At 46.4% G+C, this 280,000-nt stretch overlaps 2 protein-coding genes across 9 annotated transcripts in view; both read right to left on the bottom strand.

Annotated features, from left to right (window-relative positions):
• Positions 1 to 78,567, bottom strand: part of para (sodium voltage-gated channel paralytic) — a 178,491-nt gene extending 99,924 nt beyond the window's left edge. For all 6 annotated transcript variants that reach the window (XM_077657917.1, XM_077657918.1, XM_077657920.1 and 3 more), the window contains exon 1: positions 77,975 to 78,567. The gene's annotated coding sequence lies outside the window, so the exon portion shown is untranslated. The remainder of the gene's footprint in view (positions 1 to 77,974) is intronic.
• A 47,107-nt stretch (positions 78,568 to 125,674) lies between these two features.
• On the bottom strand, positions 125,675 to 270,584 carry LOC144124950 (ADAMTS-like protein 5). Of its 3 annotated transcripts, none has more exons than XM_077657916.1 (14): positions 270,566 to 270,584; positions 168,561 to 168,632; positions 143,707 to 143,777; positions 142,916 to 143,052; positions 142,140 to 142,218; positions 138,516 to 138,633; positions 135,650 to 135,771; positions 134,482 to 134,593; positions 133,574 to 133,660; positions 133,220 to 133,422; positions 131,061 to 131,337; positions 130,092 to 130,130; positions 129,944 to 130,006; positions 125,675 to 127,272 (listed from the first exon to the last, which is right to left on the bottom strand). In XM_077657916.1, exons 3-14 carry the CDS (start codon positions 143,770 to 143,772, stop codon positions 126,950 to 126,952), a joined length of 1,626 nt encoding a protein of 541 aa, XP_077514042.1. In that variant the 5' UTR covers positions 143,773 to 143,777; positions 168,561 to 168,632; positions 270,566 to 270,584; the 3' UTR covers positions 125,675 to 126,949. The 3 variants fall into 3 exon arrangements, with proteins under 3 accessions (XP_077514042.1, XP_077514040.1, XP_077514041.1); XM_077657914.1 differs by lacking the exon at positions 270,566 to 270,584 and adding an exon at positions 254,577 to 255,181; XM_077657915.1 differs by lacking the exon at positions 270,566 to 270,584 and adding an exon at positions 196,141 to 196,466.
• Between the last annotated feature and the right edge of the window lie 9,416 nt (positions 270,585 to 280,000).

Genomic DNA, 280,000 nt, shown 5'->3' with positions numbered 1-280,000 from the left:
CTTGAGAGACACCGGATGTGTAGCTAAAGCGGCCTTGAAGTGTTTGCAAAGTTAGACATGAGTTAGGTTTTTTTTTTATTTTTGGTTGAATATGATTTTGTCCGGCCCGGCGCCATGCTTTGCTGTCAAAGCTATAGTTGCGATGGGTTTCTCAATTAGGAGTACCTATAGGCCGCGGCACTGCATTGCAGCCAGGCTTTTGAACAGCGAGTTTCTTTGCTTTATTTTGAACATTGTTCACCCAGAGCAGTGTTCCTGAACAAACCTTTCGAAAGAACTCGCGATATTGATGAGTTCACAGGAGGCCGATATTTAGTTTCACTTTATTGGACGCTGCATCGTTATTGCGGTTGTTAAACACTAGATTGCGGTGAGATCGTAGAGGTCAGTGAGACGTTATTTTTTTCCCCTATAAATTGGCATCAGCCCATTCGTGTTACTAGAAGATGAGCGTGGCGTACTACTAAGGTGAGGCTAATTTAAAATTGCAGGAACGGTGTAATAATTACGCGTGATAACTGCGTTGGCAGCTCTCACACTAAGTTCTGGAAGTAACCATTGCATGCGGCTTGTTTTTGAGAGGTTGACGCCTACAGCTTTAATTTTTCGGGACACAGCTCCCAGCAGTCTATTTGATTTCTTGTGCGGGTGCTATCGCATATGAGCTTTATCTTTGCGCAGCTATAACTTGGAGGTTTTTCCACGCATAACATTGCCTCAACATTGCCCAAAGACAGGCAGAAGGCAAATGTTTATGATTAACTGCCATAAAATGCTTGATGAGGTAATAAATCATTATTCGAAGAAAATACCTTTATCGCTTTATGAGCGCTGCCATGAAACCCTGAAAGTAAGCTTGACGTAGAGTGCAGCGCTTAGCAGCATCGTCATTGCCATTACCGGGATGAGGAGCACCAGCTACGAAAAAAAAAGAAAGAAAATAACTTAATCACGTTCAATGCAGATGGAGGCCATCCAAAATTATGCTCTCTTGCAATGCAATGCAGATTTAGAGGCAGATCTGATGTTATAAAGGTGCAAATTGCTCATTGGAATCCACCTAAGTGCAGCGCGTACGGCTACAAAGGAAAGCTAGAGGGATTCGAACCCAGGACCAGGAAGAGTTTTTCTGTAACTACAAAGTTTCGGTGGAAGCTGTTGAGGTTTCATTTGTAGCCGTACAGCTGGGACTTGTGTGGACGCCAATTGGTAATTTGGTCCCTCATTACAAATTTACTACCAAGGGGGAATTCCCCAAAACATTTGACCTGATCAGATGTTTAGGCCATCCGAAATTATTTTCTCTAACTATTCTTTCATCTCGTCCTGGTTCAATGCTTGTAACATTGTGTTCCATTGCATCCATCTATTATTTTTCGTGCTATTTACTTCTGTACAGCACACATTTCTTCAAGCGAACATCGCGTGCACCATACTAATTCTTCCCTCAGCTATCTGTTTCCTTACAGCACGCGTTTATACAAGTGAATACGTTCACACTGCGTTTGACCTGGCGCTTTCAGAAAGTAACACAAAGCGCAAGCATTTCGCGTGACTGCGTAGTCGTTTAGACCCTATGCGAGACAAATGGCTGCATCGGGAAATTTCGGTTGACAACTGTATCGTCACGAAAAACTAACGGCTTCTCTGGTAATTGCTGTAAGAATTTATGCGTTTTTGATCACGTTTCTCTCCCTCTTTAACTCCTTGCAGCGAAGTTACAGAACAGATGTGCAGCTCACATGGTGCGCAGAATACGCGAATACAAGTGCAGGTGTCCCTTCTTTGAAAGAAATATTGAAACAAAACCTCTTCGGCGCTGTATTTTTCAGCGAATCAAAAATCCAGCCACATTCTAACTGTGATCAGTTACAAGCTAGTGATACCGCGTGCGACAAGATACAGTACTTTAATATTGTCGAAGGTAATGACAAGCCACTTGGATTTTTAAGGCGTAAGCCTTATTTTTTCCGTTGAGCTAAAACAGCTTGTGCGTGTGTGATAACACTTCATGGTACTCATAAAAGATGGCGTCATCATGCAACCTGGCAGGTGGCGGTTAATTTAATGATCGGTTGCGCGAGGTTGCTCGCGAAAAGCAACTTGTATCGCACAAATTCAACCGGTGGCCGCACCTGTCATCCCAGGGAAGTGGCTTACCGCTTAATCACTGCACCACTGCGCCAGGAGGGGTATGAGGACTCCCAGGGATCTATGAATGTTTAGTAGAGAAAGACCAAATCCGGATATATGGACATTAACTCTTAAGCTATCATGTCATACCACTTAGGTGTGGCGCAGGTCAAGGTGCGGTGGCGACTTCCTTTACAAAGTTAGCGCGCAGATCAGAAAGGGTGCGGTGGCTACGTACAGCCATGCAGAGGTAAAATTGCCAGCTGCGTGGCATCGGGTTACATCTCGCCGCAGCGTGCGGCGACTGCGTTCACGAAGTGAGCGAGCGGACACACGCCTTCTCACACGTAATCAGTCTTAAGTGTCTCTTTCGGCATTTTTTTTTATTCAAAGTCAAATTTTGTTCAAACGGAAGCAGCGAGTTTAGGGTGGACAGGCACGCTCATCGGAATCAGCCCTCAAAACCACTTCTAAAAATCTCAAGCTCAATTCTTAGAGCAGCACATAGTCGTTGAGCCGAAGAACTCGCGCTGAAACAATACCGGTGCACTGAATAGCTCGGCAAGAATAGGCAGTTCCCAAGAACCAAGCGAGCTGAAGGATCTCTCTGTAGATATAACAGGGCCTTTAATATACACACCGCTGGTTGGTTGCGGTAACAGTTATTTTAGTCTTTCGTAACAAATTTTAATATCATTTAGCTCGGGTTATATTTCTTGCGACGCTTTATGTCATCAGGAAAAGGCAAAACATCAAAGGTTACTCTTTAATATAATCTTTATTTTGGAGTAAAAAAGGGCCTCGTGCTTACTAGAACTCTTAATAAAAAAAGAGACATTTACCTCTCGTTGATGATGTAGGGCAGCCTACGCGCGTGGGTGCCTAGCTGATCCGCTATAATTACTTCGAAGTTGGCTTAAGCAGTCCCTTACTCGCGTAAAATAAATTTTCGAGGCTTGGCGCTGTTTTGTTCAGCAGAATAGCAAGTAATATGAGTTTTTCTGAGTAAGGCAGATCTTGCAAACGCAAGACATTTTTTCCCGTATTTCGTCGCTCGCATCTTTTTTTTTTTTTCGGATGATTTAACGTTGACCTTTTCTTTTTAATTTTACGCACGCATGCGTGGACAGCGTTGATGCTGTGTTGTTGGCGGCAATCAAAATTGCATGCAACGGTTTCTAAATTTTGTGATCGGCGTGCAAATTTCTACCCAAGTAAAATTCCACAGTGTTATTTATAGGTCGCTTTACAATTCAAGAAAAGAGGACGATGAAGCTAAGAAAGAAAGGTTCCATCAAGTGCGCCCTGGTTAAGGGAGTAGTTCCGCCACAACAGCCAACAAGAAAAGCTCACGCATTGTGTATACAGTCGCATGCACCGTACCGCAAGTGAGCAACGATTCCTTAAAGACGTGAACACGTTTATCCTGTCGAGATAAATCATATTTCTACTGTACCAAGACGTCGAATCGAAGCTGATGCTTCTTGCCGTTTTAGACGGCCAGAGTTCAATTTTGAAGTCGATTAAGCAAAGGGCACCTAAAACGGTATCACGTTTTTTGGCTCGGCCTTATTCACAGTACACTAAAAAAAGATTGATTGATTCATTGATTAATTTGTATCTCGCTTCGAAAGCTCACTTGACTCTCTCCTTAGCGCTGCTTTGCAACATAGTGGTGTAATGGCCTGCTCTGATGAGGCCATTCATCATCATCAACATTATCATCAGCCGCAGCCGGACTACTTCCTCTGCACAACAAAGACCTCTCCCACATTTGTCGAATTAACCGTGCCATGTGCTAGCCGCGGCCAGCTTATCCCATCACACCTCTTAATCTCATCCACCCGCCTAACTTTCTGCTGTCCCATGCTACGCTTGCCTTCTCTTGGAATCCAGTCAGATTAACTAGCATCGGTTATCTCATCTTCGTATTACATGCCCTGCCCAAGATCATGTATTCGTCTTGATTTCGACTGGGATGTCATTAACCCGCGTCTTCTCTCTGACCGACTCTGCTCTCTTCCGGTCTCTTAACGTTACACCTATCATTTTCCTTTCCATAGCTCGCTGCGTTGTCCTTAATTTAAATTTAACCTTAAGGTAAGTACCGGTAAGACGCGACTGTTATATACTTTCCTTTTGAGGGATACTGAGGGGTATACTGCCATTTATGATCTGAGAGAACCTGCCATATGCGCTCCACCCCATTCGTATCCTTCTAGTTATTTCCATTACATGATCCGGATCAGCTGTCAATACCTGCCCTAAGTAGATTTCCTTTACCACTTTTTGAGCTTCGCTGCCAATCATAAACTGCTGTCTCCTTCCGAGACTGTTGAACATTGCCTTAATTGTCGGCATTATAATTTTGAGACCAACCATTCTGGTTTTCCTGTCTAAGTGATTGATCATGCTCTGCAGTTCCTCCCCTGAGTGACTTAGCAGGGCAATAAAATCAGCGAATCGCAGATAGCTAAAGTGGTCTCTATTACCTTTCATACCCAGCCTTTCCCAATCGAGGTCTTTCAATATCTTCTGGAAACACACATGAATAGCATTCAAGAGATTGTGTCTCCCTGCATGACACCCTTTCCTTAATTTTATTACTGTCTTTATAGACGACTACGGCGGCTGTGCAGCTGTTAGAAATATCTTCCAGTATATTTACATAAGGGTGTTCTACACCCTGATTCCATAATGCCTGCATGAATGTCATATCTAATTTTTGCCTATCCCTAGTTTCCTTTTGACCACTTTTAGGTCACCTCTGTTCTTTAGAGCATATTCGGTTCTCTCCGTGCTATTCTTCTTTATGTCGATTACCTTTTTATTATTGATTAGCTCAAATAGCTCTGCCTTTTCTCTTTTTTTTCTGTAGGGATTAGAACCTTTCATGCCTTGGCGTTTCTTAATCAGGTCTTTTTGTCTCCTGAGAAAGCTTGTCGGTATCCTGTGTAACCATCCTACCGCCTCCTTCTACTGCGCACTCCGTAAGGATATCTCTGAGATTGTCGTTAATTGCTTGAACATTGAGGTCATGGCTTCACTTATAGCCGAATATTTGTTATGCAGCGAGATTCTGAATACTCTACTTTCTCGCTTATCGATAACTCACTGTTGGACTTCCGGTTCACTAGTTTCTTCCGTTCCCTAGTCAAGTGTAGGCTAACACGCGACCTTACTATCCCGTAGTCGCTACAACGCACCTTTGCAAGGACGTCCACATCCTGCACGATGCAATGGTGAGCGCATAGTGTGGATGCTCATTTCATTTTTAGTCTCACCATTGGGGATCTTCCACGACCATTCCCTGCTCTCAGGTTTGCGAAAGAAGATAATCGTTATTCGTAAGCTCTTTCTTTCTCTCTGCGAACTCTGCTATTATTAAGTGAGAGGAACAAGGTGCGGCGAGCGCTTCGCCGTCGCCGCGGCCGCGCGCCCGCTCCAGCATCTGAGCCGAGCGTCACGTGACTCGGGTGAGCAGTTGCGTGCATGCGCTGATACCATGGCAACCATAAAGACCCCACAGCAACGCCGCGTTCTTCGTCGCCGCCTCGGCGCACGCCGCTCTATCACCCGAACCGCGCTTCGCATGCGCAGCATTGCGTTTAAAAGGCGGAGATATAATGGGCGTCTCAATCGCAACGTTTGACATGCATGCAGAGAAGGAGAGTCCAGCCGCTGCTAAACGGCGGTATAGTGACAAGAGAAGATTAACTCTTCCAATCCTGAGGTTGTCGCCTGGCACTTGGCTTGAACCAAATAAGAACGCTGGAGTCTGTGTGCACGTGAAACAAGGTATCACCGCTGTCAGACATCTCCCTTCGACCGCGATGAACAATGGTGCAGCCTGCTGTGATCGCCTTCTGGAAAGCGGTATTATCATCCAAGGAGTCTACGTGGTACCGGGAACATCTGTCAACCAAACAATTGATGTGGTTTCCACGCGTATGCCAGCCTGCGGCATGGTTTCGCAGTTGTGACTTTGCGTGATTTCAACAGGAAACAGGACTCTCTTAGACAGTGTATGGAAGAAAAGTTTGACTTTAATTTAGCTTCGGAGCCTCACATCCAGAACACACAATGGGGAACTACTATAGAGCTTGTATACTAAAGAGGTTCTACCAAACCGAAATGCTGTATCGACAAAATTGAGACCGCTGCATGCTACTTTACAGATCATCGGGCAGTCTTCGTCTTTGTCAAGCAAAATGAATAAAAGATGTGTATACCGAATGTCTCTCATTGCTAAACATACAATGACCATAAAAAGCTCAGCAGGAGAAACGTACCTCTCGCTACGTATATCCTGGCATAGCCGAGCTAAGCCACTGCCAATTTTTTTTCTTTGCGCTGGCACTTAAACCGCAAATCTCAGATTTTGCCGATGTTTGTCTGTCTCAAGCCTCTCTCCGTGATTTTGAGGTTGTTCGGTAAGAGCGACGGTGGCAGCACCTGCCATCGCAGGGCAGTGGTGCTTCGCTTAACCACTGCACCACTGCACCAGGAGTAGTGTGAGGACTCCCAGGGGTCTATGAATGACCAAGTCCGCATATATGGGCATTAAATCATTAACAATATCGCTTCATATACTTACGGGGGAGCTTAAGTTCGATTTCGCCGATCTTCGTGTGAAGCCTGCTTGACCTTGAAAACCGAACCTCGTTCCGAAACTGAAGTGAAAACCGAAGTGATAGCCTACTTAATTCACATTTGGCCTAATCACGCTAAATCGTCCGCCATTATTTAATCCGGTGGAGAGTATTCGAGCCGCGGTCATTTCGTACGTGAGGCGGATGGCCTACTTCTACGCCATCGCTGGTTTGAGGACATTGCTTACTACTAATAATGTACACTTTCGTAGAGGTGAACTTGAATCAAGTTTTGTAACGATGTGGAATCAGGTGTGGCAGTGAAAATTTTTCGACGACGTTCTAATGGTGTCGAGTAAGCCTTACCATGTTTGTGAGAACCGGTTGCTCGAAGCACTGCTCAGACTGTACAGTTACGTGGTATCTTTATCGATCTGCGGTCAAACTGCGGTCAGACTGCAGTCAAACCTCGAGTGGTTCTCGGAAATTACGCATGGCTTGCGATTTTTGCCACAAAATCCATTTCATTCTGTTAATGATTCAGTAGCTTCATTTCCTGTTTATTAATCTAATTTGAAACTTACCTAATCAATATAAACATTTCTGTGAACTGATACTGCTCCATTCATCTTGGTATGCATAGTATACCTGGCTTGGCAATGCTAAGATTTTAACGTGGCGAAAAGAAATAATTTTGTCCTGCATTTAACTCTAGCAGTTGAAAACAATGATTTAAAAATGAAGCTTATTTGTGAGTTAGTTCTTGCGTAATTGTGCACAGGTACGACTATCAGACCAGAGCACCTAAGGGATTCGCAGCGGAAATATTTTATTCAATCTAGATGTAAGTATTGCTGCTAATAATGACGTCGAAGTAATCATGCATTGTATCGCGACCGTGAGTAAAGCACACGATAAGTATTTTATTTATTTAATAATAGTAGCAATCTCTGGGGGATTATTGCAGGAAGGACACGCAAATGAGTACAAAAATTAAAACAAAGGCTAAAATATCTATACCGATGTTAGAATTTTTTATGGAAAAACCTCAAGAATACTTGGGACACAGTGAAGTGTACGAGTAGATGTCCTTTGAGACATGCAATGAACAGTATGCTGTAGTCATTCTACATACAAATTCATACATATAAGATACAACTCGGGAGGACAAGAAAACGCCATGATCATTGGAGCCCATGTGACGACAAAAAACTTTGGTCATGGCTGGAATGTCTTTGTAGAAAAGAGAACACACCCTGGCGGCGCATTACAGGCGCCTCCGCTCATTGAAAGTTCGGATACAATGCTACGAGGTCAACGCTTCGACGTCAGGTATTCCCTTAGAGGCGATATTTGTTGTTCTTGTTAGCGGATGTTCCTTACATGCTTTTACTTACATCTGTTTCCTGGTATTGCGTTCAAAGCATGTCTGCCCTTGACAACCTCGGCACAGGGGACCTGGCCTGTACCCTTGGCATTCGCGGGCTTACTATTAAAACATCATAATTACTTTTCGCAACCTTCGCCCGTATATTTATGGTTACGAGAAATAATTATGACTTATTAAATTGATTTATACACCAGCGTAGAAAGACGAATATGATTTGCTTTTTATTAAAGGTTAGCATCGAACTAAAACTGAACAAAACAAGCATTTGCTTAAAGGCACAAACATCGCGATTCCTAGGAGCAGGGAGGATGATTCGCTTCTGATTAGCAACGAGACAGCTTCCTGAATTACTTCCGGTAAGCCTTTGATAAGCTGCTCGGTTTAAGGAGAATATTCAGCCATTAATTATGACGAAACATGGGAGAGCTTGCTAGGCTTGAGTAAGCCGTACGCAAGTCGTTGTATTTACCGTTCTAGGATAGATAGTGAAAAAAAAAATAATGGCTTAAAAGCGATCCCGTTCGGAGTAAACACTCAGCGTATGAGAGGAATAAATTATGATTTCATTGCAATCGTTTCACAGAAGCGCTGCTGAAGCTTATCACGTCTTACGGTATGTTGCGTAATAACCGCAGGAACTACAAGAAACCGATACTTACACATTTTTTTTTTTGACCTTGTGTAGAGGTGTCGCCATTATTGCATGTATTTTTTTGTAGAATTGCCAAGTAGCCTCGTTTTTAAAAGGGCTTATGACGGTGAAGTATATTTCAAGAACTTGTAGCCATAAATATCTTTTTACAGAGAAATAAAAAAAAACTAATAGAGCTCCGTGCCCTTATATCAGTGCTCGATTTATTTTTCATTAACAAGGTGAAAGGGGATTGTGGGGATGGCGTGTAAGCCTTGTTTTTCAGCGCAAGTTATTTTTCATGTTCGCTCTCGATCCCGCTTGTCTAGATGAGTTACAGAATAACTGTAAATTGTGAACTGCGGGGTTAAACGACCCGAAGCGACATATAGGCTATGATGGACGACGTAGTGGAGGGCTCCGGATTAATTTTAGCTGACCTGTAATTCTTTAATGTGCACTGACATCAAACACATCAAACAGAATAGTTGCAAAACGCTTTCAACTCAAGCCTGGGTCAACCATTTTAGGCGTCCTTCATGCAAAATCTGCATAAAAAAGTTTCTGATGGAAGAAACGCAAAGGAAATTTGAGCTTTGTTCTTCGAATTATGGCTTTATTTAGCCAATGGCATCGGGTGCCTTTTGCGCAAAGGGGATGTACCGTATTTTTGAATTCACAGTCCGAGGGCTCTATATGATAAAAAGATAAGAATTTTGCGTTTTGCGTACCATCTGTTGGTGCGGACTATACAGTAGTTTTCCTACTATCGTTGCATATGGCATGGAATTCTCACCGCTTATTCTATTACGAAGTTTTGCGATACTTGCGCTTTGCGTGAACGTACAGTTTATATGCTAGTTACACGCATTGGTCCTGCCGGCTGTGTATCGGGTGAGGATAATAAAGAGTTTTTTTTTTTCAGCGAAAGATGAGTTCTGTGCACCATACACTGGGTGCCGACTGTATCGCGGAAATTTCGATGATGCTAGAACGTTAGGGCTCATAAAGAGCTGTATTATTATGTTACAACTCGCAGCTCTCGCTGTCGGACGAATTTTTTTTTGTATTGAAATTGCGGTTTGTTGCTTTGAAACATGAAATTAGGGCTGTTTTTAAATAGTGAATTGAAAACTGAGCCTTCAGTAGTTGCATTGAATTGTCACAAAATTTTTGGATACAGATTTTTATCATCATCATATCATCGTCGTCGTCGTCGTCGTCGCCATCATCATAATCATCATCATCGCCAGCCAGAATACGCCCACTGCAGGGCAAAAGCTTCTCCCATGTCTCCCCCAATTAACCCTGTCCTTTGCCAGCTGCGCCCACCCTGTGCCTGCAAACTTCTTAATCTCATCCGCTAACCTAACTTTCTGCCGCCCCCTGCTACTCTTGCCTTCTCTTGGAATCCACTCCGATACACTTAAGGACCAGCGGTTATCTTGCCTGCGCATTACATGCCCTGCCCATGCCCATTTCTTCCTCTTGATTTCGACTAGGATGTCATTAACCCGTGTTTGTTCCCTCACCCACTCTGCCCGCTTCCGGTCTCTTAACGTTACACCTATCATTTTTCTTTCCATGGCTCGCTGCGTTGTCCTTAACTTAAGCTGAACTCTTCGTTAGCTTCCACGTTTCTGCCCCTTAGGTGAGTACCGGTAAGATACAGCTGTTGTATACTTTTCTCTTTATGGATATTAATAAACTGTCATTCATGATAGAGAACTTGCCATATGCACTCCACCCCATTCTTATTCTTCTAGTTATTTCCCTCTCATGATCCGGATCAGCGGTCACTACCTGCCCTAAGTAGACACCAAGATGTGTTCCTGGGCGAGTTGCTTGAGGTACATTCTGAGAGCGCTGTTTTTCTCAGTAAGTAGACATATTTCTTTACCCCTTCCAGCATCTCGGTATACTAATTGTTAACTGCTGTTCCCTTCCGAGACTGTTGAATATTACTTTGGTTTTCTGCATGTTAATTTTTAGACCCACCGTTCTGCTCTGCCGGTCTTTCTAATTGATCATGATTTGCAGTTCATCTCCTTAGTGACTCAGCAAGGCAATGTCATCAGCGAATCGCAGACTATTTAGGTATTCCCCATTTATTCTTATTCCCAACTGTTCCGAATTCAAGCCACGGAATACCCCCTGTAAACTGGTGGTGAAAAGCATTGGCGAGATCGTATCTCCCTGTTTAACACCCTTCCTTACTGGAATTTTATTGCTGACTTTATGGAGGACTATGGTCGCTGTGCAGTTGATATAGACATCTTCCTGCATTGTAGCGATAGCTACATTACGCTTGCACTTCGACCCTTCAGCGTGGCGCCCCTTGAGCTGCGTGGCGGCGCCGTGGCTGGTCACGTGGTTGGTCGCATGGTGTGGAGCAGCTGCCGGCGACGTGGCGCGCCGGCGAGGGTGTGTGTGTGTGGGTGGGGGGAGTGGAGAGAAGGAAGGGGGAGATAGTGAATCCACGTCCAGAGACGAAGATGAAGAAGGAACGTCCAGCGAAACGGAGCGGCGAAAAACTGACTCTGCAATTCGACTGAGCGAGTTCCACTCGGCCAGATGTAGCTAACGCGTCACTCCAGGTTTGACCAGAGCTAAACCACAGCCATTTTTTTCTTCACATAAGGCTCTTCTACACCCTGATTCTGCAATGCCTGCATAACTGCTGAGGTTTTCACTGAGTCAAACGCTTACTCGTAATCAATAAAGACTATATATGGGGGTTGGTTATATTCTGCGCATTTCTCTTTTCCCTGACTGATATTTCAGAAACTCCAGAAGTTTTTATCCCCGTCGTCATCCTTACGGTAAGCATATTTTGGAAATATAAAAAAGTGACAACTTGATAAATTGCCGAGAGAGAAGCTTTATTGTCAGACTGGCTGCAGTTACCCTGAATTGTGATCAATGCAAGTAGACGTCAGCAAGCCGAATGTTTGCTGTAAGGTTTATTAAAAACGTAATGCGCATGATTTTGTTCCTTTGCATGGTTGCAGCCTTGTGGGCTACGAAATTAATTCGTTATTTATGACATTCATATTGAAAGCATACTTGCACCGATTCTAATTCCTGCATAAGAAACCGTACTTTCGCATGCAGACTCGCACGTTACAGGTTAAAGAGAAAAAATCGCAGTTGTACCCGAGGGAAAATGCCTGCACTTTGTTTTTTACCCATAACACTTAAACACGAACAAATTTCTTCGAATTGTCGCGCATATATGCTCTAGATCCCGACTTCAGTGCAGGTGCCGCACGCCTGCACATGCGTTCAAGGTACTTCAAGTTGGTGTACGTGGTGTTTTGCTGTTGGTAGGCTCCGGCAGTTCTTTCTCGTCGGTTTAGCGTCCCTCTCGGTGTGTTTCGATAAATTAATGGCGTTCATTTGTTCTGCCTATTCACGAAGTGATTTAGTTTTATGCAATAAAGCTGTCATTAGCTGTCATTTCGGCTTTCGCACGTGCTACGTTAGGCTGGAAGTAGAAGATTAAAGAAAAAGACGGGCTACTTGGTGCTTTGATTCACTGCTGTCATAGCCGCCTCTCCATCACAAACAAACAAAAACACCAAGCAAACAAAAGCACAAAATCAAACAAACAAAAGCACCAACCAAAAGCAGTCGTGCTATTCTATTCACCCATTTAAGTGCGCCTTGCGGTAGATGTGGCGGCTGCCACAGACTGCAATATGAGAAAATGCAATTACCGTTTCTATCAAGGGTTTTCGTATTAAGGAATACATGATTACAAATGCGTTAAAGACCCTGGTTAGAGAAAACGTCATGGCTTTGGTCCTCCAAACGCTAGCAGAAGGAAAAACCCGCATTACATTACAGCCGACCTAGTGACTGGACTTTCAACAGATGGCCTGACTCACTGCTCTGTTCCCCCCCCCCCCCCTCCTCTCCAGCTTTGACTTCCATCGACTTGCACATTGCCGTTTCGGCTATAAATGGCGCGTTTTTTTTTTTTGTTTGAGAGGAGCAAAGCGGACGAGCGGTCCGCATCGCGCTTCTGTCAGAGTCGGAAGCGATGCTCGAAAAGGACGGCGACCGCCGCGATTACGCCAGCGGTGGCGAAGACAGCGACACAATGACGCGGCTGACGTGCTCAATACTTTTGGGCGAGCACACACAGACGCACACGTTAGCGGGGACCCTGCGAGACCTGCCGCCCGGGACTAGACTAATGACACCACACCGAGCGCGAAGCGGTGAGGTGCGCAGCGCCTCCCCTACCTCTTCGTATCACGCAGGCGCCCCCCTCGACACTGCGAGGAGGGGTCCCTCTTTTTCGCCACTCGCTGTTCTTAGCTCCGCGTCTTGTGGTCCTTTGCCGTTTCTTCTTTCGCTCTCCGTGAAGGAGCGAAGGGGGGGGGGGGGGGGGGGCACAGGCAGACCCGCGCAGGATTGGCACTGGCGCGCGCCGAAAGCGGCCGCCATTTGTCAAGCCTTATTCCTCGATATTAAAGGCCGCGTGTCCGGTACGTGTCCTCGGACCGAGCGTGTGCGCGCCGCGCCCGTTTCGTCCCGTGAGCGGCCTCCGCGTCGGTCGCACGCACGCGGCCGTCCTGCGTCGTCTGGGCCTGCGGAGCACCGCGAGAACCTCCTGCACCGGCGCTGCGGAGACGCGTTAAATAAATAAATAAATAAAAACATGCAAACAAAAATTAACAAAGCAAAGAAATAAATACAAGTATGCAACGCGTTAACTTTTTTTTAAAGGTATTCTTTCCTGTGATATTTGGATGGACTTGGCTTTTCCATGCAAAGTTTGTGGAGGCCGGGCTGTACTGCGTGCCGCCGCAATACTTCGGTTCACATTACAGGGCAGGAGGGAGCTATTCGAGCTGGCTTACTACTGTTTTTTAACAGCGCTTGCCTGTTCCACTGGCAAAAAAAAATTAAAGATCGACTGGATAACAAATAAGGTATTATTATATAGCCTTAGCTGCTACTAGTGAACAAGAGTTCATTAAAATTATACTTAAATGAAAAGAAAATATGCAAACTCTTTATTTTTATTTTTATTTTGCTATCTGAAGATGATTTGGCGACGATAGGCACGAGCGAAGTGTCCATGGTCCGGTGGACCGAAAGAAGTCTGCGTGACAGTTTCGTACCGAGAGGCGCGAAATACTGAAGCTGATTTATTTTCTCCAAACAAACATAGTAACAAAGGTTGCTTTTATTCGTATGTGCGTTCGTGGAATGCTCGGGAAGTCAGGTGGTGGAAAGAACAGTTTCTTTCACACGATGAAAAAGAATTTCGGCTAGCCATGGCTAAAAATAGCCGCGCTAAACGACATATAGAGAAATGACCGCATAAAAGAGGCTACAGTCAGTCGTATAGGCCCCCATTAAGGAGACGGAGGGGATAGGTTGCGTAGTTAGGGTGATGAAAAACAAAAATCCCGCGCAGGCTGTCAAGAGAGTAGAGGTACGTTTTCGTTTTTCCCTTCGGGGTGTGCGCCGATCATCTGTGACGTCACTGCAGTTGGCATGAAAAGCTCGCTGCCGCAGAGACCACCACCGCTCTCCTACTCCATCGCAAAAAAGAGCGCTCTCCCTTCCCCATTTCGCTCTTTCCTCTTTCTCTTTCCATTTTAGTGTTTTATACGCTTTCTCTCCTATTCTTCGGCGTATTTTTGGCGACCTCCTTTCTCCGTTAGCCGTCTTTCTTCCTTCTATCCCCTCTCTCCTTTTCTTCCCTCCAAGCTGACCTCCTTTCTCCGTTAGCCGCCCTTCTTCGCTCTATCCCCTCTCCCGCTTCTCTCCCTTTCGGCGACGGCCGGCCCCAGGCCAACAATTGATTCGATTGGGCCGGGGCGCGACAGCCAAGGCAGCGGCGGCGGCGTCGCGACCGAAACGCCGGCGTGCGCGTCAGCGGCGACGGAACGCCGCGAAGGGAAGGACGCCGCGGCGCACGCCCTGTTTTTCTTGGTTGGAAGAAGAAGAGGTGCTTACACTTGGCGTTTCCCCGAGTAGCGTCTCCCTTCTTCCCTTTGGGCCACTTCTCCGGGAAAAGATATCCCCATTTAGGGACTCCTCTGCGGCAGCGCCGCTACCGGCGCCGCTGCCAAGGACGCGCGGCCCTCCCCACGTCAGCTGCACCTCGCGCCGCTTTTCCGGTCGTCGTCGTCGGCGGCGTACGTAATTGAACCTATCCTACGCCCGACCATCGGTAGCGTGGCAAGCGCTAAACACACCCGCTCCCTCCCTTTTTTTCCCCCGCCTTCTTTCTCCGATCATTAATCCCTTCGCGACAGAAGCCTTGTACCGGGGTGTGCGGTCACAGGAGAGGAACGCGTCGGCAACGCTTTCACTGGCAGGGGGAAGGAAGGAGAGCGGGTGGCGCCCATTTCGATGCTTTCGGAGAGACACGCTTCTGAGAACCAAGCAGCCTTTGGTTACGAGAAGCGCCGTCAGGGGTCAACGCGTGGCAACGGCCGGCCAGCTGAAGCCGCAGCTTTGGTCAGGGCACGACCGAGAGCCTCTCAGCGTATGGGGTTTTCTTCCGATCACGGGACGTTGACATTAAACTGAAATGCGGGAAAAAAAATTCGTGGACGGTTCGAGAGTAACAAAGCTATGACGTGTTAAAGAACCGCGTTTTACGAGACTGCACATATAAGTTTATGATTTTTTTATATGCCTGAGGTAACGCTACACAGAAGTGGAAGTAGTTGTCAGTAACTTACCAGTTGTGGCGATATAACTGCAGTAACTGAGTCCTACATGCGGCATTGCGCTATAGAGATGTGCAAAAATATTGTCTGGTTCAGGCTCTCGTTACAACTATCGGCAGGGTTCTGTGGTTCGTAAACATGAACTTGTAATGTTCATGTTACACTTGACACACCGTATTAATGTGAATTTCGACAGCCCCTTCGGCTTTATTTTTTTATCAAATAGAAATGGCGTTTAGTATTCAATACGTTTATATTTTCTGTACTTCAGATTTTCTCTAGAACAAGGTTGTCAGAAGGTGGAGAGTGCTTATAATCGCGGAGTGCATAAATTTCCGTTTATACTGCAGGACTAAACGAACATGTTATTGATAACTCGATTTGAGGGCAGGCCGGAAGTCCTTCAGATATGGCGTGTTTATGCCAAAAGTTCGTGCAAGCTCTTGCGAAGACTGTTTACAAAGCTCGTACAAATAAAAAGAGATGTCGCGGAGTACTGGAGCGCCATGAAATACCGAGAAATTGGTCCCACGGTGTGGGGCGATGCCATCGCGCATGCGCGAATCTGTCTCTGAGCATTGTGCCTCTGCGCGGTAGAGCCACCTTCATACAGTGCGCAGTAGTGCTACGAAATTACCGACCATTACCTATCCTCTGTTTCCACCACGCAACGGAATCGAGATAATTTTTATTATCCCGCTTTCTCTGCGATATCGAATATTATTATCTCGATCAGATTTCGAGAGCTTTCCTAACCGGCGAACATACATTAAGATGTTTTCCTGATCCATATTCATTGCTATCGTCATTCTGGATGTGTATCATATTAGAGAGAAGAAAAGATAACGATGCATCAACATTTCTCCCAGAAAGAAAGCGGAACTGAAAACAAATCGCATGATCGCAAAAAAAAAATGTTTTTCGAAGTGAATGTTAGCAGGAGGGTTGAGGTTATTTATGCACGTCTAAAACTGATCGTTATTGCCCAAGACATAGCTGAAGAAATGTGAACTAACGCTGTAAAACGAGGACAAAATACAAGAGACAAGACGACCGGTGTTTCGTCCATCTTTTTTTTTTCTTTTGTGCCAGTTCACATTTCAACTGTCTCGTAACGACTGACTAGCTCAAATTGAAATCAAGTCTTGCTGAACTTATTGCTTAAGATTAAAGTGTTCATTTTTTCTTTCCTGGTTGCCTTCATAGCTTTTTTTATCAAGTTTTTATTTATTATTATTTTTTAGCTTCCATGATTTAGACAGAATCAAGGAAGACAGCGAGGCGTCATAATTTCCTTCGACGTTGCAGCTGCTCTTCGTCGCACTAATTGCTTCCAGCAGTATTGTACCCAGAAAGGGATGGAGCAAGAATCCGTTAAACCGTAAAACGTTCCCAGTCCTACCCCAAAGCAAATAAGGTGCCCCGGTGTTTTAACTGCCAAAGACCACGACTTCCAGATTTCTTCGGTCTTTTCTTCGTGTTTCTGTGTTTATTTTTAGCGAAGAAGATTATAATGACCTGCAGCGTTCGAAAAATTTCCCGAGAAAAACGCGAGATATTGCGAGGACTTTTATTATTCTGGACTCTGCAAGTCATCTCAACTTTTTTTCTCTAAAAGAGTTATAACTGAGCCAAGAAGAAGCAAAATAAAGTTTCTGCTCTCCGCTTATCGTCACTGTGTGCTTTCAGAGAGATGTGCGCTGGTTGCTATGGAGTGGCGCCATTGAGCTCTAGTGTTGCCTAGCGAAAGCTGCATTCTCACAAATGTAGTTTTGCGTTAGAATGCTTGCGATTACAACTCAACAATTTTCCTCACTACACTCTCAGATGCGCCTCTAAGAGACCCAAGTATGGACTTCAGTAGAGATGAAAGGCTCCCTAAAGACCTTCAATGTCCACTCTTCTAATCGAAGACGTATATAGGCGACCACCTACCCGTTTCGTCGAGTCGACGCGGATTCTACGCGACGCGTGAGAGCGACGCTGCCTGGGCCCACACACTAACTCCGCGAGACACGGCGTGACGGATTATACAAGCGTGAGGGCGTACAAAAGAAGATAACAAAAGAAACCACGAGGAAGAACGACGCGTATAACCTGGAGGCCACGCCATGGAAGACTCTTTAAAAGAGCACGGGCGGAGGAAATCCTTCAATTCGTCAGGTTCGCTATCGCATCCTCCACTGAGCCCGTGCCACTTCCAAAATCCAGCAAGCACAGCAGTAAGGGAAAGATACTTCAAGACAGTGCAACGAAAACGGCATAATACAAGACTCTGATTCAGTATCGAAACACAGTAGGAGAAAAAAAACAGCCGACGGGTGAATTACGCTGGTTCTGGTGGGACAGAAAATGGAAAGAAATAAAGAAAGGAAGGAAGAAAGGAAGAAAGGAAGCAAGCAAGAATGAAAGGAAGGAGGAAAGGAATAAAGAGAGAGAAACAAATTAAAAAAGAAAGTAAGAAAGAAAGAAAGGAAGAAAGAAAGGAAGAAGGGAAGAAAGATAGAAGGAAAGAAAGAAGGAAAGAAATGAAGAAAGAAGGAAAGAAAGAAATAAAGAAAGAAAGAAGGAAGGAAAGAAAGGAAGGAAGGAAGAAAGAAAGAAAAGAAAGAAAGAAAGGAAAAAGAAAGATAGAAAGAAAGAGGAAAGAAGCAAAGAAAGAAGGGAAGAAAGGAAGAAAGAAGGAAAGAAAGAAAGAAAGAAAAAAGAAAGAAAGAAGGACAGAAAGAAAGAGAAAAGAAAGAAAGAAGAAAGAAAGAGAAAAGAAAGGAAGGAAAATGAAAGAAAGAAGGAAAGAAAGGAAGGAAGAAAGGAAGGAAGAAAGAAGGGGAGGTCTTCAGTCCAGCGCAAAGCACTGAACGAGGTGCGAGACATCACACAAAGGCAGCGAAGGAGGCTCCGGAGCCGCCAGTGAAAGACAAGCCCCATCCTGCCGCCTGTCCGATAGCTCCACAGGCCACGGCGTTTCTTTTGTCTTTTGCGCTTGCGCACGTGGGGAGGAAGATTAGGAAAGCCTACGCTTCATAAGGTCTTCGACAATGACTCTCTTTTCCGCTCTTGTTTGGGGTTTTTTGCATTCCAGGCGAAGGGGGGTCTTAAGCCTCTTGGAGATTCTCCTGTTTGCTGCCATTTTGTTTCCTCCCGCGTGCTCTCACGCGCGAGTGTATGTATCTTTCGATTTCTTGAAAATTCCGCCCCAGCTTCACTTTTATCGTTGTTGGCATAGACGCAGGAAAAAATAAGAGAAAAGAATAAAGGAGAACAGAGAGCGAGGAAAAAAAAAGATCTTGTTCAGACACGGTTCTTTCTCCGTAGAGCCTCGGCTTTTTTACTCAGAGCCGCCCGTAAAATGCTCCAAACGCAAACACTGCCCTCTGGCGGCTTGCAATTTGTTTTTACCGCCAAGGCTGTTTGCCGTCTTAATTTTATCCTTGTCGCTAGCTCTTTTTTTTTTCACTGCATCGCATCACTTTGCCCTCTATTGTTTCTTCGAGCGAGACAACGTTTAAAGCAAAGACGGCTGTGTTTTATGCATGGCGTGGTGTTTGCCGGCCATTTAGCCTTCCTATGCCGCGCCTCGTATCGCACTTTCGTCGCATGCGTACGCGCTCCCGTTATTCGCGTTTAGGCTGTGCCCGTGCCCAGATCGTGTGTTCTCCCTCTGACACGATTTGTGTGCGTGTTTATGTTATGTATGACTACACGTACATAAATTCATTCTTCGCGCATCTTGACTGGCCGTAGATTTCGAGGGCCTTCAGGAAAGATAATATGTGGTCTAAAAAGGCAGAAAAGTTTGATGTGAGTAAATCAAGTTCTGGCACGTTTCAGTGAGCCCTCTCAACTTTACCACCTCATAAGTCGGGTTATTAGTAACAACGTTTTGCCTCTTTAATATTGTCTGCATTTGCTTGTTAATAGTCCGAGTTGGAAATTATTCGCACCTGCAATCAAGGCTCCAAGAGCATACAAGCGTCTGTTACTTAAGGCGGTTGCAAATGAGAAAGATTATCATTCTAATTCATGTGCGCCCAGATGTTTGGTGGGCACGCGAGGGAAGTTTGGAAAAGACGCTGAAAAGAGTAATCGGTTACTTTACAGAATAAGAAGAAAAGACTGCGCTTTGAAGGAAACAACACGCTCGAGTACTAATGGCCGTAAATTGTTTACATATTTTGTCACATTACTTGAAGCTGCTTCGTCCACAGTATATAAAAGGCATATCACCTAAGCGGTTTCTCTGCACCGTTTACATTCTTCTTCGCAATGAAATTGATCGAATTGAAGTGCCGCGAACGAGGAAGATATAGGTGCTTGTTCACGGCTTTGAGTGATCATTTCGCTGTATTTAGGAGCTTTGTCTGATCCAGGTTAGAGGACTGCAATGAAATACAATAACATCATCAATAATGCATCATAATCACTGCAGGTTATAAAAAAAATTCAAGCTGCTCCTGGTTATTCTACATTCCGAATTTCCTACCGACCGGCTAAACACGTGTAAGAAAGTGGAAAAGATGTGTTAAAGATGTCTAAAAGCATCTGAAAAGTCGAAAGAACGCCTTGTTTTCCTAAATAATGGCGTCGAATTTTGGTGTGCTTTGAAATGAGCCGTCAGCTAAGTAGCTCAGTTTGAATTAAAAATAAAGCATTTGATCCCGTGAGTTCATATTGCCTCACGTACTGCTGACATTCGCAGACGTGGCTGTTGGCTTTGTTGCTGCTGTAATGTGCAGACGGAAACAGCCTTGCAGTGTGATGCCCTGCCTTTTCATTCTCACTGGAGCTTGGTTCAAACAACGTTTTACAAATTTTGTATTGTTGGAATTCGTGCTGGCACGTCGGAAGTGCATTTTTACCGGTGGGTGCCCGAAGTTGCAGCTTTGCCCGTTGGTGCGGGGCGCTAAACAGGGGAAAGGGCTAATAACAGCCAACCCTGCAACCACTAGGACACCCCAGCGGGCGCTTACTGCTTAGGCCATCTGCCTCGTGTGCGAGAGGTACTGGGAGGTACGGGAGGTGCTGGGCTCCTCCATGGGATATGCAGTTTTATAGCTGGTTGTTTCGGCAGTGGGCTATGGGGACGGCGCCGCCGACGCCGCATTTAATGCGTTAGCATTAGAGCCCCTATGTCGGAAAAATCTGTCCGTCCGTCTCAAGCCTCGGTTGGCCGGCGGAAAAATGGAGAGGGAAGTCAGACTCTCGACTTTTATGGGAGAGGAGGGAGTGGAAAGACGAAGAGAGGGTGGGAGGTGACGAGTGGAGGGTGGTGGCGAGTGGAGAGTGGGAACGGCGTGTCACGCGGTGATTGACGAATTGGATTGTGCCGTTCGCTCGCACAGTCTGAAAGAGTCAGCGGCAGTGCGGACTCCAGCCGGAGGGAACACTAATGCTGGCGCATACTCTGCCGTACTAATCGTGTTGATCGTCCGTAATTTTTAGGCAACTAGCTAGGTGCAGCTGACGCTGTGGAATGGCGGTGAATAATTTTATATGCTCAAAATAATCAAAACGTTATCGCTGCCTCCAGATATCCGAATATTGCAGATACTAATGAGACCGTATCAGTAAGCTCGATTTCTTCAAATATTGAAATAGGACAATGCAGCTTGACATATTTTTTGGGAATATTGTCGATCTGCATTCTTACTTAATCACAAAGTTTAAAGAGTCCAGAGACTGAACAAAAGCTGTCATGAGAATAAAATGAAAAGATGTTTCCTCATCGAAGAATATATATATTGAAATTGAGAATGGAATAAAATAAAATGAAATGCCATCTTGCGGTGAAACCTTGCCATTATCGGTGCATCCCAGAGCGTGATATCATCTCGGTAGAATGCTAGTGATTTGTTGTTAAGTGCTTAGTGTTTTAGAGCGTTAGCTCTCCATCCTGTTCCTCAATTTCGCGCTGTTGTCGTCAGCGTCCACAACACCACCTCGGTTGGCAGGTAGCAAGGTGGAGAGAGGAAATACCTTCTCTGCATTTAGGAGAGATGAAAGAAAGAGAAAGTGGGAGAGGGTGATAAGGTGCGCGACAACAGGTGGCCTAGTGGAAGTGGATGGTTTGAAACCCACCGTCGGAGAGCGATGGGTACAAACGTTTCCCAGCCTGACTTTTTTTGCTGTTTCACTGCAGGTGGCTCAAATACTCGCGTTACAGACTCGTGATCGTCCTGTGATATTTTTTCGTTAAGGCGTATTCGTCATACTTTATTATAGTCTACGTTTTCTCCAGTACGCCCTGCGATGAAAAGCAGTGCGCGCTTCGCATCACCAATGAAGTGTTGTTAGCTCTTGTCACTATTTTACGCCATTAGTGTTGGGATTTCTTGATTAAATTGGTAACTACGGTTCACTGAATCCTTTTACGACTACGCGTACATCACTGTAGCGTAAGGGCGTGGGAACTCAGATGAATGCTGCTCTATACTAAAGCTGTCTAATAACTGTCTGGAGAGTGATATTTATATCAGTCTTCGGTACAACTCTCTCGCTGGTATGCAGTCACCAGCGCTCTCACTGATCATGGTTTGCAACAGCGGGGTAGCTACAACTGGTGCATTCACTCATCGAAAAATTCTCGTTAAAGATACTCTACCGCGTTTTGGACGGAAAATTAGCCATCTTACTCCTCTTTTGTCAGCACGAATTTATTCGCTTTTTCGCACGCAGCGACAGCTACGCATCGCAAACGGCGCCAGTGATTCCAGCTTCTCTTAATTCGTCCGGACAACGCAAAGACGGCACATTTTTATTCAGCTATAAAAACATCCCGAGAGCTTTCTGCATGCGACGTGCATGTGAAGGTCGCGAGGCGAAATCAATAGAGCAACCACTGCAGCCACAATGGGACGGTGTTTTGTGACGATACATATCGCGATTAATTCCTTAGTTCATTGTCATAGGCAGTCGCTGTCTTCGATACCAGAGCCGCCGACCACAGTTGCTTGTTTAGGTATCAGTCACGACGTCACAAGTCGCAACTAACAATGCAAGAAGGGCAAAATAATGAACCTGAAAAAATAACCTTAACAAAATGAGTCCCCTGTGCTCGCGATACGTGATGTCCTTCCTTCGGGTTTTCAAGTTCGTCCTGCTGCATCATCGAGCATCGCGGCCGCAATGTGTTGATACTGTCGGGTCACACCATCACGAGCCGCTGTTAAAGTGGCAGACTGGGTCGCTCAATGGCGAAGGGCACCGGAGACCCCAGCCCTGCCGTGTCCAGGGCAGCTTAACGAAACCGCTATCCCTCTCACCCTCCTCCGCCGCCCCTGTACCGTACTCTGGCTCGGCCCTGCGGCGCCACACACAGCGCAAGATCTATGCAGAGGGGACGCCGCCGACAACGACGTGCCGCTGGCCGGCCGACTGGTGGGCTGTGTGTCGGGCGCGCAGTATGTGTGTGCGACGGGCGGTTGTCCTTGGGCGGCCCCGCCGCCGCACCGCCTCTAATGGTGGCGGCCGCTGACGCCGGGGTCCTCGGGCCGGACACACCGCTACGCGCTGCTCGGACCACTCGCCCGAGCGAGCGCTGGTCCGCGCGCGCGAAGGGGGGGGATCGATGCTACGACCTTGGCGAGGGCGAGGGGAAAACAAAGCCAGGGGAAAGAAAACGGGAGGGTGCGGGGCTTATTTTTGGTCCGCCACTACGTTACCCTTTCCCGAACCCCTTCGCTCGTTCGCCCCAACCTCCCGCCCCTCTCGATGACCAGTACAACCCTCAGTCCTTTTACATCCTTTTCCTCCCAACCCCCGGCTTCGTAGGGCTCGGCACCCCGAGGCTTAAGTTATTGCTCTCGCACTTCTATCACTCTCTTCTGCGACTCCTTTCATCATAGGCCAGGCCAAGGCTCACTCTTCCCCACATCCCAACTGCGCCGCTTCCCTTTAAGCCTGTGCGCCCCCTCTTTCCTTTTCGGAAATTTATATTGGTTCTCTTGGGACTCCTCCCATTTGGCTTTTTGTCTCGGGAGTTCTTTCATCAGGCCTCGCTGCCTTCTACTTTTTGGCCGCTTTATTTCATCGCGGCGCTTACGGCCGGGACCGTAAAATGGGCGCCCCCCGAGGAGTCTCGCCCAGCTCATTGAAATTGTTTTTTACAACCGCAGCCCGTTTGCCACCGCAGTTTGTGTCATGCGGAGCTTCTTCGCCCCCCCCCCCCCCTCCTCCACTCGCTCTTAGACTCTTCCCCGCTTTGTCTTCGCGCTTAGCTTTTGCTTCTTTCCTTTCTCAAAAATAAAACAAGTTGTTAGAAAATACGTTTCGGCGCCGCCCTCCAGACTTCCCCAAAGGCTAGGGAAACTGGTCCTTTCACGGGAGGTGTATCTCGCAGGAGATCGGGACGGACGCGGACGAGCATGAAGAGTTCGGGACGCGTGGCTTGAAAACCGGCGTGACAGCAAACCCCGGAGGCGTGATGAAACACATCTAAGGCGTGGCTTTCGAAAATATGTTCAACTGTGCGACTCCTTTACACGTTCACGACAAACGTTGCACCGAAAGATGAGATTGGAAGGCGAAGCGTGCGAGAAACGCTGAAGCATGTCGCCCACACAACTATTACTGGAGCTGCTTTTCGTAAGCGTTAAATGTACACGCTTAAATGTACAACCGCACGCGTTAGCGCACGCATACAAACGTAGCGACAAAAGTCTAATTTGTCCTTGAACCATGATAATAGATACCTTTAGTATAGCGTACGCAGACATACGCAACAGCATAGCGAACGCTATAAAATAGCGCCCTTCATACTGCGCATGCGCTAAACGCTATTCCAAATCGAGGTGTAACGTACTTGCGCGTTACGTACGCTGTTTTTCTAATTTAGCGTGCGTGCTCTCGCTTACGCTAGGAAAAATAGCGTTGTCAAGATGGCGGCGCCCACGTCACCCGCTTCGGAGAGAATTCGTCAATTCTACTGTGTTTTTAGGCATATTCATTGCCTTTAAATTAATAATAATTGGTTTTTTTGGGAAAGGAAATGGCGCAGTATCTGTCTCATATATCGTTGGACACCTGAACCGCGCCGTAAGGGAAGGGATAAGGGAGAGAGTGAAAGAAGAAGGGAAGAAAGAGGTGCCGTAGTGGAGGGCTCCGGAATAATTTCGACCACCTGGGGATCTTTAACGTGCACTGACATCGCACAGCACAAGGGCGCCTCAGCGTTTTTCCTCCATAAAAACGCAGCCGCCGCGGTCGGGTTCGAACCCAGGAACTCCGGATCAGTAGTCGAGCGCCCTAACCACTGAGCCACCGCGGCGGGTTGCCTTTAAATTGCACAAGTGATATTCCATTTGCCTCCCCTCGCGAACAGCATAACGAATGACGGATAAACTTGCCCAACTTTCGATTCTGTGCAACGAATCCGCAGTTCTTAACCTTAACAAGACACCGCCGACTGTGGATTGCCTCGATTTGGATTTTTACGCCAAGGTAGCCTTGTCAAATGTAGTTTCGGCAGTAGGCAGAAGGGCCCGAAAGAGCTCAACATGACGTTATCTAAAACCTTGATCGGTTCAGTTACCTAAAAGAAATTGGGCCCTGGCTCGACTTAACTGGTCATGGAACTGGCTATCTACGCGATATGACTTGGATAACCTTGGCTAAATGTGGAAAATGTGTCACAAAATATTTTGACATTTTAACACCAGATGGCACCACTGCGGACTGCGCTATCGTTACGTTCAGGTTGGCATACCATAAACTAGAAGTGCTTAGGCGATATCCACTGCAACCTCCTACTAAATGCTTGCGTAAAACGTACGTAAGCGCTCATACGCTATTCTTAATGTCTCTAATGCCACAGGCGTCGCGAAACCCAGTCGTTGCAGGTAGTGAAGACCGAAGAATATCGATTGGCTTGCATTGCTCCTAACCTTAGCTTGGAAGTGCTAAACAATATCACGGCGAATAACTTCGCGTGCAAAATGCAAAAAAAAAATATATTGTGGTTCTGCTTGAACTGGCCAGAGCAGTACTGAAAGCTAGATACGCTAACAACATTATACTACACACATGACCAAGAAGCCCATCGGGTATACACGAACTGTTTTTGTAGAAAAAGTCACTACAGTGAGATTTTACAGAACTCCTAGAAATTAAGAGCTTCCGAGGGATGACGACGGCCGTTCTTCCCACCTGCAAAAAATTTGGAATGATGTTGATTCAAAACGAGCCACACTGATGACTGACAAGCTAGTTTTGCGGCTGTGTACTTTCAACAGAGACTGGACCTCCACTTATTTCTCTCTCTCTCTCTCTCTCTCTCTCTCTATGCTCTGTTTCTCCATCTTTATCTATTCCTGCTCATTACTGCTCATTTCCTTTCCCATGAACTAGCTAATAAGAACACCCTTTTGTCGTGACAACGCTGCGCCATACGCGCCTCTGAGTTCCAAGTAGCGAATTCAGTAGTCGTAAATCAGTTTGTTATCCAGAAACCTTCAAGGCTGTAATGCACCGAACGTGAGCGGCGTTTTCTACATCGTAACTCAGCGAATTATGTTATTCAGTGTGTATAGCTGTGCTAGGCTGAATTTTTCAACACGGAAAAAGACGTCGGTACCTACGAATCTCTATAGGTGCTGGTTGAAATAATAATAATAATAATGGTTTTTTGAGGAAAGTAAATGGCGCAGTATCTGTCTCATATAGCGTTGGACACCTGAACCGCGCCATAAGGGAAGGGATAAAGGAGGCAGTGAAAGAAGAAAGGAAGAAGAGGTGCCGTAGTGGAGGGCTCCGGAATAATTTCGACCACCTGGGGATCTTTAACGTGCACTGACATCGCACAGCACACGGACGCCTTAGCGTTTTTCCTCCATAAAAACGCAGCCGCCGCGGTCGGGTTCGAATCGCACGTCTTGTTTTGTCACCAAATATAACTTACAGCTTTGGAAGTTCCAGATTTCTCAGGCATGAAGTAATTACTTAAGTCATTTTACAAGTATAAATCTATGCTAAATCCAGGAGAGCTGAGATGTGGTGCATAGAGTTGTGCCCCGTACGCGCAGACCACAGGTTTAATATAGACACAACCGGAATCAGAGGAAGGAACGGCCACTACCGCCGCACTCGCTCCGAAAGAACCGACACACTTAAAACGAGCTTTTATGTTCGAATGTTCGCTGTAGTTGTAGTAGTAGACGGGTTAGTTGTAGTTGTAGTAGTAGGCGTTCTTAGTATTTAAGATGCTTGGACGTGAATTAAAAATCTAGTTGCGAGTCAGCGCTTGTGGTGTCCTTTCTTCGTTGTGTCCCGTTGTTTTATTGCGCTGTTCAAATATGAATCAATACCAACTCGCCCAGTTCGCAGCTTTAATAATAGTAGACAGCTTATTGGCTACGAGTCCCCTTTGCAGCAGCTTTTTTTAGGAAAGCATTTTTGTGCAGAAGTTCAGGTACGCGGGCACGCAGACTGCAAGAACGAAAACGCCATATCCCAAAGCCACCGTAGCCCGCTCACTTTTCTTCCACAAAAGGAAAGCCTGCTCGCTGCAGACAAGTTGAAATTTAGCCGTTGTGAAAGACTACTGCAAGGTGCAAGTTATTCAGCACCCTGGGTTTTGTGAATGTAGCGTTTTTGTGATCTTTCCTCGCTGTTCTGTTTTGTATCACCACCTGGACCGTCCGACTCCTTCGAAAGTCCTCAAGAAAGCGGTATTCCGTCCTCGAAACAATACCGTCCTCAGTGGAGTCAACCCGCCGCGGTGGCTCAGTGGTTAGGGCGCTCGACTACTGATCCGGAGTTCCCGGGTTCGAACCCGACCGCGGCGGCTGCGTTTTTATGGAGGAAAAACGCTAAGGCGCCCGTGTGCTGTGCGATGTCAGTGCACGTTAAAGATCCCCAGGTGGTCGAAATTATTCCGGAGCCCTCCACTACGGCACCTCCTTCTTCCCTTCTTCTTTCACTCCCTCCCTTGTCCCTTCCCTTACGGCGCGGTTCAGGTGTCCAACGATATATGAGACAAGATACTGCGCCATTTCCTTTCTCCCCAAAAAACCAATTATTATTATTATTCAGTGGAGTCAGAAAAGAACTTGCCAAGATTGAGAACAATTAAAGATCTGCTGCCTCCACTTCCACGTTTCCGGTCACGTTCACGCCAGAGTCATTTCAATGAAATACAGCCATTCAGAAGGATCCATGAGCTCCGTATTTTGTCCCATCTGTTCGGAGCGCAAAACTTGGTTGGGTCGAGCGTGTATAAAGGTCATCACTCGTCGCTATCCTCCGGTAACCGGTGTCATACCGCTGACGCTGCTCTGCCCATGGCCTTATACTTCCTCTCAACAAGGGGTTCGTCACTCGCCGCGCAGCGCGCGCGCCGTGTCGGCGGCCACGCGCCGTCCTTTTGTTTTCCCTCGGCGCCTGATTGTGGTCATCCAATTAATTAACGCCGCTGCTCGTCTCTCGCGGCCATTGTTGGCTCACCCGCGGTCGCCTCCTCCTGCTTGCTCTTCTCATCGCTGTTCGTGGCGAGCGTACAAACACTGTGTCCCTCTGGCCTTTCACCGTCCGCTGCCGCTCGACCTCCTTTATTCGCGGACATTGCTGCGCAGGCACATTGAGCGCGGCAGCTAGATTGCGAGTACCCTCAAACGCGTTCAGTTTTGCTTACGCCATTCTTCTAAGACTGATTCTTTATTTTTTATTACAACGCGGTCGCCGCATTGTTTTTCACTTAAAAAAAAAAGAAACCTGGGTCACTTTCAGCAATCGGGACATTCGGAATCACAGGACACTGTGGAAGATACGCTGTATTATACTGTATTGCGTTGCTGGTACTGTGTTTATTTAGAAGTGCTCTAACATGTTACAGGAAAATTTTCATATAGCGGCACATTATTTCGTCGTAACTACGGCAAGTGGTATCAGGCTGGCCCCGTTACCGAGCTTGGTTCAAGAAGAATATTAACGCCGTTCCGTTCGTGATACCATTCTTGTTACTTAGGCACACAACATCACTCGCTGACAAATATACAGTCTAGCTCGGCGATTGTAACCGTAAATCACACAGTATACCTCGTTTATTTTAGTATTCGTCTGTTTTTTTTTTGTTTCGATTACAGCGACGCATATTTGAAAACTCGGAGCATCAAGTGTGAAATCCAATTTGTTTTCCTTTATACTCTGTGTTTCCGTTTTATCCTAGCCACCTGTTTTTTTTTTCATTTTATTGCTCTCTCTGTCGCATTTTCAAACACTGTTTTTACACAGAAAGCATTGCCGGGACAATACTTTCTTTTTCTTTTTCTATCCACGAAAGTGAAAGCAAGCCAGTAGAAGCGAAAAAGGATAAAAAAACTGGAAGAGAAGTTATTTGTCAAACTCAACCACTTCTCGACGCGCTGTACGCTACGGCTTTCTTGGTCTCAATCTCGGGAGCAACGACAAGTATATTGAGGAAGTCCTCCAAGTTCCCTACATGGTTTTCAAGAAATGAAGCAGTAAGAAGAGTTTGAAAAATATATATATATATATATACATCGCACGAAGCTTTTTCTCTTCCCGACACAGGTCTGTGTACACAAACAGTCGAGAAGAAAGAAGACAGAGCTACAGTTGTCGACTGTTTCTTCGCGGAACTGTTTCCGGCCCAAGGAGTTCTGGTCACTTCAGGTATAGGAGAGACGAGCAATTGAGAAGTTAAAAATAGTAGTGGAAGATGCCACCGCATTTCGAAGCCCTGTCGACGCACACCCATATACTCCTGTACTCCTGGGCGTTTTCATCGTTTGACAAGCTATGCTGGTCAGTGCAGGTGCGTAGTGCCAGAAGCTTCGAAGAGACGTGTTACACTGTCTTCAAGTATACTGACGTATCTCCACGATGCATAACTCTATTTCGGTGCGAAAAATATAAAACCATAGCAGCGTTGCCTCCTTATACCAGCCACAGCTTTATGGACATCAGCATGTAATTGAAGGGTCATACTATTGCACTGAGAACGTTGTTACAAGAAAAAATTTGGAAGAAAGCCTATAAGCAGCATCTGCAGTTGGAAATACTGTGACAATGTAAGTAGCTTTAGTAGAAAAACAAAGCGGGAAAATGAACACGCACTAATGAAAGCCACGTTTGCTTACATAATTCCATGGTTGTAAAGAGGCAGCCTTTGTAGACGCACCAGTTAATGAAGTTAGTTGTATTTACTGAGCCGGTTTCTATTACAGTGGGTGAGCGCTGCTCTCTTTTCCCCGCTGCATCTTTTCCTCTTATTAATCCCCGACGACATGAGTGAATCTGATCGTTGCAGGTCTTCTGCTCTAGAAGAGCTTGTTTCACTGTTCCAATCTTTGCTGGCGCACCGACTTTCCGCACTTTCTTCTTTGCTATTTGCATCAATCTATGGCGTCCAGGATGCACTGAAACGAGGGTTGAGGGAGCAAGAGACACGCGTCCTGATTTATTTTTCCTTCTCCATCCTCTAGGCTTTTCTTTATAGTCACGAAAGTAGCAAACTACCTCACCCACAATAGCACAGTGCTTCCTTGGCCTACCTGCATGCTTGACGCTGCTGTGGGAACGAATACGTATTTTGAAGCATCTGTAGCCAGTCACTTAATTCGTCTCGCCAAAACCACAGTGACATGCTTGCAGTCAGTGTAAGTAGAAGTAGTTTGTACGCCGACCAACATTGCATTGTTGAAAGGGAAGAGAGTTGCGAGCATCGAAACGTAAACATCCGCAAACAGCGCACGCCAGGTACTTTGCGCGCTCTGAAGAGCGCCTTAGTGTAGCCTAAGCGTGTGTGAACGATCTTTTCACAAATGCAATAAGCGACATTAATTTAGCGGGTATTTAGCAGACTTGTATATTATCTTCTCTTCACTCACTTCCAGTTTTCTTGAAACGAGTGTACCAGAAGCTTTTTAGACCAAGTTCTTGAACGCTTTAGGCGCACAACAAGAAGGCTCATACGACAATCAGGCGTGCTAATGCGTTCTAGAACTTCCTCGGAATTTCTCGTAGCGTCTAGGGAGAACGTTTATGACTTCAATCTTGACCCATGATGACCAATCACCTTGAGTGTGGAGCTCTTTGGCCAGAGATTCCCTTGCGCCACACAGAGAGAGAGAGAGAGAGAGAGAGAGAGAGAGAGAGAGAGAGAGAGAGAGAGAGAGAGAGAGAGAGAGAGAGAGAGAGAGAGAGAGAAAGAGAGAGTAACGGAAAGGCAGGGAGGCTAACAGGCGACGCCCATTGCATACACAGTACGCTACCCCACGCGTGGAAAAGGAAACAAAGGCTTAGAAAGGAGTGGAAAAGAGGTATGGGAGATGAGTTACCCTGAGTACAGAGGGTACGCAGGGCGCACATCAGGTTACAAAACGAGCCGTAAAAGCGTATTGTCATCAAGACTTCTAGCTGAGCCTGGGAAACATTAACGTAGCCTCGTGCATTCGCGCCGTTATACCGACTTTCATTGCCACGTTGATTCTCCGGAAGGTATGTGGTCATCACCATTGCCAGTGCTACGAAAATTATGGGCTCACCCGTGTCGGCCGGGGGTTTCGTGCATGGCTGAGTGACTGCAATGTTCGGGGGACTCCGTCGCAACCATGGCTCCCTCCGATATGTTAACGATGTTCGGTCTCATCGTTACAAGCGTCACAGCGTTACACTTAGCACAGGCGATGCTAAGTGGCGTGACACAGAAGACTGCAGGTCTGGTATCCAGCGGGTAGTCTTTTAGCGCTCTGGTTTGCTCTCTTCGAAAGTTCCGTTCGATGTGAGCGCCTCTTAACTCTCCGCGCGACCCGCAGTACCGGACTAGGATGGTCGGAGTGCCGGCGTGGCAGAGTATGGAGTGGGAGGAGGCCGGCGGAACATTCTCCGGCCGAGGCCGAGCGGAAGAAGCAGCAAGCCTGCCGGCTCTAATGCGATTATTGCAGCCCGAAAGCGGCAGGCACGAAGCCTAACGGGAAGTGCCCGAGGAGGGGTCCTCCGTGATGCGAACTCGTTGCTTGTGCACTGGCAGGATAGACTCGAAGAGCGACGGTTAGGCCGGCGTCCCCGGGTGTGCCGTTATAAGGGGAAGAAAAAGACCACTGACGTGCGAGGCAAAACTCTGCTTGTCTGATGCGTAGCCTCGCCCCCGTTCGTTTTTCTCGACTGCCTTTTGGTTTAGCCTACTTTTGTCGCTCTGTGTTGTTGTGTTCTCGAAAAAGGAAACTTAGCTGTTAATGGAAATAGGGTCTGCACTTACTCTACGGCTACGGCGCTCGTCCCGTTTTGCTCGTTTCTTCCGTCCTTTCCTCTTCCGCGCCACGTGAACTTCAAACATGAACCACCTGGCCCTTCAAAAAACACTTCTGCAGCTACTTTATTTTGTGCCGGGTTAATGACTATTAACAATATATATCGAGTGCATTAAGACGTTATTAGATGGAGTCGCTTTGAAGACCGCGTTTAGGACCACCTGTGTACATCACTGTGGAAGGTCGATCGTTGCAACATGGTCTACTGCGACAGAATAAAAACAAAAACAAAAACAAAACTAGATGAGCTTACGTTTGGTGATCACGGCATTTACGGAGTCAATGCTTATAAAGAGCATGGACAACTGAGGAACGTATTGGGAAGTGCCAAATATTGCGCTAACGAACAAGCACTCCGAAGAATGTGATATGTGTCGGCTTATCAGTTTAGTACGTGTATCGCTGAAATGTAGCAGTGCTATAGAATCTACACTAGCATCAGCAGATAAAGAGCCAAGTTCTCAACGCTCTCCGCTTAGAGTAATGGTGACTTTTGCAGTGATTATTGCCCAACGTACAACGACCAGTGTGCTTAAACAACCGACCACTTTAATAAACGAATAGCTTTGAAAGAGGCAGGTCTGTGGCCTCTGTTCCTGGACGAGCGCGGCAACCGTCTGAACGGAAATCCGAAGCGCCTAATGGCGGTCGTGGTGCGAAACAGCTAAGATTAAACTATGGCCGCCAGCAAAATAAGACATAGGAAACAGAAAAGGAAGTTCCCGTGCGCGCAGTTGCAAATACAGAAACCAGGAATGCGCAACAATTTGCAAAGCGATTGTGATGAGGCCACTTGCTTTCCGAAAACACGAAATGGGGCGATTGTTCTGAATCTACGCCGGCGCGGAGCGAGTAGCCTGGTTGGCTGAGACCTTAGACCCCTCGCCATCTCCGCAAGACTGCGGTCGATGCATCTACGCGGCATTTCTTCACCTGAGCCCATCCACGTTCTCGGTAGCAGTAGTGCTGCAACCGGTTGGTGGGTTTTGAATGATTCGAGAGCTATCGAAATCTTCGGAATTTTGGAATGCGACCGGGGTTTGACGCTGGACTAAAGGGGAGCCTGAATGTTCGGCAAGGACAGCATTAAGCGGCCGGCGGCGATTGCGAGAAGGGGCCCGAACGCGTCTCTAAAGTTGAAGAAGACAAGATAGTGAACGCCACCCTAAACTATAAGGCGAGAAGGACTCAAAACGCGAAGCTGCCAGCAAGCCTTGCCGCTCTAGAATGTGGGACAAACCATACCGAAATAGCGGGTTTTCAAAGCAGTTCCCCCAGGTATTGCTCTAACGCACCATGAATCTACAGGTCCCCCCCCCCCCCCCCCATCCCCTTCTTTTTTTTGTGCAGTCGGGCTAATGACTTTCTGGCTTCAGATTGCTGGCTTAACAGCCTCGCTTAATCAGAAGGTATCAAGCCAAGCCCCTGCGAGAAAAAAGCAGTCGGAAGGAGAAGCCAATTCAGCGTTTAGGGTACCTTGAAACTCGTCCTTAAGATTACTTCAGAAGTAATCTTTTGATTGAAAGTAGTCTTTCTTTTATTTGGGAAAGGAGGAAATGTTGACGCATTAAGAAATCGGATTAAGTTGGTTTAAGTTGTAAGGGTGTGAGGTGCAGCCATTCTTAATGCCTGCTCACAACGCAGTGAGTGGAACGGAATGCAAAAAGGGAAAACGCCCATACGAAGAGAGAAACGTTAAAAAGAAATATTTCCTCTTCCAGCACAAGATGCCAAAACCAACCTTGGGGTTCAAGTATGTGAATTTTTACGCCAAAGGTTCAAATGCTTTGCTACCTTTTCAGTTTCTGCAGCTGCAGAGAAACAGTGCTAGAAAGGGTTGGTGCTTCTCTTCACTAAAATAAAGTCCGCAAGCGTAAGTAATGCTCAAACTTCCAGCTACAACAGCCCAATTGCGTATACTCGCGCGAAACCGCTCCCGCTAGGAACAGCTTTGTGGAAATGCACTTAATTGTGCGAATACTTTTTTAATTTAAGCCACCTTTTCATTCTTCCATCTTTATAGACGGCATGCAACCAGGAATAGGTTTCTTTAACCTCTTTTCCATTCGTCAGCTTCATTCTTACTTTCTCTCTCTCTCTCTTTGCTTGGAAAGCCCGTTGAGCGTTTTTAAGTTGGCGCCAAATGAACCGCGTCTTTCAGACGACCGTAAACAAAAGAGTTCCTCCGCCCTTGATCACGTTTTCTCCCCGACGCTCCAACTCACGCTGAATGTTTAAGTGGTTAAAGCGCTGCATCACGGAGCGCGCTCTCAGATCGAGGACGCGGTGAAAAAAAAAAGGAAGAGAAAGGAGAGAAGAGCAAAGGAAAGCAGCCGGAACGGCTGCGAGAGGGAACTGGGCCTGCGCGGTGGAGGGACGAAAAACGGATTCACAGGGAGTTCCTCTTGCGTCATGGCTCGAGTGGCACCCTCTTCTGGAGAAGTAGGGAGATCGGTTCCTCCCAGGCAAAGCCTACGCCGACAAGCGTTTAATCGGTGGTCCGCGGAGGAAGAATTAGCCCGGCAGCCCCGGCCTTCCAGCCCTTTTCACAATACATCCCCGCCGCTGGAGATCGCGGTTCCTAGCGGGGGAGCGGGCGTGCTAAAACCCCCTCTGGCGAGAAAGCCGCTAAGCAGGGGATACGAGCACGTTGTCCGAACTATCGGCAGGGTCCCCGCGAGCAAATCATCCCGTGCAGAGACGGAAACGAGTCATACGATAGTGTTTGCACACGCCTTTCCTCTCCAAACTCGACGGGCCGGCCGGAGGGAAAGAAGGGTGCGAGCGGGAATTGGGGAAAGTGTGGCCGTGAGGGCCCTCGGTGGCGAGACAAGCGACTCGAGCGATGATCCAGGCGTCGCCCTCTCCCTCGCGATCAATGTTGCCATGGGAACAACGCTGGGAACGACGGGTCACCAGCGAGCGTGGACGTCTATGCCATTGGATGGCGACGGCCCGAGTGTAGGCATTCGCGTCGCCACTCCCCTCGCGCCATCAACCCGCGTACACGCCGCAAATCAAAACCAAATCCCCCCCCCCCCCCCCCCCCCCCTCCCTGTATCGCTCTCAATGGAGGGGAAGTGACGAGGTCCTCTTCTGTCGTTCGGTCTGCGAGCGGTCGCTGCTGTGAGAGAAATAATAGCCTTAAGCTTTGCTTGAAACTGTTGAGATTTAATGTATTTTACTTTGGCTTCAGGTCTAATGGTGTCTGGAGACAAGATTTTAGCTCCGAACCAAACTGCACGAGCGTGTAATAGCAGTGACACTTGAAGTGTCATGCGCTTGGATACTTGAAGTGTGGTGAACTCACTGAACTTTTTGCGAGCTGCACAGTGTAATGGTTATCGCAGAGATAGGCCTCGCTCGAACACCTGACGCAACGCGGAATAATTATAGGGGGAAAAATACGAGGCTGAAGTGCCCTTCAGGGATGAAAACTTAGTGCTCTACAAGCTTCTAGATTCGTTTGCGAAGTTTTTGGTATCGTATAAAAGATATCATACAGCCATTAGCATCCAATTGCACGAGGCTGAATCCAAATTCTCTTAAATGCTAGAAATGTTAGTTTTTTTTTATTCATTCCGCCTTTCCGTACTCTTTGACAAGCTTCATTCAGGCGGGTGCATCAAGAGGAAGAACATCACGACAAGACATGTTTCGAATTGGTGTTAATCTAAAAGCGCCTGGCAGCAAAACAAATAAGTCTAGCACAATAGCTGTCTGCAAAATAAAGCTGCACTGATGCGTGTCCCGTCTGCTGTTGCAGCGGTTTTTTGGTTCTTGTGAAATGAATCGCTAAAATGGAAAAGTAAAGAATGGATGATATGACGTCCTATTATAGCCGGTTTGGGTTTCAATCTAATGGAAGAAAACGTGTTATTCAATATGGGCTATGATAAAAGGGGCACTCTTTTGCCGATTTAATTCATTACAACGTATATAGCATCTCCAATGAAATGGATGTCGAGCTGTGCTCGTCCCGCTTTCTGAAGACGTTTTGAATGAGATCAATTGTTATTCTTAAGGACGGATTTCAAGGAACTATGTTTTGTTTCGGTGTTTGCGCACGCTATATTTTTAGCCATCATTAATGGAGGCTGTCTTCGGTTTCTGCACATATGTTCCGAGCATTTTAGGCTACCGGGATTAACTTAACGAATCTCATTTTCTGAACACTAAATGGCAATTACGGATCCAAGAAAATGTATAAAGAAGTCAGTAATTGTGGGACTCACCGTCGCGTGTTTCGAAATGACATATTTCTTTGAGCGGTCTTACTTGGTTTCTATTACAGCGGTGTCCGCTGTAAATACCTATTGATAATGGTGATACTTAATGACCACGAAAATAAAACGAAGGGTGCTTTAGTCGTAACTTTATTTGCTCAGTTATTTGTGCAAGCATAGGATAAACCAAACTATTATGCGCGATCTGAATTTTTTAAGAGGTTAAAAAAAAAACGAAACCTGTTGCGGAATCTGCTATAATGTGTGTGCATTGAGGCACTTGTCACATCTTTTCTACAGTGCCACCTAGCATACATCTTTAAAACACAGGCCTTGAAAACATTGCTACAAAAGCATGCTAGCGTTGTCTGCTTAAAACGCAGGCCACTTAATTTTGTCCGATATTTGTCGAGATTTTTAAAGAGAACGTTCAATACGAAATTAGTTGCTAATGTATGCCCCTTATCTTCGGACTCATAAAGGCTTAGGAAGGTTTATGAACAAGTCCTCTCGCGGACGTCAACACGAAAGTGACGTCTTCTCAGGCATGATTAGACAGCGTTGGATATTTTACAGTTCTCACGCCTCTCAGAATCGCGCGAAAATGCAAGAGAAGAAACGAAAGAATGTATAGCTAATCAAATAAGCAGTTGGTTTATAAACCAAAAACGCTGCGGCGAATAAAGATGCCGAGTTGAGTTTAAATAAAATAAAACACCGGTAGTAATAACTTTTCGCATGCGTAAACTATCCCCAGCAGCTGTAGGATCAAAGGGGATCCTTTAATTCAAATCATGGTGTACGCGATCAGTGCAGTAGCCTGAGTGATCGGGATACACTGTTAGTTTGATTTACTTAATGTCATGGCTTACTTTTCCTGCTTATCGCTTCATAAAAGTAAATTCTTTTTCAAAGCAACATCTTTTGCGCAGTGCAAAATTTTTACTAATGCGTTGTGTTATTGGGCTTTAAGAATATTCCTGCCTTTCTTTTTTCGAATTGCGTGTTGTTGTATATGAGACAAACGATAAGAAGGCAAAATGCCTTTTTCATTTCGCATAAAAAACGCTACGCGTTTTCTCTCATGACTCGTCTGCTGCACCTTAGAGAAGAAGCGAGTGCCCCTGTATCGATCTTCTAAAGTCTGGGGTACCGTACACGAATGAATGCTTTCTTCGGTAAGTTCGTAGATATCCCTATTTACTGCAGTGATGCCGAGGCTAGTCTTCGAACCTTGGTGACGGACTTGTTTGTGATGTAAACAAGGCATGGTATCGATAGATCGATAGCGTTGCTTGGTGGTTGGCGCAGTGAGCTACAGAACTTTCTTGGTGTGTCGTCGGCAAATACGATTCAGTCACGTGTTGCCTAAGTTCTTTTTTTTTTCACGGCACAAAGGTTAACACTCGTTGTAACGTTTTCACATAGCAGTTGGAATAATAAAATTTTCAAGAAATGCGACAATTTTTGCGCTGGGAAAATATTTCGGTACCGAAATAGGTTTGCAGCATTGGTTATGGACGCCATACAGAATGGTTACGAATGCGGCAGTTTCGAAAGAGGAAAGAATGTAACGAAGAGTAAGAAGAATCTGTCTTATTTTTAGAGCACTCTTAACGCTAGAGATATCTGAAGCCTACTCAATGACTAAACTTGGTGGCGTTTCTTAATCGAAGTGTCGAGTCTAATACCAACTTCAGTAATTCATTTTTGACGCTATAGAAGGTCCAATCTGAAGTTATCAATAAGTCATAAACATAGTTCATTGCACTGTTCAACCAGGCACAGATTGTTTGCACAGATATATGTGCCCTTTTGAATTACAATGGACTATTTTGTACAGAACACGAACACAATGAAACAGCTCTCACCAAAGCAAAATAAATGCCACCGAACTCAGCAAGGTGCGCAAATGCAGGTACGATTTCCTTTTAAAAGAGACAGAAAAAAACACCTTTTTTTTTAAAGCACGTATTTAAAAATCAATACTTTACATTTCGTGCGCTCGCGCATCAGCCCACTGAAATATCTACAAATATCGTTTACGTCTCAGTGGGTAATTTATTGGTTCGGAATAAAAGCCACACTAATTGGCTCAAGAAGCTGACTTTGAAGGTGGAGTATAAAACGGCGAAAGGATTCCGGGCTTCTTCAGGTCCGTACTGGAACGCGAAGCTTTCCTCTCTTGCGCTGTGGACGAGAGCCCATTCCATCGGAAAAGGAAATCATTTGAAGGTAAAAAGAAAACAGCTTTAAAGTTTCGCCTGCGAAATCCAGCATGCGGTCTCGGATACATATTTTTAAAAGCGGAGGATGATGCGCCTATGGTCGCCATTTTTGTGCTGGTGGATGCGGTGGATGCCCTCTTGCTGCAACCAAAAGAAGGCCTGTTTCATAAAACTGAATTAGGAGGCAGAATCCACCTGCTGTTAAGCAGGTGGATCTCTGTCAGCACCGACGCTATGCTCTGCACTGAAGAAGCTACTAAACTGTAATGCCTTTAATTTGGGCTATTTATTAGGGAATTAGCATTATAAGGGTGTGCGCAAGCGGAAATGGCGACACGTGATGCGAAGCGAACCTTATGACATCATCATAACTTTCCCGCCGTTGCAGGTGGCAGTTAAACTAATTAATGACTGGTCCCGAGAGGTTGCTTGGGAAGACCAATCTGGATCTCACAAGCCCCACGGGTGGCCCTGTTTGAAACAGCCACCTGCCGAGGCAGTGGAGCATCGCTTAACCGCTGCAGCACAGCGCAACTTCGCTTCCATTTTCCTTCTTGCTCCTCATTTTGTAGCGAGAGCTACATTACGATAGCATTTCGAGCCTTCAGCGTGACGGCGCGCCACCCTGTGGCTGTGGCTGCGCCGCCACGCTGTCACGTGGTTGGTCACGTGGTGCGGAGCAGCTGCCGGTGGCGCGGCGCCGTGGCTGATCACGTGGTTAGTCACGTGGTTGGTCACGTGACCAAGTTCCACTCGGCCAGCTGTAGCTATCGCGTCACTCCAGGTTTAACCAGAGCTAAACCACCGCCATTTTATTTAAAATATGTAGCGTTCACACTTTCCTCTGTAATAGCTGTGATGAGCTGTGATGAACAGCTCCCTGTCACTTGAATCTAGCCAATCCTTATTGACAGATAGTAATGTTGATTTGAGAGCAGCAGAAGAACTACACAAGCGCAGAAAGCTGGGCTTGTTGGTGTAAGTTCATTTTGAAAACCTTGTGAATGACGGACGACACGAGGGTGTTAGAAGCACTAGTATCAAAGTTTGGGACACTTTGTTATTGTTCTTAAGCATGACACTAAGCATGATCTTACGCGGTGTAGGCTACCCCTTCACCGTGAGAGAAAACGGTAGCCGGAGACAGCCACACAAGACTAGCGCCAGACTATGTTGACAACACAGACTACGTTTACAGTCTGTGTTGACAGAAATGATATGATCAACAGAAAAAAAAAGAGACCATTAGCGTAGTCTGTGGTCAGTATGCGCCATTATTGTGTTTACGTCCCAATACCGTTTGCTCGTCCGGTGAATGCGTAGCCTTGCAGCGCAGTTACTTCTAATACGATGCCACGCGACGGTGTGTTTGCTTCAGGCTGCGATTGCAGCCAAGTACATGTGCCTATGCCTTGGCTTTTACACTGTCGTGAGTAGAAGGGCAATGCACAAATAAGCCATGTGTCTGAAAGGTTATACTATTACTAGCGAATGAAGGTCTTACTTTAACTGAGTGACCGACATTAGAGCTAAGACAGTGGTATCTTCGTGGTGGTGACTATCTGGTCTGAACCGTATCCCTGGGATAGGTGAACGTGACAGAAGGGTCCATATATGAGACGCGGCGGTATTTCGAGGTATATTGACGTCATTGACTCAATGAGTAGGCGGCGTCTCGATTTTGGTCAGGATTTACACCGAGATCAAAATATTTGTACAAGGAAGAGGGAAAATTTTTGGACTTGCATTTTATTTTTGCCGCTTTGCACTTTGACTGGGTTTTTGACGCCTGTCCACATGATATTATCTTGCCGGAGTTTCATTTATTGATTTACCTGCCGCTATGTTCCAGTGGTTACAGTATTGCTTGTCGAATAGAAAGCAATTTGTCGTATTCAAAGGTGCATCGTCCTCGTTTGTTGATGAGACTTCGTGTGTGCCACAAGGGTTGGTCTTGATAAATGTCTTCTTGATCTGTCAATGATCTATGCCTTCTTGATCTATGTCAGTGGTCTAACCGAAGGTATCTCGTCCAAAACAGGCCTTCACGCCGCTGTATGTGCTACATGCATACGTATCCGTAGCTAAAGTGACGTTAAGATATCTCAAGTGATCTGAATTACGTGGAGTCATAGTGCGATACATGGAAGATGAGCCTAAACATAAGGAAACGCCGTTATGTGCGATTCGAACGAAAGCCTTTTCTGTTGCAATAATACATCACTTGCAATTTCCTCCTTAAATTATTTTAAGTATCTATGAGTACGTTTCTCGTCCTATTGTGCGTGGAACAAATTTGTAGTACTTAACTATTATGGCTGAAGTTGTATGAAATTCCTTCAAACGAAACTTTAAAACCGCTCTACTGACACATCAGGAAGCGCACTAACTCACGGATATGCTTCCTATTCGCAAATGTGCGTGTTCAATCTGTGACCTACGTAGCATAACATAATTAGCGTATTTTCTATAGAGTAGTCCACGGACTATTTCACGTTGTGCGGGCTATACAAGGTTCACTTTTTTAAGATTGTTTGGCAAAGCAGAAGAAGCCTAGGGTAGCGATCGAAGGGAAAACAATACCTGGCCCTAGTGCGCCAGCGACATTTTACCCGTCCAAATCATGTAATGAAGTCAGCTCCCATATGCCATCAGCTTCGATATGCAAGGGAATGCTGCTAGTTGTGGCTGCTTTTAAGTCAGAGCTTGGATTTGTGAGCACAACTGCAAAACTTCATTGAATAACGCCAGAGACAAAGAAGTAACGCCTCGTACTATGGCCGCTGAAGTTATCCGGGTACTTCAAGAACGGCTTCACGAAAGCCGGGCTAGAAACTGCTGCAACAGACGTGTTGGAATCTGACGGCTTTGTCGAATCCGACATGCTTGACTTGTTATACTGCGACAGCCCCGGGGGAGGTGATTTTGTCGGGTTTTAGGCCCGACGTCTACGCGGTCTATGAAAGGCCCAGAATTTTGTTTTTTGACAAATTTCGCTTGCCGCCTGTATGCTGTTTTCTGACGATCTGAATAGCCTATTTTCGGCCAAAATTTTTTTACGGCGGACTACAGACCGGGTGCGGACTATCTATGCAAGAACGTTTTACTTTAAGCTGGGCCCTGCAGACTTTACATCGGGTGCGGACTATAGTCCGGAAAATACGGCAATAAACTAGAGCGCAACCAGAACCACGCTGCACGTTTTTCCGCTAAAAATGTACAATGGAGGTTGTTTAACAAGCATTAAAATCCAGCTTGGATGGCAGCCCTCTTAACAAGACGGATTTCTTCGGACAAATTTTTTGCTTTGCATTTAGTGGCGACACACGTATTGACATAAGTTGACTGAAGGCGTCGCATTATATTTCTCCCGGAACAGATCACGCAAAAAAAAAAAACGCGAGATTACCCCCCCGCACGGATGCTTTTGCTCATTTCTTCTCTGGCTTGTCAAGAATGGCTTATAAAGCTTTCATTTTGAGAACATTTCATACGCCACGGCGATGAGGTCAACATGATGAGAAACTGACTTATTGTTCCAGAGCACCTTTACAGAGCCTGAGAAGAAACGTGATTTGTGCACGTTTCTCTTGGAATGCACACTTATACACGTGACTTCATCCTGAGTAGCCCATCATTCTTACAACGTTTCTTATTTTGATAAAGAGATAGACACTCGAAGGCTGGCTGACTGACTGAGTGACTGAATGAATGAATGAATGAATGAATGAATGAATGGAAAAAAAATGAAAGTTCAGCACAGTATATGATGCGACGCTGGGTTCTTTTGGGTCGGGTGGAGGTAGAGGGTTAAAGCTACACCCTGCTGGTAGTGCCCGCTTCCAGCATGAAATATTCATGAAAGCGCAAAACTGAAGACAGTAGACCTTCCGTGTCGGCCGCGGAGTTGTGCGATAAGAATAGATTTTGCAGCTCTGTGTTGTGTCTCTGCATGTTTCCTTCTTCATTGGCCCGTTCGTCGCGCTGTAGTCATGGAATGGGGATCTTGCACACCGCCCCCCCCCCCCCCCCCCCCTCCCGCGCCACCTCTTGGTAGTGAGTCTGACCTGACCAATCACCGGTTTCATCTCGTGCAACATTCCATGCTGGCGGCCATGTTGACACGACCATTCAGATGTCGTCTGTGTATCAAGATATTGTGGCAGAAAAAATACAGAGAAATAAAGAACACTTTGCCTTACTGTCTCGTGCTTCTTACTGCCGATGTATGAATTATTTTCAACTGCTTGCTTTTATTTTTTGCATTGAAAACACAGGTCACACTCCCGGGTACATAAACTAGAGTCCTCCATTTGTGCACAATAAAATAAAATAAGTTTATTTTAAAGAGAAACCAAGTGCATTGGTAGGAAGCGCAGCGTGCATTTTCGGATTGTACCTCCTTTTGAACGAGCCGGAAACCTAAGTTTTACAGCATGACACAGAATTGGAGATATGCACTGCACATTTTTTCTGCACGCTAGAAGTGCGCGATGCCTGACGATGCTTAACAAGTTTCTGATGGGTATGCATTTAGACGAGTTAGGAAGCGTTCAGTACGTCGTCCTCACCGTTCCTTTCGCCCTGCAGCATTGCATCGCCATTTTTCCGACGCTCTTTTACACCGACAATCGGCAAGCAACCGGGAGACGGCCTTTTTGATCGTCCGATCAAGGCTGGGCAGTGGCGCCGGTATAACTTCAGACGATCAAAGTAAAGAACGGGAAAGACAAAAGGCGCCTATTTTAGGCGAAGATGCGCATTCCTCCGCGCTGGTGTCATCACCGCGACTTTCGGTTTCGCAATCGCCGACAGCAAAAGCAATCATCGAAAAACCTAAAATAAGAATAGGGCTGTTTGACGTTCGCGGCGGACGTCGTCCAGACCTCCGCGGGCGCCGCGGACAACGCCTGCAGGGCGCGATGGCGGCCAGAGAGCGCAAAGCGCCGCCGGCGCCAATAGGTGGCGTGACAGTCGACTGCTGGCGCCGGGCAGAGGAGGAGCAGTGGGGAGGGCAGGATAGAGAAGGGGAAAGAAGGGAGGCAGTGTTGTCCCAGTCGGCGCCTCTTCCTCAGCGTCGACGGTGCGCCTCCGAATGAAAGGGTGGGCCGCCGCCGCTGCTATCGAGCGCCGCTTAGCGTCAACGCCGAAGTTGCGCGCAGTGTCGTGAAAGCTCGACGAGTCGCGACTCACTCGATAGGACGGGAAGAAAGGATGCGTTTTCAACTGTATCACTCCGCTGCCATGCGATAGTCTCCCTTTGCTGTTCCGTGCATTTTTTATCCTGTAGCCTATATTAGGTTGGACACAGAGGCTAGAGTGAAGTTGAAATTCGGTGCTTTCAATTTTGTAGTAACAACCAAGTCAGCGACACTAGTCAGCCTGTCTGAACGCGAATACACTTCGCCGCGCGCTGGCGTAGAGGGCGTGCTCCGTTGTTGGTACCTCTACGCGATTCGTGCCGTGCTGCACGGAACTGTCCAGGCGGAGGTGCGCTCTCCGAGCGCTTGGCCAACTAGCCTTCGCCGCTTAGCGTACGCAGGCCCGCGCACGCCCCTTTGAGCACGGCTGCTTGCACGATTCTGCATGCTGTCGTTGGCGCTGAAGATGCTACGTTGAAGCCACCCCCCTTCCCCGCCCCCTCCACCCCGACCTCACAGCCCGCATTTCGAAGCTCGCGAGCACTGCTGCAGTCTCAGAGTCTTTGTCGTTTGCCGCGTTTCGTTTATTCTTTCCTCTTTCTTTCTTTTTCTCCCTTTCCTAACAGTCGTTTAGTTTTTGTCTTTCCTTAGAGTGCGTTTTTCCAGTGGCGGCAAATGCGTGTTGCGGTTTCTCTGAGCGTGTGTTTCGTTTTCTTGCTTCCCCCCCCCCCCCCCCCCCCCCCCCCCCCTCTGCGCGCCAAAGTTCAGGGGGTATAACGCTTAGTTTCGCAGCAGCGGGCTTGTGTTTCTTTTGCGGCCTCCCTTCGCGAACGCGCACGTCGTTTGGCCTCATGGCACTTTCCCCCTTCTTGCGTTTTCACGCTTTCGCTCGAAGCACGTCTCGGGTCACGATACGCGCATACGTATCACGATACGTGCGTGCCTTATTTATTTCTCGTTCTCCGGACTCTCTTTCCCTCGCTCTTTTTATTTTACTTTTTTTTGCCACCATTGACGAGTACCGCTTTCCTGATGTGGGAGATCCCTCTCTCTTTAGCACCTTTCTCTGCACTTACGTTTTAAATACGACGCGCGTGTCTGTGCGCCATTTCCTAAACTTTGGTGCCCAGTTTAGTGGAAATACTAAACGCAAAGCTTGCTGGCGCTAGGCCGCTCGGAAATACTGTCGAAGAAGTAGGTCGCGTTAAGCCGAGTGTCGTGCGCATTGAGACGGATGTGTCAAGCGCAGGCACCGGTGGAATGCTTTTGTTGAAGCCTTTGTTAAAAATATGTATAAGCAATAGAGTTTCAAAAACTTTCAAGAGTATTTATGAACATCGGTCTGGCAGCCAACCACTTTTTAACGCAAGTCAGACTACTCACGAAGAAGGCGATGTGAGTTGGACGTAGAGGACAAGATCTGACGTTTATATTGGTGCGATAATGGTATATCATGCCCACCCCGTTCCATACGTAGCGCCAGTACTGAAGAGTAGGCGTGGGGCTGTTGTTTATGCATGTAAAATAAGAGCATTACGTTCTTACGCACTCCTCTTAGGAGAATATGTACCGCTCTACAAATTCCGTACACATGCGCGGCAACTTCGGCGTGCACGTGTAAAATATGTATTTAAATGAACACTGATGATTACGCGATCCAATTATTATTCTGAGTAAAAATAGATAACCTGGTTCTTTCTCGCTGCGTTGCTGATTATCGGGCAGCGAAGGCGCATTTATCGGCGCGAAAATTGGATTAAAAAATATTCCCGCCAGTGGATTCCAGCTCATGACATCCTTCACTAAAGGTCAAGTCGCCGCTGTTTTGAAGTAAATGGCGTTGTAGAGTAGCCTCCGAGATGCGTGTATCTCTACATTTTCGCCAAGGCGTGTCCACGAATTTTTGTTCGCCCGTCGTTCCACACCACTAGAAAAAGCAGTAACATAGAATACACACAAAATACTCTTAGGTCTGGCCAGACTTCGAACCTGCGACCCTTGGCTCCGCTGTCGGAAGAGTGTGTGATGCCTTAGATAGCTCGTCTATCCCCGGAGCTTTTTTTCTTTCTGATTGCATGGAAAAACACCGAGAAATAAAAACCTGAACCATTTCATGCGCCAGACAACCTGGCCGCATAATACGGTCTTGCCCTACATTCACACTCAACCGCAAAAATGCAGGTCAAAATTCTGTTCACAAACGTGTTAGGAAACGGAAATCAGTCAGTGCGTCGTTACTACGCTGCATAAACTCCCGGCACCAAAGCGCGCTTATCTCTGAACAGGGGCTTCGTCTAATGTGGTGGTTCGGCATGTCGGTCCATCATAGGTCTCTTCTACAGACTGAACACTCCCATCAAGTATGTAAGGGTAGCTCAAAACGGGACAATTAAGGGACAAAGAAAGACGCACACAACACAGGCGCTACCCTCACATACTATGGATCACCATTACCGACTCGCCCAAGTTTCTACCCTTGTGACTCCCATCAACACAGAAAAGTCGCAAGGCGCAACAGAGTTTTAACAAAGGGGAAAATTCTTGTACTGTTCGGGGTGATCGCAATGTCCTTGTTAAAAGCTCGCTGAAATATGTCCGAGGAAAACAGAGCATCACGACACCGATAAAAAAAGTCAATGATTAACGGTCTCTGACAGATCCCACAGATAGCTATTCACCGACCATGACACAAACCTTTTCTTAGTTTCAAGCCATGTCCTAACAGACTATCACCGCCAAACACGTGTGGTTTCTTTGTTTCTGGGAGGCATTTACACTTGAAAAAAATTGGCAGTCTGTTAAGCGTTGAGAAGTGGCGGCTTTGCGGCAGAAAGGCATCGCACTGAAGCGAGGAACGGAGCCTAGACACAAAAGCATGATGCAGGCTACACGAACCACGATCAAAAGTCTGCCGCGTTTATTAAAGAAGAGGGGCCAGAAGAGGCGAAAAGAAGTTCGCCAGGCAATTTCGCCTGGCGCCGCGACTGCTAGGACGAAAAAACAGCGAGCCAGAGTTTCTGCCTAGACGAAGCGACGGCAGGGTCGCCTTCGGAAGCAGATGGCGAGGGCGGTGAAGCGACGAAAGAGCGTCGTTTCTAGCATGCAGTCCATCCATGATCTCACGACTCCGTTGGACATTGGGCAGCGGAGCAAAGTTGGTGGACAAGGCTTCGTTTAAGTTGACGTTGATCACTTGGTCGCCTCTCGGCGTCGGCACAAAAGACGCGCATAAAGAAGCGACTGCTTAAATACTTTTCTGCTGACCAATGTTCGGTGTGTGTGTGCATTACAACGAAACGTGACGCAGCCGTCATGCATTTCCACAATTGTGCAGCCCAGCTGTAGCTCATATGAGACCGCAGATTTTGTCCTCACTGCAAATTTTGTTCTTTGCCAGCACGGTTCAGTTCTGCGTAGAAATTGTGTTACTTCATTCAGCGCTTGTCTAAACTGAAAGTAAACGACGTGAAAACTTTAAATTGTTAAAAGGGCTGCCCGAAAAATGTTCAGGGTGTCTCCAGTGGCAGGGACATCTGGATATGTCGGGTCAGGGGAAGCACTCAGATAAAATTATGAGGGATAAACAGGAAGCCTAAAAGATAAACAGCGCTTCGAGCAAAAGAAAACAAACCGGTCTTCGCGATTCTAACAAGAAATTTCTTACTATTTGCTGCTTACAGCGTTGTCTAGGAAGTGAATGTCATTATAACAGCGAAACATCAATAAGATATTTATAACGGAAGGAGGGACTTATGGTTGTTGCCCCAGTATGTATACAGCTTCCCGGAATGCTTCAGTGCTTCTGAGTGAATGTGCCGTGGATGGATGAAGTAACTCTGCCCTTTCTTAAAGTTATAGAAAATTGTGTCATTGTTGTCAACCGCCAAGAAAATGACAAAACTCTCATCTCATCCCACGGCCGCCGCGCCCAGCATATGTACCGGCTGTGAAGGTGCGTATTTCAGTCAGTATACCTTATAAGTTACGAATAGGTCGAGGGTGTCTAGCTTAAGCTGAGAATAACTGCCCATAAAATGGTATTTGCAGCATGCTTTCGGCTGAGCACGACCCCGAAATGTAGCATTATGAGCACCGCGACTGGGTCTAGCTCTCGGCATGACGGCGCTATGTGAGACGTTACGACGTGATCACGTTATGCTAAATGTCCCTAGTGACGTAATGAAAGTATTTGTGTATGCGGCTACTTTGTGCATACTCTCCTGCGTGGTACCTTTGTTACGCTACCATTTCGATTCTTTAATGCGTTTTTAAGATGCGTTGAATGATGGCTAAAGCTTCGTACCGCCTGCTACTCAGCTAACAGTTGTATAATCAAACTGCGTGCGCTTAGTAAGACGCTTATTTGAATGAATAGTCATCCGGAATGCTGACCACGTCGACGACAATTTGTTTCTGGCCTATTCAGGCCGAGTTTAGCCAAACTGTCGCGTTTCAGGTGGCTATATGTACTCCAAGGGCTGTCATGGGCATCCCAGAAGCTTTGTTTACTGCTAGTTGTGAAACAAAACGCAGATTCACTATATTATACATACTTTTTTGAACCGCGGGATTGTTTTTCTTCGCATAGCTTATATATAAGGCAGAGCAAGCATAAAACAGTTTTCGAACTTATTCTGCCGCTACACCTGGTTTCTAAGTGACCTGGTTCATAGATAACTTGAAGACGTTCAAGACCTCTCTGGACGAACGGACGGCACTAAAATTATCCACATTTGCACCTTTTTGTTAATATTTGACTCGTGCTCACTCCTTTGTGGCGTTGCTGCTTAAGGTAAATTATTACAGCATGGATTTCACATTGTTTTCCCATAAAGCACGCCTAAAACAAGAGCGTGAGATTACCTTTACAAAAAACGTTAAAATGTATTAACACGAATTATTTAATGCTTCTCGGCAATATTAGTGTAAACGTCTTTACATTATGTAGGTAGTTGTAGAATGTTTACTTGGTCGGGTTAATTATCACTTTCGTTGCTTCATAAAGTTGTGTCACCTCACCAGAGTTCCGCAATGTTTACCGCCGTTAAAACTGTTTGCTTTGCGCGTGTAGAGCTGTTTTCTTTCACAAAAACAACAAACAACAGAATACCCCCTTCTAGGAGTTTTTCTCTCTTTTCTCCTGTGGCGTCCGCACGGGCCTCTAGGCAGCCTGCGTCTAATTCGTTTGCCTTTTTTTTTAGAGACCGAAGGATTTCCGGCGCGCCTGGTCGTGGATTAGGCTTTATCCCAGCTTAGGCTAACGTCTAATTCCGACCGTATCCCCCGCGCTAACGCTCGCGCTAAGCCGCCCAGTGAACGGTTGCCCTTCGGTAGAAAAAATACGAGGAAAGAGACCGAGCAAGGACGCAGACGTGAAGTCGTGTGTTTTGATTTTCGCGGGAGAAGAACGTAGTGAGGTGAAAATGTGATGCAAACAGGTCTACGCACTTCAAGATGTTTACGTTGAGACAAGGCGATTTATTTTTCCGACTGCAAGGCATATTTATGTATTCGTATCAGAAGCACTAGATTTCGAGTAGACCTGTTAGCTAAGGAGGACATATTTCGCGTCTGGCGCCGTGTAACGTGTTTCGGTTGATTGATTGATTGATTGAGTGAGTGAGTGATTCATTGATTGATTGCTTGACCGACCGACCGACCGATTCATTGACGAGAGAATTGATTAAAATAAAATTACGGACGCCTCCCCCATGTCTCTGGCTTTTATGGAGCAGTAAACTGGTACATGAACAAATAACGGGGTCGTGAGATGGAAGAGGAAATCAAAGTGCTAGTCATAGGCAGCGAAATACATTACGCAATTACCAAACGAATCGGAGCTCATTTTTTATAGTTTATATCGTTACAACGCGTAAGAATGCAATAAACCAGGTATATCAATAAAAAAAATGGAATCAAACGATAACGACAGAGCAGTACAAAAGGGTATAAATAATAAAGGTGGCTCTAATTAGACACAATACCGCTGTCCTTTAGGAAAGATGATCACTCTCAAAGCCTTTCCGGCCTCCGGCGGATAATTTCCGGGTCCAGGCTCGTTTTTGTGTAGAAACAAGAATGTCAGTCAATCCTCGTGTGTAACTCGAACTTATTTTTACTTGAAAGGCACTTCAGGATCCTGCGTATATATGGCAGCGACATGCAGTGCACTGATACTAGATACTTCTCAAAGGGCTTATTGATCGGGACTTGCGAGGGAATAATAAAGTATTGGGATAAGATGATTGTATGCTAAGGTTACGATGAGCGCAGTCATGAACGCTACAGGTTTGTGTTTTCTTTGCTCTGACAGAATATGCCGCCCTGCTTTCAGTGAGTTCCACAAAGGGTCTTTCATTGTGTGCTCGGGTATGCTGCATTGCACAACATTAAACTTGGTACCCATGCTTAAATTTATTAATGACCTGTTTTAATAGGTATAGATGCGAGAGGGCACCCTAATTAGCCATTCAAATAAAAGCAGAAAACCGAAAATGGTTACTAAAAACTTAAGAACTGGAAACCTAAAGGAGAAGAAGAGAAAACAAAAGAAAACACGAAACGGTTATCAAGCAGCTCAAAAAGTAAATATATACGCAGTAGGATGAAAGAAATTGATATAAATAGATGCTCGCACGGCTTCGGCTAACCATCACAGATGATCGTCAGCAGCAAAACGCCCTATAATAATCTCTCTGTGTTTTATTTATAGTGTTAAAATATTTTCAATCAGAACTATATCAATCCTGCTAAGTAAGCTAAGGTAGCAAAAAGTGTGAGCACCTCTTCATATTTTTTACTTTGTCAGAATCAAGAAGGAAACGACAGTAAAGAAGCACGATCCGATGAACGAGCCAAGCCAAGTCGAAAGGGAAATGGCGCGGTTCTTTGTCATTTCGCTCTGTGGATCAATATTTTGCGACATTTCCGACCTTCTCGCGTTTGCTGCCTTTCGCTGTTTTTTTGCTATGCGTCGCGCACCGTGCCGGGCTCGCTTCTTGTCGCTCAGGAAGGAGACGCCTTTATGGGCCTGCGTGGGCGATAAGGCTGAGATAAGAGCAGGCAAGGCCGAGGGGCAACCATATTACTGGAGAATTTTTCAAATTGGCTTCCCAGCCCCGATTTTTTTAATGTTCACTTTCTGTTCTTTGCATATACGTTGTGGGCTCGAAAGTGCGTGCCAAGAGACACGAGTGAAAAACATCAAAAGAGAAAAAATGAAGCGGAGGACTTCACTGATATATTACCCGATCAATTTTTGAATACGTCCTAGTGGCCGGATCAAAATGCCATTTGTGGGACTGGCACGTGTTAGAACCTAGAAATAATGGATTATTCAAGACTTTAACCGAATTAAGTATAATACGCCTTGATCTTCAGCATGCTGAGCGCATGTCCTACGCTTAGGCACGAACTATAGTGACGTCAAGACACATGTTGGCGGCCTAATTTAAGCTGCATGCATTGCATGGTGTTTCCTTTTCCTAGCTTTGCTCTGTCTCTCTCTGATTTGCAGAATCGCGGTTCCGTTTGGTGAGGTTGAGGTCTGTATGCAATGTCGCGACAGTGTCAGCGTGATCCAGCATCGAGGTTTACCAATAATATCGAGACCAGGAAGAGTTTTAGAGATTGATAAATGTACGCGCTTGTCTGAGCGATTTGGTACATGCTAACGCTGCGCTGAAAATAAACGAAGGAAAAGCAACCATTAAGAAACCTTTGCTAGCTCTGCAGGCAGCCCAGTTTGCGTTGCGTCTAATGTTGAGATTGGACCGCTGAGAGAGGAGGGTAAGATGGCCGTTTCCTTATCAAGTATGGTATGCACTTAAAGATACCAGACACACCTGAGAATTATTTCATTACGACGTAACTTTTGTGGCAGCCATAGAGAAAAAGAACATATATGTGACTATACAGAAAGATGTGGTACTAAATCAAAGAGCCATCAGTGGACGGGGCAACGCGATCCTGCCGATTTAGTTCGTTATAAAAGCAGTTATACAGGTAGAAATTGACGCGTTGCTACTGCGACTGGGAGAAAAGGCCGTGGTGATGCCATCAAGTCAATTCGGTATTTTGTTTGTGCCACTATAATTTCCTAGCGAACAAGGCGGGCATTAAAAGGAAGCAATATTGAGTGTAACAGAAGGATACTGCGGAATGCTTCTCCAGGCAAATATATATTTATTTTCATCCCGAATGAATGTTGAACGGTATGTTTTGTAGCGATAGCTACATTACGGTAGCATTTCGAGCCTTCAGCGTGGCGGCGCGCCACCCTGTGGCTGCGCCGCCACGCTGTCACGTGGTTGGTCACGTGGTGCGGAGCAGCTGCTGGCGGCGCGGCGCCGTGGCTGATCACGTGGTCCGTCACGTGGTTGTCACGTGACCAAGTTCCACTCGGCCAGCGCTAACTATCGTGCCCCTCCAGGTTTAACCAGACCTAAATCACCGGCAATCTTTTTTTCTCAATTTTTGATTTCGATTATCTATCTAGACTGCTGTTTAGAAACTAGGCTTCTCACAACCCGGTGGACAGGTTGTGGTGACGTCACGAGATCACGTTAAATAAAAAATTTAATTCCCACCTGACACAGTGGGTCTCACAATCTGGTGGCCAGTTTCCATCTGCCACGTTGGATAAGTTGAGATGACGTCATAAGGTTACGTGAACTGTCTCCACCAGTCAGCAAACTTTGTGACGCCGGACATCGGCAGGGTTTCGGAGCGACAACTATGTTGCTATCGCACTAAAAAAAAAAAAAACACCGGGTGCTCAGCCTAACCGACTGCCAAAAACTCAGCCTCCAACAAAGAACGCAATGTACGAGAGATATCCTCGAACACTTCATCTTGTTTAGAAAAATTCTAGTCGTCGTGACGCTACGAAAGTGTGCTCAAGGTGCTGTCAGGCCACATCTGCAGTATTTACTTCAGTATTTAAAAAAAGAAGAATCAGTGAACGTAGTGAAGTGTTCAACAGCTGGGGCGTAAGGAACGACTCGGCGCGTTCACTTTTCCAGTCGACCTGTTTTGAGAGAGTCGTGGTGTCCATTGCGATGTAATAAAGTGTCGCGACATGTCGCATGCATTTCTCTTTTTGCTGCACAGAGCGCGCTGCCTACGCTTGAACGAGCCTTTCCGAATGCTGGCTGTGGAACGCTTTTTCTGCTGAAATCGACTCCGCGGCTCAAGCGTTACTGTGGCGTGCTTACGCTACGTTTTATGTTCCATGATTTGCGCCACGCTCTCTGTCAAAATCTGTGCGGTATACTGAGAAGCACCGCCTTCGGAGTTACTCATGAAAAGAGCAAAAAAAAAAAACCCCTGAGTAGCCGAATGGTCCAATATTGTAAGGCTTGTAATCCCAAACTGCCGCAGGCTCCAGTACTTGCACTATACACTATGTTATATTACTGTCTATCGGAGCCGGGGGGCTGCATGTTGGTGCTATCGAAACAATGTTTCGACATAAAACGCGGGAGTAAGGCTGTTTTAATGATGGAAAGGCTGCATTATAGAGGTGATCCGGTTACGTTTCATAAAGGTCTCTCTATTTCAGCCGGCCAAAAGGCAGAATACAAAGACTGCCACTAATAGAAGGCGGAGCTTGAAAGGACGAAGGCACACGCTAGAGCTTTATGCTTTATTGCGATACATCAGAGTACTGCACAGCCAAAGCAAGTAGGGAGAACTAGGCCTTATGAGGTAAATTTACGCAAGTTCAACAAAATACTTCGAGAGTACTGTTTACATTTATGCTAATTATTCACATAGTGGATTGCAATCCCATGATTGGAACACAAAAGTCATCATAATGAATTTTTTTGCGAATTATCCCAAATTTAGGGAACTGTTGCGAAGGGGTCGCGTTACGGCGCCTGCTGAAATGCGGATTGTTTACCAGCGTCCATTACATTCGCAGCGGTTGGGTCATCCCGGGTTTGACGCAGTCATAATGGGAGTTGATATTTCGAGCAGCGATCGGGCCGTAGCTGCGATGGCGGCGGCCGTTGTAGCATCCTGTTCACTCCGACACAAAGCCGCGCTTTCATGCGAAAGCGGCATTGTTCTTACACGCGCGTCGTACACTTCGGCCCGCTTTCGTAATCTTGAATGAAGCTGTCCTTCCACGTGTCCACCGAAGTGGGCGCTGGGAGCTCTGTGTATTTACAAAATTATACGGCCAGGTTTTTGATTGTCTGACAATATATTCAGGACGTGCAGGTTGGATGGAAGGCAAGTTCAGTAACGCTTCCTTGAAACAGCTCCCATGGAATTTTTAGTAAATTTCTTCAAATAGAGTTTTGTTTATGACAGTGGCATGGATGGATGGATGGATGGATGGATACGGCTGAACCCTTTACATCGGGCGGTGGCTCAAGCCACCTAGCCATGTCTTGTGAAATTTTACTCCTGTCTTGCTTTTAGCCACCAATCAGATAACCTTCGCTTGGTTACTTCTAACCTCTTAAAATCCACTTTCCCTTCACTATCCCTAAACCCCAATGCCTTGGGTAAGTCAGCCCCGCTGCCTTCCACTGTAGGGTGAAGCCCTTTACAGAAAAGTATCAAGTGTTCAGCCGTTTCCTCCTCCTCTCCGCACGCAATGCACAAAGTGTCTATCCCCTGGTACCTGACTCTATACTTCTTAGTCCGCAAAACTCCAGTCCTGGCCTCAAACAACAAAGAACTTCCCCTACAATTATCATAGATATTTTCTTTGACAATTTCCTGTTTAAAGGTCCGGTATGTTTCTAGTGCCGATTTCCTCAGCATCCCTGTTTTCCACAAAGCTCTCTCTGTTCCTTTAACCTTTTTCTTAACCGATAATTGCTGATTTGCCCCCTTACTGCTGTCCAGATATTTGCTTGTCAATTTTCTAGTTCGCTTTCTCCATTTCGTGTCAACATTCTTTATATACAGGTATCTGAAAACTTTCCTAGCCCACCGCTTTTCCTCCATCCTTCTCAATCGTTCCTCAAATGCTATCTTACTGCTAGCCTCTCTGCTCTCGAAAGACGCCCATCCCATATCACCCTGTACCCCCTGATTTGGTGTATTGCCATGTGCTCCCAAAGCTAACCTCCCTACTCCCCGTTGCCTAATTTCCAGCCTTGCTTGAACACCTGGCCTCATACACAGGACCGCATTCCCGAAGGTCAGGCTAGGGACCATCACCCCTTTCCAGATCCCTCTTACCACCTCATACCTATTGTAATTCCACAGTGCCCTATTTTTCATGACAGCTGCATTCCTACTAGCTTTATTCATTACATATTTTTCATGCTCTGTCAGATACTCAACACTGTTATTTATCCATACCCCAAGATACTTGTACTCATTCACTACCTTTAGCACGAACTCCTGTATTCTATGCTCGCCGCCCTCTTCATTAAATGTCATGACTGCAGATTTTTCCTTACTATACTTGAAGCCTAATCTATCTCCCTCTGTACTGCATATGTCTAACAACTTCTGCAGGTCTTCCTTGTTGTCAGCCATTATCACTATATCGTCCGCATATATTAGTCCCGGTAATGTCTGTTTAATCAATTCCCCTTGCTTGAAAAAAGATAGGTTGAAACCTAGTCCGCTCCCCTCTAGCTTGGCCTCCAAACCTTGCAGGTACAACATGAACAACAAAGGGGACAGAGGACATCCTTGTCTAAGCCCCCGCTGTATCTCTACAGGCCCTGATACAAGTAAGTACAATCAGCGCCACCTGGCGAACTAACCACAACGGAAGCCTTCCCTCGCCTCTACGTCTATTGTTGCAGATGATGCACAAAGTAGAACTGAAAAGCTGGAATAAAGCCGCATACGGACAGGACACGTGCTTAAAGAAGATGTACATGATTTCATAGCGCGGAAACGTATTATTAGCTTACGGCAGTCCCGTTTTGGAGTGGATGGCGTTGGAAAAACCTTTGCGTGATTTTTAGCGTGACGGGTGCTTTTATGGTGGGCAAGTCTGTCATGCCACGTACGCATGTTTTCTTGTTTATTAATTATTCCACCCACGAAAACTTTCTAAAGGCTTCCGTGGCGCACGAAGGTTTTATCCGAATGCAGGGATTAGTCACTTCTTGGGCGAGTTGGTATTTCATGGTGCAGTTTTAAACAGCGCGCACAGTCGAGGACAGATTGTGAGGATACACGAACACAGCGCTGTTTTTTTTAATAGATTGTTTTTCATTGCCTCAAAACATAAAGGCAGTTGGGAAGGTAGAAAGAAAAGAGGGGGTGTTAAATGAATGAGAAAAGGCGTCTATTCTCGTATGTGTCCGCTGCTTGAACCTGCACGACTGAATGCAGCTTCAGCGTGATGGGCGTGGTACAAGCCCGAGGTTGACGCCCGTTGCAGTCCTTAACTACGCGATAGCAGTGTGGAATCACAGAGAAGTTTAACTTGAAACTTCCAGTTCTTTTATTATTGTTTCGTAATTTTCACCGCTACAAAAACTAAACGAGCGTTTACTTTCTGTTTTTTTTTGGGTGCGTGAACGGCGACAAGCTGTGACTTCTGCGTCAGTTGTAGTTGTGACACAGCAGACATTGTCACCGCTTTTGTTTTATCGCAAATGAGCTCCTCAGCCACTGAGCGCCGTGCACAGTAGCTGGCAATCAGACGAACATGAAAACTTAAGTCCTCACACTCAACTCGAACTCCTACATACTCTACCTCGACCCAGAAGCCAACGGAAACTCCCGCTGACGCACTTCATATCACACCGCTACAGCACTCTAAACGTGTCCGTGGACATCAGTACAAAGCTCATAGCACTGCGGTCTCAACTCTGAAAGCATTTATTTAAGTAAGGTATTGTCAGGTGGCTGTGTAACTACTGCAGCTTCATCGAATTTCTGTTTGATGGGGTAATTTGATCTCATTCTTTTCGAGGGAGAAAAAAAACACTGCATTGTGGGCGTTGCGTAAACGTTTACATTAGCGAAGTTGGGAATAAAAGCGACAAACCGCCCAAGATGTTGTGAAATTCCGTGTTGCCTGGCATGCGTTGAGAACTGAACGAGAGCATGAATGCAGACAAAAAGCTTTTATTCTTGTTTGTAACTAAGGAGTCGTTCCTTTAAGTGCCATTCTTGAAGTGACCCGAATGAATCTACCAGTTCCTAATAATCGCTTTACTATATGAACAAGTATCAACAATATACTTACATAATGAGATTGTTATCTACTGCCTGGGTTTACAGGTTCCGTAAAGATGTGTTGCTTCTGCCATGCGAAGGCAAGCCGGGCAAAACAAAATGATATAGCTTGTTAAATTTACCTCAAATATGGCTCTTGAGTCTATAGTTTCTTTTCATAGTTATTTTTCTTGGAACAGCGAAGTGCGTTTTTTTTTCGGTTTTGCGGTAATTTTTTTCTCTCTAAGCTCGTTAATTACAAGTCCACAGAGCTGGAAGTAGCGGCTTGAAAGGAATTTTAGTCGCAGACGCTTTCTGCTGAAGAACGACAACAAAACAAAACATATAAAAGGTTACTCTACTTCCTCATGAGTCTTGCAAAACGTACGGTTCTTTAGCGATGTTTCATTAAACGTTTTTTTGCGCACTGAAGGGATATTTAGTACTATCGCAGTTTTTTTGCTTTAGAAAAACGCGTGCCAACATGCTTTTTTTTCTGGTTTAAACCCTCCTGCATTCCCTGGCCGAGTGGTGGCTTACTTTGATGAGGAGCTTTAGCCCATAGCCATCCTGCGCTCTGACAATGAAAGCTCTTCCACGACGCGTGCGACTATGCGGTAATTTTGGCCGCATAATCCCGCTACGAGGTTTGTGCTATCATTCAGGCTTGCTAAACTGAACTGTTGGGCTGCTTGGTTTCGTTTCTTTTTCGCACAACGATGTCAGAAGCTGGGCGGACGATCTGAAGCACCATAGACAGGCCGTGTCCTTCTGCGTGCCTGTAACTGTGACGCCCTGTTTGCTAACTTTGTGTTCTTTATCTTCGTCACTGTGGCAGCTTCCTTGGCCCTTGTGTCCTGTGTATATTTCTGACTGCGGCAGCCTTTGCACTGTCGCTCAGTTTCTCCTTTCGCGTTTGTAGAGCCCCTTGGGGATGGCCATGCGGATTAGCATTTGGAGCTGCGCGAGGTCGATGAGCCGATGCCACAGAGTGTGCCCGTGAAATGTACAGACATAAGTGTTGTGAGAGGTTGCTCTTGCGCGTCACCAAGAGGACAGTGATCATCGGAATGTGTGCGGCCTTCGATGTTTAAGCGTGTCTGAGAGGCGAGTTCAGATTAAAAATACACCACATATTCTGTGTGTGCCTACGCTTCACATCTTGACCGCACTTTCTCTCTCTCTCACGCACGCACGCACGCACGCACGCACGCACGCGCACACACACACACACACACACACACACACACACACACACACACACACACACACACACACACACACACACACACACACACACACACACACACACACACACACACACACACACACACACACACACACACACACACACACACACACACACGCACGCACACACGCACACACGCACACACGCACACACACGCACACACGCACACACACACACACACACACACACACACACACACACACACACACACACACACACACACACACACACACACACACGCACACGCACGCACGCACGCACAGAGGAATTAATGATATAGGCAAGGAAGAAACTAAGAGCATCAACGCCCAAATAAAAGTGGCGCTTTTTCCGTTCCGTTCTGAAATTCCTCAGCGGCCGCGCTGTACCGCTGTTCTTGAGCCCCGAGATTTTTCGAACCCAAGTGGAGTCCATTAGTCAGCACCTAACCCAGCCGCTCTCGGCCACGGAGGCAGGCACGCAGACACAAACGAAGTCGCGTTCGCGAAGCAAGGCACAAACAAGCAAAGCGAACTGCATCGACGTTATACGGCGATACGGCATATAACCGAGCGCCAAGAGGCAAGGCCATATTGAACAGATGAACGGAGAGGGAACACGAAGGAGGGGGAGAGAAACGTCAAGGAGTAGTAGAAGAAGCGAAAGAAGAAGAAGAAAAAAAAAAACAAGACGAGCGGCACACACACGCGCGCTCGCTGGCTAGAGCAGGGCTCCGTGTATCGACCACTTCCTTCACGGCGTCGGCAGCAGCAGCGGCGGCGGTGGTGGCGGCGGGCGCCGTATTTAGGAGCCAGGACTCGCAACGCCAACCGACGGCCGAGATCTCGCGGCATTCTGGCGCGCAAATCGCACTCTGTGTCTCCTGCTGCTCGGTCCCCTCTCGCTCCCCGAGCTGTTCGCCGGTCAGCCGCTCTCTCGGTTCCATTAGTTTTTGTTTGTTTGTTTCTTTTCTGATGCTGACGATGTATTTTTTACGATTGGCATAGAGCGAACGCACTCCGCCCAACCCGTTCTGATCCGTGAACTCCTTTTGCGGGATTTCTGTTTCCCCGAAAGTCCGGAATTCGGCCGAGGTTGAAATGCCTGCGCTGCGCATCCTGCGCGAGGCGAACGCCTTACTAAGCCCGCCAAAGACCCGCTCCCGGCAGACCGCGCGAGTGAAACTTACCAGGAATTCGGGAAAATAAAGGGAAAAAGCAGGCAACTCTGTTCCTTGCTCAATACGCCCGTCGGCCGCGATTGAGAAGGGAAAAAAAAACAACAACCTCGAACGGCTCTGAATTTTTTGAAAGCTCTTTTGTAAGGATTTGTAAAGATTTTTTTGTAAGGAAGAAAGAAGGTTACGGGAGGCATAAAGTGGAGCTTTAGAGAACATGCTTTATGGAAGGTGGCGCCACGACAAGATATGTGCTGTACTCTCAGTCCTGTACTTGATCCTCGTCTTACCAAATAAGAAGTGGGGGCAAAAAGACTTTTTAGACGTTTCGTCAACCCTAGAGATTGCACAGTGACGGCTGGTTGCACGCAGTCCAGTAGACAGATGAAAAAAGAGATAGACAAGCAGGAGTCGTCAGTTGATAACGCTGTTGACTGCTCCCTGATTAAGAAAGCTGGCAGGTTAATCCATGGTACGCCTACATTACCCCGGTGCATTTAATGCATAAGGTGAATTTCTTTGTGCATTATGAAGTGGCTTCTCGTAGCGTTTCTCTTAACAGAGCTCCCTTAGATGCCTACGTATTCTGCTAGGCTATCATCTACACTTATAAATATACATGAGTGATCATGCTATCAACTTGAATTGGGGTCTTCAGTGTTTACCTGGACCACCATTGATGTCAATCTCTCAGAGCGCTTGCTATATGAGATAAATTAACTCGTTTTTTGACGCACGTCTTCAGCACACGTGCATGTGGGAAGCACAGGCGTAGAGTCCTTACACATGTGCACAGGTGCGCATGAGTGCCTTGACGAATGACCATGTATAAGCGGACACGAGATGTGGGACGCAGGAAAGCAAAGTATAAACTTTCATTACCTCTATGCATTAAAATTGCTTTTGTTTTGCGTGCAAAAACCGTACTAAGCCAGAAAGGCATGTCCTGGTGTAGCACTCCGAAACATGGCGAAATCTCAGTAAACGGGAGGCCGGTTTTTTTATTTCCGCTCAGTCCGCGTCTAGCCGCCCGAGTGTCGGGAAGGAACGCATGCCTGCTAGCACAACGCTATACTGCCGCTGAGCCGCTGCGGTGGGTCATCATCTGATACCCCCTTTCTCTCTAATCACGTTGTGCATTCAAAACGGTTCATAATTTACGACACAATTCATATTTGGAAACTATGCGAGTTTCACTTCTTTTTTTGTTTCTGTTTTTTTCTCGGAATATAAGGGGCAGTCGCAGCCGCTTCCAATGGGGTTTGAGAGACGAGAAAACAATTTTGGAATTCAGGAAAAATTCATTGCGCATTTAGAATGAGCGCACCAACGCATATTTTTAAAATTTATCATTGAAAAATGTGAGGTCTCTGAATGAGTCCTTGCGCAGTATGTTGCTGGACGCACGAAGCTTGCCACCTCAGTTCCATGCTGTGCAAAATTCGAGACGTATTTAATAGAAGGTCGGGTGGACAGACAAAACTATGTGCACACGGGGAAAGTGGAAATGAAGACGTATAAGAAACTTCGTGGCTCTAAGACAAAAAAGCCCGCTCGAGCCTAAGGGAGCCTGAAACGATAGTTCATTTAGCTATATGTTAGAGCAAGGATTCGAAGTTATATACAGGAGGAATAAATAAAATGTGTACTTAGCACAGGTCTGACGCACATTGTGCCCTGTTTATACTTATCACACTGCGTAAACTCTGAATTGTGCTCATAAAGTGTTTTCTGTCAGGCTAAATGAAACGTAAACAATATGTACGAGACATACCATGGTCTCCTTCATGCCTCTGCGTTCAAACACGCAAGCAGTTGGTGTGAGTTGTGTTTGGACACGAAGGGTCTTGTAAACAGCGCATGTAAAGCTGCTGCCAGATTCCCTGAACTTTTCGTGAGTAAGAGTGGTCCAGAATAGGCTGCCGTGTCATCTCAGCTATTGTGGCTAGTTAGCACACGGGTGCCCAACGTTTGCAGGCCGAAAGTACGTAAACGAACCGGCTGATAAATGCTACTCTAATGGTTAATCATTGACATTGAATCGAAGGCCACATTTAAGGCCCGCAAGATGTCCAGGCATTTCAATCCTTGAGTTTGTGCTATTTTCTCTTCCGATAGGGTAAAATGATAAACAACTCATTAGTAGCAAGGCAAGAGCACCCTTTGGAATTCTAACGATGCCCAAGGATATCTCTAGGTTCACTAACGTGGCCTTTATAAGACAGAACGCTAAGGCGTAAAAAAACAGTATGAGCTAAGTATTGAGATCCCGACCTGTGATTAGCCGACTGCGTTCCCTGTTTAGCACCAGTGCCAAAAAGACATGTTGCTGTTTATGTTTATTGGCGTAATTTTTCTAATTTCAGCTCGTACAGACGCGAAAAGTTTGAGTTGCAATAATTAAGATGCAATCAAAGATTCCTTCACAATGCAGCATGAGGCCTGTAGTGGTTCAAATGTGTGTATCTAGGTGCCAGCCGAAAATTTACGGCTTTCTCCAGTCTCTGTGATGAGAGACAAAATTTTTGTACGGAACAAACTGCACTTTGGTCGCAGTCGACGTGTTTGAGGTCGTACTGAGTGCGGCTGTACCTTTATCATTAGCAGTCGTTACGCAAGAATTTAGAACATCGCACTCCAAAGGAGTCTGAGCCTGAAAATAAATACAACAGTGCTAACGAGCAGGCTAATGGATAAAATAGGCTGGGCTTCAGTGCTCCTTCGCTAAGATTTTTTTTTCTGAATATTTCTGGCTAGTAAGGTGAGCCTTATATAAAAACATACGTCAATATAACACGCAAAAAAAGTAATACAGTTTCAAGTAACGCGTTGTTTTCGACATGAAATGCTTATGAAAATAACCTACTTAGTAGAAGTTTAGGCTTAACCCTCACGCTAAGATTGTTGAAAAGCAACGTCCTGAATTTCCTTGTACACGCTTCTAGCTGCTTCCCCTGAATCTATAAGAGTGATCGAGAGAGAGAGAGTTAAGTTGAACGTAAGGAAAGGTGCAGGCAATAAGAATGCACTATCCTTGCAATTCCCACGGCAAATAAGCTGAGCCAGCTAAGCCCGAACTGTAGAGAGCACAACATGGCGACAGGCTACCTCGTATCTCTTGCTTGCTCGTTCGACAGTTTTTTCCGGAAACCGCATCGTTGGCACCATCAAACGTGACTTCATCAGCGGTAGCCAAATGAAGTGACCACAGATTACAGATATGCCAAGCACAAGGAATATATCAGCCATTTCTATGAATGTGCCACATATCTTAGTCTTCTAGTAACAATAAACTACAACCGCTACTACTCAAATTCACTGTAAAGGGATCGCTTTACTGCGTAAGCCTTTATACAGAACCCACCCCGAATCGTCACGTGGATGAAGCCTGTCCAAGGCCACCGATCAAAGCAGCAAGGGGACAAAGAGAACAAGAGAAGTAACGAAATAAAAATGCTGGCCAGGACAGAAACAACGCGACAGAAACAAGAAAACAAGAAGGACGGCCATCGAGGGACGCTGTTGCGGAGAGAGAAGTTGAAAGATATGAATCCCAAGCTGCTGGGAGTAGCTGTAAAAATATTATGCTCCCGCAGTGATGTGGCCCGCCGCTCCCTATCGGAGACACGAAGGGCAACGACCTCGTGAGCCTGTCTAATCGGTTCTGTGTGTCACTCAACCGCTCGAGCGGCTGCAGCTCGGAAAAGAATTATTCAGTGGGAGGAAGCTCAGCCAAGATTCCATCTCTGAGTGGCCAGAAAACGAATTAAGAAACCGGAAAACCAGCGCTCGCGGATGGCGCAGCAGCTGCCCTGCCGCAGTGCTATGACCCTATGGGTGGTGCACAGGACGATCGCCGCACTCGCGAGGCTCGCCGCCGAGCGAGAAGCCGATCGGCGGCGTAGTCAGACCGAGGAACGGCGGGCGACCTAGACCACGCAGCAGTGAGAGCGGCGCCGGCGGCAGCACGTGGAGGGCGAACATCGTCAACTTCCGGAACGGCCGTCTCGGACGAGGTTCGTGCCAGGAGGGCCCCGCTAAAGCGACAGCTTAAGGCGCGAATATAGTCCGACGTAACGCAAGCAAGCGCGCGCACGCACGCGCGCACGCTGCGTTGCGTTGGTGAAACTTGGGTAGTGTCAGCATGAGGCAGCAGCCGTCGCCACCGCACAGTCGCGGGCTCATGCCGATTGTTTAACTGGGCCATTGCCTAGCTTAGCCAATTTTTTATTTTGGCTTTCACGCGCGCTGGCAGTGACAAAAGTCCTGCTTTCAGAAAAATCGCGTTGCCCGCTTGTGAGATCTGTAAGGTGAAACATTGTTTATACGTTTGTTACGCAGTAGTATTGCGCTGAGATACCTAGGCCTTCAGTCACCACTGTATATTCTGACAGCATTGAAGGGCAGGAGACGAATGGATGACCTTGTATCTATGCCCCATATGAGAAAAAGGCATCGGACACTAAACACAATACAGAAAAGCTCACAGCCTTTGCAAATTGTCTTTTAGTCACACTTCATGGCTCCCTGACGGGTTCGGATAGAAATAACTGATACTCCACCTTGATCTATGATCAAGGTTGTGTAATTAGAGGCCAGACCGACCCGGAAGACTGCAAGTTGCGCCCAGCTGCACCACGCAACCGGCACAGCGAGTGGGTGGCGGAAGTAAGAGTCCGCTGTCACACGCGCGCCGCATTGTGCTGTCCGAGGACGGTCTGTACTCAAACTGTGAGCCATTAAATTGGCTAATTCCATTCCGTGACATTAACTTGGTTCCAATAATAAAACTGCGCTAACAAAGAGTGCGTTGTGTGCCAATTTAGCACTGCAGCTAACAAGAGCCTTCTACTCAATATCTAATGTTGTCCGAATACAAAACCACGAACCGTCTGTGCCACTCCTCTGTGCGCAACTGCTCGAATGCCACTGGTTCAAATATATTTTGCAGTGGCGAAGTGTGTTGTGCAAGGGCGTTTACAAGCAGTCTGCGGACAGTTGGCATGATGGACCGGAGCGCATGCGCAGACTGGGCCAGTCGACCACCACTTGCCCGCGCATGACGTAGCCGTATCGTTTCGACGTTATCCCCAGGTTGACTTACCCTGGAGAAATTCGCCTTAAACACTCTCTTTCTTGCTTTGTAGCTTATCTCCCTGCTTCCCTGCTCAGCACCCTACTTCCTCCAATGCCGCCTGAAAGATAGTGCGACAGTTTACTGCTTTACCAGTTACGGTGGAGCGAACGAATTTTTCGTGCTCACTAAAACCACGGACAAAAACGAGAAAGCAGGCTGCAGAGTGATACGCTGTAGTCCAAGATACAATAAGGCTTGGCAGTGCACTGCTTTTTTACCTCCATAAAAGGGAGTGCTTCCTGGAACGGACGTCTTATGAGCAAAAATGTGGGCATGTACGACATTTCGCAAGATGTGATGACGTCTATTTGCTGCGCAAAGAGGAACCGCTACGATTTTTCAGATTATTTGTGCACTGACATGCCTTGAGGCTCTTAGAAGCCAGCGATAAGCCATGGAACGGAGTCCACTTAAGAAGTTGCGCTTTCTCCTTCCAAATTTTGGTAGCATGAACTTGCCGACCTCTAGATTACCGAGCAAGAGATGTGTAATCCGAGGAATACGACCAAGAGCCCTAGCTTTTGAACTCTCTTAGTTGCGAAAGCATGCCCACAGAGTTCACTGTCCTTATCTTTCTGTTGCTGGAGCAACAGGCCTGCAGAGGTGGGTTGCGCTCTAACATATTCTCGGTAACGCCCCGGATACACACCTTTCAAACGCGTATTCTTGTTAATGAGAGGCATGCTGCTCTTGTATTTATTTATTGATCAGCGCAGCATAGCTCAGCCGGGATACTAGAGGTAGAAGCCCTGCAAGGTTTAGCGCAGGCAAACCTAGTGCTCACCTCGAATATGTTTTCAGAGACTAGTTATCAGAGAAACAAGAGAAATAGTGTTCAACGAACTCTTTTGAGCAAAGAAATGCAGCTTTCCTGTTGCTGTTTTTGTTGCTTTCCTGACTCAAGGTTTCATTGAAACAAGACAGACTTGAACTCTTAACGGCACAGGACTAAACTGCACTTTGAGCTCTTAAATATGTTTGCTGATGGTCCACGAACACGGCTGGTACAAAATTATTCGTCACACCGTAATCAGTTCACAGAATATGATGATCATGCTTTAAAAATGGTTCCTGTTCTTTCCAGCTCTCTTAATATATACGTATTTAGAAGAAAAAAAACGGTTAAGTCCATTACAAGAAAAAGCCTAAATTAGATTATGAGTGTTGTTTGGATAACGTCAGTAATCAAGCTTACCGGTAATGAGGGGATCTAATCACACTTGATTTAAATTTAAAAGTGCATTTGAAAAGTGTAACCAGCAGTGCAGTGATCAAGTTGTTCTTGCTACCATGTGCTCTGCTTTATTCGAAAAATGGGGAAAACTGTAAAACTGTAAAATTGAAAAATTGTTTTCTTGGGGAAAGGAAATGACGCAGTATCTGTCTCTCTCTCGGCGGACAACTGAACCGCGCCGTAGCGGAAGGGGTGGAAGGACTGAGAGAAGAAAGGAAGAGGTGACGTAGTGAAAGGCTGCGGAGTAATTTCGACCATCTGCGGATCTTTAACGTGCACTGACATCGAACAGCCCACGTGCGCCTTCTGCGTTTCGCCTCCATCGAGACGCGGCCGCCGCGGTCGGGTTCGAACCCGGGTGCTCCTGATTAGTAGCCGAGCGCCCTAACCAATGAGTCACCGCGGTGGGTGCCTTATTCGACATAAGGCACAAATATTCTACCCTATGTTGCACTTTTCCGCATTGTTTTGAGCGCACTAATATAACTGGGTTTCTTTTCGCTGAAGGTTACGTTGCAATGCTTGAAATGGTGCTAACAAAAGCCTTGTTACTCGTCTAGAACTGTTACTGACGAACACTTTCCCTCTGAACGACAACGCTCCGCGGGCCTTCGCACGCAGTCTAACCAAGCAAAATCACGTCATTTAAAGGATAATTGAAGATGTACTTTCAGTACTATGTTAACAATAATCACACAAAGAAAAGTCAGCAGATACATGTGTTCACAAGTGAGAAATTTTGTTGCAACTGGCATTCATTCTTGCCGCAAACAGCTAGAGACGAACAAATTCTATGCATGCAGATTTGCCCAGTAACAGTTGACAAATGTAGATATCTTGCTGAAAGTTTTGTTCCAACATTTCTTTCCCCAAGTTCATGTTAATTTTTTCGTGAAGGCTGTGTTGCATTGTAATATTCTATTTGGCAAACTTGACAGGTGCAAGCCCACTTGATTTCTTTTCATTAATCGTTTCTGTTGCGCGTATTTAATGTCCTGTCGCCTTTCTGTTAGTTCTTCAAAGTTAGGCCAACGATATCATACTCGAGTATGTATTTTCGTGCCACTCCTGTGAAAACGCTTTAAGGGATTGACAATATCCCGATATGAACGGGCCCGTCACAAGATGAAAGAGCACACATACCGGCGGCTGCTTTTGTGCCTAGTTCTTAGAAGAAAACACGTCTAATTCAAAATGAACATGTGACCAAGTAACATAGGGCTTTATCTAAAATGTGCAGCTTTTCTAGCATTTAATACAAGAAATGCACGGGAATACGCGTGTTCAGGATCCTTAGAAAGAGTGCACTGTTAAGCCGGGCTTAATGAGACGTCGACAGGCGAAACGACATGCCGGCTTTTATCATTCAGATGTTTTTAGCTTTAGTGAAGGGAACTGAACAGATTCACGACTCTCTCTCTCTCTCTCTCTCTCTCTCTCTCTCTCTCTCTCTCTCTCTATATATATATATATATATATATATATATATATATATATATATATATATATATATATATATATATATATATATATATATATATATATATATATATATATATATATATATATATATAACGTGCTCGTACTACGTAATAGCGCAATTCGGCCGAACTAACGAGACGTAAGAGAAGCTGAAAGTCGCGTGGTATGCTTGATTATTCCACGCCTTCCTTCTCGGAACCCTACCCCGTTTGGCTCGTTTAGTATGCGCGGGCTCGCAATACGCCCGGAGATTAGTCGATAGTAGGTTAGAATCGATCGATATATTCTCAGCGAAGAGTCCTCGCAGCGCTTCCTGCAATGAACGCACAGGCGCTTAGCGACTGTGTTCTGTTGATAGCGACTTTTAATGCAATTGAAGTTTAATTACTTCTCTTCAAATGGAACTAGCTAATACTACTCCTTCCATGCGTTCCTGCCAAAACCACAGTTCCAGTATAACGTCTGTGAAATGTAATGTATTTTTCTATTACCATTCAGAACCTGATGACAATCTCATTCTTCAAGCCACGCTATGGTTCTGACCGCATCGATCGCCATGATAATCTTGGAACTTGATCGCGAAAAACAAAAATACTTAGTAATTTTTTTTACCCTCAACATCTCGCGATTAGAATCGTCTTCCCTCTGATATTGTTATACACTACAAAGTGAGCTTCAAAAACGATCCGGCAAATAATGTATAGCAAGGAGGTTACGTGCATACTCTTTATATTTAGAAACTGTGCTCTGATATTTATTCCTATTATTCATCCTTGTGCTACGTCACTACTCGGCACTGAGTGTAAACAAGTCATCAGACTGAGCACTAGGAATGTTAGTACAGTCATTTTTGTACTGCCAGATTCAGTGCTTAGCTACGTTCAGACTGCAACATAAACTTCTCAAAGCAATTCTTGTGGAAATGGCGCCGTTATTGATATTAAAAATAGAGATTCCCGGTTCCGTTGAAAGCAGCCTTCGTCCAAGGTGAACCTCGAGATTTAGATCATTGTTTTAAAATATAAAATTGACAAGCTTGCAAAATAAGGATGCAACGTATTTGTCCACAGAGAAGAGACGCATAAGAAAAATGCTTCAGACTAAGCGCGTCAAGGCTTTCACAACATTGGCTATGCTGCTGGTTAGTAACTGCTACGCGCATGAAGTCTAAGGCAGTGTTACGTGCGGATAATTATCGCACGCTGCAGTAATGCCCCGGAACAAGCGGCGTAACATCGGCAGGACAGGATCCGCAGCTATCTTCTCGCTTCAACATTACTAGGAAATGGCCTTGAACCTAACTGTCTAACTTGCCTGACAAGTAGGTTTAATAAGAAACCGCCTGCTTAATGTCGCCATGCATGATGACTCAGAACATACGGTTCTCTTTGCACCAAAGTGTAATATTTACGTTCAGATATCCGGATGGTGAAAACGTGGAACAAAAGTTCTTCACTACCAGTACTTGGGTATATTTTTGCTTCTCTGACTGTGGAATCATAAATTGTAATTAAATATACGGTGAAAAATAAAGCCCTTGGGTAATAAGAGGTGAAATTATTGAGAAATTTGTTAAGAGTTATAAAACCTGAATGCTACGCGTACATTCTCTGACGCACGATGTGAATATCCAAAGGCATTCACTATCACTCCTACTCATTTTATCCCCCTTTGAATTGGAGGTGCGCTCACTGAAGTTGTTTTTTGTTTGGCGGAGAGGGCTTACTATTGGAGTAAGCCATCTTCCATTGTATTTTTTATATCTGTGGGAGCTGATACTGTGGCTGCGATGTGATAAAAACGTTTAAAAATGTGATTGGCGTTGAGATATGGCAATCCTTTGAGTTATAAAAAAATAAATGGTACTAGTGTGCTGTGCTGGGTGCCAGCGGACATGATAGGAGGGGCAATGGAGTGACGTACTTCTTGGCTGCGTTATAAACGAGGTCAGATAGTTCGTAATTATGGGCTATTTAGAGTGAGATATCCATATACAGTCTAGACTCATTCCAGCAACGTTTTTATATGCGGTCGCGCACAAAACGCGAATGAGAAGAAATATTCTCTAAAAAGAAAGTCAGTCTTTTAGCTTTTTCACGCGACTTCCGCGCGAACTGTCTCATCCACTTCTAAAATGAGCTTCAAGTTCACAGTCACAATGCGACGCATGATCACAGGGCTTCCACGGAGCATTGGCTGTCTTCAGTGATTCTCGAGAAAGGCTGAGGAGACATCGACAACACAACCCGCTGTAACCCTATGGCCATAAAAAAGGACCTTGGCACTGCTCTTGACCATTAGAAAAAAGTGAATAAGCGTTATGTATGGTCAGTGATATCAGAAATATAGAGCACGTCTCCGAACGCCTCTCACTTCGAGCGAATCGGCAACCCCGACTTCGACATATATAAAAGTATATACGACCGACTGAATGGCGCGTACGGCGATGCCGCAACGACGACGACGACGCTCTTCAAACAGGCGCCGGCTAGACGGCGCGCGTGTTGCGTCGGCGTATGCTTGTTTGGCGTCTTCGAAGTGTGCGCACGCCTTATAATGGGCGCGCGTGGTTCTGGAGAGACACCGTTGACCTCGGTGGCGGCGGCAGCAGCAGAAACAGCGGTGGCGTGAAAGAGGCGTTGCGTCACGCATGGGCGGCGGCTGCCGCTGTGGGGACCTCTGTTGGTTCGGAAATTACAATCGACGACCGAAAATTCGGATGCCTGATTTTTCGGACATGCTCGATTATTCGGACCTTTTCGCGGCACCGCGACATGGTCCATAGAGTCAATGTATAAGAGCGCGTGAAATTTTGGACCCATCGCAACTCACTGCTTGAATTCCCGGACCTCATACGCACTTGCTGCCAATACCCATGACGGCACATAATGTGTACAGTGGAACCTCATTAATTCAAACTGCAGGAGAGATCGAAAACTTGATCAAACGAAACGAAATTAAAGCTTGAAGGGGGGCTCTTAACTTGCGATGCTGAAATCCTGTGCGAGTCGGCACCATGCGCCCGGGTGGTTTCGAATTTATGCTGTTCTGGAATGTGTTCCGCCGCAAGAACTCAAACAGTAGTCAGAGTTCGCGGAACTCATCTGTGCCGAGTCTTTCGTCCTGAATACGAAAAGAGTTAGCAGCACAGCGCGTGGGACGCGTACGGCTTCACGGAGACGGCGAGAGGAAAAGGTGGTGCATTTCAAAGCGAGGTCAGCGTACCCACGGCAAACGCACCGAAACCCTGACCTTTCTATCGTAAAGCTGTAAACGACTGGCATTTCTACGACGTGCAAGACGCCTGTCATTATATGCAAGCCACGGCAGAGTGCATATCACCGGATACGATACCGATTTTAGCTCTAGTTCCTAGGCCTAATGACGAAGGCCAACGCTGACGGAGCGCTTGCTTCGGCCGTTTCTCGGTTCTTATTGTTTCGCCATCTTCTCGTTTAGACTATCCCAACCCGTGCCGAGGGCAGCACAGCCAGGCCGAGCTCGTGAAAGCAGTCACCGCCCGTCGTCTGTGCACGTTGCGCTGCGAAATTTAGTCATTAAGAGCTTTAGAATGTGTGCAATACGACTGACCTCTTTCACTGGCAGATTGATAATAAGATCGTGATTTTTCGGTAAAATTTGATTTTCCGCACTGCCTGATTTTTCGGTCGTTTTCGCGGTCCCTAGAGAGTCCGAAAAATCGGTCGTCGACTGTATACGTATAGGGCACCTTAGCGTGGCTGGCTTAGAACGAGCACAACGCACGGAGTCTCGACAGGCGGCGTTGGAAGCTCACTATCTGCGAGGGACTCGCAAAAGTGAAGGCGGCGGATGGCTCTGTTAGTTTCTTGGAGTGCCAGGTGCCTTACGTAACATTTTTACTCGTAGATATGTGCCGGGGTATTAGTGGGTCTTGAGTTCAGCTGCATATACGGGGCGGAAAGGGGAGTTGGAAAGGGCGAGCCATTTAAAGAAGGGGCATCCCCACCGCACCCATTGGACATAACCACCTCCGCTTTCCTGTTTTTGCCCATTGCAACGCTTCTAGCATTAGGCTAGTCGGAGGCTTCATGCTTCGTCATGGCAGCCTGGGCGCTACTATAATAATTAAAGGCATCAGATGAGACGGCGCTGTTGGAACGTCTGAGGGAAGCAAGGTTTTTGACGAAGTGGTAAAACTCCACCAAAATAAATTTAATCGTCGGAGTTTATTTAAAGTGTGTGCTGTGTTTTTATTCAACATTGGCACCTATAGCCAGCTTGGCCATTACGCTAGACAAATTTTTTGTTATTGAACTGACCCACCGAAGCGTCGGGAAAAATGCATAAAGTCAGTCAATTTTGTTCTCTCATTAACTAGGGGATACGTTTTGTCAAGGCGCCGGACATCTTCTACGAAACAAAACAGTGGAGTGTAGTTTGCGTACGAAAGCAAAAGACGCCAGCCAAGATACTTAGGCTAAAGCAATATAAAAAGTGTTTCAGGAACTAATGACGGGAAGGATGATTTCCAAGCTACCCCGATAAGAAGGTACCGCCTGCACCAATTTAGCGTGGTATAAATGTTTTTTTTTTCCGGTTTGTAGTCAGTATAATCGTTTCCGTTTTTTTTTTCATTCCGAACATATATATGTTCTAGCGCGGCAATAAGATTACCGTTGACGTCATCATGGTAGCATGAAAAACGGTAAAGGCACCAATTCGACACTTTGCTCGACATGGTTAGCATCTGCGAATATCACTACTGACGCAACTAAGAGTAAAGAGCGCAGACATTACAAGCTTTTGGCTGTTGTTGCAGTCGTCTACGCCTTCTCACCTGTACAGAAAGGTGTGTACTTTGGACGAGGCTCGGGATTGTTGAAGAACGTGTACGTATTGGCTTTAGAGCACTAACTCATGAATATCTAACTCAGCGTTATGGAGAACAGATCATCTTCGAATTGGACCCCGAATTTTTCTGCTAACATACAAATACGCGAGGGTGCAAGTAGGTGGGGCTGTTTTTAACCGAAAAGCAGTGAGTTGGTTGGAAGTAAGGCTACACAGACACCAGGCAGCCAAACTGTGACTTCCGAGGTAACTGCGTCGTCTTCTCGAGCGAAATAAGCGGACAGCTTGCGGGGAACCTCGCGAATAAAAAGGAGGTGTTCGATAGTATGCTGCCTATAATACTGAAACAGAAAAGCGGTGAAATTGAACCAAATTTTTATGTCACAAATAGTGCGCTATGGTTTGTGTTCACTCAAACGAATAACTTTTATAAAAAAACTGTTTCTCGATCAAGAAAACTGCAATTAACGGCGATTATTATACAACGCCTTCTGCAACGATGATGGCACACAGATATGTATAGGTCGCAAAATTGTAATAAAAAAAACACACCTTTCGTTTCCTTTGTATCTCAACAGCGAGTAAGGGGAAGTTCGCCGATTTGCGCTCCGAATAGGTTTTGTAGCCTGAAGTGTATGTTTAAATTGTCATTAGAAGAGGAGTACTAGAACAGCCATTTACCAACAAAACATCACAACAGGCCAACAACAACAGCCCGACAAAATCAGAAACATCGTGAAAGTCCCAAGGAACGCACAAATGGCGGATGTTTATCACATAGAATAAAACATTAATTGTAGCCTCGTGTCGTAAGCATGACTAATAGTAGAACGTGTGCTGTCAAACATTAACCAAGTGAATTCAGTAGCTGCTTTTATTGTTGAATACACGCACGTGCATAAATTACTCGTACACTGTTTACAGCCTTGAACGGTCGAACAAGAAACACTGGCGGCATTTCATACATAAAACAAACCGGAGCCAATTTTCTATTCTAGAAAATAAAAGAAAGAAATGCCGAGATCCCTTAGACCCTTAAGCTGATTGATACACTGTAAGTTCTGCGGCCATAGCTTTCTCTCTCGATACTAACTAACACCACCAGAACTAGTTACCTACCTCAGCGCGGACCTCAGAATCTGTTTCGACCATGCAGGTTTTTACGATCACTTAGAAGCTTTACTACGTGGACGTTTTTATGCTGCTTACAGATCGAGACTAAGAGACAATGCGAACTGAGACCTTCGCGTCGGACACCTGACCGACGAAACGAACCCTTTCTTATATACGGTCACCGTAGGGCATTCGCGTTGCTTTGAGTGCATTTAGAGACTGCAGCGTTCAAAACTCATCTTGCCTTTGCTTTTGGCATGTAAAGTGCTGCATACATTGCCTGTGTTTCTGTAAGAGTTCACCTCTCAGTTAGTACCAACGGTACCCCGAGCTTTGCACTGTACCCCGCTGTAATCACCTGCTTTCGCTCACACTACGACGTGCAAATTTAATCTTCTAATTAGCTCAGCCCGCACACGGTTCTCGTTAAAGAAGTAAAAAAGTAAATTAACAAGGTGGCAAAGAAGTAAAAAAAGGAAGTGGAAATAGGTCAACGTTTATCTTGTTTAGTCCCAAAATTAGGACGCGCAAATTAAACTAATCCACAGGTCCTAGGTCACAAGCAGGATAGATAGCGAGGAACGAGGTAGAGAGAGATATTTAGGGAGGGTGGGTAGGGCAGGGAGTCCAACGCTTCGTCACGGTGGCTTTCGAGTGTTCACGCAAGTCAGAGGAGGAGGAGAAGCGGCACAGGCGTCGACGGACGGAGCGGGCCGCCGAAAATGCCCGAGATCAATCGTTCCGAGCTCATGGCGTATTGATTGGCCCCTCGACTTCCCCTCGATACGGCGTGTTGACGTCTGAAACGCGCGGTCTCATTGTGCGGTGCGTCGGGATGCCGGATGTTGTGCGGCCCGCTTTTGAACCGGGGAACGTCACCCTCCACTCCCGTCCACTCCGCTTTCCATTTTCACTGCTGGCACACTCGCGCCAAATGTCGGCGCAGCGTCGTTTTGCGCGAGCGATGACCGAGCGTAAGAACTGTCGACTGATGTTGGGTGTGGGTCATTAAAGATTTGAGCGAAACGTCGGGAATAATTCATGGGACGTATCGAGCTGTCTGTGTTTACTGGGTAGTCAGTTATGTTTATAACGTACTCCTTGAGCGTTTCAGCCTTAGTCTGAATTGTTTGCCGCCGCTCTCCGTCATCCACTTCTTGCTTATTGATTTTCGTAGATTTCTTATAAGAAATTTATGAAAATCTCCTCTCCATTGTATCTACGATTTCCTCACTGCCCGTCCTCGTCGGCATCTTGCAAATGTGACCTCTCTTGAGCGTTAAAGTCCTCGTTAATTTTTCTTTCCAGATAGAGCTTTGGTTTATTTGGTTTATGGGGTCTTAACGTCCTAGAGCGACTGATGCTACGAGAGACGCCGTAGTGGAAGGCTCCGGATAACTTTCGCGACGTGGGATTATTTAGAGTGCACTGACATCACATAGTACGCGGACCTATAGCATTTCGCCTACGTCGAAATGCAACCGCCATGGTCGGAACCAAACCCGCGTCTTACGGGTCAGCAGCCGAGCACCATAACCAGTGAGCCACCGTGGCGGCTAAAAGCTTTCCCCGATTCAAATACTGCAAGACATTCAACGGTCTTCGTGGCCCCAATTCTCGGACTTTCATGCGAAGTGATAGCTGCGGAATGTAGTAAGGGCAGCAGCTGCAAGTCTAGTACGTTGGTGCCGTTCGGAACGACATTTGTCGCAATATACGAGTGACCAGAGTGTTTCGTGGCCTCTTGTTTGGTGGTCCCTGTATGCTATTAGCTGCAGTATTCGAGCCTCTACGACAGCGCTGCTTATGGACGGTACACTTTTTCGGGTGGCAGAGATTATGGAGTCTGAGCTGAATGTGTTATCGAATGAGTGATGCATTGTTCGTTGCAAGAGCACGCAACATGCCGTCTCCAAAAATCGGTAACTCGAACTAGGAGCGATGGCTGCATCATTACGCCGAGCATTTAAAACTTCTTTGTTCTTTACATTTCTACCAAGGGTGGAAGAAGGCGCTTGGAGAGTCTATGATCCCGCTAGTCGTTATCTCCGAAGAGTTTGACGGTACGGCTCAGGACATTAAGCTGAAAGAACGTTTTCCCAATCATCTATTTTATTCTTTTACATGCAACTGAGAAGCTTGCCTAGTCGCATTTTCTTCATTGATGCCCAAATATAAGAAAAGTTCGACAGCAAGGAGACTGAAAACTTTAAGTGTGAAGAAGTGTAACAGTTTTGGAAAGTGCTAAATGACAGCGGAGAGGCAAAGGAAAACAAAATGTAACTACAAAAACTGCCCGCTAACTTAACTTTTTTTTTTTCACGCTGAAAACAGTACTTCTGGGAGTGGAGCATGTCGGACTAGCTTGTATAGGTATAGTTGTTACAGAAGGGCTTACAGTACAACGCCACAGACACTTTCGTGTTGTCTGCATTATCTTTTAGCCTGATGACTAATCTGAACATGTCTACTATAGAAAAAAAAAACGATAACCTACATTTGCAAGAAACGCGATCGCAGAGAAGGACGTACTGGACGAGCGCTCGTCTTGTCTGTCTTCCTATGCGATCTCGTTTTGCCATCGAAAAATTTTCTTTCACAACCACTTTGAGCGACTTAACGGGCATATAGTGAGTGCGCATGTGATCACTATAGCGCATGATCATTTATATCCTTTGAATTACGTCTGTACTTTGCACTGTTTATTTTAACACATCCGGATTGTGTTAAAATAATCTGGTCTCTTCCCTCTTACATTTCTCTAATAATGTCCCATCACGTCCTTTACAAATAATCGGCATTAGCAAGCTATTTATCAACGCGAAATGTTAAGGAATTTTGTACGGACACACTAGAAAATTAGAACTTTAGAAACGTTATAACTGAAACACTAGAAGACAGCCTGCCCAGAAAACACGTGCGCAGTTTAGGCGATGTAGTTCTCCAATAGAAATGATAGAGACGATTCATGAGGACATTGCTTTCATATTTTCGTTGACAACGGTATAAACTAAGCGTATACTTATTATTCTGTTTATTGAAACCTAGATTATAACGGCACTGGCCATGCTAAAGCTCCATTCAGTAGACGGTTTTTCTACCATGACCCGTTCGTCTGCATTTGTCGTAGTCACGTTATTGAAAAGGCTTACGCGATCCCAAAAACAAATTCAAGTAGTGATGCGGAGTGGAATAGGGCTACGCCTTTGGAATAATGAAAATCAATCTCTGTCATCGCATGTAATGAAACATAAGAACGCGAGTGTAAATGGTAGTTGATGAGCGAGAAGCCATGTCTATTGATGAAGAGTCTGATTAGAGGATTTGATATTGAACAATAATGAAAAGATAGATTAAACAAGCGCACGAACCATATTTGCGTGTTGCGAAACGACCACTGACGCATATGGGCGTGTCCCATTTTGCCTCCTCGCGTCTATGACGTGCTGATCACACCAAGTAAAAAAAAAAAGAATAGGACGAAGGGGCCGGATAACTGTTACGAGCTCGTTCTTCCTATAAGCATGAATAAGTGCGCGTTTACTGCTGAGGATTTCTTTGTATGCATCTCCAAGAAAGAAACCCGCAATAGTCGCATCAACGCACACGCGATCAAAGTATGGAGGGCTTTTATCGATAACAACTCGAGTGACTTATCGCGGTAACGATCTGCGGGGAACGTGCAATGTCTAGTAGCTCCTATTTTGAGTCTCGCAATACGGTCGATACTACCTTTAGGCAACAGTACAATGCGCTTGATCACCGGCAATGGGCCAAAATTATGCTTAATCGAATGACTGCCACTCCCATTGTCAAGTATAGCCATGCAATCAATGGCATGCATCATCATTCGATAAACCTCTCTTTCCATGGGCATATCGCGAGAGAAAAAAATGAGTCGCTCTGTTAAATGGCACAATACTTGGAACACCCATGCACACAGCGTGAATGCCTCATCGGTCGATGGAAGCGAAATCCTGAATGGAGGCACCAATGGGGCGAAAAATTGTAACGACCAAGAACGGGACCAATATTTTTCCAGATAAAATGCAGAACCCCCTGAGTACCTATTCCTGTGTGATGGATAGGCCCTGGAGAATCTCATGCATGTAAAGCTTTTGAAAATTACACAGCGACATTAACACACTTTTAATAGAGATTGGTGTTTTTGAAATAAAAAAAAACGGCTGGTCATAGCAGCCCCTAAACTGATTGAACGTTCAGTATAGTTCAGTGTCATAGGCGACGCTTTAGTGCCACGAATGTTTTCTGGCGCACTCAATTCACTCTGCGAATAGCAGAGATAAACACCGATGACGACGTCGGTTGCTACCTGAATGCGGCTTGGTAAGAAACACGTTCAAAGTCACCCCTGTCCGAGGGCCTCTACCCTGTAATGTACGTGTTTCAACAGCCATTACGAATATTAAGACATTCACAGCAGGGAGTGGGCATTAGTAAAACTTGCATTCACCTCCCTTCCAAACTTTTCGACTTTGCGTACCTTTCTCCAGACAAACTCGTGCGCGGCGTAAACACTCCCCCGCGGTCCAAAACAAACCAGCTTTCGAACAGCATCACTTGGCCGCATAAGTCGCAAAGCTCGGCGCAGTGTCCTCGAATTTCAGCTCAGCTCACTTACGACCTCTTCAGGTCTTCCCTGGGGAGTTAAGATCGCCTTCTGGCGCCGCGGCCACGCGAGAAAGCAGCTGAGAAGATCGGAACCTTTGGGAGGGCACTGCGCATATTTGGACAGCCGCTTAGGCCTAGTGTCGGCGCACGTCCCGTCCCGAAAGTGGGTCACCGGCATTGGCAGCGCTCCTCGCACGACCTGCTGTGCCCTTTGGGCGCAGGAAGGCGACTCGCCAGCGCCCGGTCGCCAGCGGGAAGAGGGACTGGCGCAGAAACAGGGGTCACGGACAGGCGTGTTTCTTGGGCGGATCCCGCTGGCTTTCGGAGCGCGCGGGCCAGTGTAGCTGTCGCGCGAGGTAGGTGTGTGCGGGCTGCGGAGAGGATGACGCTGCTCGCTCTGCGCTCACACGCGCTGGCCGACTCGGCGGCTGCCCCGCGTTACACGCGTCCGCCCTCTGCGGGACTGTCGCGGACCATCGGGAAGCGCGTGGCGCGGCTGTCCGCACCGGGACGGGGTGCCGTGTGCCGTTGGCTTTAGGCCTAGTGGCGCCCTTGCCCTTTGGCCCCCTCCCTCCGCGTCTGCGACCCAGGTCGCGGGGCATGATCGGCGGCGGTCCGGGTCGCGGGCCCCGGAGGCTGGAGCGTCGCCTGCGGGGCGAGAGGGCGTCCAAGCGTGGCTCACCTTGGAGAAGTGTCTGCAGCTAGAAGCTCGTCTTGATTCCGGGCCGTCGTTCCGAAGGGAAGCATCATAACGCGGCGGCGGGCGGCTCGCACAGCGGCACGCAGGGCTGGCCCACTAGGCTGCTGCAGAGGCCGCCGGGGCGCGGGCGCATGATCGCGGGTGCACCTTCTCAGCTGCAGGCCTAGCGCGGAGGGCGGGCGCCCCTAGGCCGGCTCGCTCACGCGGTGACGCACGGGGGGCAACCTCCATTTACAGAGCATCGTCCCCGGCCTGCCACCATTGGAGCGCGGGCGGCGGACGCGACACCGTTGCTGAGGTTGGTGCTCGGGGGCTCCGTCGAAGACCTGCTGGCTCGCCGCGACGACGCACTCTGCGCGGCCACACGACCCGGGCCCCCAAAAACTGCTCGTGCGCTGCTCGTCGACGCTGCCTACTTCCCTGGGGCGGCGCTGTGTTATGGTCGCATCCTCGGGGCCGGCGGTATTCCGTGCGGGTTTCCTTCTTGGTTCGGCGGCGGCCCGTTCTTGGGCGGTTCGTGACGCGAGCCCGCTGCTGCAGCTGCAGCCCTGCTTCGATCCAGGCCTGTCCTGCTGCCTGGGCGAGTCGCTGTTCCTTCGATCGGCGCCACTCCCCCCCGGCCGCTTGGACCGCGGTGTCCCCCCTTCGCTTTTCCCCCCTACGGATGCGGCCCCCCCTCCGTGCCGGCGGCGCCATCTGGAGAACGAACCGGGGAACAGAACCGCGACCGGTCTCGCCCCGTCTCGTTCGGGATGAGAAGGCCCGCGAGACCTCGCTTTTTATGACATTGATTCGGGAAAAGGGGAAAGGGTGCACAGGTTTTCGGGGTTCTTTAGGGAGGTGCCGGAAGTACAGGAACTGCGCAGACGCGAAGGAAGCGGGAAGGGGGCGCCGGTTCAGCGCAAATGTGGGTCATTCTTCGCCTTTGTCTCGCCCTCGTCTTCAACTCGTGCGCTGTCAAATGTATCAGGCGCGTCTCCGCTGCTCTTGTTAGAGTGCGCTTTCAGCGGCTTCACGTGGCCGCAGATCAATCCCTAGGATTCACATCAATTGCGTTACGCTCGTTAGTGGCCCTTGTCCTACCCTGTTTGCAAACACATGCGGGATATATCGTATCTTCCTGTTTCGTCCCGTGCAACCTACAAAAGTTCCTGTGGTGGCTCATAGCTTGCATACTCCATGGCAAGCTCACACGCGTCGACCTCAATTGTAGCGGCAATGTATTTTTTCGCCCGATTTTCTCATAATTTCTTGTTGCTATGAGCGCAATATGTAACACCTTACAAAACAAAGCGAAACAGAAGAAGACACCTTTAAAGCAGTAACTCTTTCTTATCTCCTTTTGCGAGCCTTTAGGAAGAACTGTCAGCAAATCGAGTGTTACTGTTGTTCAGCTGATACCTCTTGGTGAAATGACGATGACACGTTGTTACATTGGAAGTTTAACTGGGTATGAAAAAATGGCGCTCAAATACTGGAGGGTTAAGGTAGAAGGAGGGTAAAGGAACAAGGGTAAGCAAAAAGACAAAATTTTATGAAGCTTGATCACTAGAACTACGTGGCTGTGCAAAGAATGTGGATGAGTGCGCCGCATACAGAAACTAGGAGAGTAAAGTGGGCTCCCAATTTATGCCAGGTTTCACTGTCTTCTGGAACCAAAATATGACAAGCAGGCTCATATGTGAAAGTTTTTCATAGACTGCATTCTCAAGAACGCAGAGTACACAGCCAAATGCAGCATCAGGTTCGCGTAAAGAAATGTTATATGCTTCCATGCGACCAGTATCGGAAAGATAAGAATGTTGAAATTTTCCGGTCATTTTCGCACATACTGAATTTCTACTGCACGCTTTCAATTTCGCAATACTTAGTGTCACTACTTCTCTTGAATACTCAGATTCCCTGTAGTCTTCGCGTCACTGTTTTAGCCTTGGATACACACAAAAATATCGCTGGAAAGGGCTCCTTGCTTCAAGGCGTTTATTTCTTGCGACCTCCAAGACCGAGCAAGTGCTGCCGCAGTTACGGCCGCTGTTGTCTTATTAGTTCCAACTATGGTCCACCGAAGTGCAGGAGCAAAGGTCTTGGCGTCACAACATTTGTTGAAAGAATTGTTCCGATTCACTCACAGCACGGGTATACGAGTGCGTTTATGTCACATATTCCATTGTGTTATCGTATGTGCAGGTGGATGAAATAGAGGCCATTCGGAATATAAGTTCGTCTGAGAAAGAATAAAAAGAAAAGGACCAAAGAAAAACTAACAAAAGAAGGACTAGCAAAAAAAAAGAAAACTAGAGAGAAGAATAAAAGAGAAGACAAATAAGGAGAAGGAACAAAAACAGGGTTAGCCGCTGGGAGGGCACAACAACGATTACTCTCAGATCCCGTGGTTCGTACGCTTGCAGTCTTCGTGAATATCATCCTCATCGCTACCAACCCAGCTGCCAATACTTTAGGACAGAGACTTCTCCCATATTCCTTCAAATGACCTTTAATGCGGAAGCTGCGGCCCACCTTATCACCGCAGACTTCCTGATCTCATCTGCCCACCTGACTTTCTGCCGCCCTGCTTCGTTCGCCTTCCCATGGGTAATGGTGGCGGTGTGGCTGGCCCAAGAATAGGCGGGGTTAGTCTTACATTGGTGATGCCGGCAAATGCCCCGCCTGTGTCTCATTGACAAAACAAAAAAGAAAAAAGTAAACACCTCTTAACGCTTCTCCAATGGTAGGAAATCACGTGGAATTAATGACCGAGGAATCCAGTCCGTTACTCTTAGGATCCATCGGCGATCTTTCTCCGCATTACATGCCCTGCACACGTTCATTTCCTGTTATTGATTTCTGCCAGGTTATCACTAACCCACGTTTGTTCCTTAACGCGTGCTGCTTTATTCCTGGCTCGTAACGTTACCCTATCTTCTTCCTTTCCATAGCTCACTGCGGTGTCCTCAATCGTTCCTTCAAGATCCTACCGCACAGGTGAGCACTGGGAGCTATCATATAGTTTTCTCTCCTAGGATATCGGTAAGTAGTTAATCATGACCAGAGAGTACCTGTAAAATGCGCTCTACTTCATTCTTTTTCTATCTGCTACTTCTTTCTGACTGTCAGGAACTGCAGTCATTACTTGCCATAGATTGGTGAATATGTGTTCTCTTAGGGTCCTAGAACAATAATATGTAATGGTTATCATCCTGGTTTAACAATTCTTGAAATTACAAGACCGCCATTACTTAGAAGTGGAGGCTCCATTACTTTGAAATGTTAAAGACTAAGCGTTAGTTCCGAACAACTTAAAAAAAAAAGGCTGTGATTTAGCTCTGGTTAAACCTGTAGTGAGGCGATAGCTACAGCTGGCCGAGTGGAACTCGCTCAGTCGAACTGCAAAGTCAGTCTTTTGCCGCTGCGTTTCGCTGGGCGTTCCTTTTCCATCTTCGTCCCTGGACGTGGATTCACTTTCTTCCCCTCTCCACTCACCCCCACTCGGTTTCGCCGGCGCGCCGCGCCGCTGGCAGCTGCTCCGCACCACGTGACCAACCACGTGACCACCCACGTGACCAGCCACGGGGTGGCCACGTTGAAGGCTCTAAATGCTAGCGTAATGTAGCTATCGCTACAAAAAGAAACGTGCAGTCACGACAAAAGTTTACTGGATGCGTGTACTGAGTTAGATTTATTTCAGCCCTTCCTCGCTAACCAGCAGCCCAGAATTGATACCAGTGAATGGAGAATGTATATCCCCTCACACTTGCAGACAACTCAAGCGATTGGCTTAAATTACTTCGCCGTTTTTATTTTTTTTTGTTTCTCCCAATCGCATTCCGTAAACTTTTGTTGCCCATTGCACAACACCCTACGCAGATCAGTGTGCGTGTCTGTACTGCACAGAAGCGAGGGCTCCGAGGCTCGGTTTGCACTCCACGCATCGCTCAAGGCATGAAGACCGGCATAGTAGTCACTCGTCAGAACTGCAAAGATGAGCGCCGCGTCGTTCACAGGACGCGAGGGCCGGTGAAATGGACACTCGTCACAACTCAGCCAGAACCGCCAAGGAGCGAGCGCACTGAGAATGAGCAGCAGCCATCCCCACCACGTTTCAGTGCCACTCTGAACAGAAAGGAGTAAAAAAGGAATGCGCTAGAGGACAGCTTACACCCTTTTTACTCCCATATAGGCGTATTCGGCGTATTCGTTTTTATAGTGTAGCTGCTCCCGATCAACTCGCTGGGATGTGTGTGCGGCATGTGCGATCATTTATGGAACTTGTGCAACTTGCCTCTGGGCAAGTCATGAAGGACTTCACAATCAAGAGTGGTGAAGACAACGTTTACGCGGTTTGATGTGACGCTGCTGCTGTGAGGATCATATAGCGACGTACATGTTTGATCTCAGTCGAGTACCGAGCAAAGTGTTTACCTTACATTTGCAGGTCTCCGGGAATTTTTTTGACAAAATGCCCGAACTGAAATGCACTTCCTGATTTGTTATGCGCTTTGCGTTGTCCTTGTTTCTTGTTCACGCCACATCTTTCCAGGCTCACGGCGAACAAACTTGGACAATCTACTTCTCGGCTTTGGGTATTTCTTTAGCAAAGTGAGAAATCTCAACTGATGAGCTTGCGAGGACGAATGACACGGATAGCGACAATGAATAACACAAAATTATCGTTTGTCCCCTTTGATTTCTCAAAGCGTTTGGTGTTACAATTTTCTACGTCCACATAAGGAACTGTTAACAAGCTTGAAAGATGAACAGACGGCGTATAACTTCGTGTTTTGAGGCACCTACGACGCAGGTTACTGCGGCGTATGCCAATACGACAATGAGCGTCCGCATAAATGCATGTTCTGGTGAAAAAAAAAAAAAAAAGGAAGAGTGTTGTCAAGGAGAATATAAACGTATGCTGCTTGCGCAACACAGAGCAAAGCTTAGTGTGGTGCCGCGCACGCTGCTAGGCAGCTTCACTCTTACTTGACGCCTGCAGTGATGCATTCCACAGGAATTGAGAATGCAGAGTGCCCAGCTACAGCCAAAGGCATGTAAGGCATCGCGGCAAATTCTAGGCTTTCTAACATAGTGGGTGTACATGAGGATAGACTGGAGTCGGGGTCGCCACCAAAAGCTTATGTGAAATGTAAAATATTTTCTTTATCTGCGCCGCAGCTAGAGAGAAATGACTGAACGATGGTCAATGCTCAAGACTCGCTATAGCGTAGCCGGGCCGATTTCAAATACTCCGAGATTTTTCGGTTTTGTATCGCACCTTTACCGGCAGCTCTTGAGAGTTGGCGGTAACGATACGATACACGTGTTACTCCTTCTCAAAATACATTTTCATGTCGTTGTTAAGTTCACGCCTTTGGCATCAGCGCGGGTCAAATGCCTTATTCAGAAAAGTATATATTTAAAATTCTTCGTTCCTATGGATTTATTTCTGTCTTCTTTCTAGTTTTGCCCCCCACCCCCTCGTCAAAAAAACAAAACAAAAACACACAGCATTACTTGGGCAGGCGACTCGTAGTAACACAAATACAATGCTTTTCGTATGATAGCGTAAGATGCTTATGCGCCGTGAAACACAGCACAACAACACAACCAGGTTCATGTACGAGCATCATGGAAAGATGGCTGCGTGCATCAGAGCTGCTTGTATGAGCACAAGTGCGTCTTTCAGGAGTTGCCCATTTTTCGGTGTCTCCACAAACTATATTGATGAAGCGTGAAGGTGTATACACTCATCAAATTTTAATGTAGTATTGTTTTCTTTTTATTTAATGATTGCGTACGGAGTCGATGATCCTGGGACACTGCGCATAATTTACTAATGCCCCTTGCATAAGTTAGTATCACGTGACTTCTACGCAGTAGTCTAATAATAATAATAATAATAATAATTGGTTTCGGGGGGAACGGAAATGGCGCAGTATCTGTCTCATATATCGTTGGACACCTGAACCGCGCCGTAAGGGAAGGGATAAAGGAGGGAGTGAAAGAAGAAAGGAAGAGAGATGTGCCGTAGCGGAGGGCTCCGGAATAATTTCGACCACCTGGGGATCTTTAACGTGCACTGACATCGCACAGCACACGGGCGCCTTAGCGTTTTTCCTCCATAAAAACGCAGCCGCCGCGGTCGGGTTCGAACCCGGGAACTCCGGATCAGTAGTCGAGCGCCCTAACCACTGAGCCACCGCGGCGGGGCAAACTCTCGGTTTCGATTTTCGCGCGGGGGTGGTGGGGGGTGGGGGGGGGGGGTGGGGGGGGGGGTGGAGGGCGTCTCGGAAACACGTATACGTGAGAGTTTCGGAAACACTTCGCTGCAGAGAAAACACGAAAATGTTGCCCTCTTGCTCGCCATAGAGGCAACCTCCGCACATGCTGCGTCACGCTGTCAGCTGCCGAATGTTTTGCCCATCACACCGGTTCGATGCTCTTAGGTATTGGAGGCCGGTAGAAGATCATTTCTAAATCCTTTCCTTGAATAATCCTGATTTCACTAGCGAAGTTTCTGAATGTCTGTCAAGCTTTGTCGTGGGTACCTTAAAGTCGAAATAAAATATTTTTCCGCGTAACTTGATTTTTACATTTACCTGCAGTAATTATTGTGCACGGACAAAAGCAGCAGAAAACTTTTTGTACTATTTAAATTTGGCGCCGTTACTCCTTTAGATTCTTCACTATAATTATCGGTTACACGTTAACGTGCACACAAAACAACAGCCGCCCAAAGAAGAACACAGAAGGTGCATTTTAATGTGCACGATGGGTCATTATCTTGCGGAATCTTAATAACTACGCCACATACGAATCAGTTATCACACGTTTAGCCCTCTAGACTTATCTGCTAGTATTCTTTACAAGGAGAACTAAGAATAAATAAAATGAAATGAAAGTAATTGGATAACTGCATAATGTCGGCCAGAATAATAGTGGCTGACGTGACCACTTTCTTGTGAGTTTGGAGAAAACTATTCAATTTTTAAAGCAGAAAGAGATAGTTTTAAATCTGCTGTTGTGCAAGAATTAAATCGCTGAGTCCTTGAAGCCTTCCGAAGTGAAATCACAAATGTAAGTTGTTGTAACCTAATTTCTGCGTTAGAAATGCTGTACAGGAAACCCAATTTTAAGAAACTTTTTCAAACAAAAATCACGTGATAGTTGTCAGCGAAATCAGTGAAGAAATAAAAATTACTTAGGCGTTCGGTGAAAGGCAAAGATTTGAATTTATCGACCCAAAAAATATTTACACCAATGAATTGTAGGAACGAAGAACTTGAATGACCTTTCTGCTCTCAGAAACGCAGGAATAGTTTTAAGAACTTTTCCCGTAGGACAAACAGCACATATTTGAGATGCTGTTTTAATGTTTAAAGTACTCAGAGTGAAGCTGTGTGGCACGAACACCGAGTTTTTAACCTCCTGTGACCATATGCTACCCAATGCTTTGTGTGTGTATGCTACAGAGATAACTGCAAAATTCAAACCGAAGACTCACAACCACATAATCTGCCATCGGCATCTTGATACCAGCCACGCGCACCACAATCTCTGCGACACGCAAGCGCAAAACATTCGCTGCGCTGCTGAACTGTGAGCTCTGAGAGCAGCTTTTGCATCTGAAACAATGCAATGCACCCAGCATGCACAGCAATCAGAGAGATCACCACGCACCCAGGAGCATCCTGTCGCCGATATCATCAGCTCGCACACCAAAACCTGTGGACTACACCATAGTGCCGTGCTGCAGCAGTTGCCTGTTCATTCGGAATCGCAGGCATTGGGGATCACTTCAGATATACGATGGTTTATTTAATTTCCAGGAATGATGGAGTGCTACTTCTGACTGTAGTAGCCTGGCCCTCGAAACGCAGTCTGTAGAGCATCTCAAACCGTCAATGCGGTCCCCTTCGACGTATCGACCCCACGTACGATTTCCACATGTCGGGTAACACCGATAAACGAGACCGTATCTGCCTTCACCGGATTTACATCGACGTAGCGTATGCGAACTACTTTCAGTAGAAAATCAGACTCTCCTGCAATCCACTGTGCTCAGCATTTGATGCATACCAAACTTTGAACAAGTAATGTGCAGGCTGCCGTTATTTTGCGACACTTCACAGCACATTGAATGCTTCGCCACGGCTCTGAGAGGACTGCATCCTCAGCCTGGCGAATGTGGCACATGGACATTGGCGTGACACATATTAGGCGCTATGTGCTACAAAAACACTCTTAAATTTGCACCCTAATTTGTAGCAGCGTGCCAGGTGTATTAACAGGCTGACTTCTTCAGTGCCAATTAAAGAATGCTTCCTCCTCCTTGCGGTCTTCACAATTAACTTCTTCTGAGAGCGAATAATAAAGCCTGAGAGGATAAGGTCATGCAAGGTTTGTGGTAAATGCTTTGCAACAGTTGCATGACGAGTGTCAGCGGCATCCAGTGGCGAAGCTAAAAGAAACTGGAGTGGCGTTAAATGTACAGGACCCTGTAAATGAAAAGGAATAACTAGTTAAAGAAATAAAATTTTTGATTATTTCGTTGCTAAAGTTGAAAATGACTTCCCTGTATTATACACCACGAGGAAGATTAGGTAGAAAGCAGGAAATAAAATGGTCTTTCAACTCGTAATTAATGAGGTATAAATAATTGAATGCTCAAACTTGTTTCCTTGCATATTAGAGAGACCTGTGTGTCGAAACAGAGGCTTCAACACTAGAATTTCTGGAACCGAACACTTCCGACAAAATCTCTACTTTAATGTCTCAAAAGATGGTAAGACCAGTGACACTGGTGATCTAGAAATTAAGTATACAAATTTCGTTAGAGACCTCTTCGTCTGTACATCTTTCGTACATTAAATAAATTTTACGAACTATAGTGGTTTTCAAGAAAACGTGCAGTGCTTTCTGAAACATTCTATTAAAATCCCGCGATAAAGATGATTAGTTAAATGAACCGTCAAGGTGTGTGTTACTTGTCTTCGCCAAGCAATTAGGAAAAATTACGCAAAAAGTTTTTTCTTTCATTACAAGGCGCCCGTGTGCTGTGCGATGTCAGTGCACGTTAAAGATCCCCAGGTGGTCGAAATTATTCCGGAGCCCTCCACTATGGCACCTATTCCTTCCTTTCTTCTTTCACTCCCTCCTTTATCCCTTCCCTTACGGCGCGGTTCAGGTGTCCAACGATATATGAGACAGATACTGCGCCATTTCTTTTCCCCCCAAAACCAATTATTATTATTATTATTCATTGCTAGGCACTTGATGCTATGAAAAGAGCAGTTGATTTGAATTCCGTAGTGGAATGCCGACCTAGTGGTAACAAACCGAGAGTTACTGTGCATATTGTTACGAAAAAACAAGCTATGCTGCGGCCACAGTGCTGCTGTTACATGTGTGAGACTAGAGCCGGAACTTGTACAGCCGTGTTAAGAGCGGTGAGCGTGTTGAGCACAGGATTGCCATGTGCGCCAATTACAAAATTGCCATAGTAAGTACAGCCAACCAAACGTCCTAATGTAATGTTTCCGCGCGCTTAAACACGCTTAACGATTCACAAGAGAAGAAGTGGACGAGAAAGGCGGCTGGTAGCCGGCGATGAAGTTCTCCTGGTGTGCGCGGTGTCACATTATGAAGCTTGGGCGACCGTGGAAAGCCCTAAGCCCCCGTAAGCTCACTGCAACGCTCGCATTCGCGTGACGTCAAACTCCTATATCTTGCTGAGCCAGATCCTCTGCCAGCGGATCGTTTCCCAGCAGAGTGGATTTGTCCTGCATTCTTCGTCGAGTTCTCGCGGTGCCTTTTCTAAGTGCGTCCTGAGCTTTGGATGCGACCTGCCCCTTTCTGTCGCGGACTTGGCGGAAATTCAGCACTCTCTCTCACAAGTACAGGTCGCAGCTGTAACAGCCGCGATGTTGTTCACTTGGTTCGAAATATTATCTCGAGCCCGCAGTCAACATGGTGAGTATGAAATCTCGAAGTTTGGTTTAATGCTTTTATGAACACATTTTATTTCCGTTTTCTAATTTTGACGCCCTCCTTTATTGGGTGTTGGTACGAAGTGTGACGCGTGGACTTCGTACCAGGGCGGGGAAGGTAGGCGCAAAGGGCGCGTTTTTCCATGATAAAAGAACATCCCAGGAATATTTCTTAGTTGGTTGCGTCTTCGTATTCAGTGTCTGCAATTTGTGATAACCTAAAAATATGTATTATTTGTCGTGTTTGTTCACAGTCACCTTGAAACTGTCTCCTTAAGGCTCTTACCGTGCTTCGCCATCACCTCATTCGCTCCAGTGGTGGCCATGCTCTCAGCCTCGGTGCGGGTTCCTTCACATTAATTCACTGCAGTCAGATTAATTGACTGCACATTCTTGTCATTTTAACTACACAGAGACAGCGCCTGGACTTGAATTTGTGCAGGTGTTAATTTTTGTTGTCGTATTTTCTATTGCTCCGACTACGCGAATGTCGTGCATTGAAAGGTTTTGCGCTGTGATGGTTGGTACTCTCCTGCCTTAAGAAACCTTCGATATGACGATGCTATGCTTACATTTTAAAGTTTGATCTTGGTCAATTGGAGAAACCTGGTAGGAGTTCGGCCAGGATTGGGAGTAGCCTTCGCACAAACTTTTTTTTATTTAATTGAGGGGGCTGACTTCCGGATGTGCAATTACTACCTATGCGAAGAAACAGCTGAGGACTTACGCGCCCTCGTTGCCGCCTCAACACTCAGTGGGTTAATCTCGAGGTAATTCTGTGTGGATTGCGCTCTGCTCTTTTGACGTAAACCAAATTAAGAGATGATTGCGTCGCCTTTGGTCAGCAAAGAAGGCTTCTAGAACGCTACCTCAGCAAATTAAAGCTATATACCTCATTGATGTTCCATCCCGCGCAGGGCATTTTTTTTTCCTCATTGGCCTACCATGAATAGGGAAAGTGTAACTTTTCTTCTGTTTCTTATCGGCTCCCTTTAGTGCCCCTCTTCATGTTTAGCTTTTTTTTCTTACATTCTCTTTGTGTATATTATGACTACAACCATTCTGTTATGTTTAGCTTTCCTTTCTTATATTCTCTTTGTGTATATTTTGGCTACGACCATTATGTTGTATTTTCAACTTACAATAAACCCTTCGAATCGTTTTCATAACATCCAGCTTCTAAAATATTTTCTGAGCATTAGCCATCCTCAGTATTTCACTGATAATTCAACCTCCTTAGTTATCAAATGTCCACTAATAATTATCATCAGGGAAACACAGACTTATGAAGAAATTAACGCTACTGTCATGAGAGAGAGAATCGACATTTGAAGCTAGCCGCTAATTGTAGTTTAACCAAAGCCAAGAGAGCTGGTCAACATCAGCTTCGCAGATTACACTATCAACTCAACCGTGCATTGCAGCTGTTCCGCCTTCCGCATATCAATGGAGTATCGGTGAGCTTCGTGTCTGTTATTCAGCCCTACCTTGCGGCGCATCATTGAAACAATGCCGCATATTTCTTCATATGCTTGACTCCTTTGCCGATCCTGCGCATGCCCTGTGTTCTACCACCGATGTTCTCAGGCAGCTATTAGCCGTAAGTTTATTTACGCACCCCTTTTGGCCGAGAAACATTTCAGAACATTTTAAGGAAAGAAAGTTGATTTCAATTTATCAGGGGCGTTCGACCATGGGTGTCTTTTGCATCCCTAGGCAGTTTTCACCCGTCACACTGTTAGCTTCTCTAGCTCATTCCGCTCTCACCAGAAAATATTCGTATAATCCAGGGGTCCATGGACTGCGGTCTGGCGAGGGGCAATCATTGAACAAATGATAAACGTACACTCGCCAGGATATGATCAACAAAAAACAAAACGGGACACTACGGGGTCCGTACGGTTCGCTCGTTCACAATGAACGCTGGATGGAACGGCGGTGGCTTAGCGTACGGCCTACAGGGGAAATAGCACATTGAATGAGTAGAGATTCCTGGGAGGGCTCCATTTGTTCTGTTAATAACATGCTTGGTGTTTTTTAAATGAAATGATTGTAGGAGAAAGGGTGACGATAAATTTTTATTAGTGGCAATTATAGATGCTTCGTCACAATCAACCACCTCTCCTATTGACTCCCTGTGCTAAGACGAAACATTGGACGCATAGAAGACATTTTTAAAGCAAGTAGCTTTCTAGCCCTCGGTCTCCCTTTCGTACCTCCAATCTTACGCTTACTCAACTCTTTTCCGCGACCTTCTCTCCCCCGATGTTATCCGCAAAGTCGCAGTTATTTTCCGAGACCGATCATTCTTCGGCTCCTAGCCGATCCGAAGGGTGCCTTTCGTCCCGTTCTGAACGTTCAGCCCACAAAACTGGCTGACGACATTACCGATAGCGTCCGCGCAGCTACTCCACTCATCTCCGCCTCCCGAATCTTCCCGCATTAGACACGCGCACAGTTTCACACTTTCAATTTACTTATCTCTCTAATTACATCGCCTCTTTCGCTCTTAAACTAACCTACCGGAGCGTACTGAAACCGCCGAGGCCGGGCACAAGCCGAGGGCGCCCTCTGTCACTTTTACATGCGCCCGCTACCGAGCGCGGTCAGGTATAAGCGAACACGTCCTCCTCTCGCTATGCCTTTTTTTATACGTCTTCTTTTCCTCGCACTTTATTTCTCTCTTTTTCTTTTCATCCCAGCGGGCCGCGCACGCACAGACTTGGGTGCGGCGGCGGTGGACGCGCGCGGCCTGCAAAGCAAGCAGCCAGCGGGAGTAGCGAGAGAGATCGCGCTCGCGCGTGCTCGAGCTACAACAAAAGGAGGCAAAAAGAAACAAGGCGGCCGGGCGGCGGTTCGCTCCGTGCGCGCGCGGCAGGCCACGGTAGCAACGACATGGCGGCCCGTTTCCGATTTATTAAACATTTACTAGTTTACTGCGGCGCTGATGAGTAGTGGCTTCGAGCCGGCGGCTGTTACCCAGCCACGCTTGGCCGCGCTCGAACGCCGGGGCCGACCCTAACTGCGCGGCCGCACACGCGGAAAAAGACGGGACACGACCATGCCCTAGGAAGGCAGGAGAGAGGGTGGGGGGGGGGGGGGAATAAAGAGGGAGACAGTGGGGGGAAAAAGGAACATGTGCACGGTGGGAATGAGTTACTGAGGAGAGGGAAGCCGATAAGTGGAGTTCGCGTGCCTAGGGAAGAGGGAAGGAGAAGTGTGGTTAGGGAAGGACGAGGTGCCGATGCAAAGATATAGTCAGGGACAAAAGGAGGAGAGGAACATGAGATAAAAGATGCGAGATTTTCAAGACCTCTAATAACAAAGGTAAACCGCGCCCTTAGCGCCTTGGCGGTCAAAGCCAGCTGCTGTTGTGATAGCGGAAGAAAAGTGGAATAAAAGCAGCAGCGACGCCTGCAGTTCCCCCCAATAACGGAAGCGCTGGCCCGTACCGGAGCATCTTATACTCAGAAGCAACAAGCTGCCCCGCGGCCTGCGCTGAGCTGAATACCCTTTGGCTGGACATCATTGCGCAGTTTGTCTTTTTGCCACCACCACCCTTTGCAGAGCTTCCTCTCCTTTCTCGTTTTCGTTTTATTTTTACTTTTTCTTTAGTTAGCGAAAGGGCGACTGGAATGTGTCAGAGGAGCGTTAATCTACGGTTTAAGGAGATTTGACTATATTGTGAGAATAACAACCCCTGAGTTAGTATTCCCTTCCTTAATGTGTTAACGTAGGCACGCTCTGATTTCTGTGTGTTTATTACTCGTAAGCCGTTCATAGCAATTACAGTCGTGTAACAGTAAAATAGCCAAGACTTGTTCACGTTAGCCCAGAACATAAGACAAACCTACTTTTCGTCATTTTTTATGTGAACGGAGAGACATCAGTTTCCTGTGGTGGGAACGCAACTGAGTTCATTTATGCAGTAGTGCGACGAAGATGCTATGAAAAAAAAAGAGAAGTCAGAGGTAATACTGTAATAGTCTGAGTTTTCATGAGGAGATAGTCGTGCAAGTTTTACTTTGCGAGCTTGCATGTTTTCGCTGCCTACACTGTCCAATGCGAGAAAATGTTTTCCTGAGAGAAATTCTATTCCAATTGTCTTCTTTACTGTATGCCACGAGTGGAATCTGCACAAAGTCTATGCCGTAATAAAAAATGTCGAGAGAAATAAAGAGTTCAGGCTTTTTCATCTTTTTCCTTACTGAAAAAAAATTTTGGAGCTAAGTTTGCTGGCTTAGCGCATTATTGAGCAAAAGCTATTAGGTAGCTTTTGTCTAAGCATTTAGCACTGCATTCTGGTTTGGAATCTACATCGTCAGTGTTGGTTTACGGTTTATGGGGGTTTAACGTCCTAAAGATATCCACGGTATGAGGGACGCCGTAGTGGAGGGCTAGAGAAATTTCGACCACCTGGGGTTCTTTAACGTGCATGGACATCGTACAGTACACGGGCCTCTAGAATTTCGCCCTTCATCGAAATTCGACCGCCGCGGCCGGGAACAAACCCGCGTCTTTCGGGTCAGTAGCCAAGCACCATAACCACTGAGCCACCGCTCTACATCGTCAGTCGTAGGAGAAAGCCATTCGGTGCTCAAGCGTATTAGTGAAATCTGACCTGGCTATCCGTCGCCCCCCCCCCCCCCCCTCTCTCTCTCTTCCGTCTCGTACTTGCCCTCTCCCCTAAACTTGTAGAGGGTGATTTCTCTTTCTCCACTTCTCCACCTGGCAGCTGAATTTTATTGAATGAAATTAAATTTCATTAATACTTTAAATGACATTGATTCACTAAGTAATTAAGCTCTTATGACTGACGCTGGCGATTCGATGGTAGAATGATGGGCTATATGGCTAAATGAAAGTTATAAGTTTTCGCTGTGAAAAAAAAAAGTGACAGGTGGTTGCACGGCCCCGCTCTTGATAGGCAATACCCATGCACTCCATACCGCAGGCCAACCCAAACCACGTGACTAAATACACCCCCCCCCCCCCCCGAAAAAAAAAAGCAATACTCGCCTGCCACTACAACCGCTGTCGTACGTTTAGCATATTGCGATAGGTTTATTAGGTGAGGAAAAGCATGAACATTTTGGAGCTAACTCGGCAAAACCAGGCATCGCGTAGACGCTCAGCAGAGTGAATTTTGAGTTATCTGAACTATACCGTGCGACTGAACAGCTGCGCATTAGAAACGTGATCTAGCACTTCGTTTTTTGCTTGACCGTAGAGAAATCCATGGCCACATTTTGTAGACTTTCTTCTTGCCTCTGTGCCATCGGCCAGCTACAGTTTTGCATTTCCGCACGTAAGGACACCTCAGTGCACCTCATAGTTTTTCCGTTGTACGTCTGGACTATTCTAGGGAGCGATCAAACAAGGGTACAATTTTGATGCAATCAATCAAACATGCCCTTCAGGAAATCACGACGTTGCGTCTTGCATAACGTGTAGCCTGCAGGCAAAATAATTCCCTCTTTGGAACGCGAGGTGCAAACATTCCCAAATTTTTCACGCAATAAGACGAATAACAAATCTTAGTGAGCAAACAGTTACGTTAATCCAGGACGTTTGGTCAGTTGAGCTGCACGTCGACCAAAAATGTGACTTCAGAAATTCATGTTATTTTGACCGCTTTTCTGTTCACCTAAATTAACATCACAATTTTTTCACTCGGCTTGAAAAAAAAAATCAACTTTGTCAGCCTTACAATAAGTTGTATTAAATGTGCGGCGGATCAAGCTAGATAAATATCCAGTTATTTTAACTACACACTTAAAAATTTGAAAGCGATAAGTAGCAAATTATAACATTTTGTCCCGTTTCCTGTGTTGCCCCGCTTTACCCTACATGTTCACGTCAAGGAATGTAGCCGAGTACGATAGATATTCCGATAGACGATTATGATAAGGTACTCAGTCCAGATGCATTTGCACCTAACTAAATCATCTTATATCGGAATTCTTCATTCAGAGCATCGCATTTTCTTTTTGCTTTGTTTTTCACCCCGCAAAGGCAGGAAGTGTTGGGAATCGGGGGCGGCAGAATCGGGGGCGGCAGAATCGGGGCCGGTGGCACGGGTACATCAGAGAGCATCAGATGTCGGAGCGGAAAATCAGGTAGCCCACAATGCCCCGACCACGCCCCGTCTGCGCAGAAAAGCACGAAATTGGGTTATGGCGCGGCGGTCCCGCGCTCTCGGCTAGCTGGCCGCCCACCCTTTTCCTCCTTCCTAGACCTTTCGGTACACCTACGCGGCCTTCCTCACCACGGGGCAGCGCGTTGATGCACCCACCGATGCGGTTTTTGCACGCAGAAAGACGTGGATAGACGTAAATAAGGGTTCGGCAGAATGACTCCACGTGTCACTGGTATGGGCCGTGAAATTTAATAATAATAATAATAATTGGCTTTGAGGGAAAGTAAATTGAGCAGTATCTGTCTCATATATTGTTGGACACCTGAACCGCGCCGTAAGGGAAGGGATAAAGGAGGGAGTGAAAGAAGAAAGGAAGTGCCGTAGTGGAGGGCTCCGGAATAATTTCGACCACCTGGGGATCTTTAACGTGCACTGACATCGCACAGCACACGGGCGCCTTAGCGTTGTCCGCGGAACAGGGGTTGAACGATTTGGTCGATCGCTTGACAGGCCGTCTGAGTTTCGACTCGCGTTGTTTAGTAATGCGTGTTTTGACGCGGAAATGTTATTTTTGTAACCACCCCGCTCCAAACCCCCACTTGCCCTTTCGCTTCGCTTAGAATAGGTGGAAACGTCTCCTTTAATATAGGAACTGCGTCTCGCGCATGCTAATCCTGCCAGCTTAAAGAGCACCCTGACACAGTACTACGAATACTCGCGCTGCCAGCACCCTTGGGGTGACCTTCATTACGTTGAAGCAGGGCTGCGCGGTAAATCTCTGGCTAGGGCATTGTGCGCCTGAACATGAGGCCTGGTGTATATTACCTCGGTTTAAATAAAAGTGATGCGTTGGGTTTTCAGGTGCTTTGAGGAAATGCTAATCCGGGCTTCTACTGCTGCGTCTCCCCGCTTTCCCCCGTAGTTTATATTTAGCCAACAAAAGAGCCTGAATTCATCAAATAACAAAAGCCGCACCGTAGTGGATTGTGTTAAGCTTATATTTGGACAAACGACCCCCATAACAGGAAATACACGACCCGCACGGAAATGCCGGGGTGTCGATCCTCCTCCGTGCAGCAGCAGAACCCCACTGTTAGCGTCAGTTTGCGCTTGAGCGTGATATTTAAATTATCTCATAACTAAATTTTCAGGCCTTCGTCGCCCGCACTGAGGTACTTGTGAACGAATATGACCTTTAAAGAAAATTGTGATTGTTTTGAAGCGAAAAGCTTCACTACGCTAGTAAAGCAGTCGTCGCGTAGGCCGGAGAATGACCTTGAACAACCTTCAGCCCAACCACGTTAGCCGTGTATGACCATATGTGGTACAGTTATGGTTTGGAACCCTTGTCGCTTGACTATAACCCATGACCTTTAATTGACCTTTGATCTTTGACCTCTGACCTTTGACATTGACCTTTGGTTGACCTTTCATTTTAAGAACATTCGATGGGGGGATGTGAACCCACGTGATGTCATCCGATGGGCGCGTCGTAAGACCATGTGATACCACGTCATAGCCACGTGGTCGTGTGGGTATATATAGAGCGGCTGTCGCGAGCGTGTAGCGGAGCTGCCATGGACGAGCCTCATATGCCTAGCAAGCGTGTTTTCTTTTCGCTGAATTCCAAGGTCAGCGAAGTTAAGCCACTGCCAATTTTTCTGAGAAGACACAGCGCTTCGTTTGATACTTGGAAGTCTTTCGTAATGGTGCTGCAGTCAGGAAGTCCGTGTGTACTCCTTCCACGGCGAAGATTCGTGCTTAAATTAGGCGCAGTGAATCAAATTCCAACTTAATATTTATCTGTTTACGAACAACGTGCCCCGCTCTATTCCGCGCTGATAGGGACAAATCACGCCATGCACGCTATCGACCAGCGAGCCGCTGCCTGCGGACGCGCGGGGCCGGTAATGTGTTCAGTAGACTAGGACAAGTTACTCCCCGCAACCACCGTGCCTCGGCGAATGCAAAATCCGGACCGAAAATTTGACCGTGCTAGGGCGTGCGCAGGCGATGGCACGTTGAGACTCAGTGCTAGGCGGTGTGCTGGGCGGTTTTCATGGCACAGAAAGAGATCGGCTTGCCTTGGGAGGGCTGTTGCTGACGTCAACAAAATAGAAATACATATGGTCTCGCACACTTTTAGTTTCTTAAATGCGGATGGAAACAAGATAATGCGGATAGCAATAACAGTAGTGAACGCCCGACTAACTGCCCCGCTCCACCTCCAAGAACCATCGAGGTGACTCGTAGGTCAGTGAGGTTGGCTGCGCAGCTGTGTAGCAAGTGGCGTATCCCAGCTGGTCGGGTGCTACCCAGAAAAGCACTATTAGACGGTAACCGCATGAAGGGGTGATCTTCGCGACGCGACTCACTAAGACAACGGCCATAACACTGCCGCTGGTACACAAGCATGACGAGATGAGACTTTGCAGTAGAGCGGCGCGTTTTGAGAGTTGCTCTGGCTTCTGTCTTTGCCGCTGCTTCAACGTTTCATCACCTGGCGTCACCAGGGATGTATAACTGTGCTAGTATCCCGTTTTTAAGACTAAAAAGCATAAATGACGATAAATGAGATGAAAATTCTTCTGGCACAAAATTGCATTGCACTGGCGCACTAGCGCCAAACTACGTATTGTTGGGCTGAGACTCCCAAGAAATAAAACCTTTCTGCCCCGTTCCTATGTATAATAACTAGCAACGTGTACGCCACAACAACCTTTATTGTTCCGCTATTCCTAAGCAAAATTTCACTGAACTATTTCGATGCATGGCACCGACAAAGCGAGCGTCGACGAAGCGAGCGTGGGGAGGAGAAAACCGCAGAGCCCAATCAGAGCCGGCGGGAGCGGAGGGGAGTGGTGATGGGCAGTAGAGAGGAGGACAGTGACTTTAAGGGAAGCGTAGCCAGGATATGAGGGTGGAGAGGCGGAATAAAGCGAGGACAGTGACCTCAGTGCCCGGTGCGTGGGTTCCGCGAAAGTCACCGCTGGCTCATAACCGGTTGCTTCACCGCAGGCATAATGCGTCGAGGACAAAAGGAGGCGACAACGGACGGATTTTGCATCTTCGGTCAGCAGTGCATCAGCCCGCCGTGCTCCGTGGGATGAGCAGCAGCGACTTAGAAGGAAGCGGCAGCGGCTCGCTGGGAATCTCCCCGTTCAGCGCTACCGGGACCCGAAGGGTTAAGCAGTGCATCCGAAGCGGGAATGTGCAGAAGAAACGCAGCTGACACCGAGTTCAGGAGACAAATCGGTCGCACAGTAGGATCCACTAATGCTAACGGAGAGCCCCCCGCATCAATCGCTTTGATCGTCTGTCGTTGATTTTTTGTCGACACAATGTGTGGGCACACAGTTGCGTATGATTTCTAGCAGCGCGTTGGCGGGAAGCATCCGCAGCGCTTGCTTCCCTTTGTTCTAACCAGAATATGTCTTATTGCTCTCACGCCTCGGCTAAGTGCAGCGTCCAAGCGGCGTTTCCAAGTGTTTGGCGACGTCTTACGACAGTGCGCCTCACCCGATGACGACAAAAGTTGCGCGAAGCTCGGAACACGGGGTGGTCGCGTAACGACGGGTGAGCGTGCCCACTTGGCGACGCAGCGAAAGCTGATATCCCAAGCAAGAGCAACTGCGATGGACATTGGCGTCCTGAAATAAGGACTCCACCCAAAATCTGTATTTTCGCCTCTCTATCCTACCTTTTTGGAATAAATGTTTTCTACTACTACTAGTGCCCACCCGATCACTACGAAGGTAGTGCCAGGCACGTGCAGGTGGTCGCCTCGTGATTGGTGTGAGCGAGCCGACGCGTAGGTTGCCTAGGCACGAACTGTAACAGTTATCGCGGTAAAAGGGCATTGCATTGCACTTAAGATTAAACTGGATTTTGATTACTTTTATTTTTATTATTTTTTTGCGCAATACACAGTATTGCCCACTTGGAAAAACAAAGTGAGGTGATTGGTCTCCTGACTTCACTCAACCCGCATAGGACGGCAGTCAAGACAAAAACTCAAAAAGAAGGACGCTTAAAGTTAATTCTTCACTTAATTTTATTGCGCAAATATGCCATTCGGCATAAGAGAGTTGTATGTGCAGTCGGGGACAAAAGTCCCGAGACCACATGTTCCTCAAACGAAGCCAATAGCTCTGCTAATAGCCAGCGCCAGGAGACCACGCTTGACGATGCGAATGTCAAAATTTGGTTCTTTCATCACCACAAGTGCGGTCTCCAGCCGCTGGCTAATAATAGAACTATCGGCTTCGTTTCAGGAACACGTGGTCTCCAGACTTTTGTCCCCGACATTACATGTGCAGGCCTGTGTCGGCTCTGAATGCCAAAAAGGCCCCAGAAGTGGAGCCCATGGGTCCATGTTCGAGTGTCCGGTGCTTGGCTGAGGTGGTAACCCTGAATGCCGAGGTATCGCTTGCGTGTCTGCCAAAGCCCGGGGCAAGTTAGCATGACGTGAGTTAACTTCACCTCTGTAGGAGAAGCGGGGCAGAAGGGACAGTTTAGAAGCGAGATCTGTGATGTCCAGGAGGCCCTGACCGCAGGCGTCAGCGCAGCATCCACCCGTATTCTCCTCAACGCAACCTCCTTACGGCGACTAAATCGCCGGCAAGGGTGGATCCACGCGGTGGAATTGAAGCACGCATGCAGCGGCGGAGAGAAATTTCTTCATTGGCAGTTCGGCGTCTCCCGCGAAAAATTGCTCACTTGTGCGTCCTGCAGTTGTTCGCTATTTGCTGGCTCCTTTCTTCCAGTGTATTAAATTCACCCGCTGTAGTTTTCATAAACACTGGTGCGCAGGTTGACTCGCGGGACCGCTTCTCCGCAGAAATCGTACACCAAAAGCGTAAGGGACAAGAAGCAAGAATAACAATAAGAAAAACAAAAGGCGTTCACACTCCCTTTGATCTGGCCTCACGCCATGGAGGTCTGTACGTGCAGACCGCCCGTGTCGGCTGCGAGTTTTGAGGCCCAGCTCTCGCTTCGTTTCGCCTTTTCTTTCCTTCTTTCCTTCTCTCCCCGGTCTTGTCGCTGCTATCCGTGCGTGCTGAAAACCGCGCAGACCGCACCGGCGCCGAACGGAGCACTGCCAGCGGCGGCCGAGGGGTGGGAGTGAGGGGGAGGGCAGGCGTCGTAGTCGTCGGTCCCCCATTCGGAATTCCGTGACGGCTGCGTTCATAGCTGAGCGCCCCTGTAGGTGTTGCCCGGGCAACGTGCAATGTCCACTCGGACATGGCCGCTGTGCCTCTACCTGGCGGTACGGCAATGCAGCACTGCGCCAGCAGAGAACTTTGCACCGTCTTAGCATCCTTCCAGGAGAGGATGAGGCAAACACGACTAATGTGCACCGAACTGCTGGAATAAATAGGGTGCATTATTTTTTAAAATTCTCAGTAACTTCTTAACGAGTAGGTGTAATGGCATATGCGAGAGGGAAGTAAAAAAAATGTACGGACGATAACGATTCTTCCTAACGCGAAATTTGAGCGGAGCTCTGTTGGTGTTCCAGGCTCTGTAATCTCATTCTCTCGCTTTGCTGGGTCGTTAGCACGTCCGCCGACGATATTTGTTCGATAGTAGTATTAGTTGATGAAGAGTACGATGTGCAGCGCGCGAGAATGTGTATATTAGTCCGATAGCTGTATTAGTTGAAGACGACGACGTGCAATGCACAGCGCGAGAGTGTGTTGCAGTTTAACACGAGGCGTGATAGGCTGCGGTGATAGCACAGGGCCCTCGTGCAGTGGCCAGCGAAGCTGATCTGTTCGCGGCAACGCGGGTTTGAATGCCACTCGCGGCAATATTTATTTTTATTAAATTATTTATGATTTGGCTCGATTGCACCGACGGCGGCGACGCGGCTCAACTCCGGAACGGGTGCTTAAGAGTTATAAATACCTTTATTTCAAGTTACGCTCTAAAAATGGTACGTAGTTGTCATTAGTATGCAAGGAACGCGCAGATCTCTTGAGTGGCGATGCGCAGATGAGTAATGCATTGTCATTCGTTCCTTCGTGTTCTTGCAGTGCCCTTCTACTGAGCAGCAAAAGTGGTCATCTTCAAGGGCAAACGACCTTAGCAGTCGCATACTTGTTATTTACACTGTTTACCGGGAAAATTTCTTGCTTCATACTATGTACCCGCCGCGGTGGCTCAGTGGTTAGGGCGCTCGACTACTGATCCGGAGTTCCCGGGTTCGAACCCGACCGCGGCGGCTGCGTTTTTATGGAGGAAAAACGCTAAGGCGCCCGTGTGCTGTGCGATGTCAGTGCACGTTAAAGATCCCCAGGTGGTCGAAATTATTCCGGAGCCCTCCACTACGGTACCTCTCTCTTCCTTTCTTCTTTCACTCCGCCTTTATCCCTTTCCTTACGGCGCGGTTCAGGTGTCCAACGATATATGAGACAGATACTGCGCCATTTCCTTTCCCCAAAAACCAATTATTAATTATTATTATTGCATGTACGTATACGTAAACTGCAGTGCCGACATGTATTCACTGTGCGGGTGATTTGTGGCGCAAAGCGCAGGGAATTCTGGTGAATGTTACACTTCCGGATAATGCACCACATTTGACGCCGATTAAGATTAGTGCAATGAAAGCCGATAAGGTAGCGTCTCGGCTGGAAATGCTCTTACCATTTAGTTCGCTGCTACCACAAAGCTAGTACCAAAATACAGAAAAGAAATACTGTTCAGCTGTTCGCTGTCTCGACGACAATACCTCGTGTAGCCGGGACAGCGCTATTCCTTCCGTTAAAAGAGGGTACCCTATAATAGTACAAAAAAAATCAGTCACTATGACACGAAGCTCGGTCGACGGAACATGTTTCTCTATTAAAATACTCTAAAAATTTTTGTTACAACAAAAGTGGTTCTCAATTTACAGTGGTGCGTATTAGTGAACTGTGAGATCAGTCCCCGAAGTGGTGATATATAGCACCTCCAGCTGGCTGTTCTCAGAGTAAGGTATCTGCGTCCGATGTTGGCAAGTGACTAACCTCTTTTGTTAAACGTAGAAAGGAGGAACTGTTATTCTGAAGCGGTGTGGTCAACCAATGTGAATCTGGAAGTCTCTTGGTGGATCATCATCCTCTGCAGCTATGTTAAACGCCATGAAACCGAAGTTTCATTTATTTAAGTTAAAATTTTGCGCATCGCCTTTTCAGCCACAGCTGAAATGCCACAGTAAAGAGTGTATATTTTAAGGTCTTCAACAGATATTAAGGTATGACTTGCGTCGTTTGCTCTTGCTTAAAAGGCAAAAATGTGCACATAAAAACACAGAGTCTAAGGGCCAATCTAATTTCTTTTCGTAATACACAACATGCTGAACGCCTTTCACTACAAAGGAAATCAGCCTCTGTGGATGTTGCACAAAATTTACCATCATTTTTCTTTATGAGCCATCTCAATATCGCTCTTAACTATCGCTCTTCATGTGTTGATCATGCCCCCAAAATTGGTTCTACCAAATGTCACAAAAATACCTTCTATTTTTTTCCTGTATATGAAAACAAGAACAGAAGATTCCTTACCATACTTTAGGACATCTGGTATAGTGGACGTTAGCAAGCCATTCAAATATAAGTTACTCCTCAACTCAGTCTTCAGTGTATTTTATACCGGTCAATAGTGGAATTTAAATGCCATAAATATACACGCCATTTCTACTTAGGCAAGATGCAATACTAAAACCCAAATCACACAACCGCTCACTTGGTTTTCTTAAACGTAACCTCAGATACGCCCCTATACACGTTAAAAAGCTTGCTTATATAACTCTAATACGCCCTAAAATCGAATATGCTGCGGCCATTTGGGACCCTATTCAAGCCTACGTTATCACTAACATTGAATCCTTGCAAAACCGTGCTGTTCGTTTCATATTTTCAGACTACTCACCCTTCACAAGCCTTTCAGCATTAAAAAAACGTGCCGAACTGGAAGATTTGTCATATCGCCGTAAACTTGCTCGCTTAACCCTTTTCCATAAGCTTTATCACCACCCATCCCTTCGCCGTGATTTGTTTCAGTCACCTGATGCTCTCTTTCCACGCCGTGATCATTCTTTCAATGTTAAACGCGTAAACTGTCATTCATCGTCTTATGCCAATTCACTTATTCCCCGTACTATCACTGAATGGAATAGTTTGCCATCAGTCATCGCCACAGAAACTGACAATAAAAAATTCCAAGAGCTTCTTCGCTGTGACGGAAATGTGTAAATGTTTGCTGTTTTTGTTAGTGTTCAATTTTTCTTTGTGTGATGCCTTATGTTTTAATTAGCGTTTTTTTTTGTTACACTTACTTGTTGAAATGTATCGCGATTACTTATGATTGTACCCCCCCCCCCCCCCCCCCCCTATGTAATACCCTCTTCTGGAGGGCCTTTAGGGGTAACTTGAATAAATAAATAAATAAATAAATAAACTATGGAGGACAGATGTTATGCACACAAATAGCCAATCTACTGAATAAATGATGATGATTATGGATTTTTCTGGCGCAAGGACAGCTATGGCCAAAGAGCGCCATGTCACAAGGTATTTTTCTTTTTCTCAAGGTGGGGTCAAAGACCCATTTCCCAAGCATTTCACCCTAAATAAGCCAAGCACCAGACCAGGGGAAAGCTTGTACCCATTGTATCACCGGTGGGTACCCGGCGGCACTGGGGATCGAACCCCGCACCTCCCGCATACGAGGCGGATGCTCAACCACTTGGCCACCGCTGCTGTATCTACTGAATAAATATCCAGCTATTATTGAGTTATTATCGTTCAGTCCATCACATCCAAAGGGAACTTTCAGTAATGTATTTAGAGGTAGTTCCCATTATTTATAACTTTGCGAGTTTAATTTTTTTGTAATGTGCATAAATATGCGTGAAATAATCCCGGTATTTTAATTTATCGTGTTTTTGTGTAGTGTGCAGCTCTGCGTTACAAAATTGTTTAGTATGCATTCAATTTAACATTTGCTTTCTATGAAATTTTGTTTCATGTGCGGTACTACAAGTACCGTAAATTTCATATGTAGTTGCTACTGCCGTAAAGGATATGATGGCTTGTTCAGATGGGAAACCACCTTTAGGCGTCTCATTCGGGAGAAGTTTTGTAACTTCATTTCGAAATAAGGATAACTGCTACATATGTCTATTGAACTGGGACCACCTTCCCCGCAGACCTACAACTACCCACTTTTTTTTTTAAACTTTTGTCCAGTTAGCTACTTTATTCCGGACATCGTTACTTGAGTGCTTTAAAAAATGTCATTTCTTCTTTACATGTTGTATTCTAGTCGTTTTCATGAATTTTAGCTTACATCATGTTCTTGATTGTTTCATATGCACACATTTTCATGCACGCTTTTTGCGGTTTTTCCCATGTTTACGAAGTATCTTTTTTCACCAACTTTTCTCTGAAGCCATGCCGCTTGAGGATACAATAAATAAATTAATAAATCAATTTGTCCTCTTCATTCACATATTAAAGTTTTAAGATGTTTTACCGCTTGCTATAATCACACAGATAACCTTAGGGACAATAATATGATTGAATAGCCTCCGCGTAAAATAAATTTAACATTTTTTCAGGGCCACACTTAAGACTTGCGGCACTGCTTAGGACATTGTAACTTGAGACACTTTACCGACACAGAGAAATAAAAACTGCCTTTTTTGTTAACAGATCAGAAGCACGAATTATGGCTGTTTTCCTTATTCTCGCGAAATTCGTGGTTGCATTCTTGGTCGTGTGGCTGCAGAAGTGTCGTTAACGTACTCGTGCTTCTCTGCATAGAAGCTCGCTCAGTCACCCTTTATTATCTGCCTAAATAACTCAGCTTAACTTTCATGGTATAAGGTTAAGTGCTCGGCGCCGCGAAAGCCCGGAAATAGCAATATTGTCATGACAAATTGATTGGATACGACCAGGAAGTGGCCTTTAATTCTTAATAAGCAGCTTCGATGCCAATACAGGCTTCGAGCAAGGCGTTGTAGCTGTGCGCAGCATCAGTCCGCGAGGCAGCCCGTCCGTTGCTCCCAGCGATTCAAATTTTTAGACAAAACGTTTTTCGAAAACGATTTCTAAAAGCTTGGGCAATGCGTTCCGCGAGTACCGAGCGAGTGTTGACGGTTTCACTCCGATGATCGAAGCCTTTCACTCCAGCTCCGCCGGATGGCTGGCACGCGTTCATCGAGACAGAAAAGAAAAAAAAAAAGGGAGAGAGAAAGGAGCGCAGGTTTTAAGGACTCTCTCTTCGTGTCGATGCGTCTCTTTCGTGGCGTGTTCCTCTCTTCCGAATTTCTCTTCCTTTTATCGCTCGCTTCGACGGCGTGCCAACCCCGCCGGTGTGCAAATGGTAACTCGATTGTGGCGGCGAAGAGAGGAATACGTGATGGCGGGGTCCCCGCGCAAAACACCGTTGCCCGTGGGTCGTTACGTGTTTTCGTTCGCCTACACGTTTCGTTTATGACCGTCGGTTCTTTTCCGCGTCGTTCTTGCTTTTCGACCCTCTCTCCCTCCCTCCCTCCCTCCCTGCCTGCCTGTCTCACTCCTTTCCCTCCTCCACTTCCACTTCCCCCATTCTGGGCGCCCTCTCTTGCTTCCCCCTCGTTAGCTGGGCAGAGGCGATGAAGTTGTCGGGGCAACCCGCGCCCAGGTACGACAACACAGAGCGCCGCACCGGGGTGTCGCCCGTCCGACTTCATCTCTCGGGGCCTCAAGAATGTCGATGCTGCCTCGCTAATGCCGATTGCTGTGTTCAACGGAAGGACGCCGCGCATATTGTCATGGGAAAAAAAAGAGGGGGTCCCTAGACGACGGCCCGTTGGAAGGACCAGTCTGGTTGTTGCTGTTCTCTAGCTTACCTCGTTAGGGTTAGCTTGTTGCTGCAGGACTAAGACCACAGTAGTTTGGTTGACACTTAGGTACAAAACATGACTGACCTTGAAATCGTCGCACAAAAACACAAAGACAAGAAGGGTAAAAACAATGAGGCGTTTTGCGCGTTGGGAGTGGTCCTAAAAAATCGTGCGCAGTCGGCGTGCGGATAAGAGCACGGGCGTTCCTTCGATTTAAGTCTGGTTCAAACTGATAATGCAAAAGGCAAGAAGAAAGTTTTTCATAGCTTCCCTTCATAGCAGGGGCAGTTCTGGTTTGTCTTGACGATCGCGTTGCAAATATTGTTTATCTTGAAAAAAAAAAACTGCCTACTTCCTTGCAATCTTTAAAGCAATGCTTCATGATTGCTGCGTGTTAATTCATGGCAAAACTGGCACTGAATTCCAGACTAGTACGAGCAGCGCCGCTTACTACGGTGAGATTCCCTTTGTAGTTCAACCTCGGCTAGGGCTGCCTACACAAGCTATAAAAAAGAGCGTTGCTGTCGTAGCTGATTTTCCTTGAGCTTTCCGGCTTCAACATGATTGCCGTCTTAATCCACACTGCATCCGCTGTATTCAGCAAGGTCACTCAATCCAGTAGAGCAGGCCTGCCAATTTATTGCAGTTAGCGCAGGTGCTGAAGGCCATTCGGGTCCTAGAAAGGCGCTCAAAATTCAAACAACGCACGTGAAGCCAAATCAGAAATCGATGGCTCGCCTTACGTTGATTCCACTGCAAGAATTTTTTTCGGCGGCGAGGATATAGTTGACGTCTCAACGGTGCGCCCACGTGGAATAATTGATGACATGCTATCAGCCCATCTAACGCGGACTACCCCCTCCGCCGCACTCCGACGTAAGCGTAGTACAAAGGCTGGTGGATCACGTGTGAAGTAAGATATGCAGATAAGAGCGTGAAAGAGAAAGAATGTTTATTCGGTGCCGCTGCAAGTAGGCTTTTGTCTGTCGCATAATGGAGGGACCCGGTGAGGAAATAATGCCTCTGTCTGACCCTTTCGTAACTGATTTGCTTGGTAGCTTATGAATATTGAAACATAGGTGATGATATTGCTGTTTTGCCAGATGGTGAAGTCTAGTTGTGTCTGCCGACCGGACTTACTGACCAGGAAATCGATAGTAGCGATACGAGTGTAAGAATGCTTATGATATGTAGCATGAATATGACAGCATGGTGATTATTATGTGTGACAGTAATAGTTGAAAAGTTAACAATTCAATTTTAGTTAACCAGCCTGGTGGTTAGCACGTTTAAGCTATATTGTGATGTCCTACAGTGTTTAATACGCATATTCAACGTGCTGAACAAAGCGCTCTTCTAACTCAAAAATCCAATTTTTAAAAATTGAGGAAAATATTAGGTGAAGCAACCTGTATATCACAATACCCTTAAAGCTATGTGCGTTAGAATATTTATGCGACTGCCATATGGTCGCGGTTCTTTTCCTTCGAATCTGCTGTTTAAACACTATTCATTGCCTAGTTGCACCATGCCACCAGATGCTATGCAAATGGGATAATCGGTCCCTTCGAGTTGCTCAAAACATCTTTTACCCGATGAATATGCTCTCGATATGTATTCTCGCGATATTGTAAATGAAGATTTGAGTAGTATATGAAGAAATTGATTAGTTGGCTAACTACCAGGAGGAGAATGTTTAGTAGCTGCGAAGCGAGGTTGTTTTACAAAGTAGTTGCATATATTTTGTTTTCGATTTGAAAAGCTGTGCAGAAGTAAAGTAGTGGCGTGGCCGTTTTTGAGCTCGAATGAGCGACAAAGGAACTACTGGAATGAACTTTAGCACGGTTAATAGCGTAAAAGATATGAAATGCAAAACCTATATATGACCGCTAAATGCATGAACATGCCCAACTGTTTTTCTGGCTGCAGGAGCTGAGGCTTACATTTACCATAAGAGCTCGTTGCCGATGGCTACGAAAGTCATGCTGCAGTTAGCAGATTTATCGTATTTCTACTATTCTTGTGTGTTCAAGCCAACTAATCAGAATAATATCGATAGAGCGGTACGAAATACGTAAAAGAAAAAATGTTTCTAAAAGCATGGCCTTAGTAAATAGCAGCCTCTCTGCAATGCCATCTGCACACTTTAGCCAGTACACAAAAGCAAACATAATCAGTGAAGGACATAGGAAGGAAAAAAGCAATTTCATTCTGGTCTTTCCGGAGAGATTTGCGTTGGCGGAACACACCATGACATAATGCTCAGTAATGGCAAGTTCATTGTCTGGCTTCGTTGTGTGCATAGCTAATACGCTCAGCTGCAGCCACCGTGTGGCTGCACAAAGGAACACGAAAGAGCTTTTCGTCCGCTTCTGCCGGTTCGCACCTGTTCGTGGAATATTCGGAGACTTGAGCAAGCCCCTTCTATTCCTGGAGGGAACGCAGAAAGTGGGCCCCACTTCACCTGCTTCTTGCGTTCTCAGCTCTATGAGTAGTGTCTTGTCGGTGACGAGGTGTGTTGGGAGCCTATGGAGAAAAGAAAAAAAGGATTAAACCGTAGTCTACTCGACGCAAATAAATGCAGTTTTTTGGCACGGTTGTTTATTCGCTTGGGCGCTTTGCGACGTGCCACAAGAACCGCGGAACCATTGTGTGCGCTAAGCTGTTGAAATTATAGTAGCACATACTTGAAAATCTACATTTAGGGACAGAATAAGTGTTTTGATAATTTTTAAATATACATTTTGTAAATCTTAAGTTAGTTCCGTCCATTGCTAGTCGAATGTAATTTCTTATTCCTGCTTCCTTGTAAACTTTTCTTGTTCGCATATGATTCACTGTATTGGTTACATCTCAAACCTTGTCTTTCCTGTTTAGTTTTTCACTGTTGTTGTTCGTCACACATGTAGGTTGTATTTGAATTCACGCAGTTGATCACTTTACAGCAGTGACTATCTGTTTGGACTCTAATCACTCACACTATTTTTCTTGTGTTTATGTTAGCATTTTTCTTTTAACGTTTTGTTTGTTGTGGCCTTTTGCTTACACTCTTATCCAAAGTCTGTATAGGCCGTTCTCTGACGGTGGCAGAACCTTGGGATCTCCGCTTGTATTATATGAAAATTAAATGAACTGATATGAACTCAACTAGAAAATTTGAAAAAAAACAATAGTTCCCTGTAAGTTGTATGAAATGATTTGGCCAGGAAGTGTTATTGCCATATTAAACAATTCAGGCGTAGTTTCCGCTGCTCTTCAGTTCTGTTACTGTGAGAGGCACTGATTTGTCGCCACTACACTTATCGATTGGCTGCACACTGTCCGGAAACTCGGCGATAAGCACCTGCTGCTTTGTAGAGAAATAGGACGCGGAGTTGGTAAAGATATATCTGTCGTGTACCTCACAGACCGTGCGTCGATACGACTCTAGATTGTAGGTTGCCAGTTCCGTCATACTGAACTCGATTTCAGACTCTAATTAGCTTCGGTCTTTCATGCCGCTTCACTTCGCTCATTGGTCACTCTGCACACGTGCTCCTTGAAGTACTATGCACACTATATGCTCGGGTATCACTTTACAAAAAATCGCGTTCTTGAATTTGGTTTCGGTTTGGTTCCAACAGGGTACTGCTACCGTAGTGCTGCCTTCATAGGTCCCGAAGAAGTGCACGCTGATGAAAGAAGAACAGTGATTATTGCCATACTCACTGAAGAGCCGTACACTCGCGCAGAGTAAATTAGTCAGCTGTTCACGGCTTTGCCTAAAATTAGATCGGTATAAACATTTATATATTCATAATAGGCTTATTCAGTTGTTGTGAAGGGCTTCCGAAGCACGACTCAAATAATTCACGCACCTCAGAGCACTATCACTCGCCGCTGTTCCGATACCGCTCGACATGGAAGAACGCACTACGAACGGCTTGGCTCTGAGTTCGGGGAAGTTTTCTCACAGAAAGCGCTGTGTGGTATGTAAGCAACATTTGATGCTTTTGGGAAGAAGCGAAATAGGATATCCTCTCGAATACCTCTCCCCCGTCTTTGTCACTGGCTTACCCAACAAGCTCGCATGCCAATTTTTTTTTTCCACCTGTAAAGCGTGCTTCATGAGCAGTGCACTGGTGTGTTAGGTGAAGCATATTGCCGCAAACGAGAGATGTTTCTTTTTATTTTTTTCTCGATTTCCATAAACAGGAAGCCGACCAGCTTGTAATTCGGTAGTTGACCCACTTTAGGTAGGAGAGCGGTGCTTGGGGTCATAGCTCGGCCGGACATGACGTATATGACAAGCACACATTGGTGTTCTGGTTGCCAGATCAGGACTCAGCCCTTCGAGGGCAAACCGCTTCATCGCCGTTGACCGCTCTTTGTCAGCCATGACCCCAGCAGGCAATGAGAAAGACTTCACGATACGGTGCCCTTACGCGAGATAACCACCCTTTTTGTGTAATGGAGGTGCCTACGGGTGCATAACAAGAACAAGGTAAACGAAGGACACCCCTCTGTTCTAAGTTCATCGACACCTGCCCAAGCATTAATGAAGCAACCTTGTGCACTCACGCGCAACCGTAGCTGTGATATCTACTTCCCAGATACATACCACGCCTCGCAGGTTTCAACAGACTTGCACAAGCAGATTTTTATGCCCGAAACACGCTCCATTTAACTTAGGGTGCACGTGTGAATCTTCGTTCACTTCTAGTAAGAAAGCTCATGTGCTGCTTGAAACGTCATAAATCCCCACCGCTTCCTTATAGTTTTAAATGAACATGGTAAGGACAATGTAAGTTTCTCAATGGATGTTTTATGTATTCGTCGCAGCGTTTCAACGACCTCTTGATTTCCATCGATGTGCATTTTTTAAGAGAACTTTGCGTGTCCAAGAATACTATTGCTGTGATCATGTGTGTGCTTGATGAAGGAATGGTGATGTTGAAGTAGATGAGGAACCTGCATGAGCGGTGTTTGACTTAGATGACAGCATTAGGTGTCGCCTTGCTTTGTGCGTGTACATACACCCTGTGCACGTCTATAACGCATCGACTTATTTGAAACCGGACAATTGTAACAGCTCCAAATACAACGACCCGTGCTCTTATCACTACTAACAAAATTTTTCTTCTCGATAACTGTTGCTGTCCTCAGTTTCGCACGATTACAAGATTTTAATTATGCAAATAAACCTCGCGCTTAATTGAGAAACGGCTAGGTACGCTCTTCCAGAGCCATAGTAGCGTTGCTCCATCTTCGCGGTTCTTTAGCCCGTTTTCTCTCCACGAGTTATTAGCCTCATACATATCTCTTGAACTGTTGCATTCTCAAACTAATTTCGCTTATTTGAGATGAGTGTCACCTACACATAACTAATGCAGCTGATAGCAGCGCATTTGTTCACTAGCATTGTTGTGTGCGTTATTAGGCGGACTGTAGCATTACTGTCGTGGACAGGCATATCTATCCTTCGCCAGTCTATAACGCTGGCCTCTTAGCACTCAGACTCCACACAGGGATCACATTAACCGGAAAAAAAAAACGGGGGTGGGGGGAGATTGTTCAGGGCCTTGTTTGGTCGTGACACCAGCATGGTTGGCCCAGAATGGTGGGAGTATGCAGAGTAGTAAGGCGTGCCCTTCTGTGTAATTGGAACTGAGCTCATAATAGAGCACATTATGCTCGAGGCAATGCCACTAGATGAAGCGGCAAGCATGTGACCCTCGAGAGATGTATCTTTTAAGACTGGGAATGCAACAAAATATTTAGCGCGCTTCATGCGCGTCATTAACCGCGTTTACATGAATGCGACAGCAGCGCACCGCATCAACTTTTTAGCGCATCGCATTCTTGTAAACGGTGATAATGCGCTAGGAAGGCGCGTCGCATCACTGCGCCAAACGGGGAAAGATCGAGAATGGCAAGTCGACATCAGGGGTGAATGGAAACAGGTTTGGAGGTGTTCCTCCCCATCTCTGTAGTGGCTATAGAATACGCCTCCCAGCCGGGTAATAAAGCAGACTTCACTCAAGATGGGGGTGGCTCCACCCCTCTTCCGCGTGCAATGGACGAAGAGTCATTGTCTCACCAGACTTGGTGCAGTGCGTGTAAACAGTAGGGCATCGGCTTCGAGAGATACGCTAGGAAATGCGATGCGCTAATGTCGCATTCATGTAAATGCGGCTATTGAGCGCTCTGCGCTCCCAGTAGATTTATTCCGAAATGCGTTAGATGAGATAACACACCCACAAATGCCCATCCGACTCATCTCGTTCGTTATTTACGGGGCGCACTTGTTTGTTGTCTGTTGTAGTCAACACAGTAAGAAAATTACGAGACACTTTGGCAACTAAAGTGTTGAGAGGCGAAAGCCGACCATCCTGTGACAATTTTCACTATGTCGTGACGACCTCCAGTGGATGTGACGTCACATCGGTCCCGTGGCTCTATCGATACCCGAATTATACCTGTTTCGGTGATCTTAAGTATTAATTACGCTTAATTACACATTTATCCATCTAATTTCACACAAATCCGACGTTTTCCCGACCATTCTGTGACAATTTTGATTATGCCGTGACGAATTCTGGTGGATGTGACGTCACACCGTTCCCGTTTCTATATTGACGTCCGTGCTATTTCGATGCAATTTTGACATTTTTGACTATAATTATTTAACTAATTACTCTACAGTCATCAAACGTGGCTTCTAGGTTCATTTTTTCCTCTTGTATCTGAAGCAACCATTGGTTTTCTCCTATCATTTTTTAGTTTCCGAGTTAACACGTGTGACACCCTCTGTTAACGGACGGACGACAGTACGAGCCATTAAAGGCTTTCGCCTTAAAATGTTGGAGTAAAAGTGCACAGACGCTTCTGAGAATGTTACAACGTTCAGCTGATATGAAGTTTTTGGTTTGGTGCACTTTTGCGTTTGTCCTTATTTGAAAAGCCAATTCAAACCCGTGGCCTGCAGTACTTCTATCATGCACGGCGTAGCATCTCACATTCATTTCCGCATTCTGTATTTGTACATAGTGTATTTTATCCCTATACTCCTATCCTTTCGTACTATCGCTCTCCCTTTCTTTCCCTCTCCCTGTCCTTTTATTCCGGCTAGTCGCAGCTCAGGTGCTTCGGATTTCGATGGCAGATGCCGCGGGTAGCAACATGTTTTCCTTCCATTGTTATTTTATTAATAAATAGCACTAACAACGAGTGGCCTGCGTTTGGTTCGACATCTTCAGAACAGCGAAAACCAGACGTGAGACGCTGAATTCGATCACCATCATGCAATATTTAGCTGCAGACGAAACAGGGATTTGTTTTTTGATAAATCATCACCATTCAAGAACAGAACATTCGTGGGTTGAAACGCAGTGTGGAGACAGCAACGATAAGGAGATTCAAATTACACGACGGCTAAAGTTACTGGCGTTCCAAGACAAGGGATGCAGTGTAATTTTACTGTTACTTATGAAACGCCATCGTTGATCAGATCGACTCATCGCCATTCAGATCGTCCATAGAAGAAATGTACTGCTAAAATTCCACCCCCTCATGTAATACCCCTTCAATGGGGCCTTTGAGGTGCTAATAAATGAATAAATAAATGAATGTGTCGTCTGGTACGTGGCCGCGCTGAAAGGATTTGAACTTGCCACCATTTTTCTCAAAGCTTCATTCGATCTTTTTCCTATGGTGCACTTTGCGCTCTTCTTTGACGGTTTCGCCATCTCAACAATTGCGTAGAAAAACTTGTCTGGCTTTAAGGCCGCCCTGGAGATCCGGGTGGCCTGAGTGTGGCCGCTGGAAGGCAATCTCAGCAGCACCCTAAGTTTGTACGTCTCCTTCAATACACACAGTAGATAAGTGGGTCAAACGCCGGTTTCTGTAAGCGAGCGCTAACGACTTTCTTTGGGCCCGCATGAGCGAGCGCTTGCAAGGAAAGGCTGCGCTTCCAAGATTTGCAGCTCTTCCAGTGAAAGACTCGAGTTTCATGTTATTCCTTCAGCTTTCGTTGTGTAACTTGTTGATAGGCTCCACTTGAAGAATAAAGATTAGCGGTAGACAGAAAATTGCTCGGTAGAACGATGCTTCCTACGCCTTCTTCGATTGGAGCAAAAACAAAAGGAACCGTGGCCCCACGAGCATCGGTCGACGTTCGCGCTTGCGCACAACCCGAGCTGAATATGACCTTTCGAGTCATTTCGATCTGAGAGACGCCTCCGCACATTTCATGGGAGGAATAGCGTGCAATCGGCGCCTTCACAGAGTGCGACGACGCTCATCTCTGCTTGGTTTTTCTTCCTGAATGTCGCAACGGCGCGTCTGTATATAGACGGCGTTGCCATACGTCCACACATTTCTCGGCACCCATTGTCCATCAAATACAGACACGCCGGCTGGTGTGCCTATAGCGGGACACGCGCGCAGGGGGAAGCCGCGTAGTGCCGGCTTGCCAACTTTGAAGCAGCGTTCGTTGGCGCAGGGGTTCTCGGAACTAGGGTTATGCGTCGCGCGTCAGTTTCTCTCTCTTCGTCTCTCTCTCTCTTCTCGACGGTGCCGTGAGTGCGGTAGTGAAGCGAGGAGGGTGTGGAGAAGAGGGGGAGAGGGACGGGCCGGGGCGGGTTCCCAGCAGCGTGCATGCATGGGTAGGTCCGATCAATTACGGGAGTGCCATTAGGCAGACATGCGATGAACAAAACAGAACACAAAATAAAACTAAAACGAACGAGTCGACTAAGAATGAAACAAAAAACGAACAAAAGAAGGAAGGAAGGAAGAAGAAAGAGATTTGCCCGTCCTCGTCGTCGTGTGTCTGTTTATTCTCATGCGCGCAGCCGCGGCAGCGACCACGCTCTTGGCTTTTATGTCCGCGCTGTCCCTCGTCGCCGCTGCCACTGGCGCAGAGTCTGACTGTGGCTCGTCGCCGGGCTGCCGATGCGGTGGCCTTGTTTCGCGAAACCAAGAGGGAGAGCGGCGGACGGACAGTGGGCGATAACGCTCGCAGATGCATGCAACTAAAGGGAGCGGGAGAGCAGGGGGGAGAGGCAAGATAAACAACAGAGGCCCCGCCACAGAAAATAAAGCGCGACGAACAAAAAAAAAATAGACGCAGAAAAAGCTGCCAATGCAGAAATAGAGAGGGGGGGGGGGGGGGTGAAAGATGAAATAGGAAAATAGAAAGTGCATCTGTACGACACAACGTGCGCGCCATGAATAAGAGATGCGCACACGTTTTTGCGATCGCGATTAGCGGCATCTTTTGTCAGACGTGAGCTTTTATACGCGACGGTTTTCTTTCTCCGACCCGACTGGCGCTTCCCGCTGGGGGTTCAAGCAGGCGAGAATGGAATGCTAGCGGGGAAAGCGGTGATACAAAATATGAAGAGGAGTAATCGGATAAAGGGGGTGTAGGGTTGTTATACGCCGGTTACCTTTTTTTAACGTCGGCCGTCAGCAGTAGCTTGATACCTTTTAGCCTGACGCCTGGCATTCGCGTCTTTGCGTTTATGCGGGACGCATATTCAGCGGACGGCCGGAGTTGTTAGGTTTTCTTTTTTTTTTTTTTTGACTTCATCTGAGGCATAGCACGCTTCAGTCTCTCTGTTGTAGAGGCTCTGAGAAGCGAAGCGATTTTGTTGGCACGCGATGGATCACATATATCCGTTGATGGATCCTTTGTTTGGCATATTCAAAGCCAAAGATTTATTTTTTTAAAGAGTTTGTGGTGAAATGTTGAGAAGCTTCCAGGCGATGAGGCCACAAAATAAATTTGCAGTAACATCGGAATGTAGAAATATTCTCTAAGCTGTGCTCTTTCCTTTCTGTTAACAATTTTGTGTCAGATGCAAAGCTCATTGTAAGAGAATCTTATTCTAGTGGGCAAAAAAAAAAAAGAGAGCGGTTTAGTGAAAACTTTTTTTTGATGAGAAAGTGCGTTTCATGAAATGAGTGGCGTTTCGACGAAGCGGCCTTTTGTGACGTTAGAAAATATCTTTTCATCAGTTCCGTAAAATAATTTCCAAGCCTTGGCGAATAATAGAAAGGAATGGCATACTCTCATGAGATTATTGAAATCAGGATGCGCTGTAGGGCTGGTTTGTTCCTTTCAGAAACCCAAGCAGCACAGATAATCGGCCCAATATTGGAATATTATGGTATTACTCTGGTCCTTTGTAGGACCGGCTTTTGCCAATGTTTTGCCAATATTGGGCCGGTTACATGCGCTGTTTCTATATACCCTTCAATATAAGTGCAATTGACGCCGTGACGTCAATCGCACTTAAATGAGGATGATCAGACAAAAAAAAAAGAGGATTGTCTGCGTTTTTAATTTTTTTACGCCGTGTTTGATTCACGAGCGCTGTCTGCGTCATTTCTTTCATCGAATATTTTCACATTTTTTGAAAAATGAAAGCCTATTTCTCATTGCAATTGAGAAATGCTGTGCTCTTATGTGCTGTGCTCCGATCGGGTGCCGGAGCCCGCTATACTCGCTTTTTGGTTTGTGTTTTGTGCATTTTAAGAGCGTTAGCACTTACCACATACGTGTATCAAGGACGCGTTTGTCTGCGATGAAGGTCAAATTGGCCGAGGCAGTAACTACGCGACCAGTCTAATATCACATAGCAGCAGTGATCGCGTAGCGCCTCAATTGTTACTTACAGTTTCGATCCGTTATATATGTGCCAGTATAGCGGCCATCGAAGTCCGACCGTTAACCCCCCCCCCCCCCCCCCCCCCCCCCCCCGGGACCAGCATTTGTATAGAATTTGGAGGCCACCCGTTTGACGCAGAACGTTCGAAGTGTGTCAAATGACTTGGCATGTTCTTGAGGATAAAAATAGTAATTGAGATGAAGCTCAAAATATGTGTGGTATTCGCAACAACGACCTTTCCGCCTCCAAACCGTACACTCCGAGCACATTCAGGCGGCCATTACGACCGAACCGTTTGTTGCAGGGGGTTCCAGATAGTGTCAAACGATTCGTCGGGTTGTGATGCACACGTTTATAAAATTTGTTAACTGATATAACGAGGAGGTATACCGGATATAGCGAAGGTGGCTGTAAATCGCAATAGTAGTGCAAAATCTATGAGGTAGATGGCGCTGCTTGTGTCTTCCTAAGTCATGGCTAGGTGGCTTGAGCCACCGCCCGATTTAAAGGGGTCAGCCTTATCCATCCATCCATCCATCCATCCAATGGATGTTTGCGCAAAGGAAACATCCGCAGATGTCTAGATTTGGCCTTCTTCATGTTTGCTGAGCGCGCCGATATAAACACTTGAAGCTCCGGTAGCTAACGCTCTTAAGTCGAACAGCGAGGCAGTGTTGGCGGAGAATTTTTCTCTCCGCTTTTGCTTTGGTCTATGGGTTTCGCTCACAGATTATTTCTCTATCGCCTTGCCAGTTCAATTCTGCGTTGTCCTCATTGTTTTTGTTTCTATAATAGCGTTTGTACAATGATTTGTGTATGCTTTACCAGTAACAAAACCCTAGGGTTGTTCCTGGTCACCATAAACGAACACTGATTGACTGGTTGATTGATTCGTTGTTAAATAGGGCAAATGCAGTTCCATCGACGACCTCCTTTTGTCCGTGCCGCGTCTACGTCAATCGCGCACTCTGCGAATTCACAGTTCTTGCGCCACACAGGTAAAAAGCCGCCTCTACGAGCGAGCGGCACTCAGTGCCGGCACCAAATGGCCTGACGGCTGTCCCTTGACGGAAGAAATCGAAGCTGATCTCCGGCACTAAGTCACGCACGTGGCGTGTTCCGAAGTCTGCTGCGGCCGTATGCCTGCTGGCACGAGATGCCGTCAGTCGATAATCAACGCTATTAAAAGGGGCTTGTGTCCAGAGGGCTCGATTCGATGTCTGAGTATCCCAAGCAATTCGTACATTTAGTGTTTCTTGTTCACTGTAGCTAAACCTGCTTTTGTTTTCGTTGGAAGGTTACATTGCTTTCGTCGGCCTAATATCTGCGAACGTGCGTTTATTTATCTTACAGGTAAGTTCCGCAACCTAGGGAGGAGAATTTTTACTGTGCTTGGGCCTCGAAGCAGCTCAGTAGAGATGGATGCCGAGAGATGGCGAAGCACGTGTGGCGAAGAGCGGACGTCGTCTGCGTCTGCTGTGCCGGAAAAACGGTTGCTGTCCACTAAAAGATTAAGCATCGATTCTTCTGTGTAGCTTATATAAGAATCGACCCGACAAATGTACTCCGAAAAGAAGGAGTCAACAACGTTTTCTGCTTGTCATTATTACATTTTGCAGTCAAGGCTCTTTATGTATACAAGGTAATATGCTGTCGGCACCTAGTGGAAACTGAGCAGCCCACGCGCATAGCACTGTGCGGCTCAGTCGGCAGATGGCGCCCAAGTTACTGCGTTGGCGCAGTCAAAGGCGGATGTCTCCAGTTCAAAACGGTCAAGATGTTGCTATGTCTTTGGGTGATAATAAAATCAATATGGTGAGCTGGAAGCCGACGTCGGCCCACGTTAACTGCCCGCGTATTGAGTAGAATAGAAAAGCATGTACTCTTTGTCGAAAAAACAATACTTGCTGGAATTAAACGGGCAAAGGCTCCAATACTGTCCTTCATTTCTCCAACAGGCTGTATTTCATGATATGTACAATCTCCATGAAAGATGTAGAGATGCCTCGTGAATACACACATTTATGTTCACCAGAAAAGATGTTCATCATATCAGTCAATAACAGGTTCTGAAGAGAAGCAGAGAAAGTGGAGTTGAGATAGTCTTGGCAAATTGCAGCGCATCAACCTCATCGTCGGTACCTGAGAAACTGCAGTGTAGCCTGAGGCACCTCACAGTCCATCAGATGTCTGATGGCGTCCCTTCTGCGACAGCTGCTGACATCTCACTAACCACTATTACGTAGTAGTAGTCAGTGATCTGACAGCAGCTTAATGTAACACATTCAACGTAGCAGAAGCTGCGGAAAGGCCTTTCTTCACATCCATTTGGGGAATGGTACTCGACCGAATACTTTGGAATGAAACAGCAAAACAAAACAAGGCATTGCGATTTATGCAATGCTGTTATCCGGAGTAGTCCTTTCAAAATTGTGGAAAGGAAATATCTGGTTGGGTAGCTCAGGCTATGTTCTTATCACCGTTCGTATTAGCGCAATTAAAAAAGGAAAGCCGGAGAATTGTCTTAAGTCATAAGTAGTAAGGTGATTAACTAATATCTGATAATTAACTTTTTAAGTATCGCAGCTAGGCAACTGGTTGAAATTAGAGATTTGTAGCTGGTTGTTAGTAATAGCCATTGGAGTTTTTAGAATTTTGAAAACGCGATTATCCTCGGCGTTGTGGATCGAAAAAATATGGCTACATTATACCACAATACATGCGCTTTCGAAAAGCACGCAGGAAAAGCAACCTTTCCTGTGCACGCAACAAGTCAAAAAAGCCAAATTTTGTCGAGCTACCGCGCCAGAAGTGATCACGTTTTCGAAAATTTAAAAACTTATATGGCTACTAATAACGACCGGCTTCTAATCTCTAATTTCAACTATACGTACCTCTATTAGTTAAAAAATTAATTATTAAAATTGAGTTAACCAGCTTGCTACTTAAGACGATTAATCTGTTTTCTGGTGCCCGCCAACACTTGTAATACTATACTCGTACTCGCTCTTCGACCAGCAGTCGTCTTCAGTTCGCTGCTCCAGGTTCCCAGTGCCGCTGAGCCTTTCCTCGGCGGCGGGTTTCGCAGCAGCCGCCACAGACGGAGCGAGCCACATTCCTCCGCTGTCGTCATACTCTTCCATGACTCTTCCATGGTATCTACTGTCCAGATGGTTCCAGTTGTAACCAGCCTCCAGTTGCGCTTTCTTCTGCTCTCAACATACCATCCTCCTTCCATTGGTAACCCTTTTTCTTCCTTGGTGACCACCCTCCTTACGCATTCCACCACTCTAGACATACCCTACTCCTTCCACGGCCACCCCCCTCCGGGTTACTCCCCGAATCAGCTATGGCGCGTTCCTCTGCTTTTTACGGTAACCGTCCTGCTCCTTCTCCCACGGTAACCATTCGGAGGCAGCGATTCTCGGGTTGTGCATTCTCTCGCTCCCACAGTACCCTCACCTTTCCTCGGTAACCCTCTTCCATCTCATTCCTCGGTAACTACCTTCCGGCTCCGCGTTCCTCCGCTTTCGCTACAGCATCCTTCTTTCGTGGTAACGGCACTTCGCTTGTGTATTCCTCCGCACTCGCCATACTATTCTCATTCCACGGTAAACCTCCTCCTTCCTGCTCGTCGGTATCACCTTCCGGTTACGCCAACTGATACAATCACTGCTATCGGTGGTTACAGTGGAAGCTACGGTACATTCATCCGCTCTAGCCATACCTTCCTTTTGCGTTAACCCTAGTTCTCCTTCTCCCACGGTAACCTCTCGGAGGATACCATCCTCAGGTTGTGCATTCCATCACTCCTGCCATACCCTCATCATTCCTCGGTAACACTCTTCCATCTCCTCCCTTGGTTACCACATTCCGGTTACGCATTTCTCCGCTCTCGTCATGTTCTCCTTCTTCGGTAACCCTACTCCTCCTTCTCCCACGGTGACCACTAAGAGGCAACCATCCACAGGTTGTGCATTCCACCATTCCCGCCATACCCTCATCCTTTCTCGGTGACCCTCTTCCATCTCCTGCTTTGCTTACCACCTTCCAGTTACGCATTTCTCCGCTCCCGCCATACTCTCCTTCTGCAGTAACTCTACTCCTCCTTCTCCCACGGTAACCACTAAGAGGCAACCATCCTCAGGTTGTGCATTCCACCATTTTCGCCATGCCCTCATCCTTCCTCGGTAACCCTCTTCCATCTCCTCGCTTGGTTACCACCTTCCGGTTACGCATTTCTCCGCTCTCGTCATACTTTGCGTCTGCGGTAACCCTACTCCTCCTTCTCCCACGGTAACCACTAAGAGGCAACCATCCTCAAGTTGTGCATTCCATCACTCCCGCCATGCCGTCATCCTTCCTTTTTAACCCTCTTCCATCTACTCGCTTGGTTACCACCTTCCGGTTATGCATTCCTCCGCTCTCTCCATACTCTACTTCTGCGGTAACCGTACTTCTCCTTCTCTGACGGTAAGCACTAAGAGGCAACCGTCGTCAGGTTGTGCATTCCACCACTCCTGCCATGCCCTCATCCTTCCTCGGTTACCCTCTTCCATCTGCTCGCTTGGTTACCGCCTTCCGGTTACGCATTTCTCCGCTCTCTCAATACTCTCCTGGTGCGGTAACCCTACTCCTCCTTCTCCCACGGTAACCACTAAGAGGCAACCATCCTCAGGTTGTGCATTCCACCACTCTCGTCACACCCTCCTCCTTCATCGGTAAACCTCTTCCATCTTCTTCCTTGGTTACAACCTTCCCAAAAGGGTACCCATTCCTGCGCTCTCGCTACACCATCCTTTCATGGTAACTACACTTTGGTTGTATATTCCTCTGCACTCGCCATACTCTTCCCTGTCCATGGTAACTCTCCTACTTCATGCTTGTCGTTACCACCCTTAGGTTACGACAACTGATACTGCTGCTGCTACGACGCTCAACGCAGGGAACGAGCGTTAACAACCGTCGCTTCAAAAAAGAAATGAGGCAGTAACTAACGATGTTGGCACGCGTGGCGCAGGTCGCCTTTACACGATGGCAACTAATTTCAGCGACGCGTGTTAGGTAAAGGCGGTGACTTGTGGAACACGTGGTACATGGTTCAGAGACCTCGAATCTTGCTCGCGAGGTCGCCGCGTGCGAACGACACGGGCTGCAATTCGCTGGCATGGAGACTTGTGTGGGACTGAATAGGGAAAGGGTTGAGGGATTGAATATTAGCGATACGTGAGGTGAAGCGACAGTGTTTCGAATTAGCTCATAGAGGTGAACCATTGGGGTGGGAGGGGTCTAAACGGAGGCGAGACTTTTAAGGACGAGGAAGGAGTGACGAGAGTATTTATCTCGACTTTACAAAGGTTGTATCGTTCAGGTATGGCAGTAAACCTCTGCTGCGCAAGAGGGAACGTACTTTTTTGCTCTATCAGATAATAGAGCTTAATTGCTGCCATTTTTCACTAGATTCTGCTTCCTTTCAGTCTGGGGAACTCACACGGCTGAGTATAATTGAAAAATATCTTAAATGAGGCTTAGGTACTGAAATAAGCGCAATGTTTATGCTATGCTGCCCAAATCGCGACACTCATCAGGAGCTAACGCCATATGCTGTGTGTGATGCACATTCGTTTATTATATTTACTGCACATCACATGTTTCACACGCGGCGCACGAAGAACTGCAATCTTCGAGTTTCGCAATTTAAGCTGCATAGCGTAATTTAACGGGCACACACAGTATGTATAATATGAATGTACTACATGTATTCAATTTTCCTAATTCCACATTTTGCCCAGAGGCACTCAGTGCGTCGTCATCTCCTTCCACCACTATGTTGTTTCGGCTTTCTTTGCACAGTCAATGAAGGGTGCTTAGCGCTTCGCTTTACACGCAGCGTGTCTTCTGTTGCCGCAACTGGAACGTCAGCAATGAGAAGAACCGCTTTCTCCACCTACGCCGGATACTAGGAACGCGGAACATGCAGGCGCAAGTGGTTTTTCTTCACATGAAGCTTCCGCAGCGCATGAACATGAACTGAGACCATTGCTAAACGCGAGCCGTCGTCTAAAAGAAGCGCGTAACCCGCGCTCTGACGCGCACTGTCCTCTCGCCATGAGCGACGCCAGATCCACAGGCGCCGTGTGAAACGAGTAGTCACGTGATCTTGTGAGAACCACGAGTGGCTACTTTGGGGACGTGAAGAAACAGTTCGCGCAGCAAAATTTTATTGCGACTGAAGCAAATTGTTATGATTGCTATCTTTGCGAAAAAAAACCCACAAAACTATAAGATTGCGCCTCTTCCGGAGAAAGCTCACTGGTCTGCATCAACTCTGCTTGTGATGAATGGAATGTTATGACAGTTTCGAAATAAGTTAGTTTTATGTCTCGACTAGGCTAATCAGGGCAGGCAATGTTTTTTTTTTTTTACTGTTATGTTCGTTGTGCTGTGCATGCAGCCATGCAAGTACGTTGTTTTATTTCCTGGCTTACAGGACACACTTTCAAGAAAAGAAAGCACAGCGGCTGATTATACCAGAAGTTAGCAAAACTGTTATGTATGAAAAAGCAGCGCAGGCCCCTGGCGCAAGCAAAGCGCGATGGTGGCGAAGTGTTGTGCCGCGAAATTTAAATCGTAATCGGCATTTGGCAGAGAGTCCATGACCCACAAAGTGCTGCATTACTCCGCTATCCAATTACAAAACTAAACCAAAACAGCACTGCAATATTTGATTCTGCTTAAAGAGCCTGAGATATCCGAATTATTGCTCATACAATTTCGTCCTGTGGTTAGTGTTTATCTAGGTAGCAAAAAAAGCTTTAACCCTGTAACTCCCGGCATTGCATACATGATACAGAGCGTAAAAATGTGAATAATTTTAATTTCTGCCCACGTATCTGCTTTTGACTGCTAACATACTTAAAGTAACGCTCTTCCCCAACACATTTATGAACGCAAGGTCAAAGTGTAAGCTGCGAGAGATGCAGGAAGCCAGCGAAAAGATAAATGCTTGCAAAAGCTAGCCCTAACGCAAAGCAGCCTAAAATTTATGCGGTGAAATGCTGCATTCACAGATGCATAGAGAAGTTTTGAATTTTGTATTTCAATTCCTGCATGCACCTGCGTGTTAGCGCATGGTTTTATGATCATTATAACACTCACATATTATAAAATTAGCTCCCATCAACTACTATGTATTTTTTCTTAACAAACCTGTTTGTTTACATTTTTGCGATCAAGGATCCACCAATGATGAAGTCATGGAAATTCATTACTCTAATCTGAAGTTTTAAATACACGAGAAAAATGGGTTAACAAAGAACTGTTCCCTTGTCCCGAAGGAACCGTGTGTAGTGACCGTGAATGTGATTGGATCCTACATGCAGACTTTATTCGTACCCAGCTATAATCTTTGTTTCAGATGTAGACTAGAGCTGTAGACAAGGACAAATAACAGCTGCAGCGTTTGCGCATAGTTGTTTTTGATATGCGAGAAACCTGATCTCGACATTATGGGTTTCATAAAGGAAATGCGGGGTTGGTAAATAAAGATAAGTTATCGGCTTTTCACTTCCTCCCCCGGAAGCCAGCATCGCACGACTTAAGCCTATGGCCAACCTTTTTGCTTTTCTTTACCGCATCCAGTGAAATGGGAAAGTGCTTAGTATAGAAGCGAGAAGAAGGTGTACAGAGGCAGCTTAAGCAACCGCTCCAAAGGCACAGTTTTCACGTTCATCAACCTAAAGGCACATTGTGCATGAAAAACAGCGTGCTATATGAACTTTGCACAAAGTAAGTCCACTCGTTGGAGACTAGGAATAGTATTGCCATAATTAGGGTCACAAAATGAGGCCATTAATACAGGAGGAGGTTGGCGATCAAGGCCCGACGTGTAGCGACGAAATACTTACCAACATCGTTAGCCAGTGCGAACAGAGGCCACTTAGCGCCTGGACGTTCTGCGACTGGAGTATGATTTCATATTCAAAAGCAATTTCGGGTCAACCGACTGCTCAAGCACTGTGGCCTACGTTGCTGCTTTTTACAGAATCTGTGAAGTTTCAATAAAGCGGACTCAAGCGACAACACGGGATTAGCGATTTGCTAGTAGGTGCTCCTTTAGAGAAGCAACAGGTAAGGGGCAGTGGAAAATCGGGATTGGCTGCGTGGTAAGGCGCAGGGTGCTCGGTGTTCCCTCGCGAAGCCTGTAGGAAGCGCGGTCTTCAGAACAACGTGTGAGCTTCCGCACAGTCAAGGCTTTAATGTTGCCGCAGGCGTAGCCCTCGCGCGTTGGCTAAGCTCTCTTGGACGCATAGATCGTTAACTGCGTCCTAGGCTTAGCGCTCGCGTTTCGGGTTTGCCGTAGAGCTAGCTCTCCGTATTTTCACGCACATTAGGCGCCCCAGTTAACGAAAACTGCCACCTAAAGTTGGGGATCTGGGTCTTATGTGAATTTCGGGTAGATGATCGGCTTAACAGCAACGATTATCGTTTCTTTCGGATCGTCCACCGCCTTCGATGCACATTTCTGCCAATTGATAGTTGACGCGCAGAGGTTAGTCGCTCTGGTCACGGTGCCGAAATGCTTCAAAAAGCGCGTCACTAGCAGTAAGGTGAGTGGATCCGAGGACAAAATATTTGACAACGAAGATGAAGCTCTTCAAAGCCGCAACGGAAGCGATGACTGAATGTGGTCCTGGATTGAGAATTCCGCGACAAAATTGTACTTTTCCTGTAAATAAATTTGCAGATTTATGCAGACAATGTACGACTGTGCAATATGCATAGATATCGTTTCATCGGGCAGTTGCACGGGTAATAGATTTTTTTTCGTTCTCACAAAAATTCATATTTCGGTACCACATAATATGCGCGAGTATAAAGCTTGTCACGAACGGTGCCCACGGTGAGTTGCGCTCGGCGGCCACTTTCTTCCGGTCGGCGTCGGGTCATGGTGAACGGTGCCCTTTGCACGCTTCCCCCTCATTTTTGTATACGTGTACTTGCCTGTTGCGGAACTTGGAATATTTAGTCGCCAAAACTCCGCTTTCAATGAAAGTGATCGTTGTCATTATTTCGCTGTAATCTATAGACACAAGCCAACTTCAGTTTCTCCCGAGTGTTGCTTTAAGGTTGGCAGCAACAGATTTTGTGATCTGCGATGTTAATAGCAGCTGAAAGAGGCCGTTTACATTCCTGCAGTACGTTCTATTCAGTGCACTCTTACTTTGGCCTTCTGTACTATATCTTAGAGTGAGTATTATACTGTAGAGTTGCATTTTACAGTTGAACGGCGTAACGAAGTAGAAGGCGCCGGACGATCACTTAATTATAACCGTAGATTCGTTATGGCCCGTGTTATCAGATTCCAAGGAAAATAGTCATTCCTTGGTTATATCCATTATTTCTTTACAAAGCCCTTCGTTATAACGAGCTTCCCCGTTACTTTTTTTTTAAACGTGTCTGGTTTTTCTCGTGAGGGTAAGAATGTGGCTACTCGTGCGAATAGCATGATTTAGCGCCTCCGTGAGTGGTGCTGTCACCCTGCGGTCTTGCTCGTGCTGAGGAGATCGTACGTCGGAGGATCCAAGTGTTGGTCGCCCGAACTCCGAGTCAATGGAAAGTGACCCCAGTACCAAGGCTTATTTACTCGCCCCGAATCCCCACCGTGCCTTTGGAGCGACGCTGAAGCGTATGTCCACCACTTTGTATTTCCTGCACTAGGACCAACCAGAATCCGGCGCCTGGCAGCACTGGATCTTGTATGACCGTGCGGCGGGCTGTGTTGCGTTGACAGAGGGGCCCAATCATCATCCCCTTCTGAAGTTGTAGCAAAACGGTTTATACCAAAATGCATATAACGAAGGGATGGCTACTCACATTGGAAGCTCGGTCAACACAGGCTATAACGAAGCTGCGGCTATAGCGAAGTAGTCGTTGGACCCTTTGAACTTCGTTATAAAAAGGTTCAAGTGCAGCATTAAAAAAACAGCGGGTCAACGGCAACATTCAGTGTCCAACCAAACCAAATGAATTGAGACCAAGAACGATAGGAGTTTTTTTTCTGAAAAAGGAAGGCGCTTTTTTTTCACAAACGCGTGTACTCTTTGTACAAGGAGTGGCGAACAACAAACACCATCACGCGCACAATTTTCAATAATAAGGAGGGTGTAGAAGAATAGAAAGGTATCAAAACATTTCCTTGAAAAGGGACATTATATAATGCTAAGCAACGAGATCAATAAATAATGAGAAATGTTGAAGGAAGAACTAGCGTTCGCTTCCTGATAGACCAGGTACACAAAAAGACTACAAACATCTGTAATGCCGGCACATAAATGTGCGTGAAAAAATGTTTTTGTCACATCACGAACGGTGCTAGGTAGGTCAACACAATAGTACACAAAAAGAGGAATGGAAGAATAGCAGTTCGAAGTTTTCAACATCGTAAACGCCTGCTCTGCGTGAGGAGGACCTTCTTAACACTAGATAACACTAGAGCCTTGTGAACTTTGTGAGAAAAATATATCTTTGGTGTAATGACAAAGATGTGAAGAAAAAAACCCCAGTATAAGGTTTCTATCCATACCGAACACCATTCTCAGGGAAGGCGTAATGCCTCATAACGAAAGCGCTGACGGGGACAATACCACCTGGAGTCACAATTGCAACGACTGACTGAAGAAAATGAAAGTATTAATACTCAACGCGAGCCTTACCCACGGGTGGCGTCAAAAGAAACATTTTGCTGGAGGCTCTTTCGCCAACGATTGTCAGCCAGCAAAGAAATATGTGACGAATCATTCACACGTCAAGGAAACGTCACAAAGCGTAATGGGAGAGCGGTGCAATATTAGGCCATGAAAGAACGCATGTTCCCGCTCTCGCCCCCTTGTCATAAGTCGATGTTCGGTTGAGTTGTCGATGCTGTAATAACGTGCCATAACAGTTTCTTTTAACGCCTCGTACAACGCATCGCACTTCTTGCAGCCAGCTTGTTCAACCGGGCTCGCCAGTCGGTCTTCAGATCTCCACTTTGCGCTCTGCTGACACACTTAGAGGCTTCAGTCGAAGACCTCCCCGTTCACACATGTTTTGTGCTACAGCTCGCAATCACACCGTCTCGTCACTTCGTGCTTACAGTATGTACAGAGAGTTTCGGCAGTTCCTTCGTCGCTTCTTCACTCAAAGTCCACACCTGGTCGGTCGTCGCTAACCGGTTACTTCGACATGTTTTCGACTTCACACACGCCAACACACACATGCACACCGCGCAAATCGCGTTGCGACGAAACAGTGGCCTCGTCGCGTTCACGTGGTCGAGTTGCATTTGCGGCCCTGTAGTTTGCGCAGCCTGGTCAGCTGGCGACGCCGGCGGTCCGTGAAGCGGCGCACGAACGACTTGGAGTCGACGACCAGCTTGGACTCCTTGTTGGCGAAGTTGCGCTGCTCGCGCGCCATGACCACGTACTCTCGTCCCACACGCAGCCTCGGGCACGCGCAGCGGCGGTCGGGCGCCCACAGGTACTCGCGCTGCTGCAGGTCCAGCAGGTTGCGGTAGGACTCGGAGATGGCCACGTCGTAGCGCAGCGACCCTTCCACGACCTCCACCGACAGCACGGTGGCCTGGATCACTGCGTGAGAGTTGCCAGAGAGAGAGAGGGAATTAGTCTTTAACGAAGCGCCAGACATGTGGGCAGGAAACCAGCAGTGTTCGAACAAACCCAATTAAACCGGTGCGTTCTGGTACGTGTGGGGAAGCAGTGTCGGTGGATTCCGGCCATTTCACCCGCGTCTCAGGACTGCCTGAAAGTAAATACGGTGCGGAGGCAGCTTGGCCAAGCAAAGTCTTGGCAAACGTGTTTTGGTCTGCACGAGGTTGTGTAAGAGACCAACTTTTCGAGCATGTCACCCCAGAGAAACAGAACATGATGTCAGCAGGAAGTGTGCCCAGTGAAAAACCAGTGGGTGCCCGGTGTCATTGAGGATAGAATCCCACGCCTTTCGCATGCGAGGAGGGTGCTCAAGCCAAAAGGCGGCCGCTGCGGTGTTCGAAAAGAGATCTGGGATGAGGGTGGTTTGGACGTCGGCGCAGTGCCAGAATTATGTAGGCTAAAGTTTAATTTCATTGCGACGAAGTCGAAGGGGGCCCGCGATGTGTTCGTTGCAGCTCGTTGCTATGTTACAGCCGTATGTGACCTTGGCCGCACCTTCCGCATTGCCATCTGGCTTCCTGTCCCCATGTAGACCGAGAACAACGTAGCTGGCATTTAGCCTGTCGTTTATCTGTTATTCGACCCGTCAAAAAGCGTCCGGAGCGCCCCCGATGCGGCCGAATGTAGGTACACGAACAGAATATGTCAGCCTCGTCCACTTTTTTTGTTCCAGGCTGCCTAAAAACGCTACTTAAATGAATAATGTAACTGAGGACAGGGTGAGGCCTATGCATATTATTAAGTCCTATTTTTTTTCGGAGTGAGACAAATACGGGTCATGGTAAACGAGGGCGTGCCGTGCAGGTCCCGTCTGCATTCCATTTTGGTTTGCTTCCTTACATGACGCATTATCACGCAATTTATAGCACTTCTCCACATGACAGAAATGTTTAGACCGAAGGCTAGTGAAAAATTTCATTTGATTATTGGATAAAGGCACCTTTAACTGTTTCGAAGGTGAATAATATCTGCTGTTTGTTTCTTTCAAACCACGGGTGATTGCGCTAGTGAGTGACTACTTAATTTTATAGACTATAGAGAATATAAGAATTTACAGAATATAGATTAATAGATTAAGGACAGCGTACTTGGAGCTGCGTCAAAGTTCTTAGCTAGCCGACACTTTGTAGCCGATGCAACTGCAGTGATCATTGTCGCGTTCTTGTAAATGGAAATCGTCTTGTACTCCCGTTTTCTACAGCTGTCACTAATCTTGGCGATGTGAAATGAGCAGGGCATCGATAACGTCACGCATGTCTAGCAGACTGTCAAACCGTGAAACCATGTGACCACGCAGCGGAAACCGAAACCAAACAGCACGTGACATCTGAGAAGCACAGAGCTAGTAACGGGTCATGAGCAACGAAGAGGTTGGAGAACGGGGGCAGTTCGAAGGCCTTGGCGACTCTCAGGAGCAGCAAGCCGCGTGCACGCGCCATCGTTCAGTGGGCTCGGCACTCAGGTTTTGGGGAAGATCTGCGCGTTGGCGTCAAAGAGGCGGTCCATGCAGGTCTCCATTAAGGGGCGCTCCATTACGAGAAGAGGCGCTCCATTACGAGAAGAGTCGCTCCATTACGAGAAGAGTCGCTCCATTAAGAGAAGAGTCGCTCCATTAAGAGAAGAGTCGCTCCATTAAGAGAAGAGTCGCTCCATTAAGAGAAGAGTCGCTCCATTAAGAGAAGAGTCGCTCCATTAAGAGAAGAATCGCTCCATTAAGAGAAGAGTCGCTCCATTAAGAGAAGAGGCGCTCCATTAAGAGAAGAGTCGCTCCATTAAGAGAAGAGGCGCTCCATTAAGAGAAGAGGCGCTCCATTAAGAGAAGAGGCGCTCCATTAAGAGAAGAGGCGCTCCATTAAGAGAAGAGGCGCTCCATTAAGAGAAGAGGCGCTCCATTAAGAGAAGAGGCGCTCCATAAGAGAAGAGGCGCCCAATGCCGACCTGTGTTGAGGCTGAAGATTTTTTTTCGGATGTTCAATAGACTCAGTGTAAAATGCCTCATGAAGTTAAGTTGGGAGGGTTCGGTGTATTCGGTACGTGATAAGAATTTTTTTGTAGAAACGAATATCAAATAGATTGCCTTTTAGGGAACTTTAACAGAGAATATATATATATATTATTTTGTTAAATCCATTATTTTGTTTTAAAGCGTTTCGTTATGGCAACGTCTGAGTGCACAAGGGAAATCTATGGATCAATGAGCAAGTGTTCAGTTTGTACAGGAGAGCAACATTCTGGGGGAACTGGACGCCTCTTCACGCTATGTCCATTGAGGGCTCATGGTAGCTGCCAGTGAAGTAGGCAGATTCAAGGACGGTCGGTGCTAGTGAAAATCACGCATCGATATTTTTATATGGCTTCTTAAGATCCGCAAAACTCGAGCTTTATCGTCATATCTGCTTCTACAACGCCAAGAAACGTCTTCGGGAAAGCATCTGTATACATGTGCCTGCGAAGGCAAGAGTCTAGTTGAAACATGGCAGTGGTATAAATTTAGACTGGCTTCATCCGTGATCTTAGCTGCGTCGTATCAATGCTGTAGTCGTTTTTAAAATAATGAAACATTAGCAGGAATGTTTATGACAGTCCTTACCAACGTCACTCTTGCAGAAGTGGTGCAGCTGATTCCTTGGGCGATGGCAGACAGGACATTTCCCTGCAACAAACAATTTATAGAAGCATTGCACAGATCTACAAAAAAATTGAGGCGAAAACCGTGCCAATTAAAAACCAGGACATACCTTTCTTTGTCTTTTCCTTGTTTGTTTTGTGCTTAGTTCCTGAAAACAAACAACAATATCATGATACTGTTCATGCACATGTACCACCCAGAAATCTGCGGAATGGGACTCATTAAAGAGGGTTCTTGGTGGAAGTAAGCGTATTAATCAGTAAATTGTAAATGAAAGTACAGTAATACGATTTATAATGACCGCACGTGCCAAGAAAAAAGGCTGAGCTGACTACCCACCAAGGGCTCGTTATTGTATTCTCGTCTTTGTTGAAATGACATTCAATTTCAAAGGTAAAAATAAATGCAAAGAATACTGCACTCAAGAGTAAAAAAAAATCGTCTAGATAAGCTATCAAACATTACGAAATTGTGGCTTTTTACGTTTATATATATTGCAGTTTCAGAAAATTAGCAATCCGAGAATAAGCACTGCAGCTCTGACAGTTTTTTGCGCCCAGAAAAATTAAGCTTCGATCATTTCGGTTTCAAGGAAAGCTCATGCTGTCAAAAGCTTTAAATGAAAGCTACAAAGTATAAACAAGCGATGCTTTGCTAAAGCTGCCGAGTACCAGAAACATTATCTCAGGCAGTAATGTACTGTGTGAGTAAGCGTGATTCTATAACAGAGGTTGGTTCGAGACATCGTGCGACGATGCCTTTCATCGAATGCACGGTTTCTGGCAACCTAAAACATGTATTAGCACATACTTACGCTTCCATGAAATACGAATAATATCAACGGGCTGTTATCTTTTGAAATGTGCCCCCAGAAACTGCCATAGAGGTAGGTAATTCTTGACTGTGCCTCTCAAAACCTTGACTTATCACTGGCCATCATCTAGCGCTGAATAAGTTTAGAGTTACGCACACACATTGTCTACACCTAAGTATTAAGTCTACTTGTAATTACAGCTAGCAGTTTACGCATACTGAATCATGTAGTTATTGCAGGAACATGTGCGCGGGACGGACTTACTGCCTATTTTATTCCTGGCTGCTGGCTGGGATGCCAGGCCGTCACTTTTGTCCACTGCGTGATTGGTGAGAAACGGGATTGCGTTGTCCAGCAGAGGCCCAGCGCGAAGCCGAGCCCTCCGGTAGTGGTGCTCCGCGGTGGGTGGCTGCCAGATAGCCGTGGGCCGGTGCACCAGCTCAGCCGGCGATTTCCTTAACGCACTTTGCAGGCCATTGTCTTCCTTCGGGACCCAATACTGGTAGCGTATGCTGGAGTTGAGCTTCTTAACGATGTAGACCTGAGGGGTGAACCAAGGAAACTTGTGTAATCATAAGGACAGAAGGCTTGTGATACGTGAAAAAAAAAGGATGTCTTCATCAATAAGTATTCATTGTAAGCATGCACACTGCGGTAAGCACTCATTATAAGAAACCCTAGCTCAAGTCTGCCCGCGCGACAGCGGCGCCATGTCGCTCCCCTGGCGGCGAGAGAAGTTGTAGGGGGCGTGCAGAGGAGTGCTCAGCCGAGTGATACGCTCTTCGCGCGTGATATTCTTCCACGCTTCGGGATGACATCGACTTCTACATCTCCGCAGAAAGCTGGAGGTCAGTACTGATATGTTGTGTAGCGGTGTGACACGGCAGTCTGCACAGTTCACGAAGGGCTAGGAACCGCCCGTGAAATTTCACCGTTTCCGAGGCAAGAGGTAGGAAAAGCAGAGGCACACAGTGTGGATCGCAGCAGTGCGCAGTCTAGTCTTTCTTTTGCAAAAGTATTGGCTTAACTGGCATCACGTAGCAGTAATAGTAATTGTATGCACATACCTCCGAGACTAACACGCATGCTGTCGTTGCCCACGACGCACTCGCTTGTTACAAGCGCCGATAAATTTCAATGTTTTTCGCGCGAGCTAATGCAATGCACGTCATTAGCTGAGAGGTTTACATGAATATGATGGTTTTGCAGAGATTAGCAGGATGGATCGAAAGTTGCGCAATTATTTTTATTCATTTCTAATTAGCACCGCAATAAAAGATAACACGATGGAAGAAGCGACACGCGTGTTCTTTCAGCGCTGTGCAAATGTCGATTCTCCTGTGTTTGTGCTCGGTGTTTTTCACGGAATGGAAGCTCAGTGACCTTGGCCATTAGCGTTGCATGGTTTATGGGGTTTTAACGTCCTAAAGCGATTCAGGCTATATGAGACGCTGTAGTGAAGGGCTCCGGAAAATTCGACCGCCTCGGGTTCATTAACGTGAATTGACACCGCACAGCACACGGGCCTCTAGAATTTCGCCTCCATCGAAATTCGACCGCCACGGTCGGGATCGAACCTGTTATCTTTCGGGTCAGCAGCCGAGCGCGATAACCACTGAGCCACCGCGGTGGTTTAGCGCTGCATGTTTTCTTAAGCACAGAATAAATGTTTCTTATGCACTGCGATTTCTTCTTCGCTCTCATTAACGTTGATAAGCATTGCTTCTACTTTTGAAGATGCAGTAAAGCAGTGCACCTCTTGAACCCGCACAACAAACGTTACATCGAAGCAAGAGCGTAGAAATCGCGAAACAAACGTCTACTGTCGTGCGAGCACCGCCTGAAGTGATCCAGCCAAGTCCGTCCCACTTTGTGATATTCTCGCCAAAGGGGGCGCTGACTACTCGCTACCGAAGCGCCGCCTGGCCGAGTTTGGGATGCTTATAACAAAATGCAGCCATAAGCTTGAAAAGATAAGGACCCCTGGTGAGATGAAAGCGACGTAAAGAACAGCACACCGGTTAGCCAAAGATTACTGAATCTCGCGAGCATTCTTTGCTCGTAAAAAACTTCGCCCTTCTTTATGTCAGTTCTCGCCACAGAAACCCTTCACTGTCTGGAGTGACAGGCAAATGCGTAAGAACGTAAATACAAAATAAAGAAACCGGATTTATAGCATCAATAAAACCGGCGTGAGGCATTATGCACTGATACAGGAAGGCAGGATCGGTTGTGTCAACAAGAAAACCCGAAAACTGGGCTGACGTGCTTCACCGATTTGCTTTCCATCGACGGCACCTTTCGCGAATGTGCTAGGACATGCAACTGAAGCAACCACAGAAGAGTGAAAAACAAGAGCGTCGGCCAACGCCTTAAGAGGAGTCACGCCATGCGCAAAGAAAGGCTCGCCCATGTTTGCTCACCGCAAGCGTGACGGGTTTCATTGTGGGGCCGACAGCTGTGAGGGCTTCGCTGCCATTCTCGGCCATCTCGTGAGTGAAGCTCGTACCTCCGGCAAGAATGGTCGAAGTGCCGCCGCTCAGCTTCCGCGATTCCCAGTGAATCGTCTTGTTGCTGATCCCTTTGTTCGGGGCGATCGAACGGCTGGGCCAGTGGTCCCACAGCGCTGCGCGGGGGAGAGAGCACGCCGCCAGCCGGCAGCGGACGCATCGATTCATGCGCTGTTGCTCGAGCGGCATGCAACGCAAGGCCGTTGTGGAAACACGCCTTCAGTGAAGGCCGATGGCGTGCTTGCACAACGCGGATAGTATACGTACTGAGAACGTTGTGGCTGTCGTCCTCCACGCGGATGTTAGTGGCACCACGCGGAATGATGGTCACAGCCATGTACTTGTACAGCTCACCTGAGGGAACAAGAAAAAATGAAAGTAAGGAAGTGAGCGAACAGCTGTTGCGACTTCGAGCACTTACTTGCCTCTGGCAGATGCGCTTGCGAAAACATCGCGAGAAAAGGAATAACTATATGTAGCTACATTTACTACAGGTGGTGTTTATAACCTGCATAGGGACGATTGCTTTCTGTACGGCCAAACTGCGAAGACCTAACCAGGCAGTTTCCTGGTGTTGAGTCACGTGTGTGATTGCTTCTGATTACAGCAATTTGTTAACATTAAGCCTCTTTGTTATCAACAGTATATTTCAATATAAAGGTTAAATTCCATATCAACAAGTGTAGGTGTGGAATACGGAGCACCGGTAACCTTTAGGGAAACGCGCAGTAAAACAGCTTCATAACTGCAAAGACATGTTCGGTATTCCTGGTCAGCACAGTGCGGAGTAATTGCTATACCTTGAATCTGAAGTTTAAACATGAGTGCGCGCAAAAGAAGAGAAGTGGCTTAAAAGTGCAGTATGTTGAACGTGCTCTAATACTCAATTTTCCTGCGGGAGGAATCTGATATGGTTTTCAAAAACAATCACTGATCGCGACCGCAACCCTAATTGTGGCGAAGAAAGTCCGTAGACAAAAAGCTGTTTTGCTTGCAATCTGTATTCCCAACGTCACTCTAGGCGACCCTGTTAAAGGAGAGGTAAAGGGGACAAAGGAGACCGAGAAGACTCTTACGATACTCGACATGCATTATGGAATGCCCCTATTTTTGCTGAAAGAAAAGACGCTCATGAACTCGTACGTGTTCAAGTCTTGCCATGAGGCCAAACTCACCCTGCGTTGAGGACATCTGTTGCACCTGAATGCAGGACAGATTCCTGCCTCCGCAAACACCGCATTCGTCGAACCGAACACCCGATTCCACGACGCCGTCACAGCCAGCATCCTGCGAATTATTAACAGTAAGGGACGTGTCGTTCTGTATGTGGTACAGTGTTCAAAGAACACTCGATGGTGGGGAGGCTGTGTTGTGACAAAAAAAAAAAAGAGCACATGACGCCATGAAGAAAATCCCGATAGTTCGTGAAGAAAGGATGAAAACAGTTCAGTATAAATGACACTTTAATAAAGAGGGTTGATAATCTTAGGAGCTCCTCGAAGAACCAAGACAAGGAAACTAACAAGATCATACAACAATAATGGGGCTGTGAATTATTTCGACTGATTTTCTTTACACGCGATGAGATTAGGTTATCTGCTTTTTATGGCTCATGCATTTACATGCAGGCATGAGAATATGTAAGATTAATGGTTATGCTTTAGCAATCTATAAAAAGAAGTGCTTTCGTCGTTTAAGCCATCAGTCGTCTATAGCGATAGGTGCATGCATAGGCAGGAAATATAAAATCATTGAGAAACGACTGAAGAACAACCAAAACATTTCTGCCACTGCTGCGTTTGCTATATCAGCGATCTAATGATGCGTAGTAATTGGCTGTAGTATAATCAGTTTTAGTTGGCATTACAGCCGTTCTCGAGAACAGAAAATACGCATGTCGATCCCCTGCTCGAACGTAATTCCCAGTTCTACACATCTAGGCTACACATGATTTCAGAAAAAGGTTGAGGTTTTACACTATAAATGCAAAACATTACAAAAAGTACATAGAAGCCTATAATGAATTAATTCAAAATTAAGGGAAAGATTACACTTATACGTGGTCACGTATGTTTAACTTTAAAATGTGCAAGCACTGTTTTCAGATTAATAAGCTTAATAGACGGTATTTTCTGCACTAAGGTCAGGCATACCAGAAAAACAACAGTGCTTCTCAAAGCGTAACACTCTTGCCAAGTGATGAATAATCTGCGACAAATCTGCAAGGAACGCAGTAAACTCCTCATTGTGTTGGTATTCGTCGTGCGAAACGATATTTTCGTTGGAAGAAAAAGGAGTTAGTGAAAGAATTGAAGGAATTTTCATCGTCATTTTAGCACTCACCTTACACCGCCCGTCGATGCATATTTTCGACCGGCCACACGGTGTGCCATCCGCCATTTTGCCAAAGCTGAAGATCATCGTGGAGTCTTGTGACCTACACCGAAGCTCGCACGGATTTCGTTCTGCGAAAGTGAAAAAGACCGAAAAAAGGTCTGCACAAACTGAGATTGACATCTCGCAGACCATACTGGCTTTCAGTAAAAAAAAAAGACTGGCTGGTCTAAAGGGGCCATGAGGACAATTACAGCCAACTTTAGCTTTTGAATAGATTCTCTACGTCTTTCTGGCTATGCTGATGCTTGTCTGGCAGCAAAAGACCAGTTTATTGCCGAGAAAATTAAATTTAGCACTTTACCGCCATTTGTTTCAAACTCGTGAAGTAAAAAGATTGAAATTAACTGCATGATCACAGCTTGGAAGTGAATGGCTGTGCAGCATAGCCTCCGGCATGCGCAAAAAGGTTAATACACTCTGGTTCGCTTGCGAAAACGGTCAGTGGTGGCGACGCCTGTAAGATATTTTTAGCTTTTTTAGCTTATAAAACCGCCTAAAACATCCCGTTATAAGAAATGACCCCCTCTTAGCCTGACGACGCCCCCGTTAGCCTGACGACGACCCCCGTTAGCCTGACGACGGCCCCCGTTAGCCTGACGACGGCCCCCGTTAGCCTGACGACGGCCCCCGTTAGCCTGACGACGGCCCCCGTTAGCCTGACGACGGCCCCCGTTAGCCTGACGACGGCCCCCGTTAGCCTGACGACGGCCCCCGTTGGCGCCACAACCGCTGAGCACAGGCGCTTCGCTCCTGTTCTCGGTGGTTGTGGCGCGCGTCCATCTTTCCCTCCTTTGTCTGAATTTTCTTGTTTGCACGTGGTCGTGGTAGCAGCACTGTCGGGACCAGTGAAAAGGCTCATGCAGTTTGAAAAAAAAAAACCAGCTTGAAAGAAGAACGGGACGGAAGCGACGGAACACGGACAAGCGCCGTCTCAGCTAAATTTGTTATCAGGAAGTGCACTGATTTTTCCCAAACATGTTTTTTTTTCTAAACATGCATCCTCTCCAAGCTTGTTCAGCATCCTCGTGCAGTTTCCTTTTAATCTTCCGCTCAACCACTCACACACAGACAACTCTGCAGCAAGGTTACACGGCCCGAGCAGCGCTGGCAAAGCCTCTCTCATGCTTTTCATTCCTGTATCGGGCCACGGTGACGTAATACCGTTTCGGGCTTTGAAATGGGCCAGTGCCAAGCACGTGACCATGCGTCCGCTGAGGTCCTGGTTGACTAAGCTGCCATAAATTCTGCAGGCCTTGGACTTTAGTATACGTCGCAGGTATTAGTTAAAGACAGGCAGCAGCACGGCGGCAGCTTTCGCTGTGTTTAGCGCTGTACGCAGAAATGCGTAAATACAGAATAGACACAAACGATTTCTTACTTCCCCCCTCTCCTGATTCACGTTTAAGAAAAAAGTATTTCGGGACGACGTTGTTTGCAAGGCGCCCTACTCTATCACCTCCAAGACGTTTCTCATGTTTTACAGAGGTCGTGTGTGGTGTTTAGCGTCCGGAGGCAACAAATATGCTTAGAGGGACGCTGTAGTCGAGGGCTTGGGAATAATTTCGACCACAGTACACGCACGCCTTGCATTACGCTTCCATCGAAATGAGGCCACCGCGGCAGCGATTGGCACCGCGTCCTCGGGATCAGCACCCGAGCGCACTAATCACCTGAGGGCGGGCTGTTTGAAAAGGGTATGACCCTTTGCCCCTAACTTGACGTGCATCCGGAAACACAATCTTACGCAAATACTTTTAAAGTTACGTTGCATCGGAAAAGGATAAACAACGTCCCAGTGCTTCCGTGTACAGGTCGCTCGTGAGCTATAGGCCCGACACTGAGCATAGGGTTAGGTTATAAAAATCTAAACTTCAATTGGAAAGGAAGCATCTGCGGCCCCTTTTTGAGACGCCGTCACATACATCACAGGCGAAGGCATGTAGCAGAGGCCACACAGCCATACAACCCAGTCCGCTTCCATAACAGAAATGTAACACTTATACCGGGGAAGCTAGTACAGGAGCTCGCCGTAGGTGGCGCTCATTCACTCACGCGACGATGAGCTCGAGGTCAGAAATAGGTTCACCGCGCCTCGTTTATAGCCGCAGTTACAGGAATGCGACTCCAGTCCCCCTTTTCAGGGAAACAGCAGGTTTTGAGAAAGAAAAGCGTGACTCGCCCGCTACTCTCTTCCTCGACGTTTTTGCACTTTCTCTCATAAAGTGGGCTGGAGTCGACCTCTGCCGCATTCATGTAAACGCGGCTTTTGACGGCCGTTTAGCTGTTAGCGACGCATACAATACGTTAGTCACGCGACGCTAGTGTTGGACGAGCAAGGGTTTTTTCTATGTGCACTCTACAAGCTGAAAAAAATTACGGACACCCAATTACACGGTATTGGCAATGCGACAGCATTAGTACAGTTAAGTTGTATTTGCGAGCCCCTAACACCTGACTGCACACAACCAGAGACCTGTTTGGGTGGTTGGGAGATGTTCCCTCCAGGGTGGTAGGAGACCTCTTGGAGACACGAACGCGGTCAAGATAAATCGGAACTTATCGTTGTCACTTCCGGTCTAGTGACGTCACTTCTCTCGAGCCAATTGAAATTCTCCGGTCTGGCGACGCCATTTCCTCCAGCCAACGAGAATTCTCTGCTCTGGTGGCGTCACTTTCCTCCAGCCAATTAGCCAATTTTATGACCAACGATGCATTTTGGCTGCATTGAAATAAAGCTTTCCTTCCTCTGGCACAAAAAAAAGGGGCGCGACTGTTAAGGCTAGCTGCGTGTGCACGAGCGTCAGGGTCTTACTTTGCGTGTGGCGCTCCACGGCATACCACTTGGACACTCGCCGCCCGTTTCCCATGAATCGGTTGTTGAAAGCAGAGCACTGGACGTCGGTGAAGTCCGCGCTGCCAGGAGGGCAGCTCTGAAAAAGGAGAAGCAGTTTCAAATAGTGATTAGGGTTCAGTGTACTGAACAATGTTGAAATAAAAGAACATGCAATGGAAATAACCTGTGCTTAGTTAAAAACGATAAAGTACAGAAATTTCGATTGTGAAGCCAGGCAAAATAAAGTGATCAAGGCTCACAGCTAAGAAGAAATAGGGAAGCGAAAAATTGGGGACGGAAAAGACGTGCTTCCTGTTACAAGTCCAGTTACAAGAAGAGGAGTCGGAAATTACTAAAGAGATGATGGGGTGGTTCCCGCCACTAGATCACCCTTCGCAGTAAAATCAGCTCGATCTAGGCTCCCTGAACATGCGCATTGAAATTCACGATTCTCTCCAGAATACTCCTTCATGCTATTAGTGTGGGCAGTTTGACAGCTGCACTTTTAACATTATGACAACAGAAGCTACGCTCCTTAATTAATCCACATTAGAGGAAGCACTCCAAGCTTCTGGTGTTAAGGCCCGTATATACTGCAATATGGTAGAAAGTGACAGCTTGGTGACGTAATGCACGATAAGTTATCTGTTCCTAGTCAAGGAAAACTAAAATCTTGGTCTAGAATAACAGGTCAGCATACACTGTATATATGAAACCAAATTGCCATTGTTTAGGCACACAATTTTTCTCACGAAATTAAATAATTAAAAAAAAAATTATCTCGAGAAGCGTCGAATACAAAGAAACTTGAAGACAGCAATTTTCGGAGCCTCGAGGAAAGGAAAAAATTAAAACGTATTCTTGCAAGCCTTCTTCCTTGTTAAGAGACCTCGGGCCCGACTGTTTGGATGCTCGTTACTGCCCGTGTCACTTTTCTTATTGCGACAGTATGCCTGCTGGCATAAAGTAACATTTACAAATATAGACACACACTGGACTCTAGAAGAAAGTCCAGTAACATCTGGTAGTGCGGCCCAAAAATCAATTCTACATCCGTTGGATGGCCTGGGGCGGTCCGCACCGGAGCAGTTCTTTCAGCCGGATAGCATGCAAACTAACTATTTATTGTATTAAGTCAGCGCTGAAGAGCAAATTCGAGTTGGTTTTCACGGCATTTACGATCACAGAACCATTTTCTTTTCAGCATTGCTTTCTATTAAGAGCCTTTCCCAGCTTACGACATTTTTTGGGAGTAAGAAGAGCTCAGTTGGGTTGTTGCTTCGATTCCGAAGAACGGCAAGAACAGCTGACTCGCCTCAACGTCATATTCCGAGCTCCACTGCTCGCTCTGTAGTCTGCCTCAGTATCACGTTCTTGAAACCGCGTTGTGGAAGCAATAAACAGCTTTTCAAACGCAAGTTTCCGTTAAGTTATGGGGAGATTTGCGGTCAATATTTAACAAATTCACCGGTCCTGCTTACTGAAAACTAGATTTGCATAGTATATGGAGGTAAATCTTCAGAGTCTGTAATGAAACGCAGTTCTGGTTAAATTTTACTCGTCATTTCCCATCGACGGAGATTAGCAGCGTTCCAGGATAATTTTGTTTGTCGATTCCATAAATTACGGCCATTACTGAATGAGGTGCATAATTATCGAATGTTTCCTACATTAACATAAGGACGGTGCGACGAAAGCGCAGAAAAGGAGGAGCATTTTTCTGCGCGAGTGAGACTGCCAGAGCGGTGCCGGCTGATGCTGCGCCCGATCGCTGCCTTCTCGATTATTGCGCTAATATGAGAAAGCAGGCCCGAAACGAAAGACGATGGTTGAGCTAAAGGAAATGAGGATTCACAAATGCTTCTGTGCTGCCGCGTGTTGAAGAGCTAGAAGAAGAAACCAGGAGATACACAGTAGGCGCAAAGTAAAGGCTCGCACTAACACTACATTCACTGCAATGCTAGACTAGTTCCTCGCGCGGGCTGAACAACCATTTAGAGGATAAATGACCTGTTACCAGGTAAAGTGCTACAGCTAGGCGGCCATTCAAGAACTCTGAAAAAACTGACGATCCTCACAAGCTGCAAAGGCTAGCGCATCAATCGAAGGTGCATGGGTAAAAGTTCATGTTGAAAAAAGAAAAAAATACGCTGAAAAACGAACCGCAGTGTCAGGTTCCGAAAAGCAAGGCACTGCAGTCAGACGTAACAGGCTTTGCGTCGTATGCTAGACCAGCATATTTAACTTTTCTAAAGTGCGGAGAAAGCCGCTAACTCACGCGGAAAGAGGAAGCTTAATGCCTCGTTCAACCACGTTGGCCTCAGGTCGGCATCCGGCATTAAAGCGCAGTTTCAAAAAAAAAAAAAAGGCCGCCACCGTCTGGAAGACGTTGAAGTAACGAGCGTTAGCTGTTTGGTTTAGTAGATGAAGAAAGCGAAGAAGAACGCGCCGCTCGTCTCGTGGAACGGAATGCAATACCCTTTGAAACGGGGTGGATTGCCACCATGCTCGGCTATGCATGCACGCGCGCCGCCTAGCGGAACGATCGCCGCCTAGCGCCATCTATCAGAGCAATTACGATGCACGTCTACCCATCGTTGAGTTGCAGCCCCTCAAGATACGCCCGAAACGGAATTTTCTTCGTTTGGGGGGTCAAGGTGGGCCTAGAATTCGGCTTGCGGTGCGAAATGGTAACGTTTCAATTAGTAATTGCATGTATACAATGGTTACCTATTATTTGTGGTTTTATTTCTATACCACAACCCATAGGGTTTTATTTGCCTACCAAATTCGGTATACAATTGTCCCCGGACGGGTGCCCCTTGTTAGTTTGAATAGCGGAACGAATGTATGCAAGTATAGCGGTCCCGTAACGAGACAGTTTCTCTACCAGTTTTAGGATATTTTTTGGTGAGGGGGAGAAAGGGATGAGAGGGAACAACCAATTTTAATGGCCGCCATCTTAGATTGGAGAAATCGAAACTATGCCGCCATTTCGTCCCCTGACGTCATATTCACCTAGTTTCACCTCTAACCACCATATCGGACCGTGATGTCATCATTGGCACGTGGCATTTGTTTCGACAATGTTATTGTAGATGGCGCTACAGTTATCAATGCGAGATGCGCTGTTTTCTAGTTACAGCCACAGATGGCGCTTTGATCTCAGGGTGGTAGGAGACCTCACGAAATCTCGAAACGTGATGAGTATTTGGTGCCACAGATGACGCTGTGATCAAGGGTGTAGCAGACCCCACGAAATCTCGAAACAGGATGAGTAAGAGCTAACGCTCTCAAAAAACTTTCTGCGATATTTCTTTCTCGCGCTGCGTATTTGCTTGCACGCTGCGATTTAAGTAGTGCCGCGCAATGGAAGTGGTGCCTCAGCCGCAGTTTTGACATAAATCAAGTTGGGGCTACCTCGAAACATTTTTTTAGGCACAGCATTAAGCTCTACTCGTTACATTGAAGATTTCAAGAATATTTTTTTTCGCCGAGACTACAGGACGCTCCACCTCAGCAGGTGGTATCGGCGCTTCTGCAGTGCGACTAAAAAAAAAAAATACTCCGAAATCGCAAAAGCAGCAGGGAACGACAGCTCACCTCAGTGTTGCAAAGCTTGTGCTCCAACAAGGTTCCCGAACAGTTCGACCACGTGGAATCAGTCACTGTGAGTGGGCTCCTGAAGTGGAACATTTAAAAGAAAGAAGACTACTTCAAAAGCATTCTTTTGCCCTATCTATCAAAAGGGGCCTGAAACATCTATGAGTCACTACGATTGCCTTGAAATCGACCTCGCTAGCAGAGCTGTCATCTCGATGCTCCTCTCGCCCACTCCCTCTACCCTTTCCTCTTGGGAGACCGCTATTCTGGCCACGCAGCGCGCCGACCAGATAAGACAACGAGCGGGCCATGCTGGAAGGAACCTCCAGAGGGCTTCTACACTAAAGGCCCTCCCGAGAATGGCCGATTGCTTTTATATTAAATAAAACTTTCCCGTTCCTGCCGGAAAATTTTTAAAGTTGCAATAATGAGAAATGAAACGGACCATACTAGGTCTTTTCAGTTTACCGAAAATCGTTATCAGGTGTTTCCTCGACTTTCACCTCCAAAGGCCTATATTACGCTGGCGGCCGCTCTGTGCCTGCGTAAATGAAACAGAAACACTGTATAATGCGGGAGAGAAGCCAGCCTCTTTGTACTTCGTTCATGACTGATGCACTTCGCTGGAACATTGTCATTGTCCATGATGCTCTCGACTCTGACTTACCCTTTGAATGGGTTAAACCGTCACGCTAAAATGTGTGGTTGAGGGCGCGTGTAATAGACAGCAAACTGTCGCCATTTAAAATACTCAGGCAAACGGGCGGCTGGCATACCTTGCTACGCAGGACCGAGCCCTTGTCGTGACTCCACCGCCACAGGTTCGACTGCAGGGTGACCAGTAGCTCCAGTCAGACCACGTTTCGTGTGAAAAGGTTGGCAGTGAAGATGTGGACGACCCAGCTCTGCACATCTGCAGTTAAAAAGAAGGAAATGGAACCAAGATGAAGGGTCGGGAGGAAGGAATAAGCAGAATACCGAACGGGGAAAAAATGCTCTATGCGAGCATTTTCCTGTTCATATTTTAGTGATCTACTCAAACGGGCGCATTGTACGTGAATAATGTAAGAAGAACTGATTCATGAATGTTAGTCAACCATTATGCACGTCGACTCCATTCGCGACACAGACGACAACGGCTGTGTTGGCACAACAACACGCTCCACATAAAACGACAGTGGGTCTAGTCGGTACTCATGCTGTTAGTGTTACGTACAAGAGCCTTCAAAAGTATGAACTTAACATGAAAATTGAACCAGTAAAAGAACGTGGTTGAGGTTTTCTGACATCTGTGAGGAATTTATGAAATTTTAGTTCAGCGCTCTGGTTCACTTTTTACCAAAAGGATAGTTAAATGAGCAATATTTGTTCACTAGTGATACTGCTATTACGTTGATACCAGAGTAAAGTTAGGTAGTTTGCCAAAGAATTGCCTATGCACCACAATACCTATATTTCGCAGAAAAAAAATCAGGTAAAAAATACTCTTAAGCTTCTTCGCGAGATTTGGTGAAAAAAACGAACATTTGGTTAAAACCGGAGCAATGGTGCGACGACTTCAACCCACCGGGAAATCCAGCTGGCCGATCGTTAACCAAGCTAGCAGCAGCGATGGCGACCACGAGGTCCTCATTGCGTCTGGAGGGAGAAAAAGTGAAGCAATTCAGTTGTTTTGAGAAAACCAATGCTTAGTTGAACGGAATCGTGATGTTAGGCTTAAAGAAATATCTACTACTCTAACAATTTGCTGCTTGGATGTTCTGTGCCACACCGAAGTACGCACAATATCCAAGACACCAAGGCTTACTTTGAGCTCTTTGCTAATTGAAAAGATGCTTTTCAGATACCGTTTCCGAAGAAAAGTGTGCCGCATCAAGGGCTACTGTCACACAAGTGGTACCCCGCGGATTCTAAGAAAGAAATGTATGTAATACGGCACATATCCCAGGGGTCCACGATTATTCCAACTTTTAAGACATGCATGTTAACGCATCACTAAAAAAAACTGGTTGAAAGCACTCAAAGCACTGTACAGAAAGCAGGAACAGCAGAGCAGCGTTAAAAACGCGTTTGAAAAATGAAATGCGTGTTCACGTAACGTGATACGAGTTCCAGCGTCATATGTTAAGGGGATCGTGTCCAAGACGGCCATGGGCGTCATGAAGGTGTCATACAGGTGTCATACAGGTGTCATACAAATGTCATACAAATGTCATACAGGTGACACAAGGCGGACACAAGGCGGACACAAGGGTGTCATCGTCATGAAGCAGCTTAGGTGGGCGACATCCTCCTGGCAAAGTTTACATCCCATTATGCAAAACCATGTCTTTCTTCCAGTCATTCGTACCCCTCTCCTTCAAAGAATGGAAACATCTTTCTAGTGAAATTGTACCTGTTTCCGATAATGTATCTCGCAAAGCCTTAACTTGCATTGTATCAGCGTGAAGGTTCTGAATTTTGCGAGCAATGATCTTCCTAAACTTCCAAACATTCTTTAAATAGGAACACTTGTATCTGTACTGTTACTCTTCACGTGCAGTAAGGGAGTAATTACTCATTAGCATCCACCCAAGGATACCAAGGGCTGCAAAGGAAAGCTAGAAAGTTTCCTATGGCAGGGAAATTCGTGCCGGCCCGGGGATCGAGCCTAAAACTACCACCCTGTCCGGTGCAGTTTCTCTATAGTCGTGTACAACTCAAGAAAGAAGCAGCGAGCACTCCTTAAAGGCCGCCCACCAGCCAATGGCGTCGACCAATTCCTATGACACCGAGGTTAACACCGTTTTACCTGCTAGCGTCCCATCACAGGAAGCAGCAGATGAAAGGTGATTAACCACGCCTTAATTGGATTTACAGCGGCGTCGTGAAAATCATGTCGACGCTGTTGGCTGGAGGAGCTCCTTTCAGGAATATCTGCTAATTGCTTTTGAGCTGCATCCAATTGTGGCAACCAATCTAACCAGGGTGGCTAGCAGATGAATTGATTCTTTCTAAACGGTGGATTCCCTTAAACTTATTTGGACTAACACCGCTTCAACTCCGAGTTGACCAATTCAGCTTCACCCTTCCATCTGCTAGCCGCCCTGCTTAGTTCACTTGGCAGAAGTTAACCCAGAATCGGAATCGACATTAATGTGATCACTTTAGGTCAATCCTATTAGAACAAAGAGCTCTACTACGCTGAATATTTTCAAGGACAAACAAAATACACGAGAATAACTGTCTTTTCCGTTCCTGTGTCTGTTTCCTGGACATCCAGATCGCAGAACACTCCACTGACCTGTCCCTTCTGGCCCGCTCTCACCAAAGCGGCAACGCTGAATCATTTTTCAGGGACTTACCCCCGGCTTCTGGCTGCGCGCGAATTATATTACGCATCCAGAGCTACCATCCAAGCCGCCCGCCAGACACAAACACATGGGCACGTGGGCCTCAGCATTGAGTTCTGTGTGCATCAAACAAAGAATCGAGCCTGTGCACTTTCCTTTAATTTATGCTGATTACTTGTGTTCTTCACCGCCACCCATCTTGCGGAAAAATATTTGTTTTTGCCGGCCGGCACGACAGCGATTAAGCTAAATCAGACGCTGACTCTAGAGTAAGTGCTGCACGAAAATTTGTAAGTGGGTTGTGTTGTGCTATACATTCGAAAGATATCGCCAGCGACATGGCGGTCAGAGAACATCTGAGTGCCAATGATGGTCGCCTTCTCTGATAAACGCTGTACCACATGGAGGTAATTGTACAATTATATTTCGAGTCAGAAGCACGACTATGGCAACTAAACACTCCACACATGTCTTTGGACGCATTCATGTCAGCGTTGCAGCCTTGATGGCGGCGGCCAAGTCTTACCTTTAGTCTGCTGAAATGGAGTGTGCAACTACCTTTTAATCACTTTAATCCGCGGAATATATAAGCCTACAGGCGATGACAACAAAGACCGGTAATGTGCAGTGCGCACTGCAATGCGCTTTGTGTGGGAATTGTAGTTAATGCTGCGTTCCCCTGCGATAGATGGCTTAGAACGTTAATAGCAGTGGTTGGAAGCACGATTACGATTCTCACAGTACCGAAGTCATGTTTTGTAATAGGGCAGAGAGTTGTGTTCTTTACTAATGCACAATTTGCTGATCGATAAACGTGGCTCTCTGTCGGTGCATTTGTAACGTTCAGTGAGCACTCTAGCACAATTCCTTGAAGATATTCATAGATCGAAAAAAAAAACTCCGAAGAAAAAACCGCGGCAATTTCAAAAGTCGGGCAGAAAGGTTGTCAGCTGTGTGCTGTATTGCTTTGATGGAAGCTTTCTAGATATTCGGCAAATCGAGTAAACGCCAGGAGCAAAATATAGTTTGCCTGCTGATTTCTGGAACGTTTTGCCACTCACAATAGCGGTCTAGATTACAAAGTCAATGGCAAAGTCGCATTTGTGCTAGGTTCGCATTCAGGATATCATTGTATGAAACGCTGTCGGCGCAACTCGCCATCAGAAGCAGATCGTCACATATTAAGGATTTTCCTGAGTCAATATGCAACTCTGAATCCTAATAGCTATTTCCAGAAACAAGGCTTAAACGTAAGCTTAATGGTCCAGAATTATCATGATTAATTTATTTTTGCGGCAATAGCATGGCACAAAAGAAAACGCTGGACGTGGTGCACTTCGAATGCTGTCCACTCGTCTCAGCTTGCATTTATTCTGACGTCGCTTTATTATTGAAGGTAATCTTCTTAAGAGATGTTAAACAAATACTGCTTTCATAAATACGAGCACGGCTTGAACGTACACGTACGTTCAATAGGGATAACAAAGAGCCGCCCATAACCTCGGTTTCTGAGAACCAGCCTTCATAAGCACCTGCTCATGCTTGCGAGTTATAATGTTGGCAATGGCGTTTACTTTCAGCAACTGTCGCCATAGCAACTCTATCGCATTGCCTTCGCAACAGGAGGTACAGCATCTTGTGTCCGTAATGGTACCGCCCGTTTCAGTGTCTCGGGGCTTAACTTGTCGTTACAGGTTTGAGATCGGTGGGCGGGCGTCTGCTGCGTCATGTCGTAATTCCGCGAACTTTAAATATACGTTGTGGGAGTTCGCTATGCGAAGACGTGACATTCAAAATTTATGATGGCGCTTATTCAAGCACCGTTTCTTGCTCACTATCGCATGGTATATTGCAACTCAACCAGCGCCGTCGCCGTTTATTTTGGCTTATTCGGTTTATTTTTACCAAATACATTCACGAAGTCTTCAGTCAAACGTGGAGAAATGCCGGATACATTTTTTAACGCTATGAAACGTTCCACTTGCAACCGTGCTTGCACAATACCTAACGATGCGTTCATCGGCGACAGGTGGCCTCTGCTATGCCACTCAGATTTTCAGAACCCCAGCAGCGTTCTGACGACAGAGTGGAGGCTGGTGAAAATAGGACGGAGACTGGTGAAAACGCCAACAGTGGCCAGGTACACCTGGTTACGGTGTCTGTCGTGTACGCTTTAAGACGCGTTTTCCGTCTCATTTGCAATACTTGCATTCTGCTTTTGTTCGAAAATTGTTCTGAATTTCTTTCTTCAAGAATTAGCGGAATAGAAATTATGACTTTTGTTGTGAATGCAGTATGTAGATGGGCACATTATGTGACGCCTTTGTCAAAATTAAAGACCCCAAAAGGTTTGCTACCGGGTCACACTTTGCGACTCCGTGCATCAAAAGTGCTCCCAATCTCTTCAAAATGAAAGTTTAGTCATCCACCTGTTGAAGTTAGCATTTCGCAGATGCTACAAGTTGCCCAGAACACGGCTTGGAAGGAAACCGCTTGAGTTCTTGACTTTGGGCCAAGGCCCTACTATCAGGGCTCCACTACCGGTGGCTTGTGGAGATGCAGTTCTGACACACGCAGTCTGATGTGTGCCAATGGAACGAGGCGATAATTGACAGACATATAGCACATAGCGCCACGGTCGTATTTCACATGGCCTGGAGACTTTTTTCCAAGATAGTACATGCACACAAAAAGCTACTGAAAACCGCTTCACTGGTCAAAACATCGTCACTCGAACAAAACACCGATTTTGTCTAAAGAGTCCCGCAAAAGATTTCGCATAAGCGGGTCACGGCAGTAGCGACGCCCCTAGCACTAGATGAGAATGTTGAGCTGCGAAGCATCTAATTAGATTTATGGAAAAAAAAGAGCTGTACTACTGTACAGAGCATAGTACCTTACACTTCGCCATCTCTTAGGCTTAGTAAACAGACCCTTCATCCCCCCAGAAAAGAAACGACGAAAAGCCGCTAAAAGCTGAGTACACACAGCAGGGAGCAATTGGCAGCGACGAGGAAGCTCACGGCCACTTGACTTTTCGATTTCGGGACAGCCTAGATATCCGTCTCGGCTATTTGCCGACGGCAAACACGGTCAACGCGGAAGATGTCAGCGCAGGGGCTGAGAACGGGGCACCGGTTGAAGTGGACCGAGGAAGCGGGGTGAGGAAAGGGTGAGTGGACGGCGCAGTGCCCGGGAGGGTGGGAAGCACCGACTGGTGCTCAATTCCCGACGGGGAAACAATAATCCGCTCACATCGAGAGAGAAGAGCAATCGAGTTCGTAATGCTATCGCGCGACGATACGCTGGGATAAGCGCAGTACACGGGCGCAACAAAATTACTAGCTCGAGCGCAGAAAAATATCGGCGCTTGGAATTCCATTGGAGGGATCACGGCGTCGGTTTATTTTGCCATGAGCGTCTTCTATTCCATGTCTGGTGAAGTGAGGCGAAGGCCTTAAGTTCCGGATGGGCTTTGATGGCGGAACAACGCGGAAAATGCTCTTCGCGTCTGCGATAGTGCGATGCTACAAAGTTCACTGCTTTGTTTAATATTAATGATCAGTGGTCTGGTCTTAAGACATCATATTAGTGGTTACAACAAGATTTTTGTACAAGAGCGCCAGCAGTAGCCGTAGCAAAGGGTACAAAACTAACAAAGAGGTAGTAAACAGTGCTTCAGTCTTCAAAAGAACGTTAAAGACACATTTGACATCTGCGGAACCAAGGTGAAGTAGTGTTCGTGAACAAGAATCGAGCTAGTACATAAAGGGTAGAATTAGTTCAATGTATTTAGGGCAAGTCCTCAAGCTGGAGATTTCAATTAACTAGTTATTATGCATTATCATCCACATGAGCTTAGTCATACGACCACAAATTAAACGCTTCCTTTCGTTTTATTTGTAGCCGCATGGCTGCGTTCAGGCGGATGTTAATTAGTAATGGCTCCCTAATCAAAAACACTGGGCCCCACTGCTCCCTTTACCTTGGTGTAAAATGTTATCCACCTTGGAACCTTGCACTTAGTGAAGGGCACTTAGTGAAAGATACTGACGGAAAGTTTGAAAGTACCTCTGCGAACAGTGATCTGCCCAGTTAAATGTCAGATTGACGGCGACCCAAGCTCCGGGAGTGCCTGTACTTCATCAACCGCGCTCCAAGCATCCCCTTCGCAACAAAAGAGCTCCGCTGTTATTTCCTGCTTTGATATCGCGTGTTTTGCCGTTTTCACACTTTTGAGCAGTTTAAGCACAGCGGTAAGCATCGCGTCGCTTAGAAAGTCATGAAACTCTAAAAGCAGTCGTGAAAAACCTGCCGGAACCGCCGATGACCAGGGGTCTGCAGAAAGACTCTTCATAACTAGGGGGTAGGTTGGCGCCCATGGAGGCGCTCGGACAACATAAGCAGCGATCGGAAACTATTGTCTGGTATTACTCTTCACGCCAGATACCTACAGCACTGAGCCAAACGACAAGATATTCCAGTGCTTTGCTTCATGCAGATAATATTACCCATAAGAGAGAGCGATGTGAAAGCATTGATACTAAAGCATTCGTTTTACTCTGATGCAGTGCTTTGAATTGTATGAATATGTGTTCCGTCACGACGGGGACCCTATCTCATTGGTGAGCGATACGATGCGAAAGCAAATAGTTCACCTTAGCCACGAGTTTTATTCTCTCGGCCTTGATTGCAATGAATGTCCGTGTCTTTAATTCTGATAAGAGGTACTATTGATTGAAGTAAATGACCGCTCACATAAAAAAAAAGCTTTTACTAGTCTAACTTAGGACAATACTTTTGAAGATTGAACTGAAGAAATGCAAGCACCTGTCGAAATTTTACGCATTCGGGAATGTTACATTGCCGTTTTTAAGAGACTAAACGGACTACCAAATAGAACCCAATGATATGCACTGTCGTTTCAGCTGCGACAAAAAAGGAATACTCGAAATTTAGACCGAATTTAATTGACTAGGTTTTGTGGGCAGCTTTAAACGCTCGAAACTTTGAATCGAACAATGAAGTGCATGCCTTGCCTGGTGTACTAAGACGCAACTTCAAAGTGGAGGCGACGGGCTGGGAAAGAAAGATGTAAAAATGGGCACTTAAAGCTGCTTTCAAGAACTTAAACCCGCTAGAGCATCAGTACTGTAGCAAACGCAAGAACTGAGTGGAATAAAACGTGCTACAACAGCACATCACTGCTCACGAGCGTAGGAACGACTCAATGAAACTTCGCCAAAGTCACTTGTACAGTAGTCGAAAAAAAAGCACTGGTGGATTGTTTTCAAACAATTTTTTTTTTGCCAAAATTCTTATTGCAGTCCATAAGTCGATAGTTTTTACATATACTAGCAGTGATTGTTCGGAAAGTGATCAAAGCGGTCCAACTATACGTCGCCAGTCAGCATTTAGAAAACATTCCAAAACGTTTTGTTCTCTTGATTAGTGACGTCAGCAGTAATGCCAAAGCGAAACCTAATTGCTCCGCCCTGTCCAAACAAAAGTTCATAGAGAGAAAGCATAAAGTGAAAGTACAACCACGAGGGACATTTAGCTGCCAGCATGCACAGGAATTAAGTTAAGCTGCTCGGGAAGAAATGCAGCGAACTAATCCGAACAAGTGACGTAAGACAAAGGAATGCTGAAAAAAAAGCCCCTACAAAAGCAAGCACAACTAAAACCTCACAATCACCTTTTAATGAGTACGGCTTATAAACTTAGTCAAGAGAGGACGGGTACTATTGACTCAAGCGCTTAGAAAAAAAAGCTCAGTCCTGGGTGCCTCGCAGGGTGTTTTGTTCCCTCCCCTCCACGAAATGTCGCATCGCATTATTTCCTGCACACAACACGCAAGTTGAATAAAGACAAAACGTGTGCAGGCAGGGACCTCATTAAGGGAGCTCTGCGTTGGGAGAACAGGATTAAAGAATCATGGCTAGCAAATTAACGCAGCGACAAACACTGGCAGATTGCCAGCAGCGAGGCTTTCAGGGAAACGCTCGAGAAACAAATAATGTGACTTGGCGCGCGATCGGAGTTCGATAGATTGCTTCCAAGGGGCACGGCGTCACTTCGTGCTTCCTTGGGCGTGTTCCGCTAGAAGAGCGTGTCGTTTTCGGAACCCAAGCGTGACACGAACCGCGGCAGATTCTTATCCGGGACACTCGGAACGCCCGCCGGTCCGTGACGAAGCGTGCTGTGTGGGGCTCGTCGGGGGGGGGGGGGGGGGGGGTTGAATTTCGCCTCACCTCTGTCGCGACTTAAGCAAGCACGCGGACGCGTGGCGCCGTCCATAATTAAGGGGACCGCCGCCCAAAACGCCGCACGCTCGATAGCTGGAGAACACACACACACAATACGAGGCGAGAGAAATCGCACTTGCCTTTCCCACCACGCTATACAGGAGGAAGTATATGGCAGGCAGAGGTTGGCGAGATATCATGCGTTATATCTCTACTCGTCGAATTTACGCGTTTTCGATATTTTTACTGTTGTTCCCGAGTATACGTGGTCAGCGTATCGGTTAAGGATGAACGGTACCTCTGGGCCTGTGGTCTAGGACCAGAGTATGTGAAAACCGCTAAACCTGGTGACACTTCAATTAGGTTATAAGAATGTTTTGGGCTTTAGGGTACAAGCAACAAATAAGTAAACGCATAAAATGGGGAATGCTGCAAGATTACGAAGGGCCTTGAAGGTATACACGTCATACCTGCTGGTCAAACTTAACGTGTAATACTTTCACATCGCTGCTGCGGCTATTCTGCTTGGTAACTATGCAAAACGTGCCACATTTTAGGCATATCATTGATAGCGCCACTCAAACGTTACGGCTAGAATTTTTGTTCAAGAGCTGCTGGCTGCGCTTCTAGCTGAGTTGTTACCTAAACCGCTTGAGTTATTTGCACCTCAAGTTGTTCCGTTACTTGCTCTCGCAATGAAAAACGAGGTGCAGCTGCAATGACGGAAAGAAAAAAAAAGCAGGAGTACAGAGGGCAGACACCTCTATACCTTGTTGATCCAGTTCCACCGAAAAACAGCGCACCCACATAATGAAGGAATAGGCAATTTTCAAAGTAGGAAAACACGCACTCTTTGCACGTCTTTGCCGCAGCGGTTCGTGCGGTTCCTGCGAAAATACCGCAGTTGGACAAAGGGCATCGTGGAGAAACCGGCCTAATTGGAAAAGTCATTTTTCGTTTAAATGAAACGCTGCTCCTGTACACTGATCGCCTTAACTGGATTTATTACCGCGCACCTCATTATCTAACGGCAGGTTTAAGTTTCCACAAAGAACACGAAGAGCACAAGCACATCATGGCACACATTTTACTGCCAACATATTTATTTTGTGCTGCTCCGTTTTATGACGCATGAACTGGTAATGGTTTATCTTACGCCATGCAGGTTCTAATAAGGCTTTCTTGCCCCGAAGAAAAAGTGCCCTAAAATTAATTGTTTAAACTTGCTTCCATCCTTTAGTGAACCGAAACACTCGTGACGAATTAAAAAGTGCATTTTCTCCAAGTAGTAAGCCGGGGTGAAAGGGTATGCTTCAGTTTTTCAACTTGCAATGCCCTATGCGGCTTTAGCAGAGATGGCTTGGTCTAGAGCGCCTGCCTGCGTAAAATTAAGTAATGTCATTAAGAAGCAGACACGCTGTAGTGAGAACACTGCGAGCTTAGCCACATGCAAGAGGCTACACTGAATGCCGGAAATTTGTCTGACAAACTTTCAACCGACGCTTTAGCTTTCCGTTGTCTCGATTTGACTTAAACTATTTAAGCTTACCAAGAAAGTTCCGCCAGAAGTTTCGTCGCGAACTGCACAACCTTCTCTGCCGTGGTGCTCGCGAGCCTGCTAGTCTTACCTACTTCGGCTTCGTGCACAATTAACTCCTCCTTCAAACAGTAATTTCGCAACACGAAAAACACGCTCTCAAGACGAAAGCGCGCGTGAACTGAACGCATTCATATTCCTCGCTATTCGGGGCTCCAAACAACAGCTCGCGCACACACAGTTGGAAAGCACGAGCAAGTTCTGAGGCAGGAAATTTAAACGAGCTGACGTTCGCTCCTCGAAATAGCGCCCGGATAAGGCGAGAAGAAAAATCTAATTAGGGAACCAATGCAAACAAAAAAAGACAAAGCGCGCAGGCAGGCCGGTATGAAACTGATTTGCATTCCTCCAGAGACCGCCAGCATCGTGCGGAGGAAGGAAGGAGCGCGTTGAGGGGAAAACCAAACTTTTCGGGAAGGTGAGGATATTGACGGCTACCAAACATTTTTCCTTTTTATCCCCCAAAACTTTTAATTCTCCCGCACCGCGCCGACGGGACGGAGGGAAAGCCAATATTCGGTACTCAATATTCGCTTTTTGCTGGCACACTTTAAGCAAGTTGACTGAACGCTATCAGATCGGGGAAAAGAGGACAAAACAAAGTGTTGAGAACAAGAACGAGAAAATGAAGAGAGGCCGAGTCTGTTCCGAGCGCTATTGAAAAGCACCTTGCGGGGAGTGAGCCCGTATACTAGTGTAAATATTTCGCTCCGCTGGGTGGCGCGCCTTCACTTTCTCCAGCTTGCGGCGGCGCCATACATCACGACGGCTGTGTGCGCACTGAGTTGGGGCGCCCTGTTCAATATAAATGCAAAACGGCCCGGCGTATTTTTCCGATTGGCTGGCGCCTAACCAAGCAAAGTGTAAATCTCTGGATTCCCGACGCCGCTGTTCGCCTGCAATAGCAGCGAGCGCAAGCAGCGCACCGCGCGTTCGCTGCCAAGTGCACAGACCGTGTCGCGAGTCTTTTGTCGATGCGTCGTTGCTTTTGAGATACCCCGCGCGGTGCATTTTGCCCGGATTACGTATACTCGACAAAAAGTACAGTTCCCTGGCAGCAGTGACGCGGCGGTTTAATAAAGTTTACGGAGCGAGTAGCAGTGCAAGAGAGGAGGAAGGTGAGGAGGAGGCTTATAAGACAGAAAAGGATTTAATACCGCAAACTATCGCGATTTTTCGTGGCGTAAGCGACACCCGTTTTTTTCTTTTTGTGCGAGTGTGTGTGCGTGCAAGGGCGGAGGAGGGGGAAGGGGGGCGGCAGCGAATAAATTCACCCCAGCTGGAGCAAAAACTGAACAGCTGCATTTTCCCTAGAATCTGCACCCCCCTCCTACCGATGGCCTCTCGTTTTCGATTCGAAATGTAGTCGCATTGAAAGTAGATCAAAATCAGTTTCTCGACGCCAACTCCCCAAAAAAAGGTTCGGAGGCTTTGGTTTTACCTCGAGATGTCATGAACTCTGAGCATATGGCGAGAAGATAGATACGAAGCCGCGGTTAGGCGAAGCGTAAAAACTGTAGGGAAACAGCGAGAAGGTACGTTAAGGAAGGAGTGAAAACTAAAGCGGCTAGGCACCAGTCGCTTCTTTGTTTAAACCAGATGACCCAACTATATGTAACCAAGCTTTTAAAAAAGTGTCCTAGCCCAGGGAAACCAACTCAAGGTTGTGCAGAGTCGCCTGGCCGAGTCTTCAGTATTCTTTTCGTTCCTTAAAATTAATTAATTAGTTATAAATAATTACGTAACTTTCTAATTATTAGCTTGACGAACGAACTGTCAATGAAAAAGTCGTGGATCGTCTCGAAAAACCGCTAGCAGCGCTTTTTCAATCAGGGTGTGATTTACGTACCTTTATTTATTGGACTTAAGGAGCTGTGACGTGACCAACTGCTACCTGGCATCTGCCCCAGTGTACTCGCAAAGGCTCATCGGAGAGAGCACTCCAGAAAAAAAAAAAAAGGATTTTGTTCTCTGAGACGCGTCTCCGGACGTTAAGTGGTACCGTTGTCACTTGGAAGCTTTTCCTATTGTTCGAGTTATGGTTTAATACCGGTAACAAAACTAGTTTACCTAAATGGTACCCTGATGCAAACGTCCCAGTCAGCTGTATTTCAAAGCGATCTACATCTTTTGTATTGAAACTTTGTTCCTAAGACCAATAATTAAAGAATAGACAATTAGGTTTCACTGATTAACATTTGGAAACCAAAAAATACTGCAGACTAGGTCCCGCGACTCTAAATAACCCTCAGTTTCATGCAGCTAGGAAATTCCGTAATTTTACAAAAGCTTGGTTACATTTAGCTGGGACACCTTGTTTATAGCGTCGGAAGACTGCCATTATTCTATTAGATGTTTGATGCTCGACGTGCGTATATTTCTGGGTTTTCTAGCGCGTTGTTTCGCGAAAAGATATTGCAGACCACTTGCATTTCGCCACGGTAAACGGCAGGCAAAGTTGCGGCAGTTTATGAATTTATAGGTGCGATTAGTTGAGCATAAGGCTTCAAGACATGAGAACTTCCTTATCACTACCACTTACATTTATTTGCATACCAGAGGTTCATCAATCACCGTAAGCGCAGCCGTTAGATTTCAGCTTTCGTGTCAAAACAGTCCCAGATTCAAAAGAACATGCTTTACACTGCAATCGCAGTACATCTCATGCTTACGAGTTTTGACCGCCAGAAACATGCACTAAAGAGTTCAAGTGAAACTGTTGCCGTTTCGTTTCCCATTGCTCATACCACAGTAGTTGTCTTTTGCCATTATACTTAAACATGTATATGGGATGTTCTTGAGCCCTCTTACCCCCCCCCCCCCCCCCCCCCCGCCTCCCGCCAGTTTTTCTAATCGCAGCGTACGCATCTGGAAATCTCGTTTCACACACTCTCTCTTGTGCTTGGAGGCCGTCTCATCTGATTTACGCGCACAGAGGTTGCGCGCCAAACACGGTGGAATTTAATGTTTATGCTTTTATGTAAAGACGCCCCCACTCCTCCCCCATCCCCTTCACCGCGAACACAAGAACGAGTCTTGTACACGGAGGGCGTCTCTGGTTTCTCTCTGTGCCGCAGACTGAGCCCAAGATGAGATTACGAACCGAGCGTAACCCAATAAAACAAGGATGCCCGGAATATGACAAGATACGAGGCGTATAATCACGTATCCTCGCCATATGAGCGCGCTTGCAGGGCTGCGCTTCTCATAGCGTGAGCGAAACGCGCGAAAATGTTAGCGACTGCGAGAACTCCACAGACGCCTTGCTGAACACAAGAAGCGTGTACTAGACCGCAGAGTGCGCGCGCTCTCTGCCTTCCGCTTTATGCTTCATAATAATAAAAAAAGAGGCGCTTGTTTGCAGCACTAGCCATAACTTGCACGCATGGATTAGAGCGATCCTGCTTTCTGCCAAGGCTTTCTCGATGCAATAAGGCTGGACATTTTTCGTTCCTTCATCACTCGTCTCGCCTTCCTAAAGAAAGAAAAACATTCACTATGCGAATGCGGGAATAAGGATTCTTTTCTTCTGCGCAGGATATGCTGTTGCACCAGAACTCTGCAGTACTGTAAATGGGGCTGGCAGAGGCATCTGCTGAGTACCACTATATGCCGAGTTTGACATCACAGTACCGATCTCAAGTATTTTGGGAGAGAGAAAGTAATTTAATGAAAGGAAAGATGGAGGGCGGCCTGCGGTTATTTGACCCTGAACTGCTACTCCACACTGGGGAAGGGATAAAGGGTCAGCTACATACGCGTTATACCTGCTTGACAAGTGGCACGCTTTATAAATGGCACGAAATTCTACTTTATACAATAGCACAAAGAGCTCGTCGGGTCATTTGACGGAGTCGCCGCTCGTGTCACATTTAGTCCTGGTGTGTGAAATGAAAGAAAACAGAATTGGCCACGAGCGGGATTCGAACCCATGGCGGCGCGAACATATAAACTTCGCTGGCCGCTGCATTGCCCCACTACGCCATCAGAGTTTTTCTTTCTTCTACTGCCTTTATTTAAGTGCTGGTGACCATCGTGCTTGTTAAACTGACAGTCTCTGACGCTGTGCTTTGGATTTCGTCATCTTCATCTCCATTCGTGCACAAGTTAGTCCAAAAAGATCACATTGTCACTCGCGCGTGCAAGCCGAAATTTGATAGCAGGGCGGCTTTACTGGCAACAAAAAAGGTAGTGAGCCTCGATGCAGCTACTCGCGAGGCACCCTAGAAAAAATGCTTGGAAGCGCCATCTCGACAGCATGCAGCAAATCACACGACAAAGCGGGAGATTTGAAAGGGCTTTTGGAAGCGCCGTCTCGCAAGCATGCAGCAAACCGCGCGAAACGAAGACAGAATTGAACCAACAAATTAAAATAAAATTGGTGAGCATTATCTATAAGCTAATGCAATGACACTTCTTCAGTGATTAAGTGTCCCCCTGAATGTTCTCTCCATTTACGTTTCCTTCAGTCATCTCCTCACGGCGCGATACCTGTAGTCGCCCAGAGTGAAACACTGGCTTTCCTCTTCTCATGAGTCGTCTTCCTCTTCCGTCGACAACAACGCGGCCAAACTTGCAACGCTGTTCGTGCGTAAAGAGTGGGTCCAGATCGTCCAGCGCATTGCCTGTCGTATGACTGTCCATCAAGGCCAACGGGTGCTCAGGCGTCGACTAAATGCATCCTACCCGCGGAAAGCTTTTAAGTTTCGTCTCGTTACCACACGCCAGCTCTAGCTTTCGCACCTCTGCACGATTTGGTAGAAGATTACCGTGACGAGATTACGTGGGATTATCGCGCTGCGTTGGATCTGGCGCACAGTGGACGAAGAAGCGTCTGTTCACGTCCAAGCCGAGTGCGTTTAACCGTGCTCAGAGTTGGGAAAGTACCACTTCTGAGAGCTTTAGAAGAACCAAATGTCCACAGATGACGAAAAAGCACGGCTTTTGTTCTTTAATTTTTGCCCCCTCCGTCCGTAGTCTAGGGATGTGCTCTGGAGGAAGCGAAAATAAAAGAAGAAATTTTATTATGAAAATTTTTGTGAAAATTTAGGGCGCACGGGCAAAGCACCACCAAAAGTGTCCAGACATACCACTATCACCCACCTCAGGATAATTTACCGCCAGCGGCACCAATGATAACTTCTATAGAAAGCGTATCGAGGGAAATACCTCGAAGCCATGCATGTGTTTAGGCAAATACGACGACGCGGGTAGGGTCACGGGACGGAAAGTTCTCTCTAGGCCAGCCGATGATGAAACTGATTCACCACCGCACATGTACCTTAGCTTGCTGCTGATTAATGACAGCTTTAAAATGGTGTTATCCATACCTCTACCGTTTATCTTTATGTAATGCAAAACTCAACCGTATCGACCGTAAAATTTGCGCCATGACTGACTTCCGTCGCATGGAGCATTATTTTGATCACATTTTCCACCGCACCATTGCTCCTGGCGGTAAAACCAGGGTCGCACACAATTTTTTTTTCGTACTGCAGAGGAAAATTTTCAGACGTGTTGCTTTTGCATAACTTATGCTCGTTACGAGCCGACGCCTTGCAAACTTGTTCGACTAAATGGATCTTTACAGGTTCCACTGGGACTGAAAGGAGATTTATACTCAACTCCAGTGCCACAGCAGAGATATTCGCGTTAGCATGGGAAGTTAGGATTCTCTTCACTTGATATATAAAACAAACTGCTGTATTGGATGGTTCCGTATGCTGGAATTCAGCACAGTGCAGAAAGATGAATAAGGACAAAGAGTAAGAAGGCACACCTGTGCAGACTGCAACTAACTGCTGCGCACTACGCTTGCATCTATATATGTGAACTTCAGCGCATCAGCAAACGCAAGGAAAAGACAGAAATAATGCTACGTGCCATAACCTTACTACACAGCGGTGAAGTAATGCGCGTGTAAAAACCTAGGTCGCAATATACACGGGACGAGAAAGGCTATCAATTCAGGAATCAACCACTGCGGTTTATGTGGTGGTCTGGAGTCTAACCGCCTGCTATGAATTGGCCTCTAGAGACGAAAACCTTCAACTTTTACTGCAGAAGCGTGCCTTTTTTGGCCTGTAAACTTTACTAAGTCAGTATGGGTCGAAATGGGTGCAGTATCCATTTCGTACAGCCGTTTTGACTAGTGCAGAAACGTCCATGGAAAAACACTAGCGTGGAAGCTAATCGGTATCTCTTCCAGTACTGAACCAAATAAAGGAAAGATCGTTCTTCGAGCACTTCAAACTCCTCGTCCACACACACTGTTCCGGCCTTGAAGTTGACAAAAGTTGAATTCTTAGGCTATAAATTTGAAGCTAGGCCGGTTTACGTCACCAGGAACTGTTCGCTTTACTGCAGTCCGGTTTTATTTCGACCGAAAGCAAGACCAGCTTCAGTGCCACTCTAGACTACCGGACTCGCATTCAAGCGCTTCGTGAATAGTGTTGGCAGTTTAAAATTCTACGGCAGTCTCGAAACGTGCGGTATGTAAAGTTTCTCCTCTCTTTCAACACCCTCGATGTCTCTGCCTGCGACCAACACTCGGTCGCTCATTACAATAGCTGCACCGCGCTTAAATAACGAGGAGTTGAATTACTGGCCTCAAAACTCTCTGCAGGTGCTGTGCATTCAAAGAGCACCCGCCAGGCGAACAGCATAACGATTTAACAATTATGGCTCCAGGCTGGCACACACGCTTTCAGGCAGCCGGGTTGCGAAACGGGCAGCGGCCAGTGACAAATCTCCCCCAGAACGCGCGTTTGTGTGTGCGTGCGTGCGTGCACGTCAGATCGCGGGAATGCGGCTTCCGACTTTCGGCCTCCCCTTTCCCTCTCTCTGCCCGACGCCCTCCCTCGACTAAAGCGCAGGGCCGAGCGTCGGGGGTGCAGAAGTAGCGGCCGCAGCCGAGGTTCCGGAGGATGTGCTCCCATTAGCGACCGGCTGCCAAGCGAACCGCGGGGCACACGGTGGACCGCGGCGCGCTAAGCGTCGCTCACTCCCTGCTGCTCGCCGTACACACACGGAGCGGCCGGGGGCGCCGATCTGCGCTCTGCCGTCCGTTGCAGTCGGAATCATTATAAGCCCCGCGGAAACTGCAGCGCGCCGAGCACTTAGGTGAGCGCGAGAGCTCCGGCGGCTCCCGTGGAAAGAGGAGGAGGGATGGCAGGAAGGAAGGAAGAGGTCGAATTCAATCTGGCAACATAGTTGCGACGCGGTGGGGTCGCGACGATATGCAGTCGGCCCAAGGAATGTTTCGCGAACTTTAGTTTCGTTTTTCCTTTAGAAATGAGAGAGGAGGAACTTCGGGATAGGGTTGTTTTGGGGAACGCTGCAAGGTGAACTGGAAGAAATGCTCCAAGGAAAACAGTGGGGAAACGGTGCGATTAAGGAAGATGACGAGCCCAGCCGAGCAAGCCATGCCCGGGCGGTGGGGGAGTTTCCCCTCGAGCAGGTTGCGCAAGATGTTTAGTGGAGCGGTGCTGCGAGCGTCTGCGATGTTGCTTTCGGATTTTCTTTGCTTCTTTGGAAGCGTACGTTCTTGGCATTGAATCACTAGCTGCTGCTTTTTTGAAGTTTATTGCGCATTTACAGTACGAAATGGGCGCAGGCTATGTTGCGAAAACCGCCCAGTTCCATTTTGGCATTGAGTTTCCGTGAAGAGGGCAAAAAATGGTATTGCATAAAATTCCACATTGTTCACGATGAGCCATATCAGTGCGCTCTATAGCCTTGAGATAGAGATATTCAGCTAGACGGAACAAAGTACAGCCGCCCGCAGATTTGACACGAACGCTCGAGCGCGTGGCTTGTACTGACATAGTCGGCGCTGGGTGTTGGTCGGCTAGTACTAGGCCTTTTTGTATGGAGTGAATTCAGGCAACCAGTTATCGTGAGCCGCTGCAAACGCGCCATGCAGCTTTGTATCGAAAACGGTGGCCAGCACTCAGCGTCGCTAATGTATGTCCAAGCCAGTCACTCGTCAAGTCTGCGGGCGCGACGGTACTTCAGGTTATACTTTAAGGCATGCACGTACAAGTCAACCCGCAGGTGACAATACTAATAAAGAAAGGGTAGCTCGTTTTCAGCCTGAAGTGGCTGTAGAACAAATAGCTCATGGTTCGGCAAGCCGGCTTAAGTTTTCGAAGCTTCCATCAACAGAACTGTTTGTTATAATGAAGCGGGGACCAAAAGCGCGGCAAATCAAGCTGACCAGCCACAAGTAATTGACAAGTCCTTGTGCAATGTTCTCTTGTGAAAATCAGTGATGTCAATATCAAAGTTTGTTGGTGGTTATTTTTCTTTCAGACGCAAGTGGCATTCTTTACCGCTGCGTCTGACTGCTATGACTCGCCACACCGCAGTGCAGCCGCGCACTGAAAAACAAATGCAGCTTGTTTTCCAACTAACAGCGTGCACCGCGTATGCCAGCGCAGGGGAAGGCCCGCTTATAAACCGCAGTTGGCTTATCTTACAGTGAACGCCGCAGACTAAGCAACGGCAACGCCACACAGACGATTCCGGATGCAACGATTACAGATATTCACAGAGAATTACCCTAAACAATCCATTAACAGCAAAACTTCGATTAAAGTACAGCGAAGTTTAGGATATACCAAAAGTTAGGTGTCCTTCCTTTCTTATGAAAGTTATGCGCCCTCGTTTTTTCTCTTCAAATGGGAGACCGCCAGACATGGCTAGGGTGCTTAGAATCGAATGAAGTTGGGATTCGGTAGTTCACTCCCACCTGCCCTCTTTTTTTTGAAATAGACCGCCAAATTACGGGGCGTGCCAAAAATCAATGGATGCCTAATATGACTAACACGGTGCATTGAACACGCAAGGGAGCGAACTTCTCTGCAAGCTCTTTTTTCCTCAGTACTACTAAGCGCGAGGAGAAGCCCGTTACTCACGGCGCTAAGCTTCGCTGCACTCTAAAGAAAAACAGAGGAAGGCGCGAGCATCCGATGCGTATAAAATGTGTTGTTTTGAAATGGGCAGGAAACGGGCAACAGTTACGACGTAACGATTCTTGTTATCGTAGAAGCATGTTCGAAATCGTCAATGTCCCATTTTCAATGAAAGAACATCACTGCCACGCTCGTTTAAGCCACTATCACTTGTTTTCGGTCGTAGTCTACTTGTCCCGCAGATTACGGCTTTATCTCGTCGATACACGATAGCGGCGTTGAAACTACAGTCCAACCCCTATGGTTCACCTATCTTTCTCTGACGACAACTGGATTAAGTCGCGAAACAACGAGAAGTAGGTATAGGGGTTTTAACGTCTCAAAGCGAGTTTGGCTATGGGGGACGCCGTAGTGGGGGAATCCGGATTAAATTACATCAGCCGGAGTTCTTTAGTGGACAGTGGCATTGAAAAATACACGGTCTACAATGGAATGCGGCCGCCGTGGCCGGCATCGAACCCACATCCTCGGGCTCAGCTGTCGAGCGCTGTAACCACTGCGCCGGCGCAGTGGGGTGGAATGGGAATGAATGCTCGTTCAGGGAATGGACACTGGAAATAGTTAAAAAAAAAACAGCACGAAAAACTGGGACTTCAAGGGTAGAAAACACGGAACAAGCGCTGACTCAACTAAAGTTTAATCACAGCAAACAGGCAAATATAAGCGAACAGGCAACAACCAAACAATAAAACCGCAAGGCACGTGCACTCTGTTGGGTCAAGATAGGCAACCTCACTGTCACGCAGGAGCAGGGAAGGTTTGCTGATGCACAATCTTGGTTTCTTTCTCATTTTGCGTGACAGTGAGGTTGTCTATCTTGACCCAACATAGTGCACGTGCCTTGTGATATTATTGTTTGGTTGTTGCCTGTTCGCTTATATTTGCCTATTTGCTGCGATTAAACTTTAGTTGAGAGTCAGCGCTTGTCCCGTGTTTTCTACCCTTGAAGCCCCCGTTTTCCGCGCTGTTATTTTTTAAATATGTGTCACCAACTCGCCCGCCTTGCTATCGACTTGAAGTAGGCCCGGTTCCATTGCGTGCGCATTTAAACACGGAATTTCAATGTACTGCATAGATTCGCTGTATTGCTTTAGTTCAAAACAGACTTGTATTACACATGTTCACTGTCGAACATGAAAAATTTAGAACCAGTGAACAGCGTTGCTCGATATTTTTCCAAAACGCCTGTAGGCACCCCGTCCACCCAGCCATATATTCCTCCTCAGCTTGTAATACCTGCCCGGCCAGAGCCACCTCCGACCACATCTTGTGGGGATGTGTACGACAATACGACAATACACGCTCCCGCGAACAAAGTTAGAGTAATGAAAATGTCACGTGAGTAAAGAAGTGTAAAAATCCACGAAAAAGAGACGACGCAACCCCGTCAAAGTCCGGGAACGATTCCCGCGTCGCTTTGTCCAAGCGAAGTAGCACAAAAGTGGCGGGCGGGGCAATCTCCGCCCGCTGGAAATTATGGTTGCACCCATAAGGTTTCGCGCTACCCCTCATGCAGTGGTTGCACCTCCCCCAACACCCCGAGGAAAAAAAAGGAAAAGACAATACTGGTCGAAACCGGCGTCTACATGCAGTTTGCTTCTCGACGATTTACGGTGCCTTAGTGCACCTTGGCCGTTCATGGCACCGCACACTTTTTGCGTAAATGTCACGTGAACTTTAGCGAAACATTGCACTGAAACTTAATCGAGAAACAGCCAATTTTCGACACGAATTGAGGCGTTTTACGACGCGCTTGATGTCGATGCGCTTTTCGTCATGGCACCCTATGCGCGTTGAGCACTTCCTCTTCATGTGACTACGTGGGGCGGCGCCGGTATTAGTTGGAGAAAGTGCAATAAGAAGAAAGATTTCGGGAAAAAAAGTTCATTCCGTTGGAAATATTTAGGCTACATAAATGTATTGTGGATAAGCTTTTGTTGCTACCGAAGAGCAAAAAAATAAACGAATAATTAATGCAAGGCAGGCGAGTAGAGCAGTTTGCAAACGTGTAATCAGACTGCAGTGCTATACTTTGAGTTACAAAGCACTAATACGTCATTAAAGTGACCTTTAAAGAAATATTGTGACACCACAGCTGCAATCGCTGCTTTGCAAACAGGGGCGTCGTGGGACCACACATTGCTTTCGAAGTTCGTTGCACGGAATTTAAGGGCTGCTAGTACTAACGGGATGATGTCGCCCATAACCTACATTGAGTAGTGCTACTTATGTTCTACATTTGGAGAGAACAGTTCTGTTCTGATGGCGTAACTGCGACGTTGAAGTTCGCGCTTTAGCACCGGGCACGTTTTGCTCCTTACGTATTGAGAATATTGTAAATTACCGTTGCATGTGACTGAAACCTCCGAGGGATCGGACTTGGCGTTACCAGTTCACAGCGGCTTTGAGTGAAAAGGTGGTGAAAGAAAATGCAGGCAGCAGAAAAGTGTCACTGTCAAAGGTGACAAATTTTATAATGAAGCTCTGGTTTTCCGAGGTACAAGTAAACTTCTTTCACAGTAAGACTATTACAGACCAGCGTGGAATAGTGGTTGGCATGTTACCAGGTGCTTAAATGGTAATGGACACGCCCTTCGATTGCACCGAACGAGCAAGTGTCACAAAATACTTCGAGCAGGATGAGAAGGTTCTATATAGCGGCTACAGGACACTAATAGGTCTGCTACCTCTGAAGACTGGGAAAATCAGAACATTAATCGGTAAAGTTGCAATAGCAATTTGTATCGGACAAAATAAAACAAAATAAAACGCTGAGTGAGAACGGACAGTTTTATCACATAGCTTCACGCCTCCAAAAGCACAGACGTCAAATCTACGACTTACTAGAATGAGAAGCGCAGGTGCCGGGGATTTCTTTTTCCTACCGTGTTTTTTAAAGGTTTCGATCTCTCTCTTCCTTGGCACGAGGGTATTCTCCTTGGGCTAGCAATCAGTCAAAAAATTTAATACAAACCCGTCAGCGACAAGCTCACGACAAGACCTGAGGTTAACGCCCCCCTTTTTCACAAGCACCGCCGACGGAAAAACGCCAACGATGAAGGATGGACTCACTTTGCGGATAGAGCCGTCTCATTTTGTTCCACCGCCTGGGACGACGAGGGGTGTTCCTCGGGCGGCCTCTTCACCGCCTGTCTTGGGCAGCAGCAGCACCACACGGAGGCGCATTCGACGCGAGCCGGCGAGCGAAGGGGGGAAAAGCAGCACCGGGCCGACGACGGAGCCCGAGCGCGCGCAACGCCGACAGCTGGCCACGCGGTGGCAGAGCGGCGGTGTAATGTGTACGCCCTCGCAATCTCAATCGCGGCACGCAGCACGCGAAGCGGCGGAAGCCGATGTTGCTTGCGCTTTGCTGCGAGGGCCGCGCCACCGGCGAGAGAGAGCGCTCGCTCGCGAAGCTGGGAATCCTAAGCCTACAGTGGCGCCGCTGCCGTGCCTTCCGATGCCGGCGCTCACCGATTGTTTCGGGAAGCAATACCGATCGCTGCTGCTTCTCGCGAGCGGAGCCGAAAAAAGTGGTGTGCGTGCGAGAGAGAGGGAGAAGCGAACAGAACACGGTGTATTTTTATTCGTGAACCGCGAGGCTGCGCTAGTTGAATTTATTTGTGCCAAAGGGAGTTTTTCACCTTCTTGAGACTGTTTCCAAGAAGACGGAATCATTCCGGTGAGGATTTCTTCTCGTGTTGATAGACGCAGTGAGAAAGTAGGACGCGGAATAAAATAAAAATGTTATCGATGTGGTTATCGGCTTAGGTTACTGAACAGAAACTACTAAGTATAGCCAACTAGACCCAGAAAAAAAAGTGGTAGGGTTTTAACGTAGTTCAACGGAGTAGGCGTGCGAAAGCATGTGTTTAGCCTGGATTGCTCATAGTTTTGGTTTGCTGGGTCGTCGGCACGTCTAACGACGATATTAGTTCGATATTAGTATTAGTTGATGAAAACGATATGTATACGAGCGAGAGAGTGTTGCAGTTTAACACGAGGCGTGATCGGCTGCGGTGATAGCATAGTGTTCTCGGGCAGTGGCCAACGAAGCTGATCTGTGCGCGCCGCCGCGGGTGTGAGTCCCAGTCGCACTAATATTTACTTATTTACGGTTCGGCCAAGGTCACCTACAAGGTCAAGCTTACGGAAACTCGGTGTGCCGGTTAGACTTCGTGAAGTAGTTTCACACTAGAAAAAAAGTTAAGGTCTCACGCTTCCTTATTTCTCGACGTCAGGCTCGGGGACAAAGCATCGCGCGTGAAAAAGACCACTATCATATGATTGATTTGGCGAGAAAGTAAGCTAAGTTACATTGTGAAATGGTGTACTTGTATGCTTATGCCGGAGAGCTGTGCGCGAAATACGATCGCTGGCACAAGTTTGTGTGGGATAAGGAAGCCAGTTGAAACAAAGATTTAGTTTTTGTTTACTCCGGTGAAAAAGGGTTCGACCTCATGGAAATCTGAGACGCGGAGCTCGCGTCTGTCCTTGACTCCACACCCAGCTTCGCTCCTGTGCCGTGTGCAAATGAAGCCTTGAACTGGGCAACGCCCACTCGAGGCTTTCGAAGGCCACACATGCATATACCGAGCCCCACGGTAAAAAGCAACGAAGTCTGCGTGAGATATGCAACATAGCTGCCTCTAATATGTTTACACAGGAATGCTACTCCGATAGGAAATGAGACCGAGTGTGGAAAACTTTAGACATTACGTCTTACTAAGGCCTCGCGGTACATTTTTGTGTGATCTCATATACGCGGACTTCACGCTGACGTTTGACGGCAGCCATGCTTGCTCACAGAAGTAAACGCTGCGAAATTCTGGCGAGCAAAGGCTGCTACCGAACTAGCACACTAGATTCTACGTCTCCCTCTAAGTGACAGTGACATCAGTAAACTGTCCGAACAACTAAGATTAGTGAAAGCAGGGCCTTCAGACCAGCTCCAGCGTTTTTACCAGTGAACTCGTTTCATTCGTCGTTTGTTTTGTCCTGTAAATAGCCCCTTTCTTTGGCCTGCATTCTCCTTTCTCTTATCTCGGTACTTTATCAAGGTTGAAGCTGGAAGTAAAGATAAACGAAAGAAAAAGCTGGAAATTTGAAAGACGAAGAAGGCAAGCCAATCTTCCCAGGCCAAGGGGCGTGCCTACGAGTTGTAGAAAAGGACCCAAAGCCATAGCTTTCTTCTGCTGCCCGTGACAGGCAACATATCATAGTAAGGTAGGCGGAGGCAGGGAAGCGTGCACATAATGTTTCCCTTGGTTTAGCGGGGCTTCAGAAACGAGAATAAACTACAGGCAGTTAGCGTTGTCTACTCCAGTTGCGTTACTAGAAGGGACAGCCATTTAGACGCACACAACAGAGCACCGAGGGGAGTTATTAATCGGCAGATTAGCTATTTCGTTGAGATTTTCTTGTGGAAATCACAGTATTTCGTTGAGGTCACTAAGAGAGAGAAGTTGAGAACCGCTACTGAGCATGATGTATTCTTAGTCCAGTCGTAAGCCATTTTAGGTTAATAAAATAAGAAAAATATAAAGAAGGAACTGGAGAAAAACACTGTTCATGACAAGCAGGTTTAACGTCTTTGTTGGGACGTCGCACATGTGCACTCACACGGTGTACCACCGCCGCCTTCTGAGCTTCGGATGACACGAGGAAACTAAGGACAGTGATGGAGTGCGTCACAAAGTCACACATCCGCGAACACAAAAACACGCTGCATATTGTCTACGCATGCCGACAATCGCAGTCCAGCATGCCGCATGATACCTTTCGCGCTGTTTTCCCAGTGCCGTTTCTCGTGGTAGAAAGTAGCGTGCAGAGATCCCGTGTCTTGTGGGCTTGAGTTTAGATCACCCAGCATAGTTATTCTTGCGGAGTAATTGAAGCTTAGTAGAAAATAAATTCAGCAAAAGGACGCACCGCACTCCTTGCGCGTGTCCACGTATATCGCGAAACGTTTTTACACCTGCCGTCGTTCAATCAGCGCGAGACGTCCAACTGTGGCCTGCGTGGCTCGTCCCCATAACAGCATGTCACGGCTGACAATCCGGTCTATAGCTAGGCCGACGTACAGCTTCATCGCTTTGATCCAGCTGCTGGCAGCAGCTATGACGTCACGAGGTTGATTTCAAACCTTTACTGGATGTTTAGCGTGTCCTGCTTATTTAAATCTGATCACAGTTTCATGCGAAGTGGTCTTTAAAATCACTTTATTCCTTCTTTATGACCTGAAGCGGACGGCGCCTGCGTGTTCTTACCTCAGGACGGGACGGGCCAATCACAAACCGAGAGGTGAGGGCGAACCATGGATCCGTCATGTTGCTCGCACCCTGCAAGAGGAAAAAAAAAGAATAGACGCCTCTCGTATGCAGCCATTACAGCTGAGTTTGGCAGACTTGAAAGATGAGCGGTGAAACTTTTCTAACCGAAGAATTCATAACAAGAGCACGAGAAGCGGGTATGCATAAAACGATAAGGCAACAATCGCACTGTACTGATGAGAAGCAATTCAGCTCCCGTCCTGGGCGTCTTTTTGATAAATATTTTGGTGGGCAGCGAGAAATGCCGGGCAGCCAACGGTGGCTAACCTGAAATCGATACGTATCCTCACCGGCGAACGTTGCAAAACGCAGCGGCAGGCGAGCCACGTGTTTCGGAAATAGCATGCGGTATAGAGCATGGCTATGCAAATATGTTCAGACACGGCGCCCACTGTCGTTTGGGGATAGGCAGCGCATCGAAAAGCGCAGCCTTGCTGTGTCCTACTTTTGACCCATCGCTCCTTTGGTTGTCTAGTCATGTTCATTTCTTTTTTTTTCTAGCAATTTTGCCGCAGCAGTTTCGGTAATGTTGGCACTTCACGACCGAAACGCGCTGGCTTCTTCGGCTTTCAGCAGATGTCTTGAGCAGGGATGCATTTTTAATCAGCACCTCAGTTGCACGAGGCCGATTCCTGAGGGACAAGGACGAGATGCTTGAATACTTTAACCATGTGTAGGAAAGCGGGACATATCTGTCCCACTTGCCTTCAGTGTCGGCAAACGGAAAACGGTGCTCCTACAAAGAATTTTTTTTGCGTGCTGATTACTACCGAACTGGCAAACAAACCACGCAATATCATTTTAGCTTTAGCTCTTCGGTGTTTGGTGCGTTCTTAGAAGCACGGGTGCGTTGTTCGACGAGACCCATTTTTACAAAAAAAAAAGAAACACTGAAGGAATTGTTGAGTTTTTTTTAGCCTTTTCAGAAGAAATTTTCAATTTCAACGCAAGCTGTCTTATAAGCTCAAAAGACTGAGGTACTTATACTCACCACATTTGAAGTCTTTTCACGAAGCATCATGAAGCAAACAGCGCAGTCTGAGACACACACATCAGGACAAAGAACGAGACTAACAAAGCGCTGTGCTCGTCCCGGTCTTTGTTCTGTTACGTGTGTCTCAGATTGCGTTTTTTGTTTCATGACACTTCACAACCGACTAGCTCGCCGAAACGTCTTAACGCTTTTTTACGAAGTCATGGGTACAATTGTGCACTACTGTTTTCTCCGAAACCAGTGGTCGAAACATGTTGAAAGTGATTTCGTTTAGTTCCTAGAGACATTCTGAGTGGAATTTTACGATTTGTATGCATGTGAGACATGCACAGTTGCGCCTTAAAAAAGGTGAAAGCATTGTGTTTTCAACTGTCCAAAGCTCGCCCGTTTGCAAACTGTTATTTGGTTCATTGGTATATGTTTACAAATTTTATAGCCGTGCTACACCGGAAATCGACCACATCTCTCACCAGTGCGTCTAAAACACGTTAATTACAGCTCATTAACTGAAGCTTACGCCAGTTAAGAAAGCAAAACCTTCTGTTTGTATTGCTTTGCTAGAATGCATGCAGGCCACCCTTTTAGTTTTTCTCAGTGTCGTGCTGGATTTCAAGAGAAAGCAAGCGTAGCATGGGGTGGCAGAAAATTAGGTAGTCGGATGAGATTAAGTAGTTTGCGTGAATAGGATGGCCGAAGCTGGCACTGGGGAGCTGGAATTGGAGAGATAAGGGGGAGGCCTTTGTCCAGCAGTGAGCGTAGTCAGGCTGATGATGATGATGAGTATCGTGCTACATGGATAGTTTTACGCTTGAACAGTGCGGATACGGGCTGGCGAGAAAGAGTGGCCTTCAACGGGAAGCCTGTGTCTATACTCTTCCAGAACGCTACACTTTGTGTCGTCGTCCGGTATACTTGTATCGTTTAGGGATCGAGTGCTCATTCTTATCAGTACATTGCAAAACATGTTAGCGACTTAATTTTGTTGGTCAGCACGCTAGCATTGGTGTTTTACAATTTTATACCATATTTTCTTTATGTATTTGGGGAATTATTGTCATGAACTTTGGAGATGCTGAACCATTAAAATTTCGGTACATCTTTATTTGCCATCCCTGGAAATCTACTTGGGACTGTAATCCTTGCTCATTGCTGGTTTGGTTCTTTGTTGATACTTAACAGAAGCTCCTAAATTGAGCCGTATAGACAAGAAACAGGTAGGAACGCGAAAGTTAACCTCGCTGAAACGTTCGCGAAACAAGGGACGAAGCGTTATTGCGTCTGCAGATAGGAAGCGGAAAGAGCTACTCCGTCTCGCTTGCTGACGATGGCCGATGATCTCTATTTTTAGAACATGCCTCCTTCAGAAAACTGCGTCTGCGATTTTTTGTTCGTTCCAGCAAATATGTCCGCAAATTTTCGGTCTATAGATGTGACCAAACCCAGACATACTGCATGTCGTTCAAAAATACATGCACACCACAGAAAGTGGTTGCAATTAAACTCATATATAGGGCGAAGTGGGACCAGACGCTTACAGTTTAAAATGACTAGTGTAGAAAACCACATTTTTGCCGGCGATCTGAGGGTGGCATCGGTAGCCGTTGAAGTAATAGAATGAAGTCAGTGGCTGGCTTCATCTATACCAGCTGCGCGTGGGTGTGGAACGCCACACAGCTTAAGGGACTGCAAGTTCTTGAGTCTGCGAGCCCGCGGGAGCTTCAATCTTTACTCCGGTACCCGCAAATGATGAAATTAGTTTGATACGAAGCATAAGCATGGGAAGCCATTGCTATCGCTATCAGGCCGTAACGCTGACCACGGCCTTCGATAACGAGTAATACAGAGAAATTTTTATTTTATTTTTCATGTCGTTGCCGTTCGCCTACAAGAAAAACTCGCGCCTATGCGGCCCCGCAGGAGTGAAGAGCATGGGTGCGTCGCTACCTGGTATGGTGCATTGCCATGCGCTCCATAGTGTTTTTATAGCGCAGCTGCTATGCAGCCGTTCATGGGTAAAGCCGCGTCGCCGTCGGTGTAACCGGAGGAGCACGAGTGCGCTCCACTTGAGAGAAGTAACGAAGTACCGGCGCTCGCTCATAGATGGCGCTAGAGTGGTGCGCGCTGTGCGCGCCGACACCACTCAGAGCGTTGTCCTCCAAGTATAAACCGTCTGTTTACAAACCAGGCATTGGTGCAGCAGGTCGAACATATCTCCTTCCATTTCTCCGGCCACAAAGCCCCCTTCATGGCAGTCAAAGACAGAGAGAGAAGTGCTACTTGAATAAAGAGTGTCCGCAGAAAATAGTGTTTTGTAACTCCACATATACACGCATTTCTCTTAAATTGTTTACTGCAAAATATCGCAAAATGAAAACACTTACAGAGCTGCGCTCAAATTTCGCATTATTGAGTACCATAATTGTCCTTTTAAAGATTTTTTTTCCGTTTGCGAAATAGAAGTGCCCGTAGACGACCTTAGAAGCGTCTGACCCGATATAATAAAAACTGAGGCTGCAAATAACACCTTGAATATACAATCTGAACAAGAATACACTTATACGGGAGTAAAAAGAGAGTAACCCGTCCTACAGCGCACTCCCTTTTATACTCCCTTTTACAAAAGGAAGGGCTCAAGAGGACAGGTTACTGCTTTCTGTTTAGAGTGTACTTCTGCTAGTGTGTAGCGTAGTTTCGAATACGAAGGCAGGGCGTAATAATGGCATCGACAAATTCAATGAGAAGGCGCGCGTTGAGCCCCATTAGGACTGAACCTATGGTTTTTATCATCCTGAGCACTCTTCGCCCGAGGCTGTCCTGTCCATTAAGAGTGAAACCGTGCTCATAAATGAGCGATTAAGAGAGGAAAGAAGGCACGAGAAAGCCATTAAAAGGGTCTGAGGGCGCGCAAAAATATCCAGAACAGAATACAAGAAAGCTACCAAGCGACTGCGGAATACGCAAGGAAAGGTAAGAGTCACAGCGACTCTGCTGTGGGAAAGAGAGAGATGTGGGCAGCATGCATTAGCACTGAAAACGTTGTGGTACACACGCGGTACTACAGCAAGAGAATGCAGCGTTCATTGGGTGACTACCCCTCGCGATGAACCGTCAACTGTCTCCTGCTAAGGTGGGAGGGTAGGCGCGCTGCCTATCCAGTGTGCGGAATGCACTCAACGTTATAGACGGGAAGCCGCGTCTGCTTTGGTCTCGAATGTTTCATCACAATGATTCAGGATGACAAACACATCCTGCAATTTATTACACTCTTACCAAATCGTAGCCCCGTAGCTCTGTAGCCAAACCACTTTTCAATTATATCGTTCAATTGAAGCTTTTGTTTATACTTATTTAAGAGGATCAGGGGACAGAAATTGAATTTATAAACCACAGTGTGGTGAACTCGTTGCGTCAGTGTCTATCGTTCCGCAAGAATTTGATTTCTGAAAGGATGGTTTGACATGGGCGTTTCTCAGTAACAGAGGAAGCCATTACTGAAAAAAAAAATGTTTTCCACCCAGACGCTAAACGCACGCTTATGACTGGTAACGTGTAGTTATAATGCGCTTTCTCCGCTGTCGTAGTTTTGCCTAAGTTATTCCTGCTGAAACGCGTTTTCCTGCCGACGCTTTAGGCTAGCGCAGAGAGATTTGCTGGGATTGGCGCAGGAAAACAACATGTTGTCTGGTGATCGACCGGCATTGCGACGTTGTCTTATTGCCGCCAAACGCACTAATGTCGCCAGACAAGGAAATAAATCAGGGTTATACCCGCCGTGGTGGCTTAGTGTTTATGGCGTTCGGCTGCTGACAACGAGGTCACGGAACCCTGTCTAGGCCGCAGTGGCGGCATTTTGATGGAGGCAGAATAAAAATATTGCTGGATGCTGAGTGATGTCAGGTGTCCATAAAGAACCCAGGGTGTTCGAATAATCCTGAGCTTCTAACATCGGCGATTCTTTTTCTCAGCCTTCTTTCACTCCCTCGTTCTTATCTGTTCGTCCCAGACGAAACCGCTCAGGTATACGCGTCGAGAGTGCGGCAGTTACGGTGACTTTACTTTCCTCAGGAAAAAAAAAACACTAACATTTGTATTTGCAAAGAGTGGTCCGGTGCGGAAGAATTCACATTTTCCAACGAAGAGTGAAGAACGTACTCAGAGGGAAAGCAGACACCAGATAACAGCGCTGCAATATATACACGACACACGAGCATACCTGTTGGTTCCAAGGAAGCCAACAGTCACCGAAACCAAGGTGCATATGGGAAGTTCCTATTTTTTCTTTAATTTGTAGTGCTTATCAGTGGGAAAATAATACTTCGATTAATCTGTCGCTTAAAGCAAATTACTTATAAGGCAGCAGAAAAAACAACCATGCCGTCGGTGGGATCCGAAACCACGATCTCCGATAATCGCATGGTCCGGTGCATGGCCAATATCGCGCGAAGGCAGTGGTGCATTGGCCGCCCATTTCAGTAAACTAATTTGTAATGCAGTTCATGGGCACATTACAAAAATCAGTGAAGTCATAAATAAGGTTGCGATCATGTCTAACTATGTAGAGGGCACTTAAAAGGCAAATCCTGACAGGCGGTTCAGTAGATATGAACGCGTGCGTGAATTATTAGTGCGCGCATAGAGCCAACTAAGTCTACCCATCAAGCAGGCCAAGCGGAAGAACTGACCCTTCTCTTTGTTCTGGCGCCACTTTCAATTATAGTTTCTTCTGTTTCTTTTTTTTTCTTAGTGGCACGAATGAGCCTGCTCACCGCTAAAAGAGCATACAAAAGAGACACCAGTGCAGAAATGGCAAACGAAAGAAGTGAGAGAGAGAAAATGCGGAGTAGGTCGAACACAAACCTCCGCGTCTTGCACCAGACGCACCCGATGTGTCGCGCTCGCTTTCCCCAAGTGTGACACGTGTCACCGTTATTGATTTCTGCCGGGTGCGTGAGATGGACTTGGCCGCGCCAAAAAACGACGCGCGTAAATGCGCTCGCGGACAGGAGGGGACAGAGAGCGCATGGTGGCGGCAAGAGCGGGCACGTAGAAAGCCGCGGACAAAAGAACGGGGCCGCGGCGAACGCTAGGAGCGAGGCGAAAAGGGAAATAAAAGAAAGGCGAAAGTGAGGGTGAACTAGCTGGCGTTGACGACGACGAGGCAGGAAGGTACAAACAACAACAACAACAACAATACAACGACGATGAACGCTTCAGTGAAGGAAAAACTCATCTCATCCAGGATCGACACCTAGAGGGAAATAAAGCGGAATCTTCGCGGAAAGTGAAAGAAGTGGAAGAACACGTGTGAAAGATATGCCCGAGGACTAAGTTTTACTGCCGCATCGGAAATGCGTTTTGAGAAACACATCGAGTTGTTCTGGAGGCTCGTAAAGTGAAGGGGCGAAGTGGAGAGTGGTAGAGAGGGGAGTAGGAATGGGGGAGAGACGTGCGACATTTTCGCGCCTCGTGGGGACAGCGCATCGGCACTAGCAAATTACATTTGTCACTCGGATGCCGTCGTCCAGCCTGTATATATACAAGAAGGGTGTTTGAGAGTGCCAATGTTTCCTTTCCTGCAAATGTATACGCGTTTCTGGTGCCATTTTGGCTCTTTCACAGATGTCGGAGCTTGCAGCTCCTTGAAATGCATGCTGCATGCTTGTAGACGCGGCAAAAGTGCTTGTGGCGCCGTTGTTGTCATTCAGCAACCCCGCCTATGTAGCCCCTTTGCAAGTCCTTTCGTGTTATATGCGTTCGCTGGAATCATTGCAAAATGCCTGTGCCGATCGAAGGGTTGCAAAACGCTCGTCGCGACCGCCGTAAACGACATTCGCATTACCAAGCAAAGACGGAGTTCAGCTTTCTGACCCTGCAACTCGCGAGCAGCCTGATTACGACGGTTTTTAATATTCTTATCCTCGGTGTTCATTTTTCCCAACAATCCTCGAAGATTGTGGTTAAGTTTATAATTTATTTGTTTACTTATTTTTTTCCTTTCGTGAGCTGTTCGAATCCCATCGTTGTCAACGGGACCCGCCAACCGACCCAGCGAACGACCCTGATCGGCTGCCACGACTTACAGGCCCAACAAGCCTTAGTCGGGCGCGCCCGGGCGGCGGCAACCGCCACTGGGGTCCCATACTAGGGACCTCCACCTAGTGCTTGTACGGATCGGTCCCTTACGGGCTGATCCAAACATACCTCCTATTCATCCGTAATAAATGTTTTCACCACCACCACCACCCAGCGAAGAATAAAACCCCAACAAAAACAACTTTTGTAATACACAGGACCTGGTGGGTAAGTGCGAGCTGCTTCCGAAGCAGCTGAGCTTGGGCAACATGAATTAGATTGCATCACTACATCACCATTCATTTGATAGGGTGCCGAGCGCACAGCGCCTGTGTCCGCGAAACGCCTGTAGGAGAGTCGCGGGCACTCGAGACTGAACAGAACAAGTGCCATTCTTCTCCAGCTCAGGAGTCTGGATGAATGAAAAAAGCAAGTAATTAATGACACGAGGGCTGAATCTCGACAGCACGGAGTAAGGAGTGCATCACCGGAAAAAGGATATAACAAATGGAAATGAAACGCGAGAATAAAGAGGAGACCAAGGGAGGAAGGAAGCTCGAGAGATGTTCCGCAGTGGTAATGAAAGAAGACGGCACTGGGAGTGCCGGCCCACGAACCCCCCTCTTGCTCCGCGGCGCATGGCCCAGTCTGTCTGAATTCATTAGTCTTACCGAAAGCGGCCTCTGCTGGCGATTGGGCCAACGTGGAGAAGCATCGGGCACAAAGAAGAGCGCCCCGTACATGCAGAGTATGCACGACCATGCTTGCCGCCAATGATTTGCGGCCTCTTGTACACCTTCTGACATGGCATGATGGTTCTTGCGTCCGCGTGTAGGCGGGGCAACTGGTCAAGTTGTGCCATCTTTCTTGCTCCATTACGACTACCGCAGCTTTGTATAATCACGCGCGCAAATAAGCTGCCAGGAGCTGCAGGAGCCGCAGGGGACTGGGGTGATCGCGTTAATGGAAGCAGCTCGCAGTTATGCTTGTACACTAGCGCCTGCAGCTTTCATTGGTACGCTAGAGTCATCTAGGGGAGTTCATGAAGCCTTCAGGTCGGTTGCTTGTTCCCAGTTAGGAAACGCTTTAAGAAGAGTTTTGCGCGGTGCTCTTAGCTGTGAACCTTTGATGACAGAAGTGAAAGAAAGCTTGCGTACCAAAAGTATGCTAAGAAACTATACACATCACGGCCTTCGCGACAAGTGATTGGGTGCAGCATGAAGTAGCATTACGTGGGCGCCTAGAATATCAAAATTAAGGAAGCGGTCGCGAGAGCTGACGGTGCTGAAACCGAACTTGGAATAGAAAAATTAGGCCGAATTCACAAAACACAAAAAGCCACACCTATCGAATACGCGTAAAGATGAAACGTAAGGTAAGTTTGCTTTTAACCATCTCAATTCAAGCCCGTAAAAGATAACACGTACGCCGCGTCGGCGGACGGTCTACCGACAGAGATCAGTGTAGTGGGACCGCGCCTTAAAGATTAGACGGTTGCCGAAAAACTGGGTTAGATGAATTCTGGGTAAATGTCCGATTGTCAAGTAATAAGATTGCAGTCCAATGAGTTAGCCCCATCTTTGCTTCCCTTTTCGTAGACGAAGGGTTCTTTCGGGATAGATGTTTCCATCAGATATAAACGACAAACACACAAAACAATCAAGCTTACAGCGCAGGAACGAATAAACATTGGCTGGTTGCAGCCTTCTGCAGATATAAGGTGGGAGTCCGAAGTTTTTTTAAAAAAAAGTAACAGCGTACAGCTACTGGCCTCTATTCAAAATAATGTGATCATCACTAATTTAGACGGGGTAGTGAGAGTAAAATTAGTTTCGCATTTACTGAGAGGCCCCGCCGCGGTGGCTCAGTGGTTAGGGCGCTCGACTACTGATAGGGAGTTCCCGGGTTCGAACCCGACCGCGGCGGCTGCGTTCTTATGGAGGAAAAACGCTAAGGCGCCCGTATGCTGTGCGATGTCAGTGCACGTTAAAGATCCCCAGGTGATCGAAATTATTCCGGAGCCCTCCACTACGGCACCTCTTCTTCCTTTCTTCTTTCACTCCCTCCTTTGTCCCTTCCCTTACGGCGCGGTTCAGGTGTCCAACGATATATGAGACAGATACTGCGCCATTTCGTTCCCCAAAAACCAATTATTATTATTATTACTGAGAGAACAATGCTTTCAGAAGTATCCAAATAGAAATACCTACTACACTGCTTCTGTCTCACATACAAACAGTCCTTGCATAATTTTCGTGAGGCTCAAAAAACTTTACTTATAAGCGCTTCAAAAGCGTCATATTGTGTCATCGCCTCCCCCCCTTTACGTGCGCAAGCCACTTAGATGTATTAGTGAAAAGTCGTGGGCTGGTCATCTGTAGACGAATAGTGCAAGCAGCTTGAACCAATTTATCACGATCTTGTAAGACTGCTTCTCCAACCATTTCTAGTGTATAATTTGACATCACACAGGAGCTGTGCGTGTCTTTTTTAGAGGTCACTTATTACACATATATACAGACACAATAACTTGCGCTCGACTTTAGTCGCCTTGTAAGCAACCGCGACCTTGTGCCACCGCTTGCATTTATGAGGTTCGTGACTAACAATGGCGCGCCGCCGCCGTTCGACAACACGAGAAGACGTCCACGCGGCGTGGGAAATCATTAGAGAGTTTTAGTTTCACGTACGTAGAGGGTTCGCGTACGCAAACGAGAAAAGTTCTACGTAGCCTGCACGCAAGTCGTTTGAAACCCTTATAGTTACACGTTCGCGACGCACGCCGCGCGTTACTCCTAGCCTCATCTACTAAGAAACACAGACACTGGTTGTAGCCTAAATCATCCAAGACAAGTATTTAAGCCAAGCCATTCGGTCTGTCCTCTTGTTTGGCGGTTTGGCTATGTTTGGGCTGGTTGGGGCTCTCTCAGTTCGAGATCTCGCGAGACCGTTGCTATGACGACGACCAACGCTACTTCGTCAGGCTTAACAGCTGAAAAATCGCCCTTCTGTCTGAAAAACAAAAGCTATTTGTCGCTTAGAAACCTTATGCTAGGGTAAGAATAGGCAAATCGAAGGCGAATACAACAGTTTAGAACACGATATCGCGTCGAGGGATTAGCGACGAAGCTGTTATCGGTGTGAAGCGGCGGGCAGGGCGCCGCCATGTTTGTCAACGCTACGCACACAAGCAACGCAAAGACCGCAACGTAAAAATCCGAATCTCACGTACGTACGCGAGACCTCGCGCATACCCTTTGCATTCTGCGCATGCGCACCGGTCACCCGTAAGAGCTCTACATTCGTGAAGCCTCTACGTACGTGAAACTAAAGCTCTCTATTATGGGCTAAGCCGATACGCCTATAACTAATGGCCGAAGGTTCAAACCGCTATCGATAACGCTGCCTGGCGCTGGTTTCTAATGCTGCGTATGCAGTGAGAAATCATTCGCATTGGGTTCATGTACAAAATATGTATATATGCATGCGTAAATGCTACTGCGTGATATCGAAGGCAAGAAAGTGTGCATGTGGCGTGCCTCGAGGTCTTTCTTTGACCTAATTTATCTCGGTCGTTTTACGTCCCATGCCTTTAGAGGTGCACCGTTAAATGCTTGCCTTTGTTTTAATACACCCAGCGGCCCCACTCTTTTCCTTGCTTTCTCTATTTTAATTCCGCCTGCTCTGCCTTGCGCTACCATAAATCAAACAGCCTGCGTTCAGACTCGTACGTTGCCCGCCTTTTCATAGTCTCGTCTTTCGAAACAAACCCATTCGTCTGACAGTTTAAAATACGTACTTTAAAGATGCATATACTGTGCTTTTAAACAAAGCCAATGCAACAAAAGCCAAGCCAGTGGGCGTATGAATAAAATAGGAGGCAACTTGTCGTAGCGTTTTTGGCGATATTTTAACCCCCCCCCCCCCCCCCCCCCCCCCGGCCTTCTTCCATCTGTGCAAACTGTCTTGTGCAACATGACCCAACCTTCAATAATAGAACGGCAATAGGTTCTGCGCCTGCGTGCATTTGTCTGCCCCATGGCAACGGTAAGCGACACGTGCCTACATCGGCGCACAATATCGGAACCAGGTGATCGCGCTGCCGAACGCTCGATCCTCCGACGGAATTCACGAATGCTTTTCGCGATAACTTTGGGGAAAGAATGGGAATTTTATTTTAGACAAAGGCAATCTTTACCTGCCTTCTCCGGCTATGTGGACTTTGTATTTGTAGTCGTTATTTTTTTTTTCGCCTCATCGCAGCCTTTAAAAGAGAGAGCCAAATCTACTATGTCCTAAGTTAGTGTGTTCATCTTGTGTTCAAGGACAAAAAAAAAAGACCTAGAAATCAAATAAGTGTAAACGCAGCGAGGGGCGGACATGCTATGAATGTTCTCGCGTAACTGTCACCATGGGAAAGTAAACACGAGCAGGACACGAATAAGTAAAAATTATTAAGAATTTCTGTTGATAGCAGCTTAATAACGGCCTGGTTTGTGTTAAATTGCGACAGACGTTGATGACTATGTGCATGGGAATTGAGTGCTTCATTATTTGGCTTACATCGACAGACTGGCATCCACCAAAGCGTGGTCACACGGCTACAAAAGAAAGCTATAGAGCTTCCACTGAAACTTCGTAGTTAAAGAAAACTTCTTCCAAGCTAAATGAGTAATTATACTCTTATTACAAATCTACTCCACCATAAAAGATTCCACTAAACATTTAAGCAACATCGACAGACATTTTCCTATTTTTGCTTTAACTCTGCGGTTCCTTTGACGCTTCAGCTTCATTTTTGTGCTACAAGAAATTCATGTATCGATTATATTGCCTCAGAGGCGTACTGGAAGAGAAAAGCAGTGAATTTAATAACCTTAACAGTTTTCAACTCTAAACGTATATCCAAGCGTTTCTAGGTGCCCTGAATTGTCATCAGCACATAGAGCATACAATTTTGTATTTCATTCGCGTTTTAGTTTTTTTTCTCTCTAATACAAAAGCACTTGCAGTCTGTTGGAAGCGAGCCGCTCACTGAAGACCATGGACATCAACGCAGCGATTGGCAACCCTAACGACTTGTCATTTATTTGACGACGAGATGTGCACAGGCTCTGCTGCCGGTAGCTTTTGTTAAGCGCTTTGTCCGCTGCATCTCCTTCGTTTCTTTGCACCTCCCGTTCGTTTATTCCTTCCCTTAACTTCTTCGGCCTGAACCACTCTCCTTTTACTATTGCCGACTTTATCTGTCGCCGAAGGCAAACCCTTTCCGTGGCACCTCCACCGGGGGCTGACTTTTATGAAGTCTCGCGGGAGTCGTAAAAATTTCGCGGGCAATTTACAGCGGCGGAAGAGCGGGTCTACCGTTTGTTCGGCGCCTCCGAAAAGGCCGCGATGCTCCGAGACGACCAGGAACGGAAGGCGCGGATACTCGCGATGCATTTGCCAAGGCGCCTTAACCTAGTGGGAGTAGGCGGAGATTTTTCTTTTTCATTATTGTTTTATTTTATTGGGTACAGAAAGTGACGCGGAACTGTTTGGCACTACTCATAAATCGTTCTGTACGTATTTGTGTGGTGCACGTATTAGGCCTATCACTGCAGATATGAACTGTACATGCTGAAAATAAGTATTGTGGACAGATACGGTGTTTTGCGGGAATCTACCCCATTCCTGCCTTCGTTCATATTTCGTGTACCCACCGCCTCAGGACGTGCTCCTCTAGTATCTACTGCTGGCTTCCGGGAAGGTTTCTTCGCGACGTCTTTCTCCGAATAAGACAAAAATAGAAAAATAGCAGTCGGTTCTTTCAACCGGCGTTTATATAAACGAGGAACGCAACTGCTTTAGCATCGCACGGAAAATATCGGCGTACGGTGCCTCATTTGCCGAAAGGTGCTGGTTTGAGCACTTCTCCGCGGATACCTTTCATAGATGTTACCATCCCTGCATATGCATATACTCGCAGTTAATCAGAAACGATGCTTACGTAAGGTAACTTTTTCCGAGCTCGGTTCTTCGCATGGCCGGAAAGAAAATAATTAATCAAGCGTAAAAATGATGAAAAGCAAGAATATGCGGCCAAAAATGATATGAACGAAAACAAAAAGGAGATATTTCTGCGGCTGCCCTTTAATATCATGGCGGCGGTAGCATCCGCAGTCATGAAGCAGCGTGAAACGATCTTTGTGTGGTGCACCATGACAAAGTACCTAGGAGACCGGCGCACATTTATGGCCTCTCAAAGTGGCCACGAAAGCCGCCAAGCTCTGCCCTGCAGCCGTGAGTACCGGCTTATATCGGTTCTCTTTTAGGATTTTGTTCGCGCCTCCTTTGTAGCTGCGCTGTTTCCCGTTAAACTAAAGAATAAAGCCAGCGAATAAAAGTGCCGGGGAAGAAAGCCTCACGTAAGGTTCCGTTACAATTGTCCGCGGCCAGGAATAGCAAAGTTGACGTCTTTAGATTTTTTAGGCTCTCCTTACAAAAATGGCACCGACGAGATGTAAGTCTACAAAATCTATAAATGGCAAGCCTAAATTAAGAAGCTGTGGCGTGGTAGGCGTTCGCGTCTTATGATTACGTCATCGAGTCGGGTGTTCCGATTTCCTAATGCTTGTCGTGTGCGGTGACAAATTACCGGGCATGAAATGCACTTTCTCTGTAACAGATTGCCGTAGGCGTTTATTTTTGGCACACTCGTACAAGTGCCAACTCTGTTGCCGAGTTTGGTGCAGATTTGGTTCTAAAAGCGTTTTTTTTTTGGAACGCTAAGGTGCTTCTTTGAACATCTTGTTATTATTGTTGTAGTGCAGCGGCACGCTTGAGACCCTGCTTAAAGTGTACAAAAAGTTGACAGGAGCGTAGTAACTGGTTATGAAACAACACTGAGCACTAACTGAGGCAATTAAATAAAAGGACACAGCTGAATCACACAAGCTGTGACAATTTAGGAAGGAACACATCAGTGCTTTTGACTGTCACACGCAGCTTGCCAAAGCTCACTTAATATACGCATGAGGCAAGCACACTACTCTCGCCAGTATGCCTACGATATGGCAAAAAAAAAATAAAGAAGGCTTAAAATTACGTTCGCTGACTACCTTTTCATTCGTTAAAAGCGCACGCGCAGAGGCGGATGCAGGTATAGTGTGTCTTGAAAGGCTTGTTTTGAATGCCTCCGCCGAAGTGTTCATGCTAGCTCAGAAATATAGAGTACAGAGCGTCCTCGTCTCTGGCACGAATCCCGGCAGCATGCGAGATTCTTCGAAAATTGCGCTATTTTTAATCTTACTAAAATGTAAAGATTAGGAAAAGGTACGCTAAGCGAAGAATCGTAGAAGTAAAGAAGTTGTCGGAGCTTTACCACCAGCAGCGATTTAGGGTCGAGGATAAAAGCGGGAAGGAAGCAGAACTTGCAAATAATGAGCGTCTTTCGGATGTTTACATCTTGCGTTTTTCGTCATTTCCTTTAAGCATGCATTTATGTGTGGTGTTCCGAGCAGCGAATGTTCGATCTTTTTCTTGAATTTCAGTTAGAAATTCTATTTTGACTTTTATTTTGGTTTACTGACATCTGCGTTAAGCACCCAGCACAGGTTTTGCATATCTATGTAAACGGAAGCAAAAGCCATGCGGCACCTCTATCTCTGTAATAACTCTTTTTTCTTCCTCTGCCACATAAAACAGCACTAATGCTGTTTCCTCATTATTTACCGGCCGCTCCGTCGATGCACTCATCGAAGAGCGTCTGCTTAAAGAATGAAATGGATGGGGATGGCACAGAACGCCAGCATTATTTTTATTTGTAGTTAATTAAGAGCGGATAATTAAAAAGGCTGCACATGCACTTTACGCGCGCGGTGTACAAGCATAGCGCGTGCAGCGAAGCAGAGCTCGAAGTGTGTGTTATGCACGCTGCATGTGGAGTGTCCTCCCTACTCCCACTTTTCTTTCACCTTTCTTTTTTTGCCATTGGATCTACTCTCTACGCTTTATTAAACGGCAAGTCGCTTGCTCGCAAAACAGCCGACTAGTACCTGTATCACTAACCAAGCCCCAAACGTAACGTCAACCTGAACAGCTTTATTCTATCGTTATTTCTGGTTCTGCCTGAGATAACGGCTCATTTCTGTTCCCTTTGGCAGAAGCGAAACATGACGTGACGCGATGTGAGGAAATACTGTCAGTGCGGTCCTAGTCGAAAGCACATGCCCATGTATGCGCTTGGAAGCTGAATGCGACTTTGGCTTCTTTACGTTTGCTATTGCTAGCGTGCTCTTTGGAGGGCGAAAAAAAAAAGCTGTGTAAAAGAGAAGTAAAACCAATAAAAACTCTGCCTGGGAATACAACAAAAATTTTTACGAAAAAATTCCGAGAGGCAGTGAACTAAAACATGACTCCTCTCTTATTCTTTTTATTTTCACTATATGCGCGTAATCTCGCGTAGAGCCCAGCGCAGCGAGAGGTTTCGTGATTTTAGGCCCGATGTCACGAAGTGCATTAAAACGTGTATTCGCGCCGTTTCGAAAACATTGCCCGCGTGCAGAGACCATTTGCATTCAGGTCACGAACTCTGTTTCGTGCGGGGGACTCGTTCCCGCGTTTCTGAAAGCACGCCGGTGCTGAGTCGCCTAGTGTTCTCTGACGCAAAATAGAATCGTAATCAACGACCCCTGTCGCAAACATAGCCGCCGGAAGACAAACTGCGATAAGCGACAAATGTGGCAGTAAACTATGTGCCAGTTTTGTTTCATGTTTCCTCGATGAACATATCAAGCTTTGCTTGGCCTGTAATACACAAGAACAGCACTGAAAAGACAAAAAAAAACAGCAACCGAACGTAAGAGGATTTGTAATTAATCGGCTCACGTTTTATAACTTCCGCCAACTAAGCCTCCTATTTTATTAAGCTTTTCTTGTTACACATTCTCACTAAGCTGTTCGGAAGATGGCGTCAGAACTTCGAACTACACAGCCGGTATCCCTCTTGCTCTCAGGCTGAATCCGTTAATTCTCTCCTGGCTGCCATCCAAGGCAGAGACCAGCGACCTGGACCAACGGTGTGTTCAGACGACTATCTGGACCTGCAAGCACTGCAGGGTGCGCAAGTAAATGAAGCGCGCAGCAGGGGGAAATTAAGTGCTTAATTGGACGATATCTCAGGACCAGAGTTTCTTCTATTCCTTGTTTTTCCCAAAGGTACGATGTGAGCTTACAGGGCCTCGGTCAGTAGCCCCGTTTTTTCTTGGATTAATTTCTGTGAGGAAAAATAAATCTAAATTCGCTTAGCATAGAAAGAGAGAGAATTATTTTATTCGAAGGATCGTGATCTCCTCCGCCCGAGAGCAAAAAAAGGTCCCACGCTACATGCTCAATTTTTAGCGTGTCTATAGCAGAATGACTATAATATACATATGACTATACAGATCGCATACGCGTGCATCCAGGTTAAATGCGTCGCGTTTCATAACGTATGTACACGCCTGCAATGCGGAATACTTCTACGGCGGAAATCTTTAGCTGCGCATCTACATGTTTCAAACGAAGTTACTCATTTATGATTTTTGTTCTCATCACTGATTTGTGCCCCATGGTTGCCTGTACATGCATCATCATCTACCAGGGCATAAAGGGTTGGAATACTAAACCCACGGAAAACAGCGTAATGCTGCATGTGGCAAATCGGGGAAACGCTCGCGACGAATAACAGCTCGGAACCCATACAGAGCGGATATTTCCGCGAACTGCGGACATGGACTATCTGAACGGCGCTCAGCGCCCCGTTCTGATGGTTGTCGTTTGGGATGCTACCCCAGCCGCCGCCACCACCGCATTCCAGCAGTGCATACTATAAGTCATAACCAAACGCAAGAGTGACCATATACCATAAGAAGGCGGCGGTGGAGGAAAAAAAAAAAGTCATTGCTGGCCATAAATTGACCCCCTTCCTTTTTCCCCCTCACTTCACACGCACCAGTAGCAGGGCGCTTTTTGGTTCACGCCTAATTACAGGCTCGGTGGGAGGATGGGGGGGAGTGTCCTTCCCGGCGCGTAATGTATTCTGCGCGCGCGCAAACGCGAGCGCGCGCCCACTGTGCAAGACACTGCGTGCGCGGGGTCTCGGCCTAACGACGCGTCTCACCATCCCTGTAATGAACCGGGTCCCCGCGCTAGCGCGCCGTTATCGCCTCGACAGACCCGTCGTCGTCGCCCTGGACTTCGACGTCGTCCTCTTTCCTCCTCACCCTCCGCTGCAGGAACAGCAGCGGTGGTGGCGGTGGCTTTTTGATTTGTGGGCGCCAAAAGCGAAACAGAAACAAAAGGACGGAACTCGAAGGGAAAAAAGGCTTGTTTGTGCAAATGTGCCCGTACGCTGATTATTCCTCCCTTCGCCGTATTTCCTGTCCGTCGCTCGCGCTTAAGCTCGTAATTAATTGAGAAAAAAGAAAAACTGCAGCAACCCGACTGGTCGCGTGTCGATAATTTCTATTCTTGGGGAAGTCCGCGGAGCCCGTGTTCTTGCTTTCTTCATCTTCATTTTTTTATTGTTTTGTTTCATCGCGACGCCACTGTGGGGGATTCATAACGGGAGAATCCATACGCGCGCGCGCTTGGGTACAATCAGTCGCAGACTCCGGGTTTTTCACAAAGCTCCGGTTAATACGATTCGTTGCGAGTCGCGTTTTTAAGCCTGATCCGTGCTCGTACTCTTTTCTCTTAAATAACCTGAACAAACCAGTTGTTTAATGCGCCGAGTTTTCACAGTTAACGGCGCCCTGTGGGCTGAAAATAAGCGGAGCATAGTATCGTTCGACACGTCTTTTTTTTTAATATTCATTTAATCATGCGCCTCTGATTATTTGTCCTGTGTCACGCTTAGGAGATGGAGAGGCACCTTAAGGTAGGGGTTTAACCATATCTTATTCATAAACTATGCCGTATAGCGTCCCACGAAAAAGAGAGGGAGAAATAGGAAGAGGAATAATAATAATAATAATAATAATTAGGAAGAGGAAAGAAGATTAGGGAATGAAATGGGGAAGAAAGAACGTATGCAGCTCCCAAGAAAATCGGTGCGCAGATAAGCTCGGCGTGTTGCGAGAAATTCGAGACGCAGCAGGTTTCGCTGGCACATAGCATCCTATTGCGAGGTTTGCCTACCCTTGGCGTGTTGCTGCATTGTTTCCGTGCAAATGCAAGTAAGCCCTGCAGCAAGTCTAGTTTAGGCTGCAAGTTAAGGCTTTGCGGTGGTCTCGCATGCGGTGTGTAGAAACAACCGCGAACAAAGCTTTCGTCATTGTTTGTACCGAGACGAATTGCCGATTAAAAGATTCCCGGAATAAAACAGTTGAAACAAGAAAAGGACGTAGGTCTCTCAGACGAGCGTACAAAAAGAAAAGAGAAAAAAATGTTAGGCAATTTGGCGCGTCGCCCTGACTGCGTGCTTGCTGTCGCAAATACAACAAGTAAGGAATTAAAAGGTTGCTAGCTTCGATGACGACCGTTCAGGTCAGCAAGTAAGCGTGTGGCGCAACTGTTCTGCATTGTCGGCAGTAGGCAGATTCTCCCGAAAAGGAGACGCTGATGCGCTCGGTTCTGTCGTGTTGTACCGCGGTCTCAGTAACCGCCGGTACCGGTGAGGTCAGGATGGACCTCGCAAAACAAGCTTACATATAAAAGGATATAAAGACAGCGTGAAAATTTGGTTTGGCGTGAGGAAATAATAGATACAACAACAAATTCAAATCAGTTGCGGCAGAAGCGCATGCAGGAGCCAGAATTTTAACAGCTCTCTTTAACACGGGACACTTTCGAACCCATCAATACAACGAACAGTTTTTTTTTCTGAATTAAAAAGATATAAATAAATAAAAAATACGGCTATTTTACGCCTTGCGTTCGATCTCGGAGCTCACTCAGTCCGGCGGTTCGAAATGTCGCCATCTGGCACAGAGCCAGAAATAAAGCGTTGTCGCAGCGCTCTGAACGCCTTGAGTCTACTGCGGCGCTACATTTCTGCGTGCGGACGCTGCAGGGGAACTCTCATGGAGCATCGCTTTGAAATTAAAAGAGTAATAGGTGTCCTTGAAGAACATTTCTGGGGAAAAAACCACGTAAAATTAATTATAGCCATGTCGTGCGTTCAGAACACTGTTTTATGAATAATAATGCCCCCAAAACAATGTTCCCTCTTATTTTTTCTCACTGCCTTCATCTTCTTTTTGAAGCAAGCGATGCAAGAAAACTCATTAATTTTTTTTTCCGTTCCTGGACTCGTAAATCTGACATCTGAGGTCAATGCTATCTGTGAACTTGATAAAGCAGACGGATTAACAGACACATTTGAGCGGCTCTTCCGCTATGTTGTATGGACGTTTACCTATACAAAACCCTCGGGATATACTTTGTTATAACTTATACCGGGGGTGCTATTTTCTGCCTCTTGCCGCGGAACTCAAACATGGAAACATGAGGCTATGATAAGACACTACTGACAGACAAAAATTCAGCGTGAACATTAAGCGGCATTACATTAGCGAATTACGCATGCTGCATGCAGGGCGATGACGGCATTGCGTCTTTCTCGGTCTTTTGGCGAAAATACACCTTGCAATGTCCGTATCTGGTGACCCAGCAACGTCACGGTGGTAAAATGGCTAATAATTTTTATTAACTAACAAATTCTCATCCACGAAAACGAGCTTCAGTTCGTAAGCCACAGGGCACCTTGAGAGACTGATTGCTTTTGCAACAACACGATGTATATGTAACTGACCAATGGCAAAGGCGTCACAAGGCAAACGATACCCTTCCAAGATGAGCACTGATGAGTGGAAATTACTGGAGCGAACTGTTTAATTTAGCCAGATTTTGTACCACGCGAAATTTGATTGCGACACAAGAAAAAAAAAAAGGAAGACACGATTGAAAAGAACAGTAAATAAACATTGAGAACTATGCAGTTCTTTGTGCAGAGGATAATGGAAAGCACGAAAATTGAACATTAAGAGGGTTAGTTGCGCGATTACGGCTTCATTTAAGTTTTCTCATGGGCTCGACTGATATGGGGGGGGGGGGGGGGCGCCAAAGTGGGTCAGTGAGTGTGAAGTAAATGTTGGTAAAATGTTTAGGGGAATCCCTCAAGGTGGAGTAGATTTGTAATAAGGCAGTAATTACTCTTCGGCCTCCACCCAAGCGCAGCCATACTGCTACAAAAGAAATCTATACAGCTTTCTCAGCAACTTCATAGTTAAAGAAAATTTTTCTTTAACTACGAAGTTGCTGAGAAAGCTGTATAGATTTCAGTTGTAGCCGCATGGCTGCGCTCGGGTGGACGCCAATGAGTAATTACTCCTTTATTATGAAGTAAATGTTGCAATGGCACTTGCCGACGACTTTCTTAGCCACAAGTGTGTTCTGTAATCCCAGGAAGGGAAATTAGGCAAACTACTTTACACGGTTGGTCTACCATGGTATGATAACTTATTCAAAGCGATCGCTGTCCCCAAATATATACTTCTGGAATTAAGACTGGAGACGAAACGCGGATAAGTAGGTATCTTTAAGGCAGACTCGCAGGTACATTTTACAATGAATCATACGCAAAATAAATACGTTCGCCGCATTTTCCACCAATTTTTAATTAAGTATTAATGATTTATTTTCTTCAATCTGAAAATTCAACTTAGAGCTTCCATTGTGCACCTTGATTACTTTTGAATAACAGAACGTAATGTATGATAATTTTCCTGAAAAAATTTGCTTACACTATTGTCCTGTTTATGTTTCAACACTGTCATAATGAGTTTCCTATTGTTCTATTTGTCCTGTGCGAATACTGCCGCAGCTGTCAGACGTTCTCACACAAGCCAACAAATGGCTTAGGCATGCCCGGATCTGTATATTGGGACTGAAATTAATAAAGCCATTTTTGTTATTACAGTCACCGTTCATGGTACACCAGAAGAAAGAAACGGAATAAACAGAAAAACTTTTCCTGATTGCTTTATATGTCAAATTCAGCGCCTCAACAAAGAAGTTTCCTTTCTTCAGCTCTAAATCGTGAGAAACTCATTGATGTTGAGATACGCTAATTAACTTCACAGTGAAGCTTCAGCGACCTGTGCTTGCGGCATCTGAAGTCCTGTTGTGCTCTTGTATTGTTCGCAAGAATACATGCCCCTTGACAGAGCTAGCGCGTTACAAATGAGGTTTAGACGTCCCAATGCGCCTGTAGTCCTCAGGCAAGCCTTAACAAACCTCCGACCGCCTACACTGCGCCAGAGTTCCATGTGCTTAAAAACAAAGCAGCTGCGCTCTAGGTACCTTTCTCTTCTGTGAGAACTCACGATGCGTACGAATACCTATGCTGCACCCGTTTGACGGTTCGTACACCGGCGTTAAGAAAGCGGAAGATTTGAATAAGTACGTCCTCGACAGACTCTTCGACGCCAGTCACAGATTGTTCGCAAAAGCACAGGCACATCTCCAGCGTACGCACCAAGAAAAAAACTGAGAAAAAATTGAATCAAAAAGAAATAAAACTGCAATGCTAGCCTCGACGACATTTTTGAAAAGGAGGATCGCGCTCGAGCGGGTGCGAGGATGATAAGGGTGTTTTAAAAAATAAGCAAGTCTGCAGACACCTTTCGGCACAGCCAAAGGAGGTGGAAATAACAAACCACTACACTTCGGCGACTCTCGGAGTTATCTCAAGTCGAACCGCACACGCATTTTTTTTTTATTTCCCTGCTTTTGGTTAGTTTTACATTCCGCTTCAGGAACTGAAGGAACTTTGATGCGACGTGCGTAAGGGAGCACGTTTTTCTCTTCCTTTCGTTTTTTCATTCGAAAAGGGGGAAAACGTTTTTCGCAGAAGGACGAAAATGTTCTCGCTCGAGATAAAGGAAAAGAAAAGTAATTGATACCGAGGAAGGCGTACGTTGAAATAAATATACTTCTTGCGGCGAACGCTCGAGCTGATACTGACACGTAGACGGCATTAAAAAAGTAAGAAAGTGAAAGAAAGGGTGCGAAAAATTGACGGAAAAAGTCCCACTTTCTCCTCTCGGGCAAGGACGAATTGTGGCGTTGCGAAGCTAGTTTACAACCACAGTGAAAGAGAGAGAGAGAGAGAAGAAGAAAAAGAATAAAGAATGAAAGAATAGAAGAATGGATGCTTCCAGATGCCAGGAGCATGAGTTGCGCTGCATGCCGAGAATACCGCGAGCTCTTCAAATCGCCGGCCATTCAACGAAAGGCAGGAAGAGCTCGAAAGGCGTCGGTTGCAGAGCGGGTCGGCAGGGAGGTGTGAAGTTAGTTTTTCCCAACAGTTGGCATTTCGAAGATCCCCCGCTGCCGCAGTCGCCGTTGTTCGTCCGGGAGACTTTGGGGACTTCCAAACAGAGACGAAGCCGCCAAAAAGTCGGCTTTGCGGTGGAGAGCATAGGGAAACGGAGCTTTCCTCTCTCCGGTGCTTCGCTTTTTGTCGGGAGGAAATTGGAACCCTCTGGGGACATATTCTTAGTGCGCGCACGTTCCAAGATGCGTGGGTGTGCGACGCACATCGTTTCTTCACCGAGGGTTTGTCCGGTATATACAGTAACTGTTCTGTACTTCGTCTCTCGCGGAAAAAACGAAAGAAAAGAAATGTGATTGGCTGGAAATTGTCAGCGAAAGCTCTTGCGTCAATACTGCAGCTATATAACAATTACACATCTCGTAAGTAAATAAGTGTATATTTTGTTATGTGTTTTATGTTATGCAAAAAAAAAGCCTAGCATGTTTTAGGACTCAGTATGCACCTAAAACCACACACACAACTGAGACAGTTATTCACGCTTTTTTTTATTGCCAACAAAAAAAAGCAAGGAAAACTTGCTCAGTTGTGTGTGTGTGGTGTTAGGTGCATACTGTGTCCTGACCAGAACCTTATCCAGTGAGGCTAGTTTAGCAGTGATCTTAGAGGAACTAGCGGGTATTAAATGGGTTGTAATAGGGTTTCGTGAGGTTAGAAATACAGATGAGGCGTATACAGTGCCAAAGGGTGGCACGTGCTGTACTATCGTGGATTAGCGGACGGACGAGAACGAGGTTTGGGATTCCTCGTCATTGTGGATACAGCTGGCAACATAGAGGAATTCTGTAGTACTAACGAGAGGGATTCCGTTTTCTTTTTGTCGCCAATAAAAGGGCGTCTTCGCAATGAATGATACACCTACGTCAATATCCTTATTTTGCGAAAGTGGTTCTTCTTGAGGTTTTTGCATTTTGTGCCGCATGGAGCGATGTTTGCTGGCTGAGAACTCGTCGCCTCATTTAAGCAGTTTCGAAGCTACGATGGTGGATTATTGCATAAAATGCATAATCTTTTCTTTTCAGCTTCTATATCAATTGTATACTAACATTTTGGCGGAGAAACATCCCCTAAGCAAGGAAAACGAATCTTGGTGCTGTAACCTTGACGTCTTTGTCCAAGTGAAAGCAATGAGTCGTGATTCTAAAGCAGTATTCGCCAGCGATTTCTTTGAAACTGAAGAAACTGAACAAATTATCGACGATTTGCAAAAGCAATGGGTGACAAGTTTTTCTCATGCAATACAGATAGTTTTCTTTGTATGTATCAAAAGAGGCAGCTTTTTCTTCCGCATTTCGAAAGCGGAAATCCGGTAGATCACTTAGCTGCTTTAGTGCGCCGCACTAACAGGCACAAAAGGCATCAAGGAAAAATTGCTCGCCGTATACAATATTGCAAAAGAGTAGACATTTCTAAGAAGTTTCTCAGTTAAGCATCATTTATAAACTCCCTGTGGTATCATGCGTATAAAGCTCTCGCTATGAGGTTTTTCTTTAGATTCACGAGCAACTTTCTACGCCTTGTGCGTAGACCCTCAACCCTGACGCTGGGTACGTCGTTAATTTTCATCACTGGACCGTGCTCCGGACCTGAGTGCCGCCTTTTTAGCAAAGTTCTCTGAGAACATACCCAGCAAGGAACATTAGAAATTCAGTACCTGTACACTGCCGCATGATAGCACACGTACCGCAGATAAAGAAGTGATCTCATGTATTAATACCGTTGGAAAATATGCAGATCTTAGACTTGCACAGCGTGTATATGACGCTTTAAACATGAAAGAGAAGGTTTTTATGCAAATGAACAAAATATATGGCAATAATTTTTATACCTGCGAACAAAATTTGCCCATCTGACACGACTAAAACACTCGTCGAAAGCAGAGAGGTGACGGTTTTTTTTAAAAATTACATGGTAGTGTCTAAAAAGCCAGCTGGAGATAACAATGCGTTATTTTTTGCTTTAATGTGCACTTGTTATGGCTCTTCTGGTGCGGCGAATATGCAGGAATGCTGATAAAAATTTAAATACGCGATGCAAAAGCATCGCGTATTTAAAACAGTAATTAAACAGTAATTAATTCACGTCCCCGTCTTAGCCCTGTTCTGATAATGTGGAACCAACTTGTCCATGCTTCATTTGCGTAAAGAAAAGTAGTAATGTCACGAAAATGCTATGCCAGTTGGTCAGTTTGCGCACTCTAAAGAAGAAAAAAACTTACAAGTGGACAATCGCTTGCTCTTTTGCTCTATTTCGTGCGCACTATTACGTTATTAGCCGGTTTTCTCTAAAGCTCCAAAGATGAACTTCATAGTTGGTTACGATACTCTGAGCAAAAAGCTACAGGTGCCCTGTGAAGTTCGCCGGCTAATTTATTTTCGCTTGCTTCCCACATTCCGTTTTCACTTAACAAGCGAACACTTAGCGAACAGCCTGGCCTCTTTGACTAATTAGACACGTGCGCGCCACTTACGCCACGTGTAATAGGCGCTTATGGTGACTCCAGTTAGAGAGGAGGATAGAAAAATTTAGTACCGCATAAACACGCTTGCCTGGAAAGGTTTTTTTTCTGACTAGCCATACCTCTTCGAAAACTTGCCCGGTAAAAGTTAGGAGAATATTTTAAGTGCTCGCGCCGAACAAATTTTAACCAATAGTTGTAGAAGTGCGAACAGTACCGTGAAAAACTAAGTGACATCGCTAATAAATCACTGTTCTTGAACGTTCGCATTACACGGCGGGCTTTTCAAGTGAATCGAAGGGACTTGCTGCTTCGGCTATCGCATCGGCCTTGCCATCATTAACACCAATGCTGATACTATACTAAGCGACTCGAAATTCGCCATACGCACTTATTCGAGGGGCAGAATTTCTCAGGCACGTATTGGTTTCAATATGAACCAGTATGAACATATTGGTTCAAACAAAAAAAAATTAGGCAGAATTATGGAATTGATATGGGTCTCGGCTCACTCGGGGAATCCTGCTGACGAGGCAGCACACATCAAAGCTCGAGTATTCGTCAGCCCAGCAGGGGACGTGGTAGTTACTGAGAGTTTCTTAAAGGACGGCCTATCATCACGTCACGACATTACTAACCATTTTAAACTAGAAAGGAGGATCTTCCCTCCTCCAGACAAAACCTTAGATGAGGAGCAGGAGACCACCTGGAGGTGATCACAGATGCCATTGAATGGGCCACTTTGGTCGCTGTCAGCCGTGGACTGATAGCCACCTAGCACGGAACATCTGCATTTTGGGAATCCAATTGGCATAGCGGGTTATACAGGGTGTTTCACCTAAGTTTTTACAAAAATTTTAAAGATAGGCTTTGCTGATTTATAAGATCGCTTTTCCGGCATAAAGCTGTCAGCTGTTTAGTACGTCAGAATACAGCTAAGACAGGCTAACTAGAAGGCTGCTTAACTAATATTGAAAATAACTTTTTAACGACTACTGTTAGGCTCATTAATTATTGAGAGGCGTGTAGCCAAACATAAGTAATACCCATGCCAGTTATTAAAATTTCGAAAATGCGGTTACCCTCAGCGCTGTGGCTCAACAAATTTTAGCTAATCCGACGAGTTACGTGCACTTGAGAGGTTGCTTTGCCTGCAAGCTTCTCGAACGCGCATCTATTTTGACGCTACGCAGCCAAAGTTTGTTGGGCCACAGCGCCGACGGTAACCGCGTTGTCAGAAATTTAGAAAACTGATATGAAGATTACTTCCACTGGGCTACAAGGCTCTCAGTAATTAAGGAGCCAAACAGTAATAGTTAAAAAGTTAACCATTCAATATTAGCTAAACAGCCTGCTAGTTAGCGCATCTCATCCGTATTCTGAATTACTACACCGCTGGCAATGTTATGCCTAAAATAGCGCTCTTCTAATTCAAAAAGCCTATTGTTAAATATTGTGTAAAGTTTAAGGTGAAACACCCTGCATATTGAATGGTACAGAATAAAGCCGCTGGTAAACGTCGTGGGGGCCGCTGGTCACAGCATGCGTGTATACGCGCAATAATTAAGAATGCAGGTAACAAAAGCGCAATGTGTTAGTGCTGCATTTTCTTTGTTGAGCACAGCAGATACCACAGTGTACTTGAACCTCCCGAGATTGTTTAATGTGTGCAATGATCAACGAGCAGCATTCTCAAAGACGAGTTCATGAAAAGTAAAAAAAAAGGAAACTCCGAGTATGCCATGCACTTTGCTGTAAATTATATTGTAGTGAGTGCGCTTTGCATACCTACGCTTGGATGCATTGGGACACAACCTGCCAGGGTGAATCTAGGTTAGCGTTTCCCGGTCTCGAAGCTCTTGAACTCAGAAAGCTCTAAGAGAGGAGGCCACTTGTTGTTTTGCTAAGTCCAGCCTTTCAAAAATTCCAGGGCTTTCTGGCCGACGCTCAGTTAATGCGAATTGTTTGGCGATTCAATTTTTACCCAAACCAAACAAGTTCACGAGTTCAAAGTGCCATGCAACTTTTAGCAAGATCGTTCTTTTAAAAATGCACGAAAAAGACGAACCACATTTCTGACTTGTCTCGATCTACCATTCGGAATGAAACATCATTCCAACGTATCACTGTCATATTTCCATTAATGGCTGTCGGCTGAACTTATGAACTTATTATTGCTGTTGCAGTGAACGTGGCGGCCGATTTTATTAGTCGGATTGTGCCGGTCATTAAATCGATTATAATAGCAACTGAGTTCCGATGGGAGCTGACAACTCTTGTGGGCGCTTGTGTGCTTGGTTAGATGACGGAACTGTGCCAAAACTCTGGTATTTAATTATTGTTTATTGCGTCGTTACGTTGGAGCAATCGCCGGCACAAATCACGCAAGGCGTGTTGTCAACAACCACCTCAATGATTCTGTGGTCAAGTTGTGAATATACCAAGCAGCTTCTTGACACAGTGAAACACATTCTTCAATTCTTGCCTCTCCTTATCGAGCATTGGCGTTAGGTGCTAGAACTTTTTTTTGTGAATGCAACGAATGTGAAGACCAGAGTACCGCAAGTTAGCACCTCGACAACAGCGAGCAAACAACTCAAGAGGCTCGAAGGGCTCGGTTGCAAGCACAACTTACGGGGCCACGACCGCCGTCCACCTGGCTCTTACGAGACTCGCCGACTGTGGGCGGTGCACGTGATCTCGGTCGACGTATCCATCACTGCTGTCGAGTGCAGAGGATGAAGAGAAGCCTACTCTTCCCGCTTGCCCGCGGGAGCAAGGAGGGGGGAGTCATCCACAAGCACGCAGAAGAAACACGATGAGCTCCTCCGAACAGCGAGCGAACGATGGGGCAGCGCGTCGAATCCGACGCGGGTTCGAACCGCGGAGGAGGAGGCGGGGCGCACGCACTCGGCGGAACCGAACGGCCGACTGCGCGCACTGCTTCTCGCGGTCCACTATGACGGCCAGGAGGTGGCGACTCCGGCTCCGGCTGCTGCCCGAGGCTGACGGGCAGAGCGCTCCCTGACGGTGTCATCGGTCGCGGTCACCACGCGCCGCCACTTACCCGTGCGCGCGCGCTCTCTCCGTTGTTAACGGAATGTCCGGGTGACTGCTCGGCGGATCGCTGCTTTCGGATGGTTGACCTTTTAATAATTAGCTGGCCGTTTTAGACCCGGAATGCAGGAGTGCGTTTAAAGCGGTCAGTTCAATTTACTGAAGACTCGTTTTAGGTAAGTATATTGAAATGAATGATAAAGCAGAAGATCGGAGAGTAATAATAATAATAATTGGTTTTTGGTGGAATGGAAATGGCGCAGTATCTGTCTCATATAAGATCGGAGAGAAGATTGGTTTTGAGGAAAAGGCGCAGTAGCTGTCTCAAATCTCGGTGGAAATCTCAACCGCTCCGTGAGGGAATGGACGAAGAGAGGAGTGAAAGCAGGAAGAGGAAAAGAGGGCCCGTACTGGAAACCCCTGGATAAATTTCTAACACCTGGGATTCTTTGAGGTGCTCTGACATTGCACAGCACACAGGCGTCTCGCATTACCTCTCTGTCGAGAGACAGACAGAAGCTAGGAAAATGCGGGGAGGTTAACCAGGAATGCCGGTTGGCTCCTCTACACGTGGGGAAGGGTTAAAAGGGGCGAAAGAAAAGAAGGAATGTTCATTTCGCAGTGTGGACCACGTCCATGTCTGTCACACCAAAGGATATCCACAGTCACTCTACAGCGAAAATGATGGAAGTGGCAACGTAGTTGCGCAATCGTTTTTGCTCACCTTCGTGCTTCCTGCTCACGCGTGTGTTCATTTCCGCCTGTCATTGAACTATTATATATCATTGAACTGCTTGTATATCTTTCTAAATTTCGAGGCGTTGACCCAGTAGTAATTTTTGGGACCTGCTACTAGTCGCAAAGGCTACTGGTCCAAATATTTTTCTGCGTACTTCCTGAAGTATATATCTAAATTCCATATATATTGATTGATTGACTGATGGATTAATTGATTGATTCACTCATTTACAGGCATCGAGTGAAATCAAAACAAACTTATAGACCCTGCCCTGAGTAGCTAACGTTAAGCATACCTACTCTAGCAGTACCACTTCATAGCATTGTGGTGGGAGGTACGAACTACCCAGCGCTAAAGAAGTAGCCTCCATCAGACAGGTCACCTAACGAATACGCTAAAACGCAAATCAATCTAGTATGCAACATTATCTCTTGAAACTGCCCGGTTCAACGCTACGCTAGCTGCAACTCTAGCGAAACAATGTTTATTCAGCTCGAGAACGAAAAAAAAACATTATTGCGTTAATATAGGAGCGAACCGGTTGCCGATATATTTTATTAACTCCCTTGCCTCATGTGGTATCATCGAACTACTGTAAGGTTCAGCGAGGTACCGAGAAATAGTCCGAGTCAACGCAAGCATCTTGTTCAACGTGGCAAAAAAAAAAAAAAAATTAAACCTTGCTTGAGTTCAGCGAGTGTTGAAACTGCCCGGGTAGAATCTGTATAGAAAGGCAGCAAGACCAGGACGCCCATGACGCGGCCGTCTTCACGGAGGAGCGAAGTGGCCGTTGCAGCGGAGCGTAACCAAGCAACAGGAAGGCGGCACCTAAGCCTACGCACAATCGAAGGCCTCGCTGAGCTCTTCGCGGTGTTTGCGTTGCTCCCAGAGGATTGTAATTAGATTTTGCGCCATTATTGAATAACGTCTACGCGGTGGACGCTGTAGCGTCCCTACGACTGTGTCCTGTAGTAGGGGCGAGCTCTGAAGGCAAAGGAGAGGTTTGTCCCGTTACTAACGTGACAGGCTGGAATGAGCGGCTTATTAGATGAGCCTCGGCAGCCTGCTTCCTCTCGACTACGAGTTGAATGGCTTCTTCTTTGTCACGAGTATAATGACAGTAACGCCCACTGGAAATGCATGGAGTGGTGTGGTACAATCTTGAAAGGACTAGTGCTCCATATCCCCTGCATTCGGTGGTTCTATATGTTCCACACCAGCCAGTGGTTTCACTTCCGTTGCATTTAAACAGGCGAACTTGGCGAAAGTCAGTGCAGTGCTTCTGAGGCAGGGTTAGTGAATTAGAATGAACTGCAGCTCTAAGCGTGATACCTTTGTATTAGTGTTTGAAGATCAAGTGCTTTATTAACCAAACTTCTATTATACATGAAAATGTTACGTGATATGCCGGCGGTGAACAATCATAACTGTCACAGACACGGTAGCCTAATCACAACAGCCAGCAATTCTGAGGTCGAGTGATCGTACATACGGAATGAAGATTTTCAGAATACGAGCCCATGACCTTGAAGAAAAGGAAAACAGCAGTTTTACACTCATTTGCTTCTTTCTTGGCCATCACTTTTAGTTTGAGGCAGCTGTGTAATATTGTAAGATACTGTTGCGAACATATTGATGGGAATGGTCTATCCTTCCGACGCGTAGCAGAACATTGATTTTAAACTTTGTCCAAGAAGACGCGGTTGTGCGAGGACTCAACATAGGGGCTCTTTTAATTATCGTCCTTCGCCACCTATCCTATCCCATTCCGGGAGTGCATACGGGCGCGTAGATGAAGTGCAAACAAAGCCCGTAATTGAAAACTGAGCACGGAAGTTCCAGCGCCCTTGCGGGCAGGCTTCCAATGAGCTACAGTGCAAGACGTATCTAAATATAATGTACACAGAAAAGACAAACACAATCAACAGGGCGCTTGATCGTGATCAATTATGCGAGGGAAGAATTACAAGCGCTGGGTCTTATCGGCCCCAGCAGCTAATAAGATTTACAAGGGTGTGCAGTCGTTACACGTTACTGTCCCATCGTGGCGATGATGAGGATGCGAATGCACTCAGGGGCACCGACTTGCACGGAACTTCTGGTCCCTAATTGACACATGCAGCAGCAAACATAGAGGGTGGGTCTTTTTGTATTAAGACGTACTGTTAATACTCTGTTTTGTGTGGTTTACACAGGTGGAAGCATCTTACGTTCTTAGTAATAAGAACGGTTACAGTGAGCTAAAAGTACGAGGGTGTGAAAAAAGCGGCGGCACCCGCACATGGAGTGTTGTCTGGAAACTCGCCAGATGGCGCGCGTGGTCAATTCCCGAGGACTGGCTTAAGGTGCTGATGGGGTCAGCGAGCGCACTCTAGCACGAATACGCCTGTGTGGAAGTAAAAGGGGGTAAGCTTTCCTCTAGCGCACTCATTTTTACTTTACTTATTTACATTTTACTTACTCCCCCTTACTCCCTTTTAGTGCAATGTTCACGGCAGCATATTGTTTTAGAATGCGGCGCTTGTTATGTTGCCGTCGCTATACCTATGAGTATGTTTTTAATGTGTAGAACACTAAATAGTGAAGTGCAGAGAACACAGGGCGTGACACTTATTTATCGCGAATCACGTGTTCTTGAGATGCTATCAATGAAATCACATGTTTGATTTCAATAAAAAATACACTTTCCACCCATTTACACCCGCCTTAAGTGATATTCGAATAGTGGAAAATGATTTTGTTCTCAGTGTACACGTTTTGCTGGGTTACTTCTGGAAGGATATGCAAACTTTTCAGAGGCAAAAGTTTGTTTTAGCACCTGCTATCTATTAAAACTCGACAATCCTCTGAAAATATACTACTGATACGGAAAGATACTGTATAACAGAAGAATGGTAGGCCAAACAGCAAACAATGCATTTTAACGTACAGCCAGCGGCTTGATATGTATATGGGTTCTTATTTCTAGCGGAGCTTAGGAAATTTGCAGTGCAGTGTTTCTTTCCCGTTCATTTGGCCGGGTGTTGTAATTTTTTTGCAGGACTTGCAGCCACTATAAAAAAGGACATTTGTCGTGCCTTCAAGCTTATATCGCTGCTTGACAATCGGAAACTATTGATTGAACCATGGTGATTGAACCATGGTGAAATACAGTCTACGCAGCATCCTGAGGGGCGGTCGAAGGAATCTCATTAAATCCTTCTACATATATCCACTCGTGAAATTCTACTAAGACGCTGTAAAATTGACATACACCAGTGTGATTTAGGAGAATGCTGGTGACAACCACCACCTTATGTACTTTGAAAACATTGCGGGAAGCGTTTGTCTGTAAATAATATTTACCGGTCGTCTTCGGCCAAAAAAGAAAGGAGCCCCTCAAACGACTTGGAGACTCGGCATTATACGCGACGTAGTACACCCAGGTAAATTGGCAAGAGCGGCTGCTAGTTGGCTGTTCACTGTGCAGGGAACCGCTCTCTAATACTTACCATGAGACGAAAACATGCACAACAGAAATATTAGACAAACTAAGCGCGCTCTAACGACTGATTTCATTGCTAGGAAAAGTGCTCCTTTTTAAACACAAACGTAGGTGTCACTGCGAGATAAAGAGTTAAAACACATGAAAATAACAAGAAGGGCAGCGGCAGCAGCCTTGGAGGTCGGACTGCCATCTTTGCCAGCTTCACTGAGGCCGTATTTTCTAGGAGTCAGCCCTGTAACCCCCATTATACACGATTCAAGTGCCCTGCAATGGAGACTACAAAAGTGCATCATTCTTCTGTGATCAGCACGATTTCCCCAACCATTACAATTCATTGTACAGAAGATAAGCGGATTTAGTGCTGACACATTTTTTTCCCAGCAGTCCTAATATCGTACGCGTCAATATCTTCGCGTTCAGTTTTCGCGTTTGCATGACCTAGGAGTGGTGCCACAATCCTAGCTCATCCAACGGCATAAACTGAGATTGTGGTTTTTGTATTTATTTTCGTATAGAATAAGAGATTAGAATATTTCAGCCTAAAAATATCTCAGGCTGAAAAGGAGGGCAGTTGTTGGAAAGAGATTAAGTTTTCTTCATTAGAGGACAGCACAGGATACCCAGAAAGATAGAATAAAAGGCGCCTCCCCGACATACATGCTGCAGTGCGACTCGTAGCCCATGGGGCTGCTCTGACACGTAAAGGCTCTATAGTTAGTCCAATCAGATTAACTTAGACTTACTGGCACTCACAAGTACCCTTCACTCCTTTCGCGTTCACAGCTGAAGAATGAGCGGGTTACATACTTTTTAAAAATAATTCCAGTAGTACACTTCTTCATAATTTGCAGGAAAACTCATTGCGCTGAAAATATTAAATAATGTAGAGACTCTCAAGCTTAAGAAATTCAGGCTCAGTTTATGCAAAATTAGGAGGAGCTACAAAGCGTGCTTTCTTTCAGTATGCAAATGCGGGAAAATAAAAAGCAAGATAAAGGAGCCCCACTTTCCGCGCAAGCAGCGCGGACGAACAGTAAAAAATAAAAATATAATGAGTTTGCATGCCAGCTGAAAACATACAACGCCAGTCACATACAATGCAGGACTTAAATCCATACCTATCGGGGAAAAAACTAAACAAAGAAAAAAGGTAACCGTCCTTGCAGCTTGAAAGCGCCACACTCTGGGCGCACATTCGTCAAGGTGAGGCTGAAAGTGTAAAAAAAAAAGGGGGAGGCAGTTACCGCAGTCGCGCACGAAGTAAATCAAGACAAGTGCACACCAAACGTGTGGAGAAGAAAGTCTACCAAAACACACCCTCATGAAGACAAATTGTTTTCGGAGTGAGCACTGGATGCTTTAAAGCGGCCGAAATGAATGCACCGCCCGCACAGAGCTACTGGCTTTCTCATAAGGCGTTCAGAGAGGAGTGGTTAAAAATGAACTCGTTGCAAGTTTAATCGCCTCGTTCTTCGCTTCCTGCGAATTGTTTTGACGTAGAGAAGTTTGCATTGCCGGTGCAAACAGCGAACGCTGCCAGCAGCTCATCTTCCGGCTTCCGGGTCTTCTTGCCGAGTACGTAACGAGAAGGGAATGAAGAGTCTGCATGCAGAGAGAAAATTACCCGCCGAGGCTGCTCACACAGACATTTCCGTTTCAAGCTGCTTGCCAGGTGCAGTGAATTCTGTGGTATGCGGCCCGTGTTTATTTATTTGTTAGACTTTTTTTCGCTCGGCCACGCACACGATGCGTTACACACGCTGTGTCTGAATCATCCTTTCAAGCCACTCTCTTTACGCGCACTCCATCTTGTAAACAAACGTTCTGCAGCGCGCCGGGGATGTGCTTCGGGGGCGCCCGATGAAATCTCCTGCGGCCAAAGAGTGAAGGGCACGACGACAGCGGGGAGAGAAGAGAAAACGCATTGATCTTCGATTGAAAAATGGTGCGCCGAATTGATTTCCTTTTTTTTATTTCTCTCTTTCAAACTGCGTTCAGCGCCGGGCAGCTCTCGGCGATGTTTCGTCCTCGAGGCGTTCCTTCCGTCCTTCGGAGCTTACATTTTAGGGGTTTGTTGTGTTTTCTGATTCTTTCCTTCTCCTTTTTGGCCAGCCAACGCAAGCAAATCCGCGCAGTTTGCTGCCCATCGGCGTCAGTCAGGCTCCCTCAAAATAGCTACCCCCCCCCCCCCCCCCCCCCTCCGGCTCCGTGAGGGAAAGAACGTGCACGATTTGTCTTACGCTGGGGAAGACACGTCGAACATTTCATTCACTGACTTTTCGCGACGCGAGGCTTTCGCCAACGAGATCAATGTCTGTCGAAAAAATGAAATAGGTCAACTGCGACAAAACAACAAAGAAAGGTGTTAAGAGAGAATTGAAGTACAAATGTTTCTTTCCTTGGAGCCAAGGTGAAACAAAGCCGCTTTTCTCATGATGCTCACATGAGACGATGATGAGTACCTGCCTATCTCTCGATATCGATAATATATGATTAACGAGGAAGAGAACATCGCACAGGTTGCAGTATTCCTGAAACTCTTCAGCTTCCCAGCCACGCGGTGCTATATTAGTTAAGTCGTTCACAGCGCAGCATGGGGACATAGAGACCGGAACCGGAAAAGCGGCACTTCCAAGTCTCGCTCTGTTTCCCTAAGTTCGAAGCCGCGCTTGGCCTGTTCCGGTCTATATTTGTGTGTACGTGTTGCTCTGAGAACTACTTAGCACCAATAACGTGTTCCTAGATAGATCTTAGGGCACTTGTATTTGTTCATTTTTGACTGAAGATAATGGTAAGGCATCGGTAATTGGGAACTGCCATGTCTTGCCTTCGGCAGCAAATGAACGTTCATATAGGTCTACAAACCGTTAAAATTTGAGGTCGCATGTCGAAAGTTGTTGCTAAGTGCAGACGCTGTCCTGCCATCAGTCTGAAACAAACACCAGAGTGCATACAAGTCTGTAACCCTGAACCTTTATTTTATGTTTAATTTTTGAGGATTTCATTAATGCAGCAAAAAAACCGTCTGAAGTTGAGGAATTAAAAAACAGCTAAAAACCATGCCGCTTAAAAAAAGTGCGAGCAAAACAAAATCAGAAGCACGAAGTGGCAGCACGGAGCGCTTAAGCGGTGGGGAGCCGCAGAAGCCAGCACTGGGAAGATAATGCGATAATTAGCCAGTCAGTGGAGCGGTAAATTGCGTTACTTCGTCACGCGGACCAATCGATCTCTTCATCGGGGAGCCCCATTTTCCATTCCCCTCGAGAGAGCGAGTTTGATTTTTAGCGGGCTCAGTATTGCTTCCGAGCCGAGCTGAGAATTCCGACACGTAGTGAGTGAGTGCTCTGGATCAATAACGTGGAATACAACTTTTTTCGAAGGCGCAACAGCAGCAGCAAAAACAACAGCAAACGGCCCTGCTCATCTCGCCCACACGCAAAAAGAAAGATAAAGAAAACAGGAGCAGTGCGACATCAGATTGTTCCAGAGAGAGAATGAACAACAAATGAAAGAGGGGGAAAGCCGGAAGCCTGCGTTTTAAAACCATGCTACCCCCTCCCTGCCTTCCTGCAGATCCTCTCAGGTTCGAGGGGCAGGACAACGATGTACCACTAATTACAGAGGAAGAGCTAGGAGACACCGTACGCATGTCCCTTCATTGTGGACGCAAATTGCTTAATTGGCTGTGACAGTGATAAATCTACCCGACTCATTCCGTCGATGGGGGCAACCACCGCGTATCTGCATTCAAGTGCATCTAATTGAGACAATTAGCGATAGAGACTGACGGCGGTGCCTTCCGGAAGGAATGACAGAACCTGAGATGACGTTTAATTCAATGCACGCGTGCACCATATGTCCAGTCTTTTATCGGAGGGAATTCACATTCGCTCCTACTGATTAGCACTGGTTAGTCTTCATCACTTTTAATTCTATGCCGTGTAAGCTTGTGTAGAATCATTTCTTACTACGAACGAGCCGCATTAACAGAAATCATCAGCATATTATTCTAAACACTTTATTTTTATTGCTGATTATAATGTGTTTCACCTAGAAGGGCTCGAACATCGAAGGATAATAGCATCGCTGACGCCAGAAAGCGGTAATTTTTCACTTAATTGTCGCATGTTGCGACAAAAGAAAAAAAAACGGAACCCGAGAAATACATCTTGGGACAGCCATATTACAATGATAAACAATGATGCGCGCACAACATTTTGTAGCCTCTTTCCGTTTGTCCGACGTTTCAGATCGAATAAAATAGATAGAGGCTAAATACACATGTTAAAATACCCGCAACATTGACTGGTAAAGGAAACAAAGCATGACGGCAAAACAACAATACTGTTGGAAACTGTTGAAGCATACCTCATGAAAATATCAAGCAAGGGACGTTTAGGCGACCGAGTGGAGTATAGGTTTTAGTGACTAAACAGGCATGACGAAGTAATTGTCAAAAAAAGGAAAAATAAAGCGCTTATCAATATCCAAGAGTTTGCGTATCAATGTCAGAGCTCTTTGTCGACGCTTAACAAACTTTTCTCCAGAGAATGGCCGCTGAGAATGTTCCGAACAAATGGCTACACGTCGTTTTTTTTTTTTACCTACAGGACACGCGGTTTTGTGGTCGTGGCGGTACTTTTGGTAAAGAAGTGTGTGGAATTCGAGGCTGAAATAGCTTCGACAAACGATTTTTGCTGCACCAGTGCAAAAGCCCACAAGGGCTTCAAGAAAATTATTTTCGTGGCATGGCTTGTTTTGAATTGCGTTCTCTTCTTTTATATTCAGCACGTTTCCCTACTTTTCGAAGCTCTGCCTCACGTTGTGTTTCAGAGTTCGCTGAATATTTGTGCACTAATGATCTCTAAACATATACTGTGAAGTACACTACCCAAACAATTAGCGCATCGAAGATGCGCTGTTAACACGCCAACAACAAACCGCATGCAGCCATACACAGAGCACACGCACAAATTTTATTGAAATGGATCTGCTGCAGTTTAAGATTTCATTTGTATGCGACCAAATAAATAAATAAATAAATAAATAAATAAATAAATAAATAAATAAATAAATAAATAAATAAATAAATAAATAAATAATGTCAATTGTCAGTGAATTCAGTTCACTGATTACTTGCGACCGCGACAATTCAATACCGGCAATGCTATCTCACCCGTAGCGTAGTCCTTGTCCTAATTCTCAGCATACTGAAAACATTATTCAGCACGCAGCAATATTTCCTCTCCCCAATTCTACTCTGTGTCTCAGGGAACAAACACCCTCTGATCTGCGTTAGCCTCCTCGCAGTAGGACGCATATAACGACGCGCTTTGGAGCGTTCTTTTTTTTTTTTCCTTCCCCGGCTCGATCTGTCCTTTGAGTGGTCAGCTGAGACGCAATCCCGGCGCTCGACCTGCGTGCGTGCTTGCACCGCGCTGTTGCACATATCTCTTCTCTCCCCCAATTTTCTCTGTCTCCCTGCGCGCTGTCCCGACAGCGGGCGACAGCCCCGGCAGACGGGCCAATATAGGCGCCGCAGCGCTGTCCAGGCCGGAGAGCGGCGCCCTTTTTCGCGTGTCTGGCCGCGTCAGCTGGGCTCTCAGCTGGACGCCGCCGCCTCGCGAGCCTCTCGTATATTAATGCGAGCGATGAAAAGCCGTCTTCCACTGGTGGTGGGCCGAGGTATGCACTGGGAACCCTTTCAATGCGCCTCCGCACTCGAGGAGCGGGCCTTTATGCGGATTGCGCTCACTTATATCATTTATTCCTTGTCCGTCATAAGAAGGAGGCCGCGCCGCTGTCTTGCTGCGTCCGGATGCCCGTACAAAGCGTGGGGTGGGCTGACAGATTCCGTTAGGACCCTGGTATTGCTGAAATGGTAATGAGTTACACCTACACTTCTGTGGCAGCGCGGTTTGTAACTGGATCGAAAGGCGTAGGAGTGTAGCGCCTAGAGGTTTTGTCATTTCAAGAAAGCAGCGGGACAGAATACCGGGAGGGATCCACGACGAAACATGGGTAGAGCTTTGGTTGTGTTTTGTCTTTTGCAATAGGACTGACACCCTGTCAAAATCTGCGGGTGATATAACGGTTTATGATGGTTCATGAGGGTTTAACGTCCCAAAGCGGCTTAGGCTACGAGGGATGCCGGAGTTAAGGTCTCCAGAAATCTCGACCACCTGGGGTTCCTTAACGTGCACTGACATCGCACAGTGCATGGGCCTCTCGCATTTTGCCTCCATCGGGAGCGGGTGATATAACGCGCTCGCTGCACTAATACACGGATGCCGCGTAATGGTGTCCAGGCCTACAGCAACAGTAGTTCGAAGTTCTTTGAATACCAATGCTGTGAAGTAGGCGACAACTTTCCATCTAGCCATCTGACCAACCTAGAACACGCACGTGGGGAAAGGAGAGGAATGTTGTGTGAGAGAGAAACAAGTACGGCGCACTCGGAGGCCAGGGAAGCCCTTACAGAGAGGCACCGCAATTACGGACATGTTGTAAATAACACTAGCTCTGCTTTCCTCTCGGCATTCATCGACGGCGGTGGTCTCTTCTCCTCCGTACGCGCTCTTCTCCAGAAGGGGTGTCCAAGAGAGGACCATACGAGCGGCCACCGTTAATCAGGGGCGAGACACGCAGAAGAGAGAGGGTGGAGAAGTGTAGGAAGAGAGTGAGAGTGGCGAGGGAAACGAGTAAAATATGAGACAAGCGGGAGTGTCTCCCGCCAGGAAACCATCGAGCGAAGACGAAGCACGAGCACAAGCGTTGCTCACAGATACAGGCCTCCGGCACTCCTCCAAGAAGTCGCGTGTCAGCTGCGCAAAAGAGGCAGAGTAGCAGCAGCCGCACTGGCCGCGACGACGACGATGACGGCGCTGGGAGGAAGATGCCCCCCATTAGCGAGGCGGACCCCGGAACGCGTGGCGGCGTCTCCTTTCCGGCGCGGCGGTGCTGAGCGGGATGCCCATTAGCCAGGTCCGGTCGCTCGGGGAACGATCCTCACCGCGCCGGGCTGCCGGACAAGCGCGCCTGAGCCGCTGCTGGTCACTGCGACTGGCCATTGAACGGGATGCTGGCAGAAAGGAGGAGCCGCCCGTTGGATCCCTCGAGACGAAAAGGAGGGTTGCCAAGAAGACGCCGTTTAGTTAAAGACGCGTACGATGCATTCATCGCCTGAGGGGCCGATGTCTCCTCTGGGGCGTATTTAATGAGTGGCGTTGGGAATTACCGGGGGCCGATATTCGTTCAGGAAAACACCCATTATTTCAAAATTTTTGTTTATTAAATAAATTCATCACTCTGTGCCATCAGCATGTTGAAGAGATCAAAAAAGAGTATTTGAAACGCCTAATTCTTTGAGCGCCTCTTGACGGTTTCAGTGCATGGTGACACCTCCATTTCCGTTATTCATGTCAGCCTACTGTTGGCAATGGGCAGCGTTGGGTCGGAACAGAGGCACACACTGGTGTGTCTGTGCTCTTTGTCCGTCGTGTCATTTGCGCTACAGTCGCATGTGATGGATTACAGATGCCTACTTGTTCTAGCTTCCACCGTTGAAATTAATCGTTATCTCATTTAATCTGTACCAAATATGAGAATTCGGGCTTCTCAGTCCATTCATGGGATGAATGGCCAGCGTTAATTTTGCGTTGCGTTGTTTCATGCATGCTGGGCGAGCAAAACAAGGTTGAGAATGAAATAGACAGATTGGCGTTTTCCAGTCTTCCACTTCGCCGTGGGGCGCTCCGAAAGGCAGGACTTTCGTTTGTCCAAACATTTGCTGCATTGTAAAACAAACACCGATGAGGCGCTGCTTATTTATTCGTTGCTGTTTCAATGATTCCAGTACCGAATTCCAGCCAGCTCTGGTCATGCTAATCATCGTTTCAAAGCTCACTGCAATGAGCACTCGAATCACAACTCATTCCGATACCGCTCCCATTGACATAGGAAGGCAATACGAAGATATGCATCTGAACGCACGTGAACGGCACCTCGCTCATTGTCTGCACCTCGCGCTCACAAAGTGCACCGCACTGTGAGAGGCTGCGAGCCGTTGCTTCCCTGCTTAGGCTGCGGCTGCCGCGAAGAGTGCAACCAGGAGGAGGTGGTGCCTCATTAACCCGCCTGAGACTCAACAGAGCGCGCGGCACGCACGCACGCCGAGTCAAAACATCTCCGAGGGAGGCGACGCAAACAGTGCGCGGCTGCTGAAGGAAGGAGACGATGAGAGGAGCGGGAAAGAGAGAGAAGTGACGGAGAGCGGAACGAAAGGCGCCTAGGTGGCCTGAGGCAAGAGCTTATTACTTTTTCTCTCCTGCTGCAGCCTTTCTTCTCGCCCTCCACTTTGCCTTTGTCCTTTTCGTGAACTTGTTGCTTTGGTGCTCTATGAGATGGCGCCCTTACCTCTCTTCCTCTCTCACTTTCCTTCCTCTCCCTTTTCGTCCTTTCTCTGTTTTGTTCTGCCTTCTCCTCTTCCTGCTCCTTTTCCCCCAAAGATGCCGGGCTGCCACAAACAGGCAAAAGGGCGTCCTTAGGCCCTTAGCTGGAATTCCTTTCGCGAGTGATGAAAGGAGGGAAGCGGTGAAGTTAACGGCTCTGCCGTTGCAGCCTGCCTTCTGAAGGCACTCGCCGCCGCACGCTGCGCCTTATAAATCGCTTCCGGTCGTGCCGAGCCACCCAACAGCGAACTCTGCCGAGGTGGCGCCGCTTCCAGCATGGAACAGCGCGCGCTGCGGGAGGAACAAACTTGAGCATTAGTGAAGAGCGCAAACACGCCAAGGGAAGTAAGTGCGCTGGCTGCTTCAGAGAGAGTGCTCTGCGGGGAACGGGATAGCAGTTGGCAGTTGTGGCTGTGACGGCGCAAAGTTTGTTACGTGCGCGGTGTGCGCAAATTCACTAATTACGACGTCACCCCGATGAACTTGGGTCGTCGACACTCGTCAGAGAGGGAGAGAGGAATCCTAGACCCCTGACCACGCGCTTAGTTCGAGTTTCTTCTGCCTCCTGCCATCATCATCACTCCCATCGTGACCCTCTTTTTACTCCTCTTCCCGTTCCCCTGAGCAAAGTAGCAGGCCAGATATTTTTTCAGGCCAACCTCTCTGTCTTTCAAGTCAATAACTCCCCCCCCCCCCCCCTCTCTCTGTCTCTTCTCTTTGCTTTCTTCCCATTCTGGTGCTCTGTGAATCGCCGTTATAGGAGCGACAGCAGTGGGAACAGCGTGGAACGACGGTAGTTTCTTCCACCACCACTATGCGGTACGCGCTTCCACGCTGTATCAGTGCCGGGTCGTTGGAGGGCCCTTTAATTGTTCTCTTCGTGCACAGCTTCTATAGCCACGTGGTGTTCAATGAAAGCTGGAGCCGCTGCTCGTGCTGTCAGCAGAGTAAGCGTAAGCGACTATGCTGTGCTTGATGTTTTAATGCGTAAGCATTAGAACCTCCACGTCGGGGAAAGCGGTCCGTCGGCGTATTTTTATGAAGCCTCCGAGAAAGCGCGAGCAGAAAAACAAAAAACAAAAAACATACAGCCTTCGCTTGCCGCTGCTTTGTCCAGTCAGCCAGCGCTGCTTTTTCTTTCTTTATTTCCTCGTCAGTGTAAAAAAAATACCGTGGAGCAAAAAGTCACGTCAACAGAATAACATTAAAAGCGGCAGCTAACATTAAAAGCGGCGCTCTGTTTCAAAAAAGATTTGAGCATAGCGAGTTCACTCAACACTGGCATCCATCCAGGTTTCTTGCCCTGAAGATTATTAAATTCATTTTGATGAGTCACACTTTTGATGGAATGCTCCCTCGCTGAGCGAGCATCCTCACCAGCGTGTGTTACAGCCATTCTCGTTTATTACCTGTTAAGCCATAGTTGAGAGAAAAAGGCTTGTTTGTCCCTTGGTCGGTGGGGACTGCCTCTTCAGCAGTAAACCGGGAACCATAAACCACATTTTCCTTGATTGCTGGGATGTGGTGCGGGACAAGTGGGAGATCTTAGAGCGGAATTTAAAAACGTACCTGCCTGTTACTTCACACAGTATACGGTTTTTACCTGTCGGGGATGAAAGGAGTGTGCCATAGGGCTTATTCCCATGCAGCTCTGCGCCAGACTCTAACGCTGTGCTTTCGATATCATCGTCTTCATTAACTTTCACCCGCTTCCAAACGCAAGAAAGAGCACACGGGTAATTGGACATCCCCTAAAAAAAGGCACAAGACAGCACAATCTGACTTGCATGCAGCGAGTAACACGGAACGGAGCGAGATTTGAACCATGCCTTTAATTAATTGATGAAGAGGTCAGTGAAATGAGGCAAAGAAAAATGTGCACCGTAGTAGAGGGCTAAAATTTAATTGTGTCTATCTAGGGTTCTTCTAAGGGCACTGACGTCTCGCATTACACGAGCGGTTATTTATTTTTTAATTTCGGGCGTGTACCAGCGGATCCAAAGGACGTCTAGCTCCAAAAAAATTGTGATTTAGAGAATTGTGGAGGGTAGTATGAGAAATACGCGTGCCATTAAATTCAGCGATACGTTAGACAATGCAGCTGTTAGACCTCCTATGCACAAGGGTAGAAACTTGGGCGAGTCGGTAACGGTGATCCATGGAAAGTGAGAGTAGCGCAAAACGGGACAAAGGGACAGAGAAAGACAGACACAACACAGGCGCTAACTTCCGACTGAAAGAAACCAGGGCGGCCAAGACGAACGTAATCCGTGAGGGGAAACAGGCGCATGCGCCCAGAAAGAAAATGAAAAACAGGTGAATGAGGATCTACGGATGTGCACGATTCAGCGTTTCTTTAAGAAGGCCAGCTCTCTTTTGGACAGGGAGATAGACGGCTTGCTTACACATTTATCGTCCAAGGCAGCGATACGAGCTGCTTCAATAATCTCTCGCGTTAACTGATCCCGGTGTCTGGCAACGATCGAGCACTTGTCCAGAAATGGCACACAACCACACTCCTTGCAGTGTAAAGCCAGATTACTGCCAGTAAAAGTTCTCAAGTTATTTTTGTGTTCGCGAAGTCTCTCATTCAAGCACCGACCTGACTGACCAACATACCGCTTACCGCAAGAGAGAGGGATGTCATAAACAATGCCTTCAGTACATTTCACGAATTTCTTTCTGTGGTTAATGGTGCACTGCAGCTTTTGGGGACGTTTATCAGCGGGCAAAGTTTTTTTGGAAAGCGCACTTAGTTTTTCAGGGGCAGAAAAAACGACACGAACATTAGCTTTTGTCCCAATTTTCTTGAGATTGTGGGACAGGCAATGAATGTAAGGAATAACGGCAATTTTGTCTTTTTTTCTTTCTGAAGGCACGGACGGCAGTTGACCTTCCTGGCGCTTCTTCTTTAGTATGCCTTCGGCGACAGAAACACAAATATCAGCTGGGTAGCCTGCTTGATGGAACCTTGCGAGTTGAGCGTGAAAGCTCTCGCTGATGAGGTGGGGGCATGACTTTTCCAGAGCATTCTTCAAGCATAAATTAATAATGCCCCTTTTAACGAGTTTAGAATGGGCAGATATATAGGGGAGTAGAGGTTTGTTTGCCCGAGGTGCATAGCTCCAACACAGGTGGTTGTCCAGGAATTTAAAACGGATATCAAGAAAGCGAATCTCGTTGTCGGTTGGCATTTCGTTAGTCAATAGCAGCGGTGAAAAACACTCTTGTACCTTAGCTAAAATACCGGATGCAACTTGCTCTAAGCACGATGGCGTACACTCAACAAGGAAAAAGAAATCGTCAACAAAACGAAAGATCTTGACGACATGAGGGCTGGTAAGCCTCTCTTGGAGGCTCCTGTCAAGATGTGCCAGATACAGGTCACTAAGTACAGGGGCTAGACAAGACCCAATGCATATTCCCTGTTTCTGAATGTGAGCAGCGCCTTGCCAGTTTATGAAAGTGGAGCGGAGATAAAAGTGTAGCAATTCTAAAAAACCACTGACGGATAAACCGGATTCATTCTGAAATGACACAGCGCCGAAATGATGGATCGAATCTTCGACAATTGTAAGCAGGTTATGATGGGGCAAGGAGTAATAAAGATCTTTCACATCAATTGAGAAACCAAGAAGGCTCTTGTCAGAAAGCGATTTCACAGCACTTAACACTTCCTCTGAACTACGTACTAGAAATGGGTCATCTATCGTCAACATGTTTAGTTTTTCTTTTAGAAACACAGCGATTGACTTTTGCCAAGTGTCCTGTTCGGAAACGATTACCCTTAAGGGAACGCCAGCCTTATGCGTTTTTGCGCTGAAAAACACTTCTAGGAAGAGGCGCTTACTACTTTCAATGCTGCTGGCTAGTCTTTCGAGATTAAGCTTGAGACAAAGTTTTTTTGCTTGAACCTTAAGTTTGGGAAGTGAAACACTTCTTCCACATTTAAACACTTCTGTTATGGCATGATTGGCTTTTTCATTAAATACACCGTGGGGAAAGACAGCAAACCCGCCCTCTTTGTCAGAGGGGATGACGCAAAGCGACTGTTCGGCTAGGTAGGACACGACACGATCCACACGAACTTTTGAAGGACGAGGCTTACAGTACTGTAGGACGTCTACGCCATCGGAGGTGCACCGGCCAGAGTCCTCTTTGTCGGCTAGGCGAGACACACGTCGCACCATGGAAAGTAGCTCATGCGGAGTCTTCGAAGTCTCCCTTGCAAACTTGGGTCCAAGGGACAACAACCGGTTGACGTCCTCAGGAAGGGTGACTCCTTCGGGGACGTATACGCTGTTGCATTTTCTCGACCCCTTAGGTGGGCAGAGGGATCGAAGGGATCGGAGTTAAAGTTGCCACAGGGCTTCAGTTGTTTGGTCCGCTAGAAGCAGATACGCTCGCAGCTGACGTTTAGCGGCGTTAGGTTCCAGTGCCTGTTGGAGTTGCACGGCTAAGTGCTCCCTCAGAAGACGTACATGACGATGACATTCAGATTTTACAATCTTGCATATTCTGCGGGAGTGCCCAGTGGAGGGGTTGAGACCATTGAAGAGAAGTCTGACGTCGTCGGGTAGAATCCCGGAGCGGAGGCAAAAAGCTGCAGCACGTGCTTTGCATACAGTGGCAGCAATAACGGACACGGTCGCACATGGGCCTTGGGAAACACGTAGAAAGACGCCCGAATAACTAGAAACGTAATTCCCAAGGGTAGAAACTTGGGCGAGTCGGTAACGGTGATCCATGGAAAGTGAGAGTGGGCGCATGCGCCTGTTTCCCCTCACGGATTACGTTCGTCTTGGCCGCCCTGGTTTCTTTCAGTCGGAAGTTAGCGCCTGTGTTGTGTCTGTCTTTCTCTGTCCCTTTGTCCCGTTTTGCGCTACTCTCACTTTCCATGGACCTCCTATGCTTTAACACACGAACAGTAACAAAGAACTTTATTTCACGAGAGAGAGAGAGAGGGTTTATTGATAGGAAAGGCAGAGAGGTTGGCCTGAAAAATAAGTATCAGGCCTGCTACTCTGCTCTGGGGGACGGGAAGAGGAGATAAAAGAAGGTCACGATAGGGGACGATGATGATGGGAGGAGGCAGCTGAAAAACTACTTAAAAAAAAGGCACACTTTCTGACATCACAAACGCGAGACAAGGTCCGTGTCGCTCAAAAAGCGGCAGAGCGTGAGAGAATTCACGAATTTTCAAGACAACACACTTGTAACAGGAGCGCAATAAAAAATTATCGTGGAAGTAACCAAGATAGCTTTACTAGCTATCTCAGCTTTCTGCCTCCGTGGAAGGCAAGCGCACATGCATCTTTTAAACAACAGTCATTTGATATTTTAATAAAATGTTTTCATGGTACACAGACAACAAACGACCTTTCAAATTATTTTTCGAACAAGCTGCAATTATGGGCGTATTGAAGACTCATTTTCTCATCAACTGTATCACCCAGCTTATTAGTTTTTGTTTTTTTATTTGCCATTCTCTCTTTTTTCAACTGAATTAGAATGTTGATTTTGCAGAGTATTTACGGTTTTGTGATCTTTTTTCAAAACCCTCACTTTTTTCTCTGCTTTCATTAAATAAAACTATCCTAGTAGAAGTCCTATTTCCTAGATGGCTGCCATTCCAGTTCAAAAGCCAGTGCATGTTTTTTAACCTTGCAGTCTACTGTTTATTATTATTTTTTCGCTGCTGCAATCCTCGTCACTGGCATGTCATGCATATGCCGACATGGGTAACGATCAGAGGCCTTGAGGAACGTGCTTAGAGCACTTATAGAAAACATTGGGTATAAACTGCAGTCCTCCTCTCGAAGCATCGTTTAGAGAAGAACGTACTAACGAGCCACTGATAGCACTACCTCTACCCAAGAGATTGGTTGTTTATATACAAATATATACTTACATAAACACCGTGCTCTCTTCTATACTAAACCTCTCCTTTCTCCCCGACTCTGTTAAACTTGTTACACCACAGCCCATAGAAAATTATGGAGCATTAGAACACGCCTGCCTAGTTTCGAGGCAACTGCACCGTGAACACTTGGCTTCCCCCCCCCCCCCCCCTCTTTTCTCGTCTTCCCCCTCAAGCCTTTTTCTGCGCGCGTGTACCGCCAGTATGTAGCCGAACCGCAACAAGCTCTGCGCTGGGTTTGACATGCAATTAGTGGGTAAGTGGTTGTTCGGGCTTCGTTCTTCCCTGCCTCTTTCAATTCCTTGTTGCTGGATAGCAGCGCTGCAAGCTTTTTTTTTATATACCGGTTGTCAGAAAGCGAAGCGCAGCGGGACCGGTGATGCGGCGAGAGAGATCGTTCCATATTTCCGGTGCGCGGCCGTATACAGGACGCTGACAGCGCAACCTGCTGTTCGCTCTTTCCGCTCCCCTGTGGCGAGATCCAAGCGTAGCTGTACACACAGGGGGGACGAATGATTTCCAAAGCAGCAGCAAAGTGATGTGTAAAGGAAGGAAAGAAGAAAAGAAAGAACAGGAAGAGGGCAGGTATACACTTGCGACAACAGCCAGAAATCAATCCGGCAGCAAATCACGGAGGAAGAAGGCGGGAGAGAACGAGCGAAGGAGTGGAAGAGAAGAGGAGGCTTGTTGAGGGCAAAAATAGCTCACTGTATAAGAACAAGCCCGGCTATTCCTGTCCAAGAAAAGCAAACAACAACGATATTACGTGCATGGAAAGGAATAAAGAAATAAGGAAGAAAGAAAGAAAGCAAGATAGAATGCAAGAGGAGAAGAAAGAAAGGAATGAAAGAAAAGAAAAGAAAAGAAAGGAAGGAAGAAAGAGAGAGAGAGAGAAAAGGAGAGAAAGAAAGAAAGAAAAAGAAAGAAGGAAAGAAAAGCTTCAGGCTGCTAAGAGCTCGCCAAATCAAATAGAGCAGCGAACCGTGCCCCGGTGTGCTGGTGGTGGCCAAGTTTCTTAGCTATCTTGGCTACTGGTTTTAATTTTTTTTCTTTTTACCTCACATGTGCAAGTAGGTGGGGCTAAACGCATCACCGTGGTATATTTATTTTTCGGAAAAAGAAAAGTGTCTCTTCTATTGTGCCGCTTCATCTTCTAAAAGCTCTAAAACGCACTTGAGTGTATCCAGCCACCGACCTCCCGGGAACGTAATAACCCTAATTCGTCCCTGCGAGCTTGCTCTGAACCGGTTTATTTAGCGGCCGTGCGCAATTTTTCTGCGCGCCAGGCTTTCGTGCTGTAAAAACCAGCGATACTTCCGCCCTTAAACGAAAGAACGAAAGGAAAGAAAAAAAAAACGGACTACTGTGACAGAGTAACAGTATTAGGCAGGAAAAAAAAAACAGGTGTGCTTGAGAATTTTTTTTTCTGTAGCCATGGAGCGCAAAAAAAAAAAGGTATTGGGCTCTATACTAGAAAACTATAAACTGTGTATTTACATGAGCGTTCTTTTCTGTTGGCTAATATAATGAACAAGCGTAAATATAATGGTTGGCAGCAGCTGCAGTGGTTCAAAATAAAATCGTCGCTAAAATTTCGACGTCCCCCCGCAGGAAGGCAAAGTCCGCGAACTACTTTTTGCAGCTTAGTTGAATTGTGACGTGCAAATGAGTAAGCTACAGACGAAAACAGCCACCCAGTATCAGTGTAATTTATTAGAACGGACGATTCATTTCAAGCGAACTAAATGGCACCCGATTTCTTCAGGCGTACCTGATATGATCATGGCTCACGTGCAGCTTTCTAACGTTTATAAATTATTATTTTTTTCAATAAATAATAATTAGTTAATGAATCGATCTGCACTTCAATAAAAAAATTTCACTCCCGTAAGCGCGAAATGCGAAAAGTCAGTTTAAACGTAGTTTAAGCTGCAGCACTCTAAAAAAAATCGGAGAGCGCTAGAGGACAGCTCACTCTCTTTTTACACCCATAGAGGCGTGTTATTGTTCACAGTGTATACTCCCATGTAGCTCAGCGGAGTAGCCCTTAAGTGTGGTCCTTCGCAGATAATTCAGTCGTTTAGAGTGAAGAAAACAGTGTGTCAACGGTAAATAAAGGGGTCCGCCTACCGATGTTCCACCGGGTCGTCAGCACTGGCAATTTACTCGGAGGAGTGCACGCTGCTGACAGTGCGAATGGAGCATACCGAATGGTGACAGAAATTCCTGGTCTTTGTGGCGAGAAGGATTCCAGAGACGTCTACCAACAGGGCAGGCGTTTCTCTCTGTGGAGCGCTTAGCCCTTGTGCGAGTATGGCGCATAAACAGTGTGTGTTTTGTTTACCAGTTTCAGAATAAAAAAAGCGATTGAAGTAAGAAAACAATCATGGAGCGAAATAGAATTCTACGTTTCGCTTGCAAGCGGTATGCGGGTGGGACTTTTCGATGTCTGAAGAATTTTCTCAAAATTAGCGCCAATTTCAAAATCCGAACAGATTTCGCAAAACGCGCCTCGGTTGCATTTTAACCCTACCTGATTGGTGTCAAAAACAAACCTCGTGACACCTTTTCACTTCCGTCTGGACCAAAAAAACGAAGTGCCTGGTGGTTCAGCACTGTCAAGCATGAAATATTGTGCAAAAGCGTAGTTTTTTTTTTTTTGCAGGTGGACACCACCGCCACGTACCTGAAAGCGCGATTGAGGTGTCCACTGACCCAGTGTTCCAGTTATGCGAGTCTTCAACTTTTTCATCGTTAATGCTAATTTACCCAATGTACGCCGGCTGCCTGTGCTTCAGCGCGCGTTTCTGCAGCAATTTTGCCAATGATAACGTATATAGCTCTAGTGCCATGTTTCTGCCACAACGTTGTCCACGCCAATGCCTGCTGCACGCATCTCGCTGTCACTACCGCCACATAGCTCAAAGCGTGAATATTAGTTTGATAGTAGTATTAGTTGATGAAGAAGACGATGTGCATTGTGTATCGTCCTCGAGCGGGACGACGAGAATGGACAGACAGGGTGCCATCCTTTGATAGGCTAACAACAACAACAACAACAACAACAACAACAACAACAACAACAACAACAACAACAACAACAACAACAACAACAACAACAACAACAACAACAACAACAACAACAACAACAACAACAACAACAACGACGACGACGACGACGACGACGACGACGACGACGACGACGACGACGACGACGACGACGACGACGACGACGACGACGACGACGACGACGACGACGACGACGACGACGACGACGACGACGACGACGACGACGACGACGACGACGACGACGACGACGACGACGACGACGACGACGACGACGACGACGACGACGACGACGACGACGACGACGACGACGACGACGACGACGACGACGACGACGACGACGACGACGACGACGACGACGACGACGACGACGACGACGACGACGACGACGACGACGACGACGACGACGACGACGACGACGACGACGACGACGACGACGACGACGACGACGACGACGACGACGACGACGACGACGACGACGACGACGACGACGACGACGACGACGACGACGACGACGACGACGACGACGACGACGACGACGACGACGACGACGACGACGACGACGACGACGACGACGACGACGACGACGACGACGACGACGACGACGACGACGACGACGACGACGACGACGACGACGACGACGACGACGACGACGACGACGACGACGACGACGACGACGACGACGACGACGACGACGACGACGACGACGACGACGACGACGACGACGACGACGACGACGACGACGACGACGACGACGACGACGACGACGACGACGACGACGACGACGACGACGACGACGACGACGACGACGACGACGACGACGACGACGACGACGACGACGACGACGACGACGACGACGACGACGACGACGACGACGACGACGACGACGACGACGACGACAACAACAACAACAACAACAACAAACCAGGGTGCCCGGAGAACAAATAACGTACTTGTTTATTCAGTGCTGATATTTATAGCCGAAGGTGGAAAGGGGTTAGTGCAAACGGAGGGCGAGGGATAAGCACGTGGTGAGGGAGCGCACCGAGATAGCTTGCGTGCTTTCGTCTGATATGGTACACATTGCACAGCGCGAAAGCGCGTTGCAGTTAAACACGAAGCGTGCTCGGCTACGGCGATAGCTTGGTGCTGTCGCGCAGTGGACAGGGAAGCTAATCTGTGCGCGCCACCGCAGGCTCGAATCCCAATCGCGGCTATTTATTTGATATCTTTTATTTACTTATTTCACTTGGCAGAAACCCAAAAACATCGCAAGACCTTGCTCGGGGTTTACCCGTCGGAATAGTGCCTTAGCACTAAAAGCAAGGACACTGGCGTGTCTTGAAATCTGACTCGGTGCTTGAGTGTACCTGAATATTAGCAACATGTATTCACTACTACTTGAAAAAAATTAATGTTTATAAAACTTAACTGAGCATCTGACAGTGCTGGGATCTCATTGATGACAGAATTTATTTTGACGGATTGAAATATCACGTTAATTTATTTTTTGAAAGATCAGTGCATTGCATCGACAGGAAGCCAACATTTTTTATGGAATATTATTTCGCATACCCAATGAAGATATTTGAATCACAAGCGTAGAACATCCGAGCTCTCTATCTATTAAGGCAATCATTTCTTCAACCACTAATGGGCATATATTATTCATATATTTTACTCCTGCGAGGGTAACCGTTATCGAATTTTCATGGAGCAAGCAGCACAGCCGTAGGCACTCGCCATAACCTTAGGAAAATTAATATCTTGCTAACGCATCGGCAAACATGTAAAGAAGATCCCGAAGACACTGCCTAAACTACAGTCTCGCACAGATGACGAAAAAAAATGTGAGTAATGAATTTGAAGACTTGCGGTGGACACGTACAACAACAACAACAACAAACAAGGAAATCATGAAACTGTGCTAGCTGTATTTAAGGCATCACGTGCGGGCATATGCTGTCTGCATGGAAGTCACACAATCTCTGAAACCAAGAAAGGACGCAACATAGTAAAAAGAAAACCTAAATCACCTGACTTGTCACGACGGCGAAAATATTCGTGTGAACGGTGCTCCCCAAAAGTGTGATGACAAAAAAAATAATGGAATAAAATTAAAATGCGACCATAGAAGTGGCAGCCGAAACGCCATCATGGCATAAAAAATGGCGAGCCGCAAAGGCTCTCAATTGCCTGGCCACTACGAAGCGACCTCCGAGACAGCCTCCCCGCGTTCCATTGGCCTTGTCAGCAGATGCTGCAGGAGACCCAGGCCAGCTTTGGTCTCCCAGCCGTGCCGCCCCTTTCCCCTTGCTTTGGTGCTCGTGTTGGCCTCTATTGCAATATTTGTGGCCTGAATCAGATAACAGTGAAGGAACTGAGAGAGAAAAGATTGAAAGAAAACAAAGAAAGGAACATGGCAAAGCAGGAATGAATAAAGAATGAAATAGGAAACTGAAGCAAAAAAATGGTCTAGAAGTGATGAAAGCGTAGAAGAGGAATTCTGTATGTTGAAACCTTGGCCGATACCGAGGCCGTGTCGCCTCCGAGTTCCTTACGGAGGTCTGCCGATGCGAGAGATGAATTATTCTCGTATAGGCCAGGAGGGAGTGGTGACAGACTATGGCGATCGATTCTTGCGCTTATTTCGAAACGCACGAATACCTTATGAGCCTGCATTTCGAAAAGAAAGGTGTGATGATTTGCACGATGTCTGGCAGCATTCCAGCCACATATATCTACGGTTGCGCGTGCAGTGATGAAATGGCTTGGAGACAAAAAACGGAAGCCTTGCAAAAACGAAAAGCGACATCAGCATATCAAAACGAATCCGCATAAAAAAAAAAACTTTTAGCGAATAAGAAGGAACAGGAGGAAAATCGATACTATTCAGTGTTGCCATCTAAGAGACGAGATTCGCAAAGATGGAGACAGTTCTTTCTCCCGCGAAGACAGCGCGTTTGAAATCTCTCTTCCGATTTTAGGTTATAGAACACTTGCGTAATAGCGTCGTGGAAACAAGTAGCGATAATGTGCACCATTGTTTCAGCTACCAAATACACCATATGATAAAGGTCCAAACTCGATCATAAAATGATTTACCGCTTCGGTGGCCTAGTGGTTTGAGAATCCGCCTCGCATGCGGGAGGTGCGAGGTTCGATCCCCAATGCCGTCGGGTACCCACCGGTGATACATTGGGTACAAGCTTTTCCCTGGTTGGGTGCTCGGCTTATTTAGGGTGAAATGGTTGGGAAATGGGTCAAAGACCCCACCTTGTGAAATGAAAACTACTTTGTGTCATGGCGCTTTTTGGCAAAAGCTGCCCTTGAGCAATAAAAATTCATTCATTAATTCCTTCATAAAATGATTTCGAAGTGTCGGGATCGCCTTTGATTTTTTTTTTGTCACTCGAAGATAGCCAGTGATACAACGCTCTAGACCCCATAGAATGGAAAACTGCTGTTAGGTGCGAGTAGAGTTGTGGATATAAACACCGGTTAGCTTACGTGAGCTTCATACATCGCAGTGTCATGCGGTTTCCATGAAACAGAATAAAGTTGAAGCAATTTGTGGCGACGCCACAATGAAGCCATGCGGATTAAGCGCTGTAAGAAAAGCGGATCCAGTTTAAAGTATTCGTAATAAATTCGAGGGGGCTATGCTATTTCTTTTTTATGTCAAGTGCTTCTTTAAAGCTGTAGGTGACTTTGACCGCTACTGTCGCATGCCAAAACAACATATTGTCTAGGCTGACACCGCTTTCACCAGCGTGCTTGTGTGTCAAAAACTGATTCTCTATCCAAGGTTGTCCGAAACAGGCTTATCCGAAGGAACCGCTGCCGCACGCCAGCTTTTACCGCTGCCCATATCGGCTTCAGCGACTGGGTTGAAACTTCGGACGGCGTCTTTTATCAACAGTTGCAGCATTGGTAATCCAATGAAGCATTCGATATGCGTACCAAATGCACTCGGCGCGCCCAAATATAGGTACACCAGTCGAACCTCATTATAACGAAACGGTTTGTAACGAAATAATGTAAATAATTAAGAAATGGCGATTCCCCTTGGATGCTCGATCAACGCGGGCTATAACGAAGTAGTCACCAGGCCCTTCATCTTCGTTATAACTGCGTTCAACGTCAGCCTCTGCAACGCGCACGCGCTCTTCTTCCTTGGCACGTCTATGATTGAGCGTACAGAAAACAAGAGTTGGAGCAATAATAGCACAGAGGATAGAAAGACGTATTCTGAAAATTCAGCGCCATTTTCTTGGCGCTCGGGGTGTTATGGGCTGCGATAAAACAGGGTACGTGGCGGCAATTCCTTCTCCAGTAGCCGTTGTGGCTGGCTTTCCCGAATGACGCGACAGCAAGCGTCACAAACGACACCGCTGTACGCACAACAGCAACGTTGTATAGGCGGAACTCATAACGCGCGAACTAGAGCTAGCACTCTTTGATCATTTCCGCCGCAAGTACAGCGGAAATCATCTTCAGCATTCGTTCTCCTGGACTTGTGAAACCAGAGGGATGTTGATATAGTCAAGCACGCCAAATACATTACGAAAAGGTCAAGCGATGCACCCCGACCACACCGCGGAAAGCGAAACGATTGCACATGCCTCGCGAGAAGCACATCGCGGTCGCAGCGGGCAGTTCGCAGCGAAGGATTTGAAGAACGCGACTATTCGTGCAAACTTTAATGAGGTGCAGCGTGCCTTGCGCGTCGCGCTGCGTGAGATCGTCCAACGGGCCGCACGCGAACGTGAATTTCGGCGAAGATGGCAATGATGGAGTAAAAATTTTTTCGCTTCGCGGCCAGCGGCAACAAATCATCCGCAGAAACACTCCATGCGGGCCGCGGCTTCAGGCTAGTTGTGCGTGGTAATTTAAATTTTCAGCCTCGAGTCTGAAGGTAACTGTTGCGCACCATCACGTACGATATACTCCACACAAAATGCAAGTCAAGCTCATTTTTTGGTTCGTTTTATTAATTTATAGGAAATTAATACTTCTTTTAAACAGATATCAAATACATAGAGTTCTATGGGAGCATTGAGAAAAAATAGTCATTCCTTTATTATATCCATTGTTTCGATATCAACTTTTTGGTTCATGTAATGTTGTAAAGTATTTCGAAAGTTGAAAAGCAAAATAGGTTCCGTCGATGCCTTCGTACCACGAGAGTCGCTTGAAATTCCAGAAAACGCCCTTTGAAAGCACGAAACAAGATCGAGGACAACAGTGTATAAGGCAGAAGTATCACTGATGGCAGCCATCAATGGATAAGATTAGCAGGAGTACCATAAGAGTGACGAGGGAGTTACACCTCAGAATTGTTTGCCAGAAGTTATGCTGCTTATATATATATATATATATATATATATATGAAAAAGACGGAACGCATGGAAGCTTCTTTCCTTTCTTCCCCGAGTTTCTAGTTGAGCCTGCGTCATCTAAACGGCCATGAGAAGACGAAAACTCTCAGTAGAGATGCCAATCGATTTCGAGAACTGCTCAGGCACTTTTCCGTGGCGCTGAAATAGAGAAGTTTTCTTATAAAGTAAGGAGGTATCATGAGCTAGCCATTTGAAGCACCGTACCGCCAGGTACGCAAGCCTGCAGGCTTAAGGATCACATCGTAAAGAGCAGTTTTGTTCGATAACTTCTTCTGGGAGCTTATTGTTTTGTTACCATCGAGAGTTTTAGCGGCAAACAGGATGTGGAGATTATTCTGCTTACTAGTCGAAGGCACTGGGATCGCAAGAATCTAACCAAGAGGTGCATAAAGAGCAAGCGCATGAGATGTACGTCTATCATGAAGTCGCATAGAGTTCGTTATACACGTGCGACATAATTCACAACGTTTCGTTCATGGAAAACGTTTAAGTCGTCTGGCTTCTCCCGGTAGCCATATCAGCCATTGTAAATTTTGGATTAAGGAGGAAACTGAGTGCCAGGAAAAGCATCTGGACATAGAAGGGAGCCAAATTATGATGGGTCCTTTTTACGGTTTTACGGTCCCGTAAGAGACACTCATTTGCGTAAGCTCCTGTGCGATTTGATAAATACGCCAGGGTTCTCGCATCATTAGTGGGCGCGATTAAAAAAGCGAACTCACACTTTCTGTTAAGTTAGGGTAGAACCCCTCAACGTAAGTGCCATGACAGGACGTGGAAAAGAGATAGCTGACACGTTGAAGAGAAGAAAGGTCGACATTCTCTGTGTGAAAGAGAGAAGACGGAAATGAGACAAAGAAAGAGAACTGACAGAAGGGCACAATACCTACTTCATAATTGCCAATCAAGAAGGAAGGGGCGGAGTGGAAATTATCCTGTCCGGAGAAATAAAAAAAAAACCTCTCTCAAGTAAAGCGCAATACTAATAAGGAAAGCTTATAAGCACACTTACCCTAAACAGTGAAACTAGAAAGAGCAAAAAATAAGCTTTTGGAACATTATGGACGAAGAATGAAGAACTACGAACTGCTGAATGGAGAGGGAAGAGCTGTTATCAGAGCCGTTCTCAAAGATCATATCGCATGGGAACACAAAAGGCATCTAGAAAGCGCACTGATAATGTGGCTATGTGGACAAGAGCGAGGATGTAGAACGGATCATAGTCTTCGCAGTTGCCTCTGACTTGGCCATTGAAAACTCCATCTTCAACAACACATGAAAGTGGTTCATCCCTTACAAGAGTTTCAGACGATTTGCACAAACCTTTAAAATGATGCTTGGGCGAGTTAATTGATTTGCCATTTCAAAAAAGGAACAGCGCGACGTTTGCGTGAACCGTCACTACATTTTTCTTTTTCTGCTCATTTTTTGGAGCGTGCTATGCGTTTCCTCGTTTCAAGCAATAAAACTTTAGTTGCAAGTCAGCGCCTGCCCTCGTGTGTCTTTCCTTCCGTCCCTATCAAAAGTCGTGCTGTTCCTTTATTAAATTACACAAATCGACTACTTTGTGTACCCCCGCAGGGACCCTTGAGAAGTGAAGCGACACAATTTTATCCCCTTTGTGACCATGTCGCGGCACAGCGTAAGGCATTGGTTATCGACCTTCTAATCATCGCAAAAAAAAAAAAATCAGGAAGACTGGCACTACAGAGAAGGAGTGGGAAAGAAATGCAGGAGCTATCAAGCGCGCTGGAAAGGATGTTTTGGGAGAAACATCAGGGAAGCTCCGGGCAGGCGAGCAAAGCTGGCGGTCGGATGATGAGGCTTAAGCATCAGTCACAGCAAACAGGCAGGCGAGGAAGAGGTTGGATGATGCCCAGGTTCTAGCCGATCTGCAGCTCTATAACAAGGCGAAGAAGGAGCCAAAGAAGTAAGCGCATGGTAATAAATGATGCACGAGGATATGGAAACAAGTGAGGGAAAGAAGAGAATATACAAGATTGCGCAAAATCGTGGCAGCAAAGGACGTCAACCACATCAACCAGTTGAAGGCAGTAAATGAACAAGTATCGAGAAACACGGAAGAAATACCAATCAGACGGAAGAAACTTTACAAAGCTGCTCGATGCGCAGATATCCACGCAGCTATTGTGAAGGTCGATCACCGAATTTGAGAGTAACTCAGGTGATCATGACAGCAGAAGAGGAGCAAGCTTTGAAGATAATAAAAAATGAAAAAGCCGCTGGAAGCATGGGGTGCTCTGAGAAGCGAAAAGTGTTAACTTGTTGTTTGACATCATGACTGGATGATGTGCAGGTGTATGGAGAGAAAGGTTGTCGGCGCATCAAGTTGGGCTAGTTTGTTTTCCAAACACTCATGTTGTCTCTTGTCTTCTTTACATCCCGTTTTGTGCGCTAGTTTTATAATGAGACAGAAAGCTCAATTATTATAAAATACAGGGACAATGGAGACATCCATAATTCCAGGAATTACTTCAGGATAAAACAGATGTCACGCGCATTAAAGAGAGAGGGAGAGGAAGTAAAGTTTGATGAGAGGAAAGGCGGAGAGGTCGGCACCCACACCACGAAGGTATTTTAATTTCGGACACAGGATTGAGAGCATAGGTGAGCATCGGAGCCCAACGGTTTGAATTAATGCCTGGGAAGTCGACAACAGATGCAGTATTTGGCCGGAGACAGTTAACAGAACCTTTTCGCGAGGGGCAGCAAGCACTTCAGATCGTGTTTGTGGATTTGGACGTGGGCTTTGATACACTCCCAAGGCAAGAAGTATCGAGATGTATAATACTGCAACTCCAGGTTACTTCGAAGTTACCATATTAAAAATGAACTTATAATGTACGCTGCTTTCTCGTTCCTCCTTACTTCCCCTTTGGCAGCCATGCGGTACGTTATTCCGGTGCAAATTGATTCTAAAATTAGCCGTTTCGGTCGCCATAGTTCAGATGATTTCTACGAGCAGCTCTGCATTTTCGATGTCAAATAACGTGCCCCGCAAGTTAATACCAGCTCCCGGCTTGACTAAGATATTTTCGAAATCGTATTAGGTCATCTTATGCCTTTTATGAAATGACTAATGCTTTTCAGTCTCTACTTCAGCCATTCAACGCGTGTACGAATGTTTCTGTAGTAATGTTTGTAAGATCATTGCTGCATCACGTGAAGCATCGTCCTTGATCATGGGCTGAGTTTTGGTTTCAGTTTCTGTTTCGGCTTGCTGTTGTCGCTGTTTTTTTTTTTTAAATGGTTTATGAGGTGTTTCGAAAAACAGTTTGTAGGGGTGGAGAGAGGGGAAAGAAAGGGATGTGATGTGACTGCCAACTCAAAATGTTCGAGAAACGAGTTTAGTAGGCCTTAACAGAAAATAATATCACAGTGAAGTATCTGATGCTTATTCAAAAGTGCGACAACAAGCAAGGGCAAAAGTTCGCAGCTGGCTCGGCGAAACCGGAACATTTGATGTGACATTAAAATTGCACCAGCGTTCTTCATTAAACCCTTTCGTGTTCAGTGTAGTAATGAACGTCCTTAAACATTAGGTTAAATTAAATACCTTGCATTATACTGTACGCTGATGATATAGCCATGTGTATGAGCCACTGCACGGCTGCAACCGCACGCATTAGAAAATAATGTACTTTGCTGTCGGCAGTGACTTAACGCGTTCACTGTTATCCCCCCCCCCCCCCTCTCACAAACACACACTTCCAACCCCTTTGCTTTTCCCACCACTTTATGGCATTGCCAGCGGCAAGAGTTCAGCCCTGCGTCGACAGCCTGAGATACACGCCCGCGTAGCGACCAACAGCTCGCCGCGCTCCCCACCTCCGAATGTATGCATCGATAGTACAGGGCGCACAACCCCACGAAAAGACGAAGCAGCAGCAGGAGAAGCCATTCCGCAATCCAGCCACTTTCGGCGGCCAAGCGTAGCGCATTTAAAGCACTTCTCCCGCTGCACGTGTTTCACCTTCGGCGCCTATTAGGTCGGAGCCCCGTCACCGCCGCACATTCTCGCACGAGAGTTTCACGTTTCCCCCTCCTCCTCACCAGCGCGCGTTCATTAGCTGCGGAACGTGAGCCGGCATCGGCGCTGTGCTCAGTGGTTACAAGGTTACAGCGGCGGCGCTACAACACAGAGATTTCCCGTTCGCCTTATCAACCCTCGCCTCCCTTTATTGTTTTCCCTACAGGCGCCTGTCCCACCATTCCTGCTACTTTGCTGCCACGCGACGCGTCCCCAAGCGCCCCCTGGAATGCTGGCCTCGGCGCACGAGCGCGCATGCATGAAGTGTACAACGAACGCGATGCTCAACTCACCAAGCTGCACACACACACACAGACACGCGTGAGTACACGCACGAACGCGACACCGATGCGGTGTGGTTAACGGGGATGGCCGGAAGCAGCGTTAATTTTGCGGACGATGTGACGCCGTCGACACCTAGCGGCGAGGTAAAGGCAACCTTCCACACGAAGTTTCGCCACATTGTGCACTTGTATATCAACCTCTGCTTCGAGTGCAAAAGAAGTCGAGGGTGGGGGGGGGGGGGGGTGGGGGGGTGGGGGGGGGGGTTAGTACGCATAAGAGGACTATTCACTGCGCTTCGCACGAGTACTTCTGTGCGTGCTGCGGCACCTCGTGTCGTTGTCCCGTTGTGTCTGCGCTCAAAATTTGGCAGGCCAGAACGTGACAGTAGAAATCAAGCGCACTTGCGAGTTTTGTCTTTCACTAGCCGCCCGCTGAGCTTGACAGGACTTGCTAGAACTCGTTTTCAAGTCCTGTCGGAAAAATCTGCGTTGTGTTTTTGAGGCTAAGAGGATGTGGTTGTGGTTGCTACACTGGCTTAGCTACTGGCTTACGTTTATCGGCCGGCAACTGCTTCGTCGTAGTGACCCTTAAGACAGTGAATTAAGGTCCATAATTCGTGGCATAGAACGCAGATGAAAATCGCTTCACGGACATTTCTCCTCTCCTGCATTCCCTGTAAGCGTTGTTTTCACCTGCAGGTTATGCATCAACGAGAGACATTTTTTCACGTTCGCATGGAAGCTCTTAAGCCTTAGCAGCTCTCTCTCATTTCTCGTATGGACGCCTAGAGGTGTCTTTCCAGCTGGAACCGTCGCCACAAAAATCGTAGTTCAGTGTAAAGGCGGAACCGCACGGCGCGATTTCAGCCGCGATTCACGCGCGGATGGTGGGGCGCGCGCGTCATGTTGACGCGTGCCCAGCATGATCCGTCACAAAAGCGCGCCGCCGCGTGCTGCTGCTCGGTGTAGAAAAAAACGCCTCGCGCGGCGCGTCCGCCAATCAGAGTTCAGGTAAGTCACGTGGAATTTTTTTTTTGTTTTGCCACCAGATGGCGCTGCGCTCTGCACATCTCTACGCATCTCGACTGAACCTCTTTGGCGCAATTTTTTTTTTTCGGCAGAACTGGCGCGAGCGTCAAAGAGAACACGTGCTACCGTGATTTCGTTCGCGCATCGTGTTCACCTAAAATGGACAAAGCAACGTTCAACGAGACCCTAATAACTGAAGTGGAGAAGCGTCGCGTCCTGTGGGACGTACGCGATCGCAACTACAAAACAACATCAAACGTGACGAGGCTCAAGCATGCAGGCCGCACCCACATAGACCTCCTGACCCGTATTTGTTCTTGCATTAGTATCAGCGTCCCCCTTAATATTAGCAATCGCCTCTTCTGCTCTGTGGTAAGCGGCTGACACTCCATTTCAGTTTTAGACAAGCAGCGGCCTCTCATCATGAGGAAGGTACATAGTCGAAGTTTCGCATATAATCATGCTGCTTGAAATTAAGCTTGATAAATACACTTCGGAAAAAAAATGTCGCTGTCTAATTACACTAAGATTATTTTTATTGTAGTGTTCTGTAAGTTTAAGGGTATATTATATATGCGGTAATAGAGACAATCCATGTCGTTGGGAGTTATGTTGTCTGGCTACCCGGAAAACGCGACGCGAAACAGCCGCTCCCTTTTTTCGTGCGGGTGCTCGCGCGTCGGCGGCAACGCGAGCGTGTGCCGCGCGTCACGTTTTTCGCTCGCGGAAAACGCGCCGTGCGGTTCCAGCTTAAGGAAAGTCGCGAAAATCCCAGCCGCGGATGTTTATTTGATTTGTTTCCATTTGCTTATTTCACTTCCGTGAAACTCACAAACATCGTAAGATCTTGCTCTTGGTTTGCAGATCGGCATATTGCTTTTGCACTAATATATGACAGGGCATGTATTGCTGCCTAGTCTGGACTCTGCCAATGACGAGTTGTCACTTCTTGCTAAGTGACGATGTATTTAAAATATTTCATGACTGCAAACTATAACTAAATTGACTTGCACTTCTAACGAAGGGAGCAGTCGCTCTCACTCTCTTCAATAGCTCGTGGTCCACCGCAAAACAACCGGAAAAAATGTTTGAATGTTTCGTGTACCTGCGAAAAAAAATGACAAAAGAGGGATTTTTTTTCGTGTCACAGCAAGGACGGAATTTGTGAGAAAATCAAGCCTACATGAAGCGGTCAAGGAAAATAAAGGGCGAAGTAGCATGCCTGAAAGAAATTCGCTACGCGGGAGCGCCCAGGAACCGTTAGGGAAAAAAGTACTGTCGAATGCTATGTACGAGAAACATCCTGACCTGCCCACTACACATTTATTGTTCTGATGTCTTTTCACACGAGTGTATATTCATCCGTTTAGAACCAGTCGCATTTCTCCTGTATTGTTGGCAGCTGTTTCGGCGCGTAAGCAGCAGCGCAGCTAAGAAGCGTAGATTATCTTGTGCTTCGTATTCACTTGCCGTTAACTTCTCACAGCTGCTAGTTACAGGCGCTGAGAGACCTGGTTCCGAACTGCCTGCTCAAGAAACTGAGGGTCATTCGACATTACGCACGACATCTCGTGCCCCCTTACTTTATTTAGGTTCTTCAGAGTTGAAGAATCAACCGCTTGATCACCTTCGTTACATTTCCAATTTTAGCAGCGAACGAACAGAACAAAAGTTTCCATCGAAGTCTCTGGTTTTTATGGTAGAACGCAATGCTTTTCTTCGCTTTTTAGAGGGAACGATAGTGATTCTTTGTATAGTACTCGTACTACCTGAATGGTACGCTTGAATGGTACGAGTGAATAAAACGTTATAAAACAGTTATTAGAAGGGCGCAACTTGACTCAAACTTAATTAGGACGTGTTGACATCTGATAAGTATATATGAACAAAACGCATTGCGCTGAAAACAAAATTGGAGAAATCAGTTGGGATTCGAAGCCCTGAATCTTGGTCGCGAGTCAGACACGATATCCGTCGGGCACGCAGGCACTTATTTTTTATTGCTTGGAAGTACAACACTGACATGTTTCTAGCCATACTTAAGCAGGCCACGCAGGCACATTCGTACGGCTTTGTTAAAGTGGAGCTTTGCGCGGTCTTTCGAGTATTATGGTAACAGTGTCCGTGCCTGCGTGGGCATGAGGAGCCACTGACGGGACCGATTAACGCTATCGGGCCATACCCTTAAAGGTGGAGCTTAAGTGTCCACCAGATTTGTTTCCTTCACGTGTCCACAAACTCGATCGCCACGTTCAATCGTGGTCGCGTTAAATTCGGGTAAACAGCTTTCGACACTCGAGGCTTCTTTTTTAGCTAAAACTGCATATTGCAGAGCGGCGCAGCACGGACGTTCGTTAAATGTTTATTTCAAAAAGTGCGTATTTTATTTTTATCCCACATCTTACCAAAGCTTTGCTATGGTCAGGACAGGAATAGAAGTAGTTCAACGCACAAAATGAAGTGTGTGTATTTTAAAATTTAAACAATATGCAGCAGTCGCAGCTGTAAACGACGCCGATTCAGTTGAGTCAATCAGTGGCGCGCAGCGCTAAACAGGAGGCGTGCGAGATACTGTCGGATTTGGGACGCTGTACGCTTCGTATCGTCTAGTGATCTCACAATACTTGAAATTATGAGATTTTCACGAAACACAAACACTAAATTTGGACACCGCCGTAACGTTCGTTGGAGCAGTAAGTGGTATATCCTCTTCTAGCAAAGGTACGATTCACCAAAGCGAACCATGAGAAAAATGGATAAAAAGTTCGTGTATCAAACGCGCACCCTTCTTACGAGCAGTTCGCAGGCATGTGTTCCGCTACAGATACCTCAATCCACGAACATGGCCGCACGACATGTCAGCTGTATAAGACATCCCATTAGCTTTTCGGAAAGATAAAGACCACAGACATGGAAATGGGTCGTGGACTCAATGAGGCGAACAATAGCGACTCTCTGCTCTCCCACCGTAACCGGAACAAATCCTATTACCCTGCCTGCACACGCTAAAATAGCCCTGACAAAGGAGCCCTGAGGGTCTGACCTCGACGCACAGGTCGCCCCAAGATGCGATACCCGCGACATACAGACTTCGTGGGTACAAAATAGGATAGACTGAAAATACGCAAACTCCGGACGAACTGGCAGCTTGGGAGTCAGCTGTGCACTGACGATCGATTTCGCCTGGGGATTCGACTGCCTGCATCCATCCATGAACAAGATCATTTGTATACAGATGTAGTATACGCAGTTTCGCTAGATAACTGCTTCAGCGTCCATCTATATTCAACAGTGGCGACCTCAATCTGATCTGCGATAACAAGTTCGCTTTCCTCAGCTACACATGAAAGTATGGTAGTGTTTATTTTGTCACCTTACCTCGTCTTGTTCAATTTAAAAAAAGCACTTGCTTATCAAATTTTAACACAATATAATTTAATTTAAAAATAAGTTCTAATTATTTTAAAAAGTTTTAGATGAATTCGGAGAGGTGGAGGGGTGAGTGGAATTAACCTGAGCTGTTGAAATACCAAGATTTTTGTATTTCCTCCCCTTGCCTTACTGAACGAAGTGAAAACGGTAACAATGTGCCTCCCCCCCCCCCCCCCACACACACACACATTTTTAGATCACGTAAGCCTAGTAGATACATTGCGACGAACACCATCTCTCTTGGCCCTGCCAACCGTGTTTACGTTCGTATTGCCAAGCAAGTGAAATTGTGATTTCGCGTTACTGCTTACTACGTCAACAATGGTCGGCAAAGGACGCATAAACATCTAAGGAATGCCTTCATTCAGCCGCAGGCTGGACCTTTGCATTATACACCAGAAAGGGAGCAGGGAATCGTTACATTCCCACAACGGACTGAAGCCAACTTTCTTTCTCTCCTCTTTTGCTCTCTTCATATCCTTTCCCGTTTAATGTAGCCAAGCAAGCATTGCCCGATCAACCTGCCTAACTTTTATTTCTACTGTCTCTCTCTCTCTCTACGTCTCTCCTTCGTTGAGCTATTTTGTAAAAAAAAAAAAAAACTATTGTGTGTAACCAAGAAACAAACCTGCTGAATGGTGCCTCCGGACAAGCTCAACTAAAAACTGGAAAACGCATCGATTAGAAAACAAAGCATAAACCGATATTTTCGCTCTTCAAGGCAGAGCTGCCAGCGACACAAACACACACAAAAAAGAAATTACTTCTTATTTCTGGTGCAAAATTTTTAAACTGAGTCTTGTAATTCTTCGTCGCGTACTTTCCCCTACTGGAAAAAGCCATTCTAATGGAACAAAGTAGCAGCTCAAAGTGCGCCTCTTCGGTCGCCTAAACGTCCCGAGAGACCTACAGCCGGCCGTTGAACGGTATATGCGTGTGGCGTTCCTCGGGGGGTTGACCCGTAAAAACTTCAGCGTTGGAAAGGCAAACTGGCTATAATTGGCTGCTACCCGCCGTTGATTTATGCTTCCCGTCGTCTCTTCGTCCACTCGTGCGAGATATTCCTCGGCCCCCCTGGTCACTCGGGGTTCCCTCGACGTAGATGGCTGCGGGGGCTCGTAAAAGCGTATTGCCAGCAATTTACACAGCGCCTGCGAAGACTCCGCGATGGCACAGGCGTTCGCGCATGGGTGGGAAAGACAAGAGGGCGCTTTAGAGCGCTTCGCCCCTTCAGGCCGTCTATGTCCCTGCAACGCGTCACAGCGTATACTGAAGGGACTGGCAATGAATGGACTTGGTAGGGACTAACGGGTTATCGACCCCCAGACGGGCTGAGCTCAAGCTCATTGGGTCTGCAATGCATTTCTCATAGCTGTGAAATGCAATCCCCCCCCCCCCCCCCCCTCCCCCCGCACGTCAGGATAGCACCATTCACGTGGGCAAAAAAATATTGCTGGGCCCAAGACGCATTAAACAACTACGCGATATCATCAGCGTTTAGAACATTTCGAGTACCTTCGTATCAGTGTTTAACGGCTGCCTCTTCCTAATGTGTACAATACGTGATCATCGGTCCTTCGTTGCTACTCTTCAGGGTTTTGTAGGAAAACATGAATTTGTTATTTATTGACAAATTCCACCAGTGTCCCGCATGCCACACATGCTCTGTGTTCTTCTTTGGTAGCACTGCATCTCTCTGCTTTAAAACAGTTTTCATCCTAGAAGTTGTTTTCTACTATTTATTCTTTCTCAAGGAGAGTGCGAGGGAAAAAATTGGATTTGGACCGAAAATCTTATTACGATATTCACGAACTAATCAGGACATGTATTCCAGGTTTAGGCCATGGTCTGCCAAGTAGAAATTATGAAAATATAGTGTTTTCCTGTGAGGGTGGCGAGCGCGGTATCGTCAACAGTGCCCAAAACCAAAAACGTCGTTTTCAACTTGGATAAAAATGACAGACAGTCAAATCGCATTTGATTTTTGGCCTTTCTGGTCTTTACAGAATTTTCATGAAGGCTGCGGCAGGCGAGGAAAAAGAAAAGCTATATGATCGTGCTCGTGACAGCCGTAATTGGTCGGTAAAGCCAAACTAAGTCCGTGGCTAGTGGAACCGCATCAAGTGGCGTTTTAGGACGCATTTATAGCCTTTATCTTTCATCCGAGCTCAATTTTATTGTTTCCTTACGCTGCTTATTTTTGCTGGTCAGCTTCTTTACGAGAGTTTCCAAGCATGAAAAAGACAGCCGCTATTTAAAAAGAGAAAATTGAGCGAAAATATGTGTAGGCTCTTGCCACAGGTCGGCATTAATTGGAAAAAGGCCTAATTAATGCACTAAATTCTTTTAATTGGGAAAAAAAGCCCGTCAATAAAGTTAGAGCTGCTCGACTGTTTGAAATCGTTCTTATCAGTTAGCAGTTTTGGGTCAAACGGGACGTTTAGGAAAACTACTATTTTCATATGGCACAGTGAAAATTTACTTTGAAGTTGAAGATGATACTAATCATGCTCAGTTAGATTATTATGAGAACAAGTCAGCTTTTTAAATAGAACTTGTAGCAAAAAAAGCGAAGCTGCTTTTAAATTAAGCTATATTGAGAAAAGTATTCATAAAACACCAGTCTATTCCCCTTATCTTGTACGAGGGGCCTTTATGAGGTCATTTGTGGAAAAGAGTGAGCAGAATATTAGTATTTTGAAAATGTCAGCCTCCCTCAACTGATGCACTTACTAGTTCATTCTTATTCGAACCACCTTTTTTCCCCTCAAGATAGAATAATCAAGTTGTGCTGTAACGATGTAAGTATAAGAATACTTCATCCCTGAAAATTTCATCCTAAGCAGAGCAGCGCTTAAGAAGGTGACCCTTCAGTCTGGCATCTGCCCACAAACAGTCGTTTACTATTGAAATCATTTGGTTACGCATATACACCACAAAATAATGCCGTTGATTGACATTCACATTTTGTTTCATTGAAATTGAGCGCTAAGATAACGCTTAGATAAATTCCCTGCACAGAGCCGATATAATCTGGTGTGATCTTTCTTTTCTGTATATACGGAGTCCGTACAAGATTTTAGGAATTCTGTAGGGCCCACTCCACAGATATATGCAGAATATTGTGCTGCAGCACTTTAGTGTGCTGTGAACTGTTCGCACGTTCCAGGAGATGAGTTTGCACCGGTAATAAAAGATGTTCTCACAAATTCAGCTTGTGCCATAACAAAATCCATAGGTCATCTTTTTTATTTATCGTGAACATTATGTAACGCCTCTAGCATTCAAAAGTGCCTTTTCGTTTTGAATCTGAACGCTTGTTTTCAATTTCGTTACCACTTAAGCGTCATGATTGTAGCCACAAAATTCTTACTGAGAAGAATATTTCTACCAGCCTCATGCATGGCAGGATTGCAATGTGAATTCTGTGCATGTTTTTCAAACCTATTTGAATGCTCCTAAGAGCTTTAACGCCCACACTTTTGTTTTGAACGCCCTTTTCGGGGCTCACTAAGCGGCTTAACCTTAGAGAAAGAAAAATTGCGTGCAAACCCTTTAACACTTTAACATTCCGTGGTTATGCAGTGCTCAAGAAGCTATACACAGAAAATATTATTCTGAATTGAAAGCCTTAAATTGCACTGCACGTATGTAAGAGGGGGGGGGGGGATGAAAAATGCATTGAGTTTTCTGCGGGCGAATATGCAAGAGCAAAATGTTTGCGAGATATTCCGCTATGACAGGACATTTGTAGCCAGAAGAGAGAAACCTTTACTTCGCCGTCTAAATATTTAATTCCAAGAATGCGGGGAAAACGCTGGTAGCCTAGAGAGTGCCAAACTTTTGCAAGTGGATACAGAAAAATGCACTCCCGCTTAGTGCGGTAGGTCATGTGCGTGTGTAATGGGATTTAACTCCCCCTTTTTGCAATTTGTTCGCATAGCACACAGGCACTGTGCCGTACTTTAAGCGCTTTAGAATATCAGGCGGAGTTCTCCGGGGACGCAGTTACTTAAGGAGAAAATTGAAATTTTCGTTATTCATAGTACCTCTGAAAAGGGTTATGAAACTTATTTTTTTTCTTTTTTAAACAAGGGCTCAGAAGTTCCCTCAACTTGCACAACAAAGGTATCGCTGCTAGGTTTTGAAACTCCAAAAATGAAATAAAATTGGCTGGCTCAGAAAGAACTGGCGAAATTTAGCGTCGGATCACATAAGAACGGAAAAAAAGAAGAGAAAATAAATAGCGGCAAGTACAAAGCGAATTTCTTGCCTATATACTCAGGTTAAGGTGAAACTCTGGATATTTAAGTCATAACTTCAAAGTAGCTGGATAGAGAGCTGCTGCACGCGAATAAATAAAGACCACAAACTCGGTACACGAGTGTATTAAAGAAAGGTCAACGCGTGGATCAAGTGACACTTTTTAGTGGACACACCAGTGTCAGAAGAATGTCAGGGACCGCGCAGATTGCTATTACAACTCGTGGTCTCCTTTGCAGTTTATTCTGCGCACAGATACATTAGTCGAGTGCGTAACAGCCGTGCGTGATCTTGTCTCAGCATGTGCCTTTTTTGGCAGAATAGGAAGCTTTAGGCTGCGGACTTGAGTGCTTAATTTTTCAGACCACATTATTCCGCACTCTTGAATAACATGACGAAATTGGTCTGGAGTCTGGAGTTTGCCGTCCCGAAAGTACACGTGGAATATGAAGAACGCCGTAGTGGAGGGCTTCGGAATAATTTTGACCACCTGGGGATCTTAAACGTGCACTGACATCGCACAACACACGGGCGCCTTTTGCATTTCGCCTCTATCGAAATGTGGAAGCGTCGATCGCATTTGGAACAGCCGAACGCAAAATTCATTGGGCCACTGCAGCCGGTACATTGAGAAATTAGCGGCCGCATGGGCACCGTGAACGTTGTCCGGGGCCACATCTTTAATTTTTCTCAATGTCAGTTTTGCCTGTTTGTCCATTCGCAGGCAGGAACTTTGTCGCAGACGCTGACTTACACTGACGCCATAGCGAGTAATGACTAAGGAGAGTCGCCTTATCCCACAGCTATTTTATGTATTCCATCGTACTGATCATCCTCATGAAGTCGGTTTTGATTCTTGTAATACCAAATATTTTTCTCATTCATTTTTGTCTCGTACCTCACGCGACTGGAATCACCTTCCCGCAGATATTGCCGACCTTAATAATTACGCGATATACCGCAAAGCTATAGCTAGCATTGTATACTCAGGTGTTATATAAATTTGTATCTCTGCTGTATTTTTCTAATTTTATTCTTGTTTTCTCCACTCCCCCTTTGTAATGCATCTGACCCTGAGGGATACAATGAATAAATAAACATAAATAAAAAGACTGAAGCTGTAAAGTATACGTAAAGAATACGACTCTCGGTTGATATCCTGGTGATGTCCTGCATACCTTCCACTTTCGTGTCGACAGTCAAAAAACTAGCTTCAGCCGTGTGGTAAAGCAATGCCCGACACCTCGTTAATAAAGATTTTTATGACATCGGCGGGAACAGCGGTCGCCTCCGCTTCACATACGGCTCCAAACAGAACTTAACTCTTTGGTAACATAGGGTGTACTAGAAATTAAGGCCTTCTTTAAACACGAAAAAAAAATGCGTTGTAATGGTTCGGTTACGGAGAAACTGTGGGGCCCACATGTTCCACCGAACTGGTGTCTGACTTTGCACTGCACTATGGCGGCTTCTACACTTACAGTGTGGAACGATACTTTATTCGAAAGCGCTTACCACGCCGGCCGTTTCCTCACGGCTGAATCAGACAGAAATATTGAACAGTGAGCGAAAATTTTCCGCAAAGCAAAAAAAAAAAATGTTTGTCTTTGAGAAGCTTGAAGCCTTTTCAGAGCAGCGAAAAATGAACTTATTGGTCTTCTTGAACCCCGAAACTTCGTTAAAAACTGCCACACAAGACAAGCTTCCAATTTAGAACCCCTTTGAACAAAGGCACCGAGTAACCTGTTTCAGGAAAGCATGAGTTGCCTTCGGCTTTAAGTGCGATATGTCTAGGGGCGTCAAAACACACCACTGGGCTGGCAGGGGAAGTCGTTGTACGTTTGAGGTGCACTTTACGAAGACTTGTGCTTGGCGCACGTTTTTTCTAGAACACATTTTTCGGTGTTGCTGATTCATTGATACACGTTAAAAAAATAAAAAGGAGATTCGGTAAACTTGACTGTGCACAGCGAAGTCTTATAGCCCGCAGTTTCTTAACTTGCTAAAATAGATTTAATTCTCGAAACATAACAAAGATTTTACAGTCTTTTTAAGGGACGTTAACATAGGTGGGCTTATTTTCACAAAACTTAATTTACTGCATGGGGCAGCAGTTTTAGACAGCGAAAAATAAAATATAATACCGGTATTGTGACAATATCCCCACGTAGAACTGTAAAATTTAATTCAATACACATGTAGCGTCTGTGCAATATTTGTTAAATGCTGCACCTGAGTGGTGAACGCCGATTATGGTCCTATTTTTACCGGCTGGCATCAGTAGCACGCGGTTTAGTTTAGTCAAACCGTGTTTTAGCATCTATTAACGTGGATGTAAAATAAAATTTGGACATGCCCTGAGAGTATTTGGGCCTTCGTCTGTTTCCACGCGTTCGTAGCTTCAGGAGAAGGAAAAGCTCAAAATAAGAGCCGAAAATCCCCAAAATGAGACCACTTTAGGGGAAAATTAATAGCAGCACTTTTAGCTGTGGCAGACGCTTATATGGTTTTTTTTTTCCATGAAGATGACAGATAATAAAAAGGGAAATTTGTTTGTTGTACTCAGAGCTAAAAAAGAACGATATGCTGAATACAAATTAGACATTCGAGAAGACAGGAGGCCATGGGAGCGCGACTACAACGCCGTAAAATGCCTCGAGGCAGTCACTTCAAAACAAGGTTCCGATCAGGCGAAAATTGAACGCTTTATTGAGGCGCAACATTTCAAACAATTTTCCAGCGACCATAATTATTAGTTCAAAATACACAAATAACTGTGCTTCATCCAGCGAGTAGAGTGGGCTGAATCGTTTGGGACACTACTTGCGAGGCAGTACATCTTTCGTAAACAGAAATTCTGCATGTGTGCCACGCATAGTGAAAATGCTCAGCCTCTCTTTTGTTCATCCAGTTCATATCCCTTTCCTCTAGTGCAGTGTACATAAATTGAATCTTCTCCTGATTAACATTTCCGTATTATCCTCCTCTTTCTTTCTCTTAGGATGATCGAAGAAAAACATGAATTAGACATTGAAATAGTCACACCTCAAACGTCAGCATTTATAAGCGTTAGACAGCGTGAAGCTGATGAGGAATTTTAAGGGCGAAAGGACAGCTTTTAACCAAATAGCGCAGTGGAACGAGGTGTTTACGTCTACTCTAGGTAGTGTCAAAGACCATTTGCCCAAGCATTCACCCTAAATAAGGCGAGAACCAGGCCAAGAGAAAACTTGTAGCCATTTTATCATTGGTGTGTACCCGGCGGCACTGGGAATCGAACCCCGCACCTTCCGCATGCGAGGCGAATGCTCAAAACGCTGCTGCAGTACAACGCATGAAGTGCATTGGTTCAACCGCGAAACAGGCACAGAGCTCAACAGATTAACTAGTAAACCAAACGTGGCCTTCTTTGTCACTAGACAGAAAATGTTCTGTAAAGAAAGAAGTGGAACAAAAAACGTTTCTGCCAACAAAAGCTTGGTTGGAAATGTAAAAGTAAACACGACAAGGTTTGCTCTTCCTCTGTTTTGTGACTCCCAGTGTTTGGCGGTGCCTCATACTCGGTATATGAGATTCGGCCGCGCTGCTAGTTAAGATTTACATCATTGAAAGAAGCAAAAGCATTTCCAGAGCCTTTCCGAAAGGAGAAGAGAAACGGGACGGCTGCAGCGAACACATGCTTCCTCTGCCACAGAAACGCTCCTCACTTGGTATCCGTCGTCTGCATATTTTGGGGAGCTCAGAACAGGCCGCTTAGGTTGAAAGGCGTACAAAGAAGTAAAGACCATTCCTTAGTAGCGTTACTGGAGTGAATAAGATTTCCGTATAGCTTGAGTATCCAGAGAGCACTTGTTTGTTCCGCCAATGTTGTTCCGCAGTCGAGAACCGTGATTAGCACACTGTTATCTGCCCGCGTAAACTCGTGGTTCGGAATAAACATATACTCCGCCCCTGTCCCCCAAGTATCTAACAGACTCCCCGCTCTTCACCCTCTTTCAAAGCCTGTAGGAAATAGACCCAGCAAGGCAGAGAAAAAAAAGTCATTACAGCGCAACATAGTTCTCTCCCAGTGCGCTCAAAGTGCAACTTCTGAACGGCTACGCCTTTCACTTGAACTGGGTGAGACTATTCCGTTCAATGAAAGGTAATTTCAGGCTTCGGGAGCGTCGCAAGTGTTTGCGCAGCTTGCCATGTGCCGATGCTTATTACCAGAGTTTACCCAAGAAGATTGTTACGGGCTTCGTTTCAGCGCTGCGGAGTTTAGAGTGACCTTGTTATTGACCAGACAGCGGCAGTGAAGCATGTCGGAGAAGGGAACATAGAAAATAAAAGGAAATACACTAAAAAGACGGGACGGCACATGGCGCTGTCGTTTCGCGCTAACCACGCGAAAAGTAGGTGAGTTCAAGTGTGATGAGAATGACTGCGCTGCAGTTTTGGTGTTTTCTTTTTTTGCCGCACGCGTTCTAGAGTGACACAGTGAACCCGTAATAACCTCGTGGTCTTGGCTAGGCGCTCAAAATGGCTGCGCAATGTCCCTATATGGCGAGTCTGCACGTTACCCGCCTTTTCAGAGGAACCGCCTGCAGCCGCTGATAGGCACAACTATGATATTTGTTCGGTGGTCGCCCAGGCGTTAAATTCTGCATTGTATTAACTGTACTGCTCGTTCAGACGTATGCATTTACTGAAGCAAGGCATGACTCGCCGTAGCTTTGAGAGAGCCTTTTGTACAGCTGACGTAGGCCACGTCTTATGTGTGAGGCATGTTTCCGTGCTTTTGAAGAACACATCTCGGCAGTCAGAAAATCGGATGCAAAGTGTTCCTCGGTAGAATGAACAGTCATCAGAGTTCATTTTCACTTTATAATTGCGTTCCGTATCAACTTCACGCATTTCACGTAGGCATCTATGGAGTTAGGGACAGGAATGAATAGTAGGAGTATGGCCTTAATGTCTGCACATAAATCTCCCCGCATGTCACTGCTCCAAGGACGGATCAAGGCAGTAGTCCCAAAGATAGTTTCGCACATTGTGTTCACATTCTTGTATGACGCATGACTGGTGAACGCTCGGTGACGCTTAATTTGGTCCATTCAAGCTAAGGGAGATCCGGTGGTTCATCATGGCTCGGGAGGACCAAGCTAAATTCTTTCATAAATATAGCAGCTATGCTACCACTGCTACTACGGTCACTGCAAAACGTCGTTCCAATACAGGTTTCACGCAGGAGTAAATCTTTGACGGAAGTTCAGGACTAGTTTGTGAAGGGTTGTGGTTGCTAGCTTCTACTTAAAAAAATTCTCATGGTGCACATGCATGGAAATGGTATTCAGCAAAAGCGGGTGACGAGCCGCCGGGAAGTTGGCACTTGTCTCAGTTATGAGAAGGCGAGGAACCTCCACGCTTCGCTGCTTTTTGTGAGTCACCCGTCGGGCGTGCACTGAATGTTGCGAGGCTCCGAGGTAAAACTGACGCTGAACTTGACGCATGTGCCTTCTTCCAGCGCATACGGCTACAACAACGATAGGGAAACGGTCGTAAAAGACAGACATGGTCGGCAGAGCCGCTTTCGAACCAAGCCACGTCCCACTATAGCGTTCGCTTTGCAGCAGAGCAGGGTCCAAATTTATGCGGCCAGCACGTTTCACTTGTAGGGACGTGGAAGGCGTCAAGGGTCGCGAAGAGTGGTGTCGCCTTGTATACCGGCGGGATAGCACAGCATGGGACGCAATCAATGGAAAGGTGTGTCCGCTCGCTTCTCTCTTCCTTCCGCTGTGAGTATTTTTTTGTTTGTATTAATTTGTAGTCAGGACCACTAGCAGTTTCGCTGTCAATCACTAAAATTGCATCAACTTCATTTCCGCAGGTTGCGCCTTTCCTGGCAACTCCGTGACCACGTTTGGATTTGTTGAAACTTGTCGCTTCTAGGTGCGCCGCCGTATACAGGGCCCTGGCCTCCTAGGCGAAACTTAAATTGTTAATCCCTAAAGATCAAAGAGAGTGAAGGCTCAGGAATTAGTTTTCACCTAGAAAAAATATATATTTTTTAAGTTTTTCTCAAGAACATGTATTGATTGCCAACAAAATTTTCCCACCTTCCCAACTCAATAATATTGTCATTTCTGCCGGGCTTTCGTAAGTTCACATCGTTATTTAGGCGCAGTGGTGCTTCTGCTCGACTTTCGCCGCTGAAGCAGTTACCCAGCTGTTACCGAATGAAGGAAGCAGCAATTAATGAATCGAAAGGTATTACAGTGCAAAAAAATCAATAACAAAATAACAATAAATCGTTTTTATGTGAAGGAATGTCTTGCTGCATTTGTCCTCACTAATATCGACCTCTCTCGGGCAGTTGGAAATTTGCGCGCCATAGGTGAAACACTGCCCTCGGTGCAACGTTTGAGCGTCATTGTGCCTGCACAGTCCTTGCAGGGGCATTTGCTTTTGAGCTGCACTCTCGTCAAATGCGGCAATGCTACTCGGTGCTTCCGTCAAAGACCTTTGGCACACCTTCTCGGCAGCTCGCTGGTTGCTGTGCCATAGCAGGGGTGGCCCGATTAAACTGTTTCCACTTTCATTAATCGCTGCAAGCAGCACGGTGACAGCGTGACAGCCATTAATTATGACCGCAAACCGGCGGAAAACACGAACCCTTTCGTGAGCATTGTGCACGATTGCGAGAAAGGGGTTCAATACACGTTCATTCGCGCGACAGTGTGGTGCGAAGCAATTAAAGCTGCGGCAGTCCTTTCTCCTTCGGTGTGGCGAAGCTATTCGCGCTCTTTGAATGTAACCGGATGTTTCTGGAATGCTTTGTAATTCAGAGCATGCCTTAAAAGATGTAAAACAGGGGAAAAAAAAAGAGAGCTAAATTAACCCTCTGGGAGACATAGCCAGCTGAATATGCCGGGTGTTTAACTTAAGATGTTTTGCAAAGGTGTAGCGCTTCAGCATGCAGCTAAGACGTGCTAACTTGTAGGCTGGTTTTTGTATTTAATAGTTAATTTAACTATTACATTTCGTCTACTTACTTATTGAGAGGCTGTAGCCCATCGTAAGGAATACCCTTATTGGTTTTTAGAGTTTTGAAAACCAGGTTACCCTCGGCGCTGTGAGCCGAACAAGTTTCGGCTATTTCGACTAGTTACGTGCACTGGCGAGTTTGCTTTGTCTGCTAGCTTCTCGAAAGCGCATGTATTTTGGCGCCATGCAGCCATAATTTGTTGAGCCACAGTGCTGAGGGTAACCGCGTTTTCAAAATTTTAATAATTAATATAGATACTACTTACGGTGGGCGACACGCCTCTTAATAATTAAAGAGCCTAATAGGAACAGTTAAACAGTAATTATTTAATACTAGCTACACAGCCTACTCTTAGCACATCTGAGCTTTATATTGATGCACTTCGAAGCCAACAATGCTATGCCAAAAAAAAAGCGTTCTTTAATTTCAAATAGACAATTTTAAAAATTGCAGAGCATCTTAGGCGGAACGCCCGGTATAAAGCTACCAAAATGTGACTGCGGCCTACACTTTTCTGAGAGTGTTCATAAATTGGCTTCCGACTATGAATATCTATTAATTTGTGGGCATTCTCGCGAAAAGGTAAATCTGGTGAATATAAAGCGGCGTTAAGTCGACGGCATCCTTATAGCGCGCATGCAAAGACTTTTACGCACGCGGACATTAAGTAACAAATAAACATAGCAATGCTATATGGCACGGCGGTGAAAACATCATTGTCTGCGCCAGGTGCTAAACTAAACGCGATTCGCCAGGAAGCCTGACGAAGTGTGTCGCCACGGCAGCTCTTCCCAGGCTCATCGTGTTGCCGGCTTCCGCTCCAGGCGGCTGCGTTTCAGATAACCACGATAGCTCAGCCGTGTCCGATCGTACCATGGGAAAGCAGCGACAGCGGCTGCTGATGCGCCTACTCCGCTCTAGACAGGGACGCATGTGATCTAAAGGCATAGTGGATGCTCAATTCATTCATTCATTCATTTTCACCTCGCACTGAGAAAAGTGCTCATCATAACTTGATAGCACAACTATTTTGAAAAAAAGTTGACAGACGATTACGATAGTCGGCCACCTGCCACCGCTGCCAAGTGGTGCTTCAATCTTGCTACTAAACCTGCTACGGATGTCAGGTGGTGTGTTACGCCTACTACGCCGACGCAGAATCCATGAACCGGTGCAGCTTTGGTCCAAAAGAAGAATGTTTTTCACACAGCCAATACATTGGAACAGAACATTAAAAATAATATGCACACACCCTGCCACCCCTGCAAAACAGGTACGAATGTGTTGCAATGCATTCTTCAGCGACATAATTTTTAGACGCTTTCATTCAAAAAGAAAGGTTACTGCAGTGCGAATCCACGGATGCCGGATTGCTTTTAGCCTCCATGTGACGTACTACCCCGATGTAAAGAAACGCGAACAACCCGGCGCCAATACGCTCCGCTGTTACAATTTCTTTTCGCCGCGCTTTTATTTCGGTGATAGCAAAAAGGCCCTAGACTCATCCATGATACATTCTAGGGCGACTCTAACGTCTCTTTCGTACCATCCAGGTAAAAGTGCGATGAAAATAAATTCCAACAGCGGGGCGTGTTGGCGCCGGGTTCTTCGCGTTTCTTTCCATCGAGGTAGTACGAGTTTGTGAAGCGTGCATATAATTTCTGCGTTGAAGAGAAAGACAGAAGTGAAGCGACGAAGTATGGTTTTCAGCTGCGAATACCGGTTAATACTGAAATTAACAGTATTTCTTTCGAAGAAGAATTCCTCCAAAGCAATTGTATGAAGTCCGTGGTCGACTTTCTTTGTTTCATGGTCGACTATTTGAGGTAAAGACATAATAAAAGGCAATGGTATCTGCGCGGGTGCCCGCTTGCATTTCTTGACACGCTCGTAACCTTAAGCGCTGCTGTTTAATGCAAGCATTAAGATCTGTTCTTTAAACTTCCGTTTATTTTTTCGGAGATAATAAACGATATAGCAGAGAAGGAAATCTTATGGAAGAAGCACGCCAAAAAGGCGTCTATCCCAGCAGTTGTCAATTTCGAATAGTTTGCGGAGTACTCCTGCCTAGTGGCGAAAACACTGCTACATGTCCGTTTTGGATCTTTCACGTGGCTGCCTGCAGTGAAAGAAAACATCATGCACTTCGCCGAACTCTACCCTGCCCTGTGAAGCAGTCTCACATCTCCCCCTCTCACCCACCTGCATTATTTTTTTGCCACTATTTATACCCTCCTGTAACTGCACGGTTTGGTCCTGTAACCTCGCGAGCGAAATACGCATCACCTCTCCCAAAATTTTAGTAGCGCAATAAACAAAATCCGTTCCATCGAAATCCTCGCATAGCGGCGGCGCAGATCGCAGAGGTTGTTTTCTCGTAGCAACGAGAATACCTTTTCACATTTGATGAAGTTTAAAAATGAAGATAATGTTTGCGCACTGCGCGCCATATTTCACTCTGCATATCTGATTTGCTCTCAAGGGTAATTCTATACCAGGTCTTTCAGAGAAGACTGTAATTCTCAAAAATACGTTTTAACGTAAAATATGGCTTTTTCGCCACAGTATTACTAGTGTAGACGGACACCAGAAAACCGGTGAATGATTTTAAATGGTAAGCTGGATAACTACTTTTTAATAATTAACTTTTTAACTGTTGTAGTGAGGCACCTGGTTGCAATTAGAGATTTGTAACCGGCAGTTAGTAATACCCATATGAGTTTGTAGAAGTTAAAAACGCGATTACCCTTGGCGCTGTGGTTCGCCAAAATTTGACTTTTTTGACAAGTCACATGAACTGGAAAGGTTGCTTTGCCTGCATGCTCTTCGAACGCGCATGTACAAACCTCTAATTGCAACTAGGCGCATAGCTCTAATAGTTAAAAAGTAAATTATTAAGAAGTAGTTAACCAGCTTGAGCTTAGTGCTTAAAAAGCGGTTCACCGGTTTTCTGGTGTCCGCCTACACCGGCAATACTATGCCGGAAAAGGCATATTTTTACCCCAAAAAGCCTATTTTTGAAAGTTACTTAGTCTTCCCTGAAACAGGTGGTATACAGCCACGGCTTCATGCTGCGTTTGCGCCAAGCGCCTTTCATAGCCGAGCACCCGCACGCAAAGTATGCATAATAAAAATGCATAACGGCTTGTGCAAAGAAGTTCAACTTGAAGCCCGGAGTCCACCTCTGTGGGAATGCAGCCGAGTTGCTCCTCCGTCCATCTGCGCAGCAAGAAAGGCTGGCGCTTTCCGGGCGCTTTGCCGCTGTTTGACCGAGTCGGTCTGAACTGAAATGAGCCAATTTAAATTCGGAACCAAGCAGCACCATACGCGTGGTGTCCGCTGACCTCTTTGAATATGCTTGCGCTTCCCTTTCAGGTGTCGGCTTTACAAAGAGGCCGCCTGATCGGACAAGACCGGACGTATCAGCACGAAGCTTTCCGGGATCCGTATACTTATATATATATATATATATATATATATATATATATATATATATATATATATATATATATATATATATATATATATATATATATATATATATATATATATATATATATGCGAAACGATCGAATGTGGCGTCTAAAGTTATATTTTTGTTCTGTTTAGTTCTTCCTACTTCCCTTCTTAAAAACGGCCCTAAAGGAGAGCAGCTTCTTAACATCTCAACCAAGGCTCAGAGCAGTGAGCGATTTCATGGCAATGGGGAAATCAACGAGTGAGCATATAAGCGGCCACATCGATAACGGTGCTCCCAGTTGGAGGGCGCAATACCAGAGAAACTCAAACTGCACAATGTGGACACATACAAAACGATGTTACGGTGCTATACAGTAAGACGTGCTGATGTGGAGGTTTAGCTTTTAAAAAATTTAAATAGTTTAGGAGATAAAAGACACCTAAAGTATCTATAGCGAACAACTGAAATCGCAAACGCCTGAGGGACACGTACAAGAACGAATCAACTCAACTCACTTCAGTTAAAACGAAGCTTGTTGAACAACTGTAATGAACTATGTAATGCGGACTCCAGCTCTTTAGAATGACGAGAACTACTTACAGGTGTAAGAGGCGTAACAGGAGGCATGGGAATCAATGTTCGGCTTGTGTTAAAGACATGTGCAACAGTGAAGAGTAGATCGTAGAGAGATAATTACGCTTTTTTAAGAAGTGGAATTTGGCGCTTGGTGCATATTCAAATCCATAAATAAGGTAATAAATATGATGCCGAGCGTTACTGTTCTGCGCCAGAAGCAGAGTGCTTAAAAAGGCAGTATGCCACCTGAACAAATGGTTGAGGCATGGCATACTGCCAGTCCTTCGTGATCCCAGTTGAAAGGCTGGTTTTGGGTGACGCGCCCGTGTTTATCATAGCCGTTTCGGGGGCAACTAAAGTTAAAAATGACAGGTGCGGCGACCAACTTGTCGCAATAGGAAAGTTCACATCTTCGTCCGAATGTAGCCTTGCGTTGAGCACTGATTTTCTGGCCGAAGATTTTCTTGTGGTGGACAGGAAGAAAGTTCCCTACCTGCTTGCCATTCATCAAGCCTCACATATAAATGACGTTGACATACGTCTCGCGTTACCCATCTCCACGGTCAGCATGGACCAAGGCCACCTGGAACATATATGACCTTTCAAGGTACAACGGAGTTAACAAGCTATAATATCGAGAGCGTCCACTCTACAGCCTGTCTGAATAGTATTCCCATTCACCAGGACATGAACGCGGTATACTTTTCGGTCACGGCATATAACGACCCTCACGCGAAAGTCGATGCCGATGCCAAACACGTCGTTTGCATGTGTACCAACTATCCGATTTTCTCTCTCCAAAGTCGTTGCCTACCACCATCTGCTCCAGCTGCTGCGTTCAATTCTACTGTCCCTGCTACTGTCTCTGCTACTGTCCCTGTCTCATGTGTGCTGGGAGGCGCACAGCTCCGGAACCTTTCTGGCAGAGGGAGCAACCGTGGCCGCGGAGGCGCGGCGAAGAAGAAAGGCGCTTTCTCGAGATGCCGTCCTACATTTCCCCAAGCGATAATCCCGCACTGTTCTTGCAACGACCCATTAAACAGGACACGATAGCCGGCTCTCTGCCGCAAAGCCAGAAAAAGAGGGAGATTTTCCACGCCAATGGAAGGTCAGAGGGCAAAAATATATACTACATTTTTCGAAAACAGTGAACGGGGAGACGTCCTGGACGCCGACAGAAAAAAAAAGAAAAAGTCTTGAGGCAAGGCGAGCTGGCCGAACAGCAAGGCCACTTTTTCAGAAGATTAGAAGTATCTATGGTCCCGATGGCGTTGTTGGGCGTATGTCCCTGAAGATAAAAAGACATGTCTCAGGGCTTGGGTACTTTCTAACGCGGGCAATAAATAAGTCAGTAAAAGGGTCAAAATGATGTCGAAGAAGAGACTCCAGCTGCTTGTTTTTTAACACGTTTTCAAGGCCGATCTCTGACCCCATATCACCTTGTCCAGCAAAACTACTAGCATCGTAACTTGAGTTGAGGCGCTACGTAGCTTTAACTGCTACAGGCTAGGCTTCCTGTAGTTCACCTATGATATGCGACAACTTCGGCATTAGTAGACGCCAGCGTTATTAACGCGACAGCGTTAGAGTGGAAGTTTGGAGGAAAAGCCGGAACCGTTGTCGCACTAATTCAGGATTAGTCGAGGGGATTGTGACGTCACACATTGAGCTGAGGAAGAAATGGTTAAAACTCGAGGTAAATTGTTACTGTGAGCTCGTAAAACGACTGAAACGTCTTTATGACATAAAATGTATAGTTGAAAAGAGAATTGGGGTATTTAGTTGGGAAACGAAACAGCTGGGTTGAGAGTCAGACACTTTACCCTTTGGCCGCTGAGGCATATTCGTTCTACTAGGTTAAAGAAATCGCTTTTGTCTTTTGAGTCTTGCGTGTCTTTTTGTCTTTTTTATCAGGTGGTGTAGCGTGCCTCCTGATGTATGCTAATCAGAGCGTGCAATTATAAAAGGCTCGAATGAAAAACGAAGGTACCACAAGGAGCGGTGCTTAGCCCTCTCCTGTTCAATATTGTCCTTATTCACATAAGAAGACAAATTCCGCGAGGGGTCCGCATAACAATTTATGCTGATGATATCTGCATCTGGACCGCGTCACGTTCGCGCTATATTACCCAGCAACGTCTTCAGAGAGCACTATTGCACATTTCGATGTACCTGGCTTCCAGAGGTCTTCGTCTCTCGCCAGAAAAGAGTGTTGCAATGGCGTTTACAAGAAACACGATGACCCGATATCCGCTGCTCCTAGGCGGACGATCGCTGCCATATGTACGATCTCAGTGATTCCTGGGTGTTGTAATCGACTATAATCTGTCATGGTCACCTCAGATCAAAAAACTCCGTGCGAGGATTACTGCAGCATCGCAAGTGTTCAGGTTCATGGCGGGAACAAGGTGGGGTAGCAACTGCCGATCAATGCTTCTGCTTGAAAAAGCCTACGTTGAAGGAACCTTGCGCTACTGTCTACCAGTGCTTCAAAGATTATCTACATCAAGCAATAAGACTCTCAATGCCGCACGGAACAACTGCCTGCGAATATGTCTTGGCCTCCCAAAGGGTTCCTCTGCATCAGGAACAGTAGCGGAGGCAGGATGTCTCCCACTAGAGGTAATTGCCGCCCAGGAAACTATGCGCACCCATCTCCGCCATGTCCTGCAAGGGAAGAAGCACTTCCTACACCGTGTCCACCTAACTCACAGCAACTCTAGCTTTGGCCAGGCAGTGCAGCTCCTGCCCCTTCCTACTATTCATCAGCCTCAGAAACTACTACCTCTGGCCTTTCCTCCATGGACACTCTCTCCTCTAAAGGTGAAGAAGTCTGTTCCAGGTGTGAATGCAAAGAGCCGCATGCCACAGGCAGCACTTCTGCAAGCTACTCTCGCCTACTTAATCGAAGAATATACGCAGCACACCCATATCTTCACCGATGGTTCAACTACTAAAGAAACTTCTTCTTGTGGCCTTTATGTGCCCTCAACAGGCCATGCCCTTTCTTACCGGCTGCAGCGGAGGACCTCCTCTACAACAGCTGAGCTTCACGGCATTAAGGAAGCTGTTTCTTACATCCTGCGCCGAACCGCCGGCCGTTGGGTTATCTTCACCGATTCAAAAGCATCTCTGCAGATCCTGGCCAACCAGCTGAAGAAAACGAATCACCAGCCAGTTTCCCTGGACATTGGGTATATCCATCATTTAGCTATTGCCGCAGGCCACTGCATAACATTTCAGTGGGTACCTGCTCACTGTGGCATTATGGCTAATGAAAAAGCAGATGAAGCGGCCCGTAAGGGCCATCAACATCAGAGATACATACGAAGTTTTCTCACGAAATCTGATGCGTCCCAAATGGCTAAAAGTTTTGCGTACGAAGAAACGTATCGGCTTTGGAGTTTGCCGACACATCAGTACCAATTTCTTCACTCAATCGACCCACATCTTAGATCAAGACTCTCACCCAGAATTCCTCGACAACTCGAAACACTTTATCACCGACTTCGTCTGAATGCTGCATCATACAAATGGCCTGCGATACCGTTTTGGACAAATGAACAGTCCGCATTGTGACAACTGTGCTTCGATAGAAACTGTGGAACATATCCTGCTTGAGTGCCCTGCGTATGCTAACGAGCGTGCGTACTATGACCATTGCATGCAGAAGCTCTGCCCAGTGCCCCTAACAATGGACAAAAGTTTTAGGCCCCTTAGCCTGCTTCAGGCAACAGAGACTTGCAATGAACTTCCTTTTTACATATTTAAAAGACATTGGACATCTCGATAAGCTCTAAATTCACTTGCAGGTTACCTTCATGCATTCTTCTTGCAGTGAACTTCGTCAGCCCATTCGTCGGACTATGCACTCCATCATTCCATAGGTTACATCAATACTCGCCACTGCATCCTTAGTACCCATTTCATGGCTGCATTTTATCTTCGTTTTTTTCCCACCTCTTCTACGCTGCTCTCCTTCAGCTTTATCTCCCAAATTCCCCTCCCTACGCCGAGTAGCATGCCAGCGATATTGAAACGCCGGCTAAATTCTCTGTTTCTTCATTAAAGAGTCTCTCTCTCTCTCTCTCTAAGTGACCCCCCAATATTTTGTTACAGTGGTCCATACCTACGATTGTGTCAATTACTATCTGCTCGAATCAGCCTTAATAACAACTTTTCTGAATGGAGGTCCGCATGCTTTGTCATAAAAGCGAAGTTCAATAATCTTACGTCATTCAGAAAACAACCTTTTTTATCTGCGTTTAGAGATATTACATTATTTTGAAGCAGAAGAAAAATGAAAACTCCTCGTTAACTTTATTTCACCCAGAAAAGAGCTGCTCGCCTTTAAAACTTCAGCTCTGCCGCTGCTTTGCTCATTTATATTTAATGCCTGAGTCTACCTGCCACAGTTCTCTCCGACAGTGCCCTCATCTTCCTAATGGGCAGACTCAAGCCTGCTATCTTCCTGAGCACCATGGCGAGCAGTTTCTCTCTGTTCCGCTCGCGTATTATTGTGAAAAAAATAATAAAAAATAGAATTACATGGTGTCCGTGTAAATATTAGATGCGACTGCACAAACTTTGCAATCTTAACTTGCGCAAACAGCACACTTCTTACGTCGTGCGCACTCTGCGCGCCTTATTAATGACGAGGCATTGAAAACGTCAGATAAAGTGATGAATTCCGAGGATTTTATTACTAATGATCTATTCATTGCAGATAAAAAAGGGGAGATTCTTAATAATATATGACTACAGCATAATCCAGTAAAGCTAAATTTTACAACGTTTGAATGGCTAAGGATGATAAAAATACGCTTAAAGAGTCAAGAGTACACCGTAAATCGGAAGCACAGTTGAAAAATGCTTCATAACTTACCAGTTCAGCGTTACGACCTTAAATTTTAGGCCATTTCATCGTTAGGTTTCGATGTTGCACGTATTTTTCTTCAAGGAGGCTTCATCATCGCTCCCAACCGACGCTGTGACTCTGCTTTGACTAATATATATTGGAAAGGATGTTTTTACATTTATGTTAACTGTGCTGTTGCAAGTTGGTTAGATAATTGAAAATTTTGTTACAAGCCTGTAAAAAGCTCTGCAACGGGCGACGCGTGCAACTGACGGCATGTGGCGCAGTTAGGAAACTTACCGGATATTACGTAGGAACGGGAAACCGAGAGCCCTCCTCAAGCCCGGCACAATACGGGAGATATGAGATAAAGGCTGGAGGTTAAAATGCGGCTAAGTGGTCGTAAGTTTGGTACTGTGGTAAAGTGTTTAGAAATTTCAGGCGTGGTTACCATACAGAAAGTGTGTAGCTGTCGGGGGAACGAACGCGCACATCGCATGGGTTCCTTAAATACGGCGAACAGCGAACATTGAGGATGTGCGCGTTCCTTAAGTACGGCGAACAGCGAACATTGAGCAGCATATGGCGACCTGTTTTGTTTTCATGTGACGTTATGGTGGGGCCCTCGTTTAGCTTGGTGATAATGAATCGAAAGTAAGCATCGTTTCGGGCGATTTTATCAGAAAAACGCAGTTTCCGAAAAGCTGTTTGCTTGAAGCTCCGTCTCTGGCCGGTGACAGGAAGAAAGCGTAGGTCGCGCAATAAGAAGTGGTCCGTTTTAGCAAACGTTCGTTTCCAGTGCTGTAAACTCATGCGATCGGCGTACGCTTCGCTCACAACAAACGCTTGGAGTGACTGCAACCTCACTACGGTTACTACAGGCAGCAGCGAGCTGCAGAAATGCGGTGACTACGAGGCGCAGTGGTTCAGAGTGTCCCGCTTATACGTCATTTCCGGTTATTGGTAATGGCCACCCTTTTTCAAGTGTCGGTTAGAAAAGCGATGAGAACCATTTCGCAGTCATCTCTATCCCAAGTGCCATCCCTTTTCTTTTGGAGTCATTCTTGACACACACTAATCGGACACAACTCAAGAACAAAGCGGCATATGCGACTCAAAGGAGGCCCTATCCAGGCAATGGCGTAGGCCGATAGTATTGCCGTCGGTGTCGGCCTAGATAATCCGTAGTTAATCCCTTACACGTGCCAACCCTTCTCGATATCATGCAAGGAAGTGCAAGGTGGTCAACCATGTTGTGATGACAATCCGTCGACGCCATTGGCTGGAGGTCCTTCTCTGAGGGATATTTGCCTCTTCGTTGTTGAGTCGCATCCTACAATGCTATCGAAGTCTTTTTATTGGGTGAGAAAGTTTACCTTTAATGACCGCATGAATAGAAATGATGCGAAAGTGTCTGTCTGGTGCAGGTGTCGTTCCCACTCTATCACATCAAACCTCAATCCAGGCGCCCACTAAAAAATCAAAAGTTTCGACCACGTGCGCATGCGAAATGGCAAGCGCGAGCTTCACAGCTGGAGCCATCTGGTGCTTGCACCTGTCACCAGCATAAACTGCGCATGCGCACTAGAAGCTGGTGGTTTGTTTTCAACCAATCGCGCTCCGGAAAGGACGGAGGAGCGGAGGCGTGCGTAGGGGAGGCGACCATTTGAAAAAGGCGGGTTACCATTGGACTGTTAATTGCGAATGCATTAAGCGCAGTGCATGCGTGGATTCTGATGCATTTCCTATACACTGAATTTTAGCCAAGCTTACATCGCTCATCTTTTTTTTACCTGCCTTTTGTGAAGTCCTTTCTGTTTCAGCATGATACACCTTGCTAAAACTGATACTCACTGTCAGTCTTCGTTAGGCCAAGCCAAGCCGCGCAAACAGAAACATGAGCTGATGAGCCATCGCCACCTTTTGGGATGCCTGTAATAACAAAGTAGAACGAGTCGAGCCGCACTTACACCAGGAACAACAGGGTCCAGCATGCTCGGGTCATCTGCTAGAAGCCTCGTCGACAGCAGGGGAGTAACCGGCGCTGAAGTCCCGAGGAGAAGTCACCAATGCAGCGAAACAGGAGCGTTAACCAAGCAGTACTCGGCCGAGGTATTTAATATAATGCAAAGAGCGCAACACTAGCGACGCCGACTTGGTGGGCTGGGCGCACAGAAAAGCACGTGCACGCTCCCAGATCTCGCGGAGTTTCGTGCTCTTCGTCAGTGGCCAGGCGCAGCGGGCAGCTCTCCTCCGCAGTGACGGCAGCGCGCGAGCAGCGGCGCGAGTCGAGAATCTGAATGCGATGGAGGCGGCGACCGACCCGCGTCGAGCTGCAGCCCCAACAGCAGCAGCCGCGCAACGTGACGCGCCACTTGCGGGGGGCCGGCGCGGAGTCTCGCTCTTGCCGGAGTGACGCGCTCTCGCCGGCCGCGCGAGTGGGGGAGTGGGACTCCGGAGGGATGTGTTGCGCGTGCCGCGGCGGCTGCGGTGGGTTCACCGTTCGTGCCTCTTGCCTGCCTGCCTCGTCGGTGTTTACGCCGAGCACGTGGACGCTCGCCGCCGCGTGCCGCCGGTTGCGGCGAGGAGCTGGTTTCCCGCTCGCCTGCTTGTAGTGCGTTGTTCTCTAGCTCGACTCGGGAGCGGAGGGCTGTTGTGGGAGGCCTTCCTCCTTCCCGTCGCGAGGCGCCCTGACCCCGTCGTTTCTTCTCTTTCTTTGGTGACGATTGAAACAGATGGAAAGAAAAGTGGCTAGGAAAAGATTTAATAGAGGTCAAGATTTAACAAAGGAATGAAACAAATGGCGGGTATTATATCTCCTACGAGCCGCGTACTGGTGTTGGTGGGCGGATGACGACGGAATGTGAAACTGGGTTTCGGTAGGAACGCTTTGCTCTCGATTGTTTTCTTTTTGATGCAGAAGTGCACGATAAGAATTTGACAGCAGATTTCTTATCTGCTACTCCGCCCGCGTTGCGTAGCCAGCCTTGATAACAATACAGGTACAATTTCACTTGGGTAAGATTGAGGCTATTCTTATCTTCGGAGGCGCACGTTGCGTGCATGGACTCTTAAGTAGGAGGGTAGGCCATTTGTGCAATCCAGGCCAGCTTCGAAGAAGGGAAAGGTCAAGGAGGGGAACAAGTAATCCACAAAGCAGGTATCCCCCAGCAGGTTGTGAAGACGTCACAAGGTGACGTGACTTATCTGGACTAATAAATAATGTAATTGTCATCTCTCCCGGTGGCCAGGTTGTGATGACGTCCCAGGATCCCGTGAGCTATATCGGCCAATCTGCTCCATAAAGGCAGGTTGTGATGACGTGGAAATGACACGTGACATCCACACTGCAGGAAGTGTTGCACGCAGCGCGAGCGCACAGGCGCTGGTATCGTCATCATGAGCACCAATGACAGCTAATGGGATGCGTGATTGGTGCGCGAGGCACTTCATCAAGGGCGCGGGATTGCTATGACAGTTCTTTCGTCTCACAAAACGGAAGACGCAGCATCTATGACAGCACTTCCGAGCGTCGCACTCGCTATCGAGAGTACAGTCACCGCAGGCTCTTGCAAATCCGAAAGTGGAGGCTGCAGAAATGCAAGCATGAGCCCATGCAACACCGCTCTCTTTTACTACTACAATTTAGTCAACATAGTGGAAACGTAAGTTTTTATAAGGAACACTGACAGCTGTTTTCTGTTCGAGTGTTTTTTTGCAGTTAACTTGACTGAATCGGAATTAACATCAGTGATGCTGTCGAGGTGCGCGTCACAAAAAAAATAAAATAATGGAAGATGTGAACTTTTCTCAATGGTTGGTTTTGTGCACTATCTGCGGTTGTTAACAAAAGATCTTTCTGACGCACGCGGAAGAGATCATTTTGAATTTTGCAGTTTCGTCAGATTCACAAGAAATAAGTGGATACCAAATTTCAACCATATTTAACGAAACTCATCTGAAGTGCTTTGCGAAATTGATTTTAACAAACCATACAAATTAGGTGCGACTTAAGTGATTAAAAGAAACAGAATTTCATTTGATGAAGTTGCAACGACCGCGGGGCTCAAACGAATCGCTTTGTGTACATTGATTCTTGTAAAAATATTGCATCAATCATGGTAACTTACAAAAACTGAGTCTTTTGCATCCTGAAGTGTTTTCATTTAAAGAACGAAACAGACTTTCAAGTAAGCATCCGGGAAAAGTACTTGGAACAAGTGATCCCGAGGGAATAAACTTAAAATTTCAACTCTTGGTGTCTTCAGTTGTTTTGCAGAGTTCATTACAAAGTCAAAAACGCGTGTTCAGCGCAACGCAGCTTAAAGGATGCTGGAAGATCAGCCGTTTACAAAAGTCCCCCAAGGCGTCCTCCCTAGTGCCTCTTTGAAACGCAAGCCGGCAATAAATGCTAAGACGAAAAGTAAGCTCTTAATTTAGTGACGTTCGCGCGGGCGAACCAAGAAGCACCCCCCCCCCCCCCCCCCCCCTCCGGCCCTGTTTCCACGTTTGTTGTGTTTAAGGCACCTTTCTGAAAATCTGGGACCTGTCAAAAACAACGACCTTATCGTGGGTTCTTTTTTCCGCCCTCTATTCCGCTGTCGCCGTTGTCGCCTTGCGTGGATGATGCTCCACCAGCGGGGCCTGTCAACCGGAAATTACCGCACAAACAAATGGCCGAGGCGAGCAGTTTCCTGCCGGCCTTCTGACCCTCTTTTATTTTTTTTTCTCGCCGTGCGTGTTCGGCTGTGCCGGCTACCCTTTCGCTTTTATTTACATTTGCGGCGTGTCTTACTCGAGGGTAAGCTTTCTAAGCCCGCGCCTGTCCCTTTCTAAGAGATAAGTGGTCCGTTTATCAGCGGGTCTATTTCTTCCGTCGCTGTGGGCACCCATTCCAATAAGAACCTTGAAAGGCAGAGTGGAGCTCTTTGGGGCCGGCTTCATCAAAGCACAGAGCAGAATTTTTTAAGCATTGTTTCGCTTCATGTCTTATTTGCGCCCATAAATTTCGGGTGACAAGTCCGGAAGCTATGAGCCTGCACATACGGTGTCGATTGGAGCTAAGCTGATGGAAGGAATGGTATACCGTGGGTTGGCAATGCTACCATCAGTGGGTCTGGCGTTCTTAATGTGCGCAGCTTTTTACCAGGTCCAAAGCGGATACATTTTATGGCACATGTGGTATATATTGCGAAAATAATGCGATAGTTCCTGACATATAAACCCCTCCTGCCATTAATATGAGTTGAGTTGAATCGATTTAAAAACTCTGTCCACGACACAATCATACTTCGCAGGCTGAACTTCAGTCTTCATGCACGCATGTCAGATTTTATTCGCTGCCGACAGCAGAGGTACAAAGAATATGAAATACTAGTCGCGAACTCGAAAAAATGCGCCGAAATTGTGAGCCTGTGACTTTTCTAAATATTGGAGATACACCCTGTTATTCTTGCGCGCCGCTTGCTTTAGAAAGCGATGTGACAGTTATGCAGGCCAAAGTACTCGTTTTTTTTTGCCAATCAAAACTCTAAAACTCAAGGTACTGCTGATGAAATTACGGCTGTTCTAAATATTACACACATGCCCCCTCGTGCTTAGCACTGGTGTACCTCAGTCTCTTACAACAGCTATATGCACGCGATCTTCCCGAATCACTGCAGTCTCACGTTTTCCTTTCCATGTCGGTTCTATCTGCCATTACGAAAATTTTACGCAATATTTCAGCGAAGATGTTCGAAATTATATTTCAACTCATAGGAAAGAGGAAACAAGTTGTCATTCCAGAGAACAATGCCATATTTCCCGCCATCTCTTGTGGGTGGTGTTTAGTCCGCATATGCTTCGCGGTGGAACTTCATTTTTAGCAAAGCTGACGCCGTGTTCTTGATTTACTATAACATGCAAATCCACCGGTTTGCATTTGATAAAAGAATACTGTTTCTAAACTGGGAAAATATTTCCGGATGCAAGTCTAAGGTGAAGTAACTGAATGGAAAAGCTGTCCTTAAGAGTTCAGGGGTGGTGGGATATTTGCGAAGTTTTCAACTCGCTTTCCACAAGAATGAAATCAAGCTTTCGGTGGAGCCATGCTGCTGCATGTATGAATATTAGTGCTCTTCACTGATCCAGCGGCATCGGGTTCTTGATGAGAGAAAAGAAGGCTTCTAAGCCCTCACTAAGGTCACCTTTCACCAGACATATAGGCCTGGCAGTGGCGTCCAGGCTTAATTGAAACACCTCAACAGGAATATAAATTGCGAACAAAGCTGTGCCCAGTCGGGTCGATGCACGAAAACGACCAGGGGTTAACATAAATTACCTTTAAGTAAATTGTTGGGCTTTATTTTTGAACGTAAGGGAACTTGCGGAGAGAAGTGGTACCTTGGTTTAGCAGTTAGTTTTAACTAACACCCCGTACGTACTTCTCTTAATTTTGCGCTCATCTCTCACAGGGTAGAAAAAAAATAGCGCCTCTCATTCATGAGCTGCGGCATTGAACATATGGTCTATGACAAGTGTAAAGACGTTTTCTATTCCTGACAGTTAGGCCCAACACGAATATTTTATGAGGATGAGAAAGAACAAGCGGTAAGGCCAACTCTCGCGTTTAAGCGTGGTTCAATTAACCGGAGCATAAGCATAGCAGATGCGCTCAAAAGGAGCAGGGATCTTCGGTTGAAAATTTGTGGGGAAATGAAGGGCCTCCGCAAGCACATCGATCCTTGCACGCTGGTTAAAAACCCAGCTCAAATGAATTTCACCAAAATTCGTTTTGTCTGCATTAACGTGTAAAAAAGGTTGCACAGCTCTAAACAGAAAGGAGTAAAAAGGGTGTAAGCTGTCTCCTTTATAAAGGAAGTGCGCTAAAGGACAGCTTAGTCCCTTTTTAGTCCCACATTGGCATATTCGTGTTTGGGGGGCCGGTCACAACGTTTAGGAAAATCTCATGTTGAAAGGCAATGAAAGGCAGCATGCAAGCTAAATAATAATAATAATAATAATAATTGGTTTTTGGGGAAAGGAAATGGCGCAGTATCTGTCTCATATATCGTTGGACACCTGAACCGCGCCGTAAGGGAAGGGATAAAGGAGGGAGTGAAAGAAGAAAGGAAGAAGAGGTGCCGTAGTGGAGGGCTCCGGAATAATTTCGACCACCTGGGGATCTTTAACGTGCACTGACATCACCCAGCACACGGGCGCCTTAGCGTTTTTCCTCCATAAAAACGCAGCCGCCGCGGTCGGGTTCGAACCCGGGAACTCGGGATCAGTACCCGGGTTCGAACCCGACCGCGGCAAGCTAAAGAAAAGTCGAAATTTGAGACGGACTCAGTTACGGCATACGCTTGGTGGTGTTATGATGCGCGGAACATACTATGCCAGTATGAGTAGTTAGGTGCTATAGTTTACGAATGAAGCGTTCACAAAGGCCGGCTAAACTTTTGCGACTTGGAAGGAGGCCCTAGCTACATTAAATGGAGTTACATTCGGCGAATGGTGGCCTAATGCTACCCCTCCGAAAAGAGTACAGGATCTCGATTAACTATTTTGTTCTGCTTCACAGCTTCATGTTAGTGGCTGGCAGTGCACTCACGAAGTGTACTCGCAATCTAGCTCTAATCCAAGGCTCTGAACTATTTTCTCTTCATGCGGGTAGGCAGCAAAAAGAATTGTTGTACAGAAAGAAAAAAATGAAATCGTGCAGGCAAGAGGGGCTATAATATCGACGAAAGGCAGCTGCATTTATCGCTGCCCGCTGCAACCACCAATCTGCAGGGTATCGCTGCGGAGATCTCCCAACCGGCTTCTTTCGCTATTGATCGACATTGTATTGCGTGTGTTCTATCTACTCCAAACGGCGTGGCTTCCAGGTTAGCGTATCACTCTCGCGTGAAAAATGATCACCCTGACACTTTTCCTCCCAAAAGCACTACTGCTGACATCATTCCGGCTGAGTGGCTTTCGGACATCTGGACTTCATCTCTAAGTCTCATGCCGTTCATTAGGAAAAGCTGATGGATGTTGAGTCATCTTGATTAAGCTTTGTTTTTAAATCGCGGAGTCACTTGTGGACTACACTGACATGTACCCGAAGAGCTATCTTTTGGTTTCTATTGCTTCGAAACAAAGATTTTATGCACCGCTGTTCAGAGCTAACAATTACCAGGCCATTGGTTGAGACGTCGTGAAACACGTTACAAAAATAAAATCTGTGCAACTGAAGCATGTTTTAAAACAAGTGTGCAGTTTGTTGAGAAACGCGAGAGAAATTCGCTCTTCAAGTATGACGTCGTTGGCAGTAAAAACAAAGCTTTTTCGTTTTTTTTCTCTTTTCTTCTGCATATAGAATTCACTAGTCGTAGTTTTACGCTGAAGAATATCATCCGGAGTTTACTGCTTTGTGCATTTCCTGTGCATTTTGCATCGTACTGTAGCGCATCATACTTCTGGTGCAGCACGCCGGCCGCATCTTATTCAACCAGCGGGTTAACACTGGCGGCGCACGATGCGGTATAGCAGTACGCGCTAAGCTAACTGTCTCTGTTACGCTTGTGCCAAAGCTAGAGTCATCGTTTCTTTTCTCTTTCACTGCCTACTTCATCTCCTTTCCCACGGCACCATTAAACGACCCCCCCCCCCCCCCCCCGCCCACCCACAAACACACACTCTCGGCACGTCTCTCCACCTGTGCTGTGCAGCATGATGTCCACTCGGGGTGCGGTTTTAGCAAACATACGCCCGTTTACTTCCCTCCAGCTAGTCGCAGTTGCTCCATGCTTCACCCGGCGCTCGAGATGGAAGTGTCATTTTGACTCGCCTCTGAAATTCTCAAGCCAAAACTGTGTTCCGATGACCTAAGAACACGGCTTGACACGCATGCATTTCTGCAATGGGTCAGTCTAAGCGCGGCACGAATTACTCCGCTACTTTTTGTCTTACAGAGATTAAGAGCTTGGTGGGTGAGAAGGAAATCATGCAGCTGGGTTGCTTTTCGCAAATACGGTACCTGGCTCCTCTGTTTCTTCATTGCTATTTGCAGCGCTTTGCGTTTTGTTTGATGAATCGCCCCCTTTTTACGGCTGCAGAACCCTCAAGTAACCGAAATGAATGAATTCATGAATGATACCGAACTTCTGTTTAGCTGCATTTAGGTTACCACAAGCCACGCAAGCAGTTGTGTAATTGTAATAAGAATCTGTTACTAGCAAAAAGATTGACGCGAAGAAATTGCACCGTTAATTGTGCGATTTAACATGCCGAAGGGACACATAGGCTATGAGGGTCGCCGTATTGGAGGGCTCTGGATTGATTTAAACACATCTGGGCCCTTTAACATCCGCGCACACCGCACAGCACACCGGCGTTTTTGTATTTTACCTCCATAAAAATACGCGGCCGGGATCGACTCAGCGGCTTTGAGATCAGCAGCTGAGCACCAAAACCACTGAGCCGCCGAAGTGGCTGCAAAAAAATAAACGCAAAGCGTTTAATTTGCACGCACTTAACCTTTAAGAAGTGAGAACTTAACGAGAAATTTCGCTGTAGGCAAAAAAAAAAAAGAAAACAACTGAAGGAACCGAGCTCACGATCTCCACGCGTGGGCAGAAGACATGAAGAAAAAGTTCAACAAACAGCTTAACATGGTGTTGAAATCGCTAAATTTGGTCATTTAACTTTTTAAAAAGTGGGGCGCAAGGCTTACGAATAGGAATTTTATTTAAAAAGTTGATAGCGAGGGGCTATCTGGACATTGAGAGCCGCAAAAAAATATGAATTTTTGATACCTTACGATTACCAGAAGGAGAATTCTCGCTTTGCAACCCTTTTCCTTAAGTAGAAAGAATTTTCTTCCTGTTACATTTGCCACCTCACATTTGAATGTTTAGTATTGCTTTGTTTTGTTTCTAGCGTGCGCGCCTTTATATGGGTACAACTAGAAAGGAAAGATTCCATGACTGTGCTGAAAGAAAAATAACTTGTCGATGCGTTCTGCAAGGATTTGAACTTTAACTTCTCTGTCGTGTGAATTAAATGTTGCGTATCTGTTGGAATCTTTATTTAAGATTACAAAATGATATGTAATATCGTAAATAGAGTTATTCCCTTCATATCCGTCCAAAAAGTTTTTATATAGACCCAATCAGTGCTTTTGTGGATTCTGAATAAAACAATGACAGAAAAACGCAGAAGCAGAGAGTAAGGTGAAATTCCCAAATACGTATGCACCAACCACATCCAATATCCTTGGAAAAAAAATCAGTATTGGAAAACTGTAAGGTACCGGTACAGAAATATTGAAGGTAATGGTCCAATTAGCCGCCGCGGCAGCTCAGTAGTTATGGCGCTGGGCTGCTGACCCGAAAGGCGCGGGTTATCTGAGGATATATTGATTGTTATAGTGAAATCTTGTAATATATATATATATATATATATATATATATATATATATATATATATATATATATATATATATATATATATATATATATATATATATATATATATATATATATATATATATATATATAAATTGCGTTCATTGGCTGGTTCTCGTTGAAAAATGCTATTGTCCAGAATTGTTGGGTATGCGAAAGAAAGCCGGATGTTAGCGCCCTCTGAAGTGCGGCTAGCTCATTCTGAAATGCCGATATTTTCCAGCTTAAGCCCGCATATAAAAACTCAAAGGGCTGCTAATTAACTTCAAGATATTCAAATTTCTCACATTCGTATTGCCCGCACAAGTCAGTCTCAGCGACGCCGTTTTGTTATTTGAAGTTATCCTTATTGTTTGCAACGTCGATGAGATAGGCTTTAATCTTCCCTCTTTATTGGGTGCTAAGAAGGTATTACCAAGTAAGTGAATTTTGCCTATCTACAGCGAGAAAGGTGTGTATGACGCAATAAACCTTTACTGGCCATCTGCATCGAAAATGGTTAAACTCCTTTTTTGCAAACTATTTTCATAATGAAACATCATTGGCGCCAAGTGCTTTATCTTAAATTATAGCTAGTGCGTGAAGTTGAAAGGTGAAGATAGTATTAATATAAATTCTAACAGAGGAACAAAAGCACCAGCGAGAGAGTGTCATACTGAGACCTTACGTGTGCCACTAGTGTAGCCTTTAGTTTCTGTACAGTGACTGCACTATGTGACGACACAAGAGAGAAAAGGCGGCGTCGAAAGAGTACGCCGCTCGCTTTGTTTAGCCAACAAGCTGGAATAAAAATTACTTGGTAAGTTCGCTGTATCACTTCCTTCTCTAAGTATGATTCGAATGAAAGCAAAAGAATCGAAACCATAAGTGACGACGGAATGACATGTAACTATACAAAAGTTAGTGGAGGGTCACGGAAGTGTAAAAACGAACATAACATTTCTTCTCCACTGAATCTGTACATTTTTTTCGTACCACAGGCGTGGTCACCGACTAGGAGCCGCGTACAGCAGTGGTTTGTTGCCACGGTTGTTGGTTAGCCAACCGTAGTCGAGACGGTTAAGCTCTCTGCCTATCCATCGCCCTTCACTTTGTTATCAACGCCCTCACTCGCTTTTGCGTTAGCCAATCTCGTTCGCTCATCGATACGCGAGTACAGTCCCCGCATTTGGCTCAGCGGTTCAGTTCGCGTTCAAGTATCTCGCTGTTCTGTTTATCACGCGCCTTCTTCGACCAGCTCGTGCAGCTCCCTTTGGTGACACGGAGATGCGGGTCGCTGCGCATTGATGGCTGCCTCCGCACACAAACACGTCGAGCGGATGCCCACGCAGCCAGCTTCCCACGCCTCGCGAGTCGACAGAGGATCCCCTCCCCTGTTTTCTCTTTTTGCCCGAGGAGGCGTCAGCTGGTCCTCAGCTCGACACGGCGTCCCCAGATAACTGGCTGAGAGCGGAGCTTGAAAGGAAGCAGAAAAAAAGGGCGGGCGGGAATGCGACGGCTGCCGAAGGGAGATGGAGAGGTGCTGGAGCTGGAAAGGCGCCGCCGCCGTAGTCGTGTTACGAGCCGTGGGCGCTTGGGGAGGGAGGGGGAAGGGGGGGGAGACGGCCGCGGCAGGCATCGGGTGCATATTCTCGCCGCGGGCGCCGCCCGGACTTTTGCGTCGATGAAAGGAAGAGCGCCGTCCCATAGCTCGCCACCATTTTGTCACTCCAGGGGTTCGTCAGTATTCGTCGGTCGGGAGCCTGTTTTCTGCTTTTGCATGCCCGAAGAGCGTGGACGCCAAAGCAGGGTATTTGCAAGCAGTAAGGACCTAGCCAGGAATAATAATTGACGGGCAACCGCAGGCAGATCTTCAGCTGATCTAGAAGAAGGAAGAGGAAGCTAAAACTAAATATTGCGTTGGCTGGGATGTCATTAGAATATGGTGTCTAATAATCCTGGTACAAGGACAATCTTAATGCCCATTGAGTCAATGGCCTCCGGATCTTTCGATGGCAACCCAGATGCACAGCTGCCACACTGTCGATTTCAATGATAATTGAATAGTGAGCATGCTATCCGATAGATGGCACAATGGGCAGCACAATTGAGTAAAAACACGAAGTGAAGCAGCAACAAAACGAGGCGAATATTAGAGTAAAACCGATTTTATTTAGAGCTTGTTCGGAAAAAGCTATTGAAATACTTCGCAGTTCGGTACAATCGAAAGACAGCGATGGCGGGGTGAAGATCAGCAATGATGCTCACTTCGTTTCAGAAGCAGTCTCTTTCCGTCGGGGAAGTTGCCACAGGTGACTGTCGGTATTTGTCGCGTTCAGAGATTGTTATTTTAGCAGCACTTGTCGGGAACCTCTCGGTCCCGGTTTTCGTAAAGCGCTCTATGAAGCAAAAAATGGGCGGGACGCAGCGGCACGGCGCACAAAAACAGCGTTGGTTTGTTTACATTTGAGCACTGGACAGACTGCGGAGCTGTCATTATTATTATATTTCTTTATCAATTTATTGATGCCCTTAAAATTCTGCATTTAAATTGAAAATGTTTTATGAAATTTTCTCGAGTCTGTGGATATATTTTGCTTAACGTTTAGAACGTTGGAGTCGCCCTAAATGGCCCTTGAGATTTCAATCCACATCAAGTTCACTGGTCATTGAAAATCGCTGTGTAGTCCCAGCCAATCCCCATTGAGTTCGACCTCCATTGAGTCAATAGCCATTCAAACTACCCCTGTGAGAGGGTAAGTACGTCGAAGGAGCTCAAGACGTGAATGCTTCTAGCCATTGCGGCTGACCAGGCTTATTATTGTAGTAACGGGGTGCAGAAGAACAGCGACTCATTTGCATGTTACGGGGTTGCAAACATCTGCATTTCTTCAGGGCGATAGCGCCGTACGCTTGAATTATGCACGTCACCTGGATGAGAGAAAACCACACACTGTTAGATCAGTAACACCGCAGAGGTGGACAATTTAATGTCCGCATGGCCCCCTTTCGTGATATCTGCAACTAGAGCCACCTGTCGGCCACTCGTAGCGAACATCGCGTAACGCCGCGGGACTATCTTCATTGGTAATTGAGGTAAATCTAAAGAGTGCGGTGAGATGGCGCGCGAAGATGTTGATACTTATGGCGTATATTCTTCCTACGCCGTGCAGGATCCCATTTATGGAATGCTTCTTGTGCTCCTACCAGCTAATCCTGACGGCGATAGGAAATAATTTGGTGTACCTAAGATTCCAATTTCCCGCGCTAATTCTTGCTGTTCGGCCCCATGCAGCACGTGATCGCAGCCGCGCTAGCCAGAAGCGTCTGTCCAGATTTTCTGACCTTGTCATCAGGAATAAGCCATATTTGAAAGCCACATTGTACAGTCTCGTACAGAATGTTAGTGGAAGCCGTCTGAAAACTGTGAACTACTGTAATCGGGACACATTACGCGCGCACATTAGAGTTCTTACGGTCTATTTCGTCGCAGAGAGTAAATGTCATTGTGTAATCTTTGCAGGAACAGTGTGTCGTATTTCAGGAGGGGTGGCGCTAGTGGCAATGTGTGAATTATTCACGCGTCAGAGCGTGTTTAGGGCAGCGTTCAACTGCGATGGTTGTAGTGACGTGCTCAGCTGCCTTAATTTCTCGCCTTCCAGTATGCGCATGTGGCCGCATAAAGCTGTGGTTGCCAATTAGCTGAGCGGTACTCTACTGCCATCGTTACTCGATCGTGCAGGGCGGCCGTGCTAGATATGTAGTATGGCAGGTGCAGATTATGGTGATAATTATTTATGCACTTTCTTTTAGTGTCAGCTCGTCAACCCTCAGCAACAGTTCTTTCTTGGAGTCACCATCAGCACCTATTATCCGAAGTTAGATATTACCAGTGCGACCCAGGCAGTCACTAGGGATTCAAGCTTTCTGTACTAGTACACCAGACTGCGTTTCAAGCGCTTGACGCTAATCGCTCACTGGGGACCGGCGTTGGCTCTAATTCAGTTTGAAAGTGGATATATTTTTCCCGTTCATGGATGCCTCCTCAGGGAAATTTCGGCGTTAGGTTCACCGTGACTTCGGGGTGTTGTTCAACTTTGATTGCCGAGAACAGGAACTTAAATTATCTCGCGCCTAAAAGGATGCGCGTCTAATGGTGCAAGTCGGCATGTATACACTTTATGCGAGTAAATCAGTAACTTGGCCTACAGGAACAAGAGGGCGGCATATGTCCTGTTCTTTTCGTGGTGTCTTTTTAGCGCAGTAACGTTCTTCCAGTCATGACGAACAGGGAGGTATTATAACCTCGGTAAATTACTAGACGGTGATGAGTGTCGTATTTCACACACTGACACGAGCGTAAACTTGTGCCCAAAAGAATCAGTGCCAAAAGAATTTCACCGCTATCTGACGCAGCACGAGGGATAAAGTTTGGAGCGAAAACGAGAAAACGAGTAGTAATAACAGTAATTACAATCAGAAACACAGTAAAAGCAAGCACGGAGACCATGCAACAAACGCTTTCTCTAATGCAGCAACTGTGCGCGGAAATATAAAGAAATATGTGTCAGTGAGACAAACAACTCAAGGACTGAGCTTTAGCATTTTGGAATTGATAGCGGTAAATTCACTGAAAAACAACTTGGAATCGCTTCTAGAAATAAAAGGACGCCATGCATAATCACATGAATGCTAGGTTGGCAAATTGGTATAAACCTATGATGAAAAAACTGTGCACAACAAGGTGAACGCACACAGAACGGAAGGATCAATGGACAGGCGCAAACAAAACAGATGCGGCTGTCTGTTCAGTGTTTGGTTCTCTGCGTGTTATTCCGCATTTAGCGCAGCTTTTTTTTTTGCCATAATATATCGCAGCAGTTTGTGTAATTTTTTCGATTAATGTTTGTATGTGTGCGGCATAGAGTAAAATTAGACCCGGCTGTACTGAATTATAAATGTGCTGAGCACCACTACGGCTTTAAAAAATAAATGAGTATGATTTTATAAAGCTACATTCAGGCTGTGTAGCGCATCAGTAGTGACAGAGTTTTGATTTTTTTAGATTCCTTGTTGTTCCTACAGCAGTTAAATCCTGTACACGGGCTACTCTTCATTTTTCCGCCATCGAAACGCGGTCGGTGAGGCCGAGAATTAAAACCACAGAGTCATCATATCCAGGGGCTTCGCAATTTTTGTTGCCCACACGAGAAAATTCTAAGCATTGTCTAGATTATTTGTTAAAATAAATCTGAGTTTTGTTTTTGCTGACATTCCACTTTCTTAACGCCTCCGCAACGAAACTGATGCAAAAATTAACACGGAGGACGCAGGTGTACAAAAAATTGCATTTCTCACGCGTTCGTTCCTCAGCTCAAAGAAAACAAACGATCAAGCAAACTGCGGTACAAAATCGAACACGCAGAAAACAGAAAAAACACGACATAAGAGTTGCAGAAACGCATGCAGGCGCTGTGGTAATTTGGTGCCTCACAGGTTTCCAAGCAGGCTTTTAACCACACTTAACTCTATGCGTGGTCATCTCAAAGAACACGTTTAGCATTGAGTGAGGTTAATGTCTCTATCACTTGCGAAAACGTTCTGCAAATCCGTGCCGGTAATAAAACAGGCGCAACGCCTAGCTTTAGTCAAGGTATGCATGAAGGCCACTACGAGCATGTCGGTGAAACGAAAGCCTAATTTGCCATAACAGCAGTGCAGCCCCAAGTCGAAAGAAAAAAAGAAGCTAGTTCTCATATTCAAGCACAGAACCATCCAAAAAGGCAGAGAGAACACGCGCTACGATTAGCCGGGAGATTATCACAGATTGCGCATAATGTTGACGTCACGACTTGAGTGAGTACGTAGAAGGAAAGAGTGGTCGCAACGAAGTCGAAAAAAACCTGCTCGTGCTGCGGGTGTGGCCGTGCCAGGGGGCGACTACGGGTTCGCATCTAGCGCACGATCTCCAGCGACGCTGGTGGTCGCGATTAAAGCGCCGCGCTCATTACGGACGCCGCCACGGGTTTCCCATGCGCTCGCTGTACGCGGCGGGAGAAGAGAGCGCTTTCGGAGCAGGACTCGACCAGGACCGGGCTGCATGCAGAGTGGTTGCGAATGTGCGCTGTAATCGTATATGAATGTCCAACACTCATCTTCATCGCATCGCATGGCAGTGGAGCTAATAGTGCTTTACGCACCCCCCCCCCCCACCCCCCCCCCCCCCCCCCACCCCCCCCCCCCCCCCCCCCCCCTCCTCCTAAAGCGAATGTCTTGGTTGAACCGCTGTATCACGAGCACAAACACAACGGTAGAAAGATGTAAACGTCATTGATGGTAGTGAAGCCCCTGCAGGCCGCGATACGTAATCTAACCGTCGGTGTATTCCTTTCAACATCCCCTGTTTCGGTGTCTCGGGAGCTTAGGAAGTTCAGCAGTTAATCTGAACTAATGATTAGGAGCGTTCATAGAACCTCAGAAGAAAAGATTTCTCTATACCTTGTATGGCATCGCACTCAGAGAAAAAGAAGAATAGTATCGCGGAACTTAACATAAGCACCTCTCGTAAAGTGCGTCGCTCAAATAATAAAAAAAAATATCAGGAGTGGACAGAGAGAAAAAGAGAAATTTATTCCTAACACATGCGATGCGCTTACTAATAAAATTACGCTAGCACGCTTTGAAACCTTAATTTCTCCCAGCGAGACTTCTATCCCTGTATCGCTTTCGTCATCGTTCTCTTCGTGAGGCAGTTAAAGAAATTCAGAGGCGATTAAGAAGATTATAATGAATTACCACATACAGCCGCGGCCGCTCAACTGTCAGGGCATTTGGCAGCTGTGCGCAACGTCGCGGGCAAAAATCCCAGCCGCGGCAGTCAGATTTTGATCTAGACGGAATTAAAAAGCCCAGAATACGGGTCGTCTCTCACAGTCCATACGCAGGTTTGGGACGTTAAACCCCGCGTACCATACCGTACCATACCATATCAAACCATACCACACCACACCACACCACACCACACCACACCACACCACACCACACCACACCACACCACACCACACCACACCACACCACACCACACCACACCACACCACACCATACCATACCATACCATACCATACCATACCATACCATACCATACCACACCATACCATACCATACCATACCACACCATACCATACCATACAGCGATGCTTCAGTGGTTATGGTGCTCGGCTGCGGACCCGAAAGACGCGGTTTCGACCCTGGCCGCGCGGTCGCATTTCGATGGAGGCGAAATTCTAAAGGCCCTGTACTGTGCGATGTGAGTGAAGGTTAAAGAAGCTCAGGTAATCGAAATATTCCGGAGCCAACCTCTACGGCGACCCTCGTAGCCTGAGTCACTTTTAGACGTCAAACCCTCATAAACCAAACCAATCCATAAAATATACCTATTAGCATGTTGAATAAAACTTAATGAAAGCTACCTTAAGGATTTGAACTAATTTGTTTTTCTTCTTTCCATTTGTTGACGCTGCACAGCTACGAATGTCTGCACTTACACATTTTCCGGGTACTTCTTCCCGAAAACGAAGCGTTTGCAGCAAGTGCACTGAGTAAAGGATACGTGCCACACCTTACGTCCTCCGTAGCTCTCCTTTCCAGCATCAGGCGACAATCTAAAAACGAGTGTCACTCTACCAGTGTCTCGAATAGGGGCCTCCTCGCTTAAACGACAGCTCTTCTTCGGTCAACTTGCGACCGAGTCGAAAGAGCACAGACCCTGGCGGCAGCGGCAAAGCCTGAACACAAGCGATCCCTGGCGTGAAAGAGGGCCGTGGCGCCCACTTCCGGCATCGCATCTGTCAGCGTGCGACGCTCGCGAAACGGCCTGCTTGTTTCTTCGCGCCGGTCAGAGCGGCACAGTAGTCGGGAAGGAGAAAGGCCTTCTCCATCTTCGCGTCGCTGGAGACACAGAACAGGTGCCCGCTGATCCGTTCCACGGTCTCTCGGTCGAAAGTGAGGCACGAACCGCGAATATACTGGACCGATTTATGGAAATTGTATATTCCTGGTGTCGCTGCCGCATAAGCGGCCGCAGCCGGTCCTACATATGTTCAAGAAAAGTGTCCCCTGGTGCCTACATTATGACTGAATTAGATATGTTTCCTCTTTTTCTTTGTTAAAGTTCCAAAACAGAGCCTTCTACCGCACTAGTTCAGTGCAGCAGTTCTATGATGACCGCAGATCCTTAAATAGCTTGCGTTTCCTGATGCTGACTGGACACCAATTTTCGGTGCTGTCACATTTAGTTTTTATTTCTTTTATATCTTGGTGAGTTCAAAAGAATGTCTCGCGTAATTTGGTCAGGAGTGTTGACAACAATAGTTTAAAACTTCGCAGAGAACAACACTGAATAATAGAAGAGAGGTAGGAGGACAAGAAACACATGGGATGGGAGTTTCGTTGCGAGTTTGTCTAATCTGAATGGAATTATTAAGTGCTGAAAAATCAGGTTTAATTTATTTTTGCCTTTACTAGACTGAACAAGGATGGTAACGAAAACTTTGCTTGCTTTAAGAGAGAAAAATTTTTTCCCGGTGAAACTGTGGGCACAAAAGCATTCTTTTTTTTTATTCTTTAAGCGTAAAACTTCAATATGCTAAAAAGGGCCCACTGCATTAATAGGCGTCAACTTAAGACGCGACTAAACGGTTGAGATGCTTCCGCTTAACGAGGCCTTGGTATAGAGGCAACGCTATATCCCAGGAGTCTCCAAACTACGTCCCTTGGGCCACATCCCGCCCGCAGAATCATTCCGACCAGCCCCCGCCGGGACCCAACCATCACGATGGCATCTGCAGCTTGGCCTGGTGTCCCTCACGCATCGTGTCGGGGCTCTATCCGATTCGTGCGCTGCCAGGTGAGCAAAGCTATGCCTGCTTTTGGTTCGCTTATGCTCACGGATCGCATCTGCAATCGTATAAAGAGCACCTTTACTCTCTAAACACCAATACGCCTATTTGGGAGTAAAAAGGTAGTAATATGTCTTCTACCATGGTTTCTTTTATATAATAGAGTGCGCCAGAGGAGAGCTCACTGCCTTTTTACTCCTTTCTGTTTGGAGTGTATACCTTCCAACGGCCGACGCCTGCCTTTAGGAGCCCGGATGAAGACGAGGCAGGATATGATTTCATTAGAGAGGTGTGCGTTCCGGATACATTCCAGGGGAGGAATCAAATATATTTCGCGAACGCGATGAAAGCTCGAAATACTGACGGCAAGAACTCGTGTTTGCCACTGCTCATCAGACACGATGAGTAAAAACGCCGCATATGAAGACAACGGTAGCAGCGGCGGGATATCCTTGCGTGCCCAGTTTCGCTGAAAAACTTATCTGCCCAGTGCGACGTCAGTGCACGTTTAAGATCACCAGGTGGTCGAAATCATTCCGGAGCCCTCCACTACGGCACCTCTCTCTTACTTTCTTCTTTCACTCCCTCCTTTACCCTTCCCTTACGGCGCGGTTCAGGTGTCCAACGATATATGAGACAGATACTGCGCCATTTCCTTTCCCAGAAAAAAACAATTATTATTGCCGAGTAAGAAGAAGAAGAAGAAGAAGAAGAAGAAGAAGAAGAAGAAGAAGAAGAAGAAGAAAAAAGCCCACTCTGCAAGGCAATGAAAGTCTGGCGATCTGCCACGCGATTCCTTGTGCGAAATCGGCGTTGGTGCGGACACTTCTGGGCCTCCGTCCGTATGCTGTTCCGTGCGTTCGAACGGTAAGGCGTAACCGAAGCTCAACGATTGCATGTCTCCCTAACGATAATTTTTTTTTCATCGTACAACAAAGGACCTACCGAACCCTCGGAAGTGTCGCACACGGGAAGGCGGGCACGTTAGTCACTTGGTGAAGGCATTGCCAACATACAGGTGACAGTGGAGAACTGCACAGCTCCGATTTCACGTCCTCCGAGTTCACGCGACGATGTAAAAAAAAAAAAAACGTTCAGGGCGATAATATAGAACATTCAGAAAGGTATAGATTCCAGCCCAGGACAAAATCATTTTCACGGCTGTTGAGCTGATGTAGAAGTTTCGTGTTTCACAGGTAAGAATAAATCTCTCTCGGTGTGTGTGCGCGTTGGCGTGCGCCTGGAGGGGCGCTTCGGGAAGACGGAGGTGCGAAAAAACTTATTAAGCTGGCTGGGCTTTCGTCGCTTCGTAGTAACACTCGGAAATTTGAGTTTTTTCTTACAGCTTTGTATATTTGCACCCCTACGTAATTAAGCATAATCCTTCTGAATGTTTCGCTCCGCAATTGTTGCATATTGCAACAATTGAATGCAAGATTTAACAAAATAAAGCAAAAATAATCATTTGTACCAGAACTGTTATTATTTAGTATTATATTTATTTTTATTCTTATCTATTTGCTTATTTTCTGGTCCTTATTGGCTTGATAGATCTCTAATCCGGACACCTGGCAGAAACGGTTGGAGATTCCTGCTGTAGCAGAAAGCACTCGATGCGGGTGAGTACAGCGAGAATGCAGTCGTACTAAACATAGCGACGACGAAGATACTCGGCCGCTGTAACAAAAGCAGAACAAGCGCGGCTAAATAACGACTGGAAGAACACGAGAGATGTCTTCACTCCTCAATGCTCGCAAACACCCGAGAGATGCCCTCCCGTCCACAGCCTATTCCGGGCATCTGTCCTTGCTTATTTTGAGCAAAGGCAACAACGTCACGCTCTCGCGCGGTCGTTTTTCTTCGTGCCGCTTATTTTGGTTGTCTACCCCGAAAACTGAGTTTACGGACGCATTGTTTAGACGAAGACGAGTGAGCCAGTCCAAAGCCTACAGACAAACGTTTGCCTAATGCGTCACGCACGTGCATTCATTGAATAGACGTGAATGTAAAACATAACATGGTTTCTTACCAATGGCGAGCCTCTTTGCAACAAACTAGAAGTATTTTGTTACTGCGGAAAGAAACAAAAAAAAATAGAGAAAAAGTTATCCATAACTCACGCCACCGGACGTCGGAGGGCCGATGTGGTGAGGCTAAAAGGGTGAACCTCTAGTTCCCCTCATTTAATTTTGTTGCGAATGATCATAGCTACTCGCTTGCCTGCCTATTTTTGTGGTAGATTACCATTCAGTGGAGGCTATGACTTAAGAATTTAACGGTGTTGGCGCAACTGCACCGTGTGCAGCATCCTTGCGAGGTTAACGTGACGTTCTCTTCGGGAGCACAAAGCAGGGATTATTTGATCAAAATGCTATATGGGACTCTTGTACGAATCTAGTGCACGGCGAGTGTTTCTTTTAAAACGGCTGATAGTCTAAGGCGAGCTTACCTAACGCGAAATTTGCTAAATATGGAAATTGTAGTGTCACAAGGAGAATCGTCTGCGTTGTTTGCTGGTCTACAAAATTATATTTTTCGCTCACTGTAATATACGTCCTGGCGTTTTCAAAGAACTTCCCCAGCTCTAGATCTTCCTCTGATGATCCTACCTGTGTTAGTATTTCTGTCTCTCTCTCTCTGTCGTTTGAATTCTAAGTAATATTTTCAAGACGAAAAGTGAAATATCGATTAATTAACTTCCTCGAACCACGCAACACGTAAGCTGCATCCCTAGTTCGTGTGTCTGAATTCCGCCAGTGTAGAGGTTAGAAGAAAGGACATGCAACCCCGCTTACATTTGCCTGATGTCCGTGACCCGCATTTGCACATTTTTTTCCCAATTCTTCCATTGTCCCCATCGACCAGTTTCTTTCGGCAAACGCAGCAACCCACATTCACGGCTACCTTCGCATCACCGGAGCTCTTGCCGTATCTTAAAAGCTCAACCCTTCGCGCCTTTTGGGCCGTCTCACAAGTCCCCACTATAATCGCGACTGCCTACCCCCTTCACCGGTGACGTCGTCAGGTCTTCGTAATTTAATTAGACCGCGAATGTCAGACTCGAGAGGCCATAATCTTCGTTAATGAAATGGCGTGCCGACACTCATGCCTCGAATCTTCACTACGTGGCAGTAATTGAGGCTTCGCCGCTCCACAGGTCAATGTAGTAGTTCAAGCATCCCGAGACAGTGGCAGTAATTGAGCAGTCCATTCTAGTCGACGCTGTGACTCGCGAAAGATTTAATTTCTCTCCGCTCGGTTGGACCTCGGCTCTCGGCCGGCACTCTCCAGGCTGCTTTTCAGTTCGTGTCATCTAGCTCACACGGAGAAAACGTCTGCGTCGTCATGAAACGCACCGCGTCCTACATAAAGTATTCCAGCTAGAAAGTTTTGCAAATTTCCATTGCTCTAATTTCGGGCGTGACTGGAAAATACCACCTGCATTTCACTGTACAGCGTGGTGAACCGCTTGTTTAAACAGAAACACCCGCTTTTCGTGTATCGGCGTCTCAGTTACTCCCCTTTTCTTTCACAATAGCATGGCCACAGTGCAGTCCCATTTTTACGCTGCGTCAGTGAAGATCACTAGGCACTCAAGAGTGATTTGCCTATCTGTATCTGAACCGTATTACCCTAAACTGATTTCGACTTGTGTTTCGGCGTATGAGTTTGTATGTTTATTGAAAACTGAATGCAACCATAGGCTGACTGCCTTCGATGAGTCTGTTTTTCTTCAACCTGATGATGATGACGATGCACTTTACACGCGCAATGGTAGCCTTGGCCAATGAGCACCACGGCACAACGTGTTCTAATCTACACAAGGTGGAGTCAGAGACACTTTTTACGAGCTGTTCAGCCCATAGAAGACGAGCATTAGGCCAGGAAACGCGATCTAGTTTTTGAACCTACGGACTTGTGCGATACGCACAGCTTCACGTGTAATCCCTGCAAGTGTCCTCTTTAGACTGCGGGCAGTGCGTGCATTGTGAGTAGAGAATTAATCTGTGTGGATCGACATAGAAGGTGTTACCACATTTCAATTGTGGTAAGTGTTTACAGGAGGAGTATATCTCTAGGATGAAGGGTGCGTGCATATCCTAATATCGTATACCTAAATAAAAAATAAAGAAACTTCTAAGGGCGATTACGAGACTCCCTAATGCGAAATTTCAGTGCGTGCAGGTCTCTAGGTTGTAGGCTCATTGATCTGCTTCGCTGGGCTTTCGGCATTTGTGTTTGATAGCAGTATTATTTGACAAAGACGACGATATGCAATGCAAAGCACGAGAGTGCGTTGCAGTTTAACACGAGGCGCGATTGACTGCGGCGAATGCCTAGTGCTTTCGGACAGTGGTCAGTGAAGGTGAACTTTTCGCGGCGCAGCGGGTTAGAATTCCAGTCACGGCGATGTTCCTGTTTATTTATTTATGGTTTGGCTTGGCTGCACTGACGACAGCGACGTGGTTCAACCCACGAGCGGGCGCTTAAGACCCGAGCACTAAAAGGAGAACAAGCATCGTGTAGAACCTAACTTAATACACAGTGCTCAGAAGTACTAGTCGCACGCAGACTTCGCACCAAGTTGCATTTTTTTTTCCAAATCACCAGGGATTTCCAGAGACCACATGCGTGTTTCCAGGAGGCCAGGGGACGAGGCTTCTTCAGGCTCTAAGCAACCGGCGATGCAGTGTCAGAGCCTGGCTGGCGATGGTGCCCAGTACTGGCAGGGGGCAGGAAGGGGTGCGGCAGGGGGGGTGGGGTGAAGGGGAGGAGGTATCGCAGCCGTTCTGCGCAGCCAGCAGCTTGTTCGGGTGCGCAACGGTTACCCGGCCGGGGAGACGCCGGCATCGGAGGCCTAGGCGAACAATTTACGAGCCATATCTTCAGGGTTGAGTGAGTTACGGCAGGCGCCACCCTTTATCTCTGGCGGAAGCGAACCAGTAGCCGCAGATATCGGGCCCGTCTGTTATATTCTCAACTCCCGGCTTTGACAATGAGCGCTTGAACTTCAGCATGCAGCCTACACGGGTGTCTGGAAGGCAAAGAAAGAGATGCAGAAGAAAACATAACAAGGAAGGCTACCACTGAAGTGACAGCGGGGCTTTAGTCTTAGTGCTCAAAAACTCATAGTGGTAAGCTTGTGTTTTTACCTTTGCTTTATGCTAAAGAAACACAAACGGCTTTACTTTGTTTACATCTTACAAGGCATGGTTCAGATAGTGTTTCTCAACTTAATTCATTGTGATTAAAGTTTAAAGAATAATATTATTTTAATCTTTATTACTGAGCTTGGGTATAGTTTGCATAATGGAACCGTCATCTATGCGAGTTTCTCTATTTGGGGGAGACAGCTGTCGACATGAAGTCATATTATTTGTCTAGTTTCGCCGTTTGCTGCGTTCAGCGCCGACTGAAATGTAAAGGAGAATACCAGTACAGATGAAAGTGCGATCGTTGCTGTTATGATTTAGAATTAGATTATGCAGAGAACCGATGAAAGCACAAGATATAGCATTGTTTTCAATAGATACAGCCAATTTTTCTTATTTGCTGAACGGATCAGGCCCGGTATGAAGTAACATTACCGAGTGTCCAAATCGAGCGAGCTGCAATTTCTGTGCGGCTATTTTCGCTGAAAGCTTTATCACCAGTCACATATTTTATACGACCATTTATTCACGAAATAAGCACTGTCCCGTTGGTGACACCGTAATTACTTGAACGCTGGTTTTAATGTACATATGTTAATTGGTGCGTAACTTACAAATTTTGTGGGGAAGCTTAAGTACAATATTAATACCGAAAGGCAAATACGTGGCTGAAGAAACCGCGAAAGGGCAGCGTATTCACTCAGGCATTAGAGCAGTCGCATCTCTTTACACGAACGTAGCCTTACATGCACCATAGTTTAAGAGAAGCGCTAATCTTACTCGTGAAACCACAAACGTATATTTGGAAGCAAACTGGGTCCAATATGCTCACGTAACAAATGTCTCGTTCGCTCCCTAATTTGCTGAATTACTGGCTGACTAATTAATTGGCCACTTTGATTCGTCATTTGCTTGTTCTGGTTTTGTTTAGAATTATGGGGGTTCAACGTCCCAAGGCGACTCGGGCTATGAGGGGCGCCGTAGTGGAGGGCTCCGGAAGTTTCGACCACCTGGGGTTCTTTAACGTGCACTGACACCGCACAGTACACGGGCCTTTAGAATTTCGCCTCCATCGAAATTCAACCACCGCAGCCGGGATAAAACCCGCGTCTTTTGGGCCAGCAGCAGAGTACCATAACTGAGCCACCGCGGTGGGTCATTAGCTCACCCAATCAGCAATGCGCGCGCACTAGGTTTTGCTTATTTTGGTTTGTTTGCAAGAAGTAAACCCTTCAAATGCTTTCATAGTTTGTTTTTCGACCGGAATGTATTGCAGATTACGTGGCTAAAAAAGTCCGACTTGCGTTTCGCTTTTTTGCTTGAAGAAAAATACGCAGTAAAGAGGGACTTAGTAAAGCGAGATAATGTTGAGTTCCTGCAGCGGTGACCGATGACGACATTTACGGATGGCCGAAGTCACATATGAGCGCACGCGTTGCGCTTGTCGTACGTGACTTGCCCTCGTTTTATTCAAGCACAAATAAGAAAATAAACGTTAAAAGGAAGCTAAGGAATAGTTGAAATCTGTCGCATAGGTACACGGTCGTGCTCTCAGAGCGAGAGAGGCCGTGTGGAGGGAGAAGTGATTGTTCCTTATGCCATGTCTCACATGGTTGTCACCGCAGGCCTTCCCACTTCTGCACGCGGGAAGACCATCCTGCTAGGAAAGCTAGCATTTTGTGCGGGCTCTGAACACATCTGATCCTGGCTTACGTGACACTCCTGACTTTTAATTCGGCTCAGCTGACACTGAAGACATGTCCAACATTTTGGAAAAAAAAATTTAATGATGGAAAATTGTAAAGAGCTGTTATTGGTACACGTAAGGTAAATCCCCGTTCTTCCGATGTGCAGCAAAACCTTTCCAAGTTTTTCAATGGCTCACATGGAGCAGTTAAGACTGCTATGGAAAACTAATGGTGAACGCTTTTGACGGTAGCAAACCTCTGGACGGAAGATCTGCGGATGTATTGATTGATATATAGAGAAGCCTTACAATATATGAAAAAAAAACTGCGTTCATAAACTCTTTGCCGTTCAAAGAAGCTGTTGCCCAAAATTGTTGGGTATCGCCATCATGTATCATCAGCCTGACTGTGCACACAGCAGGGCAAATGCCTCTCTAATATTTCTTCAATTAACCCTATCTTGCACCAGGCGCCGCCACCTTATCCCCGCAAACTTCTTAACTTTATCTGCCCACCTAACTTTCTGCCGCCCCTGCTACGCTTGCCTATTCTTGGAACCCAGTCCGTTACTCATAAGGACCATCGGTTATCTTGCCTTCAGATTACATGCCCGGCGTGATTTCGACTAGGATGCCATTAACCTGCGTTTGTTTCCTGACCCACTGTGCCCTAATCCTGTACCTTGACGTTACACCTATCATTTTCCTTTCCATAGCTCGCTGCGTTTTCCTTATCTTAATTTGAACCCTTTTCGTTATCCGCGACGTTTCTGGCCTATATACGAGTGCCGATAAAATACAGCTGTTATATACTTTTCTCTAGAGGGATCTTGGAAAACTGGCGTTCATGATCTGAGACAACCTGCCAAATGCGCTCCACCCCGTTTTTATTCTAGTTATTTCGCTGTCGTGATTGTTGTGATTGATTGTTGGGTATGTGTCTCGTATTCATATTTAGAAGTGGCATTAAAAACAGGTTTAAAATTTTTATGCGGACAGAAGCGAAACACCATTGCCTGTCCCGTCCCCCGTGTAAATATAAGCACATAAACATGTTTTAGAGGGGCCTAGGAAATTATAATGATTGCCGTGTAAATATAACCACGACAAAAGCAAATATATAACTATCCGACAGCCGATATCCGAGAACGTACTGCCGTAGAGCCCTTCGGTACGACTTTGAACTGAAAAGATGTTCAGCCAGAGGCAGAAAAGGCAATGACTATCTCCCAAGAATGGTTG

Source organism: Amblyomma americanum, chromosome 3 (assembly GCF_052857255.1).
Source record: "Amblyomma americanum isolate KBUSLIRL-KWMA chromosome 3, ASM5285725v1, whole genome shotgun sequence".
Lineage (NCBI taxonomy): Eukaryota > Metazoa > Arthropoda > Arachnida > Ixodida > Ixodidae > Amblyomma > Amblyomma americanum.
This window is presented reverse-complemented; position numbering and strand designations above follow the sequence as displayed.

Coding starts and splice junctions, on each gene's coding strand:
- LOC144124950 (XM_077657916.1), bottom strand. CDS start 143,772: ATGAGGACCTCGTGGTCGCCATCGCTGCTGCTAGCTTGGTTAACGATC. Junction 142,219..142,915: donor GCTCGGTCCTGCGTAGCAAG/GTATGCCAGCCG, acceptor GTTCCACTTCAG/GAGCCCACTCACAGTGACTG. Junction 127,273..129,943: donor CTTCTGCAAGAGTGACGTTG/GTAAGGACTGTC, acceptor ACTCTCACGCAG/TGATCCAGGCCACCGTGCTG.